At 37.0% G+C, this 226910-nt stretch overlaps 23 protein-coding genes across 37 annotated transcripts; 14 read left to right on the top strand and 9 right to left on the bottom strand.

The window, feature by feature from the left end:
- Nucleotides 1-13036: 13036 nt before the first annotated feature.
- Nucleotides 13037-18952, top strand: RB195_025633 (uncharacterized protein; the record flags this gene model as incomplete). Of its 2 annotated transcripts, XM_064213861.1 has the most annotated exons (7): nucleotides 13037-13153; nucleotides 13365-13509; nucleotides 13566-13634; nucleotides 14338-14532; nucleotides 14586-14723; nucleotides 15964-16043; nucleotides 18767-18952. In XM_064213861.1, 7 exons carry the CDS (start codon nucleotides 13037-13039, stop codon nucleotides 18950-18952), a joined length of 930 nt encoding a protein of 309 aa, XP_064069742.1. The 2 variants fall into 2 exon arrangements, with proteins under 2 accessions (XP_064069742.1, XP_013294306.2); XM_013438852.2 differs by lacking the exon at nucleotides 14338-14532 and having other exon boundaries at nucleotides 13106-13153.
- Nucleotides 18953-21644: 2692 nt separating this feature from the next.
- Nucleotides 21645-29910, top strand: RB195_025632 (uncharacterized protein; the record flags this gene model as incomplete). The annotated part of the gene is made up of 12 exons (XM_013438851.2): nucleotides 21645-21742; nucleotides 21808-21980; nucleotides 22199-22273; nucleotides 22372-22520; nucleotides 24562-24682; nucleotides 24759-24861; nucleotides 27182-27336; nucleotides 27468-27554; nucleotides 28507-28631; nucleotides 28884-28985; nucleotides 29074-29178; nucleotides 29812-29910. The coding sequence occupies 12 exons, from the start codon at nucleotides 21645-21647 to the stop codon at nucleotides 29908-29910; spliced, it is 1392 nt and encodes a 463-aa protein (XP_013294305.2).
- A 10298-nt stretch (nucleotides 29911-40208) lies between these two features.
- On the top strand, nucleotides 40209-56103 carry RB195_025631 (uncharacterized protein; the record flags this gene model as incomplete). 3 transcript variants are annotated; one of them, XM_064213860.1, is made up of 30 exons in its annotated part: nucleotides 40266-40361; nucleotides 43041-43152; nucleotides 43817-43889; nucleotides 45920-46082; nucleotides 46153-46293; nucleotides 46504-46659; nucleotides 46713-46775; nucleotides 46958-47140; nucleotides 47203-47301; nucleotides 47355-47499; nucleotides 48213-48355; nucleotides 48413-48491; nucleotides 48785-48903; nucleotides 49583-49765; nucleotides 49828-49919; nucleotides 50007-50229; nucleotides 50299-50454; nucleotides 50521-50655; nucleotides 51664-51853; nucleotides 53240-53322; nucleotides 53451-53495; nucleotides 53736-53845; nucleotides 53910-53955; nucleotides 54017-54082; nucleotides 54445-54564; nucleotides 54637-54714; nucleotides 54777-54911; nucleotides 55081-55174; nucleotides 55817-55913; nucleotides 55977-56103. In XM_064213860.1, 30 exons carry the CDS (start codon nucleotides 40266-40268, stop codon nucleotides 56101-56103), a joined length of 3552 nt encoding a protein of 1183 aa, XP_064069740.1. The 3 variants fall into 3 exon arrangements, with proteins under 3 accessions (XP_064069741.1, XP_064069740.1, XP_013294302.2); XM_064213859.1 differs by lacking the exons at nucleotides 53240-53322; nucleotides 53451-53495; nucleotides 53736-53845; ... (6 more) ...; nucleotides 55817-55913; nucleotides 55977-56103 and having other exon boundaries at nucleotides 40209-40361; nucleotides 51664-51885; XM_013438848.2 differs by lacking the exons at nucleotides 40266-40361; nucleotides 43041-43152; nucleotides 43817-43889; ... (15 more) ...; nucleotides 51664-51853; nucleotides 53240-53322 and having other exon boundaries at nucleotides 53469-53495.
- A 10938-nt stretch (nucleotides 56104-67041) lies between these two features.
- Nucleotides 67042-76051, bottom strand: RB195_025630 (uncharacterized protein; the record flags this gene model as incomplete). 2 transcript variants are annotated; one of them, XM_064213858.1, is made up of 12 exons in its annotated part: nucleotides 67042-67140; nucleotides 67533-67645; nucleotides 68233-68381; nucleotides 69555-69736; nucleotides 70606-70737; nucleotides 71061-71279; nucleotides 71345-71490; nucleotides 71818-71883; nucleotides 72545-72602; nucleotides 72674-72755; nucleotides 74010-74172; nucleotides 76030-76051. In XM_064213858.1, 12 exons carry the CDS (start codon nucleotides 76049-76051, stop codon nucleotides 67042-67044), a joined length of 1431 nt encoding a protein of 476 aa, XP_064069739.1. The 2 variants fall into 2 exon arrangements, with proteins under 2 accessions (XP_064069739.1, XP_013294301.1); XM_013438847.2 differs by lacking the exon at nucleotides 76030-76051 and having other exon boundaries at nucleotides 74010-74170.
- Nucleotides 76052-82290: 6239 nt separating this feature from the next.
- On the bottom strand, nucleotides 82291-91316 carry RB195_025629 (uncharacterized protein; the record flags this gene model as incomplete). The annotated part of the gene is made up of 5 exons (XM_064213857.1): nucleotides 82291-82356; nucleotides 83639-83752; nucleotides 83816-83909; nucleotides 84106-84190; nucleotides 91238-91316. 5 exons carry the CDS (start codon nucleotides 91314-91316, stop codon nucleotides 82291-82293), a joined length of 438 nt encoding a protein of 145 aa, XP_064069738.1.
- A 1221-nt stretch (nucleotides 91317-92537) lies between these two features.
- Nucleotides 92538-110439, bottom strand: RB195_025628 (uncharacterized protein; the record flags this gene model as incomplete). Of its 2 annotated transcripts, XM_064213855.1 has the most annotated exons (19): nucleotides 92538-92670; nucleotides 94034-94170; nucleotides 94263-94372; nucleotides 94433-94535; nucleotides 94638-94728; nucleotides 94851-94915; nucleotides 95562-95682; nucleotides 95814-95996; nucleotides 96671-96801; nucleotides 96916-97024; nucleotides 99019-99109; nucleotides 99162-99260; nucleotides 99325-99415; nucleotides 100454-100517; nucleotides 100577-100678; nucleotides 108154-108293; nucleotides 108465-108578; nucleotides 108641-108720; nucleotides 110361-110439. In XM_064213855.1, 19 exons carry the CDS (start codon nucleotides 110437-110439, stop codon nucleotides 92538-92540), a joined length of 2043 nt encoding a protein of 680 aa, XP_064069736.1. The 2 variants fall into 2 exon arrangements, with proteins under 2 accessions (XP_064069736.1, XP_064069737.1); XM_064213856.1 differs by lacking the exons at nucleotides 100454-100517; nucleotides 100577-100678; nucleotides 108154-108293; ... (1 more) ...; nucleotides 108641-108720; nucleotides 110361-110439 and having other exon boundaries at nucleotides 99325-99370.
- An 8918-nt stretch (nucleotides 110440-119357) lies between these two features.
- On the top strand, nucleotides 119358-124669 carry RB195_025627 (uncharacterized protein; the record flags this gene model as incomplete). The annotated part of the gene is made up of 12 exons (XM_013438845.2): nucleotides 119358-119492; nucleotides 119950-120069; nucleotides 120131-120215; nucleotides 120853-120956; nucleotides 121119-121230; nucleotides 121318-121391; nucleotides 121537-121633; nucleotides 121689-121771; nucleotides 121860-122007; nucleotides 122069-122160; nucleotides 123412-123538; nucleotides 124593-124669. The coding sequence occupies 12 exons, from the start codon at nucleotides 119358-119360 to the stop codon at nucleotides 124667-124669; spliced, it is 1254 nt and encodes a 417-aa protein (XP_013294299.1).
- Nucleotides 124670-134283: 9614 nt separating this feature from the next.
- Nucleotides 134284-139083, top strand: RB195_025625 (uncharacterized protein; the record flags this gene model as incomplete). 2 transcript variants are annotated; one of them, XM_013438844.2, is made up of 3 exons in its annotated part: nucleotides 134284-134375; nucleotides 136027-136080; nucleotides 138981-139083. In XM_013438844.2, 3 exons carry the CDS (start codon nucleotides 134284-134286, stop codon nucleotides 139081-139083), a joined length of 249 nt encoding a protein of 82 aa, XP_013294298.2. The 2 variants fall into 2 exon arrangements, with proteins under 2 accessions (XP_013294298.2, XP_064069735.1); XM_064213853.1 differs by lacking the exon at nucleotides 138981-139083 and adding an exon at nucleotides 136294-136633.
- RB195_025626 (uncharacterized protein) lies at nucleotides 136710-137820 on the top strand (the record flags this gene model as incomplete). Its single annotated transcript, XM_064213854.1, has 2 exons — nucleotides 136710-136981; nucleotides 137571-137820. The coding sequence occupies 2 exons, from the start codon at nucleotides 136710-136712 to the stop codon at nucleotides 137818-137820; spliced, it is 522 nt and encodes a 173-aa protein (XP_064069734.1).
- A 6051-nt stretch (nucleotides 139084-145134) lies between the features above and the next one.
- On the top strand, nucleotides 145135-153994 carry RB195_025624 (uncharacterized protein; the record flags this gene model as incomplete). The annotated part of the gene is made up of 13 exons (XM_064213852.1): nucleotides 145135-145225; nucleotides 145735-145875; nucleotides 146958-147089; nucleotides 148063-148165; nucleotides 148289-148377; nucleotides 148442-148554; nucleotides 150174-150282; nucleotides 150771-150892; nucleotides 150950-151072; nucleotides 151215-151375; nucleotides 151442-151568; nucleotides 151627-151782; nucleotides 153776-153994. 13 exons carry the CDS (start codon nucleotides 145135-145137, stop codon nucleotides 153992-153994), a joined length of 1686 nt encoding a protein of 561 aa, XP_064069733.1.
- A 324-nt stretch (nucleotides 153995-154318) lies between these two features.
- RB195_025623 (uncharacterized protein) lies at nucleotides 154319-157590 on the bottom strand (the record flags this gene model as incomplete). 2 transcript variants are annotated; one of them, XM_064213850.1, is made up of 5 exons in its annotated part: nucleotides 154319-154374; nucleotides 155121-155205; nucleotides 155427-155533; nucleotides 155657-155782; nucleotides 157542-157590. In XM_064213850.1, 5 exons carry the CDS (start codon nucleotides 157588-157590, stop codon nucleotides 154319-154321), a joined length of 423 nt encoding a protein of 140 aa, XP_064069731.1. The 2 variants fall into 2 exon arrangements, with proteins under 2 accessions (XP_064069731.1, XP_064069732.1); XM_064213851.1 differs by lacking the exon at nucleotides 157542-157590 and having other exon boundaries at nucleotides 155657-155738.
- A 1612-nt stretch (nucleotides 157591-159202) lies between these two features.
- On the bottom strand, nucleotides 159203-161989 carry RB195_025622 (uncharacterized protein; the record flags this gene model as incomplete). Of its 3 annotated transcripts, XM_064213849.1 has the most annotated exons (2): nucleotides 159203-160075; nucleotides 160151-161989. In XM_064213849.1, the coding sequence occupies 2 exons, from the start codon at nucleotides 161987-161989 to the stop codon at nucleotides 159203-159205; spliced, it is 2712 nt and encodes a 903-aa protein (XP_064069728.1). The 3 variants fall into 3 exon arrangements, with proteins under 3 accessions (XP_064069728.1, XP_064069730.1, XP_064069729.1); XM_064213848.1 differs by lacking the exon at nucleotides 160151-161989 and having other exon boundaries at nucleotides 159203-159976; XM_064213847.1 differs by lacking the exon at nucleotides 159203-160075 and having other exon boundaries at nucleotides 160076-161989.
- A 2519-nt stretch (nucleotides 161990-164508) lies between these two features.
- Nucleotides 164509-169467, bottom strand: RB195_025621 (uncharacterized protein; the record flags this gene model as incomplete). 2 transcript variants are annotated; one of them, XM_064213846.1, is made up of 8 exons in its annotated part: nucleotides 164509-164611; nucleotides 167171-167235; nucleotides 167312-167514; nucleotides 168568-168721; nucleotides 168896-169006; nucleotides 169155-169239; nucleotides 169271-169291; nucleotides 169406-169467. In XM_064213846.1, the coding sequence occupies 8 exons, from the start codon at nucleotides 169465-169467 to the stop codon at nucleotides 164509-164511; spliced, it is 804 nt and encodes a 267-aa protein (XP_064069727.1). The 2 variants fall into 2 exon arrangements, with proteins under 2 accessions (XP_064069727.1, XP_013294296.1); XM_013438842.2 differs by lacking the exon at nucleotides 169406-169467 and having other exon boundaries at nucleotides 169155-169277.
- Nucleotides 169468-171176: 1709 nt separating this feature from the next.
- On the bottom strand, nucleotides 171177-171461 carry RB195_025620 (uncharacterized protein; the record flags this gene model as incomplete). Its single annotated transcript, XM_064213845.1, has 1 exon — nucleotides 171177-171461. One exon carries the CDS (start codon nucleotides 171459-171461, stop codon nucleotides 171177-171179), a length of 285 nt encoding a protein of 94 aa, XP_064069726.1.
- A 6410-nt stretch (nucleotides 171462-177871) lies between these two features.
- RB195_025619 (uncharacterized protein) lies at nucleotides 177872-182282 on the top strand (the record flags this gene model as incomplete). Of its 2 annotated transcripts, XM_064213843.1 has the most annotated exons (4): nucleotides 177872-177929; nucleotides 177989-178095; nucleotides 181893-182041; nucleotides 182213-182282. In XM_064213843.1, the coding sequence occupies 4 exons, from the start codon at nucleotides 177872-177874 to the stop codon at nucleotides 182280-182282; spliced, it is 384 nt and encodes a 127-aa protein (XP_064069724.1). The 2 variants fall into 2 exon arrangements, with proteins under 2 accessions (XP_064069724.1, XP_064069725.1); XM_064213844.1 differs by lacking the exon at nucleotides 182213-182282 and having other exon boundaries at nucleotides 181893-182045.
- A 171-nt stretch (nucleotides 182283-182453) lies between these two features.
- RB195_025618 (uncharacterized protein) lies at nucleotides 182454-182936 on the top strand (the record flags this gene model as incomplete). The annotated part of the gene is made up of 1 exon (XM_064213842.1): nucleotides 182454-182936. One exon carries the CDS (start codon nucleotides 182454-182456, stop codon nucleotides 182934-182936), a length of 483 nt encoding a protein of 160 aa, XP_064069723.1.
- Nucleotides 182937-183187: 251 nt separating this feature from the next.
- On the top strand, nucleotides 183188-183766 carry RB195_025617 (uncharacterized protein; the record flags this gene model as incomplete). Its single annotated transcript, XM_064213841.1, has 1 exon — nucleotides 183188-183766. One exon carries the CDS (start codon nucleotides 183188-183190, stop codon nucleotides 183764-183766), a length of 579 nt encoding a protein of 192 aa, XP_064069722.1.
- Nucleotides 183767-183972: 206 nt separating this feature from the next.
- On the top strand, nucleotides 183973-184632 carry RB195_025616 (uncharacterized protein; the record flags this gene model as incomplete). Its single annotated transcript, XM_064213840.1, has 1 exon — nucleotides 183973-184632. The coding sequence occupies one exon, from the start codon at nucleotides 183973-183975 to the stop codon at nucleotides 184630-184632; it is 660 nt and encodes a 219-aa protein (XP_064069721.1).
- Nucleotides 184633-184662: 30 nt separating this feature from the next.
- Nucleotides 184663-187529, top strand: RB195_025615 (uncharacterized protein; the record flags this gene model as incomplete). 2 transcript variants are annotated; one of them, XM_064213838.1, is made up of 8 exons in its annotated part: nucleotides 184816-184865; nucleotides 185039-185335; nucleotides 185430-185494; nucleotides 185888-186003; nucleotides 186131-186262; nucleotides 186338-186404; nucleotides 186797-186904; nucleotides 187342-187529. In XM_064213838.1, the coding sequence occupies 8 exons, from the start codon at nucleotides 184816-184818 to the stop codon at nucleotides 187527-187529; spliced, it is 1023 nt and encodes a 340-aa protein (XP_064069720.1). The 2 variants fall into 2 exon arrangements, with proteins under 2 accessions (XP_064069719.1, XP_064069720.1); XM_064213839.1 differs by lacking the exon at nucleotides 185430-185494 and having other exon boundaries at nucleotides 184663-184865; nucleotides 185039-185310.
- A 6018-nt stretch (nucleotides 187530-193547) lies between these two features.
- RB195_025614 (uncharacterized protein) lies at nucleotides 193548-201471 on the top strand (the record flags this gene model as incomplete). Of its 2 annotated transcripts, XM_064213836.1 has the most annotated exons (14): nucleotides 193548-193667; nucleotides 195706-195787; nucleotides 195859-195972; nucleotides 196808-196926; nucleotides 196987-197055; nucleotides 197163-197317; nucleotides 197495-197552; nucleotides 198482-198586; nucleotides 199141-199209; nucleotides 199267-199385; nucleotides 199583-199683; nucleotides 199749-199900; nucleotides 201230-201386; nucleotides 201449-201471. In XM_064213836.1, 14 exons carry the CDS (start codon nucleotides 193548-193550, stop codon nucleotides 201469-201471), a joined length of 1443 nt encoding a protein of 480 aa, XP_064069717.1. The 2 variants fall into 2 exon arrangements, with proteins under 2 accessions (XP_064069717.1, XP_064069718.1); XM_064213837.1 differs by lacking the exon at nucleotides 201449-201471 and having other exon boundaries at nucleotides 201230-201409.
- A 649-nt stretch (nucleotides 201472-202120) lies between these two features.
- RB195_025613 (uncharacterized protein) lies at nucleotides 202121-210260 on the bottom strand (the record flags this gene model as incomplete). The annotated part of the gene is made up of 15 exons (XM_064213835.1): nucleotides 202121-202191; nucleotides 202252-202353; nucleotides 204494-204646; nucleotides 204713-204926; nucleotides 206104-206256; nucleotides 206317-206436; nucleotides 206601-206704; nucleotides 206759-206837; nucleotides 206896-207019; nucleotides 207085-207209; nucleotides 207274-207420; nucleotides 207552-207693; nucleotides 207803-207901; nucleotides 207976-208078; nucleotides 210194-210260. 15 exons carry the CDS (start codon nucleotides 210258-210260, stop codon nucleotides 202121-202123), a joined length of 1803 nt encoding a protein of 600 aa, XP_064069716.1.
- Nucleotides 210261-210503: 243 nt separating this feature from the next.
- Nucleotides 210504-218186, top strand: RB195_025612 (uncharacterized protein; the record flags this gene model as incomplete). 2 transcript variants are annotated; one of them, XM_064213833.1, is made up of 10 exons in its annotated part: nucleotides 210504-210541; nucleotides 210836-210949; nucleotides 211027-215167; nucleotides 215225-215340; nucleotides 215398-215539; nucleotides 215598-215681; nucleotides 215743-215881; nucleotides 215938-216050; nucleotides 218059-218084; nucleotides 218141-218186. In XM_064213833.1, the coding sequence occupies 10 exons, from the start codon at nucleotides 210504-210506 to the stop codon at nucleotides 218184-218186; spliced, it is 4959 nt and encodes a 1652-aa protein (XP_064069714.1). The 2 variants fall into 2 exon arrangements, with proteins under 2 accessions (XP_064069714.1, XP_064069715.1); XM_064213834.1 differs by lacking the exons at nucleotides 210504-210541; nucleotides 210836-210949; nucleotides 218059-218084; nucleotides 218141-218186 and adding an exon at nucleotides 216279-216527 and having other exon boundaries at nucleotides 211046-215167; nucleotides 215938-216107.
- Nucleotides 218187-224031: 5845 nt separating this feature from the next.
- On the bottom strand, nucleotides 224032-224955 carry RB195_025611 (uncharacterized protein; the record flags this gene model as incomplete). Its single annotated transcript, XM_064213832.1, has 1 exon — nucleotides 224032-224955. The coding sequence occupies one exon, from the start codon at nucleotides 224953-224955 to the stop codon at nucleotides 224032-224034; it is 924 nt and encodes a 307-aa protein (XP_064069713.1).
- Nucleotides 224956-226910: the final 1955 nt, after the last annotated feature.

Genomic DNA, 226910 nt, shown 5'->3' with positions numbered 1-226910 from the left:
TACCTTGTACACAATGTTTTTATTTTATTTAAAACACAATAAAAATGTTCGTAGTCAAACAGCTATGTATGCTGGATAGTGGGCATTCAATATCAGGACGAAATCTTCAAAAAAAAAAGATTCATTGAACAATTTGAATGGTTTTATAGATAATAATCTTTGCTACCTCACAGCAAACTTCCCGTAGTAACCGGTAAATTTCTGTTCTAAATTTTCTTCAGCACAGATATTCTATTAGGCTCATGCATAATTAGTTCCATTTTTTCCTTAAATTTCAACCCACGCACGGAAGAAAAAGAGTTTAGCGTTATGTAACACGTTGTCTGAAATTGTATTTTGTTTTGTTTAAGTCAGTGTTTTTGGTTTTTTCATGCTGATTAAATTTCTGTTAATTTTTAGATGAATATAATAGAAGATTTTGTAAAAATGATTGGAAAAATAAAATAATCTCCAGTCGATTCGATTTTTTTTTGTGGGAATACCGTTTCTACAAATATATGTATGCAAAGTTTCTATGAACTCAATGAGGGGAATCGATTTTGAGATAACCTCATAACAATTGCCTCGGGAGCATTTATATCAGTGAACTGAATGATAAATGTACGTATATCGTTCATTTTCTTTTATTTGAGAAACCATGTGAAGAATAGTTGATGTGTCATTTCTCGCATATTTCCCTTTCCCTATCCTAAGAAATCGATTTTTCTGATGTAAAATGAAATGAGTGTGTAGCTTAAAAGCAATGTAGCCTCATAGAATTTCATGAACTACAATTGGAGAATTTTTTACCGTTCGTTACATAATTGGAGCATTTTTACTACAGATTCAGGGATTTTACCTCATCAGTTACCTTAACTTTGTTGAAAAGATCTTCCTGGTTTTTATTTTATTTCCAATCATTCAAAATTCCAATCCAATACGATTTGCAGAGGAAGTAGAGTCAGAGGAAGACTTTTCAAATACTGCTCTTATTTTCAAAATAATTTGTATTCTTTTCTGCAATTTTAGCATACTCTCAGACACAGAAAAAGGAACATGCTCTGAAGAAGTCAACAAGCAATTGTCCCACAAATATTTAATTTATATTTTTCTGAATTCTTCACTTTTTCTTCTGCCGAAAATTTTTTGACTTGTTAGCATATTGGATCGTTAAGAAAAGCATATTGCGCCGCGATTTATGTTCACTTCTTTTGATTTTATGAGAATGTTTCTTCTTCTCCGCATTTATGATCTTCCTCTCAGTTCTCTAAATTATTTTTTATTCAATGTTTTATGCATGCTTGGCAAGTCTATACCTCTACGAAGTTTTCTAACAACTAATTCATTCAAAAACAAATTTTTAGCTACAGAAACAATTAACAAGTATTTGCTGTATATGCCAAAAACCTGACTATTAAATAATTCCAAATATTTGAAAATGGTAGGGATAATCTTAATTGAACAAAAATAAGTACATTTTCTACAAATGTCCATTCTTCCAACTCAGGCATAAAGTACTATTTTTTTTATGCATACCATATTCTATATCTGTATATGTGTGTAACGAAATTACGGCTAGGAAAAGCAGTGAAACGGGTCTATCGGCGTCAGAAAAGTGCGCTGAACCGCTAAAATGGGTTGGGACGGGTCCCATAGCGTCTGATTGCTGAGCCACTATTGTGAATTGTAATAACTACATGTGAAAAAGTAAATGACAGTTGTGAAATGTATCATAACCGTGATAACTGCGTGTGTTGCGTTTCGTCCCTATGTAGTCCTCCGCATTGTTTCCCTCAGATTGGTAACACCATTTCTACGGAAATTGGAAGCACGGCTGCAAACTCCGGCTGTTATTTAAATAGTGGCTGGCACTCCACGTGATCTGACGTAGAACTTTGTGTTTATCAGTATGATTATTTACTTTATTTCAAGTAAACACTTCATTTTGACCTAATTATTGAGAAGAAAGAAGAGAAAAACTCATACTTGAATATAACGTCTTCGAATTTTGGCAGTATCAAAGGAATATAGGTGTGAACTGAAGTCTGAATGCTCTCTAAATGTGGTATTGACGCATTAAGGAAGAAATCTATGGAATCATCATCTCACCAATGGTGAGATGATGGTTAAATTTGTTTAAAAAGAAAGCGTAGAAAGTATTGCTATAGAAAATCCGGTTTAGTTACATGGAAAATGTCACTATTTTTAATTTCTAGTGAAGGCGAGCGAAGCGAGCACAAGAAGAAGTCTAAAGATGTTAGGCGGACGTTCAGACTGGCAGACTGGTATAAAATAAATTTACGACTAAAATCTTAATCGAGGAAGGAAATTATTAAGATTAAGCATTACTCTGCTATTTAAAACTGTCATGACATTATTTCTGTCTTCCACGTTTCAGATGAGGTACTAGAAATAGATGGAATTCAGGAAGAAAGAAAACATCTGCTTAACAAGTAATGAAATGTACCATGAGCAATTCTTGAATAATATTTTTCTATGTATATAAATACAACAAATGCCTCACATTACAGTGGATAAAATATTCACATATTTTTCAGTAGCTGACAAGTAACCAGACAGCTCCTACAAAAATATCTGGTGAATACAGTATCAGATGATTTTTAGTGATATTTTTTTAGTGCAATCATCACTTCTTCTTATGAATCTAATTGTGCCTTAGATGTAGCTAATAAGTACAAATGAAAAAAGACAAATCTCCAAGAATTTTTTACTCCTCATTTCAAAATCTCTACTGATTACAGATCGTTTACGTTCTACTGTAGTATCTCAAGAAACGTTTACGCAATATGTTAAAGCTGATTCAGCTCATAAATATTCCTCAACGGAGACGATTTTGACTCACATTTTGAGGAGATATGACGGTGATATCAATGTAGTGTAACATGTCTTCGTGCAAGATCTCGTTTCATGTTTTTTCCTAGAAAGCTCCAGTCTGCTAAACGCTGCTGTTACCACCTCAAAACCGTCCTCATTTTATTTTTGTTCACTTCTGGATAATATTTGCCCCTCTCCTATACATATCTACATACGTTTCTTGTATTATACTCTCTGCTACTCTTACTGTTGCGTTTATTTTAGAACCAGCTATAAAATCAAATATATCGTGAAAAATCTGACTTTTGTGTTTTCCTTCATGGATTCTTGAAATCTTTTCCTTTTATCTATAATTTATCTCACTTTCTTAGATTCATCATATTTCGTTTAATGTCAATTCCAAGGAAAAGACCTTTTTTCGGGTCAAAATGCTAGTTGATCTGAAGCGTTCTCTTGAAATGATTTAAACGTAGACAGAAAAGAGCTATTGCTTACCTCCGATCCTCAATCTATTTCTCCTCTTTTCAGTTCTTTAGGATCATTTATTCTTTTGTTCAGGTTTTCTTATCATTTCTTCTGACCTTTTGACAGCAAACGAAAGAATTTGCTATGGACAAAGTTTTTAGGAGAGCATTGTGATGCTGGGAAAATGCATTAAATAGTGACTGATGGGAAGGATGCATTCCTCAAAAAAATTCCTCGTTCTTACCACGCTCATTCATGATGCTGCTATCGATTTCCCAGACAAATCAATTTCGGTTCAGAATTTTTGTGACGATCACTTTTACAGAAGCGAAAAAATAATAAAATGTTTTGTAAAATATCATTTGTTCATAAGATATTCAAAACATCGAAGTCTTGGATTTCGCCTGGGGTGGACCTGGTATATGGTTTTTTCCTTAAAATAAACTGATTTTCCCAAATAATAAACGTGTGATCGTGAAGACCTACTATTATTAGTAGAATCTGAGATTACTTCCTATAAACTAGTAAGTATTTAATGCTTGGAATTTTTTATCAGTTTCTTATCGTACAGTATTAATTGCGTGATTCACCAGATAAGAACCATAAGGAACATGTATTACACGGGTAGCTAGAGGCAATTTATTTGCTTATTTACTTCTATTCATACATGGCGCACTAGATAAACCACTATCCATTAATATAAATTATTAAAAATATAAAAAAGAGTTTTGTTAATAGTGATGTGGTTAACGTTAACGTAATGTTTAAGTTAGTGTTTGTTAATGTTAAAGTTAATGGACTATGAATTAGTGAATGCTAGAACCTCTGCATTTTCTACATCAAATATTGTATATCAAAATAATTTGAAAAAGCTCCCTGATCTTTCAGGAACTACGAAAGCCCCTGGACGTCTTGCAATTCTTTGAGGAACATTGACCTTTGTTTAACGTTTATGTAGACTAGGAACACTCCGCTGTATAAACATAACTGGAGCTATTCAGATCCTAGAAATCCAAGCTTTCCGGATTTTGATATCACACATAAATAAAACTACTTTCTTTGATTTACATAGTTTAAGGTAGACGTAGAGATATTTACTTTCATAAACTGTTATTACCATAAATGCTGAGTGAAGCGATTGAGGGAATGGGAAATGTTGATTATTTTACGATTGAAAAGATTGTGAGACTACGCGTTTCCACGTTATTCGTTAGAGATCCTGCAAATCCGAGAAATTCTTTCGTTTACGCAGAAAAAAGTTCAAGATCTCAAAAAGTTTTCCTTTTGCTGTGTAATAATGGCTTAAACACTCTTCCTCTCTTGAAATATCTATTTTTCATCAAAGTTTTACTCTTTTTAATTAGGACAGATTTCGCAGCCACAATTTCTTCCGCCAAATATTTGAATTAATTTGTTAAAAATTATTCTTATGGCTATTCATCGAAATTATATATTTATTACGTTTAGCAAAAAGTTTATTATTCGAGAAGAAGCACCGTATACGTAAGCATGTATCCTATATCATAGCAAATTTATCCCTCGGAGTTGCTTGTAATTGTCATGGTATTGAATAATGGAATGGAATTAATTATCTCCGTCCTGCAGAGGGATAATTACATAGTGCACACTCGGACAAACAATGAATTGAATCGCATTTGAAGGGGTATTGTCTTTATTAGCTCAGCTATAGATCGTCGATTCGAGCTTTCAGCAACGAACTTTCCATTCGACTATTTTGTGTCCCCTCCGGAAATGTGATTTTCCAGCTTTATCCTGTATTTCCCGAAATGTCCACTAGCCCACGGTTAACGTTTCCACTAATCACAATTCGTTAACCACCATGTTTGTATCCAAAAGTTTATCGTTTACAAAAATTTAACTTTCTGAAACTACTGTGATCAACGAAATCTTTAAAGAATTTCTATCTGAAAAATTCTGCCGACAATATTTGACTGCATGAAACATTTTGAAGCTTTTTTCCAAACACTTCTAGGTAGTCTTTGAGAAAAACATTTTTTTTTGTCCTGAAGAGGAAGTTATGCTAACAATACGCTTTCGGAATATTTTTTCAGGATTTCAATGAATTCACACATTCTCCCGTATTTCTGTTCTTTTTCCTTTTCTATGGGCATACGTACATAAAATCCATTAAATTCGTGTTAGCTATTTCACCGATACCTGCGCAAAAATCCACTCTATTACAACCTTATCACATCTAAATAATTTATTATATTAGTAATCAACCATAAAACATTTTTATATTGATTTCGCCTTCCAATCCTTCTATAAAATGGCCTACATGATTCTCGTTGTGAAGCACAGACAGTGACGTTCCCTTTTAAATCGTTCTTCAGTGACTGTTATTAACTCTGTGGAAAAGTAGGGCAAAAAAAGGATCAATATTTGTCGTAGTTCACAGGTTTTTATTCAAGAAATACTTTTAGTTGTAATTAAAACCTTTTTTCATGGTCATTTTTGTTGATGCTATCGCTCTTATTTTTTTTTTGAAGGAATAAAAGAGAAAAAAAAAAACAAGAACTTATTTCGTTTAACCGCTTTGATGTTTTAAATTTATTGAAACGTCTCAAAGGGGGTTAGGAAAATGACTTTATGATTTACATTTCAGGATTTTACTATTAAGTGTCATAAAATTTAATTAGAATTTTGGAAGAATAGAGACTTCTTGTGCCATAACTAACCATACACCATGTTCATCGGCTCCAATGGTTCACATTGTTTATCCTAGAAAACTAGTTGTGCGCTTGAGCCTACATTATAATGATGGTAGTTTTCTGGAGAGATCAAAAAGCACCTTAGTCTCCTTCTTTCCTTATTTACGTAGTTTGAAGCGTTTTAAACGAGATTTGAAAGAGTCAGTAAGAAAGAAGAGATGATTTTCGATCCTGAATCATATCTATTTTCTTTCTTTCATTCTACATACGTTTAATATTTACATGCATGTACATGGGAGACGTCAGTGTTCCACGGGGAGAATTTCTACCACTTCCAGTAACACTACACAGTGGTTAGATATTACAAGGAAAGTTCAAGGAATTGTTATTGTCACGTCAATTTTCACTTTATCTGTTTTGTATTTACGTTTTTTTTTCTTTTAAATGACCATTGGAATCAATTTTTTTCCACTATCCCGCAACATAAACAAAGTTTTCTGTCCGGAAAAAGTTCATTTAAAACCTGACCTTTAGAAGATGTTTGGAAAGTTGTTTTAGAGGTTTCCAGTAAAATAGTGAAGTTGACAGCAATGGATAGATTTTAAGGATCATACATAGGAGAGAAAAGACACAAGGAACTTTTCTGGTTTGCTTTACGCTTGTTTTTGTATATTTATATTTGTATTTTTGTACTTGTATTTTTAGATTATTATGGCAAGCTGGTAATCCTGATAGATTGCTGATAGAAACGTGCATTGAAAATTATTAGACACAGAATAAAATCGGTTGCACTGTTTGTTTTTCAAACTTTGACCCTAATATTTGAGACTCTTTCTCCTCTCTTTTATTTTTTCTATTCATTAGCATAATATCAAAATCTTATTAGTAGCTTTCGTTTATTTCTTTTTCTAGTTATTTTACTATTTATATTTGCCTATTACAGCTTTCTTTGTTTTTTTTTATCATAATGTGACACAAACATCACTTACATAGAATTGTTCGAGGAATAGCTTGTTTACTTCTTTGCACTACTAGTATTGCACTTATGTCATTCGAATGCATTGTCATTTGAAAGCAATTAAAGTTTTTCCAAGAAATGTAGGTTGCATTTGATTGGCATTTTCTAGACGAAAATTTTGTAGATTTATTAACAACATCAGAATTTTTCTCATTTACTTCAAATAATTGGAGTAATAAGAAAAAAAATCGGCCAGTAAGATCGAAATACAAACACGTTTTATTTCGTCTTTTTTATGCACATTTTCAGCATGCAAATAAATAAATAGATAAATGAATACATAAATAAATAGATTAACATTTCTTCATACGATTTCTAGCTATATTTTGAGAGCTTCAGCTTATCCTTTTTATTTCAGATGATCTTAAGGAAATAAAAGAAGTCGGTATACACTTTGATGGATTTACTCTACGTACCGTGGCTTGTATTGTCTATATCCTTTATTGCGACCTATAAATCATATATGTCAGTGACAGCATGTTTTCATTTTTTTTTCCTACACCTTAAAGTACATCTGCACCAGGAAATATAGTATGTAATACATTTTGACATTCGCCAATGTAATAGATTACCTGTCCACAAATATTTTGAGTAGTTTAGCTTTACTACTGTACGCTTATAATTACCCGATTAAATATACAGCTTTAAATCTGGGCTAAACTTCTAGTTCTAAACCAAATAAACCATCTAGAGCTACATATATCATTTCCTCTTTGGACGATGACGAAACGAAACAGAATCAAAAACAAGAACTTTTTTTTAGTAATTTATTATTATATGCATCATCAAAATATACCATCAAAATATGTGATGTAAATATTTCTTTACTTAAGCAATATACTTTCACTTGGAATCGGAGGAAGTGAAAGTGGAAAAATCTACACACGTAAAATCTCGCCACTTCCAGAGATAATCGTTCTAAAAGTTTTATTTTATCAATGTACGTTTTTCCTGAATAAAATTCCATTTTTTCCTGTAAGAATGAGTGGTAACTTTTGCGAAAAGCCATGTGTTCCTTCACAGCTCCTTGTATTGTAAAAGTTGAAAACAATAAAGTTAGTGAGAGACGACCACGAAAAAATTTATTACAACATTTCTCCGCATCTATTGCTAAGCATTTCGTTTAGTTGGGAGTACTTTGTGGACATGTCCAGGGATTGTACTTTTATAATTCACTTTAGATTAATTGAATATGAATTAAAAATTGATTGCCGGTAAATTAATTCAGGATTCTTGTCTATTATGTGTACGTGAGCCATTAATTTCGTCTTATTACATGGTAGGAATAATTTCGTATTTTCGATGAATAGTACAATCCTCAACGGGTGCCTAGTACATTTCGCGTAATTTTATTTCATTCTGTAGATATGCAGTAGATCAAATGCGTGGACATATGAGATTTTTCAAGTTTAATTAAAAAGTTGTAGAAATATGTGGAAAATGTAAAATTAACGATAAACTGGAGATATTTTTGTATCATGAAACAGAATATTAATTAACATTCGATTTTTGTAAATACACTATGACATATGTGACAAAATCGACTGGATTACTAGCAGTTTGTAAATCAAGAAAAGAAAATTAGTGTTCTTTTTTTTTAAGCTCAATTTTATCTTCACATTCCAACGTGAATCGCTGTGAATTTTGTTCTGCAACAAATTTTTTTAAATCACATTTATATAATTATACATACCATTCATCTGCTACAACATTGAATTATATGACCCATTTGATTTTATTCAAATTTAACTTAAAACTCAAAAAAAAACTGAACAAACGTTAACTCAACCCTTATTTTTCCTTTCCTTTCTTTCGACGAACTTCGAAATTCAGCTGCTGTTTGACTTCTAGTGATTTTCCCCAAGGGAAATTTAGACCTTAAACTTAATTCAGTGACATTCATGATTTTTACATATATGGCTGCCAGATTTGAAAAGATTTCGCTGCGTTTTGAAATCCTGGATACCATAACCATGACCTTAACGACACACTATATACTACAAAAAAATTCAAATTCACCTTATACAGAGAAAAATGATGAATACCAATGTTGTGAAGGAGGAATTTTGCCGCATGTGACGCAAATTTTATCGCTTACAGCCGAACAAAACTCACGAAAGTAATGGGGGTTCTCCGAGAGCAAAACATGTTCGGATAACTGCCTCTGTTTTTTCTTTTCTGCGACTAGACAATGAAACCTTTTTATGACATGTACAGCTGAGTGGTTCCAGGATTCCAATGCTTCCTTGAGGATGTTTTTCTCTAAGCTCAATTGAGATTAAAATCTTCAATATCCCAAAGAAAACACCTTGACATACTCTCTATCTCCAATACTTCATCTTTTTCTCGATAAATCCTGCAACCAATTTCCTACGGATTTCAACCATTTCGGGAATTGTCAAACCATCGTCCATCATTTTAGAATATATCGCTCTCAGTGATTTTTTTCTTGAGGAAGAACGCACCTCATTACATTTCACACCGCATATTTTGTTATTGTTATCACAACGTTAAGCGATTTTTTTACTATTCCTACCAGATCATAAAATTTAACTGCTCTAAAATTTCGTTGCTAACACCTGATATTAGTTAGAAACAAATTCTGTGGTATGGAATATTTGCTAAAAACTACCGTATCACTTGAGAAATGTGATAGTGAAAGAACTGTCTAAGAGGACCTGACGACATCAAGAAAATAAAAACGGATGAGGGGAAAAGTTTGAACATCCACACCATCCTAAACTTCTTCTTCTATTTCCCTTCAAGTGAAACAACATCCACGATGTGTCGGCGGCATATGCTAACGAAGAATGAAGAGCACCTGTGAAATGTTTTGCCGGCTGAGAAATGAGAACCGAACCGACCAGCTATTTGAAAATCCATCTGTTTCAAATTAAGGTAATTAAATGCGCTATTTTTCTGACTCATAACGATGAAGATCTCAATTGGTTGTCAGGGAAATTTCGTTAGTTATTACACTACATGATAAAAATAGAACACCAAGGATTGACTTTGACCCTCGGCACTAACTTTTGCCATTTTAAGGCGTTCAGTCCCAGGAAATATAAACGATATGATATAAAAAAGCAGGAATTCTTATTCTGCTTCAGGACTATTCAATTAGTGAGCACGATGAGAACTTCTGCGTTGGTTTTTTTTCTTCTTTTAGAATTTTTCCCTATTTCCCTCGAAATATTTTAATGAAAGCACAAGAATATAGATATCCACGAAAACAGGGCAAAAAAAATCTGTAAAACGGGAAATATATACGTATTTTACGCATTAATATTTTACACAAAACTCTTTTCATTTAATTTTTGCCTATCGGATGATGGTGAACATCCCAGCAAAAGGCAAAGCATTCATTTCTGGAACTCTCGTAATATTTTGATGTATGTAGTGGATGTGGTTGTTTTCAATGAAAAGCTTATCATGGATGACTGCATTTTGCATGTTTACGCGTAATCAGCCATATAATTTTTGGGAAAATAAGTGGTAGGGATATCCATTGTCTAATTTAATTCTCCAAGAAAAAAGAATCACAGTGTCGATTTATCCTCCTCTGATGGATTGTTGAAAACAATTTCATCTTTTCTCCATTATTCGGATCTGCAACAAAAAAAAATCGGTGTCTTTTCATGGAGGCAACTATTTCGTTACATCAACATAATTGAACATCATTCGCAAAATTGTAGTGTCCGCTTGAATTGCTTGATTTAAACGGATCACCACACGAATCCTGGAGTGGTACAGGTTTCAGGTGGGTGGTTATACCTATACGGGGTCGTAGATTGTGGAGAAAAAGGTGATTCCGTCCATTTCTTTCTAATTGCCGTGAAAAATGCCTCGGAAGATGAGGCGCGTGCACAAGGCTGGCGCGCTCCAATAGAACTCATTCTGGAAAATAACGCCCCGGAACACACGAAACCGCATCTTCCGGGCCGTTTTATACGGCGATTAGGAAAAAATGAGCGGGATCCACCCGTTTTTGCAATCTCAGGATCTCGTACAGTCTTTCACTATCGGAAATCCATATCACGTCAGATTTATGGGGTGATGCCTTTAAGTTTAAATACCGATGAGAGAAAATCTTTTGTTCACAAGAATAACCTCGAATTCTTGCCTTTCTACTAATTTAAATCTTAAAAATTAAAATTAAAGTTTAATTAACTTGTAGGCTTCTTTAGTCGCATGTTAATATTTATGAGAACTTTTCTGACCTCTGTACTAGAGCGATGCGTTTGAAATCCTCAAATTATCAGTATCCGAGGGATCCTCTTACTTTTGCCAGCGGAACGTAACAAGTGCGACTCTCAGATTTCATTCCATTCGATACTTTCTTTCAGCATTGAAACACATGTACATACAATGATGAGAAATTGTGAGAGGTCCTGGAATTGCGTATATTCCTCCTGAAATTAACGACGACTCTCACTTCGCATGTTTTCAGGATTTTGCCAGTGCTGTTGAGTAAGCAGTCAACGACGATTTACTTGTGTGTAACGACATTTGCAGACTTGTCAAGTTGCAAATTAATCAACCCCTTCTCATTGTATTCCACTTTTTTTTCCTGACATCAATCTTTACATCCATGACACTTGTCACCACAGAGTTCACCTCTAAGTTATTATGTGACGTTTGCACGTAACACATGAAAAGAATGTTTTGCTGATTTTTTTTAAACAAAGATTTTTGAAGAAAGCGATCCATAAAGGTAGGAATGTTTGTAGTAATTTTGTATGTGTCAATTTAGTCAAATAGGATTTTATTCCTGTTTGTCCAAATAACAGGCTGCACCCGCGTTCATTAACCTCAAACGAAGTCTGAGTTGATGTCGAGTGCGAAGGCCCATCCTCGTAGGGATTGAACAACGCCGTGCACTTTATCCTTTATCCTCTATCCTTTATCCTTTATCCTTTACTCAATATGTTTTATCCTTTATACAATATCTTTTATCCTTTTATGTCTCAACAATAAGAGGCGATTAAAGCTACTATTTTTAAGTCTTTATCATTTCATCGGAACGTTTCCGTTCTTTTTTTTCCCATATTTGATTAGATAATCCTGAAAAAAGTGGAAGCTGCTGTAGAAGTGAGTTTTGCAATTATTTCTACAGCTATAAAACCTTTAACAGCACACATAGGTCTCTCACTAAGAGCTCGAAATGATCGCGCAAAAATACATCAACTGGAGGCAGTGGGAGGATGAGTTCGTTTTTTCCTTTTTCAGAATTCCGCTAATAATTACCTAGAAAATTGCTTTAGTTTGCATATCTAAGTGCTTCCTTTTTTTTTTAAAAAAATCAATTATTCCATATGATGACGCTCATTATTGTCCCATCTTACCTCATGTTGAGTGTAGAGAAGCTCCGCCTCCGCTATGGACCATTCGATGTCCTGTTGACGTTCGGTTCCACTCGTTCGAACAGACATCAATCTTATTTCTGTTTATTTGGTTATGTGCTTTATGGGACCAGACGTCATCCAGACATTCACGACCAAAATATTAGCTATTCCCGGAATTGCAATTCCATGCTAAAAAGTGGAAACTTATCATCTTTCAACACTTTTTTTTTACAATTCTTCCTATTAAATTCACCAATAAATTTATCCAACGTTACACACTATGAAGGACAATGTAATTAATGTCGTGAGAAAATTGATAAGTGTTTGTTTAACAGCTGACGGTTGTACCTCAGGTGCTCGGCTGATTTTGCGCTTGTACTTAAATAAACATCCAACTATTCGGCATGTTCACGTGCACTTAATCCTTGAAGCTGGCCGACATAGGGGCATTACAATTCTTTCTTCCTGGATTTGCCGTTTGCCCTTTCTTTCATCATTAGTTTTGTCAACAAATTCATTCTAGCATTCATGGATCATCTTCTTTTTAAATGATAGGCTACTGTAATGTCTCACAAAAACATTTTAATCTCCTTTAATCGGTGATTATATTCGCGTTTAGGTTTTACAAATCCTGGTTAACGATTTTACAAAGTTTTACTAGTAAGAAACTGTTTTTTTATTTAGAAAAGGGGACATAAGAAGCCGTATCTACAACGTGCAACATGCAATTAATAGATAAAGCAGTCGAGTTACGGGATTCACAAATCCTTAACATCGAATCGTACCAGAAAATGATCTGGCGGCGAAGATTCATGGCTATAACAACAGGTATTGCATGGGTAAGTGTTTTTTTTTTTCATTGGCTACGAAAAAGAAGTGATATTTGACTAGTCTGTCACTACTAGAAATTCTTGGAACTACGTCAGTTGAGTGTTTGACTGGTAGAACACGAAATTCTCAAGTGGAATAGAGCGTACATATCAAATAGTGGGAAGAGTTAAGAGGGAAAAGCGGTGAGGTTGAGTGCATCGTCACGATAATCGCTTGCAGATTGCTGTTGTCGTACTGATTGCCGCCTTAGCGACACCGAATTGGGCAGTGTTAGATTTTATGAACACCGAATATCAACAAGTACATGTTCAACTTGGAGTATGGGGTGAATGGCGAACAATAAGGAATTCCACGCATAAAAATGGTAAATGACCTCCTATTTTAGAAATTAGTTTTTATATACCAATGTATTTGTTATAGTTGAATGGATTCCACATTTCCCCACACCACCGGAAAATGTCGCTCGACTCGCTGACGCTGACCTTAAACGTATGTAGTTCTATCGCAGCTTTCATTTAAAAAATTTGATGTTTAATCCTTATGTTTCGTTCATAGCATGGATTTGTTTTGACAATTTTCTGGAAAAAAATAGCAAAACGAAAATTGATGTGGGTGTTTGCGGCGACTTTCTCATGATATAATAGAAATACGGGGCGATATCGAGGCAGCATCTCGTCTGCTCGTCGAACAAAATTGAGTTAGCGCTTCATGCTTGAGGATGATGCGAATAGTGGTGAAACACAGAGATTTTAATATACAATTTTGCATTTTTTTTATTTCACTCATTTCTCATTTTGAAAAATTTCTTTTAACCCTCCTAACTACAACAGTCGTTTAGAGTTTGTGTGTTTTTCTGGTCCATTTTTCTTAATGTTCACTAGTCCAACTTCTTAACATACGCTAATACGTTTTTCTATACTCGTCTGATTTTTTCTCGAATATATCAAGTTGCATCTAACAAAAATTCGAACGCAAATCATTAGTTATCCACGAAAAAATGTTGCCGAAGAATTCCTCCGGGAGCAACTGTGTGATATGCTTGAAAAAGCGTGGCCAACGTTCACTCACTACATAGTTTTTTCGAAATGAATTTTGTTTACAATTGGTTAAAGAAATTATTCATATTATTACCGACGGGAATAGAAAGAGGTGTAATTTGCATAAATAGTTGTATGATATCAATATCTTACAGTAGAAAGAGGTATGTATGTGAACAGCCGACCTTGTCCTATTACAACATATCCTCGACTCACACATCTGGTCAGTCACTCAGTCTCAGCGAGCATCCTCCGACTGATGTTGGGTGGTCAATGGTCGGAAAGAGTGAGAGCCGACAACGAGGAACTACATCCAAATGTTCTGCCGAATCCTATCATTTGTAGAGAGGGTCCTTAATGGAATATACCATTCGGGAACAAATTAAATGTTCACAAATTTCAGATTACTATCGTGCACAAGCGGCTATCGGTGTGATCGCATTGTTCTTGCTGATATCCACGGACACGTTGGCACTTTACACATTCTATCATCATCGATACATTTATAAACGTCTTGTCGCTGGACTGTACCTTGTTGTTGGTGAGCACGCTACGCATTTTTTTTTAATCCATGAGAATTTGTTATGTATCCATGAAGAGAGGGGAAATCAGATACGACAAAACATTTGAACATGCGTTGTCCGCCCGATAAATATTTATATAAGAACATAAAATTCAATCGAACAAAATTTTTCATAAGATTTAATAATATTTCAGAGAGTGGAAGGAGTTAATCTTAGTTTTTTTCTATTCTCGACAACAACTGCCATCTGCAAAGGTGTATACCCTCAGTCTGTCTCAATGTAATATTAATATGTTTTCTTTGCACAACTGCCGCAACGAACTCGAATCAACACCGCCAGTCTGGTGGGTGATTTCGTGGGAGCGCCTAGGATCAAATGACCCTCGTGTATCCACGAGGCCATCACCCTCCAGACCTTCAACAACATCCGTTGACATTAAGTGGCTCCACTATGTTAGCGTAGATGTTCGATATCAAGATGAAACAATCTCAGGGGAATAAAGATCCGAAGATCTGAAGTGTTCCAGGAAGAATACTTACCCGATGAGACAAAACTATTTTTTAGCGCATAACTAATGAATCTAGTCGATCAAATACAGTATCTACTACTGGTTTTTATTTTCAACTAATCAGATTCTCGTTGTTTCCTTAGTCTCCTTTTCTTTTTGATGATTAACAACAAATAAAATGGAATTTGCCATCTAATAGCGATATTAAATTTTTTTGAATTTCCGCATGAAGGAGAATATTCCGGAATACATATGTTTTTGATATGGTCCTCTATGTAGTATTGATATGGTAGCATGTTGTTGTACGTAAGTATTATATTACGCCATGTAATGTTTTTTCAAATCTACTAGGAAAAATATCCCACTAACGCACAAATTATTTCATTCAACACAAGGCGTCAATTTACAACCGTTTTCTTTGAACTGAAATCGGGAAAACATTGACTAACCTTGACAATGATTGGTTTTCTTGAGTTATTTTTATCGTTCCTTCATATTTTATTATCATAAGGCCTTTGAACTTATCGGAATCAGGAGATTATGCATCAAATAATTAATAAGTTCCCTACACATACACAGTTAAAATGGGTTCATTTTACCTTTGTCATTTATTTTTCTATTTATTTGTTGTAATCCAAAGATATATGAGCCCCATTAGGCTCCAAAATTTAAGTGATGCAATTTTTTATTACAAATGAGTGAAAAAAAATGAATTAAACTTGAAGATCACAACCGAAATTTCCTTTAAGGGATGGCGATTGTTGTGGCGATTGAAGTATTATCGAACAGTGTTGACGAATGGAATACGGCTGTAGCTCAAGCATCACAGGTATCTCTATTTTCCAAACATTTGTCCACGAATATAATCCAAGATAATGAGGGGATGTTTTTAGAAACTGTAATCCTTCGCCCATCCATTCATTCATTCATTCCCTCATTCATTCATTCATTCATTCATTCATTCATTCATTCATTCATTCATTCGGCTAATCGTTCTGTCTTATGTAAATCTGCCTCAGCTTTAGCGGACGGCAGTTGTTCTTCCTGAAAATCAGCTTTCCATTTTTTTCCTTTCTTTCTCCTCTTACACACATTACAAAAAGCGAGAATATACGTGTCGATGAGTGAAACCAGCTCTCCATAGGCGGATTCTTATCCTTAAATCCGAAGAATTTAGATAGGGATATCTCAATTTATAAAAAATGCGAGAAATCTCCCATTTTCCAACAATCTCGATTGTTAGAAGCAACATCTTTTTTCCTGGTGTAAGGAACAGAGTATCAATCAATAGGGACTTATACTATCTATAAGACAAATGGTACCAACAAAAAGTTCTTTTTTTCCTCATTTCGTTTTTTTTTCCTTTTAATTCGGATAGAAACGAACCTATTGGGTCGTTTAATAAATGAAACACACTTTTTTCCTAATCGTCTTCATTAATGTATGATAAGAATTTTGGCAGAACGAATTGGTAGTTTAGAAAAAAAGATTGAGGATTGTTGTATATGAAGACATTTATATTTTAGATAAAAAAGTCTTTTTTTAATCTCAATTTCAAAAAACGGAGAGAGTATAAAACACTGCAATATTCATGGCAACATTGTTACTTTAACTACTCAAAATTTAACCAAACTTACCAATTTTGTCGCGATGGACTCAAGAGTACAGATTTTTCACTCCATCTTATATTGGTTTCTGTTTTTCATAAATACCTCAGATTCTACGAGCATAGAACAAATTGTAATTTGTTTCATTTTGTTTCTAATACATCTGGAAATAAAGATAATTAAGAAAAACTTTTTTGAATTTATCAATTTCTCAATGGAGAGAGTAGTTATCTATAAAATAGCTCCTCTGGGACCTATTATTTCACAGTCTATTGACCTTCGACCACATTCTCTGCTTTAAAATTTGCAACAAACAACCCGAACACTCAAATTATTCCTGCAAATTTTTCCTCACAAATGGAACTACGTGCTGATGTTTTTGCTAGAAAATTTTAAACAAAAATATAGCAAAACTGCAAAATTGCAGCTATGAGTGAATGACACACGTAATCGCCAAAAGAAAAATTCTATGGTGAATTGTAGATAAACGACAATACATCGAATTTCATAGTAGACTTTGTTTATACAAGAGAAGTTATCCAGGTGCTCTCATCTCACGTCTCTCGTGATCCCAGTAAACAAAAGTAAACAAATATTGTGCTTTGAAAAAAACAACAGTGCTCTCTGCAAGATGTTTTTTTTTTCTGGGAACACTCTTAACGCAGATAAATTGAAGTGAATGAATCGTATTGATCGAGTTTATGAAAATTTTCCATTCATTCGGAATATTTTAAACTGAATATTGCAGCTATTTTCTTCACTTCAACGTGGTACTACATTTTCGCAACAGCAGTACAAACTGTATAAACTTGGGTTTTCAGGAGTTTCAAACTATCCACCTGTAAATGATTCCGAAACATGTTGTCCCACACACTTTTTCCAAATCCTGCTCCTTTTTCCTAGAGAAATTTCCCTGGTTCAATTTCAAGACCGAATGAAGTTTTCAAAATGTCATTATTAATTATATGGATCAATAGTTGAATTACATCGTGTGCAAATGATTTCAAATATTCTCAAAACAGCCTGTACCAGGAGAAATCAATTAATTTGGACTAATTAATTATCACAGAATGCAATAAAATATAACTTTATTGGATGATTTTTAGTTTAAATAACACGATACATACGTACATACCAAAACCTAAATTGCGCTACAAATAACTGCTTCTTCATTATTCTTTGTGGAAGAAAAATCCCAAAACAAACCTATTGTTTTCTTTGTTCCAAGGAAAACAAAGCGGCACAAATATCGCAGTAAATAGGATAACGGCTGAATTGTCCGCCTTTAAATTTATGCTGCTCTAGCAAGGGTTCCAGAAGACATGGGGGACCCAGTGTTGGTTTCTTTTTTTTTGTCATTTCAGTGTTGACGTAACAAATGTGGTTGTTTTGGTCCTTTATAAGGATGTTTTCCAACATTTCAATATTTTTATATGAAAACGTACCACACAGGTGAATAATTTCTACTATACTCGAAAGAACGGCAATTCCCTCAACCTCATTCATGTAATAAAACGATATATAAGTGTTTGCACAGGGATCTATCATATTTACTTCTTTACTCAAAATAAAAAATGTCTGAAGAAATTATGTCAAATTCATGCCACTCACTCTTACAGCGGCAGATGATTTGGTGGCTAAACTCTCTTTTTTTTAGGTTAACTGTAGGTTTATCGGATTGGATACATTTTTTGATTATCATAATTTTTAGTTATAGATTTCACTACAAAAAAAAATCACCAAAATCTTATTCTAAAATCTTCATGTTGTTAAAAATATAACCCAAATTTCTGGAAATATACAATTTTTTTTTCGCGAATTTACTCGCATGAATTCATTCCAGAAAGTCTGGGAAGGAAAGGTTTTTCATACGATAAGTGTGAATATCTTGTAACTTGATATAATTTCATTAAAATATCAATGTATCAAGAGTTATAATTTTCAGCAAGGCGATTTCGATTACGATGCGGTGAAAGTGACCGGATATTCAACACGGATGGCTCAGTGTGTGGTGGCGGCGTGTCTTCTGACCGCTCTCGCTTTCGCATTCGGTTCTCATAAGCAAAAAGGCGATAATGCAGCCACTGCTGAAGTTGAAATCGAAGATCGACCAGTACATATTGGACGATAGAAAGAAAAAATCCATGAATCATTCATTCTTGTCCATCTCCTGCTAGGAATTGCAAATATTATTCGCGTTTAAGTCCTCTCGAAACCGGTAGTTGTTGATGCGTTGAATAAGGTCATATGTCCTCAATGTCGGCCATAAATTTTCAACAATTTTCTCATAATGATTGAACGATTTCTGTCCACTAATCATTGTACATAGATATGATATTCATCTTTTTTTGTTTGTGTCAGATTTCCATCAATCTCAGGTCATTTTCCCAAAACGTTCTTCTTCCGCGTTTTAGAATTATTGTACCAATCTTCTATACTTTTTTCCGAATAAACAAATAAGAATAAATCCCCATGCGGGCCAATTTGGTCCTGCTTATCACTTAGTTATCAATACTGAGTGCCCTAAAAGTCGGACGATTCCCCGCTCGTTTCCTCCCATTTTATTACTAGCCATGCAATTTATTTGTTTTGATATGTTTATGTTATACTATGCTTTATGAAACTACCTGTAAATTATTTTCTTGGTGTTTCTTAATGCTTTCGACTCATATCTTTTTATATTCAGAAATATTTTTTTCCGAATTTTCTTCTATAAATATGTCTCGTACAACTGTGTGACGTACCTACCATATATTTCTAAGTCCATACTTTCTGAGATGATATTTTCTGGTAGATCACCGGTGACAGTACGAATTTTTCTTCGCTTCTGACTGTAAAGTGCTTATACACAACGAGACCTTCAAAACATGTTCTGCCGGCTTTGAATGTCTGATAGAACCACAGAACAATTTCTCCTGAGAAAAAAATCAGATATTTTCTGTTCTCCTTCTTTCTGTTTGTTCGGCTAAATAATTTTTGTTTACTGACCATCTACGTAGTGAAAATGAAGAATTTTAAAATAGAAATACCTCAATGTCAGAACCGCTTTGAATTCTCATTTAATAATTTAATAATAATAAAAACTTTACTATGCAAAGCAGTACAGAAGAGCTTTAAAGATGAGAGAAGAGAAAAAAATGTTCTTCTCCTATATCCTGCCTGGATTTTGTCCGCTGTTGCGGTGCCATACATATATTTCCATACAAGAAAATTCTAGTTCAAGAATAACGAAGCAGAGCACAGACATTTCAACATCTGGTTCTTTTGTGGGACTTTTTTCGTTAAAAACGAGAAATCGGTGCTTCAAGCATTTCTTTACAGCTTATTTCAGGCAGAGAAAAACGGACGTTGCTTAAAAGCCCGACGTTAAAAAAACAAACAACAAGCAATAAACAAGGCGTAAACATTCTTCTTCTTCTTCTTATAAGCAAATAAAATAGAAGAGTAAAAATGATCGAAACAAAACTCATTGTTACTGATGTGATTCGCTTTCCGAATTCTTCTTTCTATGGTTCCATCCAGGCTGTGACCTCTTTTTCCAGGGCACAGATTGCCTGTAAACTGCGAGCGTGACTATTGTACCGTTGGATTCGAAATTCTATCGCTAAAAAATACAAATTTTCTGAAATTCTTTGTGAGAAATTGCAAGGTTTTCATTAGTCTCTTCTTTTCAAACATTAAATATCTTTCAGTAGTAAATTTCTTCCCATTTTTATTGGTACCGATTCATGTACACCAGTAAAAAATTGATATTTCAATAAAAATAGCCCTTGCCTTAAATATCAGCTCATTTTGTTGACATGTTTTGGTGGAGATAGTTTTGTATAATCCTATATACTGAGTATCCTACAAATTCTGCGGTAAATTTTCGATTTATCGTGAAAAAATTGAATGAGAAATAAGATTGCGGTAACGATTGTCAGCTGATCGTCATTGATTCGATCTATCGATAGTCGCCGATCACGTCCTCCACGGGGATCACTTTTACGTTTTTACTCTCGTATCAATATTCGAAAGTCCAGAAGAATTATGGAAGTAAATTGTTCTTATATCCACAATCTAAGCTAATCTAGTGCTATTTTTTTAGCAACTGTAAGTCTCACATTATTATAATGAACTACAAAATCTTAATTTTTTTCTGAAGGAGAGTGAGAGCCGCCTTTTATACTTAAACATTTTACGGAATTATATTTGAAATGAATATAAAAATTTCTGAAAGGAGTGTCATGCATTTTTAGCACATTTACTGGGATTAACCTATCGTTTCCTTCGAATTCATCCACAATTTTATGTCGTTAGTTTTTGTTTTTCATGTTTGAGAGAATCCCTTTTAAAGAAACGCTACTTCGGAACTTTAATTACAGATGAATGGATAAAGACTGCGGAAATAATTAGGGAGTAGTTTCAGTTTTCGTCTTTTCTTAAAGCTTAGCTCTAGTTTCTTAAAGACAGTTTGAGAAAGAAATAAGTAAGGATGTGAAGCATCGAAAGATGAGAAAGAGGGATATTTGGGGCATTCGGGTTGGGGCTGATTGATCGTGCTAAATGGCATTTGTGGATCCAATCGATATAATAGTTATTACTGACGAATTTATAGGTAGACTCTATGAGTATTGTCGAATATATACATATATGTATATTTCGAGATCCGAAAAATTTCCATACTACTCCCATACTTTCTGAATTTCAGGTCATCAAAGCTGCATCTTTCTTTTATTTCTTTCAATTTCGTGCCGATTTAGGCTTCCTTTGAGCGCCCATGCCGATGTTTTTCGCTGCTTTAAATACTTCCATATTTTGTCACTTTGACATTCAGAATCTGAATGAGCGACTGGTTGAGGAAGTTCCTAAACTGGGTTCGATCACTGGAGATCACTGTGGAACCATTAATGCTTGTGCTTGCAGCATGCAATACAGCAAGGTATATATTTTTTTCAGCCATTGTAGGTTTATTGGATTTTTTAAGGATATTTTATCATTCTACAGGTCTATCGTTACTCCAGAATTATCCGAAGATAAAATGATGCGAGTCTATCCGCCTCCACCGGATCTTAGTGGAAAAGAGTTGAAGAAGTTTTATAATAAGAAAATGGTCATCTGGGATAATAATTACACTTATGTGAATCTACCAATCGCCTGTATTGTTGGAGTGATGTATGGTGAATCGTTATTAATATTTTATACAAGAAAGAAAAACGTTTATTTCCTTTCTTAGTGTGATAAATATGGACTGAGTTGCACTCATATAAATGCACACACTTACATATGATGCGTGCATTCTTCTCAGGACACATCTCACCCTAAGAGAGACAGAAAGGACGTTTTTATTGACCTAGCCACCGTCTCGAAAGCTCGTTGAACATTAATATTTACTTAGGAGGCTATAGCGATTATCATGGACGAAAGATACCGTTGCTTGTGGGAATTGCGAGCGTATTGGTGGAGAATGGAAGTATGCGATTATTTGACGGGGAAATAATCCAGAAAATTTCAAATATTCCCCAAATAAATTGAAATGATATAATTCTATTAGTTTAGCTTAGCGTTCAGTGAAAATGCTAATCTGGTCACCGTCAATCGATATCTCATTGTATTGGTTCTATCCGACAGCAGTTGTTACTGGATTCATGGGAGATTTTCTACTGACAATGAGTTGCATCAATGCTTATATAGCTGACAAGTTCGACAATCAAAAACGTGTAAGAGTTGTTTTTTTTTGTCTTTTCCCTCACTAGCCTCTAGAGGATTATTGTTCGCGAAGTACAACCATCAAGCGCTGCAAAATGATACATTTTGGTAATAATAACTCTGCTTCCAACAAATTCCCTTACAAACATAAACTCAGACAAAGGAAATAGGGAACGATTTAACAATTAAATTTAAGAATGTTGTTTTGTATATTAGGAACCTTTTTATTAGCGCACTTTGCAATCCACAATTCCGATCCGGAACCCTTTTTTCTTCGGAAAATCTTTCAAAGGGAAAATCAGGAACGGGCAGATATATCAAAAAATGAAAATATAATCCTTCTTTCATTCTGACTGAAAGTAGCATTTCTTTAGTTTTTATCGAATGCAGTACCTGCACTAACTTGTGAAATGTCCAGAATTGAAGTGCTTGAAAATGAAATTTCCTGAATTGTGCGAATTTTCACGACGTTATTTATTTTAGGGGCCCCATAAGCAATCAATTATTATAATGGAAACCAAAAAAAAACGAATGTACTGACATTCACTTTCACTTCTAGTCGATTATATAATCTTTTTCATTATCCAGGATCTTTTGCCATTTTACTGGTAGAGTTTTAACCCTTTGCTAGTAAAATTGTGTTTCCCTTGAAGGAAAATATGATTTCGGGAGAGCTCATCGATATTTTTGAAATATTTGTTCCTTAGAGAATGTACCATCGATCGAAACGAATCAAAATCAGATTGTTCTGTTTCAAGACTACATATGTGGGGCAACATACTACGAATCTGAGGTTGGTTTCAGGTGAAGTATCCGTGTACGGGGTCGTAGATTATGGAGAAGGGGTAGTTCCGTTCATCTCCCCCTGCATCACTGCAAACAGCCGTCTCCAGAATGCTGTTTTGTAAGGCGTTCTATTGCAACGCTCCTCCCCTTGCGCCGCCTCCGCCCTGCAATTCGTCGAAAATCAATTCGGACTGCCCTGATAGGCAGTACGGGACGCTACGCGTGCAAGGGTGACGCGCTGCAATAGAAGGCATCGTACAAAACAGCATTCAGGGGCTGGCTGCTTGCAGTGATTCAGGGAGAGATGAGCGGATCCACCCCGGTCTACGACCCCGTATACGGATACTCCACCTGGAATCCGTACCACCCCAGATTCGTGGTATGCTGCCTTTAAAACCTCTTTATCAAACTTAACAAGGCGTCCACTTCGAGACAAGTCAAAATCACCGCTGGAATCTTTTCTCAACCAGTGTTGGCACCCCGTTGACTTTCAATACGTCTCCATATACATCTCAAATTTTCTTTGTTACATCCGTGCAACACGATCGAAAATGAAACAGCATGGGATGAGTAAATGTACATCGGTTGTTTGGTTGTTCACCATTTTAAAACAGTATAAAAAAAGCTTGGATTTAATTGTCACAAAAGTCAAGGCCACGAGTGGTAATATTCCAACATAAAACAAGTTTTTATGAATTCTGAACTAGACAAAAGCAAATATTCCACGCTAACAGCAATTGATTAATTATGGGTATCCCTAATATTGGCCTCATGTGGAATATCTGCCGAGTTACTCAAACCAAGCATTTGTTAGACTGTTTTTTTTCTCAGAGGGAAGAAAACCTTCGACGTTAATAAAAGTTCACAAACAAGTGAAATATGAATGAGGGCATTTTTGGGAACGCTAAACTGTAGGCCAACCGAATTGGAAAAAAAGAAAAAAATAAGAAAAGTAAAAAAGGTTAGTTCACATGATTTCACAAAGATAATTACTTAGATACGTTTATAAACAGAAATTATCCCACGTATTATCGGTGTAGTAAGCATTTTATTTTTTAGTTTGATTAATATTCTTGTTTCAAGTGCAAAAGAATTTATTGCTATAATTTTTAGTTGTTTTTTTTTTCTAAATTTGACACCACATATCGTTCGAGTAAAATATTCTGTATGTAGCGTTGATCAAAGTCTTTCGGGAGATGTTTCCCTAGCGAATGTGGAAGATTTAAGGATTTCTTTGTTCCTGTATGACTAACGTATAAATTTAAGCTGTCAACAAGAATGATAGTGGTATCAATAATGTTCAGTCTTGGCTCATTTGCTGCTTCACAATGTACAAAATATATCCTCAGAGGAATATCCTCGATAGCATTATTAGCAATTGTAGAAGGTTAGGATTTCTACTCCGTAATTTACAGTTTGGCGATAATTTTTCTCCACATCCATTGCTAGAAACAGTTTTTTAGGTCTTCTACTTGCAAGTCTTCTTGGTGCTGCCGGTTTACTAGAGAATAGAAGACCAAGAAAAAAAGTAGTGGGAGGTGATCTGGAAGAGATTCCACCGGAGAAGTCAGTTTTGTTTCATGTGCATCTTATCAGGAAACTTTTTCTTTGCACTTATTTAATTACTTCATATCACACATCTCTTGTGTACAATCGCTATCAACGGATGAAAAAAACTACTTCTAGACATTTCAAAATTGTTAAGACGTTTGCTAACTTTTTTTGTCAGATTTCTGTGATAATCTTCACAAATTTTAAATTTTGAGAGTATCAGGCAGTTCTAGGGTTTAACTAAATTATTACTGGATGCACGACACTAAGCATATCCAAAAGGTTTTATATGTATATCCTATGGAAAGGAAGAGAAAGTGGCGCTAAATATCCATCTCACAGCGCCAGATCAATTAAGCAACTTCACTCTAACTCATCTTTTCTGTAGTAAAATAATCCCAGAAGTAGAAATTTTTAGTTTTCATTTATAATAGGTTCAACCGTGCAATTAACACAAATCTCACTGTGATAAATATAGAGTATTGTTTAAGTATAAAGTCATTTAAAGGCATCACCACACGAATCTGGAGAGGTACGGATTTCCGGTGAAGGTATACGGGATCGTAGATTATTGAGAGAAGGGTGACTCCGTAAATTTCTTCCTAATCGCCGTAAAAAACGGCCCGGGAGATACGGCTTCGAGCGTCCTGGCGCATTATTTTCCACAAGGAGTTCGATTGGAGCGCACCAGTCTTGGGCACGCGCGCATCTTTCTTTTTGGGGAAATTAGGAAGAAATGAATGGAATCACGCCCCTCTCCATAATCTACTACCTGAAATCCGCACCACTCCAGATTCGTGGTATGCTGCCTTTAAAGATAAAAGTCTTAGAAAATTGTAAAGTAAACGTCAGGATAAAGTCACTGGTGTATCAATCCACTTGGGATGCGCCAACGCGTTTTACTGGAATTCGTAATCGTTGAGATTTCGGAACGCGTGTTGGCCTATACAATGACTTGCGGGGGCCAGCCGAGGATCAAGTCAGTGTTTTTATCCTCCCAGACAAGTCTGGTGCCAATTTATCGACCCCGGAGGGATGAGAAGCTTGTTTTGAACTAGGGCGGTTTCGAACCCTGTGGCTACAACGGACCTCTAACCGACACCAAGCGCCACACCCGCCCTTTGGAAAATTGTAAACAGAACAACTGTTTTTTTTTACTTGTTTAGTGATTTTTACCGTTTTAAGTTGGCTACAAAACGAATATAAGGTGTCAAAATAAATTGAGCAAGTACACAGATAAGTGGAATTGTTGAAATTATAAGAAAATTTGCAGTTTGCTTGTCACAATTCATCTTTTTCAAAGCGTCTGACGCTGATTTGAGCGATCAGATCACCTTTATACTTTATCAATAACTCCAGCTTTATCCAAATTTTATTTATTGTTGATAACTAATTTTTTGGTGATAAGTGCTATTTTTGTACACCTGTTAAAACAAAATTATTGCCCTGCTGTCTTATGTCAGGCGTTGTAAGAGAAAAAATGTTCTCTTAAAACCAAAAAAAAGTAACAGATCATTTTCTCAAATCATGGATAATTTCCTGAGTTTTTTTTTACCATTACTGTTTTTACAGTGATTTTTCTTATTGCATTCACAAACAGTTATGGCTGCTACGATATCGCGGCTGTGAATCTAATCCAAGTAGCACCAAAAAAAAATCAAGGAAAAATGAGAAAAAAAAATCAAGGAAAAATGAGAAAAAAAATTAATTATCGGCGTAAAGATGCTGCGAAAATGTCACGGGGACTGGACACATTTTGTAAGTTAATGTTAATGCTTATCGGAAACATATGAAACTGCATTACAATAACTTAACTTATAATTGGTAAATAAAGTATAATAGCTGCGATTATTTGTAGAATAACAATATTTTGAGGAATTGCTGCTTTTTGAGTGCAAAACTGAAGACATATGTCACAATTTTTTTAACATAATCTCCTTGCAACCTATTTCAATATTTTACCCTTGTAGTACTAGTCACAGGTTTCCAGAACTATCCCTAGAATGTCAGAAAATAGATTTGTAAACCAATGATTAGTACAACAAGTACGCTATTTTTTCCTTCGTTCTCTAATTTTTAAGTTTTTCTATGTTTGTCAGATGTGTTACACCGGAAATGAATTATTTGCACTTTTCGCCAGTGGCACGAGTTCGAGACCACGCATATTTTCCTATGAAACGGAAATTTCTAGTGGTTTCTAGAAACAATTAACTCGAGGCAACGGAAATCCTTAATTTGGTAATTGCAAATGAAACGGGATGGACGTTATGATGTTTACATAGTTTTTAAATGAAGTGAAAAAGTTGACTTAAAAATTTACTTTCTTCGTTTGCAGTGCTGGTCTGTGGGAAATCACAAAATTGTCATTTTATTCCATCTATGAATCACTGAAAGTTTTCCTACTAAATCGAGAAGGTCACAGGCGTCTGTTTCTTTTCCTCACTTTTGGAGCGAATTTTCTCGATCAGCTTGCATTTGGAGAGGAAAAAAGTGAGTATACGTTTTACTTTCTAAATTCAATATTATTCACATTGTATTAATACTGTGAAGAGTTAGTTTAATTAGATAAAAAATTATTCCTTTTGATCCGTCAACAGTAAATAAATTGTCGATTTTTCCAGCTTTAATCGGCACCTACACACGTTTACCACCGTTTAATTGGAGCAAAGAACAGTATGCCAATTATAGGTCGATTAGACCTATCGTTCGTAGGTTTTTCTTGGATATTTATGTAAAAATTTGGTGGTATTCCGGGAGTTCTCTTTACTTGCTAGGCATTCAAATAATAGAAGTTCTACTGGAATCTTTGAATAGTAATAGATACAGTCCTCAAAATTCAAATTTTTTGTCACGTAGAACAATAAAGTGTTGAATCTTAGAGAGCTTAGACTCAGATTTATCCAGAAATGGTGCCGTCCGGTAACGGTTCTGGATTGGGAGTGAGTAGTGCTTCTGGATTCGATTAGTCACATCAGCTCGATGGTGAGCTAGCCATTTTGGATTAGCTCCAGTTGAACATTCGTCCAAACTACCTCTGAAAAGTGTGAAGTCTGGATATTTCATCAAATTATTGATTCGCAGTTGTTTAAAACCTGCAAACTCCTTAGTACATTAAATATTCACCTTATGGTTAGTTTAAAGCTTTGGTGTAATGAAGAATCATTCAAGAAGCATGTCAAAAAAAATCCAGAAATATCATTAACGCAGGTGTGCGCGCATAACTATCGCATTTCTTCCAGAACATTGAACATTTCAACCTAACTATCATGCATTCATCCATGGTAGTTAAATTTATGGGATTAGAGAATTTCAAAGAATTCCAGACGTCAATGTCCATGAATCTATGGGGATTTAAATAAAAGCTTCGATTTAAAATGTCTTTACTTAAATTGTTAAGTAAACTGAGTATTAAATGTGAAACTTTCAACGAACCTGTTGCTAACATTGATAACTTTTTGTAAACAGAATTTCCCAACATCCTGGTATCACTAACACAAATCTATTTGTGCCTAAAGTTGCACCAAATAGAAAATTCCAGAGAAAAATCGTTTTTCCTAAAATAATTCATTCAGAGATGCCATTTCCTTTGCAGATATAATTTGAGATTTTGCAGAATTTTTTCTTCGAATAGCTACCTTATCATTATCGCTCTATTTTCAGAAATTGTTGGTATGTTTTTTGGATTGTACGTCCTGAAAAAATGGCTAAAACTTAGAGACACATTCGTAATCTGTTTGGCAATTGCTACGTTAGGGATTTCCCTAGTAATGATTGGATTGGCATATGTGAGTTGTTTTTAGACTTTAACACATTATTAACATTATTATTATTATTATTATTATTATTATTATTATTATTATTATTATTATTATTATTATTATTATTATTATTATTATTATTATTATTATTATTATTATTATTATTATTATTATTATTATTATTATTATTATTATTATTATTATTATTATTATTATTATTATTATTATTATTATTATTATTATTATTATTATTAAACATGAAATAATTGCTTCTTTCAGGCCTCTTGGCTAATCTATGCTAGCTTGGCACCAGGAAGTCTTCATGGACTTTTGAATCCTTTAAGCTACTCCTTTCTATCATGCTTAGTAGATCGAACTGAAGTAAGCTGTATTTCTGGCTCTGAAAACAGTTTTTTCCTGGTTTACTTTCTTTTTTAGGCCTATCTTTCTCGTTCCTCATCCATTTCAGATTGGTAAAACGTTTGCAATTAGCTCTATAGCACAGAAATTGGCTGGATTTGCACAGACAGCGATCTTCCAGAACATTTATATTGCAACGGTGGATTGGTATCAGGTAAGTTATTTAAGGGAATGATTCGTAAATTAGAAAATCCAGGTAATGAGTGAAATTTCTCCCGCTGCTCCAGTGTAATTCCCATTTCCATTAGAGGTACATACCTTATAATTGCACGATGTACCTCCTGCAAAATCACGGTGTGAAATTGGAGTGGTATCCTCATAATCAAGGCCTGTTTCATCACAACACTTTTTTCACTTGTGTTCAGCTCATACAAAAATTCCATGAGTTTCAAAGTTTGAAAAAAAAATTAACCATTATAGTATCCTATGGGAAATATGGATCTAGATGGAAATTAAACCTTATTTGAAAGTATCAAGTTATCACTCACATTTTCGGCTACGCTGGAATTCTACCCGATTATCATAATTTCTAATACCTATCAATAATATGGTAGATTTTAAAAAAATTTAGTAGTAGAAATTTAGTTAAAATCAAATATAACGAAAATACACGTTACATATATAACATATTCCCAACGAAGTCTGTCAAAAGAGTTTTTAATTCGCGTATTCCACCGTGAGATCCCAATCTATCTTTTTTTTTCCAAAATATGTGTATCTGAAAACATGGAAAAAGTCAAAAAAAAAAACCCCGATTACAATGAAAATGATGATGTAGTTCATTTAGGGATTCGTATGGCTGCTGTTAGGAGCTGTTTGTGCGGTAGCTGTCGTAATCTATGGATTTGTCCACGTTGTTGCGAAACGGGAAAAAATAGGTGCTTGATTGTGTTTTGCAAATGCTCATTGCCGACTCCTCCTTTTTTTTGGAGTTCATTCATGACTTCATCAAATCATTTCGTGTTATTCCCTTGAGTCAAATTTCCTCTAAAATATTACAGTTGAATTCGCGAGAAAATTTCAAATAAACATTTGGAATAAGAAAAGTTTTTCCTATGATGAATGTATCATACATTTTTCGCACGTCATAAATGTTTCACATGTTCTTCGTCAGATGATTATGTGATATGACTAAGTGTATAAAAAACATCCATACCATAACATATCTGGTTCTTGTGCTGATCGGATTCAGATAATACTTTTAAAAAAACAAAAGCTGTATTTACATGCTACAGTATAATTTTTCACCACTTTATACAGCATTCCTTTAAGGAAAATGCAAATTCAGGAAGCTGTCACAATAACTATGTAAATTCTAGTTTATGATTCGTACAAAAAATTATTTCACCAGTTATTAGTGTTACTCGTTCATACCGATCCAGTACATTCTGAATAATAGTTGACCACCTTGGATATTATTCTGTAGTAGGAAAATCAATAGTTTCGTGGAAAAAGGAAGGAAAATGTTTCAATTGATGACAGATCGAAAGAAAGGAAGAAGAAACGGAAGTTGTTATGTTTAAAAAAATCCAAAGTATTATAATTTACACATCGACTTGATAAAAGGAATAATTTTTATCCGAATAAAATTCCACCCGTAACAAATAATAATAATATAAGAAGTATGTATAATATATAGTAAAATGTAATACATAATACATAAAAATAAGCATGCACTCTTATATTCCTAAATTCTCTTATTTTCATTACTAGATTAGTTTCGAAGGATTCGTCATATGACGAAAAAAAATGTGATTCTTCTGAGATTTTCGCCCGACACAGAAAAACAATTTCAAGGACTTAAATCTAAGTAACGGATGTTTCTTGAAATGTGAAAATAGAAATTTCTTAGATTTTACCTTACATTTTTGAGTAAGAATTTAATTAGAATGACGAACTTATTAGTGAATGTATGTATGTAGTAACTAAAAGTGCTAACCAGCATCAAAGCAGTGCATGGAAATCTGTGAATGAAAAAGAATGTATGATTCACAATCCGTCCATTTTCTACATGTTTGTAGTTTTTTAGAATGTTTTTGACTCGAAAAAAAAAACAGTGTATCCTCTAAAAACATGTGAGGAAAATACGTATATCCATGAACAAAAGGGAAACCATCAGACATGTTTTAAACTCTCCACAGAGATAAAATTATTTTAACTTATTCTGCACAAAGATTTTCTTTTGGTCTTCTTCTGAAAACAGTCAGGATTTTCAAACAATTTGAACCTGGAGAAGATTCGCCTGGGCTTATTCTCGGAAAATGCAGAGAAGACGTACTAGTTACAATTCTAGTTTTGTTCAAAATGAAATAGAAGGAAAATTTAGCCAATAAGACTACCTTGGACATAAATCAAATCTGGATCAATCTAGGAAAAACAATTCAAAGACAAATGTTAGGGATAAGTTCAGTAGAGATATCAATTGATTCATTAATTATCTAATTCGAAATTTTATCGTCTTCTAATTTATGTGAGCAGTTTTTGTTAAAAATCAAATATATATGTACATGCATAGCTCTTGAAACTACAGTAAATTCACGGTTTCTCCCATGCAAATTTCCTTTTCTGCTTCATTTGAGTTGGTTTGGTCATTTGGAAAGTCTCTTTGTGAAAAATAGAAATAAATCAAATGTGTGTAATCCAGTAAAGAGCAAAAATCCTAGATGAAAGCGGAACAACACATCTCATATGTGAGTTAAAACTTAAGCGAATCAACAGAAGCTTGGTAATAGATATTTGAAAGAAAGTAACCAAGAAAAACCACTTCTATCCTGCTTTCTCTCATAATTTTCCTCCAATTGTACAACAAAAAAATCCTTTTTTAAAGTTATGGATATCTTTATTAGCAGCTTCATGAGATGTTGATTAGTTTTATGAGAATCGTTAATCTTTACTGTGGTCATAACAGGTAGAACGGCAATAGTGATCAGAAAAAAGTCGGAATTATGTTTCTTCCTGGGATTTATCGGTTTAGTTCGGCTCTCAACTTGCTATTCTTAAAATGTTTGTTCTGAATTCTTATTCTGCAAAGAAAACCGATGAATCAACTCTGAGTCAAATCTGGACTGAAAATCTGGAATACCTCGAATGGTTTATCTTAAAAACAAAATTAATGTAAACACTTTTCCGTTTCTATTGGGTGATCATAGAGTTTTTCTTATGAAACTCAGCCATATTTATTGAGAAAATTTAGCACAGCTTCACAGTTTTTTTTTCTGTTCCAGAAACATGATTAAAACTTTCTGAAATGGAAATTCCAAGAGTGATTTTTGGGCTGATGATTATTTTCTGTGTTTGTCTTGTTGTCACCAATATGTATTTACATATGTGCATGGATTCTGGTACAGCTACTGGTTTTTCCGATACTGTATCTCGAAAATAGAATCCGTTTTGTACCACAGAACAATACCGTACGGGAAAAATTTGCATGGATTTTGTCCTCAATAATTTCCTCTTCGATCTCTGTGCGATTTTCTTGAGAAGATTTGTTGTCAAAGGTTACAAATCCAGTTTTGAACGACGAATGTCTTTAGTATCCTCATAGAACCCTGAGAACTAAAATTATATCATGTACGTGTTTTTCGTATCCACCTATTGGACGCTGTCATGATGCTGAAAATGATAATTAATTAGTTTGTGGCAGTTTTCTCTGGCATATACCAGGATATATATCAGGATGCATATTACTATGGGTACTTTATCTGAAGTGATTCACTTGAACACCTTAACAAAATATATTTGTGGAAATCCTTCCAATAAATTTAAAATTTCCCGACATCGGATTTTAGGAAGTTTTTCCAATTGCAGGATTGGTAGCATGTCTGAGATCAGAACATTACACTTTTGAAAACGGATCCTTTTTTTTACTCCTCATTCACGTGTGTTATAAAACTTTTTAAATAGTTATTGTTTGGTTTTACTACTAGTTTTATTAGTTTCATAGTATACTTTAGTTTATTTATTTACATTACAAGATTTGGATTGATGAAAATAAACTTATTTATTTCCCACTCCACAACAGGAAACTGAATTTTTTACCACGAAATCAGGAATATTTTCGCGTTAAAAAGAATTTTATGTAAATGTACGTGACCAATATAATATAAAAGAACGTACTTTTGATAAGAGAAATAAACTATGTATTTTATAATTCAATAAATTCTACGAGATTATGTTATTGCCTCCGGTTCCTTTAAATAAATAACTGTACTTTGACAAACCGAAAGCGTTCAGTGCTTTGCAACCTCACTAAAAAAAAAACTCATCGGGATGTCCTTCAATTCTGAGCCCCAATTTTATTATTTGTTCTTTCTGCTTTTTTAGTGATTCACATGCACATACAATTTCTAAGAGAACGGAATGTTAAAGTGAGATGACCTTCGAAATAAACAATTTGCTCACAGATCTTCTGATAAAGTAAATAAAGCATAAAAACACACATTTCTTAGGTGTTTCGCATTTTTTTTAGCATCTTTAGTCATTTTTGACGTACTGACTTTTCTCATTCATATTATTGTGGACATTGGATGGTCACGAAGAGAATAATCCAGAAGATGGATAAGGATTTAACTACGATTTATTACGAGCACATGTTCTTTGGGATTCTTAACTCAATTGCAAAAACTGCTAACGAGCTCTATATTTGCTTAATAAAATCCACTGTAAGTTATTGGGAAACATCTTGAGCTAAAACTGTAACACTTCAGCTTCCAGAAAAACCGGATAGATTAGAACTAGCAGTGTTCCCTTGTTAGTAATCCGAATCGTGTTTGCGTACCTGACATTACAATACTCAGCATGAACATTGAAAAAACGACGGTGAGTGACGGTGCGGCACCGTCGGCTAGTACCGTTCAGTACTTCTACAGAAGTGAAGATTTCTTTAAAATCTTTACACGGATGGATTGGACTCGTTGAGATCTATTTAAATATGTATATCGTGTGAAACGAATCCAGGAAACATGAAGAATAATGCTTGAAAACACCAAAATCACACCCATTTTAACCATTTAGTGGTAATTACAACAGTTTTTGAGGAGGAAATTTTTTTTTAAGTGCTGAACAATGTTATTTTCTGTTATTGCTAAAAAGAAAAATGAGTTCGTACCATTCTGTTATCGTTCTACGAGTTTGTGATATTATGTTTACGCCAATGGCGTCCCCATAGTCCTGGATTGCTCGACATGCGTAACCCGAATGGGAGGCGCTATGCCTTCGCAACGGTGCGAAAAAACACCGAGCTCTAGGAAATCAGTGAAAAGTCAAACATGGTGTAACACCGTAAAAACTCAGATATTAGTGTAAAATTAAAAGATGAAAAAGATTTTAGTTATCACCGTATTAATAGCTAGACAAAACGCCAAAAAAAAATCAGTACGAGATCAGGCACTACGCGAAAAAACTGGAACTTACCTACTTTGATGCTTCTAGCATCAAAGATACACGCGTATACAGAGTCTGTTAAAGTAAAAAACAGTAGTAAACTTTATCTACTACAAAAATAAACCTGATAAAGTTGTGTTTCCGAGCTCTTCGAGGATCAATAAATGCTCAAACTTGAGAACAAACGATTTTTTCTTGTTGTGATTGGCAACTTGTGGACTTTGAAGAATTATATCTCACCATATGATACCAGCAGACGACGAAAAAACTTACATCTTTATAAAAATACAAGTTGTTCTAAGCACTATTCTGGAGACTTATCCACATTCTATCATTTATTTTTGGTTTTAAAGTTGTTGGAATTCAGCAAAAACCCAAAAAAAAAACAATTTTTGAAGCTCTGAGTAATATTATTGAAATAACTCGAATAAATGATTTAATTTGGTACGAACTCATTCTTTTTTTTTAGAAATAACAGAACATAACACTGTTCAGCACCTGAAAATAAATTTCCTCCTCGAAAATTGTTGTAGTTACCCCTAAATGGTTAAAATGGGTGTGATTTTGGTGTTTTCAAGCATTGTTCCGCATGTTTCCTGGACATGTTTCACATGGTATACATATTTAAATAGATCTCAACGAGTCGAATCCATCCGTGTAAAGATTTTAAGGAAATCTTCACTTCTGTAGAAGTACTGAACGATCGACGGTAGCCGACGGTGCCGCACCGTTAGTAACCGTCGGTTTTTCAATGTTCATGCAGAGTGTTGTATGTAGGTGTTCATAAATTTATTTCTACAAAATGTTATTGTTATTTTTTAAGTATGTCTACCCATTTCCTGTTATTATCTATTTTTCAGATATTTTCAAACGCCTTCGGCTTACACAAAAAGTCACATTTGGCTTCCAATCATTTTGTCTTCCAATTGAAGTTACATTTATACAATTTTTGATATTCTTTCTTTCAAAACCTATCTATTTCTGTTTTTTTTTCATTCATTCACCTACATAATAAGATTTCATTTTCTTCAAAATTTCATTATTTGAACGCTACAATCACGAAAGTTACTTACCTGTTTTAAGAACTTCCCGTACAGTATAAAAAAACGTAACGATTAGTCATTTTCTTCTAAGAAATTATTCTAAAACGTTGCGTTGTGCTCGTATTGTCATCAGCTGTATGAAAAAATGATTATAGTTGACAACTTAAAGTATGATTGATCTAAAAGTAAATTCTTTCTGTTCCTAAGAGTAAACTTTTGCTGCTGTTACGTAGGTGCTTTGTGTTCTTTTCTACTTCTTATCAGAGGTGTAATTTTACATTAACTAAAAATTGTTGGGACACCTTTTATAGGAAAAATTGGTAAATTTGGGGCGCAGCTATTGTAAATACCGGATTTGACGTCTTCGCTGTAAAAACTCCTCCTGGCTGATGAAAACGGCCTACTCCTACTACATACGTGTAGCGATTTATTAATAGTCGTTGACACGAGCGGGTAAATCAAATGTTGAACGTGTTGATCCATAAGTAGCACTATGGAATAGATTTATATCCTTGAAATGTCTTCACTTTAAAATATCACCTTGAAATTGTAGGCAGCGATCCATTTACGGACAAACTTTGCAGACAATACGCTTAAATGGAGCCGAAAATAGCAATTTTTGCGGTTTTTTTTTTTGAGGAAAATCGCAAAAAAAAAGTGTCTAGAAAAGGGTAAAGGAATGTGTTGCTGGCACTGCTTCATGTATGTTTATACATTGTTGATTCAAAATGTCCGGATATCCATTACATGTTTACGTGGTTAGCAATTTGTTCAACCAGCCTATGATTACTCGCTCATAAATATTTCATTTTCATCATAATACATAGACAACGCTCGAGTTACATTGTGCATACGTAATTCCGATGTTTTCAGGAAAATTGTCCGTAGTTATGTAGCTCATTCCTAGAATATTAAACCGGATTTTTCCATATTCAAGAAACATGTTTATGTAACGCTCTATCCAACTCTATGGATCTTCAAAATACTCCAAGAATAACCATTAATGTTTCAAAGTATGATATGCAACTGGATTCCTAGAATTCAGTCCGTAAATATTTGATTCCTTCCAGCCTTATGCTGATTTATGTAGCTCCTTCACTCCAATTAGTATAGTATTAATTAATTTCTATGTACTCCTTAATAATTGCTTGGATGAATATCGACATAAAATCCTAGAAGCAGGAGGCTAAAAATTATTAAAGATGGTTCGTTTCGTATTTTACTTGACGAATCGCTTCTGTATCTTCCGCTCCCGATATTCTTCAAATTTTTCACACCACGTTCTTCATATGTTACTCATTTAAAGGTGAGCTTAATTGGTTTAGAAAGGAACAAACGTTATCTGCTTACATATACTCGGCGTCGAATATGTTCACTCTGATGAGCGCGACGCATATGCCGCGACGCAGGCTACTTCTATTCTTCATCCAAACTCTCTCTTTCCTGTGTCTGGTCCTAATCGAAGAAGCATAGCGCTCAGTTGAAAAGCGCCTGGTTGAAGAGATTCGTCGCTGACCATAGGTTTCTAGTATAAAATGATTTACGACGAAAAATTTCTTTATTCCTTCAAATTATCCTCCTCCATCTTTTCGTTGCAGCTCTCAGAGGATAAATAACTTAAAGGGTGCCATTAGACCTTAGGATTGTAGGATTGGCATATGGCTGCGCATTTATATTCCTACAAATTAGCACCTTGTAAAATTTGCGACTTCCTGTTTCACTAAAGATACTTCTTGATGTAGTTGCGTAAGTAGCGGCGGTTCCAGTCGGATTCCTTGCAAAGTGCATCTTTTTCCCAAGTCCAACTAGCCGTCTTTCCTCATTGATGAGCGTTCTTTATTTGAAATTTTTTGGACTAATATGCATCTAATTAAGAATACTTCACTAGCTATTCAAAGGATTATCCGTCATTGCTTCATTATACTCGTTAGAACTACTTTAGTGCATGTTTAAATAACATATTTTCGAATAGCCTCTTTAATATCCTCTATTAGAAAGGATACTGGATATAGGATTTCTAAGATATTTTAGCGGAGGATGATTCGATATAAAACTACTGTAGCTGTTGCAAAATCACCGTTATTTATGGTGTCCAGTTCAAATTTTTGCGTGGACAAATCATAACATACGTAGGAAACGATACGATTGTACAATGGAATGTGACAGGTAAAAACGAATAAAGCGCAATAAAAGTGCACATATGGTGATATTTCTGGACGTGCGATGATCTCATCGCGTGCGCTGACGCAACGCACACATCAACACACGATGTAGAACGTGTAATGTGACCAGCCGCATTGCACTGGTTACCGCTGATTGTATGGATTCGATGATTCGTACACGACGTAATTGTGCGCTCATTCTGATCCGGACGCAGGACGTCGTTAGCGATGGTCAGCGCAGCCGTCGCCGCCGCCACTGCCGCTCCGATTGACCCAATGTCTTAGAAGAACCGGACAGATATTGATTCGAGGGAGCTGTTTTTGATGTTGAAGTTTTCTTCCGGGTTCTTCCCGAGATTACTGGATTTCATTGTCACTTTTTTATTGTTACTGTTAGTGATGTTCAGATGAGCTGCATCGAAACGAGAATATCTGCACAAAAATATAATTCTGTGGGAATTGCCGTAAATTGCTACATTGTATTCTAATATAGGAACCTCGCATAGGTGAGGAGCCTTTTTAAGGATCAATTTTGAGGAAATTTACGATAGTAAGGCGAGGTTGGAGCGATGAGCGCTTGCCGGCGGACATTGACCCGCAACGCGTGTGTAATAATGCATAAGGCCGTGCCCCGTTGGATTGTTGACCGCACGATTTTCTTTCGTGTTTTCTTCCGGCATCATTTTGTGAATGTTCAATTAGTGGTTTATTGCATGGAATATTTCCAGAGATAATCTCGTTCCTAATCCCACAATATAGTTCCGGTAATGTTTGTCCAGAAATGTGCGGCGACGGTGGCGCAGCGCCGTTTATTGGATTATTGACTTTTTTGGGCATTTCTTACCCGAGCGCCTTTATGTTGGAGCCGAGAATGTGGAAATCCAGGCACAAATGTTATTCTGCAGATGTGTATTTGTTTTTGTGCATATAGAGAGCAGCGATGGATTCGATAATTTTGACGTGTGAATGTTTTTTTTTCTCGTTTTCTTCAACAAGATTTATCATTTACAAAGTGCACGATTTCCTATTTACATCATTTGGGAAGAAGGAAAAACTTACTTCAAACGATGATATCATCGTTTGCTTTTCTCTCAAAAATGTTCGTTAATCTGTTCGTTTACTGTCGTTTTTACATCTGCTATAAATGGTAGGTATGTATGTGGGCGGTAAGTGAATTGTCGCTAAGGAGAGTACAAGATATTTTGTCCTTCCCTCTTAATGTATAAATACTGGAATTTTTTAGAAACATAAAGTGACAGGCAAATACATGTTATTCATCTGAAAAGTTAATCTCACCAAAGACTTTACTTAAATTTCATCGTTCTTCCCACCATATCAATTAGGAGCCATTGATATATTTTCTGAAATTCCTCTTAATGAACCCTGTCTCTGGTTTTTTTTTTAAACCGTGAATCTGAATACATCTGTAAACGTTCTTGTGTCTCTAGATAGAGATTTTTAAATTCTTCTGATTTTCTTCGCATAACTTCAATGAATGCTTTCAAATCTTCTTCTATCATGCATAAACAAGCTCATATAAATTTCTCCATGCTTTTGAATAGATATCATTCAAATATTAAAAGTTTCTCAAGTTTTGAACGCCTCATTCTTCATAATTTCATATGTGTATACGTATCTCGGTTCATTCTGCCACTTTAAATGCATATTAGTGAACTTCACTGATCATTACTATCTATCGAATGTGAGTGAAAAGATATGAGAATATTTCAACAGCAATTTCTTTCTCTTCTTTTTTTTCTCTTTTTTTTAAACCAAAATGAGTACTTCTTTTTGCTTCTTCTAGGCTCTCCGCAATCAACTGATCGCAGAAAAAAAATCCGGGTAGAAATTTCTATTCTTTCTACTAATACTTCGCACATACTTGAACTCTACGTTTGATAATCCAGTAGTTCCTGTAAATAAATAAATAAATAAATATATATATATATATTTATATATAATAACCAACTAACGATAACTACAATTATATTACCAATCCCATACTGCGTGTATTTCAACATTTCATTTCAAATTCACATTTAAACAGCCGCGTTTATGCGTTGCACTTTTGAAATTAGCATCAAAATTGGCAAAAGGAACGAAATCCAGCGCCACAAGTTAATCAACTCATGCAAAGCCCACCTACGCATTGTCCTAAACTTTATTTCGCATGTTCAGTATACCGCATATGGTGATTTCCTTTTCGAAGAACTTTCTCCTCCTTCGTTTGAGGATGTCAGCACCGATTCGAATTAGCTCTATCACCCTAGCGAACGTATTTGTGTTTAAAATTTGATTATTCAATCCTCTGTACTTTTTCTGAAGCTCAGCGTTCATATCACGGTTATCGATCGTTTGTACAGTGTGTTGTCGTGTGTTCGCCTGATAACAAATTTCGAGACGATTGTGTCGAGGAGGTCGCCTCCCTCTTCGTCCGTCCGTACATTTTGAGGCGGAGTGTGCGTGTGTGTGTGTGTGTGTGTGTGGAGATAGTGTGCGGGCGGTCGTCGTCGTCTCGCGGAATCGTTGCCGTCAGCGGCTGGAACGAGTGTTTCGATCGGATTAGCCTGTCACAGTGTTATTCGTGGTCTATATTGATGGTTTCGGGACCATCACGTTCACCAAATTCACCTTTATTTCGTAGATGGTGCAGAATGTTGGATAATCGAATACTGAACGATCACAATAAGGCTATACTCGGCCATAGCCTATCAATTGAACGTACCGCTATATTCACATTATTGAATCAGGTGAGATTTTCGATTAAATAGTTCGTAAGAATTGACTTTGTCGTTCTCTGTCAACACAATCTCGCATACAGTTCAATCGCTTGTGGCCGCCCACTGGTCATGGTCCGGATCCGACAGAAAGGAGGATCTTTGGAAAAAAAAAACAAAAAGAAATGTGAAGAGATCGATTCAAACTTAGTGAATATGTTTTTTCACGTTTTTCAAGATATTGCCCTCTACTGTGTTCTATAATTTTCGAATTTTTTATAATTGTTTTAGTTTCACACAACATTTGCATAACAGTACCTTTTGTCTTCGTTTTCAAAATTTGCAGTTAAAATAAATTCTCCTCATCAATTTTGTTACCCTCATCAACTCCTCATCAATTTTGTTACAGTTTTCTATTATGGAATTTTTGTCACGGATCTACGTTTTTCACTAATTCTTAGCTGTTTCTAAGCGCTATTATTCGGAGTTTAGTGCTATTAGTAGGTAGTTATACTTACCGCCAAAAAAATCTAGGTATCATCTTTTAGGATTTATTTCTGCTTTCAGATTCTTCATCATTAGAATCCTGACATCTCAAATATTACCTATAACTAATTACTAACCTTTCCAAGAATTTATTCTTATCCATTAGGTTTTTCTGTTATTCGCTTTTAGTAGTTACTTTTCTGACACAAGAATGGTTATCCATAATATTCTATTAAATTAAGCTCAATATTTATGAAAAATTATTCTGCCTAAATAATGCTACCCTGAAAGTTACAGTAGTAGATACAATTTAAAATTCAAGTTAATAATTAAGGATTAGTGAGATTTCTTTAGATGTAATTCCATTTTCTCATTGCTTTTGAGAAAATGAAGTAGTTATTTATTCTCATCTCTTAAGTACATTATTCACTTCGACTAAACGAATGTTCAATGGGAATTTTTATTTTTTTTTATTTTTGTGAAAGTTGAAGGCTTCATTGACTCTATTAGCCACATCTTTACTTTTACTTTACTTTACTTTTTGGAAAAGGAGGATATAATCCTCAAAAGTTCTTCTTCCTCTTTCTGTTGGTTAAATGGAAATTTCTGTCCACCTCTTCTAGAGTTCGCCTTATTTTTCATGAAGACCCCTACAAAAACCTCTAAAAATGCGGTTTTCTTATTTGTTGTGAGGTAGCGTGTTTCACAAAGAGAGCAGTTCTCTTGCTAGAAAGTTCTGGATAGAAATGAAGGTGAAGAGATGAATATTTGTTTGCATATAGCCAAATAAATTGTTCAGATCGTAAATTGAACTGTCCACGTGCAGCAAGTCTTACGACCGGGTGACGTCGAAAACTGGTTTGCTTGAGAGCAGATTAAAATATCCTTCTCCAAATGATTACCTCTTTACTTTTTCTTTTTATAAGAGTTTTAAATATTAGTATCAAGTGAGTTCTTTAAAGGGTAACAAAAAATTAACTGAACGTATTAACAGAAAATAGAACGATTTTTCTAACGTTACAAGGATATTTTCTACAGATTCTTGAAAATCCAATCAACGTGTTATAAATAAAGAGATAGTACAGAAATAACACTAAAATGTTTTATTATAAACACAAGAAAGAGGGGTTTTAAAAAAAATAAATTTTTTCCCCAAAAAAAAAAAAAAAAAATTTTAATAAAATTATGAAAATCCAATTAATTTAAGTTCCTCTTTTCGTAAAATTTGTAAATTTTTTTCTTCGTAAGATTCACTGACTCAGACAAAGTGTGTTCCATTTTTTTTCTTTCTTTTCAGGTACGCCATTGATGTGAGTGAATAGCTGTATAAAATAAATAAAAATCCTATAATAACTTCCTTTTTTTATCGAGCTGAACTTCACTAGTGCTACTGTACTTCTACTCAAACCTATTTCCTAACTCAACTATGAATACTCGCAAATTGCTAAATCTCAAGAAATTCAGTACCCATTAAAAAAAAAAATTATAGGTGTTGTTAATGTTGCTAAAACAAAACCCTCAACAACAGTTTAGAATGTCGATTAAATATTTTAGAAATAAAATTATTCTTGACAAGCGTTACATTTAGGTGTGTGGTCCCGTTTTTAATTGAATTTCTTACCATTCAATGAGAATCTGAAATTTGTATTCAAACAATTCAACATCGATTCCTTCGCCAAAACCTTGCAACGCGACAAAATACGAAATTGCTTGCGGTAAACCTCATTTAGCGTGAGGAGTCTGAACAGAAAATCAACGTATCCTGATTCCGTAGTCAAATTGGCGTTGACATATAGCTGTTCTAAGGGAATTCAGCGCCATAAATCCTCATCCAAACCATTTTCAAGAATCTTATGGATTCTATCGCTTTTCAAAGTTACCACAAGAAAACTATTCTCACTCATTATCACCCGCAGAGTACCATAGTCATTTTCTATTCTGAAAAATTTTGACTTTTTTAATCCAATTTTTTCTCATGAAAAACACTCATATCGTTCTTCGATTCCAAACGACTTGCTTGAAATTCTGTATAAAGTAAGAAGAACATTTTTCTCTAACTTTTGTTTCGCGAGTTTTTACGATTTCTTCCGAACTTTTTTTATCCAAAAATTTAACCAAAAAAAATCATTCTTAATCCCAAAAATCCTTATTATTCCAAAACCAGTTTGAGATGTTTCAAGAATATAACTACATTTCTAGGACTTACCGCAAAAATCTCCTTTATAGCTGTGTGCCGACAATGCCGAATACTTCTCCAAAGCGAATTCATGGAGCGGCTATAGTGAACGGATGGTCAAAGTATCGATTGAGATTCAGGATAGTGCAGGAACACTACGAAGTACGGTAGCGTAATCTGAATCTATATATTGTTTTTTTTTTAATATTTTGTTGAGTGTTCTTTTCGTACATACACTTCATCAGTTTCGTACGTATTTCGCTACGCTGAGAAAAGTTTCGAAAATTTTTTTCTTTCAAAAATAACCATTTTTAAAGTTTTAATTTCACTTTGATTCGATAAGAATTATTCAGTTGGGCAAGATGCTTTGTACGTTTTTGCTGCCAACTTGATAAATTACATTATGAACATTTAATTGTTTTGAATAATCTGAAAAAAATGGACAAAACCTCATATTTTTATGCTCCTGAGCGCATCGTTCCGGTGTAAACGTCGAACATCTGACGTCAGACTTTTTCAAGCGCAAGTTACGCTGACGTTTTCCGTCACACGAGTGTAACAGATTGTTCTCAAGTGCTCTCCGCTACGTAATTTGATCCTTCGTTGATGTCCATAAAAATCTTAGATCATATTAGAAAACACGTTATTCTAGTGAATAGATTGAAAAGAATGAATATTCGACAATTCGAGATGCATAATCAAACATCTTCGAATAAAAAGTAGTGTTATGCATTGTTCGACTTTTTTTTTACAGTGAATTTCTGTTCATAAAAATTTTTCCAGAAAAATGTTATTTCTATGCACGAATGATTTTGTTTTTTTTAAGATTTGGTGACACAACTACAAGATATTGCGCCCAGTTATGATTACGACGAAAACACTCCAGGGAATGGATTTAGGTGTGTTATAATTTTAAAATAATCCTGATAGCATGATATCTCGAGTACAGTGATATTATTTTCTTCATTTCGTGTTCATGTGGAACTCAAATCATTGTTTTCTACATATCATTTTACGGAAGTGATCCATTTTTATTTTATGGACAATGATAACGGTCGTCCTTGAAAGGGCAATGTACGTTCCTAGTACACGTGCTGACGTCACATCAAAGTCATCAGGTCACAAATGTGACCGTAATGTTCTAAAATGAACCATTCATGAGGAACCTATTATTTAATTTGTTTATTTATTCTCTTCTTAGTTCCATGTGCTTGAAAATAATTAGAGAAACAACTCAACAAGTAACAAGAAAGAGGACAAGTTTAAGAAGAATTTCAAATTTATTATGAAGAAATAAACACCCTCTTCAACAAGGGAAGCGATCTAGGAGTGCTAGAAATAATAATTTTTCACACATCAAATTTTTTTTAGACTTATTTACGTAATTCTCAACTTCGTTGTTGTTTTATGAATGTTTGAAATTAATGTTTTGTAAAGTGACGGATAGATTTTTGTATTGGAATTGAGATTTTATATCTTGTTTTCTGTTTTTTTTTACTATCAGTAGGTGTTACTGAAGTAACAGTATTACCGGTTTTGTTGTCGATGTACGTTTTCTTCTGATGAGCACAAAACTGTAAAGACGTCAAGGCCATTTTCATAACTATGACCTGTACTGTAATCATAAAACATTCATCACGAAATGTCACTGACGTCTTTTCGAGTCAATGAACCTTGTCCTTGTACGAAAGCGAGGAAAAAATTTCATAGGATCATCTGTATATTTTTCTCATTCAATTTTTAGAGTCCAAAATCTAGAACAGAAAAAAAGAAGAAAGAGCAGGAAAGACCATAGGATGCAGTCTAAGGTATTGAGACGATGTGGGGACTACTTTTTTTTTAAAAAGTTGAGTGTGTTGTATGCAGAGCCTACTATGAAAGCGTAACAATCCTAATGATTTTTCATCACTCTCACGATCCATAGTCGGCGTGGAGTATGTTCAACCGAGTGGGAACGCAAACCTGACGCCACGCATGCTTTTTTCCATTTCACTTGTGCGTTCTTCTGCTCTACTCTGCTCTAATCCTCTTCATCCACTTGAACTCGCGGGGATGATTTTAGTCTTATTGCAAACAACTAAAATCATTATCTCACTAAAAAATATGAGGGTAATTGCTTTGGTTCTAAAGTGTCCTGAAAAGAAGTAGATCTGCTGCTGAAAAAGGATTATTTATATTCCTTCTCTTGTAGTAGTTGATCACATATTGTTTTTGTAATTACTGTTTATAAGAAAGGTAAACGATCAACACAACATTTAATCCAGAGGTAAACACACATTGTGCTCTGCAAAAGTTGTTCCCATTGCTCATATTTTCACCTCCCACATGCAGAACATGAGGATTTTTAAATAATAGAAAATATTAAGCACGAGGATTTTCCTGACAGTCCTACGTTATAATTAGCCGTTTTTTTTTTTAAGAAAAACCTCTTTTTTTGCAACATAGCTTTATTAAAAGGTTTCCTTTATGTCTCCTTTCCGTAAATGTTTTCATTAATTCCTTTAATTCTTCTTTTGATGCCATTTCTTTTTCATTGAGCTAAATGTCCAGTTACTCTGAGAAGGAAAAAAGGGTAGAGTTGAATTGGAGGACAAGATCGTGTGTAGGATTAACTCAAATCTCAAAATTTGCTTTTTTTCATCTGCTGAGGTCAACTTGTGGAGGTACCCTTTTTTGGAGTATGAGGACTTTTTGCTTTCAAAGAACTACTAAATGTTTATTACACGTTTCTGGATGTAGTTAATGAAGGAAGAGTGGTTTGTGAGTTTAAAATTCCTAGAAATTAAGTCATTAAAAGGGTTCCAAATGCTATCTAATGAAAGTTTATTAAATTTATGTCAAATAATTCTTATACATGTTTTTCCACTTTTGAAAAAAATGAGAAGTATTCTCTTCTTATCTCCTATGGATTTACGAGAATTACTTTTAGGTCGCTGGTTTGCATTTGCGATACCACTGTGCTGCACGTTATTTCACTCCAGAAAACTGTTAGCGAACAACGTGGTTCATTTGTTTTTCGTCTTGCACATTACTGTAAAGAACTGGAAGCATTTGCAAAAGTGATCAACTTCTTAATTGATTCACTTCCTTTGGTAAGTTTTCACGTGCCAATCTGCTCCATTTTTATTTCTAAAAACTATCGAATGTTTCTCTCAATTTTAGTGCATAGGAAATGCAACATCTATGCCATCCGGATCATTATTTCCACCATTACATGGAAGTTATGAGAAATATTATGAGATGTTAAGAGGACTCGAACAACTCGATTCGACGTGCTTTTACGGACGACCTCTAGGCTTTCAAGTATGTTTTTTGTTCATGCGAATACTTAGTCGCCACCAAAAGTGTTCAACCTGGGGACCGCGCGACGCTACCGCAGCGCACCTTCTTCGACACATACGCTCTCTTCCTTCAGTATCGCCCCAGTTACATACTCCAGGGTGAACACATTCGGAAACGACTATATCCTTTTAAGACTGTGAGATTTTATGCATCACATCAGAAATATTTCAGTTTTCTCCTTCCGTGAATAGAATATTTCGTCTGATTGGTATCGTCTTAGCGTCGTACAGTTTATCCTGGGAAAAGGGTCATGGACCTATTGGTTCGATTATTAACACTGGACGGTTCTTCCTTAGTCCAGAACAACGGGCGCTACGGATTATTAAGGTTGTCAAGGATCATTATCCAAGTTGTAGTGTTAATAAGGGCACATTTTCCAGGTGACGAAAGAAGCAGATATTGATTTCTGTAAAGGTTTCTGGAATTTAGCAGAACTGAGCAATGTAAGTATTTATTCCTTTAAAAATGTTGTTGGTAAAGTTTTCAGTCTAGAAAATCCTTTATAAACAATAGGTTACTCTTGGCAAATCCTTTTCAAATTGGTATCCTTCCTGAGCATTTCACTTATTTCTTGTACACTCTAGGATATCTTCTGTTGTTTAAAAAAAAACCACTAACTTTCCAGAATATGCCGAAATGGTTTAGTCCAAATATGGCAATTAATGAACTTCGAGAAATCAACTGGGTGGGTCCAATAACGCTAGAAACTACAAACGGAGGTAAAGTACGGATACCGGAGCCATCCGCTCATACTGGACCACGACCGGTACAAATACGTGTACTATCACCTGTACATAGACCTCATATGGTAGATTCTTTTTTATAGCAATTTTAGGAAATATTAAATTGAAAAGAAGGATCGCTTTTTAGTCTCCTGCGGGTAGTCCTAATCAACAACCAGTTTCACCATACATTGTCTTTCATTGTCATGGTGGTGGATATGTGGCCACTTCCAGTAAATCACACGAGGTATAATGAATTCGGGATTTTCAGCCTTTTTGCTCTAAAATAAAAGTTTTCAGACATATTTACGAATGTGGGCAAAACTTCTTAATTGTACTGTTGTATCTGTTGAATATTCGCTAGCACCGGCAAATCCGTTCCCGCGACCAACTGAAGAAGTGTTATTCGCGTACGCATGGATCGTTAACAATCCACAGCTTGTTGGTAAGGAAATGTATTGCGGAGGTTCTGACAATGAATTTGAAAAAAAAAAAGATATTTTCTATGTGTCAAGAGCAAAACTAACGGATCTTGTCGCAAGTTTTCCGGAATCTTCCTCCAATATCTTTGGTCTAATGCCTGAAGCGAAAGCGTATACTGTTCCTTACCAAGCTAGTTTAGGATATATGGATTTTTGTACGAAAGTGAATCTATTGTGGCTAAAAATGTGATTTTAAAACGATTTGAAGTGCTTTCCGCCATTTGGCATGGTGATTTGTGGGTGAGGAGAAATAAAACAAGAAAATTGGTGCTGTAGAAAAAATACATATCTAATTCCAGAAATTTCTTAGGACTTTTGTGCTGTAACTGGCGAAGGTGGCCCCTTCCCTCGATGGTAAGGTTTCTGCATGTACTCTTAGGATATTCCAGACAGATATAAATAAAGTTATAACTCAAATCCTCAAATAAATGTATATTTTTTTAAAATTCCAAAATTAGAAACACTTTTGAACAAATTATTAGGTTCGGAAAATAGATTTTGTTTCGAAAAAAGAAGAAAAACTCCGCACAAGAAGTGGAACTGTGCGATCTATGATGTATTACCGTTATTTTTTCTAGATTACATTTTATAGCGAAATAAATCAGTAAGAAAAAAGTGGTCCTACTTTGTTTTATTGTACTCTCATTTGAAGCTCTGAAAAGTTCTTTTTTTCCAGGATGGTCTGGAGAAAAAATGTGTATGGTCGGGGATTCAGCTGGTGGTAACTTGATAATGTCGGTTAACTTACGACTCATAGAATTGAATGTGAAGAAGAAACCAGATGGAATTGTACCAGTTTATACACCATTTTTATTTCAAGTATGAATCCTTATCTATTTCGCGGCAGATTTCAATCACATGTGAATTTTCTTCCAGTATTTGCCATCACCTTCCCGGCTATTAAGCGTTATGGATCCTTTGTTGCACATGGGAGTCGTTTTGCGCTGTGTTGCTGGTAAGTTTCAAATCCTAGTTATTACTTCTAAAATTCTAAAGTTATGTTAACCTAAAGTATGACAATTAAAAGTTGTAGTAATTCCAATATCAATTTGTCAGAATGTCTAAATACATAAAATTGTTGTGCAAAAGGTCTGGGCCGAACCGGGAGTCGAACCCGGGACCTCTCGCACCCGAAGCGAGAATCATACCCCTAGACCATCCGGCCACTGTGATTTGCATTCCTTTGGGTGTCCCATGGAGATGCGTGAAGTTAAACAGATTTACAGCAAAATTCTCTACACATTGCAGCATACACTGGTGGATATGGACATGTTGAGAAAAAAGAAGAAGCCACGGACAACACAGGACACAAATCGCTTCAGGAATACGTTGAACAAGTGCAAAAATCACAACGATTTGATTTCGCTGTGAGTATTTTTCTAGTGTGGACGATTCTGCATCTTCATCTTCATTTTCTATCCATTTTTACGGATGGATCTAGGGCATAAATGTCCTCAGGCAGTTTTAGCATTGTTCCTGCTGTATATAGAAGTCTTGGTTTTAAAGCCGAGAGATTATTTAAAAAAAACAAGTATTTTCTTTCTATCACCATTGCAATAATTCCCACTTCCTGGAACATGCACTTTCAATCTCTTAAAACCGATCAGATGACTGACCCAATGGGAAACGGTGATATTTTTTGCTCTCACTTTCTCAGCTTTTGTTTATCCTTTTCTCACACAAATCCTTTCACGAAATAGAAGCAAATATAAAATTTTTGTTTCAGAATTCAAAAAAATCGTTCATAGATTAGGATTAAATTTATTAAGATATGGGATATAAACTCATTTTTTTCATCTTCATGAGTATTATTTTAAGCAATGATGAATACTTTGCTGAAAACAGGGGCATTTTTAACGGATAATGGAAGTTCTCTTGAACTAAGATCCTGTGTATTAAGTTGATCTCTCTCCCAATACTAAATACACTCTATCCTGGTTTTATCACAGAGGATCCATTAATTCCTTTTAAGTTATACACATTATATATAAATAGCATGAAAATAACGCTAAAATAACGACTATTTCTCACTTTTATTTTTTTCAGGGTGGTTCTCAATCTATCGTCTCATTGGTTCAGAACGTCAAAGATCCTAGTAATCATCCGAATGTCTCTGAACCGGATTCATTCTTCACTCAAGAAAAGAAAGCGGAACAGCAGAATGAAGAGGAAGAAGTGGAAGAGGAAAGTGAAGAAGATGATGACACGAGGAGTGTCAGTAGCGTTCATGTAAGTGATTCAATTCTTTAATCATCGGGTCTACGATAGCCTTAGGCTGCTTATCCTTACAGATTAACTCCGATCCTCTTCACATTCATCTGTCCTCAACAATTTTCGACAATCAGCTATTAAATTACCTCATAAAACATCCAACAACAAAAGAGTAAGTGTTATTATTGATTGACTTGATTAAATGAATCACGGATTTCTTCGCTTCTCATCGACTGCCTTTCACGTTTTCCGATTTCAGTTCACTAACAGTTGTGGATGAGAATGGCGAAGTGATTGAAGAAGGTGATGATGCTCTACAGGCGAATCCAACAGTTCCAGAAGAAAAGGAAAAGAAACGACCAGGATTATTGAATATTATAAGCGGAAACGCTTCTAATACAGCTCCAAATACGCCATGTGATGCGAATCGAGGAATTCCAAGCAGTTCTTCATCGAATAATTTCCAAAACCTTTCATCACAGGTGCTTTTGAGAAGAAATGTTTCACTAAAATCAAAAGAATTCATCTATTATATATCGTTGCAATTATAGATTCACAAACGATCACTTTCACAAAGTTTGGCAGATACAGCCGTATTAGCAGCTGGACATGCTCTGGACAACCTTCAGGATTGGCTTGAAAAACCAAGTAAAGAGAAACAAAAATTAGATCGAACAGTGTCTCATAAGGAAGCAGTAGCCAATCAGGTACATATCTTAAGAACATGTCCAACAGTCTACAAATTTGAAGAAAAAACCACAAAATAAATTCAGATTGAAGAGCCTTGTGTGCGAAAATCGCATTTATTGGAACTATTGAATAGAAGTACAGTACCACGTGATCCGCTGATCTCACCAATGTACGCTTCTGATGATATCATTCGTCAATTACCACCTGTTTATTTCGTGGTGAGTACTTTGAAATGTGTCTTGAGGAATGTCATAGGAACTTCAGTAAATAGGAGTCATACGTCGCTAGAGTTCCAGGATGGTACTTGTTTTTTTTTCCAGTTAAGTAAATTAACGTTTAAATTTCCACCTTTTTTTGCGTTTTTGGGTTTTTGGCGACGGAAACATTTTATCTGCCAACGACACAACGTTTGACATCGAATTATTTCATTTTTTTTAACGAAACAAAAAGTACCAACTTGCGCTAATTTGTAGTCGTTGACATAATATCTGATTTTATCTGGTCAGCACCGAATGCTGACCAGATCAAACAAGGTGGTCTCGATGCGTCTCCAAATGGAGCAAAGCAGAGAGAAGTGGGAGTGTTTATGAGGTGGAGGAAGAGCGTTGCGGCAGACGCGTCGCGTTCAGCCGGTTGAAAAAATTCGGTGACGACTGTGCGACCTTCCGAAAAGCTGATTTTGTGCAGCGATCAACTTATTCTTTATGGAAGTGAACTATTGTGTCGAGCTCTATAGAAAATAGCATCAATACATTGTCAGAATATAATTACTGACAAAATTTGCGTGGAACACTAAGTTGTTCCATACTTTATGTTTTATATCACTAAGTATTCATTTAAATAAATGCGCAAGATACTTTATCAATCAGCAAGTAAAAAAATAGAAATTCCAGAAAGATGAAATCCCGCAGATTCCTCTCCAAACCAAGGAGTCATTCCTTGAAAAAATTATGATTTTTTTGATTGGGCCACAATACATCTATTACTGAGTAATAGCGCGTAATAGGGTCATATAATACATTGACGTTTTTTTTTACTAAATCAAGCATTCTTTTTTATTAAAACAGGAAAATCTGAGTCAATTCCCCAAGTAGATCTTCATGCTCAGATTACAAGTAAAAATTCTAAAAAATAAGAAAAATTCGACTGTATCACTACTTTCAAATAATCTATTAATCAAGAGTTCTAGGTGGTGTAGATACGGTAGAAATTTATGGTGATTTTAGGCATGCCACCTTGACCCACTCCTCGACGACACAATCGCTTTTGCCTCACGACTACGTACTGCAGGTGGACGTGTTGGATCCGTGGATCTTCTACCAGCAGTTCCACATGGTTTCCTAAATTTCACATTGATGTCACCGGAATGTCGCCGTGGAGCGAAAATTTGCCTTCAACGAATAAAAGAGGCGCTTGGTTATGTGGAAACTGCATTAGTTTCAGCATAAATGAATGTATATATGAAGTAAATCTGTTCCCTGTTACACTAAAACTGTTCCTATAGATATCCAGAAAGATCGCCATGTATTTAACATTTCAACACGGGAAATTAAGGGTATTCATGCTAATTTTTACTTACTAAGGGTATCTGACCGTTGAAGTTCAATGTAAATGTTAGGTTTAGGAATAAGATCTGTCTGTTTTTTTTTTCTTCTCCTCCAATTTATTTATTAACTCAAACATTAAAAAAACAGCAACAATAACCAAATTTTTGATCGATGCGTTATTGTTCTCTTGGATTATCTGCCCAAATTCCATAGAAATCTGCTCGACATAGATAGCAAAAAAAAAGCAAAAGAAAAGCGGGATGAATGGAGTGAATGCTTACTTTTTTTGTCTGCTTTATGCTTCAATATTTTAATTTAAATTCTAAATAATTAAAAGTCAATAAGAAAACGATTGTTATGTAAAGTAGCAAAGGTTTTTTTTTGATATTATATTTTATGGCATATACTTTTTTTTTAGAGCGAGCAAACTAACCATGAAAATTGCACATTAAAAATAGACAGAACTTACTCCTTAAGCTAATAAATCTGTATATACGAGATTTTGTTATTTAAAAGTAATAAATGTAAGAGAAATTACAGAGGAGACAAACTTCAACGCACATGTAAGAAAACTTTGTTAATACTTGCACAGTTCCCTTCCCGAAATATCTTATTGAACAGTTTTCGTTTTTACTTCCTGTTTTGATATCCATGATGTGCTCATTGATGTATGTATTGCAATTAATAAAGTTTTAGCGTATACACATACTGAATTTAAAATAAAATACTGGATATTTCGAAGACATAATAGTACATCCATTCCGATTCTATGTCTTTTTGACGGAAGGTAATGGTTTCACTGAGATTTCACTGAACACTATTCTATCGAGGATCAAGTTACCTCCTTGCTTTGGTGTCCTCGCTCAAATATATATGAGAGTTGAGTCGTTTTTGCTCTCTACTCTTTCTCTTCTTTTATTTTTGAAAGCAGAAAATGTATCTTGGAGTACTTTATTAGACGAAAAGACATTAGGTAAGTGAAGTGTTTTTTTTCTCTTCCACAGGAACTGAGGTAGAATGAATGGAAGGTTACAGATTTATGCCAAAATTTCAGCTGCAAAGAAAACTTTCCTGGACATCAATGAAAGACTTTATCAACATATTTTCCTAACCTACAACGCAAACCTACCGCCTATCTACACTAAATGTGCGGTAACATTTTCTACACATCATTTCACCTATCCACGAATTTAGACTCTTTGATCTAGATCGTCTAGGAAAATTATTATGAAAATAATAAAAAAAAACTGTTGAGGGAGCCACAACGATTCCCAGTCTATCGAACCGATCAAAACGGTTATTCTAGTTACTTTGACATATGCGAAACTTCTGGAAGTGGTAAGTACAGCACAAGTTAACGAACAATAGAACAATATATTTCCCGGAAAATACAGAATCCTAGAAAAATTCGCTGAAAAAACATTAGGCTAGTTATTACATACACTTTAAGGAAAAATATGTTGCAGAGTGCTCCAAGACAATTGATGACGGTTATCTTCGAGTATACGATGGTTAGTTTTTTCAGTTACTTAAATGTTTGCAGTATTATGCAATGTAATTTTGTAATAATATGTAATATTTGGATTCAGCACCTAAATTCATTTGAACATAACACCCAAAAAGATTGGATATACATATTATATTCAGAATAGATGACATAGTACATTATATCTTGAGAAAAAGGACATGAAAATATTTTACGCTTCATCTCCATTGTTTGTTTGCTTCTCTCTCACACCCTTCTCATGAAGACATGGGTTGACGAACGTTTATCCTGGGACCCGAAATTATTCGACGGAATCGACCACATATACGTTTTAAGAGAGAATGTATGGATTCCGGAAATCACACCTTTCGACAGGTACACCTTTTTGCATTCTCTGAGAACTACTTTTTTTTTCAAATTATCGCCGATAATTGCTTAGCATGGAAGTTGTTGATACTCGATCAGACTATAAACAACACGTTCCAGTACGTTTCACTTCATCTTACGTTATTTTCATAATCCAGAAATTCATGATTATTAGTTCAGATCAACTATAAAGGATTTGCGAGTTTCTATACATCAATAGTAACATCCGTTGTATGCCGAATAGATGTATGTTTAAATTTTACCTTTTCTACTGTTTCACCATCATTCACAACAAAATTAAAGTATTTTAATCGCTGTTCAGTAATTTACTAATAAACATCTATTCTATTAGCTTCTTTCCTTTCGAATTCCTTGAACACATTGATAATGACTAGATTTCTCAGTTCTTTAGATGGCTTTTTCAAAATTTCATATTTATATATTACTTTTTAATACTTATTATAATTTAAAGAAGTGATTTACTGATTTCAACTCACGTGGAGATGATTTTACTCCTTCCTCCCTATCAGAGATATTCCGAATTATAAGCGCATTTAAGGTAATGTTTGTGGTTTGATATAGCAGGCTATGAATCCAGAACTTCTAAGGTGACCTTCTTCCCATTCGATCAACAAAACTGTAGCTTGAAGTTGTTGTCGTACTCATTCTCCGGTTATGAAATAGGAATGGAAAGTAAAATTTCTAAGAAGTTGCAAATAAACGGAGTGGTGAGTTTGTGAAAATCCTAGAAAGAATTATTGAAATAACAAGGAAAGAGTTCGTGAGTGAATTTCATTTAGGGTAATGATGAATGGGAAGTGATTGATATCGTTTCTTGCAGTGAACTCGGCTATAATGGAAGCGAACTTGTACAAATTGTGAGCAACTGATGAGGGTAACTCGAATAAGTTCCTCGTTGAATGAGATGATCCCATTTTAGAATGAGTTCACCTTTCATATGAAGAGGAATCCAAGCTACTACATAGCGTTAATCATAGTACCTTCATTTGTGCTCACATTCTTATGTGTGGCCGGACTTTTCGCTTCTCCACTTACTGCTGACGACTTAGAAAAGGTTTTCATAAATAGTATATAATGTGCTACCGTTAAACTCCGCCGTATTTAGCGTAAGTGACTTCAGTTTAATAGCTATTAATTGATAATAATTACGCTTGCGACGGAGTATAGCGGCGGCCCTACACAGTACTCCACGTATGACGTACAGTTCTAAAAATAGTTTACAGTTCTGCATGGGTTTAACGACTATAATGTCTACTACTGTTATGATTGGAATTGTGGCCGAGAATATCCCAAAAACGAAGATCATGCCTCAACTTAGTGAGTTTTACGATAAATCCATAACTGCGAAAGGTGTTAGGTAAGGTATTTGGGATTCATAAGCTTCCTGCCACGACTCTTCTTAAAAATATTAATATTTTAGACATAAAAATAAGCAAATATTTTAAAAACTAATTGGTCTGTAGATCAGAGACTATTCCCGTATATCACTCGACGCTAACACCCAGGAAACATGTGGGTTCGCTGTTCCCACAAGGAGCGGAGTTGGAAATTGATTGAAATGAAGATTGAGATTGATAAATAGGACGGCAGACTTATGCGTCAACCTAATAGTAATATTTGTTGTATTTTTGCTTTCATTTTATAAAGGAATTTCATCCCGGAACTTCAGAAGGACACTTCTTAAATGATAAGTGCAAAGACACAATGTCGTTTACAAAAAACTTTCATCCAGAAAACATCTCAGCGAACATCAATGTGTAAGAAGTCCTTGGAAAAAAGATTGGAAAACATATTTCAATGAAAAGGGAATTAAAAGCATAAAAATTTATTGGAATACGGCAGACAAATTTTAATTTGATTTTTTAAAAACCTACGTTTTTGCATGTTGCATTTTTCGTATGCCATATTATCATGGAAATAGACTGCAACCAATTCTTCTCAATTAAGTTGCGTTTATAGCGATGTACGTTACAATTAATCTTGTAATAGTAAGTGCGGCAATACTCTTGGTCATTCTCTTACCAAAAATCACTCAATTTCTTGGTTGGACCCTAAGGTAAGAGTTCTATTGTTACTTCTTCGTTATTTTTGCCAAAAGTGATACAAAACTAATTTCCAGGTGCCATCAACTGAACTTAATTCGACAACATAGCGATATTTTTATGGGAACACTAAATGCAATACTTTTACTTATTTTTGAGGGATATGTGATTAAAAATCTTGTTGATCTTGTCACTGTGGTTTGATAAATACTTCAAAAGTGTTATTTTCTCGTGGATTTCGAATTGGCCCCAGTGAGGAAGAATAAAGATACTCCCAACGTTGATAGAGTTCTTGAAAACCTCCATAGGATGATGTTTCAATGATTTGTACATATATATGTATGTTCTGACCGACTGTCAGGTAACTGCATGAATCGTATCCGAACCGAAGAAACAGACTCTGACTGTTGTTCTGGATCTTTACTTTGTCTTCATTTTCTCTTGGATCTGCTCATAAATCTATGGGTACGTTGAAATCAACTATTCATTAGTTAGTTACTTCAAACAATTCGACAAGTTTTGTGAGTTTTGTGCACAAACATCTACAATTTTTAATTGTACATACGTTAAGACTATAAAATCTATTTTTCACAATATTTATGTTCATTTGGAGAGAGCAACGGCCTTGTTGAAATCATAGATGCAATCTCCATCCATGGATATCCTTTATGCACTCATCTTCCCGATTCTTGCACAGATCCTAGCTTGATTTAACGAGTTACTTCGAGAAGAAATGCAGAAATGTGTTGGTAGAATGATTCTACTTCTTCCTCCTTCTTTCCAGAAAGGAGACCAATAAATTAAATATCCAGAAATGCCATGCTTGCGGTCTACAATGCATACGTTTTAATACAGGATATATACAGAAAAAAGGCTTTACTTAGACTTCAAATTTCTTTCCCAAACTTCTTGCGAGTATTGGTTCAACATGTCTGTTCTATTCTCGGACTCACATAGTATATTTCAGGATGCATTCATTCTATGTGGTTTGAAAGTATTCCCAAAAGAACGTTTGCAAACCAAACGAGGTTTTTATTCGAAGTTCCAAAAGTCGTCTGACTTTGCACGGAGGGATGCTCCGCAATGTTTTTCTTTTTTTGTTTTGACTTTTCCACACTTGTTCAGCGAAGTGTGGTTTGGGATGATCACGAAATACTTGTCCAAAAAATGTTCTCAGGATATTTTCTTTTCGAATGAATAACATTTATTATTTTTCTTATTTGCTACCATCAATCATGCGCCAGAAGAACTCCAACTATTCACAAACGTGTGAAAATATGCTAAAGAAAATTATAAGAGTGAGAAAAATTATTATTTTCTCTTAGCATTTCTTGTCGGATGAATAATATTCATTCACGCAAACTCATCAGCATTCATTCATTTTAAACCAGACACTATTGCAAAAACTATCGAGTTAATCTTAATATCCCTCTATTCTCTAAAACTACAAGTTTTTAGAACCAAGACGGTTCCACATGGAGAAAATTTTTATGTCATCGGATCTCCAGGATTTCATTAGATCCCTTGCACAGATGCGATCTCGTCAGAATCCTCTAAAATCCGTTATTAAATTATATTACAGATGAGCCTAATTAATGAGGTAAGCAAGTATAACCACACGTCTAAAACTGGTCACGATGACTGTCAAAATCGATATGTTTCAATGGATTTTTTCGAACTTGGAATTACAGTTTGAAGAAAAATTAAAAGATTGAAGATGTGAGGTGACGATCGACTCACCTGGATAGTCCAGGATTATGATCATATCAGTAATAATTGCATTAGGCAAGCTGAAATGTGGAGTCAGGATTTTGCACATCTAACTGTATATTCCACACAAGAGAAATATAAAGAAAATACTTCGACATCTTTCGAAAAAAAACGCTTGGTTTTAGGGTCCCATCTGCAACTGAGAGATGTATGATGTTACAGCAACAACGACAATACGTAGTTGATAAATCATCGTAGTTTTTCTTCAAGACTCCTTTATGAAATTATTAATGAAATAAACAAAAATTGCAAAAAAAAAATACAAATCGTTGCGTACTTAACCATTTCAGTATCAGACTCCACGACACTCGATCGGAGTTTCGGCTCATCGCGAATTTCGTTGTGATGACGTTGACTCTTTTTTCAATTAATGGTGGAACAATGAAAAATATATTTTGGTAGTATTCATATACAAATAAACAAAAAATAAAAGAAATATGCGGGAATTCTAGGCAATTTTTTGTTAAGAAAACTCATCACTTCAGCCAAACAGAATTTAAACAAATCCATCATTTCATTTCATAAGACTCCTAGATTTCCGAAAACAATTGTGGTTGTTGTTGAATATGTGGCTTAATTTTCCCATTCCTTGCTGTATTCTTTATTATTACGGTTGCATTTTGGGGAATTGTTATGCGGAAATATTATCTATTTACATATTTCATCGAGAAAACTAACTCTTCTTCCACAATTCCAATACTGTACCATATTTATCCTCATTACGAACTCCATCTTGAGATTATCGCTTCTCTTGAACTTCCTCTTATCAACAATGTACTTTTTTTGTTAATGTTCCTGCTCTATGTATATTTTAAAGGAAAATTCTAGATATTCTTGAATTTATTAGTGTAGCGTTTTCTTCTATTTCTATTCTAAAATATCTTATCATTAGTCACTTTTTTTTTCCAAGGAATTTACTAGAGAAAATTATTGAAAAAAAAACTTTTGCTGGAAATAACTAGAAGTCGGAAACATTTGAAGCGAATTGACATTAATTTACTTTTTTCGACCAACACTCAAAAACTCACTCAAACTCCCTGTTCCAGGTTTTTGTGATCGTTTTGATTCGGACACGAAAAGGCATCAAACACCATTCTTTCAAACACATGAAAGCAAATGTTATAGAAATGCACGTGTTTTCGCTTTCATAACTAGGTTTCTGGATCCTCACAGTCGATTCCACCACTTTCCCACAATATTTAAGTTAATATTGCAATTTTCATTCCACTTGAAGTTTACGCTATAGGCGAATAAAAAATAATTCCCCAGAGATATAATTATCTAATATTTTTCTCTTGCAAAATAACGCCGAAAATTTTATGGAGGCTGATAAGTAGAGGTTGAGGACTTGCAAAATACACCAAGTAAAGTTGAGATAGATCCTCAATTCGGTCCGCTGCGATATCTGAGATTCAATCCAGTGATTTTTTCAGTACGGAAATATGATATGAAGATAGAGGAAAAGTCCTTCGAGTTATCTATGGATCTCGATAACTCTTTGACGACATTGAGGGTCACTAATGAGCCGCACACTTTTCAACGGTTGCTTTTCACAAATTCCTGATATTCTTAAACTCTTTTCTACTTAATGGGCTCATTAGTATTATTTACTATTATTTCCTTCTTCAGAGATAGTTTATAGGAGCTAACATGCGCCAGAAACGCAAGAAAGTGGTTTGTCGTCAGTCACTTGGTTAAATTAAGGATAACGGAGAACGTGGGCTGACTTGTAGTTTCGGATCGCTATCCTGCGATATACAGTAAAGTGATATAAGTTCAGGACCACTGCCTAATTGTAATGTAACGGGATGCGACTTACTGTTCTAACTGTATCACCATCATTTTTGATCACTGCACTTTTTATTGTCGAAATGTTCAGCTCACCTCTACGAGCGGCCGATCCTACCAAGGTGAGCGCACATCAATCGTTCTCCTTTACATCGGTCCTTGCGAAAGAAAACCTTAAACAACGACGACTGGACAAAGTTCACTCATTTCCGTTTCAGTCTAAGGTGACATTGACCACCACTTTGGCGTATACAGTAATCTTTCAGATGGTTACAAAGAATATTCCGAAGGCAATAAAATCGTCATATTCATGACAATTGATTTTTGTTATTTTGCACTTTGTAGATAACAAAAATTCACGTATGGAAAGAATAATCTTCTAAATATCCTTTCGAAGTGTTGGTTCCGAAATGATTCTTGGATGCAGACCTAGAAAAACGTGAAGTATAAATTCTGTATTTTGCAGAAATTACCTCTACCTGTAAAATTTCTCCTTAATAAATAAATAAATAAGGCAATAAGCTCAAATATATCCAAGAGTAATGTCGTTTTTCTGCATTCCTCCTGTTTGGATTTATATATAAATAGCGAAAAATTCTTGTGAACTTAGCATGGTATATTGATAAACGTTGAATTGATAAATGACTACAAAGTTACGGTATAATCTGTGGAAGAACAACTCTGGTACTATAACCTGTAAATAGCTTCATAGCCAATTCTGCGAATCTTGAAACCGAAAAAAAAATTTGAGGTAGCTAAAAAGTGAAATTCGGTTAAAATGATATGTAGTAAGTGGTAACGGATTTGACTTGAAAGATTTCTGATAATTTTTCGCTATCAAAAGTGGGAAACTGCTTAAGAAAGAGACAGAAAAAGGTACTCAAAAAAAAATATCAAAAGTGAGTAACTTCTTTTCCAGTAAAAAAAAGATGCTACCTTCTGGAAGGATCATTGGCTGAATGGTGCCGGAGATGATGTCATTCTCGATCGATAACAACATATTTCAACAGCATAGTCAATTGTGTAAATGCACTACAAATCTCAAAATTTTCGACTTCACTGCATTATATTTTCCGCAGATTCCTCAATGTAGTGAAAAGTTTCTATTATAGCAATTCATTGATTTTAGTAAAGGAAGTAAATGTAACGATCCACTCCTTTGAATAAAAAAAACCACTTTGACTTAAAAAGCCAGTTGCACTTTCCGAAAAAAAAACGTACTACTGTAGAAAAGGAATTGCTAAGATTTAAAGAAAAGGAATGCAACCTTGAGGTGCATTACTTACTTTTCAAAAACAAACAACATTGTTCAAGGTAAAAATTTTGCAATGATTCTGAATGCAGTTTTCCAAGCATAAAAAAACAAAGAAAAGAGTGACTCACTAATGTGCTCGTAAATCTTATAAGTTGTTTCTACTCGATGAGTTCGGATATGAACGTTGTTTTTTCTTCTACTACATAAATTGTGCTGATCATTTGTACTTTTCAAGGACCTAAATAATCGATAAATATTATTTAATCACTAGTTGATAGTTTCTCGAACTTCACTACCATTTTTTTTCTCAAGCCACAGACTTTCTGTTTCAAGCTTATCTTCTTATCTGCTTTTTCCGTTCGTTACAGAAAGCACAGAAAAGACGAGAAAAATAAGGAATCCTGGAAACGGTGAATAACTCATGACCGTTAACATGTGAAATTTAATTCTTGACTATAGATATTAGTTTTTTTAAAGAACTTGGAGAAAATGGCCGAGAAGATCAAATTTCGAATCATTTTCTACATCGAACGAAACAAATTCTTTACAAAAAAAACATTTATTCGTTGAGGAATGAAGAAATAAAACCCGCTTAATCATATCTTTAACTTTGAACTTTGAAACTTTGTAAAATTTACTGGCAAATATAGAAATTCAAATAACACAGAAAGAACGGATTAAATTTGAATACCTGGGTCTCATTTACAATTTTTTCTTTCCAAAATACATTGTCCTGGAAACATGAAAGCACTTCCGGTGAAATTCAAATTCCCTTGATTTTACAACCTCCAATCTTGCAAAAAACGCAGTAACATATGAAACAAAAGAACACAAGAAAAAGATTCCCATACTCTATGAGCCAGATGCTGTTTAAAAAAAAACTTTCCCTAAAAAATCTAATTTTACCAATTTATACATAAAAGTGATCCAAAATCCTTTTAAACTGCACGTGTTGCTCCAACGGCGGTTTGGAAGTCCTGTTTTTCCTTTCGAATTTTTCAATTGATCGGTAGCCGATAAAAGTTCTTAGTTGAAGAAGAATATTATTAATGAAGTTCTTCACTTATTCCCATTGCTTCATAGAATTTCCTTTCAAATTCTTTCGCTCTCGCTTTACAATACTATGAATGTTTTACTATTTAACGGAAATATTTTCAAAGTCGCTGTTCAATCGCTCTGCTTAGCGGCCCCTATGTAAACGGTGCTCTATCCTGCACTCATCCCGAATGACTATCATTTGAATTCTTAATACGTGTCCTCAAATGGTGTTGAATATTTGCATCCTTATTTCTCAACCTGTGAATAAATGGTCTCTGGAGAATTTTAGAGATTCTCAGATCCCTAAAATTCTTAGAATGTAGCTACGGATACTTGCAACAGATCCAGAATTGCAATTCAGCTAATGCGTTCCGTTTGTCAAGGATAAATTTTTAAATGGAAAAAAATATAAAACGATTTCGAAGAAACCGTAGTCACATCTTCCACATATTCTACTTCCTATACTTAATAATTTCCTTACAAATTTTTTAAGAGCACACCTATATGATCACATAAAGCATAGAAACACATACATGTGACATTCCTAATGAAAGTTTTTTTAATGCTTTTTTTCCACGTATGTTATGACAGTGATAGCTCAACGAAATGTCACAATAAGATGTTGCAGAATTTCTCGATAAGAAAACATGTAAAATACTGACTTGCTGACATGTCATACTATGTCACGTGGAACGATTAGTGAACGCAAAGGATTCCGCTGTTTTCTGGAAGAACGTGACCTGATCATACTGCCTTCAAATAGCCAAGGATGAGTATTGGAGATGGTCGACGATAACAATGGTGATATCATTTTATGGATGCTTAATTCGTCCACTCCAAATACTTGTTATTAGTAAAAAAAAAACTATGATTATTATTAATCAGCCATTAGATCGACGTGAGTATTATAATTACTCGGAGCTAGATTCCAATAAAACGTTTTGAATCCATTTTTTTCTGTAGCAGGGTATGGCCCAATTAGAAAGAGGTTCAGATACATATGACTCCACGGTCAACGGCTCGAAATCGCTCTGGTGTCAACTGAGCTCTTCATTAAGCTGAGCTCTATTAAATTGAAATGATACATATCCAGGAGGATGCGAACACTTGCTTGATTCATCGGCAAGCACTCACGGGTCATACGCGTTCGAGAACCTCAAACGATTCTGAATTGAATTGAACGCGTTGCCGCATCCCACCAAGATTGATTAGCGCCAGACACTTGATCCTTTTATCCTTTACTTTCCTTCCCAACATAAATCAGATGTTCTTTTCTAAACTCTATTTTCGAATATTATCTACGTGATTCTTGTACGTTGATAGTTTTATTTTTTTGTAAAATTTTCTGCTATAATTACGATAATAATGAATTTTCTAGTATTCTGCAGCTTGGAACTATACAGATATATTACCTAATAAGTTAATGATCGCAGTTACTTTAAGCATAATCATGAGTTTAATTTTTCGCGCTTATCATACCCCGTATCATTACCAGAGAAAGTGTAAAAATATCTGAAAAATCAGAAAACGAGGACAAATATTCTTTCGAATAATCAGTGCTAAGACAGTGAATCCAATGTGTCTTACATTCTTTTCAGAACCAGTCCAACTCGAATTCTTTGACTAATGTATGTACTTTGCGCAACACGTATGTATGTGCTATTTAAATGTGACGAAACCACAGTACATCCCTTTTTTAATGGTGACAGTTGCTGGATTAGCAAGAAAAGGAACGAACGCCCCCCGTTCTTTTAATAGTAGATGAAAGCCCGATGAAAAAAAAAGAAGTAAGTACATACTACAGAAAATTTTATCGACAAAGCGATGCTTAGTATTTCAAATTTCCTGACATGAAATAGTTCTGGAAGAAAAGGTGCAGAGGTGAAAAAGCGGTCCTTAGCTTGGACGAAGAACAAGTGGGTATAAACCTAGAGGTGCTGAGCTATGTATGTATTAACAGTATAAACGAATGTTCCAATATATTTTATCAATCTATAAATAATGCTAAATTCGATAATTCTTCCTTTATTTTTCAAAAATTTAGACTTGCAAAACTTTTCCTAATCTGAAGCATATATTCTTCTCCATTTTCTTTTAGATATTCAACGCACCACTTTCTAAATCTTCCCTAACTCAAAAGATAAGGTCTACTCTCATTTTCCTGGAAGCTTTCAGTGGATTTCATTTTTCTGATAGAATTTCAGCGGCCCTCTTCCAGAATTCACACTACCTTAATTCACGCTGTTGAAAAAAACCGCTACTTATGGGATGACACTATATATAATAATACGATAAAATTACATTAATATGTTATACTCAACTGGTAAGAAATGATACTTGAAATCCTCCTGATGTATTATAAATTACAGTAGTCCAGTTCTGAAACTCATAGAGGTTAACTGTCGTCCAAAAGTTGTGAGAAAATCTCTCAATGTAGAAAATGCTGGAATTCCGTTCCCATCACATGGAAAAAACTTTTGTTTGTCAACGATAAACCTTGGAATATTTCCTGAGACAAAGGTCACGGGCATTCATTCTATCACAAACCACGTAATTTGGACATTGCTCTTTATTCTCTAAACTCGATCGCATTCGGTCAATTCTTGTGTTTCGTGCGTCATCGAAAATATCCGAATGATCTGTTGACGGATCAGAATCAAGATTTATTGCGTGGTATGTATGATCTTGATATCTGTGCTTATTTCATTGAAACACGAAAATAGATACTGTATTCGTAAATATAATTAATTGAAATATAGTAGTGAAAGTAAAAGAAAAAAATCCTCGAAAAGAATGTTAAGTGTTTGCTATGAATTTACTATGAAATGCAATTATTTACTATGAAAAAGTTACAATAAGCAAAAAAAAAACATGAATATGTAGGTTGTGACAATGATGAAAATTCAAAATTCAAATACAACGCCTCTAAACGCTACATCAGAAACACAGTATTTCCCTTTTCTTAAGTGTCAGAATTTATGGGAATACTTTCAGCAAAACTTGTGAACTTGTACAAAGTGCATTGCTGTTCTATGAAATTTAACGAGTTCCTATATTTTACGATGTGTGCAAGCAGAATTTGTCTGTGCATGCAGTGAACGAAAAAAAAACCACGACGCTTTCAATGCCTTTCAGAAGTCAGAGAACGAGTAAGTATCCTGCACCAAAATGAATCATGAGATGTACGTGTGGACGATTGCGGCACTCAATCAAATGAAACACCACGTAGACGAGCGGAGGTCGATGACTCCGTGCAAACATCCCACTTGTGCACCACACTTCATTAAGAATTTCTGACTGACTCAACGGGAATTTGTTTTCCACACCGTTCTTCGAAAAATAAGTGAGAAAGATGAGAAATTTTTCGTTGATGTCGATGTATCACTGAATTTCGTAACCTTTGTAGTGACCTATGACACGGATGACTTTTGTTATTTCTAAAAATGAACGATGAATCCTCAACTAAGAACTGTATCGGTGGAAACTGGAGTTTGACAAATTTTTAAAAGATGACCACTTTTTTTGGGGGGAATGAAGAATTGCTCAAAAACGAATCGTCTGGGAGAATCAGTTTTTTTAGCGATGATCTCCGACCAACAGTTCGACGAACAGGGAATTCGACTGGAACTATCACAGGTGAATGTTCTTTGTAGGGTAATTTTAAGCAGTAGAAAATATTAAAAATTCCACCTATTGGAAGAGAATGATTTCAAAAAAATAAAGACAATAAGGAGAATAAAACCTATTGAAAAAAAGGGTCTCACATATGAAACCTCCTCATTGCACAATACGTGGAATTTTTCCGTGGAATTTTTCACGCATATTTTTTGTATCAATGTTTCATTACACAGTTTAAAAGATGTAAATATAGTAAATATGGGATCGAGGTATCTGCACTGGATTTATACATGAACAGGAAAATAGGAACACGTACTGCTCTTCCTAGAGATATTTTTAAAAATACTGGTTAGTAAATGTCAAGATGCAGTATTTTGAAAGTGTAAAAAAAAAACTTGTCATATTCAAGAAGATGTAATTCTTTTGGTAGGAAGAAATAAAAATGAATTCCCGATTAATTTAACTGTAAATAGTAGCACCAACCATTTTTTATAGGTTACATAGCTCAAAATTTAGAGATTAAAGAACTAAGGCACACCATTGATTCAAAAACTGAGAAACACATTTCAAAACATTGGCGAAACGCCAAATCTCACATTTAAATTTTTCCTCAAATTTCAGTTCCACTCTGAAAAACCGGTCCTGGATCAACCGAGTTTTTTCCGAAAATAATACCGCACAAAAGGCGAAATCGAATAAGTGGGCGAAACCCTAGTCTTTAGATATTTCGAGGTACGTAGTTCCCTCTCGATGTGTTTTTAATTAATTAAATGATATAATATTGTAAAGGGTTATTCCTAGATATACACATTTTCCTGAACAGTTTTTTCGCTTCTTGAGAATAAACAGTGGCTAGAAGCTATGTTATGTTTAAAATCCTAAAATCCAGATAACATCACTTTGAAAAACTTAGTATAGTACTCTATATTCTATCAACTCATTAATTTCTCTTTAGAAATTATGCCAGGATAATATAAGATAATATTTGTAATGCTTTATTAGAAATTCATCTTATCACAAATTCCCGAATACTTTCAAATGACTGATCAAAGCACGAAAATGACACGGGGGTTTTCGAGCAATATGCTCGTTTAATAAAAAAAAACAATACAATAATAAGCGATAGAACTATATGCGTAATATTTTCGAATGTGTCCATTTATATCAATTTATATGAATACATATACATGTACACATTTAGAATTATAATGCAAAAATAGGCAAATCCCAGAAGAAGGGTGAAAGAACGGGGATTGATGATCAGCCGTGAGTCGCGGACATACACCACACTTACACATAATCACAAGAAAAAATCGTAATGTATAACAAAAATATCCTACCCTTAATTCGGTGAAAGTGTGTCTATGAGAGGGTCACAGCGGTTGTAACCGAGAGAGAAAAAAGCTGAGCAAGAACGAGCATCTACAGAATTAACAAAACGAAAGGATACTGTATGTAATTATCACAACTCTACAGGTTTCTCTTCCAAAAAAAAAACATTAGGCAATGATGCATCAATATCAATGTGAACATCGTAGTAAACAAATAAAAATCTAATCAGAATTATTTTGTTTATGACCCGAAATCGACGAGCACAACATATACATATAATATTTATGTTGTGACTGATTGCAAGGTTGATTGTGAGGTTTAATGAGCTATTGCATGCAATTTTAGAAATCTTTTAGCAGTAACTCATCCAAAAGTGGATCAACTGGTAATGATATGTCCTTGCTGAATTGTAGGAGACCGCACATGGCTGACGCAACTTTCTGCAAATAAGAAATTTCATTTATTTTTACAAAATATTCAAGGATGTATGTCTTATTTCATTACTTTTGGATTTTCTTTTCAAATTTATAAGATTGGTTCTAGTAGCCACACGCTATAAATAAATTCTGGTCATCTGACTGATCGCAAAGATCGGCGATGCGCGACAGCGACCGATCGACCGACGACCATCGCAAATACCACGTCCAGTATCAGTCACGCGATTCATGGTCACATCAGTTTTGCACGAAGAAAATCGCAGAAATTCTATTCCGAAATAGCGCCGCATGCACCGTATTCTTTTTTGCAGAACAGATCTGTGTAGAAAAACGCTAACATGTCTCACTGTGATTAATCGAAATCTGCATTAGAATCAATCTCGAACAGAACATACCGTAACCGAAGCAATCAGCAGCAGAAGATGTCCAAAACGGGCGGTAGCCTCCGAAGCCGGATGCCTTGTCATGAGATGCGAGAAGAGGGCATTTTGCACGGATTCGCGACCAACTAAATTAACAATAATAGGAGGTTGTACGTTTTAAAGGAACGTTTTCCGTTGTTACAATTATTTCATCCTTATATGAAGTAAAAGTACTCTAAAGTAAAAGTACCAGACATAAGGTAATCATTCTGCGAAGAGGAGCAATAGTGTTTGGAGATGGAAGTTCTTTATCTCTTGAAAAGACCGGAAACTCAGCAAGCAAATAATTTCATGAACTGGAATCGGTTGGAAATACTTAGAAAAATACAAGCGCTAAATGATTTGAATTCTGCATAAAACACGTTATTTGCTGACTTCGGTAGTTTTGCAATGAGGATATATTTCAGGAAGATTTGTAGGATTCGACTCAAAAATATCAAAATCCTCCGTACAATTGATTATTCACTTTGAAAAATCAAAATGAAATATAAATTACGCCGATTTCATGTTTCTAGTCACGATACCATAGGAAAATTTTATAATTAGACACTGTGTTCAACTAGTAAACTATTGTCCAATATTTTGAAATGATTACCGCTCTTCCCATTAGAATCATATAATCAAAAATTGGAAATTCTCAATTTAAAAAGTCTAAAAAACAGCATAAACTAACCAAGCAGATGTCCGGAGGATTTCATTGATAGACCCTTTACGTTCGGATCAAGTGCCATAATAGCTTTAAGAGCAAGAAGTTCTGTTTCAGTTACATGCAGCTTTCTCAACTGATTTATCACTTGATCGACTAAACCACGACGGACAGCCCTGAAAATATTTTATTGTAGTGAAAAAAAGAAACAGACTAGCTCACGCAAAGATATAAATTAGTAGGTTATGTTTCAGTAGATCCGCATAATCACTAGGATGACCTAGTCGTCGCGCGCGATCATCTTAGGACCGCATCGCGTCGCACACAATCGCTAATAAGTAAGCGCAATGTTCGCATAAAGTGCATGATCTCTGGTCGCTGCGGCAACAGCTGCTTTCACCCACTCGCCTCGCTGGAACACCAAACATTATGGAGAAAAATTAGGATGCTCTAGGATCTATCTATCATCTTCTCATGGATTATATTTATAATCGCATTTGATAAGTCTCAAACGTGAAGTCATGCTTTTTTCCATACGAAATCGGTAGCCTTGTAACACACAAAGGCTATCGAGACAGTAGCGTCAAGTATCCGTTTTGTGACGTTATCCGTACGTGCGAGCGCGAGCGCGATAACCGGTTCGCAACGCGCGACGCCACGATGACAGTGGTCGCCATTTGGCCCCAACGGGATGATCGACAGCAGTGAACATTGACCGCTGTCATCGTCCAAAATCGCGCACTTTAGACACCAATGCAAATACGCCGATCATATAGGAATGACATCATGTCGAGTCACTCTCCTCCTCTCGCGCACAATCGCCAACGGCCGATCGCCGCTTCATTTGCACCGCTGCCGTCCGTCTGCAATGACATCTAGATTACACCCGCATACTCAAATGTTGCAAACAAGATGTTTGGCATCCTTGTTTTGCAGAAAAATCGCAGCTCGTGCACCTCTTGGTTATGCCACGATCGGATTTTAGGGTTGTGGTAACTCAACATTGAGTAAGAGGAAGTAATAAGGCGACATACATTCCGCTCCCTATGATAAGAACGAATCTAGGAGAAGTGGAAATGCGCGCAAGAAGGTTCACATATCATATGATCAAGGAACGAAAACCATCGCGTAAATACAGGATTGGGCGGCCTCCCTGGGCGGCAAGGCATCTTTGGAATGACATGCTGGGATGTACAGAGATCACTAGCGCACTAGCGTGAGTGAAGACCAAACCTACGCTGCAACCGGCGGCCGCGGCGGCGGTTACGACGACGGTGATCGTCAGTTCAGCACGGCTAGACGCGTAAATGATCAATGATCGGACCAACCAACGATCAAATACGACTCACTCGCACTTTGCAATCATCAACAGATGTCGTTTATCGTCATCCAGAACCGAGGAGAACAATGACATATCGGATGGTAATGTATGTCCGGAGGGCAGATATACAGCATCACAATCGCTCTTTGACGAGTAGAAGCTCAGCATCAACAACGCAAAAGGCGTTATACAATTTCGGATCAGTGCGATCTGGAAGAAAAACGTCGACAATATATGCTTATACAGAGATATACAGAGAAAAAGTGAAGGATAGATAGAAGGTAGTGGATAGTGAAGCACTTGCTCAAATATATGCAATAAAAAATGTGAGGAGTAAGAATAATATGAAAAAACTAAGCAGAAGTCTATAAAATGTGAAAAAAAAATCCATTGATTTCACAGAAACCTGCGAATCATGGTCATAAATGATCATGAATCACAAATGGAGAACAGTGTGATAAGAGCACTTCAAGTATTCGAGAACTAAAAGAAGCTTCAGCTTGCGCAGAAATTATACTTTAGAAAGTAAAATATGTCCAAAAATAATATCGTTGTAAGGATATCAGCTTCTTTTCATCCTAGAAAGAGGGATTCAGATTAGTATTTCACTGTTTTGACAAAGAAAAAATAGAACAGAAACGATTAAAATGATTAAAATGACACGATAAACAGAAAAATCTTCCATGTGTATTTTGAAGAATGCTTGAAATTAAAAATGAAAACAAAGGATTTTGAAGTATGTAAAAATAGGGATGACTTCACGTTAGTATACATTGTCGAAAACGATTTTTGTTCTCAGAATAAAATTCAATTCATTCAATCAAAATAAGTATCCAAAACCACCTTTTCTGTATGATTACACAGGTGTGTGGCAAACTTTGATACCCACCCACATCCCTCCTCCTTTACACTCTTTCACTTACATATGTACATACGTGTTGAACCTTCGTATAAATGGAAGAATGTTTGGACGTTGTACAAACAACAGAATACACTTTATGTTTGAACAGTGACATTGAACGGGGGGGGGGGGGGGGCACATTTCTATGAGAGGACAAAAAAAACGACTAGCTCGATACCTTTTCCTCAGGAAGAATGTCAGCGATTGGTTTTAACGTGTTGGCGTAATCGAATACCAAAACAATCATTCGTCGAACATTTTCCGCAATTGTCATTAAACTACCTGGACCATTTGAGCCGTCGAATAACAGCTGAAAAAAAGAGTAGTTAATCATTTAAGTTAAGTCAAATTTTGGCTCAATGCAAATCCCCTCAATATATTACAATTTACATCCCAAAAATGATTTTTAAAAGTACACTCTTCTTATAGAAATGAACTTTTCTTTTTTTATCAACGTCGAACACGTATGAGCGACATGAACGAAGAGGCAGCGAGTCCAAGTTAACCTGTTCTTCATCGTTTTCTCTCGCGTCCCGCAGGTTTTGCCGAAGAATATTTTCCTTTGTCTCTTTCATTTATTATTTAGTACATGACGCAAATGAGCAACAAAAATTAACCGAAAATGTCCCTCACCTGAGATCTGGGAGTGATAAGCGAGGGTCGATGAACACAATCCAGAAGTGTCGGTCGAGCTAAGGGAGAGATTGGTGCGACATCACGTAGTTGGAGACATATCTGTTCAATTTCACGCAGCGTTGTCAAAATTTCATCGCAAGGGCTGGGACGAACATCCACAGCTGGTGCGGATTCAGCTCGTGAAGACGGAGATGTGGGATTTTCGTCAGAGTCATCCTTTAAAAAAACTGCAGATAGATCTTCACAATAAATTACATTCGGACGTGGAATATTCAACTCACCCTTTTATTTACGCACGGTAAATCACCAAGCATAGATGCGCCGGATAATTTTTTCACAACCGCCGGATCGAGGCCATTTATCAGATGACTCCCATTCCTTCTTGGATTCTTTTGTCGGCCCGTTTTGTCCCGGTCGGGTCTGATCGCTAAAGAAATACTAGATGAGTGATGTTTAATCGCTAGTGAACATTCCGTTTTTTTTGGATTTATTTGATGGGAACAATGTGTCCTTAAAGTGTTTGCATGTTATCAATAGTATCTGTGCCTGTTGTGCGCATTCGCAACAGCATGGTATGCACGTTATCACTAATCATATGACATCTAGAACTGAAGACGAACGATGCTGAACTTTAAGGCACGGACGATGTACTTCAAAAAAGCGTACACAGTCATGAGATCACTAGATGAGCACGAATCATTATAATATGTGTTTTAGACAAAGTACATATATCCCTATGAAGAACAACACCCACCATCTGGCTCCATTCCCACGTCAAGACATTTTTGAAATCGGCACGAACGGCAAACGTTTCGCCCAGCTGAAATGTGCATCGTAAATTCCGTATGGTGTTTTGATGCTTGTCCGTCTTCTGCTTGTGCATCGACAAAGAATGACTCACAAATGGTTGTTGTTTTTTTTTTCGTCATAGCCGAAACGAGAGAGGGGATGGGGAAGCAGCGATGAACAGACATGGACAGATATTATGACGATTCAAAAGCTATTTAAAAAACAATTGCTAAGGAAAAAGTGCTAGCCAAAGATCTAATTGTATTACTTCGTCTATGATGCCTTCGAAATAGATCATGTATCACTGAAGAGGATTATTAAAATATCCACTCAAATGTCCGTATAAAGTCGTCTTCTCATAAACTACAAAAGTGAGTTACGACCTTATGATTCCGGTTATTAGACTATGATCGGTCGTTCAATGATGTTAGCAATGATAAGAACGGTCGAAGAATACGAAGAGCAGCAGCAGTAAGCAGAGATCGCCGAGACCAACCATAAGTCACACATCCAGAAGCGTCAAGAAGCGAGCGATGACTAAGAAGCGCAACGAAAAAAAAACAAACAAAAATAATGGTTGCGTCACGCTGCTGCTGTTTTAGAATAATACTTGAGAGAGGAAAAATGTATATGGGGTACTTTTCCAGATGTGAACTACACATGAATAGAAGCGGATGAACTCGATAACTCACCTTTGTCGATACGACATTTTTGATCATAACGGCAAATGTAGTTCTTTCCGGCACGTACCTATAAAAAAATCCCCACATGTGCTCGTTCTCGAGATGTTAATGGCCAACAAAATGCATATGAAAACTTACGGTTCTTCGAAAAAATCCCTTGCAGCCGAAGCATGCGACAACGCCATAATGTCGTCCGCTTGCTTCATCACAGCATACAGAGCTGTAATATCATTTCTGAGTATGCTGCGATTGGAACTACCTTCAGGTTTTTTTTCCCGTTGCACTGACTCAACACTGTGGAATGCACTAGGAAGGAGAGATTGATGTTAATCCGGGAGTACAAGTTAAAGTATGATAGGATAAGCGATGTACGATACGTCATGTTTTGTTTTCTGTCCACCGTCACGTTCGTTTTACTCGCCGCTGATTTCAGCATGCCGCCACCGCCTGCACATATAAGTCTCAGCGGAGTTGTACAGACCAACGTTTATCCTTGAAAGACTGCCTCTGTCAGCAAAGACGGCGGCAGACAGTGCGGTCGCGCGGAGATCTTATCTTTCATCTAAGGTCACCGGTCTATTACACACATCTGTTCTCATACGATGTTACTCAACAAAACAGTAACGATCTGACCTTTTGAGGTTCTTAAGCGGAACTTTGCGCGCTTCATTCACCTAGGCGAGCAACACGGTCGGGGTCGAACCGAAGAGCATTCGGTTGAGGTGAGCGTACTAGGTCACATCTGAATGTCCAGTATTCCAGCTGAAGGGAACCGCGCTGACGGATGATGTGCGATGTGTGTGTGTGTGTGTGTGACCCGATCCATGCATTCGCATAAGATAAATGAGCGTTCTCTGTACTTTTATATGCGAGCTGGCGCGTTTGACACATTGTAACTGTTTCGCAATGGCGTTTTTCTTTTTTCGTAAGCACGCGGATTGCATTCCGCTTCTCCCTGACGTCCTCCTCCGCCTCTTTCCCCTTGATTCTCACTCAGGCAATAGCTGCCAGCGTGTCACAAAAACATCATTTGTTTGTGCGTTTCCGTCTGCCAAATAGAAGCGCGCCGACGAGATGCGAAAAATAGAGAGAAAGAGCGAATAACAAGGATCGTTGGCGACGGCAAGGAACTAACAATCGAGGCCAACGGAGTAAACACAACCAACTAGCTAGTCAACAGCCAGTACGAAGAGAAGAGTGCTCAAGCCAAAACACGACCTACACTTCTGCACGAGTTAGCTATATAAATAGAAAGACGAAAATATGAACAAGGATCATCAAGCAAAAAAAAGGAGGGAAAATGTGAAGCGTTTAAAAAAGACAGGTGGAACGAGAGAAAGAAAGGAATTCCTTGCTTGCGATTCTTGATTAACGCTCTCCAATCAGTCCAGACAAGCCAAGTAAAGACCACGAAAACAAAGATCACATTTAATACGCAAATACAATCGAAGAAACGACCAAAACAAGCACTCACCATATAGTGGACTCTTCATTGTTAGCTGTGGATTTCGGTGAAAAGTCAGAGATCTCTGGCTTTAGCAATGATTCCATTGAAAATGTTGGTTGATTCGGCGATCCGCAGCCCATCAGCGCGGCAAACGCAAACGCCGCGGTCGAGGCTCCGGCGTCCGTCATTCCTGTGCGATAAACACTGATCAAAGACCACCTCAGCGACCGGCGGGCGGGCGGACCGCCGCTGTCGCGATGTCGCACGCGACCACCCGCCCGTCCAAAGATCCACCTAATATCACAGAACGCTTTACTTTCTACACATAGACGTGAAAAAAAAATAAGAACAGTGGGTATGAAATGAGAAACGATGTGATAATATAAACTAAGAAGGAACATCGGAGAATAAGAATGAGTTATGAGTTATAGTTGTGGTAAGTAGCCAGTGACCGAACGGAAACGCAATCCAGCGAACAGTTGCGATTGCAATCAACGCGAGACTAAATCACGTTTGTACGCTGTGTACACATTCTGGGATTTCGAGAATACGTTCGAAAAACACGCCGGATACGACACACCGCCGCCATCGCCGCCGCCGCAGCAGCGACAATCGCGAGGATCGTTGAGTGATGAGTGATCATGGCCTGCAGACCACGGTATTCTGAAATGGACTATGAAGAGATGATGGGGCCAGAATTTTTTTTCTCGTCCTCTTGAGCAGAAATTGCTGCAGATTGGATAAAGTTCGAAAAACATTCGAAAGTCTATCGAATATGGCACATGGGCTCAGTGCTTATTCGCACTCGTACTAGAGCATAAAAACGAGGCAAAATTCGACTTGGACTGAAAAGTACGACAAAGAAGTTGGATAGGCCGATGTCGGAAATGCCGGCCGGCGCAACACGATTGCACTTCCTCGCCTGTCCGGATGAAGAACTCACGGACAGCGGCGGTGATACGTGTATGCGTGCGTGCACATGTACGTAACGAGCAATGTGAGATCAGCACTGGCACAGACGTCGCTGAAGAGGTGTGTACCGAACAAAACATCGCCAACGCACACATTTACACGAGTACATGAGTCAATGGTTCCAAAGTTGTCCTTGATCAAAGAATAACCGAAGTTGAACACTAATAGCGTACATTAACGAGAAAAGAAGATCACTTACTGTCACCGTACCAAGCACAAACAAGCATGCGATGACAGCAAAAGATACACGAACAGCTGACCGGTATTGCTCCTCTAAGATACAGAGAGCATGAAGTGAAAACAAGAGCACATCCATGCTGCTCCATGCGATGTCACTTCATCACTAACGTTATTTCGAGAGAGCTAATGTGAGCAGAACAAAGAGAGTGTGCGTGTGTGTGGTTGTGTGTGTTTGTGTCCAGTCGGTATACGAAAATATAATACCAGGTGGAACCAGTTCATATAGAAAGATAGCTATGAAAGCGATTCCTTAACTCTCACAAAGTATACGGCGAAGAAATTCCGAGAGCACTTCGTAGCGGCCAAAGAACAACAAACATTGCCGTCATCGTGTAGAGAGATAGGGGCAGTGGTGACTGGTTATGAGGCGGCGAAAGTGATGAAAAAGAAGAGGAAGAGGAAGGAAAATCGGCACTAGAATCGTACAATTTTCATCCATCTATATGCATGTTAGATGATGCTTTGCAGATGCTTGTTATTGTGCAAAAACCTCGTCGCAATGCTCCTAAATGTAGTGGAATGGGCGTGTCACATTTACTGATCGACGGCGATTCTTACTCAATCATGGGAGGGTATGAGACTACATCGGTAGAGAATACATCATGCACATGACGAAACCAGATTTGTACGAGTACTTTTAGCGATCAGCACACCCATGAATATTGTTCACAGGTTTTTTTTTTCATACTTTCTCATCAATAAATAAGAATGATTTTGTTGCTGTTGTAGTGGTAGTTAAAATAGTAACAGAAATTATAAATAATTTATCATCATACGTTACGAACGGGAACATTTGATGACGTCTTGTAGATGTTTCTGTTTTTCGCAGACTTACTATTTTCGTCGAACGATGACATGCGATCGGAACGAGAGCAGCAAGCGCCCAAGAACCGCCGCCGACGACGAACACAGATTGAATCGTAACCAGAAACGGAACGAAAAGTTGCCTTGCGCTGTTTTTTTTCTCCTTCTGACGAGACGCCGGCGTGCCATTTATTGTTCACAAAAACTGATCGAACAATGCACGTTCTTAGCAAGGCTTTTGCCGACGAATACATGGTCGCTTGGCAAACTTCAATCGTGATGATAATGAGGTGAGAAAAGTGTGTGTGTGAGAGAGAGAACAATGAACAAAGTTAGCCATTCGAGAAAGAGAGAGACCGAGCACTTCTCAAGTCAGTGAAATGGCGAATGAGTGGGCGATGAACGCCAGATGTGTTCTGCTTACGAAAAACCATCGGCGACTTTCGAGTTCACAGCATAATGGAAAGGCGCGCGATAGTGGGGAATATGTGAGGCTTGATGATGTATTTCAGAAAACAATAAAAATAAGACGATAACTCTAGTAATATCGGCTAGACCGATTCCCTATATTGTTTTTTTATGTGTGTGCATGTGTGGATTGCGCAAGAGACGTAAAACATTTAGCTGATCAAAGGCTGCTGGGAACTGAGACTGGGCGTGCTTCCGCTGAAAAGCAGGCGTGGCCGAAACGTGCGTCTCCTCGTGATCATGCGCCAAAGGTCGAATTCTGGAAGCTAATTTCAACACGGATTTTGTACTATTCTAGCGATGTAAGTAGGTCCGTTATATGAGAACAGCACGAAACGAATACCGATGCGATGCATAGGAGCTCATTCTTAACTAAACAATTTCGACTATTTCGAGCTAGTTTCAGGATTTCGTCCGAAAAGAAATCCCGACATTGTAAAGACCGACAATAAAGATAGTTACATATTTTAACAGGAGTATATCTGAAAATAGGAAATATGTACGAAATTCGATAAGCATTCAGCAGCTGTGCCGTTCTGACATTAAAAACGAAAACAAAACACAGATATTTCGGTATTTGATCGCTTGAGAGGAATTGCTGGTCGGCAAAAGAAAAGGAATGATGAGAAAATACCATGAATACCGTAACCTACTTAAAACTATACAGTATGAACTGTGTGGTACGATCTAAAGTTATTTGTAGGGCAGCTAATAGTACGATGTATGATCTTTGCCAATGTTTCTGAAAAGTACAACATGTGTGGTTGTCTTGTATGCCCTTAGTGTTCTCTTTAATGAGAAACTCAATAATGTACGCGAGTGCACTAAAGAGTGCACTTTTGCACTATACAATTTTTTTGCGGATATCATGAACGAAAAAACTTTGACTGTTTATTTTTCAGTTTTATTTACTTTCGTCTTGTGACTCTGTAAGGAATAGAATATGGATTTTTGGCTTTAGAGGTTCAAAACAAATCTAATAGGACACGTTTTTCTTTGCAACTGATCATGCCTTTCATTCGAAATGACAAGTTGGATTTAGTGGTACCTTTAAAAGTACTACCTAAAATTAATTTCTAAAAAAAATTAGAGAATCATGAAATCGTCGGTTTTGTGTTATTGGTGTGGTTCAATATGCGATTGAAATTTAATTTAGTGTAAACGTGCAAAAATAGAATTTAGTTCGAATTAAATGGATCACCTAGTCCAATATATTCCCAGCGGGAAATTCATGGATGGCGGTCTGTATCTGGTGAAAAAAAAAATAAAAATCGTTAACAAAAACATATTAGATAGTATATCCTGGTGATTCCGGAGTTTGTGTTGAAGAACTCATTAAGCATGTCAATATGTTCACTTAGATCACGGTTTAAAAATTCTTAATGCATACAAAATTCTTAATACTATAAAAAAGCAAAAGAAAAAAATAAAACGAAGAAAAAACTACGTCATGCTTGTAGAGAACATTGTTTCCTTTCAAAAGCAGTAGACGTGATCATCTAGCGTGATCACCGAAGAAAAACAAGTGGGTGTGTATATGGTCGCCGTCCGTTCTCGTTCGTTGTCGTTAGCTGAGAAAAGCAACCATAGCGAAAATATTACCAACGTTGTTGATCATATACTGCTCACAACGTTCATTAGACGTCATAGAACGTATACGTGCGTTACTACACGAGTACAATACATCTACTGTTGAAAATACTTTTAAAAAGACTACTATACTTGTTTGTAGTACAAAAGCGTTAACGCTTTGACTCGGTACTTCTTTATACAAGTGAAAAATTGGCTACGAATATTAATAGACCTTAAATGAGCCTGGGACATGAACGGAACCATACAGTACCATCATTTGAGGTATTTTTAAGGGAAAAAAAGCTACAGAGAAGAGAATTTGTCTTGAATAAAGATGAAGTTTTGCGTCATGGTGTGCGTGCAGAGTAGGTCCAATCACAAAAATGTACCACAGCAATCGCTTTCTGACAAACAGTCAAGGTTACAATGAACTGCACGCTTGGAAAACAGGATCTTCACATTTTACCGCAAAAATTTTCTCAACAACTTTGGAGAGAACGGGCGATCGCTTGCAAACAGTATAGATTGTGATAAACTACATAGATGAAATGACTCAGTTATAACTCCAGCAGATCACATCCTAGTGGATGAAGTTCTTGTTTGTCTCGTTCTAACCGAACACTATCATGATACAAACGCTGTGCTCAGTTGCCTCATTAATTCAAAAACAGGAAGTGTATACATGTGTTGTTTAGTTGTGCACTGCATATTGAAACAGTTGCTGAGAGTCAAAGTGAAACAATGAACGAAAGTAGACGTACCAAAACAGGAACACAAACCTTTCTAACTCGAATGAACGAGATTCGTAGTAGTTATACTGACGTATACGTAGTATTGTACATTTGTACGTATGTACGTTGTGAAAAATGCGTATGGTTGAATCAGTCGCACGTTTTCCGTGTACGATTCGGGGCAGCAACGTATCCACAAAAGGCCGTATACAGTGAATCAGTCTTGTACTCTTTGACTTGGTTCCGCCTAGACATTTTTCCACACTCACACACCATTGCAGTACTTCCGCGTTATACGATGAACAATCATCAAAGCGCGCGCGCGCGAGCGAGCGAGCGTAGTGCGAAAATGCTGCGCGAATGTGGAAGGAAAAAAATCGTACTCAGTGTCGAGCAAATCTTCTTTATCGCCATCTGCGTTCTCTTCCCGTTGTTACATACGTGCGCTCACGTTCTATCACATGCACTTGGTCGGTCGAAGTGAGAGCGGAAACGTCGAAGTACACTCGTTGTGTATGTGTGTGTGCGTGTGTGTGCTGCCTCACAACGGCAAACAGTGAATGTTTTGTCATTGTTTAACTTCAATATTGCATCCATTCTGTTCCTAGATATTAACGTTCACATATGCATATGAAGATGTACGCATGTGAACGAGATCCCGAAAAAAAAACTGCTGTTTAAGCTGCTACTGAGTGGCTGAGTGGCCAACAAAAATAGTATCGGACCCCAGGAGCATGCGGCGGCCGTCTACGCTGCATCGCCACGACAGCAAAACATTTCTTGTTTTGCCGGAAGACTGAGGAATGCGTCTCGAATAGATCAGACTGCATCCAGGCAATTTTCATGTACAATGATACTACCTACTTTAAGATTTCGTCTGCATAACATCAAAAACATCATTATACGCTTTGAACAATTTTTAGGACGTTATGAGAAGGCGACTATAGTAAACTGATATTTCCGATGACTTCTTTGTGAGAAAACCACCACATATGTGCTGAAAACTCTTTCATATTACATAGTCGACAGAAGGAATTTGTGCAATTACGTAGAAAAAAGAAAATTTGCCGTCTAAATCTTTTTCAGGGCACTGTTGCACGAATTTGAATCATTTCCATCCACTTTTTCTCTGCCTATTTCGAACTAACTTTGATCACATTCTATTCAACTCATTATTAATAGCAAAAATTTGCAAATAACCATTTTACTGTTCTATATTCATTTTCAGATGATGTAGTCGTAACATACTTAGTTAAGAATACTAAATAAGTAAAAAGTAATGAGTATAATGTCATGTCTATGAATGAAATCGGAAATTTTCGCAGCTAGAAATTACTTTAATTCTATGGAAAGAATTCTTTGCTTATTTTGCCAATAAGAAGTAAAAACAAACTGACATTCACCGATTCTTTTACTATCCGTTCAGTGGAACCGACTCTTACAAGAACTCGAGAATAAGTGGTTTAAATCCAATTGCTATTCATATCTTCCGGAAAAGAGATCCCGACAAATTTGAGACTTTGAAATTATACTACACATAGCGTCTGTTGTTAATTGATGTTCAGTTTACGAAAAGCGCCCGAATAGCAGAGATCCACCAACGAAAGAACAGCCACCTGGTCTATTTCAATGATGAATAACTTGCATTACGAGAAATTCAGTACAATTTTCAGGATGATCTATACTCTAAGAAGTTAGCGGACTATAAAAACAAGAGGATAGTTTCGTACTGTATTAGGGATTGACTACGTAAGGAAATGGTAACATGACGACTTCACCATTCGAGATGACATGGATTTTACAGATTATGAACGGAGATTAAAAGGAAATTGAGTGTTAGGGGATGAGGTCAGAGGACAATGTGATTTGTAGTTGGGGTGTGAGTATGGATAGTGTGGTGGGTATGATCAGGAAGAATGTGCGTGGTAGTAGGACGAGGATGTTGGAGAGCGGTGAGCTGGAGGAGTCCAGCGGGCAACACTGCGTGGTCTTTGTTCGGGTGCGCGCGCTCTTTGCCCATTTGCACTTTTGTGGGCGCACGTCAGCTCGTTCGCTCGTCGCCCGCATAGCTTTTGCGAGCGTGATCGAAGTAAATGAGCGAGAACTCATCGTTGGCACGTTCTGCCTCCTCACACCCACTCACTCAATCCTGCAAACATCTGACCGCAGCGCTTGTTTTATGGAAGCTGAGCTAGACGCAGCCCCTCCGTAGTGCGTCTCCGACCATGCAGCAATCTTCTGCTTTTGATTTTCGAACATACATCCTAACGCGAGAAACTGTCGTCAGTTGACCTTCTCATCTGACAATCGTCGGCAAATTACTCGTGAATAGAGCAGATATTTTTCCAGCGAATAGAAGTACATTTACCAGCGCGCGAGCGTGTGTGTGTGCGCGTTCTCGCGCGAGTTTGCACTTTCAATCGCCCGCCAGCCTTTGCGAAAGAACGATTCATCCGGAGAGAGTCATAAGAAGTACGAGCCGAGAGCATCAGCGCGTCAGAATTCGATTTCTCTTCCCGTGTGTGTATGTGTGTGTGTGTGTGTGTGTGTATGTTCGCTATATCTAGCCGCACTCTTCTCTCTTATTCGAAAGGCGAATTGGTTTTTGCCCTTTCCCTGCTGCTGCTACTGCTGCTGCTGCTACTGCGATTCTCTCTCTAACACGCTCTCACCGATCGACAATCTTTACAAAGTGCGACTAAGGGCAGGGCTTTCCTCAATCGTCGTCATATGTGCGTCGCGTCGCGTTGAGGGAGAAAAGAGCAATCGACGCTATAGCCTATCATGCGATTTGTAGTTCTAATAATATCGGCGTGCAGCGGCGGCAGCGGCGGACGCCATCGAACACTACGTTTCGCAAATGAAGAACGCTACCTACAGTGCATGAAGCACGTATGTTCGATGTGATTCATCGTAGTCTTCGGTGAGTTTGGTAAATAGAAGTGAGTGCTCTGTAGTGTAGAGAAAGTGCAAGTAACTGGTGAAGTCAGTCGTATCAAAATAAAAAATAATAACAACAATTACTTATGGTCGAACTGCGGACGTTAATGATGCAGATTGCAGCTCGGTGGAACCTTGTACTGTTGTTCGCTCTTTCATCATCAGTATTTTTAGGCGGTTAGAGAGAGGGGGGAGAAAACGAAAAGAAACAATCACATAAACAGAAAAGTGTCATGTAAGCAGAGAACGCTATGTAGTCGAACATTTCACGTATTCGCATCGAACATTGATGGCAAGTGTTGAAAAATGCATAGTTTCAAATGTTCTATCTTCTAAGCAGGTGACAGTTTCTCCGAGGTTTTTTTCCCACGAAGACTGGAAATGACGATACTCAGATGGCCGGTGTGGAACACGTGTTTGTGACACCATTTTTTACTCGCATTCCTCTTCGGATTAACGCTCTTTGTGCGAAAAATCACTCAACTATGCTTGAACTTGGGATGTTTATTTGGAAAAAAGAGCCTGTTGTCAATAAAGAAAATAAATGCTGATAGATACAAGTATCAGATAGGAAGTAATTTTCAAATCTTCTTTGCAAACTCTCTCTTCCATATGACACTGTTGCCATTCGACTTTGCCTCACATGTCTGAAATCGGATTTTTTTTTCAAGACTATCTCGAACAACACGAGGGTAAATATCACGTGGTTGCACTATAAAATGAGGAAAAAATGTTCGATGAAACTTCTTCGTGGAGGGAGAACGTACAGTCTGCTGGGATATCTTCTCTAATCAGATTTGATCTTTTTACTTTTTTCAATAGGAACTACTAGATTAATACATACTAGTTGCTGTTCATTATAGAACATTTTGTTTACATTTTAGTTTGTTTGTTCAAAGTAATCTGTGAAATTATCCCCGCAAGGAAGTATTACTACATGCGTCCAAAACTCATGGAGAAATAACATCCTAGAAAAAAGAATGTTGGTCCATGAGGTGAGAACTGCTGGTGTAGTGCTAGTAATCCAGAATTAGTTTGTCCATGCATTGATTTTCGCAGAATTTCTACGTAGTCAAACTAAAGATTTTAGTTTTCTTTTTTTAGTAACAGTATTTTTGTAACTACAAAAATGCTCTTGCAAAAGCAGACCAAACTCGGGAAATTATTTGGGAGACTCGATTTTAAAAGTTTAGAAAGAAGTTGTGTAAACTTCGAAGAACAAGGTAGCTGATATAATCCATGGAAATTTGAAATTGTCGAAGTTGCTTCCAGAGCTTTTTTTCCACGTGGCTAGAGGATTTGAGGTGGAAAATCACTTCTGTCTTTCTAGCAAAATTGAAAACAACTACATCTGTCATTGTATAAACTTTGACTGATTTGTTGCTCCAAAAATAACGACATTTATGATGATTAGTTTCAAAAAGTACATTGATTGACAAATTGCAAGTGCACTGCTTTAACGGAATGGATACAATTGAATGATTACAGTAGTCGATCATTTTTTCTTAGCATGATGGCCAAACATTGGCGAACATTGGTCTGTAATGAAAGTGCAAATTCATTACGTCTGCTGAACACAAACTGTTGCGGTTTTCATATCATTCTCATTATTCACAATCCTGAATGGATTAGGAATAGCACGCAGGATTCTGAGCGAACATGATGAAAAACAAAGAACACTTGCGTGTTTTTGTCTTGTTGCCAGCCTGATAGAAAGCGCCACGACTTCAAAGCAGTAAAATCGCAGCACCGAGGGAGCAAACAACACGGATTGAGCGACCGAAAAACAGTAGTAGAGCGAAGATGAGAAACACGAAAGACAGAAATCAGATGAGCACGATTCGACGAATAGACGTCGGCAAACACACACGTAAGAGACGTAAATCAATTAGAGATCTCTTTTAAAAAAAGCAGAAAAAAAAACTCTACCGAAATTAGATTCCCGTTTTGAATGGAATAGTAGAACACATCTTCACCTCCTACGTCTCGTTCCAGATTGAAGTGAACCTCTTTCAGTTTGTCACCATCCACACTTATGGTTATCTGGAGGGGGAGATTACATCCACATATCTAACCCGGAAGTAATTCCTCCAACATCCAATGTACCTTATGCTGTTTTCCATCGTATCCGGTATCCGTGAATGTTTCGCCGAGTTTAAACCTATATTGCAGATCTCGAGCCGCATTTCCAGTGTCGTAGCTGAAAAATTATCCGAATCACGTCAAACATTTCGCCCTTCTCGGCGGTTTTCTTCGGGGAAACTATCAAAACTAACAGTTTCTAGGAATATTCTATAAAAGTAACATATCAACTGAGCTGCTAGTAGTTCCAATTTTTCGGTTCGCTTTCACATGCGGAGATTTTGCCGTAGTGGAGAAAAAAAAACATGTATTACATGTATTCGTCTCCATCACGTTTTATGAGAAAACGTCCTTTCTGCATTTTTCCAGAAATCATTTTACGAACGAGCCATGGAACACCTGAATATAAAATTGTACGTAATGTAATTCATGTGATACCGGTTCCACCATTCTTCATTCACTAACCAATAAAATCTGAAATTTGACAACTGACAAAAATGACAAGTAATAATTGCTTTTCTATACATTCTCTGTAAGTTTTTAATGTAAATGTCGCTGCAACAGCTATGAGATGTGATACCTGAATGATATTCAAAAGTTTTGAAGTCTGATTTTTTTTTGAAAAGCAGTGCCTAGAGTTCAAACAAAAAAAAAGATTAAGATACAACTCAGGAATTTCAACCAATTAGTGACTTTCAACAGAAAAAAAGAAAAAGAGAAAGATAGAAAGGTAAGTGCGACAATTGCGCGTTTCATATAATTTAACTATAATGTATGTCGTTTGTTGTAAACTATAATTACTGTATATGTACATAGCATAAGTGCAAAAATACGAATTATTTACATTTCTCCACAGTTTCAAAATGACTATTATAATCTACTCTTGATTCGTGCATATGACAGAGAACTACTAAAGTGGTCCGGATCCGGATCTTTTGTCAAAAATGGTCATTTCTGGGCTTTATTCCAGCATTCGTTTTTTTTTTATATTTTGAATAATATTCTCGTCTATCTGTAAATTTTCCAGCTATCTTCAGTTTCTGTTGAATAATAAACGAGCAAATAAACAGCAACAACAACGTTTAGAAACGTTATACAGATTATCCCAAATGTGTTCTTGATTCTATCTAAGTACTTGGAATACAGCTAGAAGGAAGTATAATATTTTCGAACATCCTCTGGATGCAAAGTTGGATTTTGAAATGGGCAAGGTTTATTCACAATCCAAAATGAATAAGCGACGCATAACTCCTGTTGTGGATATAGAGCGTATGTACATAGTCTTAACCTTTCCGCAATTTTATCCATAAATCTGCCCCTCTCCAGAGATAGAAAATATATCGTCAAGCGTTTGCAAAATGAGCATACAAAATCTTTCTCTCTACCACCTAATAATCCATAAAAAATTGTTCAGGGTTACTGTAATTTTCCGAAATCATGTGTTTTGTAAAAGCCTAAAATGTATTAGTACCTAGTATATGTAGTATGGCGTCGAGCGACTGCACAGATTCAGTTTCGCTAGAAGAGAAAGCACCGAAGAGATAATTTTCATATTTGGATATCAGCTCATCCAGTACAAATTCCAGGAAATAATACTGCTCATATCAGGATATTATCAAGAGGATTTTTCATTCGTCTATGTTTTTCTCCTTTTAGCGAAATTTCCTATCATCTTCCACATTCCTTTTTACCTATCTGTAAAATTCTTCGTAAAGATAAAAGAAACTTTTAGCCACAGCGTTTTCAATGTTCCACGATGCTGCCTTAATTATGACGAATTTTTGAAGAAACTAAGAAATAAAAAAATAAAAGAAAGAAAGAAATCTTTGAAAAAAAAGAGCTCTAAAGAGTACATAGGTGGAAAGGGACGAAATGATGAACGAATGGATGGATTACAGCAATCGCGAAAAGTGAGTAGGTACTTAAAAATTAAAGTTAACAAAACCAAAATCATGAACGAATTTTATTCGGATAACAATTTTTTTCTTCATGACAATCCTTCTCTTTTTTGAAGAGCGCCTCCGAATCTTCACTACTGTTACATGATTAAATTAGAAAAAGCGACACCAGAAAGTAGGTCAAATAAAAATTAGAAAGTTAACTATAAGAGAATAAGGTTTCCTTCCGGAATACTCGTCTTCTCAAAGTAATAACAACCTTGGTTCTACAACAATTTTAATTGCCTCCCAAAACGTTCGGAATTTATGTAAAAATCGAGATTACACACTGGATTGGAAAATGAAGTAAAATTTAAATATGCATAAATTGTACGAATGTACCTTGACAAGCACATACACATACATTATATTCTACGATTTCACAGCTAAACGTCTTTTGCTTAAGGCAGCACGATGAATTTATAGTTAATCGTGATGGTTATCGTCTAAAAATAAAAATAATTGTGAGGAAAAAAAAACGCTACAAAAGTCTTGTAAGTCGCGAAAATACAATGAAATAATGCGAAAAAAGAACAGAATCCGGAAAATCCAGCTTTCATGCATATAGTTTCTACATTTCCACAAATAACTATATATATATATATATATATATAATATGTATACGGTCCAACATCTATTAAGAATTCGCGCTACAAACTATCCGTTTTTCCCGGGTATAATTTGTTTCAAAAATACAAGGGTGGTTGTAGAAATTTCAGGAAAGGAAGAACAATTCTAAAAGATGATTACTGTAATGAACAGCAGAAGTTGTCATGAACTCACTGACAGCAATGAAAAAATATTGAGAACCTTTTGACACACCTAAATAAATAAATAAATATATATATATATGTAAATGTATATGTATATATATAATTTGTATATAATTTTGATATATAATGATATGATATACAATTAATTGTAGCTGTTTCACTTTCGGAATTTGCTGTCCCCTAGTATAACCCATTTTCTAACGCTAATTATTATAATAATAAAAATAGTATAAACGCTACAACATAGTCGTAGATCAAAAGGTTCTCAATATTTGCTGATTGCTGTCAATGAGTGTATGACAACTTCAGATGTTCATTACAGTAATCATTTTTAAGAATTGTCTTTCTTCCACTAAAGTTTTTCAACCAGTGTGGAATTTCTGAAACCAAATTATTTCTTCACCAAATGGAATGTTTGTAGTGCGAATTTTCCAGAATCTTTGACTCTAATGAGATAATTGCTCGAATATTAACTTAGTCTTAAATCACTCATATATTTTCAACTGAATACAAGATTAAGAATAAATACTAAGGATTTAACAATGAAGAGCAAATGCAAAAATTTTAAAAAAATATGTTCACAACAATATAAACAAAATTAGATAGTATTTCGATACTATCTGACTAAACTAAGAAAAAGAGCGTTGAGTATCGTTCCAAATTATTCTTGAGTTAGAGTTGCAATCAAATAAATTACATATTTTAGGGCATCAAATAATTTTCGTGAAGGTTTTTGATCAAAATAATATGCTTCAAAATCTCAATATTTGCAGGATTTTTAGTTTTGAGGAAAAGAGAACAACTGCAGCTAAACAAATAATTTCATGAATATATGTACACGCATGCAATGACAGTTTCGTACATAATTTTTTGTTAACAAAGCGGAGATTAATGGCGGATATTTTTTAATAAATTTGAAATTCGCCTTTGATGACGTGATCCACCCATGGAAAGAGTCACTGTAAATGGAAAATAGTAGCAAATAATATTGCTGATGGTTTTATAATAACTGGTAAGGAAATTGGAAAATCCATGAGCTTCGTGGAAAAAAACACACAAAATTTCATTTAAATTCTACGGGCTTTGACTGTTATGAGAAAAAATTCATATTGCTGTCAAGAATAACATTATTTTAAAAGAATGCATTGCATAAAAATTTTTCCTTGATAAAACTTCCACATTTTTGCAGTTTTCCTATCTCCCAATTTTTTTCAGTTGCAGATTTTTCGTAATAATATTCACGTATTTAGCGATTTCTCCATGTTTCTTCTTGGTGATAAATGTTCTATGTGCACCATTTCTTCCTTTAGAATCAATGTGAATTCCAAAAACGTTTTTCTTTGGAAACATTTAATAATGATGCAATAATGTTGCAATTTATATAATTGATTGCGTGATTGTCACTATTTGAATTATTCGAAAATTATCCTAATTCGACCTAATAAAATCTGTTATGCAAATGCGACATCAATTGATAATGGCAATAAAGTAATAGTGCTAGTTTTCTTTCAAAAGTATCGCTGATATAGGGCTATTATACTGTAGAAGCTTTTTTTTTGCAATGAGCCATAATGAACAGCAAAAGGCGATGAATCTGGTTAGTTTAGTTATCGTCTTCCTCAAAATAAGTATTACTAGTAAAGGTTGCACTAGTATTAACAGTAATTATTCCATAACAACATAAAACTATTACTGCTATGTATCCAGCAAACATTTTAACAAGTCTTTCAACAGTGAAGAATGATTCATTGTTGTTTTTTTAGCCAATCGATTGTTCTCATGGAAGCGCTAGCAGAATTCAGTGAAAAATTCCTACTTGTTGCAACATTGCTGGAATGATAGAAACTAATCATAGACCAGTTCCGATTTTCCATAGGTTTTCCAGATTCATATCGTAGCAATTTTGTACCAGAAATTGCGCTGTTTATTGAAATACAGTAAAAATTAAAGCAATGCACGTAGTGAGCTCGTTTAACAGGCCTTTTCATAGTGAACCTCTTTCAAAAATGTTATCATTCTCCAAAAATACAACGTATACTTTTTTTTCTGATTTTTCTAAAGCAGAAATACGTACAAGTGATGATGGTAATGAGTCATTTTCCCTTGAAACATGATGCTACATTGATGTGTCATATTGATTTAACATGTCATTTCTATGAATTCGCTAAAATTTCAATACAAGTACAAGTCTGTGACTCGCTTTTTTCTGAAACAGCACTAAGGGCTGGCGTTCAAAGAAACGCACAGAAGTACGTATCCTATTCCGACGTTTTTCGGAATCAACCATCGCCAACAATAAACAGATGTACGCGTTGTGGAAACTAACCGCTTCTTGCAGTTCAACATAACGTCACTATTCCATTAAATGGACTCAAAGTCTACTGTAACCAAAGGCTTCTTGCTGATTTCTTCTAGGCACGGATGTTTTTTTTTCCCTGACTGCCGCTTCGTGTGGTATTCCCGTTATCCTTATGCTAAAGCGTCTATGAGTAGTTTCTATATAATTCTCTTCTGCTAGATGGACAAAAGCTTACATAAACCAATTTTTTCAGCGTTTTTAATATCGTAAAAATATGGTCTTGCCTGAACTATCCATATACTTTTCTTACTAGATATTCGTGAAAAACTTCTGGAAAAATTCGAGCATGTACAGTGTTATCATTAATTGCATGAAATGGGTAAGATAACAGTGAGTTCTTCCTCAGATGGGACCAATTTAAAATCTTCCTAACCAAAATAATCCAATTCCTCATTATGCGCTGATAATACATCAGATCAAGTAACCGCTCTGAGCAAAACGCCAAAAAGAATTTTTTCAAAATCGATGCAATGGAATATTAGATAGGAGTTGACAATCTGATTTTAGGTTTATATAAATTTTTTCCAGGTTTTTCCCACGTTACATGCAATTTCGCTTTTTCAGTGCTGTTTAGTGATTCTTTAGTCGAATTTTTTTTGGAAATCCGGATAATAAGGTGATCTTCTGAAGCTATTTTATTGAATAACTAAAGGGAAGGTAAAGAGGATTATTTTTTTAAATTATAAATAAAGATGATTTTGTTCCAAATTTGATTTTTCATCATTAAATTATACGCAAGTATTCTTCACTGTTCTTCAAAGTGTCCTCTCCAGAAAAATGTTACATGAATAGGAAAGAAAAAACTGCGTAGGAAAAAATTTATACAGTAACACCATTAGTTTCATTCTCTTCTTGTTTTACGAAAACAAAATGAAGTGATTTGATGTCAATAAATGGATGTGATTCATGTTTTTATGACGACATCATTCCTTCCTTTCCTAATCATTTGTTCTATTAAGGACTGGATGTCCATAAAAACAGATATGTACACATTAAAAGAATTGAGTGCACGAATAAGTGTCGATTTTGTACATATTTTTATCCATATTTTTTCATTAGAAACTTTTTGCGCTTTTATTACTGAATTATTTCCTTTTCACAGTATACCCATTTAAAATTTTTAGTCAAATCTCGGAAGAGTTTCCCACTCGGCATTGGGTTTTATTCGAGATCCAGAAAAATAGTGAAGTAATGAAGGTTACTTAACATGATTTTAAAAAATTTCAGAATCTCTGAAAAAAAAAAGAAGATGAAAAGTCAAAAAAAATTTCTGATGATTATCCAACTACATGAAATGTTTATAAATCCCATGGGTTGTCAGTCAGGTCCAGATCGGTTAACTACTAACTGTTTTAATTTGTCGAATAGGTGGAATCACTCTCTGTTGGAAATGCTAATCCAAAAAAGAAAATTATATTTGATAGCAGTGAACTTATGCGGAACCAATATAACATTCATACATCCACCAAACAATGCATTAGTACGTTACAAAACCAACAATACATCAAAAATTGTTTTTAAAAAAGCAACTCCTGCTTGAATTTACATTCGAAATTGATTTGAAGTTTGAACGAATTCGGAGATATTTGTACTTTAACGATAAATTAGTAATAAACGGTAAAAAGATCCCTATAGCCCTGGAAGAAAACTTTCAAACTTACTAAGCCGGGGAATAGAGACGAACATGAAAAATAAACGGAAAGTAATGGTTTACGCGCAGTAAGCAAGTGATGCGCAAAAATTCTGGATCTCTCCGACTCCCCAACACTTACTTTTAATATGTAGAATTAATAATCCAATTCAAAAAGATGTTAATTCCGGACAGATATGAGAAAAGTTATCACACGTATATAATAATTTTGAGTAATTTTAGTAAGTAATGCAGTGTAGTAATTTTCTATTAAAAGTGAAAAATGTTTTTTCCTTGCAAGTACAACTCTTTTTAGTAGGATAGGAGAAATCAAAGCGTACTGTGGCTTTAGTATATTCTACTTCTTTCCGCAAAATCATCAGGAATGTCTGGAAAATGATGTCCACTATCTAGATGGAAATGAAAAACGAAGGAACTGTGTTTCACGATGTTGCAACATTTGTTCAGTGAAGAACGAGCTATGAGATTTTGATTATTCTACATTTAATAGTTTACCAAAGAAATGATAAAATAAGAGCAACGGATTTTTTCCCGAGATAATGTTCGCATTTTTTATTGCTTAGAAATTCTCAGAATCACTTATTCGATTACCATAAAAGAAATAATTTTTAATACCAAAAAATAAGATTCAAAATTAGTTATGCATCAACTCATTATGCGGTATTAAAATAAATAAATGTGCTCCATGCGGATCTTTTAAAAAAAAGTAGTAAGCAAAATACAAACCTCGGGCGGAGAGATATTCGTCTAAGTTTTCCTGTTTTACCTCAACGAAGTGAGTGTTTAGGAAGTGTTCGGGAATCATTTTACTCCTAAAATCATATTTTTTCTCGATGTGCATTACTTGTCAGAAGTATAAGTACAAGGAATAGAGCCTGACTAAAATACGTCTTAGAAGTTCTGTTATCAACATTAGCCTCCTATCTAAAGCTTCCAGAAAACTCAGTTATCTCATGAAAGAAGTTAAGAAAGAAAGAAAAGGAAAAAAAATTACAAGGAATAGAGGAAAATCTTCTCTAGGAAACGACCTAACGGAGTAAGAAAGCTTTTTAGGTGCAATACTCTTTCAATACTTGGTAATCGCCTGACAATCAACATTATGGAGTACGCTATCAAAGAAAACGATAAGAAATTGCCGACATCTGCACGGAATCATATGATGAAATTATCCAAGAAAACAAGAAACAAAAAACACTTTATCAGAAAATATTCCGAGAAAAAATATGTAAAATTTGTTTTCAAATATTATAGAATGGAAGGTTTCTGATGAGAACAAAACAAAAGCAACGGGAATATTCAACTCTAACGAAGAAAATGATGAATATCTAGACGACATGCGGCAAAATAATATAAACAAACATTTCAGTCAAATATTATTCTTTGAAGTAATTAAAAAGCGACCAGCTGATAAAGCTTGCGTCTTGAAGGCGCCGTTATGGATACTTTTTTTGATAACACAAATACAGTATCCATATATGCACTAACTTCTTCAAAGAAAAAAACACTTTATGCACGTTCCGTTCGCTTAACAACCGCGTTCCAAGAGGAGTAGCTGATTAGAGATGAAATTTTATAGGAAAAATTGCTAAAAAGCAATTTTTTCTATTGTGAATAGTCTAGGATCTTCTACATCAAAGTAGTACTTTTCCAGCGTAAATACGGAGGATTAGCTACCTTCAACGCGAGAAAAAAATGCGGCTTAAGGTATAATCAGCTACTTCTAGGAGGACACGTAAGGATTTTGTTTTACAAATGTAAATCTTCAATGAATGACTAAGCGAAATACCGTTCCGAGTCCAAAAAATTCCGAAAAGTAAGAATTCTGATGAAGAGAAAAGTATTTTTACATACAAAGTGTTCCAATTTTTTTCTGGAAGAAATTAGACGGTGGTACACATACTTGGTCATCGGCAGTGCAACAAAATAATAATCTTAACAAAAGTCAACATTAATCGATTAAGATTATTTGATATTAAGACATATATAACGAGAATAACTGAGCGAAATTTTCCATGGATTGTTCTATTTAGAAAGTTCCTTGGATCATTGTAAGTTCATTCTTATTTTTACTTCGTGTTTCTTCAAAAGCGTCCGCATGAATCCAAGGATGGTCATGTTGAAGTACACGAGATTGTGCCATACGTTGTAATTCACGTTCTCTGAAATATTCTCACCAGCTAATAGAAGAGAATTATCCACAATTTGTTACAAAATACCTAGCGAGTCAGAGCAACTACAGTAAAGTTGGTTAGTTAATAGTTGAAAAATGCTAAAGCTGTTTCCTTAGCATCCTTAACATATGGAATTCTACAAATTCTACATAACCTACCAGTGTGAAGCTGTAGAAGTGGATCTCTCACTGAAAAGAAATATATACGAAAAAAGCCGACCACATACTCATCAGTTTCTTTTGATTTAAATTTATTCTAAACATGTAAAAACGCATAGAATTATCATGAAATTTCATGCAAGTCTAGAAAATTGGGCAATCATACGGTAACCAACCTAGATAAGCTCAGAGCATTTTCATCGGCGAGATTTCTTCATTTGGTCAGGAATTATAAGATTTTTGATCAGTCGCGCCTCCTTTCTTTTCCAATTGGTGCAAAACGCCAATGTTATTCTAACCAGCCAATCATGGACAAAATTAGGAACATTTCCAATGATCGAACACTCCCAGCGCTGCAGTTCTGGCCTACTCGAGATCTCTATGATTAAAAACTGTTTATTCTTACTGCACATACTCTACTACCAGTGCGCTATGCTGGCTGTGACTGCACGATCGATCGGCGGTTCGAAACCGTTCTAGTGTCAACCACGTCCTTTGTCCCATCGGCATTGGAAAATCGGTCCCAGACTTGTTTGGGAAAATAAAAACACTAACACTGTGACAAGTCAGTATTTTTATCTTTTTAGAAAATTTCAAGTCTGGTACCAATTTCTCGACGGCGGAGGGATGAAAGGTTTGGCTGGCTTCAGGGCGGTTTCGAATCATCGATCGTGCAGTCAGTGCTGATCTCTTACCGGTTGCAGCACACCCATCCTTTAAAGGCATCACCCCACGAATCTGAGGTGGTACGGATTTCAGGTGGAGTATTCGTATACGGGATAGTAGATTATGGAGAGGGGGTGATTCCGTCCATTTCTTCTTAATTGCCGTAAAAAACGGCCCGGAAGGTGCGGCGCCGCACATGGCTGGCGCGCTCCAATCGAACTCGTTGCGGAAAATAGTGCGCCGGAACGCTCGAAGGCGTATCTTCCGGGCCGTTTTCTACGGCAATTAGGAAGAAACGAACGGAATCACCTTCCTTCCCATAATCTATGACCCCGTATACGAATATTCCATCGGAAATCCGTACCACTCCAGATTCGTGGGGTGATGCTTTTAAGGGTTTTTTCTTTAAATCTTGTGACCATGCGCTCATTCTGGATTCTATACTTCAAAGAGAAGTTGTAATAATTAGAAAGGTGTTTTCCAGGAAAGAAATTCCCCATTGAAGCAAAGTAGTATGAATATCCCACCTGAACTCCACCCAGGTCGGTTTATTTGCCTGCCGATAGAAGCAGATTGCAATCATAACAATCCAAACAAGTAGTGATGCAAAGGACCAGATTACAAGTAAATGTTCTATTCCAGACCATGAACATTTTCGTGGAGTCTACAAACAGAATTCCATTTCCTTTTTTTTTAAAATTGATCCACCAATAAAAATAAGATCTTTAATAATCAGGAAAAATTCGTTGAGCTTACAGCGATAATCGTTGCATTTGTGCAAGCAACTTGTCTTTCTGGCAAAATATCAGTATCATTTATTGTTCTATCATCCAATCGCCAATCACGAAGATTAGCAAATTTCTCTTCTAAAAAATCAGAATAATAATTCAATGAGAGATTTTATGATACGATTCAATATTACTTACTTATTACTGTGTTTAAACTACCATCGGTATGAGAAGACACACTGGTTTCCGAAACAATTGTCACCTCTTCAGTTTTATCGATGTCAAGCTTCTGCCGGGATATCTGGAAAAGAGCTCCTTCACTGCCGCCATAATTACAAGGTGATATTGAAAAACGTTTCTAAAAGAGAGTATAACGAATAAAACAGGCAAAAAAAGAAAGGACCTTGTTCCCTACGATGGAAGCATCAGATGGAAAGACATGTTGAGAATTAATTGGAGCTTGGTGTGATCGCATAATTGTCGTAGAAGGAACACTAAAAAGGTGTAAATTTTCAATTTTTACATCTAATTTTGCAAAGACCAAGACAAATTCAGGTGAAATACGGTACATTTTAAGGAAACCAGATAATACATATTTGTGCAAACGATAGCTTACGTTGAGGATTTCGTATTAGCATAAAAATGCAAAGTAGCTGCTGTTTCACGACTGTTTAGTGGATCCTGAAAATAGCTGTGTAAAAGTTCTTTTGAACATTTTCACGGAATGAAAGAGGCTAATAAAATACAATGACCATGTACTTTCTGGATAAATGGTGGACTCTTAGCAAAGTATACATCTTGCGACTTGCAATTTTTGCTGACAAGTAGAGAAAACTTCAAATTTGCCTTACTAACATAGTGCCTAAATGATCCAGAAAATGAGATATGAGACAAGACATCTAAAAAATTTCTAAGGAAGAAGAGAATCATTAGGAATTCGTCTTTTAAGTAGTCCAAAATGAAGAATATGCTGTGGAACTGCGTTGGAGAGGCGTGTGGAACTAGTTTTAGTACTCTGTGAGGGAAATCTCAACCTGTGCTGCTCCAAATATTTGCATTTCAGAAATCACAGCTTTTGTTGGTTCCACAGTACACAAATTTAAACCCCGTGCTTGGTGAGTGCATTCTTAAATCGTTCAAAAAAAACGTGATCACTTTCGTACAGATGCTAAGGATATCACGTATTATGCTGAGGGAAATTATACGGACAAATCACTTATCAAAGAAAGATCAACGCAAAGAGATGTTCCAATCAGTATACTATCACAAAAAATCACAACATAGTTATTATTATTCCACAAACAAATCCTGAAAATATTCCTCCAACCTGATCAGAACTTCCAGTAATATCCTCTTTCGGGAACGGCTTCGCCGTAGAACTGCGGCTGCCCCTCCACGATGTTTGTTTGGTTGAAGAAGCTTTGGAGGTGGTAGCAGCTTTGTTGGATCTGTTAAAAATTAGAATTTTCTAGTACTAGAAAGAAGAATGTCTCTCCGGTGAAGGAAATTTTAAAAATCTCTTCAAAAGCCAAAATTTTCTTGGGATGACCTCTGCTTTAATTCATTGATTAAAACATACGTTATTGATGCAGAAGGAGTTGTGATGTTCTTGGATTTCTGAGTAGTGAGACGAGAAATGGTTGTGTTCGGTTTTGAGCCGATTTTGGATGAAGATCTATTGGTAGATGTACTTGATTTTGTTGTTGTAGTTATTGTGAATGACTGCGTCGATTTATCCTTGACAACAGAGGTGTTCAGCTCCCTGGAGAATAATTATTTTAAGAGAAATAGTGATGGAACCGACAGTGTTCAACCGTGTGAGCGCGACGCTTCTGCCGCGACGCATACGCACCCATTCACACGCGTGCGTGTGCGTCGCGTCTCCTGCGTGCTGGAATCTAAGACGTAGATTTTTGTGGTTGATAGATTCGCCTCTACCTTTACGTGATTGAATTTAACAAGTAAATATCATTAGAATAGAAGTAGAGGGTTCAAACTGCTTCGGAAAAAACACAAGTAGATTTCTCAAGGACCTTTTCATCATCTTAGATCAAAATAAATGAAATTTTTCAGAAAAACTCTTGAGAATGTATATGCGGCCAATTTTTCGGGATGCTCTCCATCCAGTAAACTCTGAATTCTCTTGGAACAATAGAGTAAAGAACTGAATTTAAAAGATTCAACAAAGGAGACAAAGCAAAACTTAGCCAGAAACTGAGTAACAATTGTTGTTTCCTCTGGCACTTTTCCTTGAAACAGAGAAAAACTGTCGAAAAAAAGGTGTAAATGATTTAAACATAACTAATTAGTATTTTGACAAGTTTGCACAAAATCAGTTTAAAAAAATAGAAATCAAAATCAAGTGGATTCGTCGATTTAGTCAACATTTCCCATTTTTGTTCATTTTTCAAATTTTCCAATCCAGAAAGTTCTAACCTCTTCTCGTTCGTCGTAGTCTTTGTCGACGATGACTCAGACTCTAAAATAACTGGTGTTGAATCTCCGACATTTTGCTCGGACATTCCAGACGCATTCGTTTCCTCGCCATCATCTGTCTCCGACAAACCCTACAAAGAAATGTCTTTCTTTTTTCGCAAAACATACAAACATACATTGATCAGAAGTCGATCCTGGACAAATGTTGTAAATAACAAATTGCACGATACACAAAGCACACTCACTGCAAAACCACTGTCTGGTCGGAATGAGGGCGATGGATGAATCAGTGCTATGGGTGCGCCATCTTTACCGGTTGACTCATCCTTTTCAGTTTCGTTCTGTTTAGGATTCCTGGAAAATTAGCGATAGATTTGAATTAGACAGTACATACAAAAGAAGCATAACTTAGATTCTGCAGAAGATAAAATAAATCTTTGAAAACCAATCAGACTTTCTTCATGTAAAATTTACGCTGTTGGAAAGAGAAAACAAGAGAATCCTTATAGAAAAATTCCAGAAAAATCGTGTGGAATTGTTACGTGGAAAGAATGATGAGAGGAAACGTATATAGGTGGATGGTGGCGCGGTATCTTTTTTTCCGAACGTATCGAACAATTTTTTTCGGATGTGGGGAGGTCACGTCACGCAATCCCACATCAATGGATACTAGAACGACACCTTGAAGAGTTTATAAGGAATGTATCTACGAAGTTTACAAAGCTGAAAAAAGTGGGACACGTGTTAATGTCCTTGAATTTATTGATGGATCTTGAGTGTACATTAGGAACAAATGTGAAAACGCTAGGTGTAATTTTTCGATCGATATTATCATGAGGTCAAATGTGAGGGATTCATAGACTGAGTGATTTCGGTTTTTCGCAGCAATTACTCCTATTTGTGATTCTGTTCTTAGATGTAGATAAGAACATAGCTGAGCGATTTTCTAATGCGATTCTTTTCAAAAACTTCACTTTGAATTTTTCTTTACTTTTTTCTTACTTGTTTATTTTAGCACTTTAATATCAACGTGCATGGCAACAATGATTTTTTTCCAGAAGAAAAAGAAAAGGCAAATGCTAACTAAATAAGGCCAGTATCCAACGTGTGAGCATATTTGTTTCATTGATGCTTGTTTTGTTTTACAATTATGTTATGACCTACCAGGGATATACTAAGACCACTACAACACCGCTACTAACTTGTGTCCCAAAATCCGTCGCCGACGGATTAATCCGTCGCAAACCGTCGAGGTTCTTGGAAGTGGCCAAAATTAAATTTTGAAAATACCATTCAAAAGTAAATGGGCTGCTGATTTCAAATATACTTCGAAAATTTACTTTTGACAAATGTATGGCCTGAAAACGGGCAAAGTTTCCTCAAGCCCCGTTAATTACTTTGACACCTCCGCAATCATTGGCATATCCCGCGGATACATCTCCATGGAAGGAAGGGGTGTTCATAGGATTTCCGCTTATTTCTCGAAATTGGACAAAATGTTTATTACATCCGTAATCAGGAGGTTATTTAGAGCATTTTGGTACCCCACATCATATATTGGTCCGAAATTTCCGTTCTCTTCAGAAATTCACGAAAGTGCTCCATCGAAGATGAGTAAAACGCCATGCTTTCCAAGCTGTGAAAAATCTCCTCGGAAATTTTTCAGCAAACAACTTGTACTTGACAATAGTTTATATTGTAAGTACAGCTTGAGTGCCCTGTGCACCACATACATCATTCGTCCAGGATCTCATTAGTCATCGATCGTTCGAGGATCTTCTAATTTTTAGACGTATTTGTACGTGAATTTTTGCCTTTTACGATTTTTTTTAGATGAATGTGCGCAGCGTTTCTGCTCCCAAAGTTGTTTCCGCAGTACTGTTTAGGTATCCGGAAGTGTAAAATCAGGAACTACCCCGACACGAGCAAAAACACGGGACGAAGGGCACTAGACCTTCCAGAAGGTAAAATCCTCTTGAATGTTTTTTCTTTGAAAAAATATTCTTCTAATCGTTTTTTTTTTAAATTCGGAACAGTGCTTGAGAGACAGCATAAGGAATTTTTTATGAATCGAATTAGTGATATAATTTCAATTTTCCATTTTCAACTGCGATAACATTAATAAGTGTTTTTTTTTTTGCTGATCCAGAGTTTAGTTTCTAATATTTCATGAATAAAAGGTTGTGGTCACGATAATGGTACTTTTAACCGCTTAACTGCTCCTAATACATACTTTTATGTAGAATTCGAGGAAGTTTAGAATTGCTACTTCTCGGTTTCACACGGATTTTAGGCTTAGCATGTAAATATTTAAACAGGTAATTGTTCAACATTTCATATCTATGTACCTGTATGATATACCCATAAGGAAATGACGCATAGGTTGTTGAATTTTTGGCTCTTCCATCTTATCGTTCATTATGGTAGTCAAATAATACCCTGAAATAATTCATATTTACATGTAATTAATAATTTATAAGAGTTTTCTTACTTTCATTTAGTAGTTCAATATTCGTATATTGATTGTTATGTACGGTTATCCATTCACTAACCACCTTCACTTGTCGCTCGTACTGATTATTAATGGTGCCTGAGATTTAGTGGATATCAATTAGAATGTCCTTTTTATTCATGATGTTTCTGTGTTAGAGTACCTGTCATTATCGTATCCTCTATAGAGTCCGGTTTTGGTTTCGCCATGTATCTGCTGAGAATTTCCTCCTTTGTGAAAGCACACTTTGGAGGCTGGAAAAGCCGATAATTTCAAGATAATTACGGTAACTTTGAAATAGTCACAATGGATATCCGCTAAGAAGTCTCAATAAAAATCTTACAAAATCACCGAAAATACTCTGGATGGGTTTGTATTTTTTTTTCTAGCAACACAAAGATTATAGTCCGCGTCAGCCATGTTCAACCGTGTTAACGTGACGCGTTTGCCGCCACGTGTACGTCTTCTTTTTCTCACCTACACTCTCCTCTAAGCCTCGTCCTAATCGTGTGTGGATCACTTTGATCACATCAATCGCCGACCATAGTGATCTCCTTTGAGTTTCTCAGTCAATATTTCCGTTGCGGTTTAAAATAAAAATAATTTTCTTAACCTATGATATAATTCTAAGCATTCGCAAGAATCAGGGTTTGCAAACTTCAATCTTTCTTTCGAATTTTTTTTTGGTGAAGAGAAAACTAGGAACAAGTGATGGGATGACTGGAAGATATAAAGGATTTTTCTTGCTTAGCTAATTTCATAATATTGCAATCACGAGGATCTAAAACAAACTGCTTGTGCAAAAATGACATTCGTTCCATTAGAAAAAAAAACATATTTAACAGGATAGGAACCTTTTAGGGAAAGTCTGTAGAAGAATGATGAACCACGACAGAATCCCTTTGTTTACGAAATCAAGTTTTTTTGAAAGTTAACCTCAAGAAAAATTACCACCAGTTATTCTCACCTCAACTACATAATTTGCTTTCACATACAGAAATAAACAGTTATAAAATAAACAATAAGCAAATTAGTATTCTAAATTTTTACAATCCTTCCATAATTCTTGTTCATATAATATAAATAAAAATAATTTAAACAATTTTAGAGTAGAGCAATTATAGCGATTTTGATGGCAGAAGTTCCAGCAGCTATTTTGGATATAATAGCACAAAATTAGAACATTCACTTTTGTTGTTTTTTTTTTTGGTCATTGGGGATCCTTGCAGTCCACTATTTGGTACAACACATTTTTTTAGGGGATGAAAAAGAAAGATTACTTGATAACTTACGAAAATTCGATCCTTACAAACTCCATCCGTTGTACACATTTGTACTTGACATTCAATACGGTACCTGAATGGAGAATAAAATTCCATCCATAGTTTTTTTTTAAATAAAACAAAAAAACCTACTTTTCGTCATTCATCAATTTGAACATTTTTGCACGTGCAAATATTTTTGGCATAAAATTATTATAGACGATTTCTCCCATTAGTTCAGAATCCACAATGCATCTGGAAAGTATATGTTCTCTTAAAATGGTTGGAATACCTTTAAACCTAGCCGTGAAAAGTTCGTAGAGGTAGGAAAAACGTTAGGTGAGTTTTTGATAGAAGGTGATCAAGAGGTTTTTGTAATACTACATTAATTCGAATTACTGCCCTACTAGCTCCATGGCACCCTGGATTCCATATGGTATTCCATTGCAACAACACACATGAAAATAATTTTTAGTATTATATGTTTATGTTGTATTTTATGGTAGAAAAATAGACAGGGATATAGGTTTTACCCGACGGACTCGAAACAATTCGTTTAGCATGAAAAATAGATTTATGTCAGAAAAAAATCAAGTTTAATAACTATCCAAGACAAACGATTTTGTAAAGTTGTATAATGTGTACGTAGCCTTCGAGTATCGCTACAAAATAATGATCACGCAGCGATGACGTCATCTTTAACGTCTGGCAACGTCATTGGACAACAAAAAAGCGTTTTTTCACTTTCTTAAATCATAATAAATAAAAATATGTTGTCTTACCGGTTTGCTGCGTCTACCAAGCTTGATGTTTTCAAAAAGAAACTTTTGTTTTAGGGGAAAAGATTGTAAGAGGAATAAAAAATTGAGAAAATATAATTCTGGATTTAATTAAGATGCTTTTTTTTAAGGAAAACAATGGACTACGTAGCCGAGTTATTCAGGTTAAGAAGAGGTTATGCAGAGTTTCAGCTGAAGGGATTTTAAGTACAAAAAAAAGTGTTATTAAATCTTATTATATTTATATTGCTATTATATTTAGCATTCTAAAGAATGCAATCTTTCAGTTGACTGAAGAATGAGTGAGGGTAGCATAAGTTTGAATATCCACGAACCACGAATTTCTCTGCATATTTTGCTAAACATTAGGTGAATCCAAATATCGGTGTCCTAGTCGTTACGTTCGTATTTGACAGAACAAAATTTCGGAATTATATTCAAGAACAGCGCTTCATCTGCTTTAAAATGGGAATTTTGGAATTCTATTCTGCTCAACGTATTCCCTCCCTCCCTTGGAGTCCGACTGTTTGCAACGGATTAATCTGTCGAAGACGGGCTTCGAGACACGAGTTCGTAGCGGTGTTGTAAACAAATTTATGCACATTTATTTATGCAAAAAACATTAAAAATAGGGTTGGTTATGCAATGAGTAGTGGAATAAATTTTTCTCACTTTCACTTGATGCACTGGATTTGAAACTAAACATTATTAAATAATGTGACCGGGAAAGTAACGAAGACGTAACTGGTCTTACTCTGAAAGCTCGAAATTTTAAAATTGGGGTCTTTTCTACTGGAAAGGAATGACTAACATCATTTTGAGCGATGTTAGTCAGACTGAAGAAAGATGAGACGGTAAAAAGGTGAGCCATCGTTCTATGTACACTTTAAGTTGGCGATTTCAATGTTTGCGGAAGAAAAAGATTATTGTATACATATTGAAATTGCTTGCCTCGATTTTTTTTGGTGCTTTTGGGAAAGTATTGTAGACATTTCTGGAAATCTTTGATTATGATTTTTGAAAGCCTCTAGAAGGCGTTTAATACATTTGTGTAAAAGAACGAATCTCTTGGATCTCAAGAAGTACTGAATTTTCTAGCGAATTTTATCACCCCTAAAAATCTTATTAGTCACGAGACTACGTGGTGCGACTCCTGGAATCAGACAGTGGGATGATTGGACTAGAAGCTATCTTGTCCCTGTCTCGAGATGCGGGTGGATCCAGTGGATAGAACCCCGGCTTCTATAATGCCAGGGTCGCTTATAACATTACTCTATTTCGGTTGTCAGTCCGTCCAAAAGTCTGAGAGTGCCAAGAGAGACGGTTTGGAGTCACCTCCAATAATTAAACTCTACTTTTCCACTGCGCAAGGACAAAACATTCTCCCAACCCTCATGTGGCTAGAGGCAGGCAACCTACCCATTCGTTTTAAAATTATATACATCTCACAGCAGTAAGAAAGAGTCTCCTAATTAAGGAAGAAAGCCTAGAAAGATAGCGCCACGAAGGACGGGGTTGCAGAAGTCATCTAGGCTACCGAAATGGAAAAGGACTAAAATGACGGTCTGTACTTATAATGCACATGCGCTTGCATCGCAAGCGACAGTTGAAGCTCTAATACTGCAAGCCAGAAAGATTTCTACGAAGTCGTCGGATTTACGGATGAGACCCCCCCCCTCTCAACGCCGTAGATGAGACTTGAAAAAGACTGCTACTACGAACATGCGACAGTAGAGCAGTTGTAGTAGTTTCCGTCAACACGGGTATGGCAGTGAACGTCGACTCTTTTGAACAGCTTACGACCGGAATCGGACGTCTTCGGATGAGATTTGGCTCAAAAACAGGTTTGAGTATCTTTGTCGATTATTCTCCAAGATGAAGCTACAAAGAGAAAAAAGTTGAGGTTTTCTATGTGGATTTAAAAAAATATCTACAGAGAAGATCATACCCTCTACAAGGTCATAGTTGGCGATTCTAACCCCGAAATTAAATCAAAAGAATGCGTAAAAAAAACTCTACATCGGAACCAACAGCCTTCAATGAAGTGTGCAGGGTTTCCGAGTTTATTGAAAAGGATAAAGGATAAAGTGTCTGGCGTTAATCAGTCCGCGTGGGATGTGCCACCACGCTCACTTTATTTCAGAATCGCTTGTGGTTCACGAACGTGTAACTGGACTATACATTGACTTGCGGGGGCTAGCCGGTGTGTTAAGTCAGTGTTTTTATCCTCCCAGACAAATCTGGCACCAATTTATCGACCCCGGCTAAAAGAAAGGCTTGATGAGCACTAGAGCGGATTCGAACCTCCGATAGATCGTGCAGGAAGTGGATCCTCTAATCGCTACACTACATGATGGACTGATGAGAGTACCATGGTGAAATTGACCACATCATCGTCAGAAAGAGACTTTGCCTTTGAAGGATGATGCTGTTGTGCCAAAATTCTGTACGGGTTCGAACCATCGCCTTTTTCAAGGAAAGTTTTCTGTAGCATGGAGATGAGAGAAGGTCGCGAAGCTCACAAAGCAAACTTCCTGAACCGTCATCTACTTGGACCTGTTCGCTTCGCTGGCCGGATTTCAGAAAGATACCGCCATGGACAACATTTGATGAAAAATGTGATCGGCATGTAAAATATCTTCACGACTGTACGAGGAAAGCGAGGAATTTCAAAGCAACCAAAAGGCGCCTGTTTCTAGAAAGTCTAGACCTAATACGTTAGCGTGCAGCTGCACAAAAGGAAAGAAACTATGAACTCACGTCCGACCTCGCAAGGCGCTGCAATGAAGCGATAAAAGAAGAACTAGAAGAGGTAAGAGCAACAGTGTTGGCTGAACCAGCAGTGGCGAGTAAGAACTTCCGCTACGGATACCGCAATTTCGCCAATCGTAAAACAACAATGACTGCTCTCCGGCCCCAAATGAAACAACTATAGCATCGAGAAGGGGGATGGAAAAGCCACTTCTACTCAGATCTCTTCGACAGCCGCGACCAATTCTCACCATCTGAGAGAAGATGGACATGTCATCCCAGAGAACCTCCCTACTGATGTTCGAGATGCCATTATGCCAGTGAGAAATCGTTTCTAACCCAATCCGACAGAATCAAGTCCGAACATTTGAAGCACCTACCACCAGCCCTTATCAGCACACTTGCGGTGCTCCTCACTCGTTAGCTGTCGGAATCCCAGGTTCTTGGGCAATGGAAAACCAACAAGACCGCGATGTTGTATAAGAGGGAGACACATATGATATCGGCAACTAACTCCCAATTTGCTCACAGTCTATCATCTACAAGCTGTTCACAAGAGTATTCCTAAACATAGAAAGAAGAATAAATGAAGGACACCTATACAAGCAAGCAGGGTTTCAAAAAGAGTTCAGTACGATTGTACCACATTTACACAGTTTCAAAACTCATAGAAATATCACGGGAGCACAAGGTGCTGCTCTGTCTTTCATAAACTTAAAGAATACATTCGATTCTGCAGAGACTGAAGCGATCGTAGAGGCCTTGGACACCCAAGGCGTCCTTACTCTATATATTAGGATACTTCATGAGCTATAAAGCAACTTTACGACCAAAATTCCCCCATTTTACAATAATCTCACGATCGATCTGAAGAGAGGGGTTTGTCGGGTTGACACAATCTCTCAGAAAAAAATCAGAGCCACTCCCGAGAACCGCATACGAAAGCTGGAATGGGGTAACATGGGAGTGATAGCCGACTGTCGACATTTAGATCGTCTTCGTTTCGTTGATGACTATGACGTTCTGGTAGCGTCAAGCATCCAACAAGCGGGACGAATGCTAGTAGAATTTGATGAAATGTGTTAGAAGATCGACCTTCACCAGGATCAGGATAAGATGATGTTCATGAGGAACGGATAGGTTTCTGATCCCCCATTCGGGCTCGACGGAACGAGTATATCTGAATGCTACAGCTATGTACATATATCGGTCAAAAAATTAACCAGAAGAACGACCTGACCTCCGAGCTGGAGAAGAGGAAACGAGTGGGTTGGGAAGCATTCAAGAGCATCGAGGATGTAGCGAAGAAGACTAAGAACGTGTTTACCTATTCAACACAACCGTTCTTCCTGCTTTGACCTACGCTTCGGAAACCTGGTCATGTCGCAAGCAGGAGGAAAATGTGACCACCGTCATAGAAGGTACAATTGAAAGGGTGATGCTAAGAATTTGCGTTTTTACGTCACTGATGTGAGATCAAATACGCTGCCGCATATGTCAAGGAAAGTAAAATTAGATGGGTTGGACACGCGATGCGTTTCATCGACAATCGTTGGGCCAGAAAGCGTACTGGGACTGGGTACCACGCAACATCACCGCACTGCAGGAGGACCACCAGCCCGATGATCAAGCTTCTTAACGAAGTCCTTCGAAGAAAAATACGATGCTCTTCGATTCCCTCGCGAGAAGAGAAGCCACTGGGCAACCCCAGCGAGCGATATCGGTAACAGGAAGCATTACTGGTGCCCGCTCGGGTAAACTGATGAGCAACAACTGCACAGGTGATCCAAATGAAGATCCCATAGATCTTGTGGACAATAGTAACAGACCACGAAAGCATTGCATGCATATAACTCGAATTTTTTTCTTGGTGTTTGTAATTAAGTAATTCCATAGCAGAATGCTATAGAAATAAAGATAAACAATAAGGGAGCCACGTTTTTGACTTTGTTTGTGGAACGAAGGAACACCTTAATTTCTTGATCATAATCTGGAAGAGAAGGAAACTAGGAGAAGGAAAAAAGAAGTGGGGAAAAGAATAGGTGAGTGTTGTTCGTTTGTTTATCTGTTTGTTTGTTTATCTTTCCCGCAAAATCTTTTCAGTTTACACAAAAAAAATAAAAAGAAAAATTTGTAAAACTGGTGACATGCGATAGTTAGTTAATACAAAAAAAAGCGATGATTGACGTTCTTTTTGTTCATAGCAATTTCTTCTTTCGTGACATGAAAATCATTTAAAATTTCCTATTAAGTAAGTTTTTCGAAGAAGTATGAATGTGCCGCTTATAGATTACTTTAAGTGTTAAGACTCCTATGTAACTCGAGTTTTATTTGATGAGCACACAAAAAAAATGTGAATGCGATATTTTCATATTTCCATATGGTTTCGTAAAGCACGATTACATAGAACTGTATTTTAGTTGAAAATATGGGTAAAATAGAAGAGTGTTCACAACTTTTCTACTTTACATTATAAAAGAACTAAAACTACAAATCTGATAATTAAGTGAAATGCTTCGTTACTACTGAAATTATTTTTACCATTCCAGAGAGACGTTTCGCCAAGTGTACAGCCAAAAAAATGAAAATTAGGGAAGTACTACCGCTAGACAAAAAGAACTATTTCAACAATTTGGTGCTAAATCACTAACACATACGAATTTTTAGTAACGGAAGTCATTTTATTTTTAATGCTATATTTTTACACTTTTTCAGTATCATTTTCGTATACCTCGTATTTCCTCGAAACATCTGAAACATTTGCTAATACTGTGACTACATAAAGCACTGGAATTCATATTATTGAAGAGAATTATATGATGCATTTAAAAAACACACCCGTTTTCGTCAACCAAATGGATGGTTTGTCCGTCATTTGATAGAACATTGCAGTTGGTGAGAAATGTTTGATATTTTTGATCTTCTGAAAACAGATATTGGAGAGTATTAGATTTTTTTTTACTGAAATCATTTCATAACTATCGAACATGTACTCTATTTATTATTTCAAAAATTTTGATAGCCCTGATTCTTCAGAGAGGAAAGCACCGTTTAGCATTAATGTCTTGGGTGACAGCCCCTGTAATTTCTTAATGTGGGTTTTGCTTTTAGACTTTATGGATGACGCTTGCTAAATATCCCATACACTTTCTCTGCTATGCTATGAAATAGGAATAGAATTCTCCATATTCCACTATCACTTTTAAGTCCTTCGAAATATACAGGATGCAAAAAGGTGGCGCTCACAGCTGGAAGTCACCAAAAAAAGACAGAAGCAAATTCTGTTGCAGTGATTTTTCTGAGGCGACGCTTTGTTATCCACAAGGGTTTTCCTCAACCTGACCATATTTGATCTGGAAGGAAAGTTTTGCAGCTGTATATCACCAGTCCATTGAGATTTCTCGGGGTTTTTTTTTTTGAACGAAAAAATTAGCTGAATGTTTGAACTGTACGAGAAGGGCATAGAAAAAAAAGACAGAAGCAGTCTTCTCAGCTACTTCGCATAAAGTAGCGCTTCCTAAAAGGATTAAATATAGGACTTAGTGCACAAGGAAATTAACAATTCGTAGTCTATGGCAAATAAAAACCAAATCCACCTGCAATTCATTTTATGTTCAAACCACGTAACCTAGTTGCCATGCTACTAAGCTGTTTTCGGGTTTTTTTCATAGGCATTCATATAATCCATCAAAAATTGTAGATCAAACTTATTATTATTTATTATAAGATATTTCAAAAAAAATGTTCTAAAAATCTACTTGATTTATGTGTTATTTTTCTTACCTTCAAGTGTCTAAACCGGTTTATCGACGATTTTGGTAATTCGTTAATCGGGCATGTTAATGGAATAATTACAGCTATACGTTATGTTATTTACTTGCTATTTTATACCGTTCGGACCGTTGTAAATATATTCGAAAAATCCTAACCTTTACACGAAAAATTGCAATTCCATTCGTGGACAACAGCGTCTCCAACGTGAAAAACAGTACCACTTTCCCATCTTGACGCCAATCGTACGGTGTGAGTACAATGGCTGGAATCCAAATGAAAAAAACGACTATTTAAAAAAAAAACTTGCTTTTCTTAAGTTATACAGTTTGAGTTTTAAGCGGTTCAACTGAACTTCCGGCTACATATTTCCAATAATTTGTGGATTCTATTCACGGTGAACGATTTGAGGTAATCGTTTTCACATACTTGTCCTCCTTTTTCGCTGCGATATGCGCTACAGCATGGGAGTTGTCGATACATTTTACAGAGAATAGTCTGTCATTGCTGGTAATCACCAATGGATGAAATCCGACCTCAATTTGTGCGGAAAATACACGAGTACCATTCTGTAAATGTTACTTTGAAATAAGATAACACTTAGAAGTGGTTTAGCAAAACTTTTACATCGTAACTAAATTCAAAAATCTGCTATTTTTAGGTCTACTGGTTCTAGGTGCTAACGAATAAGAAAAAGAACAGTTACAATAGGAGAACTGGAAAAAAAAATTCTCACATACATTTAAATAAGTTAGCTCCATGCAATGTTGCAATTCAATCTTAAAAGTGGCATTCCTTTGAATATTTTCGGAATAGTCTCGAACACAAGCTTGCCTATGTATTTTTTTCATAACCTAAAATTTATTCATTGGAAAAAAAATAAATCCAATTTCCAAACAATCCTAAGAAAACTTACTGATATCCTTCCCTGGAACGGAATATTGGTGTCAATATCAAATGTTAGCGATTTTTTCGAGCAGATTAATCGTGGTAACCCTGAAATAAAAATAATCAAAGATATTTACGTGAGAATTTTGAAAGTATAGTTCAGAAACCTTTTTTTTGTAGAATATTTTCAATAAGTAATATATCATTTGATTGAATACAGTATTTTTGCAGGCTTCCGTACTGTTTTCATTTTAAAGTGAGGTGAAAAGTTCAAAATCGAAGAGTGCTGATGTTTGTTTAAAAAAGATATTGTTTACATAAGGAGTAAGTCTTCTGAATAGTTTTATGGAATAATTTTCATTACTTCTATTTTCGTCCCAACATTTCACAAACTTGTTTTCTGTTTGCTTTTCTTTTTTCCCGTATTTTCAAATCAAATCTCCATTTTATCAATGATAGCACTTCAAGTTTACCTTCCATAGGTAATGAGTTTATTTTTTTTAGCGGCGTTATAAATTCCTATGTGCTGTTTTTACGACGTTGCGCAGTAAGCGCAAAACTAAAAATTGTAACGAAATGTTACTCAAAGTTAGGCACTTTTTTTTTGTAACAAACAGGTATCGTATCCACTCACATATAATTCTCCGTAATTAGGTATGATTAAAAAACATCTGCTTAGGAAAACCACCGTAAAAAGCGCAAATGAAAAAGTTGGCTTCCGTTTTCTCTTAGGATTTGGTAAATTTTAAATAGTTGTAACACAATCATTAACGTTTGTCAATGTGTTTCGTTTACTAAGGTAACCGTGACTCACTAGAGTAACAAAAATATGAAGAATTCAGTTTTATTTATATAAGTCAATATGTATATATGTAATAAAAATATTTCTGCGTCGTTAAATCTTAACCGAGGAGGAATTCCTCGCAATTCGGTCTCGCTATTATCTCTTTCTAGCAATACAGCAAATCCAGATTTCGAACTGTCATTTACTTACGCGAATCCAGCCTCGTGAATGAATAGGAGGTTCGGGATATGTGGTGAAACGTTGTAATGCTAATTAAATAATACTCTGTGGTCTTATAAAACTTTGCCGAATGTCAGTAAACATCATCGAAAACATATAAGTAAGTAATAACATAAAATCATACCTTGAGTGCAGTGCAACGAAATATTTTGGATAATTTTTAGGATTCGTGAAAACGTGAATATTTACAACCGACAATCTACAGTTGGTGAAGAATTTCGCTTTCGATTTCTTGCTTGGGCAATAAAATATTCTGTCTCAGGTGATTCTAGCGCCATGCACAGCAAGTAGTGAAATGTTTTTAGAAGTTGAAAGTTTATAACCACTCCTTGTTATTTTCGGAAAGCATTTTTGATACGGTATCTGAGCGAAAATGAGGAAACAACTCCAGTTTTCTGCATTTTCTAGTGCTGATCCTGTGCAAATCCTTGTTTAAAAAAACAATTTAAAAATATGTTCATTTATTATTATTATTATTCATTATTATTACTGTTATATCATTCAATATTCGTATGATTATCCTGCAACGTACTTCCCAGCTCCACTAAACACTGAGAATATTGGTAGTTATCTTAAATTTAGTTCGAAGACGTTTATAGCAATCATATCAGAGGAGCAAACTTTTTTATACTGCGCATGTAACGCAAATAATTTGCCATTCACATAGATTACCCACATTTTGATCCTCAATTATCTGACCACTAAGAGATTAACGTAAACTCACCGAGAATCTTAGCGTTATCGAAGTCTTCTGATTGTTCTGACATCAACAAATGTGCTAGAAATAGTAGTAGAATAAGCATCGCATCCGTGAGAATTAATACTAGGATCAATCTGCAATGAAAATTATCACCTCATAAAGGAATTTTATAAAAATTTATTCAGATTTTATAAAAAAAACTTGTTGTGGAGATAATTCAAATTGAACATGTACGAAGAATGTTTGCACGCATGTGCGAAAAAGTGTACGGTATTGTAGACATAGGAAAGAAGGAAAAGGAGATAAAATGTCGGCTAGAATTAGCTGAATCCAAGAAAAGAATGGATCACGCGATACAAGATAATATTACAAAATCGTTTTCTTTAATTCTATGTATGAATATACACTCTAAATCATTATCTTTTCTTTATGGATCCTATTTAGGTTTGTGAAACTATATTAATTCATCCAGAGAGTTAATAGTTAGTAAGTGAACTCGTGTACAAGGAACGTAGGATGTTATCGCTACTGGATTCTCAGATTGGATCACGTTTAGCTGCCAAACTCTGTTAGAGTGAGATGATTCCTCATTGAAGATCTTTGATCATGAGCATGATTATTACCAATTCTTTTTCATAGTTTATTTCCGTTTTTGAATAGTAAGGAAGAGTATGGTAAGGTAAAAATTCAATTTCAGACATCCGAGCCATTATCCGGGAAAGAAAGAGCACAATTCTCGAAATGTTCTATCGAAATATGCTGTAGTAGGCAATTTTGTGTTGCATTCAGAAATTCCTGAAAAAAATGTGGGGCAGCTTAGAATTTTTGAATTAGTTCGAAACAGATTAAATAAAGTTTTGTGGATCCGAAATGTCTACAAATAATCAGAATAGGAGAGGAATTTTTTTTCTACATAATTTGAAACAATGCAAGGTACAGTAACAGCAAATCTTGGAAATATTATGTTTATTTGTTATATCTTTGCTAAACTTGTAAATGTTGATCATCACATTGCGCGTAGTGTAGCGCGCTTGCCTGACTTAATGATGACAAACAGCACAGCTTTATGAGCTTCCATGGAATGCAACAATAGCGGAAAAACCAGATTCCTTAACGATATGTGATATTCCAGAAACAAGTCTACTATCTTCTTTGGTGAACACCTTACTCATAGTTTTCATGTACAAGAAAAGAACGAACAAACTGAGACCTTCGTTTTAAAAATGTAATAATAGCATTAAAAATTACTTTAGTATTCCTATTTAAACCAAAAATTGTCATAGATCATACGTATAATATGAAGTGGAACAGAAGGACCGGCTACTTTGAGAATGGAAACGACAGACGTCCGAAAACAAGCCACTATCACCCCATTCAAGATCCACTTGAAGGGGAGAAAATGACCATTTGCCTTCTACGTGAATGACTTTTCATTTTTTTTTGTAAAGTTCTAAAAAGACACAGAAAAATTGCTATAAACGCTATATGCTTAACGTAAGCATACATGTATAATAAATAATAAGGAGGCTAGCTTCAGAGTACGATAAGAATCCGGAAATTAGCTGAAAATCTTGCTTTTCTTCGACCTTCTCGCAGTTTTTGCATGTAAGGAAAAGTCGAATTAATGGAATCGAAACAGGAGATACCAGTTTATTCATTAGTAGAAGAAAGTGAAGCGAATCGGTGTAGTTGTGAATTTATGAGATAAAAAACGAAGCTTGTTCTACTTTAGGGCAATTCTCACTTGCCGCAGTTTGATTAATTGGTGCTATTTGAAAATAATCAAGAAAAACCTGATTATTATAAAGGTCGGGTCAGTTGTTCAGAAAGAAGGTTTGGAAGTTTATAAATAAACACACAAGAATAACTAAGAAATTGAAACATTCGTTCTTTTCAACTCTCTTTCTCATCTCAATGATCCTAACTGCTCTAATCTTTCACTCAAAATTCCAGTTCTGAAACGAATAATTTTAAGTGATTGACGTAACTATCATTTAGAGGAACGGATTTTTTTTTTTGAAACCAGTGAGATAACATTTCAAAAAAAACAATGAAGAAAAAGGGGAAACTAAGCTGTTGTTTGCAAATCCAGTTCTTTGTTAATGCAACGAAATGATACCGAGTGCTCTTTTATGGTGAGGAAGATTTCCTGGAATATGTCCATAATAACTAATTCTAATTAGTGCCACATTTTTCTTCAAGATACCTATTCCAGATTCTTATTTCATCTTTCCAGTTTTAATGGAATAATATTTTGTTGTTATTGTGACACTTGGGACAAATAAAGCTTAGTCAAGCGGAAACCTGTATGTTCGGATGGAAAATGTCGAGGTAAAAAAGCAAGTAACTCAATAGTATCCAGACTATGAGCCGCTTCCACACACACACACACATACACCAATAATGGATCGCATGTGTTTCATGACCACTCTAGATGTTGGCCAAAAACTAGCCCCTTGCAATTGTTGCAATCGACGAGATAGTTCTTTGCATAGAATCGTTGCTACTTTTAGCATTACTGTAACTTTTAGGAGTATATAGTAATTCCAATAATAAAGCTAATAATCCTTGAATTTTATATTATTTCATATTATATATTACAGCTTATATATGATATACTATTTTATATATTATATGTTATATTTTATTCGTATTTTATTACTGAACAAAGAAATCTTAAGACCTAAATATGCATTTGTTCTTTCGACTGGAAACGATCCTGATCTAAAAATTTGATTTATAACTAATTTGATTAATTTGTTATATTAGATTCTAAGAACATTAGCGAGAAGAGGTTCCCTTATTTTATATAGTAATTCTGGCAAAGGATTACTATATAAAATAAGGGAACCTTCAAGGATTAGCACGGTCTGTTTTTTAATGGGCAAAAAAAAACATCCTTGAGTTGTAAGTATGTGCACTTCCTCGAATGTAAGTGATCCAAACGAAGGGAGGACAAAAAATCGCTCCTTTAGACAGACATTTTTGATAGAAGATAGTTTTTTTTTTGTAGATAGAAGCCAATGAGTTTCTGTGAAGTGAAGTTTTCGTGGCGGTAAGGATTCATCCAAGAGAGAAAAGAGAATCGCTAAGAACACTCGTCTCCTTGTGAACAACCACTTTCAAGATCCATAGCAAAAAAAAATCTGCATTATACCGTGGATCCATGAGAAGGTATTAAGCGCTTCCTATCGGAAAAAAGAAATTCATATACAAAATTCATGCAACATTAGAGTAATCTAATATTTAAAGATTCTTTTCTACTGTACTGAAGAAGAGTGATTGTTTCCAATGTGAAAAGAGGACTAAAAATAAGTAGCTATCACGTTTAGTGCGCGGAATCTTACGAATGCTAGAAAAAGCGATGAAATAATTGAACCGGAGAATATCGCGCACACAAATGATCCTCAGTGAAAATTGGTATGCTGCCTACATACAATAAAATGGCAAAGGTCAAGTATATGTCACGACCAAGTGACGAGAAAAAAAAAACTAATGATTCAAACGAAACAGAAAATTGTGTGGCACTAAACGAGAGTTGGTAGATTTTTAGCACAAAAAAAAACACTAAGTCACAATTTATTCCACTGAAAGTGGTACGATAAGAATTTGAGAAAGCCAAAGAAGTCTTTTTTCCACAAACTAGAAGATTTTCAAATAATCCCATGATCTTCATATTATTTCAAGAATATCTGCATTTCTTTTGGACAACACCTCCAGATTTATGGAAAAAATAAGGATTAATTACTCTCTAAGTCTTAACTTCGGCTTCTAAGGTAAGAATTTGAGGTTAAGGTAAAGTTTCTAAGGTGGATGTTGTCGGCAAAGTTTGGAGCATTTTAAAAATTATAAATGCCACGAAGGATCAACTTCGATGAAAAAAAAAACGTTAAAAAATCACATTTATGCCGTTGGCGAGTTTCTATCCTTCAGATATTTCTTCCATTTCATAAAAACGAGCTTTATTTTTGTTTTTTGGGATAATTAAACTTTACTATATTAGTTTTCAGAGAAATGTTCTTCCTCATTTTCTTACGATTGCTAGTAGAGTGCAAGGAACACTCAAATTTCTCTGTATTCTACGGTGAAGACATGGTTAATATTAAATCTCATTCGTAAGAGACCAAAGGATTCCGATCAAAAATCTATTGAAAATATCATCTACGTCCATATTTCGAAGGTGTATAATTTCCTAAAGCAGTATTGTTGAATACAACTTGGTTCTACACGCAACATCAACAATGGATGACTGTTCGTTCTTCTAAAGAACTCAGACGAGAATGAACTGAAAGGGATTACTCTGCAATGGTGGGATAGATGGATGATCCGACCAAAGTGAAAATTTTGATAAGGATAGTATTACGCTTGTTATCGGACCGAGTAGCAAATCCAAAAGTGTCCGAAAATTATGACCGCCTTCTTCCTTTCTTCACCACTTCCAATAAGGAGATGGAAGTCGTACGGAGATCTCGTCATAAAATTCAGCGCAGGTGTCAATGTTCAATAGAATAGTAAGCCAGTGTGCGACCACCAGGAGTTACGGCTCGAATTATTCCGACAATACCTGTCTATTGGGGATACGCATACGAAGGCGCAGGTGAAGAGACGAGAGACGTACGATTAAGCGCTAAGGTGGAGGGAGGAACGGGTATGGTATGTGTCGAACGATGAGACAAGCGCAATGTCACAAGTGCCCCTCATCAACTAGGTAGAAGGAGGAACTATGAACACGGGCGATGACCAGTTTCATACAACTTTTACCAATTCGAGTAGTGTAAAGAGATGCTGGATTTTCGCTCGTTGCTCGTTGACTCAATAATGGTGTGGTGTATGTGGTTGTGAAATGTCGTTATAAGCTGGTCCAGATATCAGTAAAGTTGATTAAGCTTTGGAAGAAACAGTGGAAGGAAGGTGAAGCAGGTCCTGCTGCACACGAGTCGGAACAGGTCACAGAAACTGTGAACACAAGCAGTGTGTCAAATGTGAAGCACACAGAGAAATGAAGCGTATCCTTTTAAGCAAAGGAGTTACTGAAAGAGGAAAATCCTTTCTCTCTATCGCCTTATTATAGCTCGGGCGCTAGTTTAAAAGAGTCTATACAGCTAAAGCTGCTTTTTGTCACATACAAACGCTACGTATCCTGACGTGTTTAAACTGTCCTCTCAATTGGCTCACATACCAAATACCGAGCGGATCCAACGATACGGCTACGATTTGCGTATGATCGTCATTTACGCAAACGCTTGGCTAGCAACAATTACCAAATTGTTCCCAACAAAAAGTGTCATCGATGTGAGTGATGGGTTTCCGAAAAAAAAAGAACCACGAAAAGGATAATCGTATGATGTTTATGTGACTGAAGAATTAATCAAGCAATTGTCCACGAAATCTGGATTTTTATTTTAGCTCTCTTCTTCTTCGGAGTGTAAAATGAGGTCCGAAGCCGAAGCTCGTTGCTTCCGGCGTCTTCCTGCCTTAGCAGTTTATCGGCAACACAAGTTTACAACCTCGAGCAGAGAAATTTTTTCGCTTTACGGCATTATTGCTCAATTTTTGCTCGTAACCAAGGAATTTTTCGCTAAACATAATTCTCCTTCTTTGTTCTCCATTATAGTCATCCAATGTTTTACTGGATTTTCGTCTCATTGAAATTGACCGGCTCTATCGAATTTCCTAAGGTTTCGTGGGAAAGCAGCTCACGCATTGGTCTACTTCTTCTGATTTGAAATCCTACACGTTTTTGTTGTTTTAAGCAAGGGAACTCTTTCTATTCAAGAGAGTTAAATACTATAGTAATATGCAATTAATAGCGGTGAGCTTTTACAATGACTAAAACTTCCAAATTTGTTATTTTCATAGATCTTCCATGAGATTCACTGTAGTCTCCAATGTTCATTTAGTAGGTTTAGTTCCACAAACATCTGTATTGTTTATACGACTTTGATTTTCACCAAATTTTCAAAATACGCAGTCGCAAAGTTCTGTATAGGTCCCATTTGGAGAATTTGATTTTGAAATTGGACTTTAACAAAGTCTCGGGAAATAAAAATGCGTAGTCTTTTTTTCTAAAATATATCTCTATTCAGGTTTGATGTACTTTTGTGCTTCTGCGTAAGTAGTTATTGAAGCTTGCAGTGATCGCATTCTTCTTGAATGCACAATTTGTTAATCAACTTTTTTTTTTGCTGAATGTTCTAAATTTTACGCTGATTCATTATTTGTTCCTTTTGATCATGTTCATTATTTTTTGAAATCAGGATATTTTTCCCCACAAAGTTTTAATTATACTGGTTATATCTTAGCTGTGCATAATGGTCACGCATTGGAAGAATTCAGTTTCTATCATATCGTCAATAATTCTAGTCGATAATCTAAGCAAGATAAATAAATTATCAACAAAACGTCAATAACTCTTCGTGTAACAATTATTTCTTGACATCGAGAGGTTTTTATTTTGTTGTTTCACCAAACCTCTCCTTACCCACATCTATTGTAAACCAACACTTTTGCGAGCATGTGCAACGCTTTACACTCACTTTTCTCAGTGCGCAAAACACTGAGCTCCGTTCTTTGAGCTATTGTAAAGTTATAGAGGTTGTCCTGCACACCGGATAACCCCACACGTGCAGTTACAACCACTATTGTTTTAGGATTGATAATAATTAACAATGTTATTAGTTTATATCTAGATTTTTCCATATCAAACGTCGATAGTTTTTACATACACGCTCACAATGCTAATGTAAAACTTCAAATTTTTATCCGAAACTAATTTTATTCCCTGAAATCTGGAAATCATGTCCGAATGTTTGAACTTTTTTCGCAGGAAACGAAGGAAAATTGGCATTTTTATGCACTTGGCACCGCATTTCAAGTTTACATCTTGATCAGAAATCTTTCATCTCTCATATCATAACGGATTATTCAATTGTTTTCCTATTCATTTTAAGAAAAAAAAAATGAAGAAGTACTGGAAAATTGATTGAAATAAGAAGAACCGTATTTGAGGTTGCTTTCCATGGTTTACTAATCCAGAAAAAAGCAGAAAAAGTCAGCAGCTATTTTTGACGCCTAATTGCCGCCAATGACCGCTTTTCTTCAATTTTTTTTTTATTTTCTCATTTCACTTTTTATTCCATGATTTTAGTTTTTCTCAGTGAGAAAAATTTATCTTGTTTTCTGCGATAACACCTTGCAGTATGTTTCTCCTTAGGTATCCTGATAGAGTGTCAGTTGTCGTACGAGTTACACGAAAATATTTTGTGAATACGAGTGTGACACGTGCGATTGCTCTTCTGTGACAGCACAACGCTGATAAATTCCCATTATTCAATCCTAAAAAGGAGGATTTTTTTGCATTTTTTGTATAGATAATTTAGCGGATAAGCAGGGAGTGGTCCGCAAATTTAGAATTAAAAAAAGAGAATTTTTTACAATTCCACTTTTGTCGACCATGAACGATTGCTGAGTTTGGATCTGATTTTCCTCTGTTGCTCCTTTTCCGTTTATGTTTAAAATAAGAGTCGTCTCTACCATTGTTTTTTTTTTGGAGAAGAGCAATTTTTTGCAGATACTAATTCTTAAACCTTCTTTTTTAAGTGAGATTTTCTTCCCGTTCGCATGAGTACTTTTTTTTTGAAAAATAGTCTTTATGTCCATACTTTAGTCGTCGCCAGAAAATAGTTTTACTTTCAAGATAGTTTTTCGAAGTTTTAAATTCGGAATATGCTGTGTTTGCAAAAGAATCTGCAAAGTTCTTTTCTTTTTCTCGTTCAAATCGATGGCTTTGTGAAAACCAACAACCGAATCCTGTCGATAGCTCTTAGATACGGCTGTACTTTCGTCAAACAGTGCACTTCAGATGAAATGACGAACAGTTTACTTTGTGAACTCATTCAAGAGGTGCTCCACAATTTTTCTTCACCGCATACATCTCTATGGTTCTCTCGATCATGCTTTTGCGCAAGATATGCGCACACATGCTTGCTGATTGAATAAGATTTTTCATATTTGCTAGATGCTGATCGTGGTTGTTTCAATCACGATATCCAATGAGAAATCCAGAAAATTCATCAAATGTTTGCATACGATGAATGAGAGTGCGTTGCGCGTGCGATATCCGTTGAAGTGTTAGCGTTAATCCAACTTTCCAACTCATCACATCATCGTCACCGTTTCGACACCTTTTGACAGAAGAAACAGATCGACGGCTCGAGATCATTCGTCGAGTGTAGGCTCTATCATTTGATAAAGATTCGGCCGCCTGTTACTCGTTGACTGGCCGGATAGCTGCGGCTTCCTCGGCTGTGCCATCCACCATTCAACTCGGCCCCTCTCTTTACAACTAGTTGTTCAGCCTGTCAAGATCTCTCCGCTCCACATTTACGCACAAACTTCGTGTCAAATTTTCATTATTTGCTTCCTGACATCATATTCTCGCCAATATTGCAACAAAAAAAAAACAAATAAATAATGCTTTTATGGTTTATCCGTTCTTCAAAAAATATTCCTCAACTTCCTCAACTTTTTTTTTACTGGAATGTATCTTTTTCCGGATGGAAGAACTCTTATAACAAGCGATAACAATACGCTATTTTCTTTTTTTAAATATACGTTGACAGATCTACTAGAAAACATGAATTACTTCTACGAGATTGTCATTCTCCACTCAGTTTGTGTAATCCCAACACATGAGACGAAAATTGAACGAAACAACTCATCAATCTTGAACGTGGAGCTCACTTCTGGCTGAAGAATAAACAAAATAAACAAAATTCAATTGTTCTTGTGACAACACCGTTTGAAACATATTCCTTTTAAATGATTTTTTCTTTTTTTTCCTTGTGTATGAAAGATTTGATCGTAAATCTTCCGAATATGAGCAACTAATTAATATGTAACAGCATATAATCAACATTACACATCTATGCGGAAGAACATTTCCGCCTAAGCTTCTCAGCTGTTCTCGGATCAAATTTCAGGATCATCGCCAATTATCAAACATGACAAGTCAATTTTAGGATGATCTGGTGTCGGGTATTAGGGATAGTGTTGTTAGCCACAACGGTATCAGCAGCGGCCCAGAAAACCGATGACTTGGAATGTATGTTCCTCGGTTATCCGGATCTTGAATACGACGGTTTTGATAGAACAGAGGTATGTGTTTTGTAGCGAAGTTCGAGTATATACTTCAACTTTTTGAACATCAAGAATCTTTTGAAAATCCCATTTTTCTAGAAAAAAAAACGTCGAAATTTTCACTCTCTTATCCTAATTTTATTCCACGTAAATTGATCCGTATAACATGATATGACATTTTAAAATCTATTGTTCCAGTGAATAAATAGAAAGGTTTTTTTTCTGCAGAACGAAAACAATATTTCAGTGAGCTAAAAATTATGGAAAAGAATCCGAGGACAATTTATTTTTGAATACGAGTGTTCCCTCAAAAACTGTACATACTCGAAAAAAACGGAAAACACTAATTTTTTTTACACTGAACAACATTTCTCTGCGCGCAAACTTAAATATGAGGTCACAAATTTCATACGAACTCCTATTTTCCTTTTTACTTTTAATTTTATAATTTCCCCATAGAAACCAACTTTTTAAGGTGTTAACCGAGAAGAACTTCAATAAAACCGTCTTTGCCGAAGATGCAAAATCAGTAGTGTTCTTCAACGATGTCGAGGAAGATGATCCAGAATTAGATCAATACGAATGTTTCATGCAGGTAGAAGAAAATTATTCACAATATTTTTTAAGCATTTCAGTAGCTAATATTCTAATTTAAGCTTTCGGCACAAATTATGACAAAACGAGGTTATAATTTCTTCACTGTCAATACAACAAAGGAACAAAAACTCAGGAAACAAGAAGGTAAAAGTTTCATTGTAATTAAGATTTTTTTTCTAATTTTTAAAACGTTCTGCTTTTGTTGTTAGCAGTTGCTGATTAGAAAGGACAGCTGCTTAAGGCTGAGAATTTTTTTCTCTTCTCTGATAGATTAGGATCGCTTTCGAGCTAACATTTAATTAGTCTGCTCATAATTTAATTATACATTAATTTAGAATTGTCTCATCGATTTCAAAGAAATCTATTCACTAATTTTTTTGAGCATTTTGTGTAATTTTTATTATTGTTGTCGATTTAGGGTTTTTAAATGCTATATTGACGGATTAGCAATACACAAATCTGCTCAGACTTCCGAACTGATTTATACGTTCTTATTTTTGCTTGCCCCCGTGACGCCCATGTTCCAATGTGTAAAGAAAGCGCATGGCGAATACTTGGCGGGTCGGTCGAGTGAATTTCGATGGTATCAGATAAATATAAAATATATATAAACATAATCCTATAAATAACAAGTTCTCTAATTGTGACAAAAATTATTTTGGTGAATCGCAAAATCCATATAGCTCATATAATTTGACTTATATTAGTACAAACACGAAAATGGTTTTTAGATTGTTTCATACAAAACCCAGCAGTGAGCCACAATATGTTTTTTTTTCAGAAGTAGACAAAGGCGAGGACACAATTCACGTGTATAAGGATGGTTTTAAAATTGAATACAACGGTGTACGTGATCCGGAAACATTTGTTGGATGGATGATGGATGTAAGTACTACACACACAATGATGTCCTACAGTTTTATCCTGATCAATTTGCTACGTTTAAATTTGTTTTGCTAAATAATATTTGGAAACAATAGTCATTCAAATATACTCTATTTTTTTCTATTAATATTCCAAAAAAAAGTGGAGATATGGTTATTGTAGATCCCTGATGATCCAGTCACAATTATCAATGATGAACATGACTTAGAAGAGTTCGAAGACCTCGAGGATGAGACCGTTAGGATTATCGGATATTTCGAACCTGGATCTGCAGGTTTTTAATAATAGCAAATTCTTTACTGCACGTTATCATCTAAGAACAGTTTTTTTTTGTTAATAGAACTTATAAGCTGCTTTGTAGCCCTCAAGGAATTCGAGGAAGCAGCAGAGGATTTCATGGGCGAAATAGAGTTCTTTGCAGTTGTTACGTCCAAGGTTTGAAATCTATTTTCATGCAGATTGGGATTTGATTATGAATTTTCGTTTCCGGAATGTCATGGATTTTATTTTGTTTGGTTTGCTGAGTCTGCTGAGATTCAATTCTAAAATTTTCTTCTAGAAAGGATTTTAAAATATTTAGTGGGCTCGCAAAGTTGGATTGAAACGGATAGGAGAAGTGCAGATGCTCCGACCTTTCGAAGAAGATCCACTTTTCGCTCCTTCTTCTGTTGACACCGGTAAATGTACTTCTTATTTCGGAAAATTCCAGTTATTTATGTCTTTGGTGTTTAGAAGAGGAATTCGAAGATTGGGTTGAGAAGCACAAAGAACCTGTCATGCAAAAATTAACCCTCGAGAACTACTTCAATGTGTGGGTACGTTAGCAAGTTCTAGAATTCTTTCTTAAAAACAGAATTATATATATTCCAAATAACAGTCAGAGTTATGAATAATTTTCTGCAGAAGGACCCCGAGGAGGATGAACGGTTGATTCTGGCGTTTGTGGATGAGGAAACTCGAGAAGGCAGAGCGATGAAAAAACTTCTTGACAAAATTGCTGATGAGAACTCAGAACATGCCGGAACATTAGAAATCGTTCTGATTGATCCTGGTAAGGCAGGATTTCAAAATTGGACGGAAAATTTGCCATACTATATTTTTACTAACTACAGATGAGTTCCCTCTTATGGTTGATGTATGGGAGGATATGTTTGGAATCGACATCGAAGAAGGACCTCAAATTGGTCTCGTCGATATTTCCGAGGTGGGTCAAGGCTAATATTTTGCTGATGAAGATGAATGATTTTTTTTTGGATCCTCCGCTCAAATATTCACATCAGTAATTTATAGTGGGAATATAAATGTTGCAAAAACCTTCTCTTTCAGTGAAATAATTTAGCGAATTATTTTTGATCGGAGAAGGTTTGTGGTATTAAGAAATACACTGCCACTTGTTGATTCTGGTAAAATAATATGAATTCTCATTTATTTTCCAGCAATTTTTGAAAACTTGTTGGATTATTCTGTTGTGTCTTGATCAATCTACTCAAAAGATGCATTTGAGTTTTTTTTTCTCTTTTTACGAGCTCTATTGCTGTATGATTCTTCTTATCTGAGTCGCAACAAAGTGCACAAACAACATGCTAAAAATATTCGATCCTCTTTGAAGTTGCTGATCTATCCTCTATCCTGATTTTCTGCCACAGGTATATAAGGAGAAGAACATTAGGGATGTGTTCAATACTCAGAAACCATGGATCTACACATAAAATGAGAATTTATTCGGTCCTATCACATCCTAAAACTTCTACATATGTTTCGAAATTAGAAAGCAAATTGATTTTGTGTAATTTTCTGCAATTTCTGCCAATCGTCAATGATTCGTTGTAAGATTTTTTTTGCATTTTAAGCACTCTGAATATTTAATAGTGGGGTATTAGATGTTTTTTCCTACTGATTCAAAGCTTAGTTAGTCAAGAATAACACTGTGGTAATGAAAGCAGACAGGTATGCATTCTGGCTAGCTTTTCTTTTAATGTCTGCTACCCTAAAGAGAATAAATTGCTCCGGATTTGCTGTCCTGTAATTTTCATGGTCCCTTTTAAACTCGTGGAAGTGAAACAGTCATTAATCGATCTTAAAGTTGCATTCCGCAGAGCTACAACAAGCGAAATGATCATTCGATGCATATGTTTCGTTTTTTTTTCGACAAACTCCCAAACATTCTTGAACCAATGTGCACCAACATCTGGATGTCAAGCAGTAAAATTTCTATGCACCAACAACAAAACTTTTTGCCTTTAGAGAATTATGCTTTTTCTGTGAGAAAATAGGTTTTTTCCAAACTCCAAACATAAATTACCGAAATGCCGCCAAACATTGTAGAAATTGAACATTTAGGAGATGGTTGCAATCGTCATATTCCAGGAATTTCATTAGATGGATTTGTGGTTTTGCATTCACATATCACACATGTATGTTAAAAAAAAACACTAAATATCATATTTTTTTTCAGAAAGAAGGCATCTGGTTCGATATTTCACAAGTGAATCTTGATGATCCGAAAAAACACAGCGATAGTAACTTTGAAGTTCTTCAAACCTGGATTGATCAGATTATGAGCGGATCGATTACACTTGATGGTAAATTTTTTTCAAGTGAACTTTTTCCTTTTTCTTCAACTTTTAGCCTCTTTTGAAATCTTTTTTATTTCATAATTACGTACGTGTCATTTACTTCTATTTCTACGGAATAATCTAGCATTCCATTTTTCATTTCTTTAATGAACCTTTTTCCGCCCATGTTTACGTGGTCTGATGTCATTTGAACAAAGTCAATCCAGAAAAAAAAATTGCTCTACGGTTTCTGAGAAGGATCAAAAATTGGTGTCCAGCCTAATTGGTGAACGAAAAGCATCGCTGGAGATGATTAGCAAAAAATGTTTTTTTGCGCGGGTATAAATGAATCATAATTTCATTACTAAAAATCACTTTCTTTTCTGTCTTCGCGATGGGAAATGTCAGGAAATTTTGCATACTGCATCCATATCGAAGAAATAGCAGCGGTTATAGTAAAGTACATAACGGTTTAAAGTTAATTTCCAAATATTTTGGTAATAGTAAAGTATATGATTGTTATTTTATCTGAGAGTTTCAAGTAGCTTGCTCTGTGCGCTCATTTTTAGTGCTCATTTATTTTTTGCTTGCTTATTTAGCAAACTATGTATGGAACTCATAGTCATATAGGTATACATAGTAATTCAAATTATAACAGCAATATAAGTTATCGAGCGTTAGAAAAATTAATTATGTAACGAAAACGTGCATTAAAATAGATAATAAAAGAGAAATGGAGTAATTTAGACTGTTAAGTATCAAAAGAGTTTTCTGATTTTATATAGGTAGGAACTTCTCTTGTACAATACACAATTCTAATCTTTAAATATTCCATATGAAAATTTCATACGTGGTGGTAGATGTGAATTTGCAGTGGCCCAACATTTTTGTCGCTTCCTACACACCCGAGAGATGACGAAGATTTGCTTCTGAACTCTCAGTTGAACTTTTCAAATATTTGAGTTAATTTAGTTAAATTAATCATTATAAGAGCAGCTTTCCTTTAATTATCGATTTCGTTTGTTTTTTTTTTTTGACTTTGTGAATATGTGCACTCTTAATACTTTCTCGTGCACTTCAGATGATGACGATGACGAGCCGGAGCCGACCCCGCCTCCACCACCAGCCAAAGGGAAAAAGGGGAAGAAGGAGCTGTAAAGCTCCCAATACCTCTGAATAACTAGCCATTTTTTCTTCGTGTAGCAGCCTCCTTATGGCTTTAACTCATAGGTGTTTTTTTTCTGTATTTTTCTTCTGAAATAGATATGCTTTCAATAAGGTTCTCGATGATGTCCCGTCGCGCCTCGCGCTTCGCGCTATATTTGCGCGACTTGCCACCGCCGCGCCAGCTCCTCGTATAGATCCAATTTGACTTTTTTACTCATCCAGAAAAAAAAGAACTTCACATTTATGTCTTTATACATTATTTAAATGTTTCATCATCATCGTCTTCTTCTTCTTCTTCGTATATTGGATGTCTTTTCGTACGAGTGAGAGTCTATGTGTTTCATGTGTATCATCATGATTTCTTTGCTCTATAGACATACATTGCAATTTACTTCTCTTGTAGTTAAAGGAGAAGCGTATTCGTTGCCTATTAACTCGACTCGGAGAGATGTTCTATAGATTTGTATTTCTATAAAATTCTATTGAACTGTCAATGGTTTAACAGTTGATCAATAATCCCAATTGTCCACTGAACTCCGCCAGATAATTCAGTATTCAACGCACATTTTAAGGTCATGCACGAGTGCGCTGCGCTCATAGAAAACTAACTACTCACTGATTGGATACTTCCGTCCTTCCTGCCCAACGAAAGGAACGAGAACGAAGAAGAAGACGAGGAGGAGGAGTAGGAGGTGCAGGAGGAGGAGGAGGAGAAGGCTCGTCGCAAATTTCTACGCGAACTCTTTCGACAGCGGAGGATGATAGGCGGCATGCGCAGCATCTTCTCAATCAACGATAGCCTTATCCACTTGAGTACGCTCGAGTGACGATTTCTGATCCTCCATCGGTCCGATGCGTTTCAGTTCGATCTACACCTAAACTTATTCAGTCACCTTGTTGCTAACGCCAAATGGAATGGCTTTGAAAATTTGTTTTAGCTTGCTTTTAGAAACTTCACACAAATATAATTTTTTTCCAAGCACTGTTCATTTGATCGCATCAGTCATTATGGATAAATCTTTCCTCAAAGGAGAGGTGTGCAGAATGACACTTTCAGAAGAGTTTCACTAGAAAAAATCTTGAAAAAAAACTTTACTAACTTTACTATTAATATCACAACTTATGAGTTTCTTATTTTGTAATATTATTAATAGTTTTTTATCCTTTATTGTATCGCACTATCGTTCTTCATTATTATATTATATTCTAGTTAATATCTTATTGTATTTATTATTTCAGTATCATATCCATGTATTCGTTAAACTCTTATATCACCTCTTTTTTGAAATTTTGCATTGTTTTTATGCAATATTCCTTTTAAAAGAAAAATTAGTGTCGTCTTATTGGGAAGAGATAAAGATCACCGAGAAATGACGAATATTCGTGTTAATGTTCCTTGAATTCCTGACTATGACATCTATTGAAAGATTAGTTTTATTCCCTTCTCGAGTTAACTAGGAGTTTTTCAGCTATATTCACGGCTACATTATTCCTTTTCCATATCCTCTAAGGAATTCCTGAAGGTGTTGAGAGCATGTGCATCTGACTATACACCTCAAAACATGTAATATAACGAAGAATCGCATCGTTCAAGGAGAATATTAGAAGTCTCCTTCAACCAAGTACATTATTTTTCTGCCAAAAAAAAAACTCTTTTAAAAATGTTCAAAATCGTAATATATAACAAAAAGGATCTAAGCAGATTTCTCTGGAAGAAGACAAGAATTAAATTTTTTTCTAAACTTAAAAATTTTTGAAATAAGAAAATTTGGAAAAGCGCATTTCTATGTTGGAATCGGGGATTCAACCGAATCCGAGTTTTTATCTATTATTCACTATCGAAAATAATCGAAAATTATGTGTATGAATGCATGAATGCGTGCAGAAATATTTATTCATTTCACAAATACAAATCCTCTACAAACAGTTCCAGAGTATTCTGAATGAATACGTTTATTTGTTTTTTTTTCCTTTTTTGGTAGGTATCATTAATTTCCTTGTTAATACAACAATAAACATAGCTGTTTTGTCTCTTTGACAAGTTTTCCAGAATCAAATAATGGAATTTTAACGATATATCATTTTGACAAATTAGTAATAAGAAATATTAACATTACCGTTCTGTTTTTATGTGTATCAATCGGTTTTTTCCATTAGTTAGACATTGTAATGCATAATAAATCAGATGGGAAGGCGGGAGTCAACATGCGGGAACCTCACAAAACCCATTCACATTCGCATTCGAATTCAAATAGTTCTATGTATAATATCCTCGTATTAAATATTATCTTATAAATCCTTGTTTGTCTACTTCTGACCTTGTTGCTGTTCACCAATACCTTTGAAACCTTTGAAACGAGTGGAAACTATAAAAAATGGAAATAACTTTAGCAAAACGAACACTTTTACGTTCAAGAAAAAGTCTTATCAAAGGGAAGTCAAACAATCTACCACTAATTCTGACCCAGAACAGCTGAGAATTATCTTATAAAGTTTTATTATCAGATTTGAAATCGCTCCACAATTCCTCGATATTTCCCTACACATGTACTTGTAAATTTTCTAAATTTTCATCTTTAATGAGTAAGGAATAGAAACGAAGGGAAATTGGAAAATTGCATCGAACCGAAGAACCTGTAGAGTCTACCGGGTTCAGTATTTGTCCGCTAACAAACGAATCTTAAAGAGTCGTCCGAAAACAAAGAACGCCGGGACGTATGGACAATGGATTTTGTCTGAGCAAATTCAATTCTGTGCAATAACGAACAGCATTCCGCTTTGTTACGAGAGCACACATTGAAGAATTCGGTTTATTTCAAACGTTTACGGCCACATTATATCTATATTATTTATTCATTTTTCTAACATTCTATTTTAATCAATTTTATTCCACTTTATTCCGTATATCCTCAATCTCTTTAAGAAACATAGAGAACTTGAGAAGCGTATAGGATCTTCAATCCTCTAAAAACCAACATCACACGAGAACATTCTTGGGGTTTGTGATCACATTCCTTGGATAATTGTTTCCTTATTCTGGAACACTTTAGGCACAATTTCCTGCTATTTTATCGTTACTAAGCGATGTATGGTACGATGCTTAAAATGTGTGAACATCTAGCTCTACTCGGTATTTTTATGTTTAAAGTTAAGAAAAAATTGATATTTCTTAGGGATTTAACTACAATTTTATAGTTTCATCGGATTTATTCGTTGATAACTCTACATCCTTCCGTTATTTTAACAATTCTTGTCATTGCATTGCTTATTTAATTGAATTAATTAATTTAAGTTTATTTAATTTTTGAAAAAATTACACATCACATTTTTTAAAAGTCGTAGATTATTACTAAAGGAAAGAGGATACTTTTAGATGTTTACTTTTTATTGGTTTGAGTATGGTGTGTTCCCACTATTAAACTACTGCGTTGTTCTCGCTCCGTGACCGAATGCAGCTACTTTTACTGCATTAATAAATCTGGATTCATTGGTTTCTGAAACCACGACTTCTAGCGCACTTTTGGGTGCGCTTAAAAATAGTAAATAGCAAATGCTTTAAAAAATAAATAAACTTAAAAAACACATTTTTGCAATAGGTACAATTAGCGAGATTAAAAAAGAACAATTTACTAAAATAAGTGATCTCAATTACAATTATTATGGGAGCAGAAAAAGCTGCGTATTCAATCAATTTTGAACATTTATAAGAAGAAAGAAAATAAAGATTATTTTCCAGAAATAAATTGTGAATAATATTATAATATAATAATATTAATTGTGTATATTATTATAATATAATAATTATTGTTATTTACGAAATGATCGAGCTATGTATTGCTACAATTTTTTTTCCTTACTCCGATGAATCATTGGCTCATTAGAGCATCCAGGTGTGCAAATTCATTCGTAAGCCGATCTGAAAAATTTCAAACACAATAAAAACGACTGATGGCCTCCTCTACAGTAATCTATTTTCGCTTATACCGAATATTTACCTCAAAAGAGTACATTTCTACTGTAGTTTCGTCTCATTTGTAGGACCGCGATTTTTTCCTGTGACGAAACGTTTTGACGGTCTCGCTCAAGAAATTTGTTAGTTACACTATAGTAGCTTAGTTATAGGAACTAATTGCCAACGAACATTATGACAGATGTCCAGAAGAATGCAAAATTAAATCAAAAATTCCTCAAATATTCTTCCCTATTTGCAGCCTCTAAGTTTGCTGCAATGAATTTTGCATGAGTTGCAGCATCTCCAAGTTAGTCAGTTTTGGCGAATGCTATAGTTTTTCCAGACATTTTTCCAGAATTAGTTTCGCATGCAGCATCAACCAAGTACATTGCATCTAACAAGGTCCAATGAATTTATGGAATGCCAGTAATTTTGCAAAAATCACATTGAATACATTAGGAAATTGCTTGGTAATTTTTAGTTGATTAAAAATTCCGAACACCATTGTCCTATAAAGTTTCCGTTTTTCAAGTCTGCTTATGATTCTCTAGCAAGGATCTCTGAGTTCTTGTCTGAAGGGTTATAAAATCGTAGAGCTATTTAGAGAATTAATCTAATTAATTAATTAATTTAGAGAATTAGAGAAGAATCCTTCCTGGTTAATTAAATTGATCGTTTTCCAATTTATTGATTTCACACTCCCAATGTCCAACGATCACTCACATTATTGTTGTCTATGTCGACTCGGAGCCAGGCTCCGTCCGACTTTTCACTCTCCGATATGAAGTTGAACTCTAGCACTGACGTAAAACGTGCAGATGCCGCTGTTGTGCTTCCAGTTCCTTCTTCTCGTGGATTATATCACGCTTATCTCATCAAGATCTTTACATCATAATTAATTTTCTTTTAAAGGTCACACTGTGAATTGGAGATAATGTCAAAAGGAAGAGTTCAAGAGAAAAAAAAAACAAAGGTTCTGCACTTGTTTTAATCTCATAACTTTTTTGTTGTTTTTGACTTGATCTGTTTTGATTTGATTTTCTAAAATACCATGGTTTTTGAAAAGTTTCTATTTCCAAGTTTTTTTCCGGCAAATTAAGTCGTTCTAAATTATTGTGGATTCTACAAATTCTCAGATCTAAAGCAATGTGTCCAGTTTGGATGGGACACGGAATTTAACTCTATTTTTCTGGCAAATTTGGAAATTTTTCTGAATTTTGTACCTAAAACAATTGTACTCTTTGACTAAAAATAATATCAATTTATTCGTTTTTATCAATTTATTTTTCCGTTTTTATTCGCGAAAAACGTTTATTAACTTTATTACTAAACTCTTCCGGAAACTTCCTGCTTACCTCCGAAAAATCAGGATCTTCAGCAAAAATTCAGGAATTTCTGCACGTATTCGTCGTCAAAAAACACTTCCGGATAACCAACGTAGCTAAAGTGTATAATGAGCACATGCTAATTGAAACCAGGTAATTATACTGAGGGAAAGAGGCACATGTGTGACAGATGGTTGGGAACTTTCTCGGAACTTTCTTTTCCCACCGGCTATTCGTGAATAATGAATTTAATTCTTCCTTTTTTTTCTTCTGGCAGGTGAGAGATTATCCACAAGTCGTGTAATATTTTTACAACAATCACTTAGTGAAGAGTTAGATTAATTAGTTTGTTAATTAGTTGAATTTCTTCGTCATGTAGATATATGCACGTCACCATCACCTCTATTTTCTCCAGGATCCCTAATTTTTTTTTTTATAAAATTTCAAATAGTACTCTTTCATACAGTGATTGCACCTCTATTGGATCCTCATACTTCTAATTTTTCCGTAAGTATGCTCATAGATAACAAGCAAATTTCTGTATTTTTCAAAAAAAGATTTTGTTGCCATTAAAAACCCTCTCTGAACTATGTTCTTTAACATCATTCTGAATGATTTTTACGATCCTTCTACCCTAAAGCACAACTGCTGGTTGCTGCGTTATCGCGTTTGTTTATAGCTCTATGTAGGCAATTTTCATGAAGCTATAAAATCGACGTTGACCACGCTGAGCTGTACCTAACATCGAATACATTATAATCCCCTTGATTTCACGTTTCACTACTCTATCCTCTACAATTTTGTTTGATTCTGGAAAAGATTTCTGCATATTGTTCCATTCTCTAGAAATACTTTCTTTCAAATGTTGCAAATAAAATTTTTATGGGCATCTATGTCAACTGCCGAAATTTCTTTTTTTCAGTCAAATCTTTTTCTCTCATACGTAATTCGAATAGCAAATATTGAAATTGGGAAGAAATATTGTAAGTGGTTATAGTTGTTTCTATTCTATAGGCAAAATAACTTCTCGGCAAAACAAATGTCTCTCTGATACAATATTGGTGGGCTCTAATCCTTGAAGATCAAATTCCTACCAACTGAGGAAGCTCACTAATACCCGAATGGATAGATTTACAGTAATACAACATTTACACGTATGTGTATGTCAAAATACTTATTTATAAACCCATTTTTCTCTCTTACTCACTCATTTTTCCCTTCAAATATTTATTTAACAGGTGCAAATCCTTTTGTTTTTACACTGAAGACGTACACCTGTTCCCAAGCTATTGAGCGAGCAGTGCAAGAGAACTAGTAGTTTTACAGTTTTCCAAACTGCATAATGTTAAGAACAGCTTTTTTAAATATTTCTCTAGCATCCAGAATATTGTGTCTGGACTAATTTTAGTCGTAATTAATGTCAGTTTTAATGTTAGGACATGTTAATTCAGTCAATGATATCGTATCCACGGCTCTTTTGACCACAAGTGTATAAGTATTTCATGACTATCATTTGAGTTAAAGAACGTTTACAGTGAGTACAGTAGCACAACCGTAACACACGGTTGTTCTGTTTAAAGCACTAATCAATTTACAGATGTGATTTCTCTTTTAAAAAAAAATTGTTAGAATATTTTCAAAGTCGTTTTAATCCGAGAACTTAAACAGGTTTCCATATTTATTTAAACAGTTTTGTTCTGTCACGGATATGGATCATTCACAAAATATTCTAAAAGACTTAAATCTGACAATATAACAATATGGGTGTTCAGAATCAACAAAAAAAAAAGTCTTATGGATATGCCTGGAAGGGTACACATGTTATTTTTTAAATTTTTTATTATTTTTTTAACTTTTATCCTTATTTTTTCCACCGCATTAGAGAATAAGAAATAATTTTTTTCACATCAGTGATGGTTATGTATGATATCCCGCAAGTATTCGCAACATATCCTCGATCGCATCAACTAAACATTGCTCAATGTTTCTGACATTTTTCTGACATTTTCTGGAATCTATTTCCCGTGGTAAAATATCCCATAAATATGTAATTTTTTGCAGCTGTTCTCTGATTTCATATAAAACTTCGAATTAACTTTTCCAGATTTAAAATCTTTAGGTTTTTCGCATCTTACTGTTCATCTCTGTTCTTTCCTCTCTTCTTCTTCATTATTTCCCACTTTTTCCTACTTTTTTACTTTAGAGGTCATGAAATGTCTACATGAATAAATGTTTGACTGGAAAAATTGCTGCCGGCATTTTTTAAGCCCTCCCTAATGGGGGTGGGATCTCGCTAGTACTGTTGTTTTTTTTTTTGCTTTTGTTGTTCTTTAAGGCTGTTCATTCAATGATATTCGCTTCTAAACAAATATAGTCACACAAATTATATCATTTTTTTCCGTCTATTATATGCATGAAGTAGTATAAAATAGGAAAAAGTACATATGCAAACACCACTGATTCTCCTAAATACAGAGATTCACTGAAATGGATCAATGATTTTAATTGTGACTTACGAATAAAGATTTTAAAAAATTTATGGCAGAGTTTTTCCACCAAAAATGTTTCGAAATCCTTATTAATCTCTCTCTCTGATCCTGATAGAAAAATCCCTGATGTCCTGTTGGAACTACCCGATGAAATAAAGGTTCGATCCATGTTTGGGGGTGCATTATTAAATTCAATTGTGAGTGCATACAAAGGTGTTATAGAGAAATATTGTGGAAACAATTGGATCAGTGCAATTTTCTATTTTCCAGGTTGAATTTATTGAGTTTAATTTTGAATTCGTGAAAATAAAAGGAACATTGCACTTTTTTACTTGCTCAAACATGATTGTCGGAAATCGATCGAAAATATCCACATTGTTCTAAGCATTGATCCCTTTAATTTTGTAACGGAATGTTTCGCAAATGAAAATAAGCCAATTAGTGTTCAAACATTGCTTAACCATATTCCCTATGGACATTTTTTTTTGCTTTCACGAAAGCACATGTGGTCCCTTCGATGTAATTATTGAACTTCTCACCACAATCGTTTTAAATAATAATGTTACCAAATGCAATTGAATATTCTCAAGTCCCCCCTGATACACATATTTCAACAAATCAGTCACAAATTTCGTTTTCTTCATCTCCTCTTGATTCTGCTGATTGAGGACGGCTCACAACCGCTTGATGCGATGACACGCTGAGTTTGAGCCGTCGATGACAAAAACAAAAACAATGAAGTTTTGTTGTGTTATTATTTCGGGTTGTTATTGTAACGTCAAATCGTATTTCAAAACGTGACATCCTCTCGTATTTCTATTTTTTTCCCTAATTTCTCGGTTTTTTCTACGACGGACGCGTAAATCTCTAAATCCATTCGAATATCGAATGAATTAGTGACCAGATACAATTGCGAAGACATTGACATGGGCAATTCTCCTTTCCTTTCTCAAAACTATTTAATTTACATTGATAATCAGTGATCTTTGTCGCAATCTCCATCTTCAAATCTTCAAAAAAATCGATAATCCTGTGATCCATGGTCCACTCCTTTTACTCGTGCTCTCTTCCCAATAGAGACCGTGCTTTCGTTTATGTAGTCGGAATAAAATCTAAAAGTATGACCGCCTTGAATTTCTTGCAAAATTGATTCTCTGCTTTCCTTTTTCCTGATTAATCCCGCACCGATGTAGGAAACGCAGTATGCAGACGTTTCTTCTTCCATTTCGTTCTGTTTATGACATCTTTATTTATCCAGAAATATACTTCGTAGGGATTATGTCAAAATGTTACATAGACAAGTTCGTCGCAAAGCAAATCCTCGGAAATGTCAATCCGATGTCGATGCCGTGGATTTTTCTTTGAGATTTCCTTGCTTATTTTTCCGATGCCGTAAAGACGCAGCTCCGGCTCTTGTGCTACTCGTTTGAATAAAGAGTATAGGTTAAAGTAAGAGTATTGATTGTTTACCACATCGTAAAATTCGTGTAGTGACAGCTCTTTTGCTTCATTCTCAGCATTTCGTGCACATGAGAACGAAAGCACTAATGTGTTAATGTGCTCATACACACGCACGTACAAATATGAAAAGAATTTCATCATCTCAATTAATTTGCTAGGATTTCTCTCATTTTCTGGATATTGTGACTACTTAAGCTCTGAAAAATCCGCTAATATACTTTCGTACTAAATTGAACTCCATCTTCTCGATTGGTCGTATTTTAATGCTCATATCGTTGTTTTTTTTAACGTATATACACACAATTATAAGCTCATACAGTATTCTTTCAGTTCTCATATAGTTACCTTAATATTTCAATCAGTTCTTCTTCCAGAAATATGTGGATGTTGATATGTTTCTTTCTTCCGGCTCTATTATTTTGCCTATGCGCATTTATTGCTTGGCTACGAGTACTACGTCTTAACAGAAGGTATAATTCTTGCTTGTATTTCTAAAATTGATGCCATGTACCTGTAACAAAGTAATTGACTTTTTAGTGGCTCAATTCAGTTCTCATTTTTCTGAACGAAACATTTTGTATTAAAGTACTGAACTTGTTAAACTTGTAATGACGTAAAGATACTACAGAACACTTATCTAGCTATACAGTATTTTTGGTTTTAGTACTACAGTATTTTTTTATTTTGTTTGCATCTATTTCATAGGAGACAACGAAATTTTGAAATGATTAAATATGAGTAATTCGTGCGAACATACGATATGTACGATTCCTTGTTTTTGGATCTCAGAAAGGTAATAGACTATTTTTAAAGAGCAGCTCATGATTTCTTGTTATTCTCTTTTTTTATAATTACCCTTCTTTAAATTACTCTTAGGAGATGTCAGAGATATTTTAGAAAATTTTATGGAACAAAATCGAACACGTTTTCACCAAAACAACGTTATTACCTCGTTTCTCATGGAATTACAGAAAAATGAGAGCAAATCTGGCCAGAATCGAGTTTTCTGTGCATGCTAATATATATGTAATATATAGGTGGATATTTAAGATCTATTATTTATGATATATATATACATATATATATATATATATATATATATATATATATATATATATATGGATAATTAAAACAAGATAGATTAATATTTTTGATCTTGAAACACCTTGTTCAAAGAATATGTGAACGTAGAAAACTACAGTACGCAAATAAGTGTCGTATTATAAACGTAGAATCCGAATTAAAAATATTTCTCATAATTGACATAAATTATTGTTTTTGCATTAATTAAGATAATTGTCTTTTCACAACTCTCTCACTCTTACCTAACCAAATTTTGAAGGTTCACACATTTGTTTGAAAACTATTTCATAAATAGATAGTAAGATAGTGGATGAATAGGAATTGCGGGAATGCTGCATTTTAGTGGATCGGTCGTGCGCTGGATAATCGGAGAAATTTATACATTCTCGTCGAAAACGAACAGATTCTTCTTTATGTTTCAGAAAAAAAACGAATCTAAAGGGAGATTTCTTTCGTAGCTTCCATCTGTTTTCTAAAACAAAGGAAGAGCCAAAAGCCTTGAAAGAATCCAAGAGAACTCCAAAACATTTGACTGGAAGAGTTCTCAAATGTTCTCTCCGGTTTGATTCTTGTTCTCACCGGATATTCATTACATTTCTTCTCTTTTCGAAAGTTATTCAGTTTTATAGAAGCATTCAGGTACACATTCTTTTTGATTTTTCACATGTAATTGCCAGTTTCTGGTGAATTCAGGTTTGAGTTGCTGAAATCACTCACTTTCTTCAGCCTGCAAATTGTTACTTCAACGATACGTTGTTGAAAAAAAATTGAAAATTCAATCAATTTTTAATTATAGTCCAATTACAAGCTTTACTATCGTATCAGAAATTGAGAATAATATTTAAGACGTAGAAAATCTTCTTCTGGAAAAATTCTCACTGATGTACGTGTAAACAAATACGTGGTACTTCTTAGGAATGTGTTCGGTTGAGTATCTTTTTGCATTCCTGCAACATGTTGCGAGGTATTACCCTGAAAAACTTAAGTAGGCTTTCGTGACACATTTGAATTTTAGTTTTTTTATGAATTCAATTGCAGAAGAGAAAAAAGGGAACGATGCAACAAACACAACGATGGAAAACGAATGAAACAGTAAGATTCAAAATTTCCTTGTTCACTTTGTAATAATATTTCCTAAACATTACAATTATCCTATTCTGATCATTTCTAAAAAGTCGCAGAACTTCTGTACCTATGCTGCTACTTTTAATGATTTATTCTTGAAATATAATTCTTTTTTCTACCGATAGTATTAGTTATTCTTCGCCTCCACCCTCTGCGCCAAAAACCCATCAGTATCATCAGCTGCTACTCTCCAGCATCAGCAGCTGATGAATCCGAATTGGATGCGTTTGAAGAGGAGCTGGAGGAAGTGATCCGCAACAAGAAGTCCTTCTACAAATTCGTTATCGGAGACTTCAACCCAAAACTAGGAAAGGACACAGAAGAGAAATACAGGATCGGAAGATTTGGACTAGGGGACCGGAACGAAAATGGCATCTTTCTGGGCTGTTGTCCGCTGCTTTCATGGGAGTTCTCTTTTTATGAAGAGAGATCGCCGTTGGTGGATATGAGAATCGCCCAATGGCGCGACTCGGGCGGAGATCAACCGCATACTAACCAGCCGAAGGTGGTGTCTACTTGACGTCTCGGTAGTACCATCCTTTCATAATGGTTCTGATCACCGTCTCCTTCGTGCGAAAATACGACTTAGCCACACGATGGAGAAGAACATTTGCTATCAGCAACGAAGGAGAAAAGAAGTTGTGTACGACGATTGTGTACTCGAGGACTCCTTGTCCCAAGGTGACTGTCATATCGAGGAGGACCCCAACGTAGACTACGAGATGCTGCTCAGAGGATTACGAGCCTTTGCTGGGCGTGTCTCGAAGCAGCGCATGACAAACTTGGACCGAATTCCAAAGACCACCGAGGAATTGTTGGAAGGAAGAAGGACTTTGGGGCTTGATACGAATGCATCGCACATTCACCGGTCAGTAGCAAATACTAGCTGCAGAAAAGCGTTGTAGGAGGATCTTTCGAAATACAGGGAGAAGACGGTTCTGGAAGCAGCACAAAGAAGAACGACTCAAAAGAAGTGCCGTCCGGATCTCCGCGAATATAATATTTTGTTAGCAGCCTTGCTAAACTAAGACGGGACTCGCACGTCTTCTTGTCGTGAGATGGAAATCATTACGGAGAGGTTCTACTCGAACCTTTTCCGTTCATCTATTCCTATGAATCCAAATCCCGATCATCCCCACTGGTGGTGCCCCACCACAGATTCTCGCTCCGGAAGTACGAGTCGCTATCAAGAACATGAAACCTGGCACATCCCCCGGACCTGATTTTATATCAGCAGACTTTCTTCGGGCTGGTGGCCATCCGCTTCATGTAATCTTAGCAGCGCACATGACATCCTATCTTCAGAAAGAAAGGATCCCAGACCAGTAGAAGACCTCGCAAACCATTCTTATCCATAACAAAGGTGACCGAGAGGACGTTCGGAACTACCGTCCGATATGCTTGCTGAGCGTGTTATACAAAGTATTCACCAAGATCATCCTCACGCGGATATCTAGGACGCTGGATGAAGCCCAGCCTCAAGAACAAGCTGGATTCCGTCAAGGGTTCAGCTGCTTGGACCACATTCAGACCGTGTCGAGGGTCATAGAGGTTTGCCGGGAATACCGCCTGCCCCTAGTTCTAACCTTCGTCGACTATGAGAAAGCCTTTGACAGCGTAGAAGCGAATGCGATACTGTCACCGCTGGTCGATCAAGGTGTGGACGCGTCGCATGTGGGGACATTAGCCAATGGCTACGATCGATGACCATTAAGATACAGCTTTTCCACCGCTCCCTCACTATGCCCATTGGAAAGGGAGTACGACAAGGCAATACTATATCGCCGAAGCTGTTCACGGCTGCATTGCAATGGATAATGAAATCACTTCCCTGGGAAGAAAGGGGCATACGTGTTGATGGAAGATTTCTCTTGAACCTTCGTTTCGCAAACGACATCGTTCTCTCTTCGAACCAGAAGCAGTAGCAATGAAGCAGAAACGACACTCAACGAATTAAACGAAGTAGAGAAGAGAATATACCTGCGAATAAACAGAACGAAGTCGCAGTTCGTGAAGAACGTCTACTGTGAGGACGGAGGAGTACAACTTGAAGGCTCCCAAATCCTGGAACCTTCGTCATACGCATACCTCGGACGTTCTATGAACATGAACTTGAAGGAAGAACTGAATAGAAGAATGAGAGCAGCATGGGTCGCATCCCTCAGGGAAGCCCAGGGAAGCCACGGACCAACTGATGGACCAAGATTTTCGTGCCCATCTGTTTGACTCAACGTTTCTTCCAGCGCTCTATTACGCAGCGGAAACGTGGGCAGACACTGCTGCAACATCTAGGAAGCTACTTACTACCCACAAAGTCCTTGGTAGATGTCTTCTGAAGTTTAACCGGCGCACATAACACTTAGCCAGTATTCGCAGCTCAGACTTAAGAGGAATGTTCCGTCTTCGCAGCCTAGCGGTATATATATATATCGAAGGCAAAGCATAGATGGGCCGGTCAAATTATGAGAAAAATCGACGATAGATGGACTGAAAGAACGCTAGAGTGAATACCAAGAGATGCTAAACGCCCTCGAGGGAGTCCGCCAACGAGATGGGGTGACGCGTTCGCTACACGGATAGAACAGCTGAGAGCTCAGCTGAATACTGCTCAAAGACCTCGTAAATGTCGAAATTTGAGAACATCTTGGATAACAATGGCGAGGGAACGAAGCGAGTGGAAGAGATGCACTTCCAGTTAAGACAGGCCATCTAACTGTCTAAGTAAGAACTACTTTTTTCATGTATCAATTTTCCTTCACTGAACGCTTACCTTGTGCTTTGCATCAGTCGTCTCACTTCCTCCTCACCGTTTACTCTCTCTACCATAAAATTTCCTTCATACTCCTCTTCCAAAAATGTTATTTCAGAAATAATGAAGTTATATGCAGCATCCCAATCCGTGTCGTGGATGTCGAAACAGGGAAAACGTTTATTTATTCCTCGAATGAGGAAATTCGTCCTGAATGCTAACGTGTCTTTGCCAATAATGGACGTGCACATCGCATATGGGAATTATAATGTTCATCTACTACCTCGATTTCATGGATGCCATTGCTTTAAGCTTTGATTTCGCTTTTTTTTTCTTCGCAAAAACGTCATATTGCTATTTTCTTCTCAAGCACACGAGACGAATGGTAGCGGAAAACATTACACAGAAAAACTAATTAAAAATGTCTTTACTTAGCTCAAAGGTATGAAACAATCTGTAAGAAATTTTTACTGATCCGCAAATATTCTGAATAACTTATCAGGAATTTTTCTCAGAATTATTGAATTGAGGAATACTTCATGGTTTTTTTTTTCATTCTTAGAAAAGCACAAACTTGTATATGCAAAACTGAATAATAACCAGAAATAAAAAGTATTGTCACTATGCCTTTTGCATAGAGAATTTTCTTGGTGTACTGATTGTTTTTTATATTATTAAAATGAGCATCAAGTGGATAAAAGGGAACATTTTCGACACCTTTTTTGTCCGTATAACCAAAATGTTGAAGCAGCTAAAGCTACTCGTGAGATCACGGTTGGAGGGTGAGAATTGATGGAACCATGAAAAACTCTAAAAAAGCAGAAAAAGTGGTGAAAAACAATAAGAAGTATAAGAAAGTTTATTTAGTCTCTAAGAGAGTATACTATTAAATATTGTGCAATAGTTCTTTTTCTTCAAAAAGTTCGAAATAGGAGAAAGAGTGGATGTTTTCTCAACCCACTACATACAATTGGTGGACTGATGGTCAATCCACCGTCCGCAGTCAAAATTCCCACTTTTTCAAGATAAAAACAAATTGAACGATACTTTTAAGCATTCTCAATACTCCAATTTCAAATTCACCGGCTTTATTGTCTCGATTGAATGCAAAAAAAACCTAAAAGTGTAAAAATGCTGCATTTTATTCACTTTACGCTCCGTTTTGATGAACTAAATAAATAAAGAATTTAAAAAAAAAATAGTACACTCTCTACAATCTTGTACAGCTGGAAGTTCTCGGAGAGTAGTACAAGATAATTTCATAACACTTTTTATTTCTATGCGTTTTTTTTAAGATTGAAAAAATGACTACGAATCGTTTCTCGAATCAACATATACAAATTTTCCGTGACAAATTGGCTCAAAACCATCACTAAACGAAACCACAGGACAGTTCTTCTTAGCAGATAACGTCCGTATAACATTTCTCTCAAGCTTAAAACTTTTGTAGTCCTACTTCGAAATGGACCATGGATGATAATCTATAAAGCACATGTGTTGTGATCCTTTCGTCTAATTCATTCTTGCAAAATTTCTTTCAAAACATTCAAGTCATATTCCTATCAAATACTTGAAAATTAGCAGCTGCGATGAAACGGAATAATTTGTGATGATCATCCATAAATACACATCTTCATGGAAGAAATTAACTAAGATTTCCATAATAACACTTTTTGATAAATTCGTATCGTTGCAGCTCTCATCTCGGTTTCATACATCTTTCATTTTTCATTCTTCTTTAAGCTGAGACTATTTGTACATAAATGAACAACATTCCTTTGAAAAAGTTCTGATCGTAGTTCCCACATTAATCTCTGAGATAAAAAAACAGAATTAATTGGTTCATCTAAACACATGCTGAATTAATCGGTTCACCTCAAAAAATGTCCCGCAGTTGACAAATTATAGCATCCGCGCATATGTGAAAAATAGAAAGTGTCATTGTAATGGTTTGTAGTCGGCACCAAACGTGTTCAGCTGGGTGCACGCACGATTCACCCACGTTCGAAGCTGGGTGGTATATCATCCAGGAAGGAAGAGTAATGAGGGGCCGTCTATCCAGCATGGAATAAGCGCACGTGGGTGCAACGCTACTGTGTAGTTGAACACTTTTGGAGCAGAGTACATGTATGGCAAATCAAAATTTAGGGAAAATTATTTTTTCAAACATAAAATCGATGTGTATACATATAATGATGTCGTATTCATTCAAATGCTTCTGTCACATATCGTTCTCTTGAATACACCCATGTCATTTGTTTTTCGATTCCTTTTTTACATTTTAAAGAATGGCTTCATTAAATACGAATTATTGTTAATTTAGAGCTAAGTAACTATTTTAAATTACGTGTAGAACATGTTTTGTATCTGTTATGCAATTCAATACGTTCATTCATCGGGTTCTTTGTGAAATTCGTCGATGTTTTGCAACAGAATTGAAATTTTGTTGTTTCATTGTATGTATGGGATGTATTACAGTATCACGTGCATATAATTATGTATACTCATTTTGCTCAACCATTATATGGCTTAATAAAGTGAATTTGAACGAGTGTATCGTAGTACTGCATAGTATATACTAGTCATAACGAAACGAAATCTTCTTTTTCTTCCAGAAAATTGAATGACGAGAACAAGGAAAAATTTTTTCAAGAGTTTTCTATATATAAGAAAAAACAACTCGTTGATTTTGGGAGAGAAGAGACAAGCAGCAAACTTTTGTGTTAACTGTTGTTAGTCCTATAAGTATGGAAAGGATTTTTTAGAAAACCTTTCTTTGAGAGCATCCCATCTGTATAAATTGGTGAGCATTGAATACAAGGATCTACTGTACATTGTTTTACGATCCTCAATACTCAAATAAAAGTTACGGCAACTAGATCCGTTTTTACTCAAAAAAAAAACGAATATGGAAAGGAACATGGCATTACGAGAAATATCTGACTTTTCTTGCAAAGGAAAATGCAAGCTCAAAAAAACAGCAGAAGAGCTAGAAAAATGCCACTAAACAGCGAAGAAAAAACACTAGGGTTCGTAAAAAAATATATGTTAAGAGGATCCAGACGAAGAACAACATTAGCAAACAAATTATAGAGTAAACATTGAAGAAAAAGGAAAGACGAATACGGTTACAGTTTATTAAAGGCATCACACGAATCTGAGGTGGTACGGATTTCAGGTGGAGTATTCGCATACGGGATAGTAGATTATGGAGAGGTGGGTGATTCCATCCATTTCTTGCTAATTGGCGTAAAAAACGGTCCGGAAGATGGGGCGTGTGCACAAGGCTGGTGCGCTCCAATCGAAGTCCTTGTGCGTGCGCCAGAACGCCCGAAGCCGTATCTTCCGGGCCGTTTTTACGGCAATTCGGAAGAAATGAATGGAATCATCCCCCTCTCCATAATCTACGGTCCCGTATACGAATTCTCCACCTGAAATCCGTACCACCTCAGATTCCTGGGGTGTACCTTTAAACGATAATCAAAATTACTATTACAAGGTTGAGTCATAAATAACTTCCCCCCAGGTGCATGGCACCTACTGTTTATTGTTTACGCATGCAATGGGTTACCCAATCAAGGGATTTTTGTTATCGCTACCCAGGCAGAACATCGGTTAGTGTTTAGGCAGCAGTTCAGTGTTGTGCACATAACGTTCAGTTTTTTTCCCTCACCTTGGAAATGGAGAATCAAAAAATACAAAATGCTATGCCATGTGATGCTTTGGCAGTATAATGCAAAAATAAAATAAATATAATAAAATAATATGAATATAAATATAACAGTAATATAAATATAATAAGATATCCAGCACGCATGGTGAACGAGTGCCAACCGAACGGCGATTTGTAAAAATTGCTTTGCAGAATGCCATTCTGAAGGTGTGATCCTCAAAAACGAACCGGGGGTCGCAAAGAAGCTCAATACGTAAAAATCATAAGAGCAACAATAATGTAAATAAAAACAAAACGAAAATTATTTATGACTAAAAATAACATTTGCGATAGTTTCACAGCTGAACTATTTCTCTGAATAACTTTACCACTTTTGAGTTTAAATTTTGACGAGTGCTAATACTTCATTATGTTCATGGGAATAGGAACAGATTTTAAATTTGTCTGCAGCATTTTCTGCGCAATTAGATACCTGCATTTTTTTCGATAGTAACTGTTTAATTTTGCACAATACACAATACATTCATCATTTCGCCCATTTCATTTGTGCTAAAAAAACCCTTGAAACATGTAAATATACTCCCATGGTTATATGGTTATTAAGCTCTACAGAATTCAATTAGAGATGAAAATTACACTACCAGACAGTGGATTTTGAGAAATCCGGACGGTATTATTAGATTTATAGAGAGTACTATTGCTATTTACTAAGATATTTGCAGTACTGCTCTCTACAAGGTAATCACGTTTGTTTTTCAGAATAATGATAGATCTGATCCGAAACAAAGCACGCATGGTTTAGATATGTTTTCGTGTAATTTTGTTATGATCTTCATGCATGATCGGATCTATGATGGTGTGGATTTGCCGTCACTGTTCTCAATAAATCGATTATCGAAGTCTTTAATGTCGAATATACGCAGAATAGGCGGATTTCGTGCAATACAATGTGTGTGAAATGTCGGAAAAATTCCGTTCAATCCGATCATTAGAAGAGGATTTGTTGAAGTGTTCGACAGCGTTTATCCCTCACGCCCTAACTTGAATCCGTGTCAATTACCATACCGGATATTCAACGCCCCGCACAACGGCAACGAGGTCTGCCCTCTGTCATCACCACTATCCAATTCGGTTGCACAAATATTTACCTCACCCATCTAGTTCACTACCTATTTTATCAATTTTTACGGGATTTAATTTACAACATAGTTATATTTGTTTATCTGAACAATAAACACACTACTGTTGTTGGTATATTATGGATCTCGAATGGAATTTACGTTTACACCATTAGTTGACAGATTTAAACGCAATTGCTTTTGTCGAACCACCTTTCTGTGGCACCTTTAAGTTCAAATTAGAAGACATGGTTATTTTTTTAAATATGCTGAAGTCAGACAGACACGACATCTTCGATATAATCTTTGAAAAACTCAATTTTAAAGGTGGTGAACTTGAAATTTCGCGATTGGAAGAAAAATGTTCGACAAAGATTGACTTTTTCTTTGTTAATAAATTGGTTGTGGTCAAAAATGCCTGTCTATATAGTTGTTTCTAATCATCAGCTTAAGAATCCTTGAAAATTCCTGAACCTGTAGATTCCTTAAAATTGTGCTTTTTCCATTACATTCTCCTATGTTTTTCCACTTTTCTGCGAGGAAAGAGCATTTTCACAGATTAAAAAAATTATAACTACAAATCAGGTTCACATCATCATCTATACATCATATTTGTTTCTGTACATTTCACTTATTGATATTTAAGTTAGTATTGATCTGTTCTGGAAGTTACAAGTGTTTGTGATTTCGTAGAATCCATAGAATACTTTCTTTCCTTCAACACTGGCAAGATCTCAATATCTCAAAGTAAAAAAAAATCTGGGTTCTTGGAAATACATTGTTGTAGGAGATACGTCAAGAAAAACATTCTGCTAGCTTTGAGTACAATAAAAACAAAAAATAGGAAAACAAAAAGTTTTATTCAAAATATGGTATCCAAGAATTTTTCACCGTAAGTTTTCTTGTCTCATTTTCTTGAAATATTCCACATTCCCTTATTTTTATTTGCACAACAGTTTTCTCATGAGCGATTCGCTACGGCAATTTTCGTCTTCTTACTTTTTTTCAAAACTTACATGAATTCCGTTTAGCAGTTTCTATTTTGATAGTCAAGAAAAAGTTTAACCCCTTCGTTTACGATGTTATTAGTTCTTCTTTCAAAACAGGTTATGTTTTTTATTGATTTCGTAGCGGCTGCTTGTTGGTTCTTGCGTTTCTGGGTGGGTCTTCAAGTGGTGGTCCTGATGGGACTAACTTTTGGTAAACAAAAACAGGTCAAATCTTAATTTTTCCTACATTTCCCAACCAATCCTAAACATTTTTTTTATGTTCAGTTGTTCTCTAACAATACAATTAAATCAGTAATGATTAAAAACTTGGATATGAAGAACTTGTAGATGGATAGAGAATGAATTGTATTTTCTAATACGTGAAACAGTTCTCTGCTTTCGGAATCCTCGAAACTCGTTTGTTTTATATTGGTCTCATTCAAAGTGCCACAAAACTTCATTGAAATTAAATTTGTACTTTATAAGGGGATCATGTCTGCAAAAGTGTCTGATACACCTCCTCGGCACGATTCAGCATGGTCATCCGAGAACGAAACGAACGCCAAGGAAATCAGATGGTCAGGTAAGCTGCATTACCATAATCTATGCTTTACTATAATATTTGAAATATTTTAGGAATTGCCGCCACATCAACTACGATCTTCAAAAAATATTTTTTTTCATAGAAATTTCATAGAAACGTAACGTTAAATAGAAAGAACTACAAGAATGTTTGAATTTTTACTCACGTTCTCAAAAAAAAAGACGTAGCGATGAATGTAGGGCCAAAATAATTCTGGTTTATTTATGATGCCGGTAAATCAAGTATAGAGTGAATTTTTGCCGGAAATTTCTCGTTATTTCCGATGATTCCATGAAAATCCCTATCGGGATAGTTTTGAATAAGTTCTTTTTCAGAGAAGGACCAAAAGTGAAAATTGAGCAATACCCATGAAACAGAATTTATTGTTATCGCCAATCAATATGTATGTGCTATTCAAAAGGCCTTCAGTAATCCATTGTACACGATACCTTAGTAGATATATTCATATTCTGTTAAAAAATTCTTGTCTGGTACAATTATTACTTCAGAATTGTCCACGAAAGCAAAGGCCTACTATTATTGTCAGAGCAGTCTACGATTTATTGCTATTTGTATTATTCTATTCCTATATATTTGTTCACTTAGCAATTTATCAACAGCTTTTAGCCTGTTGGGAAGCCGAGGACTTGGTGAGCTTATGCATTTTCTCGTAGAAATAATGTTTATAAAATCTCTGCATATCCATTAACAGAATATTTTAAACTATCTAAATATCTAAATACAACATAATTTGATTCAATCTAAACGTTTTTCGGTGAAGGGATCATACCGCAGAGAAGCAGAATTTAGTGCAAGTGATTCGGTTTGTACGCCAGTGTGACTTTTACTTATCTCGCTATGCCATGATAAGACAGTAAATCTAAGAACCTAATCCAGAACAAAATAAGCGAGATTTTTGGAATAGGTAGAATATGGCAGGATGTTCTATTATGAAATATTTTCTTCTTACTTTTGTCAATATTACAGCTATTATTAATGCCTGACTTCAGAAAAATCGGGTACCTCTTTACTCTTTACTTTACTATATACCATAAATATTTGAAAAAGTGAGCTCAGAAGGCTTTGGAGCCACGTAGGGGGGAAGATTCAATGGACAAAACTTGACAAAATTATTCACTTACTCGTAATACGCACCTTTCCTCTTAATACGTACATGTATTAGCACTATAGCTGTAAAAAAAATTATAAAATTGTTGGTTGATAAAAACGGCGACAGTATGTGTGTAAAGCAAAATAAATTTGTTTCTGGATGAATCCAGAACTAGTTTAAAGGCATCACCCCACGAAACTGAGGTGGTACGGATTTCAGGTGGAGTATTCGTACACGGGATCGTAGATTATTGAGAGAAGGGTGATTCCGTCCAATTCTATCTAATTGCCGCAAAAAGTGGCCCGGAAGATACGGCTTCGAGCGTTCCGGCGCGCTACTTTCTACAACTAGTTCGATTGGACCGCGCCAGCCTTGTGCACCCGCTGTATCTTCCGGGGCCGTTTTTTTACAGCAATTGGGAAGAAATGGACGGAATCACCCACCTCTCCATAATCTACGACCCCGTATACGAATAGTCCACCTGAAATCCGTACCACCTCAGATTTGTGGGGTGGTGCCTTTAATGATTAATTCAGTTCAAATATCTCTTATAGGTATTTAAAAGCTAATTAGTTTATTTACTATCTACTCTCTTTTTTTGTGATACGTTTTCTTCTTCAGGAAAGGCAATCAAAGCTTCACCTTTGATCAATGATCCGATCTCTGCAGTTGTGGTGGGAATGTTGGCCACGGTTGTACTTCAAAGTGCAACTACAACTACAAATGTTCTTGTTGGAATGGTTGCAGCTGATTGTTAGTCATTTAAATTAGAATTTTAATACTTTTCTATACAAAATTTTTTTAGTGAAACTCACATAGCAAAGATAATGTTTTTTTTTTTAAAGTTACACGCGTAAATTTTTACTTCTTATCTCTGTACAATATCAAAAATTTCTTCAATCTTTTTTTTTTTTTGAAAAGGATTGTGGAATGCAGGTTTGTTTCTTGTAAATGTTATAACTATGATTATTTTTGGATTACTTTTTTAAGTTAGAGTTAATTTTAAAAAACAGGATCTCAATTCTATGCAAATTTTTACAACCATTTTTCCAATGGAAGTGAATAACTGTAATATCCATAAAAGTTTCCGAGTCTTTGAGATCAAGCCTTCGGATTAGAGCGGTGCTCTCCAAATGAAACAACAATTGTTCTCAGTCAGAGTTCAAACAAACTGAGGTATTGTGGAGAAGAAGAAAAAAGGAAAGACTAACACTAAGAATAGCAGCTGGTTTTTTTTAATGCATGCTTCCCTTAAATTTTATTAGTTTTCGCTATCGTTTTATTATAATTGTCTAAAGAATACAGCTGACCGATTGAAAACTTTTGGTTGTATGCCTCACTCATGTGTAAGGTCTTCCCATAAGTTGCCCTCCACTGTCTTCAACATTTTTGATTCACAGCTACCTGAATCCTAGACCAAAATAATCTAATCAACAACTTATTACATGGATGAATGAAGACTACAATTAACTCTTTTCCTGGTATACTTCTGATTTCTGATTCCAATATTTTGATGTTGAAAAAAATCAAAATATCAGGAAAGCAGGAAAGAAAATCATATGAAAATGAAAACCATCTATAGTGTAAGCATCACTTTGGAACTTTCAATGTATCCTTAATGCAGTCTGAACAAAGACCAATTTATTGCAATTTCCGTAAATCTTTTCGAAAATTGGATAATTTTTAACTGATTCACTACATTACACAAATTCATTTCTTTTTTCAGTGATAACAGTACATGAAGCGATTCCGGTGATGATCGGGTCAGAATTAGGCGGGACCCTTGTGAACGCAATTGTTTCTTTAGCCTACTCGGCAAGGCCGGAGCAGTATGTTTTCTATGCAGAATTCCAATTATTGAGTTTTATTCTTCGATTGCACTTAGCTTTTTTTCTATTTTGAATTATTGCGACAGCTTACAGTATTTTCATAGACAATTTCTTTTTTCCTAGATTTCGTCGAGCGTTTGCCGCAGCCACACTTGGAGATGTTTTCAATATTTGTTGCATATTTGTAATATTACCGCTAGAGTTAGCAACTGGTAACAGTTTCAAGTTTTAATCTAGCAGTATTTAATAGATGTTATTGTTTGTAACATCTTTCAGGTTTTATCGAAGAGATAAGTTGGTTAATTGTTGATCCTCTTATCGCTGAGCAAGGGATTTCTTTCAAAACGCTCGATTTACTCACGGATCCCGTCAATCGGATGATACTTGAGGTAACTGTAGCCTCCTGAGGTAGTATGTACAACTTTATGTGAATCAACATTTATTCCCATGTAGACGTGAATTCCACTATATCTTCTTCTATTAGATTTTTTACTACATTACTAAATTACTGCATTACTGTAATTATTGATTTATTCCAATAACGGGAAGCAGTGTACATCAGTAGGTCAACACAATTTTCCCTTTTTTGAAAGGGTTGCCTATAGGTCGGTTCTTCTAAAAGATGTTTTGCAGGGTCTTTTTATTTTTTGAAAGCATTAAAAAAATATTTTTCGTTATATTAACAATGAATTTATGCTTACGGGTAGATATACAGTTCTTCAGTACAGTCTATCACACTTAGTACACCTTTTTCACCACGAAATTAACTAAAACATTTATAATTTCTCAGGATGTATTGATTTCAATTTTAAATAGACGAGTAGAAATTAATTAATATGGAGTGGAATATCTTGAGTCCCTTTTCAATACTTTCTTCTAGATTCAGCATAATTTCAAGAAAACTCTCGGGTCGTTTTCACTGCAATTATCTATGAGAACCAAATTTGTGTTATCCAGCAAAAAATCATTTTCTGCCCCGTTGAACACGGCAGATTATCCTCATCATGACGGATCGCAAAAACGTAAAAGTTTTTCTGCGTCAGATTACAGGTAGTACAACTGTATACAGATTTAACTAATAGGTGAGCAAAATACTTAGATGACGACATGGTTCCATACTACCCTATATGGACGTCTTTTAACGATCCTTGAGATGATGACGGATGCAGCAATTGGGATTTTCGCACGCCATCGGGCAGGATTCCCTTATCTTTTCTTCCCCAATTTTTCTTTGTTGGACAAAAAAGCCATATTTTCGGGTAAGTCAAATTGGAGTTCGTTCTCCTGAGATCCTTAAGAAACTAGTCCGCCGTAACGTTATCCAGAAACAAAGATCCTAACAACCTTCTGTGCGGCTCAACTCAAAAACTACATAGACTGTCGTTCCCTATCGCCTACTTCATACTCAGTCGATGCGATCATGAGAAGTTGGAGAAGTAACAAATCTAATATTCTGAGAAAATGCGCTGATTAGGATTATGATGTGCTTATTTAATTATGTATTTATTTATTATTGTATACAATCACCCTAAGAAGGACTCAAATAGATCGTTTTTTGAATTGTATCGCAGCTGAAGTACTTGAATGATGTTCTCCTTTGTCGCCTGAAAATTTCCCGATATGGACGTAATTTCACTGACATCATACCAAAGGAAACTTTCCAACTGCAATTTGTTAAGGCTTTATTTCGAAAAACTTATAAAAAAACTTCTAAATTTATCTTCAAATTGAGAACTTGCTCAAATTTATGCCTGGAAAAAGTTGGGTTACCTGTGACTCTGGATGCTGCAATCCGTCATATCTTTGACATAAGTTCTGAGATTTCTGTTAGTAAATAAAATGTCAAAGCTCTTAGAGTTGATGAATCTCCTCAGGATGTTCTTGGTACTGTGGTCCTTTATTGCCATTTCTTCTAACATAAGTTTCAAATCTATATTCACGGATTGCATCCGTTTTTATTCGAATCATCATATTTTTCTAAGGATTCCAGAAGAGATATTATTTTCAGGTGAATGAGGAAGAGTTAAGAAATGCGACCATAGATGATGACTATTTTGCACCAGATCATTCCTTTGTATATCGATGTGTTTTCAAAAATGGATCACGTATCTATAAGTGTGAGTTCTCGACCTCATTGAACTCATTAGCAAAACGAAAAGAACGAACAAAATCTCCTACTTTTATAAATTTTGATTTACGTACATCGTCATTGTTGTCTGTTATTATCGCAATTATCTGTCTCACAATGCACTAATCGGTGCGATCAAGGGGAAACCGATCCAGTGTATTTGCACATGACAAACTATCATAACAAAAAATCAACAAAAAAAACCATTACCATCACTTTATGTAAGTTTTGTACCCAGTAGAACAGGAAAGTGTGAAAATTACGACAATTATCTGTAACATTTGTGTAAAAATATAATTATAAACGATAATTGTGTTGCAAATTATGTAAATTGCTGAGATGTTAAGCGTATTTTAGCGATGAGAGAACCAAGACCAAGACGCATAAAGTTCGCATCTAAACATCCACAAATTCCCATCAATCCTCAATGGAGGATGTGGATGAAAAGTAATATTCAATTAGTACTCATTATTTTAGGCCCCTACACACATCTTTTTGCTTATTCCTCATTTTCTGATTCACTTATTGGATGGATTGTTCTAATTATTTCGATAGCAGTTCTCGTATTTTGTTTGATCGGAATTGTTTATTTAATCCAGGTAAAAATCGTAGGATATTTTAAGAAAGATATAGCTAAATAGCTAAATTTATTCCAGACACTTTTAAAAGGTCCGCTAGCAAAATACGTTCGTGGATTACTGAGCCGGGAATGTCCTGGAAAATGGAGACCTTGTACGGGATACTCAGTAATGCTAGTAGGACTACTCATAACCTTAGCGGTGAGTGATCATTAGACTCTACTCTCGCTCAGCAAATTATTCCATTCGGTTTGAAACAGAAAAAAAGCTCGAAATCTATTCTGAAGTTTTCTATTGATCCTTAATTTATTGATTTCACTAACTATTTCTACTCTTACTCCAGATTCAATCTAACAACATCTTTAATTCGTCTTTGACGCCATTGGTGGGTTCAGGAGTGATCACCTTGGAACAAATGTATCCGCTTATTCTTGGAGCGAATATCGGTGGATCGTCCAGTGCTGTACTGGCGGCACTCACTGCAGATGGTTCCCGCTTTGAAAAGTATGATCCTTTTTCGCGGGCAAATCTAGACAACAAAATTCTATACTCACATTTTATTGTTTCCAGGACATTACATATGGCTGTATGTCAAGTAATGTACAATATCATAGGCACATTTATGTTTTATTTAATACCGTGGACAAGAAAATTGCCAACATTCCTGGCTCGACGACTTGGAGAGATCACCGATCAGGTATGCTGCTTCAAGATCAATTTTTCATTCAATAAACGGAACTAATGGATTTTTTCAGTACCGATGGTTCATGGTCGTTTTTATCCTGGTATTTTTCGTTTTGATTCCTGGAGTTGTTATCGGATTAACGTTACTGCCTGACTATGTGATAATCGTGTGTTTCTCTGTTATATTCATATTTGTCATGCTGATTGTCATCATCACGGCAATGCAGGTAGGTCAAAAACGACATCCTGATAAACTACAGGGCTTGATCAGCGTTTCCTTAGTAGCGTGCTATGAAGTACACATTTTCTTACACCGCTATGTTTCCTCACGAATACTTTTCAGCCAAAGCTAAATTATTGAAAAAAACATTAAATTATTGAAAAAAAAACTAAGACGTGATTTATTTAAGACAGAGACAAGGCAAAAATTTTTATACAATTTTATTCAAATTGTCCATCGATTACCGAGAAATACCTACTATTTCACCAAGTTCCTACTCACCTACAAATAAATTCGATCCATTTCCTCCTTGATGGCACTTTTAAATTCTACTGTAATCGAATAAGGAGGATTCGACTACTCTGAGCATCCTAGCAACAACTTTTTTATCCTCCTCCGAATGAAGTGCTTCCTATCTGAAAATTGAACTGCAAACGTTGGTAAAATAGTTGTTCTAGCTGTTTTCTTCTGGATTAGGTCTAAAATTTGGCTCCTGTGGTATTGCTAAAAGTGTCCCTGGCGTTTAAAGCCGGAAAATTGCATCATTATGAGTAGAATCGGTGAGACCCCCATAAACCATTATGCAACCTTTGTCTGGAAAGAAGATAACTTTGCAAATCTTCTGGTCCCAGTCCCACCGTTTGTTCTCGAATACCTATTCAAGAAAAACCGTCACTTGTTAGTTGCTTGCTTCTTAATTTGATCCAGAAGAAATTAAAATAATAGTTTCTGAACAAATTTTTGAAGAGCTCATTTTAAAAAAGCGCTGACCTTTAAAGTAGTCATGAGAAAAAAAATCCTCGACTCCTCGGTCAGTTTACCTTGTCCACTGCACAGAGAGGTCACGTTTGAGAGGAGACAGAACAACAAAACGAGTTGGTCCCAAATGGAACGGTTATAGCTCACTTGTTTTTTTTTATAACATTTAAAGCCCTCACTGACATGTTTTTCGGTACCTTCCCGTGAATATCCTCCGTCGCAATGATCGTGCCTGCACGCCACATTTGTACTATGATTACTTAATTAAAGGACGCATGTCCTGAAAGCGCCCTTCAACAGCAGACCTAATGTAATCCCAAGTTTAATTAGTTAGTCTAATTTAAGAAATGTCGTAAGGAAGTGTAATTACCATTATCATTTTTCGCTCTAATCCCCGCCTATTTTCTCAAAAGTTATTCCAATGACGTCCTCGATCTCGAAACGATTATTTTGTTTTGAAGAATTTACATATATTGATCATTGGAGTTGTTGGTCACAAAAAACCCGAATTTTCTGCTATCGATTTTATCGATGTTTCCTCAGATTACCTTTAAATTAAGTACTCCGTATGTTTGAAAAGGTCGTTACCTGAGAATGGACATAACGGCTGTTTCTAAATACCGTAATGATATTTTTATGAGCTCTTTAAATATGTTTGAAATCTACGTCATGCAGACTTAGTTTTTTTATTTGTCGGCGGACCAAGATATCCTTCAAATCCTACTTCAAGAGATATAAAAGGATCATAGCTGATAAGGCCTAAAACTTCTGAATACCGTAGAATTTATGTTTGTTTTTGAAGGGAATATTAGAGTTTTTCTATGCAGAGTAGATAATAGTGGTTAAGGAATAGTGGTGCTTACTTATTCCAGGCTTTCAAAGTGAAGAAATAAAAAAAGAAAGCAAGCGAACAAACTTGACTTTGACTTCACCAGATTTTTGAACCATGCTATTTTTGTTTTGTCGACGAAAAAAAGGCTTGTGAGAATATATTGAGCCCTTCTCGAGACCTCCGCATTAGTTTGGCTTCCTCTCGTGTGTTTGATGCGATAGTGTTCGGATCCCATGGGATTCATCAAAGGGAGCAAGTGCAAGCCTTTTAAACTTCCATGATGTCTCTTTTTATGGAATTTTGAGGAGATAAGCTGATTTGACAACAAGGCGAATACTTTCGGAAGTCACTTCCAGAAACTTATAGATGTTACTTTAAAGAAGAGTTTCTCTTAATAACTCTATTTCAGAAACAATGTCCAGGCGTTCTACCATCATTCCTTCGTTCATGGGATTGGATACCTGAGTATCTTCGATCTCTCGAACCATATGATCCGTTAATGACGTCTATTTTCACATCCATACCATTTTTTGGAGATTTTTTCCGGAAACATACGGTCGGTCCATGTAACGGTGATGCAGACCCCGTTCATATGATGATCAAGCTCAGTAAACACACTCAGGTGTAACGGGTTCAATTGCTCACTTCATTGATAGCTGCACTTTACGGCAATACTTACTAAGAAAAATGTACCGGTATATTATAAAGAATTACTGGAAAGTAATTTGCTTTTATTAGTCGGCCGTTCTTTTTTGGGTGTTTTATCGGTAACGCTTTTTTAAGAAGTTATTTTCTCCTTGACGATATGTGTGCGCATACGAGTATTCAGAAAGAGATTTTATTTCAAATTTCCTGAGAAATCACTTATATTTATAAACTCAACATGGCATATGTACAATTTAATACTCGTACAATTTATAAAATTTGTTGATTGTTTACTTAAAAGAGAAACTCATACTGTTGCTATCATGTCGCCATTAAACTCGTCTCCAATACGAGAAGAGATGCCTAGAAGAAATAAATTTTCATTATATATTGAAAAGTGTCTAACAGCTCAAGGAAATCCACATAATATCTAAAAATACGCATTAACAACAGTAATAACGTGATACACATATAATACACAATATTCACATAATAATTCATTTTGGAACCTTCTACAAAATTTGATATTAAAAAATATAAAAAAGTGGAGAATTAATCAAGACTATAAGACCAAACTATCCATTTTTCCAAAGAAACGTGTTCTAATTATTAATTTCACTTCAGCGTATCCACTCCTGTGAATTTTTGTGAGGAACTTTCCAAGGGTCCCTCAACACATTCCAAGCGCATATGGAATGCAGCAGTAAAGATGTAGGCAAGTAATGGAAATCAAATGTATTTTTTTTCAGGAAAAGCTACATATATTTTATAAATTCAATAATTTTGTAAACTATCAGTAAATATTTTCTTTTCTTTCAAACTTCTTCTTTCTCATGGCTTAATAGAGGAGTTTCTGGATGGGTTCGGCTTTTTCCGTGTCTCCGCAGTTTTTACTTTATATGTATGATTAAGTGTGGATCAGACGTACGAAGACAAATACAAAAGCACCATTTTTTGATAGGCTCTCATCAGATAAAAAATTCTATCTTGTAATTCTATTTTCTGTTTTTTTTCTGGGTGGGATAAAAAAAACTCGAAAAAAAGAGGATGAAAAGGAAAATAAATAAAATAAGAGAATAATTATATCAGACAAATAAATTGTGACTCACATAACAAAATAGCAGAAAGACCAAAAAGACCAGCGCTAGTAACAGCCATATAAAATGACCAGGACAAGATACTCCTTTCATGTCCCTAAATTTTTCGGATATTAATGAGTTCAATTAAAGATGAGTTAGTATCTTCCGCAGAATTCATGTGTTCAATGGTTACATCATCACCATAATGAAAATATGGTCGTAACTGCACCAATACATGAAGGCTAGACTAGAAAATGCTCATTTCGTGTGTCGTGGAAACATTTGATTAGTCTCTGGAGAGTTCGATCATCCAGAATGAATATATTGCAAACCTACATATTCATACGAAAATAAATCATGTACTGGAGTATGTTGCAATGTGAATGTTTGTCCTTCCAGATTCGCTTGCCAATAAACAAAACAAGCAGTTCCTACACATACTCCTGAAAAGAGAATTACTACTAGATACTCCATAAAAATTAAATAAAATGCATAATGATTTTATTCTCTCATTTTAGTACTCATATAATCCAAACAAAGGTTGAAACTAAATCAGTAAAGCTTACCCGTCAAAAGTACGATGAATGTTGTTGACATACGACATTTTTGACAACAAAATGGACCAGCCACAACCACAATACATGCCATAGTTATCGATGATATAAGAAGTCCAGCAGTAACCACTTCGAAAGCTGTTAATAGTAGGATATTACACAAATAAAATAAATAATTTGTTTTAATTGACTTCTACGAATTACTACTGAATATCTACTGAAATTCTAGTACTTCAAATCTCCCTCACCTAGCTGGATGACTAGAATGACGTTGGTTTATCGTTAATTAAGTTCATTTTAGCATTTGCGCTCATAGTTTTGAAATGAGCTACCTCATTCTTTTTGATGACATTTTTACCAACTCAAAAAGGAGGAAAATTATTGGATAAAAGACAAAGTTTCTGGCGTTAATCAATCCGTTTGGGATGCTCCACCACGTTCACTTCAATTCAGAGTCGCCTTAGATTTGCGAACGTGTACAATGACTTGCGGGGGCTAGCCGACGTGTCAAGTCAGTGTTTTTATCCTCCCAGACAAGTCTGGTACCAATTTATCGCCCCCGGAGGGATGGATGGCTTGGTGAGCACTAGAGCGGATTCGAAACTCCGATCGATCGTGCAGGAAGCGGAACTTCTAACCGCTACACCACACCCGCCCCAACATTATTGCTTAAGGAAAATAATGAACGAAGTTTCTGCATTCCGCTCTTGCAAATATATCATAGGGCTCAGTTAGCTATAGTTTATTGGACCAACATACTAATCAAATAACGATAAAATAGAATCGTTTAATAATAACAAAATATGTAACCAAATAAAATTCAAATAAACTACGGAATACAGCTAATAACTAACATAAATAAGTAAAATTTAGAAGAAAATAAACAGATAGAAAATAAATGACGTGAAAAAAATAGATTAGTATAAAATAAATATATGGATAAAATCGGAAAGGATCATATCCATTAGTCCAAAGATGTGCTTCTGTTTTCCCCGAATAATGTGTTTTCGCATCTCACATAGCTAGTGAATTTTAGGAATTCTGTGGGAAATAATAGAGCTGTTTGGGCATCTGCTGGCTAGAAATGCATAAATTGGGAGATGCTATCCAAAAAACATTAATTAGCAGTACTACGACGTTTTTCTTCAGCAAAGTTAGAAGAGTTTTTTTTTCAACATTTTTTCCTCATTCTTGATTAGGAAACATCCTCGACCAGGATTTTTTGCCAGAAATACTTGAACATCATGGATCATCCAGTGATTTTTTGAAGGAAATCAATGGAAAGGAAAGGAGGATAACTGATCCATTTCTTATAAGCTGGTAATCTATCGCTTTAAAATTTTGCAAAGGGGTAGGATCTTTGGAAGAAAATAAATGTGTTAGACACTGAAAAGCAAATTAGCAACATTCACTTGAGGTTTTTCGAATTAATTCCATGCACCCGCTAATAATGTCCGAAGAATATTGCTAAGAACATCCAGCGACATAGGATAACACTTCAAATTAATCTATAATACTCCCAGATAAAACTGGGAAAAACACAAATAAGGAAACAAATACGAATGAAAATATTATTTTCTTACTCTGTGTAGGTGAATGCCTATAAATAAGCATTCGATTCGGATACAGATCATAATCATCAAAAAACCAACGAAGACGTAGTAGAATTGAAGACAATCGCATATGACAATTTCCATAGGTACGTGTTGTTACACACTGTTTCAGGATACCACGATGCATTTGAATAGCATCTATGTAAGATCCACGCATATTATTTAATAACAAAAATAATATGAACTGCGATCCAAGAAAGACTTCAAATATGTACCGTGTTGATTGAATCGGGTATGTGTCGACCAAAAATCGGAAGTAAAAGAAGAAACTAGTATACCAGTACCTAATAACAGGATAATCCATGCAAATACTTGCTGACCACTGAACTGCATTAATTTCCTCTGAAATAAGTCTTGTAGAAAAAAAGACAAAGTGTAGTTGTTGTAACGTAACGCGAAGAAAAAAAAGCGCCAACAAACGGAAAACTCGTCGTTGTCGTCAAAATTCGTACGAATATTAAATCATGCAGCACGCATATGAGAGGAACACACATTGTGTAAGAGAGTCATCATACACACACGGTCCCACACACAAAGCTGTCAAGAAGGAATAATCGGGAGGAGAGCGTACGCGTCAAACACTGACACTGTGTTCCGGACATATGTATGACTTTAACGAACCACACGGGTAATATCTTGGAAGGATGAAGAAAAAAGAATTTAGCAAAGGACAAACGAAGAACATATTCCAGAACAATCAAATTATTGTGGTTGAATGGCGTTTTAGGAGAGCTAGAACAGCTAATTCACTATCAAAATAAGCTGAACACTACAAACCGATGTGAGCTCGAGAATGTGGAAAACATTAGCGATCGTGGATGTGTGTGTGTGGATTGTAACGTAACGCGTTCAATAACGTAGAAAGTGCAGAATGTGTCTTGAAATAAGAACGACGTCAGTACACTCGACACTCGGATATAAGCAAAAAAAAATGATTGCGATATTGATGTTCATCTTTACATTTTCTTTTCTTTCATTACAGAGGAATCTAAAACGTATGAAATCGATTCTCACCAAATTATAAAAAAAACACGAAACTAAAAGGTAGCACATTTAAGCAGTATTATAGCCAGCATTTAAAAGAAGCGCATGAAAAATAAATCGTAGTAATAATAGTAATTAGTAATTAAACAAGTGCATTGAAAAAATAAGAATAATTCGTCCGTTGCTGAGCCATTAGCTTATGCATGTACGTGTATCGGAGCCAGAACTTCGTCCAATCCTTTGAATTCCTTTATACTGGATTCTAAGATCTGTATAGCATCTAATCCAAGCAACAATGTCAACGAAAATCGTTGAAAAAGATAATTTTCAACGAATTCTTCAATTAACCCCACGGAGATTCAATAACGCAACCCACGACATCAATCTTTCGTTGAATAACCACTAAAGGGCACAAATATTTCACATACACAAAAAACATTTTTGTGCGAAAAAGGTGTATATTATAAATTTATGGGAAATATGTAACATAGTACGTAAAATATCGCGTCCACGAAAACTAAAGGTGCACAATCGTGAACTCCGTCGAAGAGCTGCTTCATCACTGGAGAATGAGTTCTACTCAATGTCAGCTGTGAAGTCGGTATGCAGGACAAAAGAGTTCTCCGCGATGAATGTACACTTTTATCTCTTTATATCATCCTTCTGCATCTGCTATTTGGTCCGTTATCCATATCAGTAGCTGGATTATGGATCATATGAACGAAAAATAAATGTCAGCATATGTTTGACTTCACATGGCTATTGCATCTCTACTATAATATGAAATATGGGATATGAGTTCAGCAGTGAAATTTTGTTCCCGGAGTTTTTCAAGGTGTTCTGGAAATTTCTGCGCGAATATTACGGAGTGTTTTTCTAGTTCAGTGTCGTTTACGTTTTCCAAATTGAAGAAAAGGTAACTGTTTTTATAAGGCAGACAATCATATCACCTTCACCTTGATCACCTTGACTCCCGTTGATCTTCGAACTGGTCGAGCGGGCGCCAGTAATTCTTCCATTTGTCCCGATCGCGTGTCAGAGTAGCCAAGTGATTTCTCCTTTCGCGTGGGACACGAAGAGCATCATACCTTTCCTTGAAGGACTTCGTGAAGAAATCTGACCATGGGGTCGGCGGTCTTCCTGTAGTGCGCTTAATATCGCGGGCAACCCAGACGCTCACGGCTCTGGCCCAACGGTTGTCATTAAAGCGCATCACGTGTCCGACCCACCTTATTTTACTTTCCTTGGCAAACACGGCGGCGTCTCTAATCTTCGATCGTTGACGTAGGAGAGGACTTCGAATCCCGTCCCTCACTTGCGTGAAACGGGATGCTCCTAGCATCACTCTCTCAACTGCGCGTTCAATGACGCTCATCGCGTTTTCTTCCTGCTTGCGAAATGCCCAGGTTTCCGAAGCATAGGTCAAAGCAGGAAGTACGGTGGTGTTGAAGAGGTGAGCACGGAGCCGGGTGTTCCTGGTCTTCTTCACTACATCCTCGATGCTCTTGTACGCTCCCCAAGCCGCTCGTCTCCTCCTGCCCAGCTCGGGGTCAGGTCGTTCATCATGTTCAGTTCCCGACCCAGATAAACGTAGCTGGTGCATTCGGATATGTTCGTTCCGTTGAGCGTGAATGGGGCATCCGAGACCCATCCGTTCCGCATGAACATCGTCTTTTGTAGATTCAGCTGAAGACCGATGCATCCACATGTTTCGTCGGCATTCGAATGTCAGCATTCGTTCCGCTTGGTTGATGCTAGGTGTTATCAGTACGATGTCATCAGCAAAGCGCAAATGGTGTAGCTGCCGACCATCAACCTTCACTCCCATGTCGTCCTATTCCAACTTTCGCATTGCATTCTCGAGGGTGGCTGTGAATATTTTGGGTGAAATTGTATCACCCTGTCGGACCGCCCTCTTCACGTCAATGATGATGTTCTTGTAGAATGGCGAAATTCCGGTCGTGAACTTACTGTACAACTCTCGAAGTACCTTTATGTACTGAGTAGGGACGCCTTGGTTGTCCAAGGCTTCCACGACCACTTCCGTCTCAACTGAGTCGAAGGCCTTCTTCAAGTCGATGATGGTGGGACAGAGTGGCATCTTGTACTCTCGTAATACCTCGATGAGCTTCGAAACAGTGTGAATGTGGTCAATCGTGCTGAATCCTTTTCGAAACCCTGCTTGCTCGCATGGCTGTCCTTCATCCAAAACTTTTTCAATCCTATTAAGGATCACTCTTGTAAAGAGCTTGTAGATGACGGACAGTAGGCAGATTGGACGATAGTTGCCGATGTCATGTGGATCTCCCTTTTTATAGAACAACACGGTCTTGCTGGTCTTCCACTGTTTAGGAACCTTGCATTCCGACAGATAACGTGTAAAGAGCCTCGCCAGGGTGTTGATGAGCACTGGCGGAAGGCTCTTCAGGTGTTCTGGTCTTATTCTGTCGGGACTGGGTGCCGTACGATTTCTTACTGACATGATAGCATGTCGTATTTCGGACGGGATGACCTCTGGAATGACTTGTCCGTCTTCCCTCAGATGGTGAGGAGGCAAATGGACATGGCTGTCGAAGAGATTAGAGTAGAAGTCGTAGATGATTTTCTCCATCCCCCTTCTCGATGCAATGGTTGTTCCCTTTGGGTTCCAAAGAGCAGTCATCCTCGTTTTGCGACTGGCGAAGTCTTGACGGGCATAGCGGATGCTTTTCCCCGCCTTTGCAGCTTCAGCCAGCACTTCTGCTCTTCTCTCTTTAAGGTCTTCCTTTATCGCCTCTCTGCAAAGCCTTGCGAGCTCGGACGTGGGTTCTTGGTTCCCTTCGGCTCGTGCTGCTCCACGCTGGTGTATCAGCTCAAGAGTTTCAAGAGACCGGCGCCTCTTGGTGCTTTTAAAACTCTCAGCCTTCTTCGCGCAGTCGTGAAGGTGGTCAACAAGCCGGTCATATTCCTCGTCGAAGTTGTCCATTGCGGAATCTTCCCAAAAGCCGGCTAGCGTAGCGAAGAGATCCCAGTTGATGATAGTCCTGGGATTTCTCTTTCTCAACTTGACGGCTTTCTCTGCTCTCTCCTTGTGAAGGAAATCTTCCTCGGAGGAAGCGATGGTCCGATCCCGTATAGAACTTTGGTACAACAGCGACAGAACGTCCGTCAGGCAGAACCTTTTATTGACGATGATGTGGTCTATTTCATTACGGCACCCTCCACCGGGTGACTCCCACGTCCAGTGTAGACAGGAGGGCTTCTGGAATTGCGAGTTCCCATGGATGTTCTTAGTCGTCATCATGAACTCGGAGAGCCTCTCCCCTTGGTCATTCCATTGTAGGCCGTGGGTCCCGATGTAAAGTTCCTCCGGCGTTCTTCTTGGGCCAACTTTGGCGTTGAAATCGCCAATTATGACCTTGTAAAAGGCACGATCTTCTCGGTAGAACTTCTCCAGGTCCATATAGAAAGCTTCGACTTCTTCTTCTTCGTAGCTTGATGTTGGAGCGTTAGCGACGAAGATAGTCAAAGCTGGTGTTGGGCCACATCTTCTCATCCGCAGACGTCCGATTTGGGTCGTAAGTTGTTCAAAAGAGTCGATGTTCTTTGCCATACTCGTTTTGACGAGGACGCCAACTCCACCAACACCTTCACTGTCGCATGTTCGTAAGAGCAGTTCTTTTCCAGTTTCATATACGGCGTTGAGAGGGTGACGTCGTCTCGTCTCGGTCAGTCCGATGACATACTTAATCTTCTTGGCTTGCATCATCAGATCTTCGATGGCCGCATCCTATGCTAGCGTTCGAGCGTTTTAAGTACAGATAGTCATCCTAATCTTTTTCCGTTTCGGTAGCCTACATGACTCCTGCAATCCCGTAACTACTGGCGCTACCGTACCAGGCTTTCCTCCGGAATCAGGAGACTCTTTTCTTTTTTTGTGTTTTGCGTAAAAATTTTAAAACCCATGGGCAGGTTGCAAGCCTCTAGTCCAATGAGTTTCTGGGAGAACTTTCGTTCTCCCGGAGTGGACATGTGGAGCTTATTTGTTGGAGGCGACTCAAAACGGCCTCCCTTGCACCTCCCAGTCACTTGATTGCAGGCTTCTGGCCGGACCGACGTGCGGGATACAAGGATGTCATGAGTCAGTCCTGGCTCAGCAGAAACAGGGAGTCCATCCCCTGAATCCACTTGCGTCTCTGGGTAAGCACAAGGTCGCTTTTGGTCCGCGATTAGCCCCCTATCCGCCACCCGGGGACGCCCCACGTAGCCTCGCGACTAACCGGCTGTGATCCCTCTAGTGAGGGAGATCCGTGGACAGTCAAATCATCCAGAAAAAAAACAAGCACAGCATGGCAATCTCGCTTTTTCGTCCCAGGAATTCCATCATTCACTGTAGTTAATTTACTTTGTAGCCCTCAAAAAAGCCTTGTTATGTACTTATTCATAAAGTAATTCATTTTGAAATATTTACCAACACTTACTACGTCTGATTCATACCGCTGATCCACCAAGTCCACGAAGAGAATTTTTGAAAAAAATTTTCCACTTTTCCTTTCCATAACATCAGGGATTCTTCACGTTTAGTTGGAAAAAAAGATATGTACTCATTCATTAGGCTTTTTTTTCTAAATGTTGCACTATTATTTATTCAGTGTTTTCAGAGGGCATCCTTTCTATTTTTAAAATTAGATTTTTACGTTCCAGATTCTAGATTGTGAATTTTCCTCGAGTATTACTACCAAAAATATGAATATACGTGTTCCGTCTTGCACGCAACACTTCCAATACACAATTGTTGGCTATTTTTCAGAAAATTGTCTCTCTATTCCCGGCTAAAAAATGAAGGAGAAAGTGGGAGAGGTGAGAAAAATGAACAAAGAGGTGAACAAAGAGGCAGGATACGAGGTTGACCAACCAAATATTTATGAAATTAACGAGATGAATGAAAAAAAAATAATATAAAGCAAGAGGCAAACCAGGGAGATAGGACAAAATCTATAAGGAGAGTAAGAAATACTGCCTAATTTGAAAACCTGAAATTGTAACAACAAAAAAGAAACTAAGAAATGGATAGGTTTATAAAATAGCCAATAGACAAGAAGTGCAGCAAGTATTTGTGAAAACAGTCGACGACAGACGTAACGATAAAGAAAAAAAGAAAGGCAAACAAAAATTTGAAGAAAACAGTGGTAAATCAACTCATTCTAAAACGACTAGGGAATAATACAGATAAATAAATAAGAAGATAAGGGACTAGAAAGAGCAAAAATAGATATTCCTCTTCTCTGCTACCTTCGAGGATTCTGCTCCTTTACTGCATATTTCCGTATATTTCTAGGGATTCTCATAGGGTAACATCCAGAGTGTCGACAATAGGGAACCGTGAGAAGTAATATGAATCCAGATATGCGTCAACAAGTACACGACGCAGAATAAGGTTAGAGATGGACAGATACGTAAGTAGACGCTCATCCAGCATAGAACGAAAACCCAGAAAACAAACAAATGAGAAGGACATGAGTGATTTAGACCGGAAAAAAGTCTCATTCCGGAAACTGTGAGTGCTGATGACTGCGAAGCGAAAAAAGATTCCAGAGAATTTTCGAAAGACCTGGATAACTCGGGGGAAACAAAAATTTATGTCAGTTTTTATTTGATTATCGATGGAATGATTGAAACGGTAATTGAAAGGATAGCGACAAAATTGTTGAGAATATCTTGTCTATCGACTCACTTACGCAAGTTACTTATTCGTCCCGAGCCATTTGGGAATATTCAACCGGAAGAAGGCGTTACCCGACATGAATATCAATTCAGGCATTCACAAGTTGTCATACACATCGTCATCGCTGATGATAGTGGTACAAAAGAGAAAAAAGAACAGAAAAGAGTATAGTCGAAGAAGACACTTGTATAAAAAAGTAGATTGTTGGAAGATATAGTTGCGGTATGAACTATCGTCGATCGAGGATAATCCCCAATGGAATCGCTTAACCGGGAGACACATACACAGATATTCACGAGTGCCCCGAATCAATGCCTCAGCAAAACGGCTCTCCCCTTGCCAATTACAAACTATTACGAGAACTTGCGTCTCTAACGCAGTCAATTTGATGGTGTTTGCCCTCCGGCGATAAGTGCCTATTTTGACCACCTAAATTTAATTGCACGTAAACAGAAAAGTACAAAAAATAAACTCCATACTATACACATTATGGATGGAATAGTATCTTTATCATCATTCGCAATAGTATATACAGATACTGGTTTCGAGGATCACAGAATGAATCATGAGTCTGTACTGGTGCTCTTCCTATTTCCACTTGTTAAATTCTTGAAGAACGCTTTCAATGACGGTTTTGACGCAGACATCTTCATCGTACCCGAACATCTAGAAAAATAATCATCGACAGCCACACAACCTACACATGAGTAATAGAATTTTTTTTTATTTCATATCTAGAAAGAAAAAAGAACTCCTCAATCACGAATCTGGCAGTTTCTTCAGACCCTATAAAAGAGGGCTTTTTTGATCGCACTTCAAGAAGAAATTAATCAAAAATGACTGATAGAGCTTTAATTTCGCTTAGAAACCCTCAAACATGTTCTTGTACTACGATTGCGCTCTCCTACAACTTTTCTACCAAAATAAGGGTCTAGAGCATTTTCCCTCGCAACACAAGCTGAAAATTAGTTTATCAACTGTTTCCGAAGTTGAAGCAGTCCACCAACGAATGTCCTCAAAATTTTCTAAAAACAGAACGGTACTTCCTGATCAAAAACGTTAATGTTTCTTAGAATTGCTTCGAGATAATTCGAGGGAAAAGTGCAACGGCTGCACGGAAATTCGTGAGATCTCGTTTTCGAAATGGCTAGTGCCACCAGACAAACCTCTCCAGGAACTACATACATCCCGAATTCCTACCTAGAATAGCTGGCGCGAACACAAAATGCTTGCTATTCACCGCGTAAAATTGAATCTCATAAATTCGAAATCAATAAGAAAAGAGAAAAAAGACCAGTTAAAGAAATAGGAGATATGATCTGCCGAAAAAAAAAGAAAAGGAAAATATATCAGGAAATCGTACCCTATATCGAATCATTCTCATAAACGTCATTTTTATTAACGCTTTAACTAATACTTTCCGAGGTCTTCGACACCTTTTTTATATGAATTTGCATACTTCATCGAACCATAATTAATTTGGCATAATATTCGCACTTCGAAAGGGTCGACACCTCTGAAGACCTACTCAAATTTGTTGGACTGAATTAGTAATTAAAATTCTACCTAATTTTGGAAGAAAAACACAATAAAACAACACGAACCTTGTCTTTAATATTAATGTTGAGGAATGAAAAGAAAAAATCGGAAAGAAATAAGATGTTGGGTGTAGAAGCACATTGACAATACACAAAGACTTTTAATCAATCCCAGCTGTTTTTAAATGTCATAATGAGAAAATTCTACCTTATTTTACCCCTATCACCCCACGAATCTGGGGTGGTACGGGTTTCAGGTGGGCTATGCTTATATGGGATCATAGATTGTGGGGAAGAGGGTGATTGCGTCCAATTCTTCCTAACTGGCGCAAAAAACGGCCCGGAAGATGCGACGCGTGCACAAGGCTGGCGCGCTCCAATAGAACTCGTTGTGGAAAATAGCGCCCCGGAACTCTCGAAGCCGCATCTTCCTGGTCGTTTTTTTTTACGGTGATTAGGAAGAAATGAGCAGGATCACATCCGTTTCTGCAATCTACGATCCCATATAGTCTTTGACCATCGGAAATCCATATCACGTCAGATTCGTGGGGTGATGCTTTAATTACAAACAAGTAGTGGAAGTATGATTAAATAACATCCAATATTGAAGTGTCACTAATCTTCTCATCTCTCTTCTCATAGACTTCTCATCATTTACGATAGAATTCCAATAACATAATCTAAATGTTACGTTTTGAACTTACATGAACACTTTATTCTAGATTTTATGTAATATACCCTATGGATGCCCTTATAGAGGATCTTCTTTCGGGAGCTAAACCATCTGCCCTCATTGAGTACCACTAAAGGAGTGAAGGACGATTTCACATAACGCTCTGAGAGGAGATGGAACGGCTACGGTAGTTGTACCTATGCTCGGAAGACAAATTCTTTGCTAATTCCCCAGTCCAAAATGGGAAAATCAGCCACTTTGATCACAATATCAAAAGTGTAACCGAATGATAAGCAATAGTAGATCTAGCCAGCAACGAAACGCAAGACTGGGAGCGTAGATTGGCACGCTACTCCATAAAGTGAAAAAGGGTAAGGTAAAAGAAAAAGTTTAAAAAACTCAGTCATAAAAAAGTATCAGCTAAAGCAATATTGCAACCAAAGAATACTTAAGATTCAGCTATAAATTTCCGCATAAATGGTTGTAATAAGAGAGAAATAGCGGAATATTTACTACTACTTACACTACCTAATAACTGAAGGAACATTACGAATAAAGCAAAAAATACGTTCACGATATTGTCACTAAGGTAACCAAGTAAAATGTGGAAAATCTACGTAACTCTTCCCAGTGGGATGGAATTTAACCTATAAGATTAGTTTTGAAAAAAAATTAGAAAAATATGTAATCTCATATGACTTTATATGCTAAACGAAACGAATTATAAATACTTCATGAGAAGACAAATGCCTCATGTTTGATTACACGAAGGTTGATTTCTTTTGAATTTTTGAATATTCCCAATTTTTACACCTATACGAACAAAAGAGATGGAAAATGTATGATGTTCTATCCTTTGAAACATTCTAATGAGGTCTAGGGTTTTCAAAACGAGAACAAGCATACTTCTTAGGTCTACTGACAAGTTGTGAAGAGGAAAAAAATGCATTAACACAAGCACCTGCATCGTCATTACTTCCAACATCAGTCACACGATTATAACCAATGACTTACTGGGCAATCACTGCGAAATCGTCCATGAGTTCATCCTCGAATGGATTCATCATAGCGAAGTTCCCCTGAAAGAATTCAAATATGCTAAATATTAGATTATTAGAATTTGAAAACTAGTAGATGAAAATGAATAGAGCTTACACCATGAGACCGATCCGAGATGCTCATAGAGTCTACTTCTTCGGAGAGCAGTTCAACCATTTGAACAAGGTGAGATCTCGGTGATGATTGTACTGCTATCCGTACAAAATTATGGAGCGAAATGACAAAAATTTCTCTCCATTCATGACTATAGTATTTTCGAAACGCTTGACATGCTTCTGGTTTCGGATGATACGGAAACGCTGTAAATAGCAAGCGTTATTTTAATCCTTCTATGATTCTGAACACAGCTTCCGAAAGAAATCCCCCGATATTCAACCAAGAAGACTATAAGGCGAATGTGTTTATTGTACTAAGTTGGTAGCTAAGTTCCCACCGTTTTTTTTTAATTTTTAATATTGCACATGTCATTAGATATTTGTGCATAATGTTTATCCCATTCGAAAGAGGATGTTTTGTTTTATCGGAATCTATGTTTTACTTTTCGCTCAAGCTAATTTATATTAACTTTCAGATCATTAAAATGGAATGTCAAATTGAGAAAAGTGAGCATTTTCGACACCTCCTTTTTGTTTTTGATCAAGGTTCTAACGCCATAAAAGCTGCTCTCGACATTTGTGTTGTGTATGTGCGGTGGCACAGCTGAGAGAACCGCTAGTGCATGGTATGCCAAGTTCAAAAATGGATTATTTGACCTCAAAGACGCGCCTCGTTCTGGCCGTTCAGTTGAGTTGGAACGATTAAACCAACTTTTACAAGAAAATCCGCGTCAAACGACAAGAGAAACGACAGAGAAAATGGTTCTCTCACTGCTATAGAGAAACATCTTCACTCGTTGGGAAAGGTTCAAAAGTATGGAGTATGGGTTCGAATCATTACTGGAGAGCAGTTTTTGTGGCGTTAGAACTTGGATTAAAAGCAAAAAAAAAGAGGTGTTAAAATGTTTTTCATTTTCCTCACCTTGACATTTCATTTTAATGATCTGAAAATTAATACAAATTAGCTTGAGCAAAGAGTAAAACATAGACTCCGATAGAATAAAACATCTTCTTTCGAATGGCATAAAACATTATGCAACAAATGTTTAATGACATGCGGCACATTAAAATTAAAAAACCGCGGGAACTTAGTTGTCAACCTAATACGTTCTAGTGTAATGACTTGGAAAGAGTCTCAATTTGTTATCCTCATATCTCACGGCCAAACTTAGCAAATATGGAACAGGTATATTCTGAGCGCAAAAAAAAAGTGAAATTGAGAGAAAAAGAATTAAAAGAAAACAATTATTGACATACCGAACCATTCTGTCCAAGCAGGATTATTTTGCGTAAGAGCGGCGCACTTTAAGAAGAATTGGTTACATTTATCCATACGTTTGTTTTCCATACATTTGACTAGATATAATCGATACATATCCGTTTCGTAAACAATAGTTAACCGGGCGTTTTCCTTAAAGAAATCTCCTTGTTAGAAACTTGTCAGTGTGTGGAAGAAACATCACAAACGAATTTCATCGCATTCGTCGGGATTAGATCCACAAATCGAAGTAAATAATAGTGAAAGAAAACAGATTACAATGGAGATCTCTTCAAAGAAGAGATGCTGTTGAAAAAATGAACTCACACCTGACAGAGAATTGAAAACTTTCGACTTCCATAAATCCCATAACGACTTCAGCGCATCAATATCCAAATTATCAACAGCTGACAGTGAGTCCGAAACAAATTTGTCCACCTATATTTGGAAATTCCAAAATGTGAAAGAAATTTCAAAAAGTACAAAAAAACACACTAGAATATGCGTATTCTTGGCACAAAAATAGCGTTTGAAAAAATTCTGACAACGAAAGTGGCAAACAAATAAGACAAAGAAAATTGCCCACCTGGAGTTTCAAATCTTTTCCTGATTTAGAATCTTGATCAAAAGCTTTGAGAGTATTATACAAACCACGGAACAAGAGATGTTCCCTGACCAGCGAATCAGTTAGCGTTGACGCACCATTCATAGCAATTTATACTTCTAAAAAAGAGATTTTTTTAAGGGAAGCATCTACCTAGGATACAAGAGAATTAAGCGACACTATAGAAAATATAAATGACACAAAATACCAACAAACAAACCTAACTAACTAACCTTATAACGTGTTGAAAACGTGGAAAACGCATTTGAAACAGCTGGTAGAAGAGGCCCGGCATGCCCTACAATACAGCGACAGGCTTTCCTTTTAGGACCAAACCTCTTTGCGATAGGAGCTAGCTTACGTGGTTGTGATTCTCTCGAGGCTCCGTAATTCATTAGCTGCTGGAGAGAAGACTATTGCGGTATGAGTGTACTGTATTGCGAGAAAAATTGAGGGGTTTGGTAGGAATTTGCTCGCAATTAGCTGCAGTTTGACCTTCTGATCCAACAATTGCACTCTAATAGTCTATATTCTTGATGGGAGTCTTGGGTTAGGTTGTTCCAAAAGTTCTTTTCCTACTCTTCTGATATTTCAGTTTTTTATTGAACGAAAAAAACATTCCAATCAAAAATAAAGTTAATATTAATGCGCACCCACAATCTATCACATCGATGAAGGAAGACTATTAACTTTATTTTTGATTAGAATGTCTTTTTTGTTTAATAAAAAAAATCAAAACATCTCAAAAGCAGGAAAAAAAGTCCTGGAACAACCTAAAACAAAACCTGCAACAAAAAATGGGTGACGACCCAGAGTACCCAGAGCGGCTGTCAGAGTATATCCTTAGGAGTTGCGTGCGTCGACGATGTGCTGCGGTCGGTAGCGAAAACGGATCTGTCCGCTACGCATGCAGGTTGCCCGCCCATCTACTCTCCTAACCAGAATGGGCAAATGCCTAAGAACTCCAGAACGTGATAATGGCAGTTGGAATCCACGTAGATGGCGAACGTGATCATGGAGTGGTGTGCAAAATTCAAAAGATAGTTTACTTCTTATTGGATTCAAAACTTGACAAGCTTAGAGCTTGGTTTTATTTGCTTTTGAAATCCTTTTCGTAGTCGCCTTACTTTTTTAGTGGTATGCATTCTTCGCACAGCATTTTAAAAATGGGTGATTTTAGTTTATTTGTTTTCTGTTTCTTTTAATTTATGCTAGATTGTTTTATTGGTGTTCGACTGATTTTTAATGCTATCAGTCGTCCTAGCAAGTGTGAAAACTGCCTCGCATGCACACTAGGCATAACTTGCGGATAGGACGCCGTATGATCACCAGTCAACGACTGCTTCTAACCATATCGATTTCTTAAACATAGGAAAATATGAAGTGATATATATACATAAATAAATAAATAAATAAATAAATAAATAAGTAAATAAACAAGTAGATAAATAAATAAGTAGATAATTAATTGGTTAATTAAGTAAATAAATAAATAAATAAATAAACAAATAAATGTATTTAGACTGGCGACTAACTAGAGTACAACTTAAAGCCAAACCTTTACTCGTACAAAAAGATAGAAGTCGTGGCTACTAAAATATATATAATAAATATAGCTCTCGTATAGTCTTTTCCGCAACAAAGAGTAATTTAATTAGCGATACTCGCTCGCCGTTTCCACACGGAGGAAGCTTTGAAATGTGTCGATCAGTGTGTGTCTCAAAATTGGCTTACGGCTTATACTTACCTTTATGAACTTTATTTGGTGTTATATGGTGTTATATATTGGGTGTGACCTTACACAAGATCAAAGGAATTCAAAGCTATCATCGCATTTCATTGCTTTCTTGATTAATTAGTTGGTTTACTTTTTGCATTCTCTTATTCCATCATATTTCTGTCATTCTTAAAAAGTAAAGCGCCTTTTTCCATTTTACCGCGATTTTCATTTACGAATAAGCTTCTCTTCGTGGTGTTCAAGTTTTACCTTTTACTCCGATGAACTCAATGCGTTGATGTCAAAGCCAGCAGCTGATCATTGTCGGAATCGACGCATATGCGAAGATTGGACTCGAACAGAAATCCGACGTACTGGGAAAACGGTATCATACAGCGAGGCGCATGTCGAATAACGGTGACTACTGCCGTTATTCGGTTAAATTGTGTGAACAGACGGACCTCACATAGCTGAAGAGGAACCATCGACGTCATCAGCTCACGTGACTCTCTCTTCAGGCGTTTGCGCTGCTCTTCAGGCGAAAAAAAGGCAGGGGTCAGCCCTTTTAACATCTGAAGAGCAGCGCAAGAGCAATGAGAACTCTCAAACCTCAGGTCGACTACGTTCTGACGACCAATATTCCTCAGTTGAATATCCGAGGATCTAGAGCTGTTTGCGACGTCGCATTCGACTCTGACCGCCGTCCATTTCTTCTCATCCTCAAGTCACGGTTCCACAAGGTTCTAGCTGCAGAAGTAGTTCGTCTTTGCATCTGCGGAAACAAAATCCACATAAAGCTCTGTATGTGTCGCCCGCAGCACAGGTGATTTCAACAATGCAGAACATCTGAGAAGGAAGTTGCATTGTCAAGCGAAGAAGTTTCAAAATGAGTTGGAGGACAAGAATCCGCGTCAAGCCTGTACCTTACCAAACAGTTTAGCGGCAAGCTGAAAAGATACTCTCCAGTCTTAAGCACTGCCAATGTAGTCGCTATCGGGTTAGCGCAGCCCGCCAATTTAGAGGAATCGCTTCAAAACCTTGCAAAATCGACAATTGCCATCACTTCCTAAACTCGAGCACGTTCATGAAAAGTTATATGCAATCAGCTAGAAACCATCGATTGAGTCGGAGGTTCTGGTCTATATCCGAAAGAATTGGGAAAATAGAAAATCTGGTGGAGACGAAGGAGTTAGCGCAGAAATGCCGAATTATCTTCCTTTGGCTCGGATTTGTGAGAGGGGCAAAGATCATTGCATCAATATGGATTTTCGAAAGGATTCTTGACTTGTGGAGATATGTTATCATCATTCCCCTCCAGGAGAAGCATATCCTTCCTCGACCCTAGGAAGTATCGAATAAGCTCTTTTCTTCGTGTTGTGTACAAGGTTTTGAAACGGATTATCCCAAGCCGACTTATTGAACGCTGCGAATAAACCACCCGCTTCGAGCTGACCGACGTACGATTCACAGGAAAACCATCGTCAGGAGGGTGATGTGAGTCTGGCAGCCGTATTCGAAGCCGATGCAATTAGCCTTTCTAGACTTTCAAACCGCCTTCGTTTCCCCACATCGAGACCCTATTCTCAACGCCCTTCGCGTTGGCGCAGTACCAGGAAAGTTCGTTAGTCTATTTGATGACATGACTCAAGTAACAATTGTTGCAGTTCCAACACCAGCCGTGTGGACCCGTTTGAATTGATAACTGAAGTAAGATAAAGGGCAGTGGCAGGACCCTACATATTTAATTTTGCTATCGATGGCATCATGCGAAGAACGGTTGATCAGTGTGCTACCGACGTCGTCTTACCACCGTCAGGATGCCCTTTGGCCAACCCCGAGAACGTCGACGACGTTGATATATTCACCTACGTCTATGACCTGATAAGTGCAAGCTGATGTAGGTCTGAAACAGGAGTCCGGGTGGACGGACAATCGATCGATCTCGTCGATAAGTTCCGTTATCTGTGCTGTATACTGAAGAACAACGGCAGCTACGAGAAAGATAAGCTAAGGTCATTTCTGCATTTGACCCCTTAACAAAATCCCTGCGGTCGAATCCCATCACTAACGGAGTCAAGTTCGAGTCTTACTATCAGCAATTCGTCTCATCATGATGTACGGATCGGAGACTTGGGGTGCACCCTCTACGATGAAGAAGAGAGGGCGCACACCAAAAACTGACTGCACGGAAAGGAAGCTGCTTAGATGGTTGCTTGGCTACTTTTGGCCCAGGGTGATGAAGGTCGTCGCGCAGAAGTGTACCGGCGAATAACAGGCGGAAGGCATCAACATGATGCACCGCGATCGAGAAAATCGTCTTCGGTTTTTTGGTCATATACTGAGGAAACCAGCAGATCGCTTCGTTCAACGACTTCTGAGAATTTTGTCGGGTCTAAGTTAGAAGTGGCCACCTGGCCGAAAATGGAAGTTCTGGACTGAGGTGATGGAAAAGGTCCAGCGGATACTGTGCAGGATAGGCAGTTCAGGGGAGACATAAGGCTTCACAGGATAAGGCATAGCGTCGAATCCATCGATTCTGTGCAGGGTCTCGCAGAAGATCGAAAAAGATGAGCAGAGTTATGTTCAAGGACGGTACACCTCAGCGAAGATGCAGGTAATCGCATCAGCGATGACGTCAGCCCGCTGTTAAGTCAAGTCAAGTAAGTCTGAAGTTGATCATATGTTATGAGGTCAGAAATAATGTGTTTTCAGAGTTTTTTTTCCGCTCAATTTCCTGAGAGGAATCCAGAGTGGTCCCCAATTTGACAGTTAAATGATTTGTTCTCTCTTACCTGATTTAATCAAACAGTGAAATAAAACTGATTTTCTTTGAGGTGTGCCTGTATTTATTACCACGATAATTCTCGGAGAAATCATTAAGGTACTAGAAGTTTGGCGTTGTGAAGTTATGTTATGATAGTATAAAAATGATTGAAAGTAATTGTGTGAACAAGTCACCTGGAGTAAAACCGGATCGTTGAGGGATTTGATCCCATACCAACACCCATTACTTACGTGAAGCGTGAAATGTACCGCATCCCATAGTCGCAAACTGCAAACTGTGGTGACTAAAAATTCTAGAGGAGCCTTTCAAGAACATCAGGTACACATATACGATGGTACAGTATAACAATAGTTGAGTCGTGAGTTGAACAAATTGTGGTTACGCCCAAAAATCCGAAGTAAAACCCTCGTTATGATGATCCGCTGCGCAAACACACGACCAAACTCATATTTGTTGCTCATTCATGCTTGAACTAGTTCTTTTCTTGCCCCAAGGAAATTAATTAGCAAAATTTTTTCAAAACGTGCATTACTTAACGCATTATTATGTGATAGATGGTTCTAGATATATGGGGGCGAGCAGTAGTCGTTTTCGCGATCAGGCCTAAGTGACAGTTTCTAGAAAACATCAGAGCAGAAGATTTTATGAGAACCACCGCTGTGCCGTTTTAATAGTACCATGCTATCCTTTTCGTTAAGTACTTGCGTAACGATTCACTGTCAGTTTACTACTATGGATGATAAATGTTTGTATATTTTTGCAATTAATACGTGTTATATGTTTATAATATGTACAATTAATACAACACAATTATCTAGTTCAACTATGCATTTTTATGTATTATTGGCTGTCTAATTAGCTTACCAATTGTTTTTTTTTTGGAATTATTGCTATAAATCTTCGCCTCGATCTGTGGAAAACGTTCTAATGCATTTCGAGATTTACATTCTTTCATTTATTTTTTAATTTCCTTGGCTAAATTATTTTACAAGCTAGTTTTTTTTTCATAATTTTAATGACAGTTTTTAAGCACATAAACAACAGACACAACTGTAAAAAATGTCTTTGAAAGTTTTTCAAAGAGGTGAAAAACACTGAGTTTCAACATGATAAATTGAGAACAACTGACCGTTTAAACACCTATGAGAGAAAAAAGTACAAATGTTTATTATTCATCTGCATGAAGAACAAAAGAAAACTATAAACGAGTACAAACATGAATAACTATAAATAAAAAAAAAGTTTTCTTTTTTGCGATTACGTGGTTACCGTTATGCGTCGATATTTCTTACAAATTTATTTCAGAAACTAATTTGAAGAAAAAGGTTTTGTTAGAGTTTACGTACAGGAATTCACATATTAGAATTGGATAAGGTCTGAAAACACCATCAACTATTAATATGTGAATTCCAGGGAAGCAGCTGAAGCAAATAGATTAATATTCCAGTTATAATTGAATTTGTTGCTCATACATCGCCACCACATGTTTTTGTCAAATAAGGTGTTAACTATTTGACTCTAGACTCTAGAATTGCATCACTAACATACAACGTGATTTTTTAGCGTACCATTAGAGCCGTTTTTAAAATCTCCTCTTTTATGGATGCTTCGTTATGGATTGTAAGCATTGGTATATGACAGAAACCTACAGTAACCGTGAAAAGGGAAACGATCTTTACACTACAACTCTCATTTTTTTCGCTCCAACGCACACGGGTAGAAGATGAATTTCTTTCCTTCAATGAGCAATTGTCCCAAGTAGGTCAAAGATTACGTCACCTCAAGTGTACTAATGGATTAGAGGAAGTTCGTGCATTCTTACTGGGTGTTTTCACGCGCCCGCGCTTGTTGATCTTTCCTGTCGCTGCGTGTTTCCGTACAATAGCGGCTCCATTTTTCCGCTATTAACTCCAAATAACTACTTATTCATCCATCTACTTGAGTTAATTAAAGCAAGGTTTGTATTCCAGTAGAAATCGATAGCAATGTATATCTGAACTACTGTTTCTTATAAATTTTGAAGTTCAATTTTAAAGTTTCTCGTAGGTAGTATGAATGTATGCCCAACCTTCCATGCTCACAGTTACGTTTTTTAAATTAATTCCCTGTAAGCCAAAACTTCAGAAGTTGAAGCAAGTGGTGAAATTTCAAGGTACATAATGAACATATTTATACCAAAATAGTAGAATTGCTCACAAACTCTTACAAGTTAATTATCCAGAGATCCTACTTTCACTAAGATCAAGAATTCCTTAGCACACTTAATTACAGGAATAAGCTTTCTTTTCGTTTCTAATTTTGAAAGTCTGGAAAAAAAAAACCCTGAATGATTCTAACAATGTGTTTTCAGCGCACTGTTACTTGTGCCATTATCTTATCACGGTTATAGCCATTGTCGTCATCACGGTAGTCGTAATTGTTTACGTAGAAATCTGTCTCAGCTAGACAACACTGAGTTTTTTCTTACAAGATTCCAGCCACAGCGACCTCAAGATGTGCAAGATTTGATTTTCAACATTTGTTATGGGATATAATTTCCTAATTAATAAATTTTAAAAATATACGTGTATTACTTAGCCTTAAGTTGAATCACGAGGATTTTGTCATCCTGTTCTCCTTTAAATTGGATAATTTTTGCCACCTTTAAAGACGCATTAAAGTTCTGGAAGGGTACCACTATTTCTCGTACACTACCGCTCTAGCATATTACCTGATTTCTAACAAAAATATTTTATGGGTCACTGAACAGCTTTCATTAAACGTGCGTAAATTACTGAGACATGTACATGACATGACGTGTAGACAAGAAACTGCTAGGGAGACGTTCGCTGTTCTTGTTCGTTGACATTAGAGTAATGCAGAATTTACAAGTGCCATACAGCGCTTCTAGAAAAAAACACTCGTGGTGTTTGAGATGCTTAGACAAACATAAAAGCAACCGAAGCTATTTCTTTACTAATCTACATCATGTTTTCTGAAATCTTCTGAAATTAATCCTGCAAAAATAAAATTTCAAAACCGACAATTTATGAGTGGAGAGGAAAAGTTGAAAATATGTACTTGCATCTCGATGGATTACAGAAAAACCAAAGTTCAATGTCAAGTCAGCACATAGGACCGCTTAATATTAATAACAAGAATTTTCCGCGCTATTATCTCGTAATTAACCAGGATAATTTCTAGGAACATGCAGAGAGACTACGGAAAAATACACAATTTAGGGGAGTGACATTTATTTATCATCTATCTAGATTCTCCGGTGTCTTCGTCACTAATTTGAAAGAGTCTCCTAATAGAGTGCTTAGTCTAAAAAGATTCAACAGAAAATTTTTGAAGACTTAGTTTTACGAAAGATAAGAACGTGGAAACAAGCGTAAATTACTCTGACTTGCAAAACTGATGTTATGTACATGTTCACAAGAAAAAGAAATGACTATATTTTATGTGATCCTCCATCAGTTTGAACCTCATAGATTTTACTATTTTCACTGTTAAAAATCACATTTGCGGCTAACTCTGTTCCCAATCATGAAAACATAGTATCTATCCTTTCCACAAGCGCGTGGAAAAGGATATTTTGAAGCGCAACGTTTGTCATAGCAAAAATTTTTTCCACAGTAATTTTGTTATTTCAACATCTCTCATAAAAAAAAACAATTTGCGGCCGCATCGAGGTTCTGGGTACTGTAGATGAATCTAGGTTTTTCTTCAAAAGATCCGAACGTTGATAAATCACTGATTTCGATGGATTTTTGCACTCAGAAGAACTGAACAAATAGACAAGAGTTCAGCAAATATGTTGGAAACACAACTCATTTCCTTCGTTTACTGTTCAATCGTGGATGTTATTCGCGAATCTCCTTTTAAATTGCCCCCAACATTAATTTCGCTATCGTTAACAATATTATCCTGGCATCCACAGTTTCGTGATCTTCAGAGTGCCATTCTTCATTCTGTTGATATATGAGGAACATAGCAGCTTCCTATCTTCAACCGAAATCAAACAAGAAAAAACATCCTGCTACTTTTTCATTGGTCTAATCACTGTTATAAAAGAATTTCTTATTTGAAAGCGATCATTAGTTAAAGAAATAATATATGCCACTTCATCTTTGATGCATCGTTTTGTGATGCAGATAACTTAAAAAAACATTGTCAGCACTCATAACTAGAAATACGAATTCAGGAAAAACCTCCATGCACTTCGCTGTGTTTGCCTTCTTGTTGGTCTCTGTAACCGGTTATCCTATAAATGGTAAGAAACGATCATCAGATATGTAAAAAACGAAATCCTAGAATAGTCTGATTTTTCAGATGAACTACTGCTTCCATTTAGTATTATTGGAGATATGGATTCACTTTCGAGAGATGGTGATATCTGGTACAGTCCAATGTCAATAGGAACTCTTGCGTTGAACGCGGTGAGCTGATGTTCCTTATGACTAACCTACTTGACTTATGGGCGGGTGTCACGGCATATCGTGGCGCTATCAGCATCTTCACAGATTCGTATAGCACCACTTCACTCATAACGTGACAAAGAAGCGAGAACGGTTGTCTTTGACTACTTCAGAAACTCGAGCAAGGTTTCTAACGTTTCATCCGCCTGCGCGCCATATCAACTTCCAGTTCTCTTTTGCACGTTCGACCAAGAATCTCTAAAAACCCTCTCCAACCGTAGATGGAGTGCCCAAGTCCGTGAGTCTCACATCATGATAGGACGAACTGCGGATAGGTAGACTCGCAGCATGACTTCGTTGGCAATAAGGGTCGTCCACAAGCACTTGGTCACTTGGAGTTGAATGCTGGCTTTAACGCGCCTTCGTTAAATATCTCTCTCGTATCTAGCTCTGTTCTTTAGCATAATACACAGGTAAGATAACTCATCCACGGGTTCAATAGGTTGTCGGTCCATCCTTCCGCTTGAGGAGATCCATACCTCCTTGCATTTATCAGGGCGGAGTCGCAGTCCGTAGGCTGGAGATCATTTCGATGCGAGGTTAACAACATGTATTTTCGCGTTGCTTGAGGCGAATATTACTACAGGCGTACTCAGTATCCACCAAGGGACGTGCAGAAGGTGCTAAAATGACATCGGTGGAACACTGCTCAACTGTTCTTCGCATTATGTGATAGACGAAAAAGTTGAGCAGAAGTCCCGCCACGGTCCCTTGTCTCCCCTCCCGTTTCCACTCCGAACGGTGGAGTGCGCCCAACTGGTATTTGAACTGTAGCAGTTCCATTTCTATTCATGTCGATAATTAGGCGTACGACTTTTTCTAGAGAATTTTCCTCCATTGGCGCAAAGTCCGTTGAGAAAACGGCGTCGGTAAGCAAAGTCGAAATTGGATTTGAAGTCTAGGACAGCTAATGGTTGGGGCTTCGAATGCTGCCACGCTTTAATCACTCTCCTCAGAATAAACAGTTGATTAATCGTCGATCGACCAAGGTGAAAGCCAGTTTGTATATACGAGCGGTTTTTTCGTGATGTTTGATTAGCCGGTACAGGATGACCTGCTTCAAAACCTTGAACGTTACACGCAGCAGTGATATGCCTCTGTGATTCCTGGGTTCTGCGATAGCTTCTTGTGGACAGGAGTTATGAGGGAGCGTCTCCACAACTCAGGTGTCCTTTCGCCAATCTATATTGATCGGATGGTCTCACGATTTCTAGAAGGAGGAAGAGATTTCAGCATTTCTGCGCCAACTCCATCGTCTTCATCAGACTTTCCATTCTTCGTTTTTTTGAAAACACCAGAACCTCCGACTCCGTCGGTGGTTTTTTGCTGATCGCAATTTACATTGGGCGTGAACGAATTCAGGTACAAACAGTGCTTGCCGATTCAGGAAGGCGTTAAAATGTTCCCTCAAGATCGGCAGGGTTGCATCCTTGACAGCGACTCCATTGACAGTGTTGAGGGCTTGAGAATATCTTTTCATTTTGTCCCTGTTGCAACTTCCTTCTCAGACTTTTTTTGGTTGAAATCATCAGTTCTGCGGACGGCACACACAGAATTATACGTGGAGTTTGTTTCAGCAGATGCAAAGGCGAACTTCTTCTTCGTTGCTAAAACCGAAAAGCGTTTTCTTCTCAACGTCCTAAATGCATTTAGTAGAAGAGTCATCGTCATTCACTCTCTTCGTGGTCCATCATCCAATATTGATCTACCCTCGTTGGCAAATCTTCCCACATCATTTATCATCCGTCTTTCAAATCTGCCAACTTGACCTTTGGTTGGTTTTGAGCTCCACCACATTTCTTCTCAAACTGTACCATCAAGCTGAGAAGAACTGGGCGGTGGTCGGAATCGGATGATGCCAGACAGCTCTAGATTTTTGATATCTGTCAGAACGTAATCGAGCTGAAGCTTAAGAGACAACATCTTCCGCTTTCGATCTTCTGACGTTGAAGGGCTTGTTCCTTACCACGTAAGGTGATGGCGTCGATAATTCTTCTTGAAGGCATCACTCCACGAATCTGGGGTGATGCGGTTTTCAGGGGTTATGCCAATACGGGGTAGTAGATTAGAGAGACGAAGGTGATTCCATCCATTCCTTCCTAATTGCCGTAAAAAACCGCTCCGAAGATGCGACTTTGAGCTTCCCGAGGCGCTATTTTCTGCAGTGATTTCTACTGGAGCGCGCCAGCCTTCTGCATGCGCCGCATCCTCCGGGCCGTTTCCTACGGGAATTAGGAAGAAATGGTCAGAATCACCCTCCTCCTCATAATCTTTTATCCAGTGTAGGCATTACGCACCTGAAACCCTCACCACCACAGACTCGTGGGGTGATGCTTTTAACTGTGAATGCAGTGATGAGATTCGTCCGCTCGCAAAGGCCCATCAGACGACTCCCGCTGTCCGATGATTGCTGCGTGGAATAGAACCATTTTTCAGGCGCATTGATTTCTTGTTTAAGTCTCATCATTGCAATCGCATCGTTCCGATAATAACCACCTGCTGTCTTAGCATCTTGGATACCAACGCACTGAGTTTATCATAAAATGGATTCTTATTGTAGTCCTCAGCGATTTGACGTCCCCTTGTTTCCGCTGTCTTTTTTGCAGCTGGTGACACAACTTCCTTCTCAGACGCTTTTCTGGCTGAAATCGTCGGTTCTGCGGGCAGCCCATACAGAATTGTTAGAAGAATTACATGGATTTTGTTTCCGCAGATGAGAGTTACGATCCAGAGTTTAAGTCCACTGCGATCCCACAATCGTACAAAGGTGCAACTTGATGATGTTGATCCAAACTCCTATTCCCTGCAGTGCAGCAAACGGTGCATCCAGGTGTCGCAGAAGTCTGGACAGAGCGGCCTACTGGAGTTCACTTGGCAGCGACCAGAGGCAGCGACCGGCGGCAGTTAAGCGTTACGAGACGAATTTCTGTTACCAAAGATCTCATGATAACTTCAGGCACTTGGCTTGTCAGCATATGAGCTTTGACGTTGTGTTGGACGACAGCACCTTTTTGCAATGTATGGGAGGTTTTTGCCGTATATCTGTGCGGGTTAGATGGCTCGTACGCTCCCAATCCGTGTATTCAAATGCCTGATTGAAAGCAGTGCCCACACGAGCGTAACAGTCAGACTTGTATTCATAGTCTCAACATAGTCTAATACCTGATACGGTGATTTATGTTGCGAAACTATTTGTTTGCAGAGGTGTTGAAGTTTTGAATCATTATAGTGAAATTTATGACGAAGCGAAAACCTTTGAATTATCGTCTACATCTACATTTATGCGCATTACAGGCCCCTGACTCCCACTTTTGTAGTTACAGACCATTCACTAGCTAATGAAAGAGACTGAAGTTCATTGAGATTAACATGTATATGATAAGAAAATTTTTGAATGGAGTCGCATTAGCAATTCCACGACAGAAAAGATGAGAAGAAGGCTTGTCTGAATTTGGTCACACATTCTGCATGTGATATAATTCTTTATAGAAAAGTACCAGAAGGAATTTTATTAATTTTAGAAATTGCTACAGCTTACTTAGATATTAGGAAGTAATGTGAAGTAAATTGCTGCAAAGGAAACAATAAAGCAAAAATAGTGAATATTAATCTTAAAAGAATCAACAAAGCAAAAAATATTAGCTAATTCATCCGTAGATTTTCTTGTTTTGAAAGAAAGAGAAACAATGCAAGGGAATTCAGTAGCATTCAAGAGAAAACATTTGTTCCTCAGATGTCAATTAAAATAAAGGTTTCAGAACAGAACAACCGCCTTCGTGCATTGGACATCATCCCATAACTATACATCGAAGCTAAACTATGATAATAGAGGAATGGAATTGAGTGATTTAAAGTACTATAATGGAAAATTGATGGCAGTTGAAGATAAAACTGGAGTCATTTACTGGTAAGCATACAAGCATCTCTGGGTTTAAACAGAAATTTTTCGTACCTATATTTCTAATTCTGTTTTGCTTTGAGTATCTTGTACGGATTGTAAAGGATATATTAAAATTGTGACGAAACGAATGGTTGTTGCCAAAGATTCCATGCTTCCTTCAGGCAGTTGACCTTTTAGGTTATGGGCTTTGGCGGTGTGCTGGACGACAGCACCTTTTTGCAATGTATGGGAAGCTTTTGCTATATAACAGTGCAGGTTATATAGCTCGTACGTTCCCAATGCGTACACTCGAACGCCTGATTGCGTTTAGTTAAAGCAGGGCCACCACGCGCAGGTAGCAATCAGACTCGTATACGCGGCCCTATCCAGACTTCTGCAATATCTCTGTGTGCCTTTTGCTGCACTGCAGGAAACACGCATGAGGGATCGGCCCGCCATCAGCATCGAAAATTACACCATATACTGCGGCGATGCTGATGAGAACAAAGTAGGTGGCTGCGCGATAGCTGTGAGGAACGATTACAAGAACCTGGTGGAGGAATTTGGCTCAACGTCGTCTAGATGCGCCTTTCTACGACTGCGGGATCGCAGAGGACGTAAACTCTGGATCGTAAGTGCTCACGCACCTACGGAAACCGCTGAGGACAACAGTAAGGACGCCTTCTATGATGAACTCAATGCGTTGATGTCTAAAATACCAAGCCAGCAGGTGGTTATTGTCGGAATCGACGCAAATGCGAAGATGGGACTCGAACAGCAATCCAATGTGCCAGGAAAATGGTACTATGCAGCGGAGCGCACGTCGGACAACGGTGATCGTCTGGTCGACTTGTGCGAACAGACGGGCCTAATCATCGCTTCACCGTTTAAGAGGAATCATCGACGGCATCAGCTCACGTGACAGGGGTCAACCCTTTTAACGCCTGAAGAGCAGCGCAAGCGGAAGATGAGGACTCTTAAACTTCAACTCGAATACGTTCTGACGAGGAACATTCTTCAGTCAGATATCCGAAAATCTAGAGCTGTTTGGGACGTCGCGTTTGACTCTGACCACCGTCCAGTTCTTCTTAGTTTCAAGATACGGTTCCACAAGAGAAACCGAGGAGTTCCTCTTCAAGCGAAAATCGACATGGCAGGTCTGATAGACGATGAATGCAGAAGAAAATTCCGCCAATGTCTATTCACGTTGGAGTACGGACCAGGAAGAAGCTTAGCGATGCGGATTCCTTCACTAAGTGCATCCAGGACGCTGCAAGGGAAACGCTCCCGGTTCTATTGCCGCGGAAGAAGTTTGCCTTTGCATCTGCGGAAACAAAATCCACATACAATTCTGTATGTGCTGCGCGCAGCGCTGGTGACTTCAACCAGGAAAAGTGTCTTAGAAGGAAGTTGCGTCGTCAACTGCAACAAGACCGCGATAACGAGTGGATGTCAAGAGCGATGGAGTTTGAGAAGGCGTGGGAGGACAGGAACCCGCGGAAAGCCTACGTTCTACTAAAACAGTATAGCGGCAAAATGAAGAGATGTTCCCATGTCTTCAACACTGCTAATGGGGTAGCTGTCGGTGAAGCAACCCTTGCAGTTTGGAAGGAACACTTCAAGACCTTGCTGAACCGGCTAGCACCGTCAGCTCCTGAACTCGAACACGTTCATAGACCGACATATGCGGTTAACGAGGAGCCGCCGACCGAGTCGGAGGTCCTGGTCTGTATTCAGAAAATGAGGAATTGAAAATCTGGTGGAGACGACGGGATTGGCGCAGAAATGCTAAAATATCTTCCTCCGTCTGGGATTCGTGAGATGACAAAGATCATCCGTTCAATATGGCTAAACGAAAGGATACTTGATTCGTGGAGACACGCTATCATAGTTCCCCTCCACAAGAAGTTATCCGTCACGGACCCAAAACTTATCAAGGAATCTCTTTGCTGCGTGTTATGTGCAAGGTACTGGAGCGCCTTATCCTGGACCGACTCATTAAACATCGCGAAGAAACAACGCGCGACGAGCGAGCTGGCTTTCGTCCTGGCCGATCTACGATTGACCAGGTGTTCATCATCATGAGAGTGATCGAAATCTGGCAGCGGTATTCGAAGCCAATGCAACTAGCGTTTCTGGACTTTGAAGCCGCGCTCGACCCTCCTTACCGAGGCCGTCTTCTCAACGCGCTCCGCGCCGATGGAGTGCCAGGAAAGTTCGTTCACTTGCTTTATGACATGAATCAACGAACAACTGCTGCAGTTCGAACACCAGCCGGATGTACAACACCGTTTGAAATGGTAGCTGGAGTAAGACAAGAGGCGGTGGCAGGACCCTTCCTGTTCAATTTCGCCATCGACGACATTATGCGAAGAACAGTCGACCAGTGTCCTGCCGACATTGTCTTAGCACCATCAGTTTGCCCCTTGACTGACCTCGAGTACGCTGACGACGTTGTTATATTCGCGGAAAGCAGCACGAAACTTCAACATGTTGTCAACCTTGTATCGAAGCTGGCTGCAGCCTACGGACTACGCCTACGCCCTGATAAACGCAAGCAGATATGGATCTCTTCGAGACCTCGAACGGGAATCAGGGTGGACGAACAACCGATATAACTCGTCGATGAGTTCTGTTACTTGGGCTGTATGCTGAAGAACAACGGCAGCTACGAGAGAGATGTTCAGCGAAGATGCGCTAAGACCACTTCTGCATTTAACTCCTTTACGAAATGTCTGTGGTCGACCCCCATCACCAACGAAGTCAAGCTGCGAGTCTACCTATCCGCAATTCGCCCCATCATGATGTACGGATCGGAGACTTGGACAGCACCATCAACGGTTATGGAGAGGTTTGACTGCACGGAACGAAAGCTGCTTAGACGGCTACTTGGCTACTTTTGGCCTAGGGTATGCCACCATGAAGATCTTTACGTAGAAATTGATGTGGTATACCGGCGGATGACACGTGGAAGACACCAACATCTAAAGTAAATCGTCTTCGCTTCTTTGGTCATATATTAAGGAGACCGGCAGATCGCCTTGTCCAACGAGTTCTGAAGAGTTCGTCGGGTTTGAGCTGGAAGAAGACACCTGGCCGAAAACGGAAGTTCTGGACTGAGGTGGTAAAAGAGGACCTGAGGACACTCGGCGTGGATAGGCAGTTCAGGCGAGACGTAAGGCTTCGCAGAACATGGAATAGCGACGACTGGATTGATTCTGTGCAAGCTCTCGCAGAAGATCGAGAAGGTTGGGCAGAGCTGTGTTCAAGGACGGCACACCTCGGCGAAGATGAGGGTAATCGCGTCAGGCGAAGACATCAGTCCGCCGATTAAGTCAAGTAAGTCAATATTAAAATTGTTGGATCTGTTTCATACTAATGAAAATTTTCTGAGACACCAACTATCACTTTTTAGGATAGATGGTAAGAAGGCAATTCCATGGGTGATCTTATCGGAAGCAGATAACACAGCAGAAGGATGTGAGTTTACACAAATTAAACTTGATAGTATTATTATTTGAAGAACACTGCGTGAAAAATGTTCTTAAATGCTCCCACTATGTTGTAGTGCTTCCCTTTTATTTCTTATCCCACATCCAAAGAGTGCATCCAAAGAAATAAAAAATTCCTTGAAGTGTTCTGATCGTCTGAACTCTAACCACATACGGAGTTCGCTACGCATGAAGAAACACTGTTTTCTCCCTTTTCTTCTCCTCCTTACTTTTAAGCCTTTTAATCTCTTGAAAACTTACCAGTTTGGCTTCTCTATCAGCGTCACCTAGTGAAAATCCGAAAATTCAATTTTTCACTGCTGTCCCCATTTTTGCGCTTTAGTTCGGCTTTACCTTCTCAAAGTTCTAGTCACATTTTCAGTTTTCAAGGGAGAATGGCTTACCGTAAAAGATAACTTTCTTTATTGTGGTAGTATTGGGAAAGAAAAAACAACCGACATTGGAGAATTTCTGGATGATAATCCTATGTTTGTGAAGGTATGTGTCATATTTTTATCAAAAGAGGAGATGCATCACTCCTCCATGAATAGTTCGTGATATGTCCTATTTTTTTAAAATACATTAACAATTAGAGCTTGAAGATATGTAGGTATAGTAAATTCAGAAGATTTCTGCTGAAGGAATTGTACAAACCGAGAATTGGGTCAAATATTATATTGCTTTACGATCCGCTATTGATATTCATTTTCCTGGATACGTTATCCATGAAGCTGTTCAATGGTCCGATGTGCATAAGGTTCAACTAGAAATCTTCTTGATTTTTTTTTAGTATCATGCAGCAACACTGTGCTCTAATGAAGAGATTTTCCAGAAATGGTTTTTCCTACCGCGTCATTTGTCAAAGTTGGCTTACAACAATTACTCCACAGAAGAAACGGGTGAATATTTTTTTTTAATATTTAGACGTTAGCTCTACTTTTTTTCAAGTTTTGTTTATTGTCCAGAAATATGTTGGGAAATGTAGGTAAACTAAGTTAGGCTAACATTAAAAGTGAGAAGTTTTGGTTCGTTTTGCTCCGTTCATATCTCGTTGAGGAAAGTAGTCATCCACAAGCAGGTATAGAAATCTCCATAGTTTTCTCGCTCAATGGTAACATCTTTCAAATTTTGGGTATGATGCCTAAAAAATGGAATATTTGCGTGGGAGCCAAAAAAGACCTAAAAATTTCACACTAATTTTTTAAACATCGAGTCACGAAAGGCCGTCTGGAACGTTACTCGGTCGTAAGTAAACAAGTAATTGTGTAAACATTTAACGTTCTTTTTTCAGGGGCAAATGTTCTCTTGGCAGCAAGTGAAGAGTTCGATGATATAAGTGCTATTGCTATCGGCAGAGAGATTGTCACGCGAGGATTCAGCGCTTTTCAATTTGTGCCACGTAAGTATTCGCATACGGAAATAAAACGCCTTTGATTAATGAATAAATGATTTTCTTATTTTTCTTTTGCAACTTTTTCTTCACATATATTCGGAAAGGATTTTCCAGAATTTTCAGGACGAATACTCCCAATTAGTCATTTTCTGCCTTTGACGATGAATTGCTTTGTTTATCGTTTAAACAAGGGCTATTAATCCATGAAATTCTTCCAGAAATTCTGGACTTTCTCCTTTTTATTTCTTGTTTCCCGAATTGTGCATGAAAGAGAAGAAAACTCAGTGAAATTTTCCTATAGAACACCAATATGGGCCAAGTTGAATATTCATAAAGTAGCATTAATTAAAATTTATTTTGCTTCTTCTTAAAATTTTTTGAAGCTTTCTCAGGAGTTGATCTTCATCCTTATTTATGTAATGTCTTGAAAAACCTAATTTCAGGCACGAACGATACAATCATAGTTGCACTAAAGACTGAAGAGTTGCACGGGAAACCATTTGCATCCTTCGTCATGGTTTTCACTATCAACGGCGACATTATCCTTGATGAAACTAGGATTCCTGGAGATATCAAATATGAAGGATTAGAGTTTCTGTACGAGCAGAACTTTAAGAGCTTAACTGCATAGGTCTACATATTCTGTTCTAATTTGAAACAGTAAAAAAATTGCGGGTTTGGTGGGTAACGAATAAAAAAAAACCGTTCGACGTCAGGCAGCCAGTTGCAATCGAAAGAGTTCTTTAATAGAATTTTTTAAAAAATAAGTACATAATTTTGTTCTTTTGCACTGATTTTTTCCCAGATACATTTTAAGCATTTCCAAGAGGTGCCCTCACAGTTTATTTGCGTGCACTATATCAAGACGTGTGTGTTTCGTCCTTCAAGGAAATTAGTGGATCAAGTTTCTGGACGTCTTTGATTTCTCCATGTCACAAAAGTTAATGAAGTTTTCTTCCTTATTTTCTGTTCTACAAGTAGATAGACGTAAGAGCATAGCAGGCAAAATATGAGTATAAATTCATATCAATATTTTCCTGTGAACAGTTTTTAGCTGTGGTTTTTTAAGAATCGCCTATATTGAACTACACAATTGTGTTATATTTATCACTATTATGTATATTTTAATTATATATTCATAAAGTATTTATTCATATTTCAGTAACGTTTATAATTGGCAAACATTTTTTTATTTGCAACATAAATCACATCAAGCACGTTTCAATAATCTTTTAACAGGAAAAAATTAGGTTATAGCCAAGGTTGATCAAAAGTAAATACCACGGAAATGAGTTAATTCATACTTGACTTTTCTTCTTGAGTGATAATGCTCACCGTAAAACCAACAGTACATATCTCATGTCTGCAGCGTCGTACACTATCAGTTAGTTAAAGATTTCCCTCATTCCTTTAGGGGATAGGTTGAGTTTGCTGTCTTATAAAGCCTGAACCAGTTAGTCCAAACAAAACACGATTCTGGAGTTTTTTTTTTTTAATAATTTTATTCCTCAAAGTTCTCTATTGCCCACTGCTAACCTATTTTCTTGTAATCATCACGATGCTTGCAACAAATTATTCTAATTTAAAATTTCGTTGAAATAAATAAATTAAATAAATTTGAAGCTTATCAAGAAACTCCACGATATTTGCGAAACTAAGAAAATACAGAGAAACGTGGCTGAAATATGTTCATTTAGTCTTCAGTAAGAATGTTTTCACGGCAGTGTGCGGCGCCGATAGCTATTCTTTTGGTATGGAGTTTTATTGATTGAGCACTGTTCCTGAATCAAAATTATTCTTCATTGTGTTATAGTTGTTGGGGGGAGGGAGGGAGTGTAGCGCAGTCGGTAAGAGGTTCCGCTGTCTGCACGATCAATCGGAGAGATTCGAATCCGCCCTGGTGCTCACCAAGTCGTTTTTCCCTGTGATGAATAATAAATTGTAAATAATTGGTTTGATAAATTGGTGCCAGACTTGCTTGGGAGGATAAAAACGCTGACTTGACACATCGGCTAGCCTCCGCAGTCATTGTATATGGCGGTTATACGTTCGTAAACCTCAAACGATTCTGAACTGAAGTGGAAGTGGTGGCGCATCTCAAGCCAGACAATGTAGCCCTTATCCGTTATGTTATAAATCGTAAAAATATGCACCTCAAGCATAAATAACGAAGAGAAACGAGGTTAAACAAGTCTACAGGCGTCTAAAGTTCAGAGTCTAGTGTCAAGGAGGTGAACTATTCAGAGGAGTGTGAGTTCATTAAAAAAAACAGAATTACTGGTACTTTCAAATTTCATGGTTCCTAATCAGTCTTATTTACAATGTGGTTAAATACTTTGGATATTATCGCGATTCTTCCCTCTGTTATCCTATAATATTTACTCATTTTTCAATTGTGTGATTTAATTTACCAACTTTAGTCCGCAAATATGACCTAACCAGAGACGACAAGATAATCGATAGCGTCAATCAGGCGCTGTCAGGGATTCACGCTTCTTTTAAGTGGGGAATTAATTATTTTGAACAGTTCATCACAAAGGGGGCGGGTGTAGCGCAGTCGATAAGAGGTTCGCTGTAGGCGCACGGTCGATGGCTCAAAACTGCCCTGGTGCCTGCCAATCTCTTTATCTTTCCGCGATGGATAAATTGATACCAGACTTGTCTGGGAGCATAAAAGCACTGACTTGATCATCTGCTGCCCCACTCCCTCTCCAAGTCACTGTCTAACTCAACACCTGTTCCGAAACGTCAACGATTACGAACTGCACTAAAACGCGTTGACACATCACAAGTGGATTGATTAGCCAGAGATTTTATCCTTTTTTAAGCTTCTCCCTGTAGTAGTATATAGTTTTACGTCTTCAGCGTTAGGTTTTATAGGTTTACCAAAGATAAACTGAAAGAAATATTCTTTTGTGTTCACGGATTTCTTGATGAATTTAGAGCAAACAATATAAAAATCCTTGCTTCATTAAGTCCGCATCTGCAATTGACGCCCGCGAGTAGTAGTTGAAGAATTGACACGCCTCCAGCACATTTTTCTTTATTGAAAGGTAATTAGGGTGTCCGCTTTCTTTTTTCTATTCATTTTGTGGTTTTTTTATCCGAGAATTGGGGAAAACATAGTGTTTTCTTAGTTCTCTGACGATGTTCATTTTCCTTGTTAATCTAATCCTGCATTTTACCTTTGAACATCCCACCGATGCAAGTTCCATTCTTTTCAAAGCTGTTATGCTTAGAATAGAAATGAGAGCAGTTTCTCATTGTCCGGACACTTTCAAAACAAAAACTGTTGCGGAGATAACTTGATATCCGTGAGGATCATACTTAAAAATCCCCACGCTGTCTCAATTGCACTGCAGAGCCATCCAGATGGGCCGTGACCCTCGCTGAGATGGGACACAGTCGCGTACCTTGCCCATCTAAATAGATTGGAAGGAATAATAAAAGCAGATAACCATTATTTGAACAATCGACAAATTTTTACGTGGTTTTTTTTTATCGAGGAATGATCCTGACGTTGTTGTGCAAGCTAACGCATTATTTGCTTAGCGGACGTCAGAAAGTGCCATTCCATGCAGTGTTCATAATGTGCAGCATAATATTGCCTGAACAAAAAAAAACGGAAAAAGGCTATCATAAAAGGATCTTTTTGACTTCCATAACCGTGTGTATATTCCATTCCGCCAACCGCCAAAGATTTTATCGTCGTCGACTTTTGTTGTCCCCGTTATCTTCCGTAAAAGATCCGGGGAAATCCTTTGTTGACAATTCGTTAGACCCATCGGCAGCATGCCGTTTTGTTTAGTACTTCGATAAACAATTTTGAGCTGGTCGTTTAGCTCAAATAGTGATAGTTATTATTGCACATAGTATCTAATTCACTTTACTAAGTACATATTCAAAGTTGTTCGCGATGTCGGATCAAGCATGACGTAATTCTTTGAAAATCGTCGACGCCATGAAGGTGCGATCTAGATATCGTTGTACTGAATAATCTTCACTTTCGACTGAATTTCATTCCACAGATGTGAGCTGGAAAAATTCCGGAATCCTATCTTGCATTTCAATCATCACAAGTTCCCCTCCCATTCATCATAGTTCAGTCGAACTGCGGTCTAAGCCCTTCCACCTTGTCATCTCAGCTGTCATCGGTTGCTTTCCTCGCTGTTTCCGTCGTCGTCGACGACGAAATAAGTGGAAATGAAATCAACAAGTTGTTCGCTATGAACTCTATTATTTCCAATATTGCCCTTTTTTAAAGCTATTATCAAAGACTGAAGTGAATTTGAAGGAGATTTATTGAGTTTATTTTAAAAGTGCAAAATGTTTATTTGATGTTTTTGTTATTTCTTCATGGAGTATTAGGTCGATGGAAAGCGGCTAGGATTGATATTGACGAAATTTTAAATTTTTTCCGAAACATCTCAGGAATAGGTTACTATAAAGTATCGTTAATAAATTTAAAAAATAAAAAAATACCCGTAATGTTGGTCAGAAATTTGGTCTGGGAGCGTCTACCTGTTCCCTGAATGTTGTACATATGTTACGAAAATTGTCTTCCTATGTTTCACCCAAAAATTGCACCAATATGTTAAAAATTCAGAAAATCAAAGAATTCATCGAAAGTTCAAAACTCAGGAAATTTTACTTCCTACCTATTCAAAAATTTTATCGAGTTTTTTTTTATTCAAGTGCTCTCTGAGCTGTTCATTCTAATATTTGATACTTAAAACATTTTGTTTGTGACAGTTATCAAATTAATTCTGCATTTGAGTAGCAGATTTCCTGCATTTTGTTATTATTGTTCTTGTTATTAATAAATTCCTTCACAATGAGTCAAGAAATAATTTGTAAGTGTTTTTACCAATTTAAAGGTAGCCGCACAAAACAAAAGAAGAAAAAGGAAAAAGAGTAGACAAAATTTAATCTTACATGGAAGGTACCTTTTTGGTTTTATAAAAAGACGTTTTTTTATCTTGTTTTTGTACTAAAGTGCAATGTCAAATGGACAAAACGCCACCTTCCTTTCTTTTTGCTTTTCGACATCATCTTCTTTTTGTGCTTAATCGAGGTGCTAGGGCCGCGGAAGCTGAGGGCAAGATTTGTGTTGTGTATGGAGGGCATCGAATGATGCATGAAAAACACGAAACAAAAACTCAAAAAAGAACAAAAAACTTGCTGAGCGATGATAGAAAACTATAAACAATAGAGAAGAGCGTCTTGTTAATTCGGCCTATGAAATTTTCTTTTTGGTTAAGATATAATTTGAAAAAGAAAACGCCTATAAAATATTTTTCAACCTATTGCACAACTACTACTACCCACATAAATTTCAGCATTTAGCAGTGAAAATTCGATCGATTCTAATTGAGAGACAACTCACCAATTTATATTAATATAATTCTTTAAACTCACTCAACTCAAATCCTACTTCTATACTTCTTTTAAAGAGATTTTTCTACAGTACTCCTAATGTGATCAATTTTACAACGATGATTTTCATGTAGTGAGGATTTTTCGCGAGTTTATACATTCTATACCAGAGTTTTTCCTCAGTTCACATCTAAAAATTGAGTTTTTTTCGCACCCCTTCTTACAATCTCTTGGAATGATCTTCCACTTAAACTGTATCATTGTGCAATGACTAATGCATCGCGATGTTTCATTCTATTAGTAAGCCAACTAAAATTTTCCTTGCTTTCAGCTCTTTTTTAACTTGCTAATTTATTTTTCGTTTTCACCTTCAGCTGGCGAAAACTAATTGTTTTTTTGACATGTTTCAGCCTCATCTCACATTTCACGTCTCATTCGTGTATGCATTCACAGACTGAATTTGTTAATTTCTAATGAAATCTTCAAATATGACAGTTCTCCGTCATCGCAACCAACTCCGTTAGACGTTTTTCAGTTACCAAACAAGTTTTTTATACCTCATTCTGAAACAATAAATACTCCTGTGCATAGACGTCTGATAATCTTTTTTTTTTCCTGATTTTTCCTCTTTTTAGAAATAATATGCTGTTTATAAGCAAAAATTTCATATTCTTGGGGATTATGACGGTGTCTCTCTTGTCCTATTGCCTCGAATCAGCTGTGTGTATGTATTGACCTCCTCCTCACAATGCTGGCGCATCTGTTTTGTGAAGACGTTAGGATGTTTATGTTCCCATAGCCTCCTTTCCTCTTTCCAGTTGTTTAATGACGTCATTATCATTTGAATTAAAAAGTGACCTTTATTTACTTGTTTCCTTATCTTATTTATCTCACATCTTCTTATCTTACCAGTTTTCACTGATTAGTAGGGATTATTTTCAATACAGTGCTTTATCATGGTTCTTTCAGAATTCCTAATATTTGTACGAACTTTCTTTATGATGCTGGGGTACTTTTATCATTCATATTTCTCTCATTTCATAGTTTTTTTATTATATATCACCACTAGTATTATTTTTCACTAACTTTTAAGATTCTGAAAGTCTGGTTTTTTTCTTCATCTTTTCTACTTTCAGTAGGAACGATATGAAAGTATGAAATCAATATTTAAGTAAAAAGTTCTTATTTATTCTAGGTTTTCATAAGTTTTTATAAGTTTCCATTCAATTTTCTTTCTATTTAACATTACAAATATATCACTGTTTAGGTAAGTATGAAATCAGGCGATGTTTCTATTCGTGTATCATCTAGTGCGTCTATTTGTCCCTCAGCTTCGCCAAATCTTCGTCTTGCGCTTGTCGTTCTCAGTATTGGAGTGGCTAGTCATTTTATGGTAAAGTTTTTTTCTTAATCTCAGTAAAAGATGTGCATAGATATTAAATTCTAACTATTTCCTCTTATGTGGAAGAACTATCGAAATAAGAAACAACTAGTACATCTACGCACATATTCATTCTTCAATGAATTCATAAATATATAAAGTGTTTTATCATTTCACCCGAAATCCATTTTTCTTTTGAACCGATGCTTAAAAATTATTGATCCGAATGTTTACATTGGAGGATTTCAGCTGACAGACGGAACACATGTGATCTTGATCAGATAGAAACTCAACATACTGCTCACATCACAATATAAAGTTCATAATTATTCTAGAATTAATTTTGATCTGAAAATATACAGGGATGAATGTCCTTCACATAGATACACTGATGATATGATGAAACAATCCTTAAAGTCCTTGAAGTGGTTAGAAATCCTAACTAAGGACTTTGTTATATTAGTTTTTGTTTTGACAGTTTAGAAAAGATGAAGAAGGTGGTCAGCAGAGGATATTAAATGTGCATTTGTGCAGATAAAAAACGCCTGCGTTATTTTTATTTCTATTTTGTATTCATATTTTTTAAATTTTACTGTCGTTATTTTATGTTTTTCTAATGGCGTTTAAAAATTTTATCATGATCCATGTTTCAATGACCTCTGACTATTAATGAATGTTTTCTTACAATAGCTCGTATTGACTTTTTAAAATATAACTCCGCATAGCAAACTTCTCCACTACGTTTTTTAAAAACTTTATAGGTAGAATATTCTATCATAATATAAAAGTAAGGCTTAATTTATAAAGAGGGTCCTATTTTCACGGAGTATACAGCGTTATCCGTGTTCGCTCTCTCTTCATTTCCAAATGAGTTTCGGGAACAATTTTTAGTCTCATTCGCTGTAAATGCAAAAGAAGTGCTCGGGAAAGCTAATTGCTGTTGCTGGATTACAACTACCAACTACTTTTTTTCGTGGAAATCCTAGAAATGTTCTAAGTGAAGTTCGACTTACTTTCTTATGGAGGACGTTCACTCTACGTATTAGGGGTCAATCAATTATTAATAGTGTGGAATGCTTCAGTCTAGTTTGGAACGCGAATGCATAAAGAAGTGTTTTATACTGAAATATTACAACTCGTAGCCTTGACTTCTGTGACAATTAAACTAAAGAATTTTTATCGCACCAAGTTTTAAAATTGTGGACAATCAACCAACTGAAGAACATTTACGTCATTCCATGCTGTTTCATTTTCGATCGGGTATTAATGCGACGGTTGCGATAAGGAAGATTTATGAAGTGTATGGGGAGGTATTTGGGGTCAATAAGTGACGACGCTGGTGGAGAAAATTTTCCAGCACTGATTTTGACTTGTCTGGTGACAATCGAAGTGGACGCCTTCTTAAGTTTGATAATGACGTTTTAAAATAACTGGTGAAAACTGATCCGAAACGAAAGAGAATTCAGGAATTAGCAAACACTCTTCAGGCTACTTGTTCTAGGACATCTTCAGGAAATTGGGAACGTTTATAGGCAGCGTATATGGGTTTTGCGTCTAATGCAGCACAATAATGCCAGGCTGCACGCAGCGAGATTAACCCAGGAAAAAATGGGGCAGTTAAACTGGGATACTTTACCGAATCCCACATAATCTCCAGACATAGCACTATCTGATTTTCACATATTTCGATCGATGGAACATTCCCTAAGGAATGAAATTTCAGAAACACAGATGAAGTGCGAGCTTACCTAGAATCATATTTTTCCATAGGAGACGAAATTTAATGAACAGGGGATTAAAACTCCTCTACCAAAATGGCGAAAGGTCCCGGATAAAGAAGGAGGTCACATAAGCGAAAAAAGATAAAATTAGATGTAAGTAAATTCGTTTTTTTGTTGCCTTTGAAATAAATTAATTAATTAGTATGGTACCTGTATTAAATAGAATTCTACTCCAGAAAACAGAAATGTCCAACACTGGATTAAAGTGTCCAAAGTCCAGTGGTGGAAGAATCATTATTTTTACCGTCCAACGATCCATACATTTACAGCTTTTCCTGGACAGTGTTATGGATAATTTATTACCAGCAGCAAAGCCTTTTCTATTAACGGTCTACAAAAATAAAGAAGATGGTCAGCGGAAATTTTTTATACACATAAGTATTGCATAAGAACCTATCGAACAACGGTTTTCCAAGTTTTAGCTGACATTGCATGGGAAATAATGGTCTCGTCACGAATTTACGGACTTGCATTCGGGTGCTTTGCTTCCATATTTCTGTCTAGACAACGAGGTCGCAAATTTCCAGTTGTACTAGGTAAGTGATCTAATCTACACATTCATATAAAGGGAAATTATTTGTGTTCACAAATGTTTAAGTTGCAATTTTAACAAAAATTGAGTGAAATGGAATTTTCTTGCCTCTTAGAGTACGAAATTTTGCATTTTTCTTACAATCATTTGCATTTTAGAACAGTGTTTTCGTCTTTTCTTTATGCTTCCTTTTCTAAACTACTTTCTAACACATTTAATAAGCTGGGGAACTTAACTAGAACCCATCTTGACTTTGTTATGCTCTTAATTGAATAAGATTAATTAGTCAAGGAATATATAACATTAAAAAACACGGTGGTGGATTTTCTCACCGTGTTCATAAAGTTGGCAAGAAATCATTTTTTGGATAATATCACTCATATCTACTTTAAATTATCACTCACACATGCTGCCGCGCTATAACTGGACCCATAGGGTGCACGCATAGAATGTTTTTTGTGGTTTTTTTTTCTTCTTAATTTTTCTTTTGTTATTTTTCGTAGGTAGTCCGCCTGTCCACGTCCTTGTTCTACAGTTTTTTATACATTATTTTGTTTACATTTTCATACATTATTCCTAGTTGTACAACCGCTTAAAAGAAACAGAATGGTAATTATGAGCCAGTTATTTTTTCTTTTGCAATTTACCGTAAAAAATCCTCTAAAACAGGCCATGAAGCGTCAAATAAAGCAACAAATATTGAGCTGAATACGTGTAGTAAATGTTAATAGGTAATTAAATATTGATTGATCTCCTTGTTTAGTCAGGTTACAGACCACCAACAGTTTTCAGTTCGTTTATCGATTGATATATATTTACAATTTCGTCTTTCATTCCAGGTAGCGTGCTTGATCTAGTCGGAATTCTATTAACACTTGTTACGGTTCACGTAAGATTAGGTATGGTAGCGGCCACAATTGGTCGATTTATTAACGGATGTGGACAGGGTATTGTACAGGTAGTAATTTAAGTAATTACCTAAATTGTTATTTATTTATCCTCGATATGACGTATTTAGACTGCCGGTTCGGTAATGCTTGCAGAACTGCCTCCAACACAAAAACGAGGCATTGCCTTAGCCACTCTTGTAAGTAATTACAGTAATGCTGTTGCAAACACGGCGAGAATTTAGCCAAATTTCGGTAAAGTATAAGAAAAAATAAAGTATAGGGGGAAGAAATATAGGATTTCTAGACCGTTTGGGCATGTTTGGGTGAGCTCGCTGGTATGGTAATTTCTCTGGAAGAATTCCTAGGAAAACCGTCAACATGGTATCTTGCAATGGGAGTGCCACTTATTCCTCTCGTACCTGCTTTGTTCATACTTGCCCGTGCACCTGAGAGCCTTCGGTAAATATTTCAGACCTTTTTCGTTTTTGTTTTTTTTTCAGATTGTTTTTTCAGTTCCAGTTTCACTGTCATAGACTACATAGCTCGTTTTGATTTAGAGGCTTAATAATTTGTTTGAAGGGCGTACAAACAAAAATTTAAAAAAAATATTTGGCATTTAAGGAGTTTTAATTTCAGGTATTTCTTCCTGGAGAATCGTGAAGATGAATCAAGGAAAGCGTTACTCTTTTACCAAGTGAGTTCTTTCTTCGCAGGTTTCATCCTATTTCTGTGCAATTTTCAGTCAATTTTGCTCTTATCCTTTTTGTTCAAGAAAATTCCATGTTAAAAATTGTATTTTCTTCTTCTTCTGAATAACTTCTGAACAAAAAGTAACCTTTGAACGCTGCGAAACTCATTACTATGCTCCGCATAATCATAGTCGTTTTTTCACTTGTTCAAACAACACATTCAGCGGAATTTTTTCTTACCCTTATAAATTGTCGTTCCCTTCAGGATAATGTGAAGTAAACAAGGGAATTAGGTCGTCGTAAATTGAGCAGCAACCTGATCTTTTGTTAAGAGTAACACCGTTAAAGACATCACCCCACGAATCTGAAGTGTCACGGATTTCAGGTGGAGTATTTTTATTCCGTACCGCCTCAGATTCGTGGGGTGATACCTTTGAAAAAATTCTTTACAAAAACAGAAAATTTGCCAGATTGGCGTATGCAAATAATCCAATGCAAATGAAAATGCAAATTTAGTCCTGTTTTAAATTTAAATAAACAAATACAAAGCTTTGAACGGTTCTATTCTCGTCTATGTGCTGTAGTCGACTTTCCAATTTCTCATGGAAATATGCAAAGCGCTGACGTCAAACTTTAACGGCCGTTTACAATTAGCGAGAATAGCTTGGCTTTGACGAATTGTTAACGATTAGGGGATTAGGAAATTCTGAAACTTCACATACTTTTACATTTTACATACTATACCATGCACATTTATTAAATTCCATTTTAAATTCATTCAAATAAACGAAGTCCCTAGCTTTTTTCAAAGTTTGTGTTTAGATTATTAACATTTTTCATATATAACCATTCTATATCATTATATCAAACCCGTTTAAAATAAGTCAGTTTCCTAATCATAGATAACGCTCTAAAATTAGTGTTACAATTACAGAAAGGAAATGGGATTGACGAAAACGGAAATCGAAAGAAATCGGACGAAACAGCAAAGGTCGATGATGATAAGTCAACACTTACGTTCGCTAAGGACAGATTTAAGGTTAGCTCTTTAATCAGTTAGTATACAGCCAAGCAAACAGCCTTTTTTCTCATTTTGTTTTCGGAAATATCGGTGCAATTATGGAAAAATATGAGTAGAAATCGCATTCTATTGAAAAAAGATGGAGATTCTCGAACAAAGAGACTTCTCATTTTTTACCTCCGCAATATTCACTATGGACCCATAGTAGTTGTAGGAAATATAATTATTAAGAAATTTTGACATTTCAATAACAAAGATCAATGAAGTTCATAGCGAATATGTGAACTGTTTCTATTTTGTTTTTTTTTTCTTTACTTTTTTCTTTTTCTGACCTTTTTATGCCAAATCCAGTTGTCTTGAAAGTCATTTTAATAAATGTCTCTATCAGTTGGGCATTCTTTGCTGTTCTAGAAAAATTACTGAATTAGTGAACAAAAGAATGTATATCCGACAGAAGAAGTCTACTTACATCCATTATTACTAAAAAAAAAACAAAAGCATTGAATTCTAACGGTGATGCCCTTCTCGCTACTCCTTAATTCCATAAACAATATCATATTAAAGCTTTCCAGAACGGCCAATTTATAAGACCACTACTCCTAGCACTATTCGTTCAAAGTTTCGTCCACCTTGATGACTGGGTAAGCGAACTTGCTTCATTAACTTCTATGCAAAATTTGAAATAAAGACGGTTTCAGCTCTGGATTTCTTATTCAACTCATATTTTTGGCAAATTTGGAATGACAATGGGGAATGCACAACGTGCCTCGTTATTTATGTCACTTCCTCAAGCGTTTATCAGTATAGGTCTTTTAGCGTAAGTTTTTAATTATTTCTTTTTGCAATGCAATGCAATTTTAGGGAAGCAATGAATGAAAAATACTTTTCATTCATTGCTTCCCTAAAATTCACGTTTTTTTTCCGGGAAATTTCCGATGAACGATTTCTTTTCAGTCTAGAAATGAGTTTCTGTGTGATTTACACTATCAAAGAACGATATTTCACGGTTTTCAGGTGCTTTGAGAATTTTACAAGACGATCCTTACTGCTTGTCCCAACCATGTTTAGTGTAGTTATTGGGATGTGCGCTATTATTTCTGTTAATTTTGGAAGAGGTACTCGAGATTTTCGAATTAAGAAGATTTATGAAGAAAGAAAAAAAAATACTTTTCATTATTAGCTGACTTCCCGATAGCAGCCACGTTAGCTATTCTGGCAGCTATGGATCTGTCTGCGGCAGCAATTAGTGGTGAAAGCGCATACGCTATTGTTCCGGAACTTTTCCTTCCAAATGACAAAATCCTCGGTACAGCTATAGTCGGAATTGTTCAGGTTTGTCTTCTATGGCAGATTTTCCTTCACTTTCTCTGCATCACTCTATCCTCAGTGCAACAGTTACTTAAAACATCCCTAAAAAGGGGTAAATAAATGAAGGAGTAGTAAACAAAGGGTGTAGGAACAGGGGGAACGGTAAAGAGGGTCCCGGCGGATTCTCCGCGAATGCCTCCGAGACATAACGTGCCCAGTGGATATGCCGGCGGATACGCGAACATATCTCGACGAGGTCACGCTCCAGTCGTTCATGAAGACGCAGACAACCGCCATAAATGTCCTTCCTACCACAGAGACGCAGAAAACTGCGCAGTTACAAGGAAATATGTAAAGAAGAGTGGTGTGAACTGTCGAAATTACCGAATAAGTCAAAGAATAACAGAGTTTGATAGAAGTACATGGGATTTTGTATGGTGTTCTAATAAAGAAAGAGAGTGAGTTTGTCTTTTTATCACCTTCAGAAAGTATAGGAATCTTACCAAATTTGAACTCTTTTTCTTCCTGTAAGTTCCAAGAAGTCAGAGATACAGAAGGTCCCTCTGTCCAGAAATAAGTTAAGCTACAAAAAAGCTTGGGAGTTACAGGATAACGTTAATTCTCATTACTTTTGAGTTACTTTTGAGAGCTGGAATTAACGAAAATTTTTATGCACGTAATTTGAAGCTATTAGCTATACATCCTTATCTCAAACTTCACGTGAGGATTTCTCTTGCTTCTGGTACGATTACTTAATTGAGATCACCTCACGTTACAAAATTGCAGTGAATGCGTCTGATTCTCCAGAACAATTCAACACATAGTGAATTATATCCTAGCCGGTGACGCAGTGTATGATTAGCGGTAGGTAAGCAGAGTCAGTTATTTAGGTGCCAACGAAAGTGAATCTCTTTAGGACACGCACCATCGCTAATTGCCTTGACGAGGCATGACCGGGGCATGATGGAAATTCCGCCGGGACCCTCTTTACACGCACCCTAGGAACAGCAACATTGAGATTTTCCCAATTCTGGATTGATGTTTTATAGTCGAACACGAGTAATGATTCGGAGCAGAACGGAAAAGATGGATTCCCTAATCACTCGGACTTTCATAGATCCCGAAATGTTTATGAATTTCGGAGAAAAGGAAATTTCAATAAACTTTTACTTTTTTTGCTATGTTTTATATATTGCACAAACAATATATAATATACTTCTATAGCATTAAAAAAACACTTTCTAACATGAACGGTTCTTTAATGATATTTTAATTTAATTTTGTTTTTTTGAAAGACTGTGCAGATCAAAACAGAAAAAAACGCCAAACCATTTTAAAAAATCTGCTGTTTAGAATGTCTTTGGCGGTATATTAACAGCCATTTTACTGACCGCTGTAAACAAGATTGGAACGACGATGGTGCTGATTCCTTTTATCACTATGAATATGTTGTATGTGGCTATAAATTACAAATATCTTCCAGAAACTTCGCAGAAGACAGCTCATGCAAGTTTCTTATTATCGGTATTTTAAATCATTTTACTTCAGCTTCGAAACATAACATGATTTCAGGAAGTATCCGAGAATTTCTCTAAAGAAATACCAGGAAAAAAATTGTATGAAAATCTTTGGCAGATATTCCATAATTTATGGAAGGATCACCGAAATTATCCGAATTCGTCCAGTATTATTCTTCAAGCACTTGTCCTGATATTACAAGTTCTTGGCGTGTTTCTGATATTTCATGCAGGTCTTCAGTTATATTGGACACTAACAAATTATCTCATGTTGTCCAACTAAAAAATACTTGTTAATCAATTAATCGCTCTGAAAACCCCTCTATTTTTTCGCATGAAATAGAAACTTTACACAGTAAGTTGTTTAGTGCTCAGATGTAGCTTTCCGCCGGAAAACTCCAAATCAATTATCGATCCGGGTGCATTTCTGCAGTTTCAGGTTAAAGAACGTGTTAGTGATTGATCTTTCTTGCACTATATTATAATAAGATCACCAAAAGAAGCAATAAAGATTTTTGATTTGAGGTTTCTTTATTAATACTGCCATAAATAAACCAGTAACAATGAAGCAAATATTAAAAAGTGGTATTGAAAGTGCTAAGTCAAAGGAAAGACTGACGGGGTGATCTGAGATGATTTTACCCTCAATGGGCAATGAAAGAATGTGAAACCGTATTTACAATAAAGAAAAACGTATAGACACTAGTGCAAGAAAGAAAATAGTAAATTAATTAAATCCAGCACATTTTGACGGATCTGGATGATCACACATCAGCGAATCGGAATGGAATGATAAACCTGAAAATAATCAAAAGAAAAATTAGCAATATAAACGGAAGTTAAACTATTTGTTCTCACCACTAGGGCAATCAAAATTATACGAGATTCCATTCACACATCTTATGAATTTTTGGCAATTTTTCAGGTCAGCGTAGAAACCGTCCGAATTGCATTTGAACACTGAAAAATATTATTTATATGGTTTGAGTATGGGATACAACTGTTTTTTTTAAACGTGACCTCTGATGATGTGAATTCCAATTAAGGTCTGCAAAAAGTGGTTCACCTCGAAAGTTTTCATCGTTTACGTAAACAGTTTATAAAAACAGAAATACATTATTCGAAAACATCCGTTAGTAACGAACTTGCATTACAATCCCCGCTACTTCAAAGTGTATTCGCTTTTCTTCCAGTAAAGAATAGGAGACATATTAGTAAAAGTGGTTCTTAGAAATGTTTCACTGCTTATAGCTGTCCATAAATGTAATCCTTCTATTCCAGACAGAGTCCGGAAGAATGAAAGTTCGCTATGTATCTGTTTGAAGACTACCCGTCCCAACAAAACAAGGTAGCGCTCATCAGAAGCTATAGTCGGCGCAGAACGTGTTCAACTGGATGACCGCGATACAGTTTAGTTTATTTAGGAAGACGGAGGGATGAGGGAGTGTGTAAAATCACTCGCATTGCTGTGGATATGTAACGCTCATGTGGCTTGGTTCAAGAGTGGATTAGATGCAATCGTTATCAGTTGGCTGATCGAACAAAAATATTTTTCCATCTAAACAGTAACTTCACATGGGACCAATATAATTCAGATGAGAGCTGAAAGTTGGCGATGATTGCAATCTCGGGATGATCCAGGTGGTAAATTTCCGAAGGGACCCTGTATTGGATATTCATGTCCAGGATATTTGTTGCGTCTAAAAACGTGAAGTGTTGAGATTAACATCGCAACTTCAAATTGAATGCGGGACCCAACCGAAGCTCTATATCGACTGGATACAACCTTAAAAAGAGCCATTCTTATATTTATGACTCTACAGAAGGAGGGAGAATAAAGCGCATGACGTTAATGATTCCGAACTCCCAGACGAGTTTGGTAACAATTTATCGTCCCCGAGGGGTGTAAGGCTTGATTCGCACTGGGGTGGTTTCGAACCATCGATCGTGCAATTACAGCAGGACCTCCTACCCATTCCACTAGCCCCAACCCGACTGGATTTATAGTAGCAAAAAAAAAAAAATCGTTGATTGTGTTCCCACTCACGTATATCTTACTCATAGTTGATGATCCGCCAGTCTCGAGGATGCTATGAGCTGCTCAGATATGTTTTCCTCGTTTATCACAAAGGCAGAAACTAATTCTAGTTTCCGAAAATCCATAGCATTCCGGAAATCGAATTTTCTTTAGATGTTTTAAGTTAGTTATGCAAGTAGTGCAGTTTCCCAGTAATCCAATACTCAACAAAAGAACTAACCAAAAGTACAACTGCTAGTTTTCTTTCGATAAATAGGACAACCTTCCATGTACTTGATATGCACTAAAGAATTTTACTACGGTAAAAAAGTCAAAAGAGAGTACTAACCTATTTTATTTTTTCCTCATATATAATCGTCATCATACTAGCCCATTGTACAACACCGGACCTTGCGCGCTGCTTATTGTTTGCAGAACCTTTCGGAAGTCTATTTTTTGTCCGGATTTCTGGTTGCAGGTGCAACGATTTTCAATGAATCCGCGTACAGGATTAAGATTGAATTCTTTTGCAAATTCATTTTAAGTGAATAAATCTACACTGTTCTTGTCGTTCCAGCTTTAATTTCTGACATTTCTTTATTCGCGATTCTATTACTCACACAGTTTTCAAAGCATATAGTGCCAACATTTATAAATAGTAATTATTCCCAGTTTCCTGGAATGGTTACCATGTTACTCTGAGCGATATCATCGCCAGTCCAAAATTAACTAATCCAAGTTTAATTTCTTGAAATTTCATGTGGTAACCGAAACTGATATAGTTTCAATATCATAACCCTTTTCTTAAATTTGCTAGTCAAGATTACGGAAGATTCATTATTCTCTCGAAATAATCTTAACGCTTTTGTTTTATTAGTTTATTCCTATTGTTTTTTTTTGACTTCTTCTTTCAAAATACCCGTTGGTAGCAAAGGTCCCACCTTTTCAATCTTATGACGTTTTTTTTTGGATTTGCTGCACAACGTTATGAAAAATTTAATATTTCCTCGCTATTTCTTAAACATTTTTGTTTTTTTTTTGACTATGAATAGCTGAATTTCATAGCACTTTGTACGAACTCACTCTCCAATTCTTGTGTTTTTGTTGTTGTTGTTGTAGTTAAGGTGGACGTGACGGTTGTCGGTGGTGCACAGTCCGAGTCAGCGATCTGCACACAATATCCCCGCGAACGGGAAAAATGCATCGCAGACGGGCACGACATGACGTAACCGGAGCCTTAAACATCAAAGAAATAGAAAATCTCGTTTTCTGTGAATTGAGGACTGCTGCTGGTGAATGTACCTTTGAGGCAAAGAAGAAACTGTGAGCAACTGCTTTCCCATGCATGGAATCCATCCGATTTTTTCTCACAAATCATCGACAATGAGGGAACTACCGCTGGAAGTGTTGTTGTTGGGAGTGGCGCAGTTGTTGGAAGTGAAGTGGATGATGAGATGATCGGTTTCGTAGGTGTAGTTGTAGTTGTAGTCTTAGTGGTAGGAATAGGATTGCCCTTCTGGAAGTAAACTTTTTAAGACTCACAAACCAATCACTTATGATAAGCGCTTACAATGACAAGGAATATTAATATTAGGAGCTAGATACTTCCAAATTTTCATTCTGGAAACTATTGGTGGATTTCGTATCTCAACGAATACTTAGTTACAGTAAATATAAAGACATCCAGAAAGCTAAAATACACCAGAACAATTGCTCATTCCTCCAATCTACCACCTCTTACTTTTTGTTCTTTTTTAAGAACTCCTTTTTTGCAGTATTTATTATTTGTGACCCCAGTTTTTTCTTCCGGTTTTCGGGTAATCCTTATGAATTCAAAAAAAGTGCAGGGATTTCCTTCCAGCGTTTATCCATTAGATTCTGCCGTCTCCACTGCTAAGGCGACATTGCTCCGCTTGCGCTGTATCAACATCAGGTTTTTATTGAAATGGCGTTGAGACACTCCTTCTACGAAAAAAAAACAAGTTGATTCGAACACGAATTTTTCCAAAATAACAAGAGAACAGCAGACATTCATTATTTCAACACCAACCACAATAACAGTTATAAGATTACCCTCATTAACAATAGGATTATGTTATTTTAGACCGTTATACAAATTAGGAGTAAGTGGTTGCTCTTGCGTTGAAAAAGAAAGCGCAGGAAAATCTTTAAAAAATCTTTTCATGTCTGATATCTGGATAATTGGGATTGCTTTCGATAGTAATTTAACATATGCAGGTATTATCTGGGTAGTCAAATCAGGATAGATGGTTTTTGAAAATCTCGGAAAAATCTACAAAAAGTACGGGAACAATATTATTATTGGTGAAGCAAGAACGGATAATTATTATAGTTCATGCAGTTATTATCATTCATATTATTATTATTATTATTATTATTATTATTATTATTATTATTATTATTATTATTATTATTATTATTATTATTATTATTATTATTATTATTATTATTATTGTTATTATTATTACTATTATTATTATTATTATTGTTATTATTATACAATTATTCATGTCCTCATTACTATTACTATTATTATTAAGCACCATCAATAATTGAATAATTGAAGTGAAAGTAATAGTAAGTGAATAATTTAAAAGGATAGAATAGTTCAATTTCTTAAAATAGCAAAATTAAGAAATTAAAATAGCAAAATTGTATCCATAATACCTTACCGTTGGAATAGTTACACCTCCTAATTCCTTAGCAATAATGCTAATTAGTGGATATAGTTGTCCATTGGAATTTGAGCATTTCGCATTGAAATCATCAAAATCCAATGTCCAAACGAAAGCACCTCCATATTTATTTCGTTTAATCCATGCAACCTAAATATATGGGAATGAAAATCGAAGAATTTCCAGTCTCCTCCAAAGAAAATCATCAACCTTATTGCTAATAGACTCCTCATCATCATAACTCCACCATTGATCACCTTGTACTAGATATGGGACCTGTTGTTCCGCATGCCAATACCGTGTAGCCCCAGTCGCAAGCATTTCACAGAACTAAAATCCGGAATTATTTGCTTACATAAAAGATTAAAATGTGCATTTTCCGATAGAGCTGATAAAAATAAGAACGCTGCAAATAGATCCGTAATGTAAACAAAGTTTTTTTTTTCGGGTTTTCAACAAAAACAATGAACGAGCCATGAAGCTATGAACCAGACCTCATAGAAGGATGCCACTCCTGCTTCTTGTGTGAAAGTAGTGATTCTAGCTGGTGATCCAATGGTGCCGACGGTGATGTTTTTCGGATCTTTCAGGGTCCATCCTAAATTATTAACGTTAGTACATTTTCACTCCTACATCGAATACTTCAAATCACCTCGTCCATATGTTGGAATTCCGATAATGATCTTTTCTTTGGGCATTCCCTTTTCGCGCCAGTGGTTAGCAGCCCAATCCTGGAATTCGAATTGTCAGGGTATCCTTAGAATATAGAAGATCATAAAACGAGCTTACAATATTCCAGACTTTCTCCCCTTCTGGCATATCTTCCCTTGCATAAAGTGGAGAGTTAAAGCCTGTTTCTGTGCTCCATGCGCCATGGAAATCATAGTTCATGAGAAGAATGAAATCCAGACTTCTTAAAGAGAAAAATCCACGATTTTGTTTTAAAAAAAATCACTAGAACATAGAAAATTATCGAACCGTGCTATGGTAGGCACATCGTAACCTGCGTCGATAGTACTCTCTCCAGCAGATACAGCAGCAGTGACCAGAAGACGTGCCCTGGAGGCTTGAATCGCTTCTTCAACACAAGCGTCATGGAGTTCCTGGATGAAAACGTTTAAAGAAAGTACGGCTATAGGGTCGACACATATTATTATATTTACTCACCTGGATGAAACTTGCATAGTTCCTAACATCATCTGGACCAGAAGGATACTCCCAATCAATATCGATACCATCGAAATCCCATTTACGAACGAAAGCGATCGCTGAGGTAATGAAGACTTTTCGACGAACAGGGGTTTGAGACATATCCTGAATAAAAACAGCCATTTATTTTTTTACAATATACTGTTCTAAACTGCTTAAAGATTCTTTCCTATTTTTGCAAGACCAAAAAAAAATTAAGGGGCAAAATCCATGTATTATTTTTAAAACAAATATACCTTGAACAAACGAGTGCCAAAACTCCATCCACCAATCGACAAAAGAGTTTTGAGAGCTGGATCCGTGTTCTTAAGAGCGTTCACTCTTTTAAACATTCCATTCCCGGCCCAATCGTTCGGTAAATCAGCCGGATCGAATGCTCTGGAAAATCGAGAATTATAGGATGTCGTGCGAGCAAGCACACACCACCACTATGAAAGAAGAACAGCCTTTAAAGAGAAATCCTAAAAATAACATCTTTAGGACATACCTCACTGTGTAATCCTCGTTCATCCATCCGAATGCGAAAAGAATATGGGTACACAATCCAGGAACATAATCTTCAGGCATATATTTCCCTCTCCCATTTCTATAATTTGTTCGAATTAGAGTACATTTCTAAAGTACTTTTTATTTTATTTTTTTCGCAAAAAAATAGTAAACCTGTATTGTGCCCAATTAGTAAAGTAGCATGGTCGCAAATAGTCACTTTTCACAGGAGCTCGAGAAGTTTGAGAAAGATCGCGATGAATTATCTCGGTTGAATCTGAAAACAACGGAAAACATTTTAGCGCATCAAAAAATTGAAATTAAAATGATTAGTCATTCTAATGATGTAGATAACAGAAATATGCGAAACAAAGGAGCATATGTGGATAATGGAAATCCGGATTTTGTTTCCGTTTGAGTAGACAAACCGTTAACGTCACTATTTTAGATTACACAAGAACTTTTATTGAAAATTTTGTCCGAAATATCAGATGAAAATGAGTATAAGCACATGTGTGAGGAAATGTTACAGTAACACCACCAAAAAAAAGAGTCAAATGTGTGATTAGACAGTTATCTACGTACTGTAGTTTACTGTAATTGTGTACAAACTATGTAACTACTAACTATTATGTACAAATTATACATCGGCTTCGTTTCGTTGCGCTATTTTATCCAAAAGCTCCATGCCAGGACAACGACGTAGGGAGTAAAGACCATTGTTCTATTCTAGCTTTGTTCACAAAGATTTTCTTTCCCAACATGTTCTAAAATAGCTTACATGGTCATTTCAGTGCAAAAGTGACAACAATTACAGAACTTTAAAAAAAAAATGGATTATCTAAAATCTCCTAGATTCTATGAGATATTGGCTCATCAAACAATCACTGATTCAATTTTTCATCAACCACATTAGCATCACCATTGTTTTGTATTAAAAGGATTTTCAATGGAAATTCTTTAATGAGAATTTTTGAACAATTTCAATTACTTTTGAAAGTAATTCCTATTTTAGACTCTATTCTCAGCAACAGTTCAAAATTTTATGATTCATAAAGTGTAAAAAATAAAATGTAGCATAAAAGGTTAAGAGCAAACCGTGGTTGAGGGGGCAATCCTTGTAATCGCCAAGTACATAAGGTTTTAATTAAATTCTAAGAACGTTGTTATATTTCAGAACCTCTTTTTGAGTCTAAAGGAGTAATTTAGCTAAGTATCCATAGTTTTACACTTATCCATAGTTTTGTGTGACCTGTACACTCAATCCGACACCACATTCTAGTATCGGTTGGACAAAAGATTGCGTAAGTTGAGACCGAAGTCGTGCAATTCTTTTTATTCCATTGTTTGTGGGGGCATTGTTGCGCAAGGCGGTAATGACGACAGGTAATGAGCATTTATGATCATGTGAATGGTTCTGGATCAAAAGTGGGTCATCGATTCCTAATAATAGCACCATATGAAGGACTAGGTAATGATAATATAGGAACATGCTAACGAAAATTAAACCGATTTTCCCCGCTCGTTCTTTTTTTCATCTTATATAAATTTCATTCGCAACACCTTTGTGCTCCTTGACAAATCCTTGAAAACTTGAAAAGGTAATGGTCACGCAAACGTATTCGTATAGTGAGTGTACTTGTCGGAGCGGAAGAGGAAACTTTTTCACTCAGCCAAGGTATTGATGTCTATTGGAGAAGACAAAACTTGTGGCCTATTCCGAGGAGGAAAATCACCATACTTCCAATGGGATTTGATTTTCTTTCCAACACATGTACTTAATTTGCTGGATTTGTGAGTTATATTCTTCCATAACTCCTAATTTTGCGTGAATAGGTCAACAAAACATGTTAGAGTTTGGAAAATAAATCAGCAATATCCAGTGAGAGTGCATTCGTACTAAAAATTAAACGAAACGAGGAATGAATCCACGACTAAAATCAGAATTATGAAAACCCCTTAAAACCTATTTCCAAGATACCTGTGACAAAGTTCGAAAGTCACACCAATTTAAAACTCGGAAGTATAGATTTTACAATTAAAGGTTTTTTGTATTATTTTAGACTGCATACATAATAGTAAGAATGCAAGATGTACGCAATATTTTCATCTTTCTACGAAATTCCTGAAATCTTCCAAAACTTTGCGCTAAAAATCAGATTTTCTTAATATGAGAGGCCACGAATCATTATTATTCACGAAGTTGTGAATGTGTGTGAAACTTTTATATGAGAATGATAAACAGAACGCACTAAACAAAGACGCAGGAACGTTCCTGTAAGAATGCTTCAGTTGAGTCTTCCTAATTCATGTTTCTTTCCGTAAACAAAACCTGCTCTCCCTGGTTGATCCGTTCCTCTTTGAGATGACAAAGGAAAAAAAAAACACTCACGATTACGAACAGCACCGTGTGATGCGCATACAGTGATAACAGCTGCAAGAATGACACTCCATAGCATTTTGTTACCCTATAATTGAAAAAATTAACATCAGAAAGTGCCAATCAGCTGAGATGTACTGGAAAAATCTCCCCAGAATAGGAGCGTACAGAGAACAAGCGATTGTTATTGCAGACAGGAGACTTCGATCTTATTTAAAATATTCAAAAATGCGTTCCATCGTTATGGATAAGAACATGTGAAAATCACACTTAAAAAGGGATAATTTGCAAACATCACGGCCTTTGAAGAAGGAACCGTGTTATGGCTACCGATGTGTTTGCAGAGGGGACAAAGAGCCGGTGAGAGCCGGTGAGGAGGTGAAGGAGGAGGAGACGAAGGAGGTGGAGCCAACACTCAAAGCGGTATAAAGGTCATCGCTTGCATAATCATATAATCCACGAGAGGAAAGAACAAAATGTTACAGGAAGAAAAGTGTGAGAAAATGATAAGAAAAGCACTAAAGGACAAATAAAAGGACAAACTGATCTGAAAAAAAAAAACACTGCAATACGTAAGGGATTATGAGTATGAGAGTGGAGAATGAGATTTCTAAGACCGTCTCTTAATTGAAAAAGGTTACTTTCATTTTCTAGATTTCTTGGCTCAAAGTCCGCTGTTGTTTCGAAGACATTTGGAGCAGGGAATCCAAAAATAGCACGACTGCCTGGCGCCGAATATCCCCATGCCAAAGTCGTATCGCTACAGAAGTCAGCTACAGATTGACATACAGACTTTTTCTACGAACAGGACATGTGTCAATCGCATGATATGAACTGATATGCAGCCCAATAAAAGGGAGGGGGATGGATGAGCAGCACATCACAATGAGGTTTGCCCTCTTAGCCCTTGTTGGTGTGGCCCTCGGGGTCCACCACACCTTGGATCAGAACCTTTTGAAGCCGCGCAAGGAATACATCTTCCGCTTCGAAGGAGATGTCCACTCCGGCATCCCTCTTCCCACCGAGAGCGAGATCTCTCGCATCGAAGCACTCGTTCACGTTCAAACACCTGACGATCATAACGCTCTACTGAAACTGAGAGAGATCCGTTTTGCTACTGGAAAGGACGAGCGCAAGGAGAACTTCAAGAACATCGAAGATTTGCAGATCCACGAGATCACCAAGAAGCACATGGAGCTTCTGGAACTGCCAGTGAAATTCGGCTACAGAGACGGTATGGTCTCCGAGCTGCAATTCCACAGCAATGATGAGACGTGGTCCAAGAACGTGAAGCGCTCAATCATCAACATGCTCCAGTTGAACCTGCACAAGATGGGTCGCACCGAGGAGATGAACAGGATGGAGAGATACGAGAACGTGCGCGAGAACGACAACGACTACTTCACTGCCACCGAGAGAACGATCGAAGGTGAGTGTGAGGTAGCCTACACCATTATCAAGAAGGAGCACGTCACTGAAGTTACCAAGTCCGTCAACTTCAACAAGTGCACCAAGCGCCCGATCACCAAGTACAACTTCCGCCACCAGACGGAGTGCCGTGACTGCAAAGAGACTGATTTCTTCGAGCCGAACACCGTCTACACGTATGAGCTCGAGAGAGACGGAATCAAGAGCGTCGAGGTTCGCTCCGTCTACACCATCACCGTTGAGAATCAGCCAGTGATGAAGACTGAGGTGCGCTCTCGAATGAATCTCGAGGAGACAAAGGAAATCCATCGCGAGTTTGAATGGAGCAATGGCAAAAAGGAGTCGCTCATCTACTCCAACGAAATGGAGCGAAACATCGAACGATTCTACAAGGAGGGAGACGAAGTCGAAGTCCGCCCTTACGAACATGTTAAGGATAAGTTCGAAGAAATCCGTAAGCTTGTTGACGAGATCAAAGAGATGAAGGAGGAAACGCAGGAAACAACCCATATGCTTTCACGTCTAGTGTTCATGCTCCGTATGTGCACTGTCGAGGAGCTCAACATGGTGCACAACAAGATCTACAGGAACGTCGACATCCGCATGAAGAAGATGATCGAGCACTGCCTCTCGATTGCTGGAACCAAAAATACCATCACTCATCTGCTGCATCACATGCAAAAGGAGGAGATCGAAACCTACAGAGTTGTGCACATCCTGAAGTCCATCCAGGAAACTCCCTTCCCATCTCCTAGGATCGTCGAAGAGCTCATTCGCTTCGCCGAGACCGAATTTGTCAGACGTTCACCTGTCATTCGCCAGACTGTCTGGCTTACCATCGGATCCGTGATGCGTGGCGTCGTCGGCGAAACCAAGGAAGAGCATATTGTGAAGGAGGAAAGGCGTGACCTCAAGCACAAATACCTCCAGATTATCATGAGGGAGTACGCAAAGGCCGAGACTATCTACGAGAAGATCCTCTACCTGAAGTCCCTGGCCAATGCAGGAATCGACCTCTCAGTCTATGAGCTTGAGAAGATCATCCTGAACAAACACGAAGAGCTACCTGTCCGCATGGAGGCAATTGATGCTCTCCGTCTCCTCAGAGAGTCGATGCCACGAAAGATTCAGTCGATTCTTATGCCCGTCTACAAGAGCCGTCACGAGCATCCCGAGCTGAGAATGGCTGCCCTGGTCCGCATCATGCACACTCTGCCGCGCCAGCCAGTCATCGTCCAGATCATCTCCACGATGGAGCGTGAGCCGAACCATCATGTTGCCGCCTTCACCTACGACCTCCTCAACTCCTTCGCCAAGTCGACTCACACTTGCTACAAGAAGCTTGCCCAGGAGATTCGCCCACTTCTTAGCATCACCCGCTACGTACGTGGAGAGCGCATGCTCACCAGCACTTACAAGTACATGCCAATGTTCACTGAGGATATGCTGACCGGCATCAACATGGACTTCGCCACCATCTTCGGAAAGAACTCGGTCTGGCCAAAGGAGCTGATGATGTCTCTCGACAGCGTCTTCAACGGAATGTGGAACAAGTATCTCTTCCAGCTGGGATTCTCGCAGCAGAACATTGAGAAACTCGTCGAAAAGATCACTGACAAGCTCCAGAGAATGGAAAGGGAAGAATCTAACACCGTTGTTCGCGGACGCCGCATTCGTGAATCCCTGAACATCCTGAAGGAGATTGCCAAGAAGCTCAACATCCGCCCACGTGTCACTGATCACAGAACCCCCCATGTCATGCTCTACCTCCGCTACAAGGACATGGACTATGCCGTGCTTCCACTCGACGAGAAAATGATCGAGGAACTTGTGGAGAAATACATCAGAGAGGGAAGACTTGAGAGGAAGGAGCTTGACCGACTCTTCAACCGCGAACCTGAATTCCACCTACACACATTCACGTACCTCTATGAGACGATCAGGAGGGTCCCAACCACCCTTGGTCTTCCGCTCATTTTCAAGTGCAAGTTGCCAACTGTCATGTCCGCTGAAGGAGAATTCACGCTGGAGAAGATAACCGACGGACTCCGTGTTCGCATGAACACTCAGCCAGCCCTTGCCTCCACTCAAGTGAGTGAGATGAGAGTGTGGAACCCGCTCTACGAGCAAGGCGTTAAGATTGTCCGCTCCGTCGAAGCTCGTCTCCCACTCGATTTTGTCCTGGAAATGACCTACAACAAGGAATTCGAGCTCAAATATACCATGAACATCCCAACCGAAGAGAAGACTCTTCTACACGTGATGACTCGTCCAGTCGTCTTCTTCCGCTTCCTCAGCGGCGAGAAGAACCACTTCCGTGAGGCTAGGCAGAGGACCGTGGTCATTCCACAATGGGAGAGGCTCCACAACGAAGAGGAGAAGGTCATCGTGTTCTCTGGAATGAAGGCCGTCCTTCGCGGAAACTGGCACAAGAACTGGAACATGCGCAACGTACTTCTCGAAGAGTCCGACTGGGAGCTGGTAATGGTTCCAACACGTGATACTCCCAGAAAGATCCGCTTCCACCTGAACACTGGAAGAATCGAGAAGTTCCGCATGGAGAGACCAGACTTCACCAACCTTTTCGACAAGGAGTTTGAGACCGAAACCACCGACTACGAGAGACTTGAGGAGCGCGAACGTCGCGAGACCTTCCACAGAAGAGTTCGTGACATCGAGAGAGCCGAGGGATACAGACACCGCATGAACCTCAAGATTGAAACTGTAGAATCCCCAGTGCAGCACTACGGAGAGGTCGAATTCGTGACTGTTTGCGACGAGGAGCTCCGTTACTGCAAGATGACTGTTGATGGCAAACGCTCTCCCATGAATGAGGAACGCCGTGAGTGGAGATTCCACACTAAGATGCAGCTTGTTCTCCCTCACCGTCCCAAGACTCTCAAGGAACTGAAGGAGCAGATCCACCGCGAAGTTCAGGGACTCGTTGAGATGAGATGGGGAGCAGAAGAGAAGAACGAAATGAAGATTAAGATTCAGTTGGAGCAGGACAAGGAGCAGAAGAGATGGCTGAGACTGGCCGAGAGGGAGCACAAAGGACTCACTGCCTACGATCTTCTTCTCAGGGCATCTCGTCTCAACCAGCTGAAGACTGTCGTTGAGTACGAACTCACTCCATTCTACAAGAACTTCTTCGAACGCGTCTACAACCTCTTCAGAGGATACACCTTCTGGCACTACAAGATGACAAGGACCAACAACGAACACAATCGCATCTTCCTCAAGATCAATGTTGATCCAGTCAGCCGTGGCCTTATCAACGTTCTTCTGGAAACCCCCAAGGAACGCATGGAGCTGCGCGACTACGTTGTTCCCCAACTCTACCTGCCCACAATTGCTAAGAGAACACTCCGTGACATCCGTGACGAGATGGTAAAGGAACGCATGTGTGAAGTGAAGAGCACTAAGGTCAGGACCTTCGACGACGTCATCTTCCGCGCACCGCTCACCAACTGCTACTCGGTGATCGCCAAGGACTGCACCGAGGAGCCTCGCTTCGTAGTGATGCTCAAGAAGATCAGGAAGGACTCTGACGAGAAGGTATTAAGCTCTCTGCTCTACACAATTAACCAACGAATATAAGTGGTATTTTTGCAGAAGCTGAAGATCATCAATGAGCGCGAAGAAGTCATCACTGTCGAAATGGTTGATGAGAAGCTGAAGGTTGAAGTCAACAACAAGAAGATCAACAGAGAGGAACTTGAAAGATACAAGTAGGCAGTAGATACGAATCCACACCCATCTACAAGCTTCACGATTTTTTCTTCCAGCATTGAAATGATGGAGGAAGACATGGTCCGTGTGAAACTCGAGGACGTCGAAGTCCGCTTCGACGGATACACCGCCAAGGTCTACATGGGCAAACGTATGATTGAGAGACAGTGCGGCCTCTGCGGACACTACGATGAGGAGGTCCGGACTGCTGATTTCCTTCTCACTGTTGTAGCTTCACAACGGTTACTGTGTTCAGAAGGATAACGAGTTCCTCAACCCGAAGAAGGAGTACACCGAGGACATTATGGAGTTCCACAAGTCGTATCTCCTGAACGACGAGGTGAGAGATTTTATGCGCAAACTTGTGTTTATAAGTAAAAGTTAACTTTGAGAGCTTTCAGTGCGAAATTGAGAAAGATTTCATCAACGAGAAGAAACACTACAAAGTTGAGGAAGAGTATGAGCGAAAAGACGACTTCTTCTTCGACATCTTTGAGGAGGAAGAAGACAACCGAAAGAACAGGAGAGAGAAGGAGGAAGGTGAGGATGAGCGTGCAATGTGGTGCCGAAATATGAAAAATGCGTGACATTTGCAGAGATGCTTGAAAGGACCCATGTGATGGAGTTCTCCCACCGCGTATGCTTCTCACTTGAGCCCGTCCGTGTATGCCGCAAGAACGAGGAAATGGACGAGGTAGTTGACAAGAAGGTCCGCTTCACCTGCTTGCCGCGCACATCTCATGAAGCCCGCGAACTCCTCCACAAGGTCCGCAACAACGTCCTGAACCTCCACGGTCGCCCTGTTTCCTTCGTTGAGACTATTCAGGTCCCACGCACTTGCGTTGTGTATTAAGCACTGAAATTTTATGTAGCACCGAATAAATAATTTCGCCTATTTCCATGGTGTGTTTACAGCAGTACTTGAAAACAATTGAAGGCACAATGTCTTGACCGGCGGATGAAGCGCAGTTGGTGGGAGATTCCTCCACCACTGGGAAGTGGTGGGGTGTTCCAAACCATACTAGAGCCAGCCAAACTATTCCATACCTCGGTGGCAGAAAAATTGGCACCAGACTTGTCTGAGAGGACAAAATATCTGATACTTGATATATCAGATAACCTCCGCGAGTCCTTGTATTGGCTAGGCCCGCAATTGCAAACTTCAAACAATTTTGAGATGGAATGAACGCGTCGGCGCATCTCGAACGGATCGAGTAACTTTAGACATCTCATCCTTTAACCTTGCTTTAGTGAGATGCGTCAAAGATTTACAAGCACTATTATGCGCATTGTATACTTCTCGTAAAAAACCTCATAAACTCCAATGTTACACATCAAGAAACTAATAACGGAGCGATTTTCCCAATAAGAGTAAGAGAAGAACGTCGAGTTCTCGAAAGCCCCTGAAAACGATAACTCAGGCGGCCGATGTTGTCAAATTTCAATGCTTGGTCTGTTTTTGCGAGGCAGTGACCCACTTACGTATGTTAGGACCTCGGTCTCTCGTATGTTTTACGAAGCAGCAATATAGATAATGATCATCCTAGAGAGTACCGTTTCTTCCTGATGGCTGGGGTAAGACTACATTCGAAGGTACTAGAAGCCACATACGTTCCTCCACGAAGTGCATTAGAAACAGCACAGCTCAGCCGGCGCGCGTGTTCAGTTGAATTTTTACAGTTGGATAAACCCGCTCCTGCTGAAAAATGTACCCTGGTTGGATGTATTGCTATTCAGTAAGAATGTAGGGGCGAACAAACGCATCACGAAGCAGAGATAGGTTTTCACCCAGGTCCTATACCGAGGTGTCGTGCACCGAGTTTGCGTCAGAAAAATAACCAAATAATAGCGGATAGTATGACTGGAAAAATAAGTCACCGATGGTTACTTCTCCATCGTATTTATCCTCCCATTGAGAAATATGTTGAAAACGGGTTCGGTTTCCCTTTTTACTCAATTTTTTTAGGAATAGGGTATACTTCCAGAAATGGTCATACAGGGAAATTTCGGCGGCCTGGCAATGCTAATTTCTTACTCTTCTCATACCCATCCAATTGCTGTTATTCTAGGTCAATCTTTCGTGTTATTTGCAAGAAAGTACCATCTTCATGGCAAGTTTTTGTGCAATCCTTAAAGGCATCACCCCACGAATCTGGTGTGGTGCGGGTTCCAGGTGGATTATGCCTATACGGATTCGCAAATTATGGAAAGAAGGATGATCCCATCCATTTCTTCTGGGCCGTAAAAAACGGCCCGCAGGATACGGCATCGAACGTTCCGGCGCGCTATTTTCTACAACGAATTTGATTGGAGCGCGCCAGCCTTGTGCACGTGCATGATCCATTTCGTGTAGCCATAAAGTAATGCATTCAGAATGTATAATGATTATCATATGTAGTTTTTATTCAGAGGTGAAGTGATCCAGTCCGCAGACATGCAGGTATATCCCAAGACGTGTAGTCAAACCTATCTTTACCGCGTTTTCTTATACAGGAGATAGTTTACACAAATAATGTGAAAGATGTCTAGAGGAGAGAACTCTCGGAGATTCTGGTGCGTGTTCTCGTCATGGGTCGCGCAAGCAATTAGGGATAAAACGTGATCTGGGGAGATCCGACACCATCCTTGCATCAAACTGACATACTGAGATTGTACCGAAGTGAAAAAGGTTGTTGCAGGAATAGAAGCGGCAGTTGAACGACATAACAACATTTTAGTCGAAAAAAAAAACTGGAAAACTTAGGTCAATATTATATGCTGTAATCTATGCTCTTGAAAGTGATGTCTGGAAGTATTTAGATCCTGCCTTCCTCATTTGTACTATCAGATCCCTGTCAATCATTAAATATAGTCGGCTCAAAAGGACATGAAGCACGAGTGCAGTTACGAGGTAGTAGTCCTGCTGGAACAACGTGGTCCCACAGCGTCCTGTGAACGGTCTGCTTGGCAATTTGCTAAAGAGACATGAAGATGATGTCCTCCAGATCGATATTGACCGCAATTTTTTGTTTGTTTTCATTTTTTACTTTTCTTTCTTGTTCTTTCGTCTTTTAAGTCTCTTTTTTTCGTAATTCTGTTACGTTCGTTGCATTTGCTTTTGTTATTTAGATCTGTATTGTATCTGTATTGTTTTTAAGTCATTGCATTGTTTTTGTTGATGTTATGCTTTTGGAATTTGGTTCAAAATTGTCCTTATTTCTATATTGATGTCCTTTTTCTTGTTTCTTCACTCCTTCCCTCCCTTACAAACAAAAAAGAACATTGACATAAAACTAAATACATGTGTAAACAAATACAATAATTTGACAACAATACGGATGCAATATAAATCTACATGACCAAAGCAAATACAGCAAACATAACAGAAATACGAAAAAAGAAACTTAAAAGACAAAGAAACCAGAAAGAAAACCAAAAAACATTTCAAAAAACAAAGAATTGCGGCCAACGCTAATCCGTATGACGTTACTTCACGTCGCATTGGCAAATTGCCAAGCTGACCGCTCGCAGGACGCTCCGAGCGGTTAGAAACCGCGTTGCTCCAGCGCGACCGCTCTTGTAACTACCCTCGTGCTTCATGTCGTTTTGACCCGACTATGTTTCTATATCTGTCTTCCCCGGTTACACTGTCACCTATATACAATCGTCATCATGTATGTAAGAATTGAGATCGCTGAAAACCTTCAATAATCTGATGTTTTCCGACGGCCATTTTTTTTTGTGGATATTTGCGGACCTAGTAAAATTTGCGAAATTTTTGTGTTCCAGTAGTTTATGTTAATTAGAGAACTCTCGCAATAACAGCTCATTCGTTCCTTCACCGATGCGCAGCTTTAGAAACACCGAAAACTTCACGGTATAGCAACAGACAATTGAATTACTTCGTCGCTTTCCTCCAAAAAAAAAAAAAGAAAAACTTTGCCTAAGTTCTCGGCTTCACATAAATCCATATTTTTTCCTTCCGTGCAGGAGTGGGTTGTATTACAAATCGAACTACGCCTCAGAACTCTGAGTCATAAATTTCAATAGAGACTTTCTATTGAAATATTCGTCAAAAGTGCGAGATGATTCTTTTTCAAATTTGTTCAATACGTCGGATTGCGCGCGTCATGTTGCAGAGAAAAAGTTACGAAGTATTTGTGAAGCGTGAGATGTTTTTCTTTCAATATTCTTCCTGTGCCTAACGGAATTCAAAGTCTCATTCATGTTCTTAGTTACACTCGAAACGAACTCTTTAATTCTGCTGCTCACTTCACACAAAAATGATCGAAGGCGAGCAAACAACACTGAAAACGATGATGTCAACTTCAGCCACGTACGAAGCGTTGAGGAAGGTGTGATTATGTTCTGCATAATCACACCTCCCTCAAGATCATCAGGAAGACAAACATGAACACTTCCACTATGTTGTCAACAAACTACATAGGTCCTTTACCTCCAAAATAATGAGATCATGCTTAGCTGGGGAAAGTTCATGTAGTTCTTAAAGATTGAGGACTCGGAACTGCACATTTTATACATATATACAAATAGGGAGAGTCGGCATAGAAAAAAAAATGCCAAATGCAATTTTCAGTACAGGTTTACTGCTATGCTCCGTCACCAACATTGTTCCAAAGTGAAGTAATCTAGAAAGAAAAGTTTCTAATGATCTAATGAAGTTCCGTGGAAACTTTTTTCAAGAAGGTTTTCTCTTCTGTGGAATGTTGCGATGATACTGTACCAGTGAATGGACTACGAATGCTCTGTTCTTCTTTCCTTTTTTTTTTGTTAATTCTTCATTTGTGTTATCAGAAGAAGGGTTGACAACTCTCTTTGAGTGATACCTGCCACAAGACTAGCAGCAGTCAATTTAATGGACAGTTTTTCCACGAAATTGACTATTGCTCGTTTTGTTGCAGTCATCACTTCAGAAAATTTGTTATTGCCATTTATGGATGTAAAATTTAAATTCAATGAAAGAAGCATGAGAAATCGGCCCATCGATGAACAACTGACCACCGTTTTACATGTGATTGAAATCAACTACGTAGCTCTATTATTCAGTCATATAACAAGAAATAAACAGCACCAACAACACGAATATGGAAATTAAAACTGTGGGACCTTTAAAAACAGCAGAATTGGACCTGATGTCAGAAATATCTGTAAACTAGGAAATTTCAGCTAGCCTTGCTCGTTCCAAAATTGTACTCATTATAATTGACGGATGGAGTACGAAAAGGCCAAGTTGCTAGAATTTATTTTGTGATCAAATACGTAAAAATAAAAGAATTCGAATTACAGCAAATTCATGAGCGCCTGATAGAAGCCACTGGCAGCCCTGTTGTCACTGGTTGCGTTATGTTCGTCGATTGAAGTGTATATCAATAATATATAGAATGACAAAGTCGATGGAGTTTATTTCGTGAGGAACTAGTCGAGTAGGGTGTATTTTTTCAGATGGATCACGGTGAAACGAAGTTTCTGGATTTGTGTTTCCATCAATGAGAAATGTGATCGAAATGAGTTTGGAATAAGGTGTAGGATATTAGTACACGAGAAAGAAATATGTGCTAGGAAGGCATTGGAAGCATTCTGGATTTCGGTCAGGAATCTATCCGTGAATAATAAAAATGAGTACTTGTCCATTATTAATGACTTTATCCCGTTCGTAACACTCTGTAAGCTATAAGATTGTCCCACATGCAGTTCCTTAACACTATCCAGTCACCAGGTACTCAATGATAATGTACAGTGTGTAAATCTCATTCGCCTTGGGTGACGATCTGCAAGAACGCGGTGGCTCACTACCTTCGCTAGTTCATAAGACTGTTCAGTTTATTTTCCTGTTTGGAGTGCTTCCGTAGTGTACTTGCCAGAGGCTTGGCAAACAGAGAGGAGGAATTTGATCTGATATTCATGGCATCGAAAACTTTTCTATTTTTGGCGTTTTGATAAAGACCAGGTTGTCGAAGCATCAGCCCATGAATAAAGTTTCATCAAAGCTTCTTTCGCACGTTGCAAGACGAGACGACGTAGAGATTTAAGAGCTGCCAGAGTTTATTTCATGAAGAGCTACATAAAACAAATAAATTCGACTAGCATCACTCTTATAGGGGCCTGATAGGCACCAGTGCCTTATCGTCCCTGATCGGTTAAAGTTTGTCGATTAGAATGTATTTCCGTAACCCACACAGTGCGTATTCTTGTTGGCACTTAAATTCGGATGCATCGCGGTAAGACGAATTTGCTAGAATTGCGCCAACATGTTTTATTGCAGTTCGTAATCATTGGGGCACTGGAACGGGTGTCGGCCTACATAATGACTTGCGTTGGTCAGACAATGACCAAGTAAGTGTCTTTATCCTACCAAATAAGTCTGCTACCAATTTGTCGACACCTGATTGATGAAAGACGTGGGCGACACGGGTGCAGTTTTAAACCACCAACCGCGCGACTACAGCGGACCTCTTACTGATGGCGTTACTCTCAGTTGTGATGAACTGCGCAAAATTATTAATTCCGACTTACAAGATGCTCATGGGCGTTTGACAGACGCCATCGATAGTCTTGTCGTTTCTGGTTAGTTTACATTCGAGAGTATATTTTTGTAGCCTCCGTAGCACACAAAGCTTACGACTAAGTAAGGGACAGCTACGGTGAGATGAAGTCGTTAGGATATTATCCGCCGAAGAATACCTGAAATAAATAGCTTCAAATTACAAGAAGTTCGTGGATCCATGATAGACTGCGTTAGCCGCCTGGTTGAGTTATGTTTATCGAGAAGATTGTATTTACGTAGATGGATTATAGAAGGACGGTGTCGATTCCATTGATAATGTGAAAGGGACAAATGGATAAGCACAAACAAAAAATAAAATGGATAAATTCAAATTTCAGAAAGTTCACGTGGTGCTGACAGTACTGGTAGCCATTTCATTTCTGGCCACGTTATTTTTTTCGAGTGGAGTGCATTTCCATAGTTAAGATATCACTGTATCACTTGTGCTCCCAATGTTCGTCGATTAGCTCGGACCTGGGGTGGGAAAGACCAATTGATACTGCAGCTTGTCTCGACCGCCTGTCAACGTTGTCCGCTTGCTTCTCTTCTCGCTAGGAACTCAAAGAGCAACGCAATTTCCTTTAAGGGACAGTGCCACCATCAGGTGGGTACTCTTTCTGTAAGGTGACTGATATCGCGTGGTATCTAGTCGCGCACAGCTATAATCTAATGGTTGCCGTTGAAACAAGATACGTGTCACCTAATTTTACCTTTCTTCACATCTGCAGCAGTGTCTCTGATCTTCTGTCGTTGACGTAGAATTTCCTCTTCTGCTTGCACAAAAGCGGAAGAGAGCGGTTTTCCCGGCACCGCTCTTACAATCGAGCAATCTGTGATGCTGACCGCATTTTCCTCAGGCCTGCAGCACGCTGAGTTTTCTGAAGCGTAAGATAAAGAAGAAAGAACGGTGGTGCTGAATACGTCTTTGATGCTTTTTTATGCTCTTCAAACTCCTCCTTTCATCCTGGCTAGAGCGGTAGTGAGACCATTCTTCATTTTAACTTCCCGACCTATATATGCATCTCTGGAACATCCAGTTATATTTTTCTCGTTAAAATAGGATAAACTACTATAGATTACACGTTTCATCATGTCCGACCAGTATTTGTTCTGCCTAATTGCTAGCACGCAGTATCGGAAAAAAAATCGTATTTGATCACGTACACCAGTGGCGGTCGTGAAACACAAGTAGATTTCTGGATGTTACGCCGACGGGATCGCTGACTTCTGCAGGATTCAAAAGTCATCCCTACAGACCATGTCGCTGTCCAACACCATTCGCTCGTCATGGACTTGAATAACTCCCATCCAAGGAAGAGACATCCAAGGACTGAAACACAGAGCATCATATTGTAGAATCTGAAAGATTGAAAGGATATATTTTTGGCGCTCGTGGCCCCATCTACACTTCCCAACCCTACTCGTATTGTGGAGGAAATATGATCGTCTACTTCCAGCGTTATACGCTTGACCGCGGAGAACGCTGGGAAAGACGACTCTAGGTAAGCCCAATATACAAAAGGCTACGTGGTTTTGCAACGAGGACGTCCAGGCGGCAATTCGTGAGAAGAAAGCCAAGTATAAGCTCTGGTGGAGGACACGTAAGCCTGAAGATCGTGCTTACCTAGCGGCGAAGAGGGAGGCTAAGAAGGCAGTCTCGAAGGCGAAGCCGAAAGTTTCAAAAATCTTCATCGTATGGCACAGCAGTCGTATAGGCCTGTATGAAGTGCAGTCAGCAATGTCTCCTTTTCCGTTTTAGACAGACACGGTCACAGAAGTTTGTCAAACGTCTGAAGTCCGTTCTTCTGCAACGATCTTGTTAAATCGCGAGCCACACGGACCCTCGATCTCCTAGAAACTTCCAGACATCAGCAGATATGTCATCAGGACAGGTTGCCTTGTTCGACTTCATTTTTGCGAGGGCAGCACTGACTTCGACGGTAGTAATTGGTAGAACGGAGCCCCCGACGCTGGGAACAGTTGGGATGGGAGGACAGAACTCTTCGTTACACAAGTGATTGTAGTACTCTCGCTACCTCTCCAGGACCTGACCAGAGCGACGTAGAACGGCTCCATCAGCTCCCTTAACGATCTTGATGTGCGATGGAGCCACAATCGCAAAAAAAAAATACCTCCTTTTGATCCTTCAGTTTCCACCATCTGATGCGCTGTGTTTCAGTCCTTTATATCTCTTCCTTGGGTGGGAGATTTTCAAGTCCATAAAGAGCAGATGGTGTTGGGCAGCGACTTGATCTGTAGGGATGACTTTTGAATCCTGCAGAAGTCGGCGATCTCGTCCGCGTAACATCCAGAAATCTATTTGTGTTTCACGACCGCCGCTGGTGTACGTGATCAAATGCGATTTTCTTTTCCGATACTGCGTGTTAGCAATGATCAAATCACTTGCAACAGCATACTCCAGGATTCGCAACCCGTCGTCGTTACGAGCTCCATAGCCGTATCCACCATGACAACTCTCGAATCCGTCTTTCCGGGAACCGACATGTCCGTTGAAGTCTCCTCCGATTAAAAGTACTTCTTCGCCTTCCAGCGATTGGACGTACTGTTCTAGATCTTCCCAAAAGTACGCCTTCTCTTCTTCACTACAGCCCACCTGTTTCGCATACGCAGAGACGACTCGCAATTCCACTTCTCCTGTGTCTACTTTTACAGCCATCAGACGGTCCGATAGTCGATCCACCGCTGTGATGCTGTTTCTAAAAGTCATGTTCAATGTGATACCAACGCCATTGCGATTTGATGTACCGTGGTAGATGATCTTGTAGCCATCGCCTAATTCCCTTGACTTGGAGCCTTTGCAGTGAGTCTCCTGTACACAGCACATGTCAACATGGCGTTTTCTGAGACTGTTTGCCGGTTCACGACTTCTTCCAGTAATCGTCCTAACGTTAAATGTTGCCAAGCGCAATGGATGTTGTTGGCGATGGCGCACTAACTTCTTTGGCCGGCTCCGTCCTCTAGCCGGTAGCCACCGCACACTTGCCACATTGCCCGGGCGAGGACAATGCGCGTCGCTTCTGGGGGACGCCCTAGCTTCTGAAGAACACATAGTAGACATTAGCAGTATGACGCAACGGGGGTGTTGTCCTCGGCCGGCTTGTCGCACTAGCAAGCTAGCAGCCTGGCACCGGAGTCGTCGTACTACCTCTGCACTTAGGTAGCTTGTAGCCTTTGCTCAAGGACCGGACTACTAGCCGGACACTTTTGTGGCATGGTTAAACCTGCCGAGGCGAAGTCTCACCACCATAGCTTCCCGACGGCCAGGGCCACCGCTGCGCCGCTTGGAGGCGTGAGGTAGGGTTTGCAGCAGAATTTTTGTCGTGAACAATTTGCTATATAAATCAGGAAGTATTTTTATGTGTGGAATAGGGATGCCCTGGTTGTCAGCGGCCTCCATGACCGCTCCTGCTTCAACTGAATTGGAGGCCTTTTTCAACTTGAAGAAAGTAAGACACATCGGCACCTTGTACTCTTGGAATACGTCTTTGAGTTCTGAAAGGTGTGTACGTGGTCAATGGTGCTGAATCCCTTTCATAACCCTGGCTGCTCGCGTGGCTCTCCTTCACCTATTTTTTCTGATATTTTTTGATTTTTCTGATCTGATCCTGATAATGGTCACTTTTGTAAAGAGTTTATAGAATAAGCAGATCGGGCGCTACTTGCCGATGTCATGAGGAAACCTCTTTTTCCGAAAGATTGCGGTCTTGCTGTGCTTCCATTGTTCAAGAAACTTGTTTAATAACGAGCGTTGATGAGTACTGGCGTTACATTGTTTAGATGTTAAAGTTATGTTATATTGTATTATCCTGCAGGGAGCGGGTGCCATGCAATTTCTTATCGATGAGGTAATATTTCTTACTCTGACGCGAGAAACTCCGAAATAAGATCTTCATGTTTCTTCAGATGGTGAAGAGGCAAATAAACATCGCTGTCGAGTAAATCAGGGTAGAAGTCGTAGAAGGTTTTCGCCCTTCCTTCTCGATGCAATCGTTATTCCTTTTGAGTTTCCGAGGGCCGTTAATTACGTTGTACGCTTGAAGAAGCTCTGACTGGAGTAGCAAAGTTCTTGACTCTCTCGGCTGCCCCGGCGAATGCACTTGCTTTTTTCGCTTTCGCATATTTTTTACTATACTGCAACCAGTGGAGATGCCCCAGGAGCCGACAATTGTAGACGTTGCTTATTGCAGTATCGTACTAAAATCTGGCTTGAGAACCGGTAGATGCCCCTCCTGGGAATTCGCTATGTGAGCATTCTTGCTTTCTCATCTATCTGTATAAAGGGCAATTTTCCTTGAAAGAGGCAAAGGTCCGATCTCATACAGACATTGGTACAAGAGCAATATCCGTCACAAAAAAAAACGTTTTACTAACGACGACATGGTCAATTTCATTACGACACTCTCCTCCGGGCGGGTTCTACTTGCAGCGTGGAGAAGGGGGCTTTCAAAATTGCAAATTTCCGTGAATATGGATATATGAAGTTCCACAATCCTTCTTCTGGGTCTAATTTTGACTTTAAAATCACCAAGAAAGAGCTTGTGGAAAGTGCGGCCTTCTCCGTCTAACTTCTTCAGATCCACGTAAAAAGCTTTGACTTCTTGTTCTGTGTAACTTGATCTCTTGTCGTAGGTGACGAAGATTGTCAAAAATGGTGTTGCTTCACATCTTTTCGCCTGTAAGCCTCCTGTGGAAATTGTTCATTGTCCGACAGAGTCGATGTTCATTGATGTACTCGTATAGTGCCGAGGATATGGATTCTGCCAACCTCCCTACTGTCATTTTTCCAAGAATAGTTCTTCTGCAGTATCATACATGACGTAGGGTGGCGTCCCTTCGCCTCGGTCAGTCCGATGACTCAGTGCTCAATTTTTCTCTCTTGCACCATCGGATCTTCAATGGCCGCTCCAGCTGCAAACGTACGTGCTCTGTGGGTATAGGTCATCATCTTAGTTCTCTTCCGTTTCGGCAGTCTTGATTATTCCTGCAACCCCGTCCTTCCTGTCC

Source organism: Necator americanus, chromosome X (assembly GCF_031761385.1).
Source record: "Necator americanus strain Aroian chromosome X, whole genome shotgun sequence".
NCBI lineage: Eukaryota > Metazoa > Nematoda > Chromadorea > Rhabditida > Ancylostomatidae > Necator > Necator americanus.
Note: the sequence above shows the minus strand (reverse complement) of the source record. Positions and strands in the feature narration are given on the sequence as shown.